The 288,358-nt window shown below is 37.9% G+C and overlaps 1 protein-coding gene and 1 pseudogene across 2 annotated transcripts; one reads left to right on the top strand and one right to left on the bottom strand.

The window, feature by feature from the left end:
* Positions 1-74,247: 74,247 nt before the first annotated feature.
* LOC138842250 (selenoprotein F-like) lies at positions 74,248-124,931 on the bottom strand (annotated as a pseudogene).
* A 535-nt stretch (positions 124,932-125,466) lies between these two features.
* On the top strand, positions 125,467-262,112 carry LOC138842249 (heparan sulfate 2-O-sulfotransferase 1). 2 transcript variants are annotated; one of them, XM_070043399.1, is made up of 7 exons: positions 125,467-125,965; positions 228,087-228,325; positions 237,834-237,919; positions 244,777-244,915; positions 254,315-254,412; positions 256,573-256,730; positions 257,316-262,112. In XM_070043399.1, the coding sequence occupies exons 1-7, from the start codon at positions 125,842-125,844 to the stop codon at positions 257,540-257,542; spliced, it is 1,071 nt and encodes a 356-aa protein (XP_069899500.1). In that variant the 5' UTR covers positions 125,467-125,841; the 3' UTR covers positions 257,543-262,112. The 2 variants fall into 2 exon arrangements, with proteins under 2 accessions (XP_069899500.1, XP_069899499.1); XM_070043398.1 differs by having other exon boundaries at positions 257,313-262,112.
* The last annotated feature ends 26,246 nt before the right edge of the window (positions 262,113-288,358 follow it).

Below are 288,358 nucleotides of genomic sequence, written 5' to 3'. Positions count from 1 at the left end.
CTTCAGGCAAGACCCACCAAATAATTCTTCTGATTTTTGGCAAACCATTAATTCCATAGAAGATCAGTCTTTATCACCAGTACTATCATCTGCCTTTTCAGACTCTCTACTAGACTGTTAGCTTCTAAAAGAAGAGTTTCCTCTTATTCATTTCTTTACATGCTGCCCCTAAGTATAGCTCTGTTAATACAATTGGTATGCAGCATCTATGCATAAAAATTGAACTGAGTGAATAAATAAATACCAAATATGAAATATAAGTTGGAAAAGATAGGTGATTATGCTTTGGCTTGAACAGCCCTAGTGCAAAAGCAAGGTACAAATGACTAACCCCTTATTCTATAAAAAGTTTGATCTTTTTTATGTTGTTAGCAGTACTGGAGTTTGAACTCAAGGAACCATGTGTTTGTCAGGTGCTGTGCCACCTGAGCCACGCACCTAATCCTTTTGTGTTTTAGTTACATTTAAGATAGAGTCTTGCATTTTTGCTGGGGCCAGCCTTAGACTGATCCTCCTACCTATAGCTTCTCATATAACTGAGGCTACAGACACATTTGTGGTCTATTGATTGAGGTGGAGTCTTGAAACCTTTTGCACGGAGTGCTCTCAAACCAAGATCATCCCAATCTCCACCTTTCAGTAGCTGAGATTATAGGTCTGAGTCACTATTAGCTCCAAGGCCTACATCTTAAAAATGCTAACAACCAAATTAAACATAGTTGTTATGGGAACTAAGAGATAGTGTAGGTAAACAAAATTTAATTCTCTTTGTCTATGCCCCTTTTACCTAAATAGTTAGAATACTGCACTAGAGTTCAAAGGCTGCCCAGGATACAACCAGAGATTGGAAATGTATCGAAGTAATAAGAATTCATGAGTCGCGGGCATAGACAAACCCTCAAAAAGAAATTGAAGAGAAATGGCTGATAATGACATTCAAAGCACATGCACGAGCCTGGCACTAGTGGCTTGTGCCTGTAATCTGAGCTACTCAGAAAGCTGAGATCTGAGGATCAAGGTGAAAATGACCAAAGCTTTAAATAATGATCAAAACCTAAATCTTGGAAATTGATGTGCTATGACATTTAAACCAGTCTTCATTTCTCGGTACTTTGTATTCTATTCTGTAGACCCACCACTGTGCTCTTCAGCTCTTGATATCAAACTTTGCTCAGGTAGAAAGGTCCCCAAGACTCTTAACTTTAACTAAAGAGCCAAACTATTAGACTAGAGGCCCTGAGTTCAAGCTTCAAAACAGAGTGATGGACAAGTGGGGAAACATCTGAATAATTTGGGGAGAGCTGAAGAAACAAAGAGGATATTGTGTTATGGAAGTAACTCAAGAATATCACAGTAAATATGAAATATATTGACAAAGAGGGAAATAAAGAAACATCTAAAAATAGGAGTGATTCAGTTCCTGAGCTTTAGGTTTTGATCATTATTTAAAGTGTTTTTCACTTTCTGGTTCCAAACATTTTCAATTCATTTTCCATCATCTATCCACTAAAAATGAAAGACAAACTTCGTTGAAGGGAAAGAACATTTATGAATATCCCTTCTTAAAATTAATCATTTTAAGTTACAAAAACCACTCAAATTTCTTTCCAGTAAAGCCTGAGCCAGAACAGCCAATTGTGGTGGTATAAATTCTGTTGTTCCAGACACTGTATCTATTAGTCCATTTCTGAGTTACATTCAGATTTCCAGAAAACACATTATGCTTCTGGTTTATATTCAGTCTGTGGTTGACTTAAAACTTTGTAACCTCTTTTTAACTAAGTCAGAAGTTGTTAACAATACACATACCTAATTAATTATCTTAAACTTGAGTTAATATTCAATTTGGACTTAGTTCTTGTCTGTCAAAATTTTTATTTATTTTAATATCCAACATTTTAATTCTCCTTCCTTGATTTATGTTACTTAAAAATTTGATTGTCATCCCTCTGTGTTTTTACACCATTAGATTTTTTTTGAGATGAGTAGTGTCACAGTAGAAATAAGAATTCAGTTGACTCTTCCTTAACACTCTCATCTACTGGATTTTTAACCTTTTTAAATTAATCTACATTAAAACTCATAAAACTGACAGCTACTTGAGGGGGAAAACCTCCATAATTGCTTATCTTCACATTTCTATTGTCTGTCCCAGGACCTAGAAGAGAGTTGTATCCAACCCACATATCTCTCCCTATATCCTTTAGGAAGTCTTGTCCAGTTCTCTGAAAGGCAGACCATCTGGACTGCAAGTCATCATGGATTCTAATTGGACAACCAGTCTGTTAATAAAGATATCACTCATTCCTGCCATGCTCATTCTAGCTCACTGAGCATGACTTTCTTCTCTGTTTTCATGACACATCTGTTTAATAACCATTCTATAATGGTGCCAAACATAGCTAAATTGATAAGTAAATATTTTTAAGAACTAGCCTTAGCAAGGGAAGGGATTACATTGTCCAAAATGAAATGTACTTGTTTTCTGACTTACGTAACTGTAACCCCTCCAGAGGTACATCACCTTTATAGTAAGGGTGAGGGGAAGCTAGCCTTATTTATAAAGCCCAAACCAAGTTTTTTATAAACTTCCTTTACTTTTCTTATTTCCCCAACCTCTCTCAAACCGGACCAGTCATATTTCTCACAGCGACCTGTGGGACAGGAGGCGATGACTTAGAGCAGTGACTGTAGAAGAAAGGACTTCCTCAGCTCTGAGATCTGCAGAGACTTCAGTCTATCCCTCTCAACCCTTGATGGCAGTAGGTGGCTGCATTCATGGATCAGTGGGGACAGTGCGTTTCCAGTTCTCTCATCCCTTCCAGGACTTCCCCCAGTGCTACTTCTTCCCTAGGTTCAGCCCAGCTCTATATGAACACATTGAGTCTCTCACCCCAAACAGAGCTCACAAAGACACCATTCTATCTGGGCCCCAGAGTTCTTCTTGAAAGAAAGGAAGAAAGGAAGAAAGGAAGAAAGGAAGGAAGGAAGAAAGAAAGAAAGAAAGAAAGAAAGAAAGAAAGAAAGAAAGAAAGAAAGAAAGAAAGAAAGAAAGGAAAGAAAGGAAAGAAAGAAAGAAAGAAAGAAAGAAAGAAAGAAAGAAAGAAAGAAAGAAAGAAAGAAAGAAAGAAAGAAAGGAAGGACGGAAGGAAGGAAGGAAGGAAGGAAGGAAGGAAAGAGAGAGAGAAAGACAGAAAGAGAGAGAAAGAGAGAAAGAGAGAGAAAGAGAAAGGAAAGGAAGAAGGAAGGAAGGAAGGAAGGAAGGAAGGAAGGAAGGAAGGAAGGAAGGATAAAAGATTAATAAGTCCAACCATAAATTCTGTGAAGTCACTGTAATAAACCTTGAAAATTACATGAACTTAATTCAGGTTGACTCCCCAACTTTGCTATATGGTATGAGTAAGCCACTTAATCACATTCAATCTGTTTTGTCATCTGTAATATTACAATGATAAGAATAATGTCTCATAAGGAGGCTGATGGGGTGAATATTATAAAACTACATGAAAATAGGACAATGACATATGCATGAATTAGAAGAGACAGGACTTCATCTGGCTTCCTGTGAGGACTCTTCAGGCAGCCAAAGGTTCTCAAGGCCAACTTAGAATTCCAGGTCTGCCTAGAAGGCCTAGTTAGCACAGACACAGAATTACAGCTTTCTGGTTACAAACTCTCTTTTTATCTCTTTTTATAACGCAATTTCACATATGGCAGCAGTGAACTTCACAGGAACTTAACTCCTATTTTTCAGATCCAAAACTACTGTGCTTCTAAATCAACTGAGCTTTTTTTTTTTTTTTTTTGGTTCGGTCGTGGGGCCTGAACTCTGGTTCTGGGCACTGTCCCTCAGCTCTTCAGCTCAAGGCTAGCGCTCTACCACTTGAGCCACAGCACCACTTCCGGCTTTTTTCTTTTTGCTTATGTGGTGCTGAGGAATCGAACCCAGGGCCTCATGCATGCAAGGCAAGCGCTCTACCACTGAGCCACCTTCCCAGCCCGGTCAACTGAGCTATTTTTTTATCACCTGTTTGGTAAGTAGCCAAGCAACTCTGTTTGGATTCCATTGCCTTGTTCCTCCCATCACACCTCCTATGTTGCTTTTTAGTCAATAAATATTTATTGGTATAACCAGACCCTAGGCCAAGGGCCAGTATATGCACAAGCTAGGAAGCTTGCAGCTGAACATACATGGCAGGTATAAAATAAGAAAATATTTGTAAGTAGCACACATGCAGTATCGGGCAATTACCATAGTGACTTAAGTTTAGACTCTAAACTAAATGGCTATGTTTGAATCTGTACTGCATGTGTTTCTTAAGAAATTAATGAACAGTTTTATGACTTGATTTCTTTTTTCTTTTGTTTTTTTTGTCTGTCATGGGACTTGAACTCTGGGCCTGGGTGCAGTCCCTGAGCTCTTCAGCTCAAGGCTAGCACTCTAACATGAGCCACAGTGCCACTTCTTGTTTTCTGGTGTTTATTGGAGATAAGAGTCTCACAGACTTTCTTGCCGGGGCTGGCTTTGAACCATGATCTTCAGATCTCAGCCTCCGGAGTAGCTAGGATTACAGGCATGAGCCACTGGCGCCTGACATGACTTGATTTCTTTATCAAAAATGAGGATGATATTACTATAGGTGTCACAGGTTTTGATGAATACATGGGTTGTTATGAGTGCCCATAATTAGTACTCAGTAAATATTAACTGTGATTAGAGGGAATGCTGAAAAGAAAGATAACTTATAAGGATAAGAATGAGGGAGAAGGCCCCCATGGTATAACCCCTGTTTTCACTGTATTTGATGTTGGTATAATTTGGAGAAGGGAAGGGAAAAAAACAATTGTTTAAATAGGGATACAGGTTGACCCATGGCAACAATGGGATGTACAAGACACTATGTCGAAAATCAAACTTTACAATTTAGGGGGGGTGGGTAGTTGTGGAGATGGGAGGGAAGAGATGGTAGGGGGAAAAAATGGAGAAAGCAACAATGCTTGATAAGAAATGTACTCACTACCTTGCTCATGTAACTGTAACCCCTCTGTACAGTATTTTCACAATAAAAAACATTTTAAAAAAAGAATGAGAGAGAGGGAATGTGGGCTAGTGCAGAGAAGGGAAAATCAGGCAAAGTGAAAAGCATCAGACTAAAGTGAAAAGCCATCAGACTAAACACTGAGCCACAGCTGCCATATCTTCATGACAGGTCCCATTCCCAGATTTCATTAAAATTTGTCAGGAAAAGGGTGCAAGTTTATCATGGAGAAAAAAAATGTTAAAACAGTAAATCTTAAAACTGTAAGGTTTCTGAACCATTTTTAATTAATTTTTGCACAGAGAAAGAAAGAGTCTAGTTTCAGTGTGAGTATCCTGTTTTCTCAACACCATTTGATGAAGAGACTGTTCTTTTCACCAACAAATGTTTTTCGAACCTTTGTTCCATTTTGGGAACTATGTCTGAAATGCTTGAAAAATGTTAGTGCTCTAACTATATAAGCTGATTTCTGGGTTCTATTCTATTTCTGGGCTTCTATTCCATCTCATTTGTCCATGTGTCTGTTTCTGTGCCAATACCATGCTGGTTTTATTACTATGTCTCTGTAGTATAATTTAAATCGGGTATCATAATACTCCAGTGTTCCTCTTTTGTGCTCAGTCCTATTTTAGGTATTTAGAGTCCTTGATGATTCCATAGGAGTTTTAGGAATTTTTTTTTCTCTTCTTCTGAAGAATATCCTTGAGATTCTGATACAGATTATGCTGAATGTGTATGTCAATTACTGTTAATAATATATCCATTGTCACAATACTTATTTTTCCAAGACAATAACACGCAAAAGTTTTCATCTTCCTAAATTCCTTTTTTCATTGTTTTATAGATCTTTTCTCTCTTCAGTTGGGTTTGTTCCTTGGTATGTTTATTCCTTTCGCGAATGGGATTGTTTGTTCTGATTTCTTTCTCAGCATGTTGATATATAATGAAAGCTACTGCTTTTTGTATGTTGATTTTGTACCTGGCTACTTTGCTGAAAGAGTTAATCAGATACAAGAGTTTTTGGTGAATTTTTAGAATCTTTTAAATATAGGATCATATCATCAGCAAACAGGAATAAATTGACTTCTTCTTTTCCTATTTATAACCATCTTCATTTCTTTTTTTTGTTGCTCTGGTTAAGACTTCAAGTACTATATTAAATAAAAGTGAAGAGAGCTGACAGCCTTTTCTTATTCCTGATTTTAAAGGAAATGGTTTCAGGTTTTCTTTATTACTACAATTTTGGCTATAGGTTTGTTATTTATAGCCTTTATGATGATGAAGTATGTTCCTTATATTCTTCATTTCTTTATCACCTTTATCAAGAATTGATGTTAATTTTATTTTCAGTCATGCTGATTTTGGTCATGAACTTTTCTTACATCTATTGAGATCATCATGTGATTTTTGTCCTTGATTCTCTTTATTTAGTATATTATATTTATTGATTTATGTATATTGAATCAACCTTACATCCTTGGAATGAAACTAATTTGGTCTTGGTACAAAACCTTTAAATATGTTGTTAAATTCAGTTTGCAAGTGTTTTTAAAGAACGTTGTGTCCATATTGATTAAGAAAACTCATCTATAATTTTTTTTCTTGTTGTATCCTTTTTGTGTCATATCATGAAAATACTGACTTCCGAAGCTGAGTTTGGTAGCATTCCTTCCCTTGTATATTATGGAGTAGAGTAGCTCTTCTTTAAAGGTCTGGTAGAGTTAAGGAGTGAATTTGTCCAGCCCTAGGCCTGTCTTCCTTTAGAAACGTTATTTCTGTTTCAACCTCATTGCTTGTTAGACATCTGTTTGGCATATTTATATCCTCCTGATTCAATTTTGATAGGTCATATTTGACTAGAAATTTATCCAATTTTTGTACATGTTCCAACTTATTGGAATATAAGTTTTGAAATATTCCCTAATGATCCTGTGGATTTCATTGGTATCTGTTATAACATCTCTTTTTGATCTCTAGAATTATTCATTTGTGTCTTCTCCCTCTCTTTTGATTAGTTTAGTTAAGGGTTGTCCCCTCTTGTTTGTCTTTTCAAAGAATCAACTTTATTGCATTGATCTTTTGTATTATTCTTTTAATCTCCACTTAATTAATTTCTGTTCCCATCTTTATTTCTTTCCATCTCTAAATTTGGAAGTATCTTGTTCTTGTTTTGTCTAAGAACTTGAAGTACATCATTATTATTATTTTGAGATGTCTTTCTACATTTTTTTATTTTATTTTATGTTTTTGGTCAGTTGTGGGGCCTGAACTCTGGGCCTGGGCACTGTCTCTCAGCTCTTCAACTCAAGGCTAGTGCTCTACCACTTGAGCCACAGCACCACTTCTGGCTTTTTATGCTTATGTGGTACTGAGGAATGGAACCCAGGGCCTCACGCATGCAAGGCAAGCACTCTATCACTGAGCCACCTTCCCAGCCCCTACATTGTTTTAAATGTTGACAGCTTGATGGCTAATCTTGATTATTCACTTACTGGATTGAGAGATACCAAGGACTTAGTAAAGCAGACTTGTGTGTGTGTGTGTATGTGTGTGTGTGTGTGTGTGTGTGTGTATGTGTGTGTGTGTGTGTGTGTGTGTGTGTGTGTGTGTTACTAGAATGAAGAAGAAATACTACATAGGTGATGTATACTTCTTCAAGGCACATCAGGAGACATATGTTGTCAATTTGCTTTGGTGTTGGTGATCCAGTGTTATTTACTTTACTTTAGGATTGAGTTGACAAAGAACAATACAGTGGCAGATTATCATGCAATAATGTGCAGCTGTTATAATGATAGTGATTTTGAAGGGGCAAAGCTCCCAATTTATTTTCTCCTATGACTGTGGCACAAGCTCCTTAGGAGAACTACCCATAAGCTTGTGGTTGTATCTGTCAAAACCCATAGATTTTAACCTACACACAGAAGCTCTGGATCATTATCTGGTAACAAGATAACAGCATGTTCCCAGAATAAAGACCTCGGAGCTATCTTTGGAGTTAGTCTGACAACTGCCCTGTAGGAATAATTGATCTGATAATGCCCTCTGTTACCTGAATGTGGAGTAGTTCTTACGTGAAGTAATCAGTATTTCTTGGCCATCTAAATTTAGAACCAAACACTTCATTGCTAGAATGGGAAATTCCTTTATTCCTTTGATGAAAAGATACAAGAACTGATTAGACTCTGGTACTCCTGAGACCCGGGAACTTTGTCTAGTAAGAGGAGCATCACCAGTTGAATACAGGAGCTTAGAGAAGTTTGGGATGCCTGGGAAGCAATGGCTGGAAGTAAGAACACAAAAAGAGCTTGTGCCCCTGCCACAAAGCATCAGCCAAATGGAAAGACCTGGAAATAATTACGTTAGTAATTGAGAGACTAAGGGCACTTCTTTTCTTTGATATGTGGAAGTTAGATACCATTTATAAATATATAAGTAATCATGTACAAGGTCACATGCACATGTATACAAACACATTAACCAGTATGCAAGGGAGAATTCAAATAGTGTAACTCTTTAGAACAACTTACTCACAAACTCACAAAATGCGTATCAGGCAGCTGGGACTTGAGCTGTGTGGCAAGAGAGCAAGAGAGAGGGCTACATGAACAAAGGGATGAAGGAGAATGAGGTAACCATATTCAATGTTCATCCTATGAAGTCAGGAGTATTAAGGAGGCTAAAATAGACAATATCTAACAACCTATTTCAGTTGTGTAGGGACCATAAAAAAATGTTGGTAGGGAATGGAAGGAAGAACATAACCCCTGAGATGGACAGAATGCTTTGCTATATGCTCTCTAAAGCTTTCTGGTCTTCAATTTACTCATGTGTAAGAGACAATAGCAGTGCACACACACGTCCACACATACATGCATACACATAACTGTTGGGGGAATAAGAGGTTGTGGAAAAAAAAACCCAAGTAAGTATAAGCACTAGCACTATTTTTATTATTTGCATATACACATGGTCTTTTCTTATCCAAGCTATGAATAAAATAGTAAGGGTCTTCCTTTTCTATGGAGACACCTGGAGACTTTTTGTTGCTAAAATGTAGAGGCAGCTAACACTGTTGAGAGAGCTGTGGCTTACTCCTCTCACACTGGTAGAACTCCAAACTTTTGCTGGCCATCATTATCTTCTAAGGTTGAAGAGAAAACTGCTTACATAATGGACCCATGTTTGGGGGTATTATCCTCCTGTGGGCTGCATTTACAAAAATATCACCACCATTTCTTTCCACCAGGATGGCCTTGTGGTATCGTAATTTTTCAATGATGATTTTGTTTGAAATAATCAGGTAGGTATACACTGGACCTTGAAGATCTGTTAGCTACTGGGATGTATTGGTAATAAAGTTCAACCAGGAGCGAATTTCTAGGCTACATTTAAAAATGAAGTCATAGATCTGATAAGTCACTTAAAATTAAATTGTTATAGATCTGAAAAGGCAGTTAAGATTGCATTAAAGGTTAAGCTGTTCTCTAACCTTTTGGAATATCATTAAGAAAGTTGATAACTTGGATGTGCTCAAAAGTAAGAATTTTTTCTTCAAAAGACACCATTAAAAGAATGAAAGATATTTCACAATTGAAAGGAAATATTGAATAGTATTTCATAATGGACTTAATCCATAATATATAAAGAACTTCCAAAATTCAATAATAAAAATATTAACACCTCAACAAATAATGGTCAAAAGATCTGAACAGATACCTAACACCTAACCAACAAAGGTATGGCAAATAAGCATAAGAAAATATATATTATTCTTTTTTTTCCAACCTGATGCATCTATGTCCACTTATATTGGAGCATCACAGGATACCGAACAAATGTGTGTAATATTTAAATATCAGGTAAAATATGTTTAATAAGATATATATTATCTGTTATGATTTATATAACAGACACTAGATTGTCTCTAAATGTTTTCTTTTCCAGTATCAATTATAGATTAAATGATATACTATCTATTGAATTAATTTAGAGAACATGTCAAATTCTGAAAGCAATTTCAATGTTAAGCATCAAACTCTACAAAGATTTGTAATGAATGCATGGATTTCTGTAATGACACCTTTTATGCATTTGTTTCAATATATTTATTAAAAACTAGTCATATTTCTACATGACATACTCATTTGACAGGAATGCTTTAATATATTTACAGTCTTAATTTATAAATATTTTTAGTAAAAGATAATATCTCTGTAAAGGTAGATTTCTAAAATTCTAAATTTGAAATAATGTCTTTCAATTTCAAGCTAAGAAGTTATATGGAAATCTACCATTAAAACATTTTTTGTGACCTACAGACAGCATTTTTTAGCATGTGTATTAGCACACTATAAACTGTTTATGAAAAATACACATTATTCTTAATCACTAGGAAAATGAAAAGTAAAACTACACTAGTGATACTACTCTTTATTAGAAAGTCCAGAATTTCAAAATCACCATACAATTGGGCACTGGTGGTTCACACCTGTAATCCTAGCTACTCAGGAGGCTGAGATATGAAGATCATGGTTTGAAGCCAGGCAGGAAACATCCCTGAGATTCTTGTCTCCATTAACCACCAAAAAACACTAGTAGTGGAACTATGGTTCAAGTAGAAGAGCGCTAGCCTTGAGCACAAAAACTCATAGACAGCTCCCAGGTCCGTTGTTCAAGCCCCAAGACTGGCATACACATACAAAAAGTCACCATACAATTGGTTGGTGAGAATGTAGAAGAACTAGAGATCTCTCACAACTGATGAAATGTATAATGTGATGAAATGTATAATAGTGAATCTTTGCAAAGCAGTGTAGCAGTTTCTTTAAAAATAAAGCAGACCTCTCTCATTTGGTCAATCTATTTTACTCCTAGATTTTTGCAAGAGATGTTCTCTGCCACTTGTACCACACCCCAGCCCTTGTTTTTCTTTTAGTTATTTTTCAGGTAGAGTGTCACATTTTTTTGCCTTAGGTCAGCCTTGGTTGTGATCCTCCTACCTAAGGCCTCCCACATAGCTGAAATCACAGTGAACATTGCCACATATAGCTTAGTAAATGAGAATAGAGTCTTGCTAATTTTTTGGCCTAACTTCAAATCCAGATCCTCCCGATCCTTGCAATCCTTGCCTCACGAGTAACTGGGATTATAAGTGTGCCCACTATGCTTGGCCTCAAACTAATCTTTAGTGACAGAAAGCATACCATGGTCTCCTGGAATAGTAAAGGCACGTGTGTGCAGGGTTGGCCATGCCACACATAGCCATGATTATGAAGTGACGGGGGAGGGGGAGGGGCTTCTGAAAGTGATAACCCTGACTGAGATGATGAAACATTTTATTAGCTTTTCTTTTTAAGTAGACTTCATTTTTAAGAGCAACTTTAGGTTCCCAGCAAAATCAAGAGAAAGTACTAAGATTTCCCATCTTCCTCCTCCTCCTCACAACTGCATAGCTTCCTTCATTACCGGCATCCCCCACCACAGGGGTGAATTGCTACAAGTGATGGACATTCATGGACACATCATTCTGGCCATGAATGTTTCACAAATGCATGCCTGTGTCAACATTTCTCACATTATATACTTCAAGTGTGTGCAGCTCATTGCCTGGCAACTCTCACAAAACAAAGCTATTTCTTAAAAAAGCAAAATTATCAGCTGGGCATCAGTGGCTCACACCTACAATCCTAGCTACTCAGAAGGCTGAGATCTGAGGATCATAGTTTGAAGCCAGACTGAGTTTGAAAGTCTGTGAGACTCTGTCTTCAAATTAACAACAGAGAGAGAAAGAAAGATAAGGAAGGAAGCAAGCAAGCAAGCAAGCAAGCAAGCAAGCAAGCAAGGAAGACAAAAGAAAGAGAGAAAAAGACAGAAAGAGAAGGAAAGAAAGAAAAAGAAACAAAAAAGAAAGAGAGGGAAAGGGGGAGGGAGAGAAAGTGAGAGAGGGAAGGAAGAGGGAAGGAAGGAAGGAAGGAAGGAAGGAAGGAAGGAAGGAAGGAAGGAAGGAAGGAAAGCACAATCATCAAAGAAATTATCCTATCCCTTGCTTTCCTTATACTTACCTATACTTCTTTTGCCTAACACCTAATTTGTTACATGCCTCTAGTAGGCATCAACTCAGTGCATTTTTCTCTCTTCTGATATGCCTGGCATTGTCCCCAGAAGCTAGCAACTAGTATCTTAGAGATCTGCTTCCACCCTCAGGATACATCCTGAACAGCTGTGGGTGAAACTGTCCCAGCCCACCAGCAACTGTTCAAACAGCTGAAGGGAGCAGGGGGCGAGGGAAGGAGTTTCTGAGAACAGTGGTCCAGAAGGGTGTTACACACCTGGCACAGGATTCCTGGCTGAAACTCGGCCTCAACATGGGGGTCACATTGGTATGGCTTGGACACTAGTAGCAGGAGGCAGAAACCACCTGCCCACTCCTCCCCCCCCCCCAATCCATGGGGCTTGAACTCAGGGCCTGGACACTGTCCCTGAGCTTTTTTGCTCAAGGCACAGCTCTATTTCCAGTTTTTAGGTGGTTAGGAGATAAGGGTCTCACTGGCTTTCTTCCCAGGAGCTGGCTTCAAACCTCCATCCTCAGATCTCAGCTTTCTGAATAACTAAGATTACAAATGTAAGCTGTCAGCATCTTCCATAACATCAGCTCCTCTCTCCTGCACTGTGGAACTCTTAGGCAGTATAACATTTTGGGAGCCAGATTGTATTTGTCTGTCATTTTCAGACACTTGCTCACAGAAGAGGGCTGGTAAGCCTGTCCCTTTGTTCTGAAGAGCCAGAAGGCTCTTTGACCTCAGCTTCTAAGCAAACAAAGGACTTCTTGGTTGCCAGTAAGCTCAAAGTGCTCATTAAGCAAGAAGTTTTCTGGTCAGAGGTTGAAATGACATCATGCTTCCTCCTGGAATCCAGCTAGAGAACCAGTCATTCAATTTATAAAGCTGGCTTCCCTCTATTTGCCAGCTTTCAGGGTGTGCTGGCATTTCAAGAGCTTAGGGGAAAGAAGAGCCTGTTTGAACACAGGCTTTGAGAACATCTCTTAAACTCCCTCCACTTAATTCCTGGTAATATGCAAAGGCATCCCACTCCAAATTGTTGTGTCAGAGAACAGAGGGGCTCCTTACTGTTTCTGAATTTTTAAATTGGGTGTTTAACAAAATATGGCGATGGCAGATGGGTCTCTCTGGATAATACAACACTAGCCCTTCACACTCTCTAACAAAGAAACAAAAGTGACTTCTTTTTTTTTTTTTTTTTTTACACTATTCGCTACAATTTGCCACGGGGAAGAAAAAGGTATTGTCTTAAAGGTGTCCATTTAGGTGTCTCTAAGATAAAACCAAAGAAACCATGATTATCAAAGGATGATAATCCATGCCCTGTGGCCTTCTTTTCTTTTTCTTATTTAAAGACCACCGTAAGGCTCATTAAAACAACCACATCAGTAATGCTTTAAAATTTCCAAATCAATCTGTATAATTAGTTTTCCAAAGACTCTTTTCCAATAAGGAAAATCTGTACATGATATATCTATAACAAGAATTCCCAGATAATTTCACCAGAATATTAGATACAGTTAATAAAAACAAAAACAGGGAAAGCAAAACTCTTACACGATAAAGGGGTGTTTTGTGCAGCATTCTTCATTTTTGAAAATGTCTTCAAAACATACTTCATTTCAAACTAGTGAAATGATTCTAAAACACATAGAGACACACACTTTTTACAACTTACTAAGCTACTATTAAAAATGTTGACCTTATTGGTCCATGTATTACTTACAAATCACCATGAAATGTTTCTGTTATTCAAAAAGATGATTTCAAATGTGGAAATAAGTAAAAAAAAAACAGATAATTCTATAAGATTTTTTATCACGCTAAGGCCTATTTGATAAACCATATGATATAATAGGCTCTAACATTATTTCACAGTCCCAGATCTTTTCTAAATCTACAAAACTCGTTTATTTTCATAGAAAAATATTAAGTTGGAGTGTCATTTGTTCCTTTAAGTGATAATATAATGCTCAAAAATTATGATTTTGTTTATCAACTTTCCATTAATGTTAGAAGTACCTAAGATAATCACCCTTTAAGAAACAAAGTTCTGAAGCTGGGTGTAGTAGCACTTGACTATAATACCAGCACTAAGGAGGTTGCAGCAGGAGGATCACAAGTTCAAAGCCAAGCCAGTTGCTGGTGACTCATTTCTGTAAGCTTAGTTACTCAGGAGGATAAGATATGGAAAATCTCAGTTCAAAGCCAGCCTCGACAGAAAAGAATGTGGGAATCTTCTAATTAACAAGCAAAATACTGGACTGGAAGTATGATTGAAGTGATTGAGCACCAACTCTGAGCAAGAGTTTAAGGGTCCTGAGTTTAAGCTCTGGTATCAGTACACACACACACACACACACACACACACACACACACACACACACACACACACGCACGTAAAGTTCAAGTCTGGCCTGAATTGCATGACAAGAACCTGTCTTAATAAATACATAACCATATTACTGTAAAGTTATCATTGTTTCATCTATGATCAGTTGATCTCATTGCTTTTGGGCCTATGGTAAGTCAGTGCATCCTGGAAGGAGTTCACAGCAAAGCAAAACAACTCATCTTGGGCCTAGTATGAGAAAGAGAGGAAAAGGATGTCCCACTATCCCTTTCAAGGGCATCGTTGCAAGGAACTAATGATCTTTCAGTAGATAGACATGACCAGACCCAACTCTTAAAGGTTCCATTGCCTGCCAATGACATGAGATGAGATGGACCTTGGGTGGACATTCCAAATCCAAACAAGGAAAATGATTTAATGTAGCAATTTCATTTCAGCATGCTTTTTTTTCTACTGACTATGTACATTGAGGCAGCCTTGTTATTCTGCCAGTTCTTTCCTAAATGAACCAAATAAAATCTTGACACATGCTATCTATTTATACAAGAATTATCTTTTTAACTGTTTGAACATTATGCTTAGCTGCCCTACCAGAATTGAGCAGAATTTGAAATAGCAGAATGATCCCATTTTGAACACACAGGATCATCTTCGTTTGGGTGGATTGGAAGTAGATTCTAAGGCGAGACTTTGAGTGTAGCAGCTTATTTTGGAGGTGAATGAACTCCTGGAATGGAAGCGAGGAAGTAACACAAGCAATGGAGGGCTGCCAGCACAGGGTAGATTATGGAATTTAGTCTTACAGAGAAACTGCAGTTAACTAAATAAAACAGACTTGCTAAATTATTCCACCCAAAGAATGTAGAACTAGAGTCATTATACACCAATTGCTAAGTAGTCATTTTTTGAGGACTGCTTCTGGGTAGAATTAAGTTTCCAGCACTTCCGGACAGATTACTGGCAAGAGTTTTCAGTGCTTGAGCATGAATGCTTGGACATGAAGAGACAGAGACAAGTGGAAATAGGGGTGGAGGGGGCTACTGAAATGGTGTAATCCAAGCATGGCAGAATGTTCAGGACTTTTTCTAAAAATCAAACAAAGCAAAACATTTCTTTGTTGTATAAGAAATGTCATTCTCAAGGTACTAGAATGCAACTCAAATGCACCAACATTCCCTCAAAACAGTGAAACTCTTTATTTCTTATGACAAAACATTCTGAGAATTAAATAGATTCAATTTAGAAATTGTCTACAAGATTAATCAAATGCAAAATACTCATAGCATAATTCAAATGGTCATTTAAAGGAAATATCTCATTGTAGACAGATGAGGTATTGCTTTAATTTTTGTTTTTGTGCCAATATTGGGGCTTGAACTCATGGCCTAAACGCTGTCCCTTTTTCTACTGAAGGCTGGTGGTCTACCAGTTGAGACACAGCTACACTTCCAAGTTTTTGCTGATTAATTGGGGATAATAGTCTCATACACTTTTCTGCCCAAATGGCTTTGAACTGGGATACTCAGAACTCAGCCTCCTGAGTTGCTAGTATTAAAAGTATTAGCCACTGGTATCTGGCTCAGTTAAAGATTCTTGTATAATACATTTGCCATTAGAAGAATACTTATTAATTACATAAGATTTTAAATGATCTTTTGGCAATGAGTGAAGATTTCTGGTCATTATCCATCTTCTGTAAAGTATATTTAGAACGTTCTATAATTAAACAATGTTTTCCATAAAGTATTTTTTATAAATTACTTTTTAAAAAATTATTGATTTATGTGGCTTAAAAAAAAACTAGCAAATATTTTTACCTTGAAAAAGAACTTCTAGATACTGAAAAGGAAGCAGAAAGAGAAGAAGAAGAAATAAATAAAAGAAAAAGTAAAAGGAGAAGAAAAAGAGGAGGGCAAGGAGGAAAAAGGCAACAGTAAAAAGTAGACAAACAGTAAGAAGTAGAACAAGGAGGAGAAGGAAAAGGAGGAGGAGGAATAAGATGAGGAAGAGGAAGAGAAGGTAGAGAAAGAGGAAAAGGAAGCTGCAGGCCAGAGTTATTGTATTTTAGCTTATTTTATTTTATTTTTGGGGTCCCGTCGTGGGGCCTGAGCTCTGGGCCTGGGCACTGTCTCTCAGCTCTTCAGCTCAAGGCTAGCGCTCTACCACTTGAGCTACGGCCCCACTTCCGGCTTTTTTCTTTTTACTTTATGTGGTGCTGAGGAATCAAACCCAGGGCCTCATGCATGCAAGGCAAGCGCTCTACCACTGAGCCACCTTCCCAGCCCAGTTATTGTATTTTAAATCTTCTAAATTGCCTGATTGGTGGAAAACGCTATCGGGACCTCAGACGAGCTCCTGATTGGCTGGCTCAAAGAACAGGACTTGAGTTAATAGCTAGAGTTTATACAGTGTTGCACTAATCACAAGACAGGAATCTCCATATTAACCCTCCTTGCCATACCACAGTCACATTCACACAAATGTATGTGGCAAAGCAGTTACTCAGTCATCTTTGTAACTTTGTAGCTTTTCCCTTCAGTCTTGGCTTTGTCCCTAGGCATTTCTGAATGAGGATTCCACAGGAAGTCAAGAAACTCTCCTGTCAGCTGCAGGCCCCCAGGACAGCCTATCCTCTTCTCTTCCTGCTCAAATCCCACCCTTTTTCTTATGAGGAGCTGTCAATTGGCCCTCATCCCCTTCCCAGTCCTCACAGAGAAGTTCTTTTTTGTAAATTATGTTTTTATTCGCTTGAAGGAGTTGTACAAAGGAGTTTGTAAGTGTAACTCAGCCATCATCCCTTTCATCCTTCTCTCCTATCCCTCCCAACACAGTCTCTCCCCTCAATTTTCTTTTTTCATAGGCTATTCATTGAATATTATGACTGCCTTCTTCCTGACTTCCTCTTTTCATTCCTCTACCCCAGCCTCTTGAGCTCCCCCACCCATAACTTTCCAGTGCCAGTTTCCTGGCATTCCTTTTGTTGGACTGTGAGTTCATTTTTTTCTAAGGAATTACACTATTTGAATTCTCTGCAAATGGCATATTTCGGTTAATGCATGTGTGGGAGAAACTAATTCTTTATGTTTCTTTCAATAAGAGGGGCCGGTTGAGAAGAAGATCTCTACCATCTATTCCATGCATCACTCCCCTTCTTTCCCCTTCCCTCAACCTAGTCCTCTGCTGCCATAATTCTTCTCTCCTTCCTGAGTTACAAAACCGAATTTCCCTAGCGCATCAAGAATGCAGACATTTCCAGTTGTAAAGGTCAAAATACTTTCAACACATCTTTCAGTGGTGATTGCCTGCAGCTGGAATTTGCCAATCCTACCTGTATTCTAACACCTCTGATCACCAAGGCAACAAGAATACATGATGAAGAGATACTAGGCCGCTTGCCAGTTGGTTTGACTTCTGTTCTACTATCCTCTAACAAGCATCCTGATATAAATCAGGCACTATGATAACATGCTCGTCCTGAGATTGACATAATTTTCTCCCGTGCTTCTCACTATTATTACCTCAGTTCAGATCACCATCACACCGCCTTTACTTCAACAACCTTCAGTATTGCCCATCTCCCAATAATTCTCCATATCCTTGCTAAAATAAATATTTCAGCATTAATATCTGATTATGTCCCCCACATTTCTTTAAGTATTTTTAATACTTTCCCTTAGAACTTAAAGCCCAAACAGGGAAAAAAACTGACAAGCCCTTTTATGATCTACCTTCTGACAGCTTTGAGAGGGGTCATGCTATCCCTGGCCTCTCTGACATTCTCCGGAGATAGTCATACTTCCACCTATCACAGGACTACTTCCCCCGCCCCCGTCTTTTCCATTTGCTAATTCTCATTAGCCTTCAAAATCTCAGCTATCCCTAAGAAGCTTCCTCTGACTCCAAGTTGGTTCAGAGATCTTGCCTTAGAATCGAAAGTTATTTCCTGTAGGAGTATCTAATTGGTCCATGAGCACTCTTCCTCTTTGAGACCCATTTTCCCCCTTCCTCACAACCTGCCATTACTGCTCCCCAGAAGCCATCCAAGTAGAACAGGGTTGAATGGCTCACCAAGGAGGCTAAATAAACTCCCTTTTCTGGAAGTTTGACTTGGGACTTACAGTCAGTCACCTAGCCTCTGGGACAAATAAGCTCAGTAGCAAGCTCAGGGTAGTTATACTCATCTCTAGAGACAAAGAAACAGGACAATTTGTTGTTATTGTTTTCCCTTTCCAGGGTCTTGAACTCTGGGCCTGGGTGCTGTCCTGACCTCCTTTTTTTTTTTTTTTTTTTTTTTTTGTCCTGACCTCCTTTTGCTCAAGGCTAAAACGCTACCACATGAGCTACAGTGCCACTTGTGGCTTTTTCTGTGATTAATTGGAGATAAGAGTTTCATGGACTTTCCTGCCCGGGCTGGCTTCAAACTGCGATCCTCAGATCTCAGCCTCCTGAGTAGGTAGGATTACAGGCATGAACCACTTGCACCCAGCTCAGGGATAATTTCAGAAAGGAAGAATTCAGTCAAGTAACAGAGAAGTATTTAGGAGTGGCTTTCCAGTTCTTGGTTCCATCCCACTTAAATACTTAATTTTTTCCACTTTTTTTTTTGTTTGTTTAAGAGATTAGATTTTTCCCCCTCAAAACCAGTGTTAACTAGATACATTTCTCCTGTGTTTTTATATCACGTGCCTCAGTTTTCAGTTTTTTCAATAGTCTGCATCCATTAGAAGTTGTAACTTCTCCTTAAAAGCAAATACCATGTTTTATTTGCATCTTTGTCTATGTTTGTTTATATAGATTGAGCTGGCTTTATATTCGCTATGAGGCTCATAATGGCCTCAGATACATGATCTTGCCTTAGCTTCTTGAATGCTGACATTATATGTGAATAATGTCATGACTGGCTTAAGACAATGTTTTTATTCACTGCTTCCATACTCCAAACAGTATTTAGTAGATCACAGGTATTAAAAAATGATTTGCTGAGTCAAGGTAGCAGCATTTAGTGTGCCAGGCACTATTATGTTAATGATTGTACTAACTCTCCTAACAACAGGTGATTACAGGTTTTAATATCTACTTTCTACTTCAGAGAGTTCCAAGACCACAGAGCTAGTAAATGTCCAACCTGGGATTCAGGTGTATAAAGTGTGGCCTCCTGCTGTAAGGCATTGAGCCTGACTGAGGTCTCACCATGCTTAACAGAAATCAGTTACAGAGGAAGTCCTTGACTAGCTGACAGAATTGTTTTCTATCTATTCTATGGTTTGGGTGATACCATTTGGTTCTTTATCTTCTGTGGCAATGTCTGATATCTCTATATTCCTCTTCTGTATTGTTTCACTTATCCTGGCAAAATGTTTCACCCCTCTAACTTCAATGAAAGGTTTTTGAAGGTAGAGACTACAACTAGGTACTCTTCTTGCAATTACCCTCACATTAATTAACATATGCTTTGATTTGCAAATAGTAGAAACCTCAAGGAAAACTAGGTCAGAACCTCAAGGAGTTTTATTAATTCTTGCACTGAAAAGTCCAAAGGTGAATCTGGTTTCAGGAAAGACTGAATTCATTATTCAACAATGCAATAAAGTCCCTGTTTCTTTTCTTCTCCCATCTCTTCCTTTTTCCTACAGGCTGCCCTTCCCCCCCCAAAAAAATCTGCCAAAAGAAACTCATACTCTTCTTCTATATTCATTTCTAGCAGAAAAGAGAAAACATACCTCTTTTAGTAGTCTTAGAAAATTCTTATTGTTTATTGTGTTTTCCTAAAGGATGTGCCAAATAATAAGTGAACCAATCTCTCTCTTTTTCTGTGTTTGTGTGGGTGTGAGGCGGGGAGGGGGAGAGAGGAATGGCTTACCCAAGTCACCTACTGGGTCACATGGAATGAGCATGAGAAACCACATGGTGTGTCTGAACCAAAATGGAGTGTTGAGAGGAGGGCCAGAGAACTTCAGCATTGGAAGAGACTTTGAAAGTTGACCCGTACATCTTATCCTATTAGAGTTTAAACTAGACATTTCTTTGGACAAGGTAGCCTTTCTGAATGTTGGCTTTGGGGTAGATTAAACCCCTTGGTTCAAGCTCATTGTTATTTCTCTTCTCCGTAGGACCTTTTCATGTTTGAACATCAGCCTCTTGCTTTCCTTCAGATGTTCCATGTAGCAAGCTTTCATGTTCTGCAACACCTGCTTATGGCTTGGAAGCCCCCTATGCTAACAATCCTCAAGCCCCTATAGAATGATCTTCTTCAATGCCCTGTGTGTGCTCCCATTGCTCCTGGCCAGGCTCTTGGAGGAGGAGGGAGAGCTGTTTCTTGGTGCTGTGACCATAATGCCCTGCCTAAGGTTACTGACAGGCCTGCCACAAGTCAGGGCTGGCAAGAGCCCGGATTTCAGATACATATTTGTGAATATTTTTCCCTCTAATGGCTTTCTGCTTTCTGGAGGAAAGAGAAGAGATGACCACAGTTCTCTCTTTTTTGTTGGTACTCTGGAACAAACAGATGTCTTGCTGTTATAGAGAATAAGTCCATTTGTGGCTTTGGGAGTCATTTGCAGAGGGCAGGAGTGTAAACACATATTACTTAGATTCAAAGGCCCAACTTGGATCTCAATTTTCCTCTCAGAACTCCCATGAGCTTTTCCTTGGCTGCAATTACAGAGCAGGGAAAAGTGGAAACACAGAGCTAAGTGCAGTGCAGGGAAAGCAAAGTGCACCGGGAAAAGGCAAGCTCTCCTTGGTACTTCCAGGCCAATGTGATTGCCTATGAGACTCCTTTTCTAAACATGGAACCTAATTTTAGTCTCAGGACAAGAAAGAAAAGTGGGGTAGTGGGAGGGGTGGTGGCGGGTGGCTCATGCCTGTAATTCTAGCTACTTAGAAAGCTAAGATCTGAGGATCACAGTTTGAAGCCAGTCTAAGCAGGAACATTATCTCCAATTAACTACAAGAAAGAAAGAAAGAAAGAAAGAAAGAAAGAAAGAAAGAAAGAAAGAAAGAAAGAAAGAAAGAAAGAAAGAAAGAAAGAAAGGAAGGAAGGAAGGAAGGAAGGAAGGAAGGAAGGAAGGAAGAAAGGAAGGAAGGAAGGAAGAAAGAAAGGGAGAGAGAAAAGAAAGAAAGAAAGAAAGGGAGAGAGAAAGAAAGAAAGAAAGAAAGAGAAAGAGAGAAAGAAAGAAAGAAAGAAAGAAAGAAAGAAAGAAAGAAAGAAAGAAAGAAAGAAAGGAAGGAAGGAAGAAAGAAAGAAAGAAAGAAAGGGAGAGAGAAAGAAAGAAAGAGAAAGGAAGGAAGGAAGGAAGGAAGGAAGGAAGGAAGGAAGGAAGGAAGGAAGGAAGGAAGGAAGAATGGAAGGAAGAGGGCTGGGAAGGTGGCTCAGTGGTAGAGCGCTTGCCTTGCATGCCTGAGGCCCTGGGTTTGATTCCTCAGCACCACATAAGCAAAAAGAAAAAAAACTGGAAGTGGCGCTGTGGCTCAAGTGGTAGAGTGCTAGTCTTGAGCTGAAGAGCTGAGGGACAGTGCCCAGGCCCAGAGTTCAGGCTCCATGACCGGACCCCCCCACCCCCAAAAAGAAAGAAAGAAAGAAAAGGAGACAAGGTGAATGAAACTTATCAGACTAAAGAAAGGATAAGAAGAGATTTGTTTTGCTTTGAAGCAGCCATATTATTTTATTTTTAAAAATCCAGTGTTAACTACTGAAGAAAACAAAGACAAGGTTCCAGTTTTAAAATTGAGTGTCAGAGAGCTGGACGACTCCTCCCATTTTACAGCATGGACAGAAACAGAATGGGCCTTCCTTCTTGATTCCAAGTATGTTCCATCTATTTGGGGTTTTTTTGTTTGTTTTTAGTTTGAAGGGGGAAAGTAAAGAATGGAACCCTAGTCAGCCTGTTGCTTATGACTCATAATCATCTTTCCCCACAGAAACAAAGGACAGGGCTCTGGATCGAGTCCTACTAGTCCAAGTGGCCAAATTTAGGTCCCTCCTCTTCTCAGTAGGAAGTCACATGGATTTCTGGGTTTATTGGTGATACCATTCTCATCAGCACAGATTTATTTGTTGGATTTCTCCTCCAAGAGGGCTGCATTTGCTGTCCTAGATACACCTATTTCTTCCTCTCTATCCTTTTGTTTCAAATGATCTGTCCTCAAAAAATCCTGTCAGCCCTCTGCAAGGAGGGGCTGATGTTTCCTAAGCATCCTGTGAGCTCCAGATGTAGAGCTGGATGCTTGATGTCCACCTCCATTTGGAATCATTCTCACCCTGATTTCATGGAAGAGGAAAGTTTTAGTTGTTTCAGTTGTTAGGCATAGAGTCAGCATTTTTTTTACTGAGCATGTACGTGGTCTCTCTTTCTCTGCCTCTCTCTCTCTCTCATTCTCTCCCATAGCAGCATGCATTACCTCATGCTTTTTTCTGTTTGCATTGTTTATTAACTGCACATTTACCATGCACAGTTGAAATGTGACTTGTAGTTCACCAAAGGTATCTGTAAATAGAAGAGGATAAGGAATGATTGAATGATTTGTATAATGTTTGTCTTCATTCAGGCTGCGATAACAAAACACCATGGACTAGGGAGATTTTAACAACAAACATTTATTTATCATGGTTCTAGAGGCTGGGAAGTCCAGAATACATAGTGTCTAGGGAAGGCCCACTTCCTGATTTGCCCACAGGTGTTTACTCATTCTCCTTCCTTCCTCCCTTCCTCCCTCCCTCCCTCCCTCCCTCCCTCCCTTCCTTCCTTCCTTCCTTCCTTCCTTCCTTCCTTCTTTCCTTCCTTCCTTCCTTCCTTCCTTCCTTCTGCCCTTCCTCTTTTATATTGACAGGGTCTTGCTATATGGCCTGTTCTGGCCCTTGAACTCATGATCCTTCTTCCTCAGTCTCCTGAATGCTGGAATTATAGGTATGTACTGCTACAACTGACTCTCATGCCTTCATGTCTCTTCCTATAAAGACACTATTCCCATTCTCAGGGGCTCCACCCTCATGGTCTACTTACCTCCCAAAGCCCTCATCTCCTAATAACATCATTTGGGGGGTTGAGATTCAACATATAAATTTTGTTTTTGTTTTTTTTTGGGGGGGTCCGGTTGTGGGGCTTGAACTCTGGGCCTGGACGCCGTCCCTCAGCTCTTCAGCTCAAGGCTAGTGCTCTACCACTTGAGCCACAGCACCACTTCCGACTTTTTTCTTTTCGCTTATGTGGTGCTGAGGAATCGAACCCAGGGCCTCAAGCATGCAAGGCAAACCCTCTACCACTGAGCCACCTTCCCAGCCCTCAACATATAAATTTTGGAGGAACATAAATAGCATATAGCAATGTCTAATGATATCAGATAACTCATTTCACGTTATTTATTTGTCTCCATAAAGCTTTTCTTTAAAGCCAATTTATTCTGTTTGAGATGCCAAAAACAAAGATAACAAATCTTGATAACTTTCACCTCTAATCTTCATATTCTCAATTATCACTTAAATAATAGAAACAGTTCACAAATCATTCTGCCCTGAAAACAAAAGTAAAAACAATTCACAAATCATTCTGCCCTGAAAACAAAAGTAAAAACAAAACCCTTGACCCTATATCAAAAAAGATGGGAGAGGGGTATGTCCATATGTGTAGTTACAAGCTTTAAATGAGTTACAAAGGGCTTCATCTTGACCTTTACTTCGGAGGTGGTATTATTACTCCATGTAGCAGTGGTGAAACCTTGAGTTTAGGAGACTTTGACTTGTTCAAGGACAATACTAGAAGAGGCCAACAGGCCAACAGAGGCCTAGTCAGGCCTATGTCTGTCTAAATATAAAATGATGCTTTGGGTCAAACCCTGTTCATATTGGTACTTCATTTCCACAGGTGTTGCTCATCATCCCCATCAGATGAAAGATGGTAGCTATTTACCTAGTTACATGCTTTTAATCCTAACTATCTAGGAGACTAAGATCTGAGGATCAAGGTATGAAGCTAGCCAGTCTCACAGGAAAGGCTGTGAGACTCTTAGCTCCAATTAACCACCCAAAAGCCAGAGCTGGAGCTGTGGCCCAAGTAGTAGAGCACCAGCCTTGAGCAAAATATCTAAAGGAATCACCCAGGCCATGAGTTCAAGGCTCAGTACCAACACACACACACAGAGACACAAAGATGAAAGATAATGATGTTTTGAAGATAAAAGAAAATAAAACAGATTATGACAAACTGCATATTTAAGATCAGAGATCAGAAAGTATAGCAAAACGTTTCCACATGTAAAACTATAAAATGGCTTTCTGAATAGCCTTTTACAAATAGTTTTGTGACATCGGTGACTGATAGAAAACACATTTACATAGGAACAGGCAGCAAGTTAATAATATGAATTTTAAATAGGCTTTTTTTTTTATCCTGACAGCTTAGAATTGTTTTATAAATTTTTTAGAAATGTTAATAGGTGTCTGACATGAACGATTAAAGGGAAACTATTTTGTATTGCAAAATGAATTAAGCATTAAAACGTCTCTACATAATTATGAGGAGAAGTAAAACTGCTAAAATTGGAATAATGAGTTGGGAAATTGCCACTTCAGGAAAGAAAAGGAAAGAAGTGGAAGTTATTCCTCCGCAAATAAAATGCTCTTTTTTTTTTTTTTAACTGAAATGCACCTGGAAAGCATGAAGTTAAACCTCAGGGCTAAGGCATTGAGAGGCAATGAATGCAGTAGCATTTTTAGAGTTAGTGCAGAGGAATGGAAAAGCATCTTGAATAGCCGCCATGCATCCTCTTTTCTTCCTCCTGCCTTGGTCCTAGCTTTACTCTTCCTTGCAGAACTTCCCTGTTCCCACATGTTTGATGGCCCCTTCATCACATATTTGAGGCTGCTTTCCAAAATTACCACCTCTTCATTGAAGGGCTTGGGAGTTATGGTCTGCCGCTGGAAAGTACTCGTGAAGGTGCATACGTGATTAATATCTTCAGCTATCAGAGAGAGAGAGAGAATAAAGTGAGCTGGAAAAAATCATTATAACACAGTAGTCTATTTTCTGTATAGAAATATCCCTGACACCAGGAACAGCATTCCAAAATTAGAATGAAAACAAAAAGCCCAGGTATTCATGGTTCATAGAAAAACATCTGGGAGTGGGATGCACTCCATCTATGGATCTAAGATTCTAGGGTTCATCCGCAGTTCTGAAATCACAGGGAGATGCTCATAAAGCTTCATTATCACAGGCAGCAGTTAGACAGGAACCATGAGGCTATGCAAAGAGAACCTAAAGTAGAGAATCGTTGGCTCAGTGTGTATGTGTGGAGAATCCTGTTCTCTCTCTCTCCCTCACTTTCCCTCTCTCTCTTCTCCTCTTCCTCTGTCTTTCCACTCCTTCCCCTCTTCCCACTCCTCTCTCCCTGCTTGCTTACATGCTTCAAACTGAGCTTACTAAAACTAGGCTTTGGGCTTCACATTCTTATAAAACACTTGCAATCACAGAAAATACCCTGCTGTGAATAGTCAGGAGATGACCTGGAGTGAATTGATACAGAGAAGGAAGGCCTGATGCTACTGGACTTGTCCTCTGTGTTATCTTGGAATGTGAGTCATTGCTACGTCCCTTTATACTTGGTTACAAATGAAAAGCAAGCTCTTGTCTCAACAAGTTAAAGTGGGCTACTTTGGCCTATTACCATGTTATTACAAGGTCACTGCGTTTTCAATTTTTCTCTCTCCTGCATCCCAGAGGTGGGACCTCATGGGTTTTTCTTAGGTGGCCAAAAGTGATTCTTGAAACATATCCTAATTCCTTCACAACTTTCAGGTCAGTCATTTCCCATAGCTGGTCCTGGAGAGGGGCCCTTAATACATTCTATTGTTACTACATTTCATGTCTCGCCAGAAATCTCTTTCAGTATAGCTGTGCAGACCTTCAGGTCACAGTCTGCATGGAAGTGAATTTTAATCAAATATTTGATAGAAAAAGAAACTGAGGTATTGCAGGACTGACAGTCTAAAGTAGTGTGGAGATCTGGAGAACATGGAGTTTCATTCTAATGAACTATATATGCCATGGTGTCTGACTGAGTGCAACTCCTCAGACTGACACTTTTGGCTGTCCTACTCCAAGGTACCTCACTGAAGATAAACGTAGTCCAAATTTGGGTAGATGATTGAACAAATTATGAAGACACAGGTAGTCTGCATCTTTTGTTTCTTTTCTTTTTTCTTTTTTCCTTTTTGTCAGTCATGGAGGCTTTAACTCAGGGCCTGGGTGCTGTCCCTGAGCTCTTTTGTTCAAGGCCAGTGTTCTACCACGTTGAGTACAGCTCTACTTCTGGTTTTTCAGTGCCTAATTGAAGATAAGAGTCTCAAAGGGACTTTTTTGCCTGGGTTGCCTTCAAACCTCGGTCCTCAGATCCCAGCTTCCTGAGTGGCTAGGATTACAGGTGTGAGCCACTGGTGCCAGGTTCTTCACACCTCTTTACTGCAGCTGTGTTTATTCCACTAAAAACCATATTCAGACTCTAAGTCATAGCGGACATTGGGAGAGAACAGATTTGGTATAATCCAGTAGAGGTACTTAGGATGCTATATATCAATTCTTTTGGGCCCATGAAAACAAGCCATGTCATAATCAATGGTGAAATGATAGGTTGGGTTTAACTTCTGTCTTATTTTCTCTTTTTACAATTTTCACAAAAAATGTATTTTTATGAAGAGAAAAAAAGACATTCACATTTTAAGAAGACCTACATGTAAGAGAACTCAAAAACTAGAGTGAACTCGGGGTTCTGAACATTATTGGGGGAAGAGAAATTTTAGGGCTTATTTTGCTCACTTTGAGGCCAGATACAGAGAATTGAAAGAAAGTGAAATTTAGTCTTTCTGTGTTTAAAGGCTCATGTTTTCATTTCCTTCACCCAGAGATGTCAGTGACAAATAGACAAAGTACATTTTAACTGCCTGGATGGCTTGCCATGGCTCCAAATAGATGCAGCTGCCAAGTAGGCTCTCCTGCTGTTTAAAATCCCAGAACTACTTTGAAAACTCTGGGGGCTCTTGTTACTTAGCCTTTTGGGCACCAAGGGTGGTCCCTCTGGTGAGAGTGATGTTAACTGCCTGTAGAATTTTCTACCTGAACTCTACTGACTTTTCCTTTGCTAATGCATGGTTAACTGCTCTCTGCTGGCCCTTTTGTTCAAGCAGAACTCTCTCTCCCAGTCATGTCTCCTGGTCTGTTTCTCATCCCCCAACCCCAATCTCTAAATTCCCAGCATACTACAGCCAAGCCACATCTATCAAGTTGACAAGGAGGTCAAAGAGCCAAGCGTTTGATGGGGCTTAACCTAGGAAGTGGCTAAGTACTCATTCTGCAGTATGGATGGGTCTTGAGGGTACTAAGTTAAGTGAAATAAGCCAGACCCAGAAAGACAGATATGGCACATTCTCTCTCATTTCTGGAATCTAAAAAGGTTGTTTTCATAGAAGTAGTAGGAGAGTGGCCATCAGAGGCTAGAAAGGTGAAGGGATGGAGAGAGAGAGTACAGCCAGACAGGCAAGCCAACATACAGTCAGGACACAGAAGTTCTAGGGTTCTACAGCACCGTGGGGACACTCTAATCCCTCTGATTTAGTATCTATTTTAGAAAGAACTAAAAAAGAGTTCAAAGGCTCCCAATGTAAAGAGATGATAGATGGTTTAAGGTGATGGAATGCAAATTACCCCAATTTAATCAGTTAAATACAATACTGGCATTGAAATAGGACACTGTATTCCAAATTGACTGTGACAATTAGAAACATTTGTCTGGCACTGGTGGCTCATGCCTACTATCCTAATCACTTAGGAGACTGAAATCTGAGGATTACGCCCAGGTAGACAAATCCTGGAGACTTCCTTACTATTAACCAGAAAAATATGTCAGAACTGAAGGTGTGGCTTAAATGGTAAGCTCTAGCAATTAACTCAGAGAAAGTCAATTGAGAAGAGGAGGTCCAGTGTGGAGGTCCAGAGTTCACACACACACACACACACACACACACACACACACACACACACACACACACACACACACACACACACACACACACACACACACACACACACACACACACCAACATTCCCTGGGGCATGGTTGTGTGTGCTTGTAATTCTAGCACTCAAGAGGCTGAGGCCTAAATTACATCGTGGTTTCTTATTTTTAAAGAACAAACACATTTTAAAAACTTTTGAATGACAGATCCTGAGACAACAATCTGTTCTGCCATTTACCTTGCTACAGGACTTCAACCAGATGAATTAGTCTCTGATTAAAGTTTTCCTTGCTTTTCTTTTTTTATGACGCCCTGTTTTTCTCTTCTTTGCTTCTACTTTTTCTTTTTGTTGTTGTTGGTGTTATTTGGTTGGTTGGTCCTGGGGATTCAACTCAAGATCTCATGTTTGCTAGGCAGATGTTTGATTATTTGAGCTGCACACGCAGGCCCCTTTTACTTTGAATATTTTTGAAGGAGGGTCTTGCTTTATGCCCAGACCGGCCTAGGTTGCCGTACTCCACTGTGGGCTCCCCTGTAGCTAGGACAAGAAGCATGTGCCAACCCATTGGTTGAGACAGAGGTTCACAAACTTCTTTTTGTCTGGGATGCCCTCGAACTGTGATCCAGATCTACATTTCCAAAGTAGGGCAAGTTAGGGCACCACATCTGGCACTTGGTTTATTTATTTGTTCTTTTTTTGTTTTTTCCTGAGGCAGAGTTTTATTGTGTAGCCCCGACTGGCCAAACATCAAACTTGTGATATTCCTGCCTTTGACTCTCAAGTGTAGAGAGACATTTTTCTACCATGTGAGGGGTTTGCATTTTTAAATGGAAATAATAAGACTTTTTTTTTTAAAGGTTTGCCTCACATATTTTCAGCAAGGATAGAGATCATGTTTCTAGAACACTTAGCACAAAACTCAACACATTAAAAACCAAAACAATAGCTGTTATTATTACATGTTTGATACTTAGATTCTAGAGAAAGGGGCTGGTGCCATGGGATGGAAGAGTCCAGGAGATCACAGTCCTACTTGTTCAACTGAAAGCACTATGTAGTCCCAGCCAGACACAGATGATATATTCAAAGGGTGAATTAAAGAGACTTTAATCATGAGATTATTTACAGAGCTGGGATGTATGTGTGTGTGTGTGTGTGTGTGTGTGTGTGTGTGTGTGTGTGTGTGTGTGTGTGTGTGTGTGTGTGTGTGTGTGTGTGTGAGAGAGAGAGAGAGAGAGAGAGAGAGAGAGAGAGAGAATGAATCAGGTCTCTGTCACTGTGACAAAACACCAGAGAAAATAACCTTATAAGGAAGGAAGGTTCATTTTGGTTCACAGTTTGAGAAGTTTCAGTCTGTGGTTTCTTGAGTGTGGGGTGAGACAGAACATCAGAGTATGGAGCATGTATAAAGCAAAGCCACTCACCTCATGACAACCAGGAAGCAAATAGAGAAAGGAGCCAGGTCCCAATATTCTATTCAAGGCTAAGCCTTCAATGGCCCAAATCCCTCCAAGAAAGATCCCACCACTTGAAGGCTCACTATTTCACAGTCTGACCACCAAGTCTTCAGCAAAAGGGCCTCAGGAACACTTAAAAATCCAAACCACAACCCAAGTGCAGGGCTAAGGGAACCATGAAGGGTCAGCAAAGCATCCAGGGACTCACAGCTACAGGGAGTCATTCCCATCCACCATTCCCCTGCCTAAATGGAGCCAAGGTAGAGAATGATGTTACTAGAGTCTGTAAGAGCTGGATCCTTGGAAGAGAAGCCAGCCTATAGGAACTGTTGTAACGGGGCTGGGAAGGTGGCTCAGTGGTAGAGCGCTTGCCTTGCATGCCTGAGGCCCTGGGTTTGATTCCTCAGCACCACATAAGCAAAAAGAAAAAAGCCAGAAGTGGTGCTGTGGCTCAAGTGGTAGAGTGCTAGCCTTGAGCTGAAGAGCTGAGGGACATCGCCCAGGCCCAGAGTTCAGGCCCAATGACCGGAACCCCCCCACCAAAAAAAAGGAACTGTTGTTACAGAGGCATTCAAGCAGGGGGCAGCAGCCTGGTCCTGTTCTAGATGACTCTATGTTCTATAGAACAGCAGCTTTAACACCAACCTATATTTTAAAAAAAACAATTTTTGTTTGCTAAATGATACAGGTTCAATAAAATTAATAGCTAGATTGGAAGTACGATTTCAAAGGAATTTGATTTTTTTGGGGGGGTCTGTTCATAGGGCCTGAACTCTGGGACTGGGCGCTATCCCTCAGCTCTTCAGCTCAAAGCTAGCGCTCTACCACTTGAGCCACAGCGCCACTTCTGGCCTTTTTATTTTTGTTTATATGGTCCTGAGGAATCGAACCCAGGGCCTCATGCATGCAAGGCAAGCGCTCTACCACTGAGCCATCTTCCCAGCCCCAGGAATTTGATTTTAAAAAGGAGGTTTTTTTATTTTTTATATTTTTATTATAATGGTGATGAACAGGAGGGTTACATATGTAAGGTAAGGAGTACATTTCTTTTTAAACAGTTACCCCCTCCCTCATTTTTTCCCTCTTACTCCTCCCTACTTCCTTCCCTCCCCCCAACATTTCCAATATAGTGTCAAAGGAGTATCCTTGTTGCATTAGTTCATCCTGTGTCCTGCTGTTTCTGTGATTCCATTTACCTTCCACGGATCAGATAAATTTTCTATACAGGACAAAGGGTACAGAAAACTAACACAGAATAAAAAATAGAAATAAGTGTATGCAGGGCATGATAAGAAACTTTTCCCCCCAATTCTTGTAGTTCATGTTGCTATGCTTTATTATATATGGTCCTATGCACTTATCAGTTGGGCTATTGAAATCCCCTGCTAAGAATATCATCTGCTTAACCCCATTGTGTATATATACTGTAAGGTATATTAAATAAGTAGGTTTCATTAGGTAGCCAATGAAGAGAACACCACGCGCTATTCAGGCGGGAGAAGAAGTCCTTCCTAAGGTCAGAGAGGAAGCATGTGACCAGAGTTGGCCCAGACTGTGACCTAGCAGGAGGGGAAGGAGACTGCTTCCAGGTCTGTCAGTTACCTAGGTAACAGATACTGGGCGGAGACTTAGCTAAGAGGGAGGGAGGTGTCCCTGTGCAGACCTTACATTCCAGCCTTTGGATAATTATGAAAAGGGTGAAGATTCTCTCTGGCTACTTCCTGCTGGCAAGGGGCATTGACATTAGGGGTAAAAGGCTGAGATGTGGTCCCCTCCCAGAGAAGGCAGCAGGCAGCAGCTGTCACTTGGTAGGCATGAGTCCTTAGATGAAGTCTGGAGAAATCTCATGAGGCATTGACAGACTGAAAAAAAATATTAGAGAGCAAATAAATGGCAAGAGGAAGGACTTGAGGCTGAAAATGTTGGTAGAAATGTCTCTATCTGGTGACTAAGTAGAGGAGAAGTCAGGTAACAAAGGCAAGAATGTAAATTCCTGTCCAGTTAATAGGTAGACAGGTATGGACATTAGATGAGCAAGCTTCTTACTTCTATTGACCTCCCAGTTCTGGTTAATTTTGAAGGGGCAGGCACAAAGTGGCTGATGTGACATCATCTCCTCTTACTCCTCTCCATGTTCCCTTGTTCCCCAGACTGGCTGAGTCTAGGTGCTCATTGCTGGGATGGCTTGTCCAGTTGGTATTCAAGGAGGATTGAACTCAAGGCCTGGGCACTGTTCCTTAGCCTGAGGTAGGCTAGCGCTCTACCTCATTGAGTTACAGTACCACTTGCAGTGTTTGCTGGTTAGTTAGAGATAAGAGTCTTGAGCCAAGCTTCCAGCCTGGCTCTTTGCAGGTTAGTAGGGAGATGGAGTCTTAGGGATTTTTCAGCCCGGGCTAGCTTTGAACTGCAATCTTTGCCACAAAAACGCTTTATTATTTCCAATTAAAGCAACAAGGAGATCCAACAGAATAAGTAGAGTTTACCTGGGCCTTATCAAGAATTGACCAAATATTCTGCAACGACAAAACTCATTAGATGTGATGAGAATCTTAGCACAGATATGCCCAACATTTTAGAACCATGTAGTCAGTACTAGGATACACAACACCAAACAAAAAGGCAAAACTCAAAACCTAAAATTTTTGACAACAATGTTTAGACATCTTTGCTAACAAAGCACATCAGATGGTCGAGCCTCAGTGTCAAGGGCCTGTGAAGAGTCAGCAACTTGTTAGCAAGACACATTAGAATAAATGGGTGGAGTAATATGCTTGGTGGAAGGTTAAGGGTCAGATGAGACCAAACCCTTAACCTACCATGTGGCCAAGATGGCGAACTCAAGATGGCGAATTTCTGAAAAAGTGCAAAGAAAACCTGAACAAATGGAAACTCTGACAATTTTCAAACTGAGAGTGGCTAGCCTTTGAGAGGGAACCTAGAGGGGGTCCCCGGGACCCAGCCTATGTAGCACTCTTCAGGGCACAAGCCAAAATGTTGTAGAAAAGAGAAAGGGACAGCTAGGGAAAGTTAGACATGATTGACAGAGAGCAAAGAGAGCCTGAAAGTCTACAGACTTCTGAGCATTTACCATTGCAGTGACAAAAACTGTCTACATCTGAGAATGGCATAAAAATGAGGCGCTCTGGCTTTCCAGGGAGCACAGGAGGCATTTCAAAGGGGTTTCATGGCTCAGGCTTTACTCGCAGCACTCCATTAAATGTGTAGGAGAGTCAATCTGGTGAGTGAAGGAGAGCCAACCAGGCAGAAGCAGCATGCTGACTTCCCCCAGGGCTCTCTGGAGAGAAATGGCCAAGCCCGCAAAACCAAGTGTCCTCGGCTCCAGAGGTGACTGGCTTTTCAGCTAAAGGCTGTAGGAGCTCTCTGGTGTGGTGCCACATCTGGACAGAGACTGAGCAACAGAGAACTGTAGAGAGTAGCTTCACTCACCAGAATAGAGAAGTGGTGTGGACGTGGATGTGAAGGCCAGCAATGGTATTGGTGAAAAGTCTTGCGTGGTGTTTCAAGGCAGTTTGGCTTGCAGAAAAGGGGTGGTTAGGAAATTCTAACATTTCCAACTCAAAAACCCTATTGAAGTCACAGCACCATATGTAAGGTATATTAAATAGGTAGGTTTCATTAGGTAGCCAATGAAGAGAACACCACTTGCTATTCAGGCAGGAGAAGTTTATTTACTGAACTGCTGCCCCTGGCATGCATGGTGGAGAAGCATGGCTGAAAAAGGAAATAGGCTAAAAAGGAAGTTATATAACAAAGTAATTCCAAAGTACACGTGGAGCAAAGGTTTAAATGAGAAGGAAATTTATCTATGTATCTATCTATTTTTGTGATGGTACTACTTATGGCTTAAACTCAGAGTCTGAACTTCTATGCTTGCAGCTAGCATTGTACCACTTAAGCCACAATCCCATCTCCAGCTTTTGCTGATTAATTAAGATAAGAGTCTCATGGATTTTCTTGCCTGAGCTGGCTTCAAACTGTGATCATCAGATCTCAGGCTCCTAAATAGACAGGATTAAGCCTTGCAGGAAGGAATAATTTGTAAAACAAAATAGGTGAATTTTTGCTCCAGAACTATGTGGCTCTGATTTATATAAATTATGTAAAACTTCTGTATATTTTCAAGCAGCCACGAGTCATATTAATAAGTAGATGAAAACTAGGAAATTAGCTGGGCTCACGCCTGTAATCCTAGCTACTCAGGAGGCTGAGATCTCAGGATCTCGGTTCAAAGCCAGCCCGGGCAGGAAAGTCCTTGAAACTCTTATCTCCAATAAACCACCAGAAAACTGGAAGTGGCACTGTGGCTCAAGTAGTAGAGCACTTGCCTTGAGCTGAGCTGAAGAGCTGAGGGACAGTGCCCAGGCCCAGAGTTCAGGCCCCAAGACCGACAAAAAAAGAAAGGAAAGAAAGAAAGAAAGAAAGAAAGAAAGAAAGAAAGAAAGAAAGAAAGAAAGAAAGAAAGGGAAGGAAGAAAGGGAAGGAAGGAAGAAAGGGAAGGAAGGAAGGAAGGAAGGAAAGCAAGCAAAGAAAGAAAGAAAGAAAAGAAAAGAAAAGAAAAGAAAAGAAATTGGAGAACAACCTTGACAATTAAGTTTATGAAAGATACAGGTGGACCCATTGCAACGAGATGTACAAGTCATTATGTCGAAAAATGAACTTTACAACTTTGGCAGAGGGGGGAAGGTGAGATGTAAAGAGATGAGAAGGGGAAACAAAGGAGGAGGCAACAATGCTTGATAAGAAATGTACTCATTACCTTGCCCATGTAATTGTAACCCCTGTGTATGGTATTTTCACAATAATAGATAGATAGATAGTTTAGATAGATAGATAGATAGATAGATAGATAAATAGATAGATAGATAGATAGATAGATAGATAGATAGATAGATAGATAGATAGATAGATAGATAGATAGATAGATAGATAGATAGATAGATAGATAGATAGATAGATAGGGGAAAAAGAATTCTTAGTGAATTTGTTCAAACAATTTTGTCATTATGGAAAGATACAAGCCTGTCCATCTATGTTTCTGACATAGTGTGCTCACAACAAAGCACCACTAAAATTCCAGCATGGCAGGAAGGAGCAAAGACATGTTATCAAGTGTTTTTACCCCTCTGTTACAAGAGGGGTGTCCTTTCAGTGTCATAAAGCCAAAAATAAGTGAGATGAGCAACAACAACACAAGTTTTCTCAGTTGCCAAAGAAGTGAGATCCCAGCTGGTAAATCAACTTCTCAACCCAGATCTTCTTGGTTGGAGGATGGTATAAAGCAGATGCATACATAAATCCTTAAATTCTTTCAGGAAAAGTTATGATCCAAATTGGTGGTCTAAGTTTGGGAAATGAAGACTTTCCTGCCACAGGTGAACCTTTGGATATGGACTGACTTTAAGAATGATCTGAAAAGATGCTTCAATAAAGCAAGACCCAGTGACAACAGGGGTTATACCATAGGGGGAAGCACATACAAAAGAAACAAAAAAAAATCACATAGTACATTTAAAACAACAGCAGCAAGAACAACAGAGAAAAAATTCTTGTGTCCATATCTTGGGGTTTATTTTGCTTAACATCATCTTATAGGTCATATGTACATAGCTTTTGACCTTTTCTGCTTGTCTGGTAAGATTATCCTAGATGTATACTAGTTATTGCAAATAAGGGAAACCATGGGACCTATGTTTCTTTGGGTCTGGCTTACTTCACTTCATATAATTTTTTCCAAGTCTTTCCATTTCCTAACAAATGGGGTGATGTCATTCTTGCTGATGGAGGCCTATAATTTGTATACATACATATATATGTATATGTAGATATACATATATATATATATATATATATATATATATCACGTTTTCTTGATCCATTCATCTACTGAGGGACATCTGGGTTGTTTCTGTACCTTAGTTATGGTGAATAATGCTGTGATAAACATAGGTGTGCTGGTAACTTTAATATGGCCTTGTGTGTGGTCATTTTGGTAAATGCCTGCATCTTGTATATTCATCTTTCTAATTTGGAGAGGGGAAGGGAAATAACAAAATGCTGAAACGAGGATACAGGTTGATCTATTGTAACAATGAGACGTACAAGACACTATATTGAAAATGATCTTTACGACTTCAGTAGGGAGGAGTTAGGGAGGTGTGAGGGGAAGGGACAGTAGGGAGAAAACAAAGGAAGGGGTAACAATGCTAGAGAGGAAATGTACTTATTACCTTACTTATGTAACTGTAACCCCTCTGTACAGTATCTTTACAACTAAACAACATTAAAAAAAAAAAAAAGCAAGACCCAAGCCAGGTGCCAGTGGCTCATTCCTATAATCCTAGCTACTCAGGAGGCTGAGATCTGAGGATCACGATTCAAAGCCTGCCCTGGCAAGAAATTCGTGAGAGTCTTATCTCCAATAAACCACTCGGAAAAACAGAAGTGGCTCTGTGGATCAAGTGGTAGAGCACTTGCCTTGAGCTAAATTGATGAGGGACAGTGCCCAGGTCCAGAGTTCAAGCCCCAAGACTGACAAAAAAAGAAAAGAAAGAAAGAAAGAAAGAAAGAAAGAAAGAAAGAAAGAAAGAAAGAAAGAAAGAAAGAAAGAAAGAAAGAAAGAAAGAAAGAAAGAGAAAGAAGGGAGGGAGGGAGGAATGGAGGGAGGGAGGGAGGGAGGGAGAGAGGAAGGAAGGAAAGAAAGAAAGAAAGAAAGAAAGAAAGAAAGAAAGAAAGAAAGAAAGAAAGAAAGAAAGAAAGAAAGAAAGAAAGAAAGATTGATTTATGGGAAAAGCAAATGGAACATGCTTGATGACTGGACTGATAATGAAGTTTGGAATAGAGGTGAGCTAAACAGGTATAGGAAAGAAGAGCCGGGCACAAGTGGCTCATGCCTGTAATCCTAGCTACTCAGGAGGCTGAGATCTGAGGATCACAGTTCAAAGCTAGCATGTGCAGGAAAGTCTGTGAGACTCTTATCTCCAATAAACTACCAGAAAACCAGAAGTGGTGCTGTGGCTCAAGTGGTAGAGTGCTGGCCTTGAGCTGAAGAGCTGAAGGACAGCACCCAAGCCCAGAGTTCAAATCCACAACCTACAAAAAAAAAAAAAAAAAAAAAAAAAAGGAAAAAAAGGCATAAGAAAGAGGTAGCTGGACACTAATGGCTCACACCTGTAATTGTAGCTACTCAGGAGGCTGAGATCTGAGAATCATGGTTCAAAGCCAGCTGGGACAGGAAAGTCCATGAGTCTCTTATCTCCAATTAACCACCACAAAACCAGAAATGCCTTTTAGGCTCAAAGTGGTACAGTGTTACCCTTGAGTGAGAAAACTTGGGGATAGCACCCAGACCCTGAGTTCAAGCCCATGGCCAACAACAACAACAACACCAACAACAAAAGGAGACAATCTTCACAGTGGCTAAAAGCTAACAGAACCACAGAGCTATATTACAGCAGTGTATCCTGCGGCTACTCAAACAGTATAAAACAAGTCTATCCCTAAACAGCTGAGAACTAACATGACCAAGAGAATACTAGCTGTGCTTTGCTTCATTAATAATGACATCTTTTTGTCATTAGTTAGCCTTGCAAATTCCCTGCTTCTTCCATGCATCTTATATCAGGACACATCCAAAAGTCTATATAGAAACAAGAAAAGAAGCAAATCCTATCCTAGGAAAACCTTTTCCTGGAAAATCCCCTGCATTTTCCCTTACTTATACTTAACTCATGAATATTCCTCCCCTCTTTAAAAAGTTTGCCTATAGATGCTATCTATAAAGGCAATGCCTTTGTTTCTGGAGAAGCCTGCCCTAACTTCTTGACTAGATATTTTAGCCCTGCAATAAAACTTTCTCCAAATTCCTTGCTTTGATCTCTCTCTGGTGACCAGAAACTGGAAACATCCCATGGAGATCTCAATCTGCTCTCTATCTTTGAGACCTCCCCAGCCTTTACTCATGTTAACAGAATGGAAGCACTAGGCTGAGACTGAGAATTTTTTGAGATAAATGAATGTGATTTCAGGGCTTTCTAGAGCCTCTGTGGTTCAAGGATAGAATGACATGTGATTAATTTACTCATTCGTTAATTCATCCATTCAACGTTTGTCCTTATCTGTGCTAGCTAGCCAGGGTGCTAAAGACAGAACAAGGAAAACACAAGTTCTGTCCAGAAGGAGTGAAACAGAGAAGTTCTCTAAGCAGGATCAACAGCCAATCATAGCACAGCAGGTATGACAAGTTGTCTTGAGCAGACAGGCCTATCCTAGCCTGGGTGGGTAGGGAGAGTTTCCCATGGAGGAGAATCTTTGGGCCTAAAGGCTGAATTAGCTGGAGAGGCATAAGTGACAAAGTGGTGGGACGGCTAGAGAAAGCTCCATGGATTTAATGAACTCCTTGCATTGTAGTTCAGCATGGCCAAGTGGCGAGTGATGACAGTTGAGCCTGGAAGAGTAGACAGACAGTTCCTAACAGGCATTGTCAGTGTGAAGATGCTGAAAATGATGGCAGTCAAAGAACATGTCAGAGGAATGACATGATCAGATCTGAAATGTAAGAAGACCATGCTGGCATCAGGGGAGGGTGGGCACAGTGGCAGGAAGACCAGTAAGGAGGGTATCTCTACTATTTAACAGAGAAATGGTGCCCAGGGAGCATCAGGATGCCAGGGGGCATCCTGACACTTTTAGGAAAGGGTCTGACAGGATTGGACACTTGTTGAGATGTTGAGGGAGAGGAAGAACTCTAGCTTGTTCACTGGATAGCAGATAATGCCAGTCAGTAATTCAAGCCACAAAATGATAATTTACGGCGTACAGCAATACAGGGAAGAATTCTACAAAATTATTCTCTTTTGTTAATTTGGCACCGTTCCTAACACTGAAATCAGATTGTTAAACAGATTTCACTTTATTTAAGTGGGCCTCAGGGGAAAGGATCTTCTTATCTTATATGATTGGGAAATGAGGAATTAAACCAATTTAAGCAGGTTTTGTTACTTCAGAATTTATCAGTGTCTTTCATAGACTAGGCTCTTTACTCAACAGTTCTACATTCCACTGTATTCATTAAATGTATTACACACACACACACACACACACACCATCATCACCACTACCACCACCGCCACCATCACCACCACCACCAGCAGAATGCAAATTTCTATTTATATTTCCTGTAAAAGTGCTTCACAGAACAGTGATAACCACTGAGCCATACATAATCATTTATTCTCAAACTTATGTCTACACAAGATAGGTACAAAAACTGAAACTAGAAAAACATTAGGTGGAGGAGGGATTCTGAGATATGAACTTCAGTCTTTTTTTTTTTTTTGGGTCCGGTTGTGGGGCCTGAACTCTGGGCCTGGACGCTGTCCCTCAGCTCTTCAGCTCAAGGCTAGCACTCTACCACTTGAGCCACAGTGCCACTTCCGGCTTTTTGCTTATGTAGTGCTGAGGAATCGAACCCAGGGCCTCATGCATGCAAGGCAAGCACTCTACCACTGGGCCACCTTCCCAGCCCCTTAGATTTTGTTTTGTTTTGTTTTTGTTTTTTTTTTTTTGTCGGTCATGGGGCTTGAACTCTGGGCCTGGGCGCTGTCCCTCAGCTCTTCAGCTCAAGGCGAGCGCTCTACCACTTGAGCTACAGCGCCACTTCCATGAACTTCAGTCTTGCTTAGGCTGATATTCCAATGCTCAAGCTATGCCTCCAGCCCAAGACTAAAAATGCTAATACCAGTTTTATATCTTCAAATCAAATAATGAAACTATTTGGACTTGTATTTTGCACATGTACTTTTTCATTTTTCTAGTGATTTTATTTTTAGTAATCGTATGTGCTAAGTGTGCCATCTAGCAAAGGATTAACAGCTAAAAAGAAAATAGATTAAAACTTCACTATAAGGAGTTTGAAAGGCATCATCTAAAAAAAAATGCCAGCGTATACCCCTCAGATACTGGTTCACCTATTTTTAATTTTTAATTTATTCATTTATTCATTTTTAAGATGGGGTCTCACAGTTCTAGTCTAGCCTCAAACTCCCAATCTTCATTCCTTAGCCTCTCAAACCCTGGGATTACAGCTATGTGCTGTAAATGGCCACCCATTTTAAGTCATTTGAGGAACTTTAAAAATACACACATCTGGCCATAATCCAGATTATGATATAATTCATCTGGAGCATAGCCCTGCACTGGGAAAGATCCCTCAGTGATTCTGATGAGTTCCAAAGTTGAGAACCACCATGGCTAGAGGGAAAGCTAGGGTTCCAGGTGCTCTTGAATGAGAATCCAGGGTAGACATGGTGAATCCTGGCTGCACAAAGGAATCACCTAGGCCAATTAGGGCCCAATCTTTGTTGGTGGTTCCTGAGCACTGGTATTTTAATTTAAATGGTATTATATCATTTCTAAAGTAGCAAGGACAGAGAACCATAGGGTTAGGAAGACTAGTGGCTATAGATGACACAGTTAAAGTGGGGAAAACAATCTATTGCTTTGCCCAGGGTCTGGAATCAGAAGTAGCTCTTGGGATGTCAAAGCTTTTACCGTTTCTTGAGCCATAGAACCAGGCAGCATTGGTAAGGGTGCTGAGTTAGGGGAGTGGGGCGGGCGGACACTGGGCCTAACTACAAGGACAATCATGGAGATGCGTTACAAGAGTCACCAGAAGGAAGCAAAACCCCTGTGAGTTCCTGTAGCAGGCCTCTTCCAGCCTCTGGTTGATGCTGTCACTTTGGTAAGGCTGTGGCACTTATGATTCTTTCCCACTGAACCAACGTGATCCCTGCCTGAGAGGCAGGCTTTCTGAGGGGGAGAAGCTGGAGAAGCTGGGCTCTTTGTGTTGAGCAGCCGCTTTCATCCCGAAGCAGCTGCTTTCCAGTGCGCTCTCTCACTTCTAATGCGTCCTCTCAAAGAGTCCAGCTGTCCCCTTCCATCACACGATAAAAAGATGCCTTTTATTTGAGGACAGCACACAGGCCTTAGGACCTATGTCTACCAGGAACAAGCAAGAAAGGAAAAAGACAAACAGCAAAGACTGGTGTTGGTATTTGCTGCTATAAGTTGGGAGCAAATAATGACAGCTTTAATATATATATATATAGGTTCTTCTAGGAGAGAGATGGGGCAGGCCTGGAAGCACACTGTGGTTCTGCATGGAAGCATTTATTCTCACAACATAATTCTGGAACATTCTACTCTCTTGCCCGTGTGATTGCTATGGCTTGGATGTTAGTGCTCCCTCCTCCCAAACTTCTAGGTTAATGTGTGTCTTAGGACATAATGGGATGGCTAGGAGGTGCTGAGGGCATTTCCTCAGGAAAGAGATAAGTGCTTTCTGAAAAACGCCATGTCCCTTCCCCAAGGGAGAACACAGTGAGAAGGTGTCTTCTGTGGAGTCTAGAGAAAGGTCTCAGCGGACACAGACTCCACTGGGGTACTGAACCCCAACAACAGTGAGCAAGACATGCCTGTTATTCAGTCCCTCGTGCAAAAGAAATCAATTTCTGTTGCTTATAAATTATTTCCAAGTTCCCGGTTGTAGCACTGTCTGAGAGTTCTGATTCTAAGGCAATGGTCAAGGGTCTACCAAAGTAGAAGAGATTGATGTTGAGAATTGTGTTTTAAAGTACAATTTCATATGAACACTTTTAGCTTAAAAAATATGTCTTAAGGGGCTGGGAAGATGGCTCAGTGGTAGAGCACTTGCCTTGCATGCCTGAGGCCCTGGGTTCGATTCCTCAGCACCACATAAGCAAAAAGAAAAAAGCCAGAAGTGGCGCTGTGGCTCAAGTGGTAGAGCGCTAGCCTTGAGCTGAAGATCTGAGGGACAGCGCCCAGGCCCAGAGTTCAGGCCCCACAACCGCCTCCCCCGCCAAAAATATATATCTTAAGCATAGTTTGGGAGTAAAAAAAAAGAATGTCAAATTTTGGTTGGCGCAGAAAACATTTTGGCAATTTGGACACTGTGTAGGTGTGCTGTGTTCTCAACTGTCACGGTTGTAATTCCACTACTGTTGTGTTATACACTTTCTCTATTAAAAAAAAGAATTAAAAAGGTAAATAGTTATTATGTTCTAGGCATTATATTAGGCCAAGTCCACAATGAACAAGGCAGACTTGGTTATTGCTGCCTTGAAGTTTAAATGTAAATAGGGAACATACCTGTTAAATAAATGATTCATTACAATAGTACTAAGAGAACATACATGATCTTTTAAAAAATTTTTATTGTGAAAATACTGTACAGAGGGGTTACAATTACATGGGCAAGATAATGAGTACATTTCTTATCAAGCATTGTTGCCTCCTCCTTTGTTTCCCCTTCCCATCCTTTCCCATCTCCCCTCCACACCCCCTCCCACATGATCATTTTTATTTCCTTCTTTTTCCTTCAAAAACCAATTATTTATTTCCATCTCTCCTTCCCTCCCTCCCATGTTTCCTTCCCCCTTCCTTTCTTCCTTTCTCAAAAAACCATTCCACAGGGCCTAGTAAGGCAAAACAGCCTGAGTAGAGAACTCATGTCTGAGCAGGGATTACAGCTAGCACAAAAAGGGACAGAAGTTCAGCACAGCCAAGAGATACAGCAGGGCTGAGCAATTAAGTAAATATATTGAGGGTAATTTGGAGACCATTTTATCACAGGGAGGCATAAATATAGAAAGAAGAAATCCCTGAATGTTGAGTTAGAATTGGAGATACTGTCTTGAGTTCTTGGTTTTCAGTATATACAAACAGAAAATAGAATTGTAATTATTTAAGTGTGCATATACATACTTCCTAATGCTGTCAAGTGAAAGGGACTAGGAACAGTGGCGACCAATGACAGCACACATCTACTGACTGGGTCTTACACCATTGTCTGCCCTCTTCTATCCACTTTAAGGAAGTAGGGCTTATTGGAGAAATGGCTGCTCTAGGACTGAGGAAGGAAATGACAAGGTGAGCATGGAATACTTACAAAGGTATGAAGAATGATGCCCTCATCAAAGGACACAAAAGCTTAAAGGGCGCCCCCCCCCCCCGGCCAGAAGCCTACAATCCAAGCATCAAAATGAGTGCCAATAGTAATGAGTTATGATCTATGGAACTCAATTAAAAAAAAAAAAACCATGAGTCAACACTGGCAGAAAGAAAAAGGAATTAGTAAGGGAGAAGAAAAAGTTCCACTTTACATAAAAAAGCCAACTAATAAATATAGAAGAAATGACAGAATTAGAAAATTACCATTTGGCATATGAGGAAACAGATCTAAAATACACTGGGACATGATAAATTATACAGGGCTTTAGGCATTCACACAGTGAGTTAGACCAAAGGAAGATATTCTTAGGAGCAGAACACAAAAGCACAATGCCTATGTGCATCTCATCATAAAAAGTAATATTTATTGAAATGAACTCCAGGAAATGCAAACAAGGGTTTCTATTTCCTTGTTGTTTTTGTTTTGTTTGTCCTTGGATCTGTCTTTGGGAGGGTAAGGGGGGGCATAGAACTGGAGGGACAAAGGTGAAGAAATGCAGCAGTAGTATTCTCAAGACACTATGTTGAAAATTAACTATATGACATTGTGGGGGTGGAGGGAGGGGTGATGGGAGGAAAAAACCAGAAGAAAGCAAGAAAAGGGGTGACAGTGTCCAAAAAGAAATGTACTCAATACCTGACTTATGTAACTGTAACCCCTCTATACATCACTCTTATAATAACAATTTTTAAACATTTTTAAAAGAAAATTACCATTTGAGCTTGGGGCATGCTTAAGTGGCAGAGTGCTTGCCTGGTAACCTTGAGTTCAAATTCCATAGTACAGAAAAGAAAGGCAGAAGGAAAACTGGAAGGAAGAATGGAAGGAAGGAAAAGAAAGTCACCATTTGCACCAGAAATTATAATGATTATTATCATAATGATAATTAATTAGGCAAGAAGCATCAATAGATCATGTAACTCAAGTATGAGGGGGGTAAGTAATAGGAATTTGCATAATAGTTTCAAATTATCTCTGGAGAAAATATTTACTAAATCTTGTGCTAGGCTTCGGCCCAGATGTCCATGTTCTATTCCTTAGATCCTGTGAACACTTTATGCTAATTAGCAAAATGAACTTCATGGGATAATTAAGTCAAAGATTTTGTGGTATGGAGAATATTGAGTTGTACCTGATAGAATTATAAAGGTCCTTATGTGTGAAATAGGGTAGCAAGAGAGTCCGTGAAGGAAATGAGAAAGTGGGAGCAAGGACCAGAGTCAAAGATTTGAAGATGCTATACTGCTAGGTTTGAAGGTAGAGAAAGAAAACCAAAGCTAAAGCATGAAAGTAGATTCTGCAAGCTGAAACCAGGGCTAAGATGTGACATGCATTAGCATTTGCCTACAAGCTCAAACGGAGGCAAGGAAACAAATTGTTTCTACAGCCCCCAGAAGGCATGCCTTGCCAGCACCCTGCCTGTCGTCCAGTGAGACCCATTCAGACTTCTGATCTTCAGAACTGTGAAATTTTATAGAAACAAAAAAGTGTGCCAAGTGCGAGTGGCTCATGCCTGTAACTCTAGCCACTGAGGAGGCTGAGTTCAGAGGTCTGTGTTTTGAAGTCAGCTCAAGCAGTAACGTCCTTGAGACTCTTATCTCCAATTAACCACCAAAAAGCCGGAAGTGAAGCTATGGCTCAAGTGGTAGAGCACTTACAGACACACAAGCTGGCTAAGGTGGCTTGCATTTGTAGATACTAGGAAGAATGAGATGGAGCAGACCAAGGTCTAAGGCTAGTCCAGGCAGAAAGTTTATGAGATCTCCCGCCATCTCATTCAGTAAATGTTAAGTTCCATGTCCAGTACCTCTCATCAGCTACACAGAAGCATAAGTAGGAAGATCAGAGTCCAGACCTGCCCTGCCATGCAACAGAGATCCTATTTAGAAATAACTAAAACAAATGAGTTACAAGGATGACTCAAGTGGCACAGTTCCTGCTTGGTAAGCTCAAGGAACTGAGCTCAAACCACAGTATCATTGCAAGTAAATAAATATAAATAAATATATCATTAAATAAATGAAAAGAAAAAAGAACAGACATACATGGATAATATATAATGAAGAGAGAGAACATCTGTTTTGTTTTAACCCTAAATATATAAACTGAGTTTTTTGAGACAACATCAAACAAACCCAAGTGGAGAGACATTCTATAAAATGATCCATAATTCTTGAAAGTTGTTAAAGCTACAAAAGCCAAGAAAGAGTGAGGAACGTCCTGAATTGGAAGACATTAAAATATGCATGGCAACTGGTAGAGCACATGATCTTGGGTGGAATCTTCTGCCATAAAGGAGATGCTAATTCACTGGGAGAAAGATTTAGGGGAATTCTCTGTGCTATTTTTGTAACTTTTCCATAGGGAACTATTTCAGGAAGAAAAGTTTAAATGGATGCGTGCTATGGCAAAATGTCTCATTTGAGCTGAGAGAGTGGGGGTGGGCGTAGCTGGGGACCCTTGAAGCAGGTGGCTCCAGACAAGATAGTATGTTTGAAGGATGGGAGGAGGAATAATGACTTGAGAACTTGCTTGATTCGACCAGTGAAGGCTTTGCTCCTAAACAGAAGTCAAGGACTGTTTGACTGAATGCTTTGTCTTGAGCTTGCTGTGCCTAATGCCACCTACTGGGTCCCCTGAAGATGCCACAGGATGCTGGACTAAGGCCATTTAAGAGCCATTTAGAAACGTGAGCAGCATTAAGTGTTAATTTTTGTGTTCATTGTTTATTGCATGATGAGAAAGAACTTTAATTTGTATCAACTGCGTTACCTTGAATGCAGAAGAAAATCATAAGGTCATAAAAGTCAAAAGAAAAAAAATCCACAAGGAAAAAACTGGGTGATATTATCCCCAAAGAAATATATTCATTACCTAACTTAAGTAACGGTAACCCCCCCTTGTACAATACCTTTACAATAACAATAAAAATAAAAATTAATTCTGAGCATCAGTGGCTCACGTCTGTAATCCTAGCTCCTCAGGAAGCTGAGATCTGAAGATCACAGTTTGAAATCAGACCAGGCAAGAAATTCTGTGAGATTTTTATCTACACTGAACTACCAAAAAAATCTGAAATGTAGCTGTAGCTCAAGTGGTAGAGCACTAGCCTTGAGCACTAAAGCAGAGACAGTGACCAGGCCTGGAGTTCAAGCCCCAGGACTGGCACAACAATAAATTATTAAAGATAAAATTTAAAAAATAAAGAATTCTCTTTCTACCAAACAGAATTAGTTTTATTTCATGATACAAAATGTTTATCAGTACATTAGTTGTACAAGGGGATGTTCCATTAGAACATTTCCACACATACATATAGTGTGCATATTCTCTATCACTCTCCCCTACCCCATTCTCCCCACTACAAAAAGAGATTGCTTTGCCCTATTTTCATACATGCAAATGACTTCAACAGTTTTTATCTTCTTTCCCCCAATGTGATGGTTTTAATTTGAAATGGCCAGCAGATGGCAGCAGGCAATCCAGTGAAAGGAAGGGAAAGGCAGGGAGGAAAGGCAGAGGCCTGATTGGCTGTTCTATTGCTCCTGTCAGGTAACCCAACCTTCTACTGTCCAACCCCACTTTTGGAAAATAATGGGGCAAGGAGGAAAAGGAAGGAGGCAGAAGTCTTCATTTTGTTTTGAAGAAAAATGCTTTTATTTCTTCCAATAATATAAGAGAAGCCATCACTTAGTGGGAGCTGAATTCAATGTCTCGAGAGTCCAAATGTCAAAAAAAAAAAATGGAAAGGCATAACGTCGGCAAGTATTTATTACAAAGATAGTAAAAATAGAGATTTGGTTTTTTGACTTGTAAAATGGGGCTGGGGTTATGAGAATCAGATTTTCAGTTTACAAAATATAGTAAGTACTCAGGAAAAATTAAGTGCTATTCTTGTTACTTACTGAGCAATTACTATAAGGCCAGTAGCTCAGACCTAACACTGAGCCGTTTCATTTACATGTGTCTCATCATTTACTTATATGTACTTTATTGCTCCATGCTGGTGGCTCACACCTGTAATCCTAACTACCCAGGAGGCTGAAATCTGAGGATCACAGTTTGAAGGTAGCTTGGGTAGGTAAGTCCATAGGATTCTTATCTCCAATTTATCACCAAAAATCCAGATGTGGAGTTGTGACTCAAGAGGTAGAGTGCTATTCTTGAGCAAAAACACTACTGGACATTGCACAGGCCCACCAAACGCGTGCCCGCACACACACACACACACACACACACACACACACACACACACACACACACACACACATGCTCTTTCTCTCTCACACACACATATACACATGCACACACACCATATATACTTTATTATTTCAATTTAAAAATAAGTCACTATCTTAAGTGAATTCAGGCATTTACTGGATGCCTGTTAGGGATACTGCATGCACTGTAGGGATGGGGCAGATAGAGTCCTCATTGTCCTGAAACTTACTGTCTAGCTGTGAGTCATGTCACCAGTCATGAACAGGGTCAGGTCTTGAATCTGGATATGATTAATTCTAAAGCTTTGCTTCCAACTGTTTTTCATAGTTTCTGAAACTAATTTTTACTGCCAGTAATTTTATATGTTACTGGTTTTCCTTTCAATCAGTTGAGGAGGGAATTAGTATCATCACCATTATATAAATGAGGTGATATGCAGTGATTTGCCCCAAGCTAATTTCTTAAGGAGTACTGAAGCCCATGTATTTGAAGCCCATGTTCTTTCTATGGCAACTCACTTAAGTTGCTTGCTAGGATCAGAAGAAATCTATCCAAGATAACCTTCGTTCTGTCCACAACTGACAATCAATCCAACATGTGCAGATCATGAAATTAAAAGGATATCTTGATCCAGTCACTGGGTTACACCAGTAATTCTATCTACTTAGGAGCATGAGATCTGAGGGTTGAAGTACAAAGCCAGCCTAGACATTCAATATGAGAGACTCTTACCACTAGCTAACTAGCAAAAAGCCAATAGTAGAGGTATGGCTCAAGTGGTAAAATGCCAGCCTTGGGTGAGAAAGCCAAGAAAGACCACAAGCCCCTGAATTCAAGTCCCAGTACTGATGAAAAATCTATATCTATATCTATATATTTGTCTTGGTAATAACAATCCTTTGAGATCTTTGAATTCAGCTCTTTGAGCAACATTGCTTTGCACTTTTTTGAGAAAAGCCTTGGAGCAACTTTTTTTTTAAAAGAAAAAAAAAAGCCTGGAAGTGGCTCTGTAGCTCAAGTGGTAGAGCACTTGCCTTGAGCTGAAGAGCTGAGGGACAGCGCTCAGGCCCAGAGTTCAAGGCCCACGACCGACAAAAAAAAAAAAAAAAGACTTCAGTAAGAAAAAAAAAAGCCTTAAAACTGGCTTAGAAAAAAGTAATTTATAGGTTAATGTATTTCATTGGCTGATAGAATACTACTCAGAATATTTCAGCTTTAGGAATGTGTTGATTAGAAACGTGGGGAGGGGGGATGGGGGGAGATGGGAGGGCAGGGATGGTAAGGGGAAACTAAGGAGGCAACAATGCTTGATAAGAAATGTACTCATTACCTTGCTCATGTAATTGTAACCCCTGTATATGTATTTTCACAATAAAAAAACTTATTAATTTTAAAAAAGAAATGTGTGTGTGTGTGTGTGTGTGTGTGTGTGTGTATGTGTGTGTGTTTGATACCTTTCCTGTGTCCTGAACCCCTGTTTAGTAAGGATCTCTTCTCATAGTGACAAACTTACTGTAGTAGCTTCAGTATCTACATCTGTAACTTCAAACTCAATAGAAAGAGAACTTCCAGGAGAGTTGTAATTAATTCTCTACCACATTCAAACAGAAGTCCTGGTGTGATAGCTTATTGAACAGAATGCCTCTATTTTCTGACAAAGTACCATCCCATCATGCATACTTTGCTTCTTCCTCCTTGCTAGTTCCTGCTTGCCGGCGGATAAAAAGCTTCAGGAAACAGTTGGTTTCGTTCCTGTATGCATGGAAATGATAAGCTTCAGAAGAAGCCTAGTTTTAGGAAATGGCTTGGTTTGAATAGATGAACACAATGCACCTAGATCTGTTATTTCCTGCTTGTTTGCAGCTGCAGATGAGGAAAAAATGGAATTTTCAAACACGGGGTAAGAGGTCGATTAACCTGACTTGGTTGGAAGGCCAGTATCATACTTAGGTACCCAATACCTGAATGTGGTTTCCATTGGCTATCTATTTTTTGAGTAGCTACTCCTGGGAATTCCTATTTCACTGGTTCTGATTCTCATAGCTCTAGATGGGCCCTAGACGAGCCATTCTCACTCCTGCCATTGAACCAATCATTTTGGCCAGAGAATTATGTTGATTCCTCACTATGGAGCTGAAGGCTGTCACCTTCCCCCATACCTGACAGTGTTCTTTAAACATAACTTGGGGTACTGATATTCCTTCTAGAAAGAGGAATGGCTTGTGGTTATTCCATGCTACCTACACCTACATTGTGGTGGAAGTGAACTATTTGTAGCATCTAGAGGACATTCTGGACTTTGCTGCTGTAACTCTGCCTTGTGGTCAAGCTCCTCTCTTGATCTCAGATATTCATTGCCCCTTCCAAACTCTCCCCACCTTTTTGGCCCACAAAATTCAAATCCTATCTTGTTATGGTCTGGATACATTGCCTTCTTCCTCTGAGAGTGGACATCTTTCTTTGTTTTTGTCTCTTCCCAATTTTGGTTGTATTTATGTCTTAATCATTCCTAAATTTTGAGTTTGATTTTTTTTTCTTTAAGACAGAATGTTTGTATGTAGCCTGACTGACTTCAAACTAGAGGTCCTCCTGTCTCAGTTTTCTTATTTAGTTGAGTTTGCAGGCTCAAGCCACTGTAACTTTATGTTAATGAAGATTATGAGAATCTACAAAGGAATTACCATATTCTGTAGCTTTAGTCAATAGCAAAGATGAATACGTCAATGAGTTGCCTAAAAGCAGAATCTATGGAGACCAAATGAATATAAATTTACTGTATTTGGAGGCAAATTGCATTTCTTTTTGAGACAGTCTTCCTGTGTAACCTAGTTTGACCACAGATTCAAATCATTCTATCTCAGCCTGTTGTGTTCTCGATTACAGACCTATGCCACCATATGGGCTATAAGATTGCTTTTCAGCAGTAAGCTGTCAATAGTAAGCCGGGCACCACTGGCTTGTGCCTGTACCCTAGCTACTCAGGAGGCTGAGATTTCAGGATTACAGTTCAAAGCCAGCTGGGACAGGAAAGTCCTTGAGACTCTTTCTCTCCAATTAAGCACCCAAAAGCCAGGAGTGGAGCATGACTCAAAGTGGTAGAGCTCTAGCTTTGAGAAAAAAATGTTTAGGGATAGGGCTCAGGCTCTACATGCAAACCCCAGGAATCACAGAGGTGGGGGAAGGGGAGAACAAAAAAAAACACTAGCAATAGTATTCATAGCATATATTGAAATCCATACAGATAACAAGTCATCTTAAATGCTGTAGTATACCTCAGTACCTGGAAGTAAATCATTCTGAATGGGTATTCCACCTTGATTTGATACAATAGTAAATACATTTGTTTATTAATCTTTTGTGAACTTCTTGATACTTCTGATCAGCCTATATCTCCAGGACCAATTTCAGTCTTTGTGCTCCATAATATAAGAGTGAAGGAGTCAGAGTAATAATGATTGAGAACTGTAAGTTTATCCTCTTAGATTTTGTTTTTTTAGTGCTGATACTAGGGCATGAACTCAGGGCCTCATGCTCTTCCTTGGCCCTTTCACTTGATACTTTCTCTCTACTACTTGAGTCATACCTCCACTCTTGGCTTTCTGTTGGTCAATTAGAGATAAGAGTTTCACAGACCTTTCTACCTGGACTGACCTTGACTCATGATCCTCAAATCTCAGCCTCCTGAGTATCTAGGACTATAGATGTGAGCCACCAGCACCCAGCTCTTTTTAGATGTTTTGAGAAAGAACAAACAAAAAGGACCAACTACTACAATAAGTTCTATTGCAAGTCTTTGGGTTATACACTGAAAGAATACTAACACTGAAAGACTGGCCAGTGTGAACTGTGGCTAGTATTTAGCAGACATTCAAGTGGTATGGGAATGGACATGAAAATAGGTATGCCTAAGTTTACTATGCATGGAATCATAGATCCCAAAGCCTTACTAGGTTATACAGTCAGGCCGCTGATTTGTAAATTGGAAATGTGGAAAAGGTATAACAACAATGAGACACATTTTTACTGAGATACAGTAACAACGATAGTGATGCATTCTAGCAACAACAGCCATTACCAAGCTTGGGTCCAATGTGACCAGAAAATGGAACAATTGCTCAGACTCAAAAAAGAGCTGAAGGGGAGCTTACAGGAACTCTGGTTTGAACTTAACCATAGAGCCAAAGAACACAATACACCAAACTCTCTCTCTTTCCACTTTGTGCTCTCTAAGTGGCCAAACCCAATAAGAAGCCGTGGTTCAGAGACCCTACTGATGTCCCTCACACAGGTCAGAAATATACAATGAAAGGTGGAAGAAGCTGAAGGGGGACTTTACATAGCTAAGAAACAAATAGCAATATAAATCCTCCCCTTTTCGCATACATTTTTTGCAGGGGTGCTTGAAGTCCGGGCTTGGTTATTATTGTTCCTTAGCTTTTTGGCTCAAGGATGATAATCTACCACAGCCCCACTCCTGGCTTTTTGGTAATTAATTGGAGATAAGAGTCTCTCGTGGACTTTGCTGCCTAGGCTAGATTCACATTACAATTCTCAGATCTCAGCCTCTTGAATAAGTAGGATTAGTGGTGTCTGGTTTGCACCAAGAGGAGGCCAAGAGAAAGCATTGTCTAGTGCTTACTAGACAATGCAACAGGGTTCAAACCCCACTGTCACAAGAAAAGAAACAAAATGAAATGAAACAAACAAAAAACAAACGCCAAAGGAAGGGAGATGATGTGACAGAATTAGGGAGAATGTGTGTGTGTGTGTGTGTGTGTGTGTGTGTGTGTGTGTGTGTGTGTGTGTGTGTGTGTGTGTGTGTGTGTGTGTGTGTGTGTGTGTGTGTGTGTGTGTGTGTGTGTATCAGGGCCTGGGTGCTGTCCCTGAGCTCCGTTTGCTCAAGGATAGTACTCTACCACTTGAGCCACAGCTCCACTTTCAGCTTTTTGCTGGTTAATTGAAGATAAGAGTCTCACAAACTTTCCTGCCTGGGCTTTGAACTGTGAACCTCAGAGCTCAGCCTCTGGAGAAGCTAGGATAACAGGACACTGGTGCCCAGCTTAGAGAGCACTCTTTATGTCCCTTTGCCCTGTGTCAGACACTACAGCAGTGCAACAAAAGTCCCTAGGTTCTACTGAACACAGTGTGACAGTCATTGGTGTTGAATCTCTTTGTTTTAAAAGTAGTCATTTGCTAAAAGTTTAGCATCAAGTTAGAGAAGCCCAGCTACTAGCCCAGCTAGTAGCTTGCTGGTCTTTGTTTGATGTTAAAGCTTCATTGAAGAATGTGCCCAGGAACTCTCAGAATGTGAGATGAGGTTCTCTTACGCTGAGGAGGAAGAGTTATTTGGAATTAGGTCCCATCTTGATTCTGAGACTTAGAACAAATTGTTCACGTTGTTTGTTTGTTGATGTTGTTATTTCTGATTACTTGTTTGTTTTTAGAGATTGAGCCTATAGCCTCATGAAGGTGAGGTAAATGCTATATTTGCTACATCAACCTGAGCCCATTAGGGCAGGTTTTTATTAACCCTCTAATCTGTAATTACCTAGTTAGTAAAATAGAAATTTAAAATGCCTGGTTTATAAGAACTGCTCAAGGGAGAAACAAGACAAGGAGTATTAAGTTCTTCCTGTTAGTGTCAGGCACCTAATCTCATCAATAAATGATCGTTGGTTTTCATAGGAACTGGCTGAAGGGTTTCAGGGATCATAAAAAATTCTCACTGGTAAGTCTTGATAAATGTGTACGGGGTGGACAGAAAAGTCTCATAATAGCCATTTGTTGTTTGGGCTTCCAAGTATCTTTCTCTCCGGGGGCCATTCCTTCTATTCCCTACCCATGTGCCTTCACTATGACTGGTCCAACCTCAGGACCAGGCAGTGGTATGATACAGGCCGCCAGGTCCTCATGGTGAAACATGGGTGCAACCAATTCATTATTACGTGAACGTGCATTTTAGAGCCTCCTCTCTTGCCACCCTTCCCCTCTCTTCCCACCTCCCAAGCTTGACAGGTGTGCCCTTCTTCACTCAGTTTTTCTGTTCAGATAGAGTCTCCGCTTGGGCAGACTTTTCTGCCCAACCTGTAGTCCCTCGGATTTCACCTCTTATTTGGGATAGCAGAAATATCACCAGGCCTAGCTACCAGTTGGTAAAAAGTCTTGTGAACTTTTCTGCTGGCGCAAATCTGGAACTGTTATCTATCCCCAATCTATGCCTCCTGAGTAGCTAGGATTTGGCTCCCAGCTAAGAAAATAATCAGAAAAGAGCTGCTCTTTAAATTGAGGCTATTGGTAGAACGGAACATCAGCATGTAATTAAGCCCTAGAATAAAGTCCTATCAGAAAAAAATAATAGTCAAAAGATGGCAAGAGAATCCTGGTGACATCATCTCAGCTCTGGAGCCAGATTCTGGTGAACATTTTTTTTGGAAAGGGCCAGATTGTAAATATTTGAAGTTTTACCAGGCATAGGGTCCTTCTGGAAAGACTCACGTGCAGTTGTGGCTTTAGAGCCACTTTAAAGAATAGATAGAAGAGGCCTATGTGGCTGTACACCAGTGAAACTTTGTTTATAAAAGCAGGTAATGGATCAGAGTTCACTAATTCCTGTCTTTGGTGTTGCCTAAAATCAGTTAAGTATGTCATGAAGTTCCTTTTTGTTTTAGGCTAGGTAAGTTAGATCTGTATCATTAAGTTGGAAAGACTCCTGGTAGAAACTTCTATTTGATAAAACATCCCCTTCATTAATCTGGTATGTGATAGATTGCCTAATGGTAGAGAAAATGGTCATTTCTCTTACCAAATAGAAACTTGTGGAATAAAAAAACAAAGAACAAAACCCAATAAAGTTGCTTTAAAACTGAATGGTAATTGCTATTTGGGGACACATGTTAAAGACACAGAAGTTGGATTTCCACCAGCATTTTCCTACTTGTCACAAAAGAAAAACAAGTCCTTTCATGAGTCTGCTTTAGAGAAAGCAGTCCAACAAGAAACTAAAGTGAATTATGGCAGACAAGATGATCCCAGAAGCTGTCATCCTCAGATATTTAAGAACCCTGTAGAGAAGTTCCTATAAAAAGAGGGAGGGAGATTATATGCAAGGTAGTCTGGGATCTTTAGAAAATACAGGCCCAAATGTTCCTGTCGAGAGAATTTATCATTCTTCTCAGGGGATGACTGCTGCACAAAGGATCTCATGTTCCTTGGACCAAAGCTGCCTGTTCTGTCCTTCCTAATTTCTTGTAGTTACTCAGTATTTCCTGGAATTAAGAGGACTTATTTGAAAACTGAGAATTGCAGTCCAGATCTGGGTTCTTGCTATCAAGATGCATATATTATATCTAAATATCTAGGAGATTCAGTGTTCACTGACCAACCATATAGGCTCGGCTTGGTCTGGTAAAGAACTTAACAGTAGAGAACATTTTTTTATGTAAAGACTGAAAGAATTTCAATCAGCTGCTAAATTGTAGTGTAGACTTTTAATGCACCTATTAGAAGAGCAAGATTAATGTGAGCTAGAAAATTGAGGAAGCCTCTTAGCAGGATGAGCATAATGATGTCCCAGGTGGAGAGAACTACTAAGACAAATACTTGGCACTATGGCTGTGCCTAGTAGTACATACTTGTAATCCCTACACTTAGGAGGCTAAGGCAAGAGAATCAAGCATTAGAGGCCAGTCTGAGCTTCATTGTGAGTGAGATTTTATCGCAAAAACAAAGACCTGGCAGTTTGGATGGGCATTGAATTTAAATAAGTAGTACGTATGAAGTTTCTTTGTGATTGACACTGGACTGAGTCCCAGGAATATGTGTACCTCTCTGACAAGAACTGGGCACTAGGCCTGGGATTTGGCCCAGTGGCAAAGCACTTGCCTATCAAGTGCAATGTCGTGGGTTCAATTCCAGTAACATTGTTGTTTTTAATGTACTATGTGATGTTTTTTGTTTCCTTCCCTCCATGGTATATCCCCTGTTGTCACTGTACTTGACTTTGGTACTCTGCATCTTGTATATACATTTGTCTAATTTGGGCAGGGGAAGAGGAATAACAAAACACCAAAACAAAGACACAGGAATAACAAAACACCAAAACAAAGACCCATTGCAACAATGATGCCTACAAGACTGTATACTGGAAATGAACTTGACAACCTCAGGGGCAAGATAGTGGGAGAACAATAAAGGAGGGGGTAACGATGCTCGACAAGAAATGTACTCATTGCCTTACTGATGTAACTGGAACCCCTCTCTATAGCATCTTTACAACAATAACAACAAAACAACCAAATACAGTTAAACAAAAGGACTGGGCTCTGTCCTGTGGCACTTACAACCTAACAGGCATTTCAAAGAATGCCAGCTTACGAGGAACAAATTGGCTTAAAATGAGCAATTTGCTAAATGAGAGAAAGGCAGGTCAGTAAGGTGGAGGAAGATGAACTGGGATTGCTTCAAGAAGAAACTTGGTATTTGTATCTGTGGAATCAGAAAGGATTGAGATAAGGGGAGATGGAGAAATAGAGGTCAACATGAATACAGGATGCAAAAAAGCTGAACTCAGGTCTTATGTTTTATCCTGTGTCTGTTTTTGTCTGAAACCCCAAGAGCCAGGATTGAGCATGGGGAAGCAACTGTTTCATAGGTTTCCCTTGCAAGAGGAGGAATTATGAGCCAAATTGACCTGGCCCTGCTGGGCTGTTGAGAACAAATCATGGACGGTGGTGGTGTCTTGTTAGTCTTTGCTCCCAAAGTTACTTCTCTGGTGTCTTCATAGCAACTCCAGCAGACATGAAAACTACACTACGAGGTTGACATCATTTCAAGAAGTTTTTTCAAAATATACTGTCCTATAATTATTTTAGTTTGTATATGTTGCATGTATTTTAGCTTGTATATATTTTATTTATATATTAGGTATTTTTTGATTTGTATATACACACCAACTAAAGTTTTTTTTTTATTGTAAAGATACTATACAGAGGGTTACAGTTACATGAGTGAGGTAATGAGTACACTTCCTCTTGAACATTGTTACCCCCTCCATTGTTTTCCCCCTATCATCTCTTCCCTTCCTACCTTCCCCGAGGTTCTTTTTTTTTTTTTTTTTTTTTGGTTGTGATTAAGTGATTACATAATTTCTGGAATTTCACAGTATTGTGGAATAATGATGCTCATTTAAAGTCACAAGTTCATTCTAACTTTCCTGGAGCAAATTGTCTATCACAGTCTATAACATATAACGGTGTTCACATGTTATACACCATACATGTGATCAGCAGCATGGGGATATTTAGTAGTGGTTCGACCAGATGAGTGGGAGTTCTTTGTTCTTAAGCCCTGTTAGTTTTGTCGTATCACCTAACATTTTGGATTTAGCATCCACTTATCAGGGAGACCATGTACCGTTTGTCTCTTTGCTCTTGGCTTACCTCGCTCAACATGATTCCTTCTAGCTCCATCCATTTCCCTGCAAATGCCATTATTTTGTCATTTCTAATGGCTGCATAATATTCCATTGTGTATAGATACCACAATTTTTGGATCCATTCATCTGTGGTGGGGCATCTGGGTTGTTTCCATATCCTAGCTATTGCAAACACTGCTGCAATAAACATGGAGGTGCATGTGTCCTTGTATATTGGTTCCTGTTGTTCAGGGTAGATGCCTAGAAGTGGTATGACTGGGTCATAAGGGAGGTCAATCTTTAGCTTTCTAAGGGCCCTCCAGAGTGCTTTCCAAAGTGGTTGTATAAGTGTACATTCCCACCAGCAGTGTAATAGGGTTCTTCTTTCTCCACATCCCCTCCAGCATTTGTCGTTGGCTGATTTGTGGATACCAACTAAAATTTTGAAGCCAGGAGGTGTGGTAGTACATGAGGCTACATAGCAAGCCTCTGTCTCATAAAACCAAAAACCTACCTGGCACAGTGGTTCTGCCTATGATCCTTTTTGGGAGGCAGTCTGGAGACATTCTATCTAAAAAAATAACTAAAGCAAACTGGGTTCCGAGGCTTATAACTGTAATGCTCAGGATGCTGAGATCAGGAGGAACTAGGCTTGAAACCATCATAGTAAAGAGAAATGATGAGACGCCCTTTCCAAAATGACCATCACAATGCTGTGGCTGGAGACATGGCTCAAGTCATAAATTGCCAGGCAAGCAAGTAAACAGAATGACTATGAAGCCCTGGATTCAAACCCTAGCACAAGCAACAGAATAAAAGAATAAAATATACAATAAGCAAAAATGGCTGGGGTTGTGGTTCATAGAACGCTTGCCTACCAAGTGTCCTGAGTTCAGACCCCAGTACCAAACAAAAACTTAAATGAGAAATCTTAAGAGGCCGGGTGCCAGTGGCTTACACCTGTAATCCTAACCACTCAGGAGGCTGAGATCTGAGGATCATGGTTCAAAGCCAGCCTGGGCAGAAAAGTCTGTAAGATTCTTATTCTCCGATAAACCACTAGAAAATCAGAAATGGCGTTGTGGCTCAAGAGGTAGAGCACTCACTTTGAGCTGAAGAGCGCAGGGACAGCGCCCAAGCCCAGAGTTCAAGCTCCACAACCAAAAAAAAAAAAATCTTAAGATTGCTGGAGAAGAAAATGAAGTCTTTGCTTGTAAGTACTGTGTTCTTGAGATTTGTACACAGAGTAAGTTCAGCAGTGCCACAGATAAAGACAAGACACTTGGAAGTGTTATGGAGGTGACACTTCCATGCTAGAGAAAGAGAAAAGGGTCATTTGGAAAACTTTGAAGATACTAATCATGTCACTTAATAAGAATTTCCATGGAATTGAGAAGCAAATATATGTATGCTTCCAGCCAGGCATGTTTTACAAATTGAAAGGAACTCAAGAGCCAAGGGCTGTGATTCATGCCTGTTATCCTAGCTACTCAGCAGACAAAGGTTTTAGGATTATGGCTCTAAGCTAGTCCCGGCAGGGAAGACTCTTACCTCTTATTAACCACCAAGAGGCCCAAAGTAGAAGTGGAGATACAGCTCAAGTGGTAGAGTTCCAGCTTTGAGTGGAAAAAAAAGCTAAGGGACAATGCCCAGGCTCTGAGTTCAAGCTCCAGTACTGCCTCTTGCCTCCTCCACCCCGAAGAAACTCATGCTGGGTGACTTATACAAGGTTTCTAAACTCACCATGAGAACTGACTATTGTTTTATTATGCAGGGTTCAATGATACACAAAACATCCCACAGATGCATCCTGATCTCAGAGTCCTGGACAGGAAGAGAAGGGCTCTGAGAAATGCCATCTCTAAAAATCGGTACAGCCCAGCCCATGAAGTGGTTTTGGCCAAGGCAATGCTTGCAAAGCTTTTAGCTGTGGTTTTTGATATTAGGGGAATGTGTTTTCTCTGTCAAAGTTGTCTTAATTCTATCTGAACTTTTTGTCACCTGCCTGACTCATCCTTGGGGCCATTTGGTTTTGGAAACTTGACAGACGAGGGGCAATAAACCAACCTCTAGACACTTGCCATCTTACTGCAGTAGCACAGGAGTCCACGGCGAAGAACTCTAGAAGGGCACTGGGGGAAACAGTGTTTTACAAACAAAACGTGCATCACTATTAGTTGAAATTGGTACTGAAGCTCAAGTTCAATGAGACTAAAGGATTAAAATAATTAGATTACCAGATGATAATCAGGCTAAGCAATGCCAAGAATTGAAATAGGATTATATCTAGTGAAGCCTTTACTATAAATCCATGATTCAGACTTGGAATATACCTTTTCCCCACCCCCAGGAATAGCAATCAGGTTTCCAGAATAAACAAACTTTTAGTGATGAGTTGTGGCTACATCATCATATTAACTCTGGGTCTGATAGAAAGACCTTGACTAAAGTCACTGGGGAATATGAAAGAGATACTTAGTAACAAACATGTTGGTTTCATGGCAGAGAGAAGCTTGAAGTGTTCTAGAAGCTATTGAAACATTTTACCTGATTGCTTAATTTCAGGAAATCCTGACTCACTGCCCCTGTAGGATATAAGAAGCAAAAACGGGTCTCAGTTTACAATTCTTCAAGCCAGTCTGGAGCAGAGCAGAGATTTTTCCTGGTAGCAATATCTGTCTAGCATCCATTTTCATCTGTAAGTGTATTGTTTATGTATATGGTTGATATGCTTGGAGGGAAAACAAGGCCCCATAGAAGTTCTGGAAATACTTAAGACTATGAGTAATGTAACACCTCATGGCTTCACTCTGTGTGTGTGTGTGTGTTTGTGTGTGTGTGTGTGTGTGTGTGTGTGTGTGTGTGTGTGTGTGTGTGTGTGTGTGTTTCACTGGTGCGTGGCGTGGCTCTGGACAGAAGTGGAGTACCATCTTCAAATCTCCACCTGTCCACTTTGCCCTGGGGGAAAAAAAAGTCCTAGGAGTAACTCAATAAAAAAAAATGAGAATGAAGTTAAAAGCAGTTTGATAAACCAGAGTGCTAGTGTTGGATAATACAAGAAGTAGCCTGTTCCTGATAATATGACTGCAAATTTAACTATGTTTTCCTACTTAGTGTCTACAATAATGTGATGTATACATAACAGTTATTGTTAATTCTGTGTCACACAGGAGAGGAACATGACATAGAATAATTGCATAACTAAAGTCATGTAGTAAGTCAGCAAAGATGGAGTTATACCTAGACAGAAGGATCAATCTACCTCCCTCCTCTGCTTTCCTCTGCACCTATTTCAGCAGAGACAGTGCTTTTCAAATAGTTCTTTTTTTTTGGGGGGGGGGCGTCTGGTTGTGGGGCCTGAACTCTGGGCCTGGGTGCTGTCCCTCAGCTCTTCAGCTCAAGGCTAGTGCTCTACCACTTGAGCCACAGCACCACTTCCAGCTTTTTTCTTTTTGCTTATGTGGTGCTGAGGAATCGAACCCAGGGCCTCAAGCATGCAAAGCAAGCGCTCTACCACTGAGCCACCTTTCCCAGCCCCTTCAAATAGTTCTATTGTCCATTCCTAACGGATAGCCTTGCCTCTTCCGTCCCTGAGAAAACTAATCCTTTCAACATTCCCCTTCTCCATCCCAATATGCCCAGGCTTTCCTCTTTTCTCCGGGCTCTCCCCCTTCTGTTTGAAGCCATGTCTCCCCATTCATGCATTTGATCCATTGCCTCTCGCCAACAGCTTCTTTTTCTTCACTGGAGTCTTCCCTTTGTAAGCACGTGTGTTTCTCTCTGGCCAAAATCCTAGTCTTTCCTGGTTTATTCAAATGTCTCCAAGCAATTGTCTCTGCTTCTTACCCCCATTTTCTGTTGAACTCATTTCTCCCTGAAAACCTCCCTGCTCCCTGAAACCTGGGATCTGGCAGTGATCATGGGGTGGATTTTGCTCTCTTCTGAAGTCATACATTGAAGTCCTAATTCTCAGTCCCTCATGATGTGACTGCCTTTAGAGGTAGGGCCTTTAAAGTTAAAATGAGATCACATGACCCAGCAAGGCCAGAGTCCTTACAAGAAGAGGCGATTTGAGCATGCATATGCACCCAGAAAGGAGTGGCCATATGGTAGCACAGGGTGTACAGACAACTGTGTCAAAGCCCTGTGAAGAGCCCTCAGAAGAAACCTCTCTGTCAATATTTGTTGAGGATCACCAAACATTTCTCTCACCCATGTTTTGTCTGCACATCAAGCACATATGGGAAAATCTACCCAAACAAATACCTGGGAAATCTCAGACTTCTTAAACTCAAATCCCAAAAGGAAAGCTTTCATTTTTTTCCTTAACAGGCTCTTTGCTCTCAGCTCTGAGTTTCCACATTTGTGAGTTGGTTAAGTCTTTCTTGATGTTTCCTTTTTTTTTTTTTTTTGCCAATCGTGGGGCTTGAACTCGGCCTGGGCACTGACCCTGAGCCTCTCTGTGCTCAAGGCTAGCACTCTACCACTTGAGCTACAGCGCCACGTCTGGCTTTTTCTGTTTTTGTGGTGCTGAGGAATCAAACTCAGGGGTTCATGCATGCTAGGAAAGCACTCTACCACTAAGCCACATTCCCAGCCCCTCCTGTTCTTTTTTTTTATCCAAAGAGCTGGTGCAAACTGATTTGTGGGCTTCTTTTTTTGTTTGTTTATTTTTGTTTTTTTGGGTCCAGTCATGGGGCCTGAACTCTGGGCCAGGGCGCTGTCCCTCAGCTCTTCAGCTCAAGGCTAGCACTCTACCACTTGAACCACAGCGCCACTTCTGGCTTTTTTCTTTTTGCTTATGTGGTGCTTGAGGAATTGAACCCAGGGCCTCATGCATGCAAGGCAAGCGCTCTACCATTGAGCCACCTTCCCAGCCCTGGGCTTCTTTTTATTTTAATTTTATTTTATTGTTAAAATGCCGTACAGAGGGGTTACAGTTACATGAGTAAGGCAATGAGTGCATTACATTGTTACCCACCCTTTCCCTTCCTTGTTGTTGTCCCACTATCCCTTCCCTCCCCCACCTCCCACACTCCCTCCCCCTTCATTCCCCCCTTCCCGAAGTTGTGAAGTTCGTTTCCAATATACTGTCCTGTGGGTATCTTTGTTGTAATGGGTCATCCTGTGTCCTTCTTTCAGCGTTTTGTTATTCCCCTTCCTCTCCCCAGATTAGATATATGTATATACAAGATGCAGGGCACCAAAATCAAGTACAGTGACAACAGAGGATATGCCATAGGGGAAAGAACATACAGAGGAAACAACAACAACAACAAAAAATAAAATCAAATCACATGGTACATTTAAAACAATAACAATAAAGACAGACCTCTTGTGTTCATGTCTTGGGGTTCATTTCACTTAGCATCATCTTATTCATTTGTACATGGTTTTGAGCTTTTTAGCTTATCTGATAAGATTATCCTATATGTATACTAATTATTGCAAATAAGGGAAATTATGGGACCTAAATTTCTTTGGGACTGGGTAACTTAATATGATTTTTTCCAAGTCTTTCCATTTCCTAACAAATGGGGCAATGTGGTTCTTTCTGATGGAAGCATAGAATTCCATATATATATATACATATATATACATATATCACACATATATATCACATTTGCTTGATCCATTCATCTACTGAGGGGCATCTGGATTGGTTCTATATCTTAGCTATGGTGAATAATACTGCGATTAAACATAGTTGTTCTGGTAGCTTTGGAATGGCCTTGTTTGTGATCACTTGTGTAAATGCCCAAAAGTGGGATTGCTGGGTCATAAGGGAGCTCTATGTATAGTCTTTTAAGGAACCTCCATACTGCTTTCCAGAGTGGCTGAACAAGTTTACACTCCAACCAACAATGCAGTAAGAGTTCCCTTTTGGCCACATCCCCTCCAGCATCTGTCATTATTAGATTTTTTTTATTATAGCCATTCTAATTGGGGTAAGGTTGAATCTCAATGTTGTTTTGATTTACATTTCTTTTATGGCCAGAGAAGTTGAGCATGTCTTCATGTGTCTTCTGGCCATTTTTATTTTCTCCTCAGAGAAGTCTATCTTTAAGTCTTTAGCCCACTTATTAATAGGGCAGTTGATGCTTTGAGGATTTGTTTTTGGGTGACTTAAGTTTTTGAACTCTAAGTATATTTTAGATATGAGGCCTTTGTCTGTTGTATGGTGAGTGAAGATCTTTTCCCAGTCTGTGGGCTTTCTTTCTATTGATCTTGCTAGCTCTGCCCTTTGCTGTGAAGACAAATGGTTTTGTCCAACCTTTCTTTGATTTGTTGTGTTTCTGGGTCTCTATTAAGAAAATTTCATTCTGTGCCAAGGAGCCCTAGAGTTTCTCTGATTCCTCCCTGTATTGTTTTCAGGGTGTCTGCTTTTACTTTGAGGTCTTTGTTCCATTTGGAGTTGATTCTAAGCAGGGTGATAAATAAGGATCTAAATTCAATTTTCTACAGGTGTTTAACCAATTTCGCCAGCACCATTTACTGAAAAGACTGTCTTTCTTCCATTCCATTTTTTTTGTCTCCCTTATCAAAGATTAGGTGGCTATAGGTCTATGGGTTCATTTTGGGTCTTCGGTTCTACTCCATTGCTCTTCAGGTCTATTTTTGATTATTATTGCTTTGTAGTAGAGTTTGAAGTCTGGTATTGTTATTTCTCCAGCACTGTTCTTTCTGCTAAAGATTGTTTTTGCTATTCAGGGTCTTATATTGTTCCATATGCATTTTTGGGTTGCTTCTTCTCTTTCATTGACTAATGTGGTTGGGATATTGATGGATATTGTATTGAATTTGTAGATAGCCATTGGAAGTATTGCCATTTTCATGGTTAATCCTCCCAATCCAGGACCAAGGGAGGTTATTCTACTTCCTTAGTTCTGCTCTAATTTCCCTTTTCAGGCTTTTAAAGTTTTCATCATAGAGTTCCTTCACTTCTTTAGAAGTTTATTCCTAGGTATTTTATTTTTTGTGGGGCTATTACAAAAGGAGTTGCTTTCCTGATTTCAGCTGCGCTCTTCTCATTTTTGGCATTCAGGAAAGCCATTGATTTTTGGGGGTTAATTTGAAACTTTGCCAAAGTTTCAAATACGCTCCAGTAGCTTGGGAGTGGAGTTCGATGGCTTAGTGGTAAAGTGCTTGCCTAGCATGCATGAAGCCCTGGGTTTGATTCCTCAGTACCACATATACAGAAGAAGTCAGAAGTGGCACTGAAGCACAAGCAGTAAAGTGCTAGCCTTGAGCAACAGAAGCTCAGGGACAGCGCCCAGGCCTGAGTTCTAGCTCCAGGATTGGCAAAAAAAAAAAAAAAAAAAAGGGTCTTGTGGGCTTCTCTAAAACATGTCTAGCTTCCATTGAGTTTAGCAACACAATTAAACAGGTTCCACTATTTGAAAAATGTTAAGTCACACACTTTGACATTCTAATTTATTTTTATGTCTTTCTATGGGGGGGGGGTCATTGTGACATTCTATAGTACTATCTTATATGTTGATTAAATCCACCCCCCTCTGACATAATCCCATACCTATGTTCCCCTTCTTACAACAATTTCAACAAGTTTCATATAAGAAAATAAACCACTTTGATCACATTCATTCTCATTCACCCTCTCCCCTTCTCTAATATCTACTCCACTAACAGAGCCTGTTTTACTTTCCTGCAATTCATTTTGTTGTTTGTTTTTAGGGTGTATTAATCATAACAAGGGACATCACCACGGTATTTCAGAAATACATATATTGCATTTGATCAGTATAACTCTCTTCAAACTCGTGACTCTTGAGAAGGGAGAATTTTGGAACCCTCTTCTCTAGTATAGCCACGATCGGTAGCTGTCTCCTTTAGCTAGGACCCATATATATTCAGAGACTCTCCTTAAGTCTCTGTACTCATTTACCTGATTATAATCTAAAACCTTCAATATATATCCATAGTTCAGTTTTTGCTATTATTTTACCTCAGCCCCATCATTGCTTTCTTGGACTATTGTAGTAGTCTCAAAAGTAGTATACTTATAGTTCAACTGCAGCAGAACTTAAAGTACACATCTGACCAGCAAAAATATCAAGTGCTGAGATCCTTAGTAGTTAGATTCCTACAATTCAATTTTTTAAGCATAACCTGAATTTTTCTCCACCACAATTGCCTGTGGTGATTGTTAAAAATGTAGATTATGGCATCCCAGAAGTTCTGGGGCTGAGGCTCAGCCCATTTCTCTATATTTTTGTAGGTACTCTACTGCTGAACCAGAACTCTAGTCCAGCTTCCCTACCCCCCACCCCCTTTTATAATGGGGACATTGCTTGGACTTTAGCTGGGTTCACAGGTACATGCCACAACAAGCTTTTTCCACTGAAAGAGGACCTGGGCTGTCCTAGAACCATTATCCTCCTGATCTCAGCCTTCACTGTAAATGGAATGACAGGCACCAGCTCTTGGCGAAGGTCAGTCTTGTGTATTTGCTGAATCTGGCTGTGAAATGCAATCCTTCTTGAACTCAGTGGTTAGTTGTAGTAAGACATAAGTCACCAGTGTATAGTTAACTTTTATTTTAATTTTTGTTACTGGGGTTTGATATCAGGGCTTTCAATTCACTAGACAGGTCCATTACCACTTGAACCACACCTCCAGACTTCTTTGTTTTGTTTTTGATAGGGTTCTTGCTGACTTTGCTCAGGCTGGCCTCAAGTTTTCAGTATCCTTGCATTTGCCTTCTTAGTAGCTAAGATTGTAGGCATGAACTACAATATCTGGCTTGTAGTGACTTTCATTGGATATTATGGTGTGTGTGTGTGTGTGTATGTATGTGTGTGTGTGTGTGTGTGTGTGTGTGCTAGTACTAGTTAGTGCTTGAACTCAGAACCTTACACTCTTGCCAGACTTTTTTCTACCAATGGATGCTACTCTACCACCTGAGCCACAACTCCAGGCCAGCTTTTTATGCTGTTTTATGGTGATAAAATTTTGTGGACTTTTCTGCCAAGACTCATTTTGAACTCAATCCTTCAGCCTCCTGAATAGCAAGGATTCTCAATCTGAAAATTCTAAAAGTGTGGAAATTCTAAAGAACTCTACATTTTGCCAATAAATGTTTTTCAAGGAATAAAGCTCAGGCTTTGTGTTTGTATTTTATTAAATATATTAAAATTTGAGTTGTAAAGATGCAAAGGGTCACTCCAAAAAGAATCCATCAAGAATGTAATTTCATTGTTATTTGTTCAGAAAGTGCACGTGATCTTAATGAGGGACTGTCTTATGCCAACAGCTGATCATCCATGGATGTAGAAGAAAAAAAATACTGAAAAGATCAAAATCAAAAGAAATCTGTCAACTCCAATTTATGGAACACTTTGAGAGCTTCCTCTGAAAAGAGCACTGGGAAGACAAGGCTTGAGTGCACTCAGAGGTCATGAGAAAAACCAACATGATGGCAAATAGGCAAAGCAAGGGGTTGAGGGACCCACACAGATGGCCCTGAGCAGAAAGTATGAGAAGCAGAGCAAATGTGCCATCCATTGTTGAAGTTTGAGGGAAAGAACACAAGGAAAGTCAATAAGACCATCCCCAGTGACTACTGCCCTCTCCTCCCCATCCTGACTTCCCTCTGCCATGTTCTAGGATCCTAGCAAAAGCCATTTCACAATGGAAACCTTAAGATGACGTTGGCCTTATTCTGTTACTAGTGATCGACTGAAAGTTCTGCAGAACAAATCCGGCCTCAGCTTTCGCAAATGCACCACTTAAGAACTGAGGTGTATTTCACAATTTTTTCCCCTAGTTTACAAACATCTATGTAATGTTAGACAGGACAAAAATACCTTGTTACATTGCGGACACTTTTACCTGTTCTAACAGACCAATAACTGTTGAAAGATGATATGATTGGACAAAAGGGATTTCGTCCAGAGCTAGTTTATATCACTCAGAAACGTTTTCACTTCTGTTTGCAAATCAATGACAAAACCTATTTTTGTGTCCTTTTGTTTTGCTCTTCTGCAAATTCCAAACATCATTGTTTACAAACAAAAGACTTTATTTTTTACATCTGTTACGTCTTTCCTTGAAAACAGAGTTAAGTGACTCATTTAATTAGCTTTGATAGTGTATCTTATGCACAGCCAAACATAAACACAACCTCATGTGTTAACAGCTAATGAAGAAAACAACCACCTTAGAAAAGGCACCGGCTGGGAGATTCTCAGAAGTCTGTCAGAATTCTGTTCAATATCATAGAACAGTAATTTCAGAACACAATTTGCACAGGGCTTACACCATGACTTAGGTTCATTTTTTTCTTGTAAATCTTTATAACTGAGGGTTGGTTGATCATTAATGCATGGAGTTTTGTAAAAGGTGATCTAGTCATTGTTCTCTGGAGAAACAGAATCAATAGAATCTGTCTACCTATATAAAAATCTAAGGATTTTTTTCTATTTTAAGTAAATTGGCTCATGTTAATTGTAGGGGGGAAAAAAACTCTGCCCTATTTGTAGTACAATATAGCTAACAGAAAGGTGGTTGTTGTACTGTAATCTTGAGTCAGGTATCTTGCAAGGAAGATTGAAGGCTAGAAACTCAGGCAGTTTCTGCGATTCAAAATTAAGGAAGAATTCCTTCCATCTAGGGAAACCTCTGTCTTTCTCTTATTAAGATCATCAAGTGATTGGGTAAGGTCTATTTACATTATGAAGTAATTTGCTTTTCTTTTTCTTTTTGTCAGTCATGGGATCTGAACTCTGGGCCTAAGTGCTGTCCCTCAGCTCTTCAGCTGTAGACTAGCACTCTACCACTTGAGCCTCAGCCCTACTTCCGGCTTTTTCTGCTTATGTGGTGCTGAGGAATCAAACCCAGGGCCTCATGCATGCAAGGCAAGCATTCTACCACTGAGCCACCTTCCCAGCCCCAGTAATTTGCTTTTCTTAAAACCTACTGATTATAACTATTAATTGTATATCTAAAAAGTACCTTCACAAGAATGGCTGGTGTTTGACCGAACAGATGGGTACTATAGCTTAGCCAAGATGATTAGAAAAGGGAATGCTAAGCTATTTACAATAAATCATTGTACTCATGAATATAATGATCATTTATACCAATTACAGATAAAGTGACCAGACAGATCTACAGAGTTAGTGGCCTGTACAGGGGAGAAAAAAGATGTCCTGCACCACAAGATCTGCTCAAAGACTGAAAGAGGCTTGTGTTAATTCACTAACTGTATTTGCAGTATCAGGCTGATGAAGTTGATACTCTCAAGGTGGAAATCAGGAAGGCAATTGCTTTTTCTTGTTTTTGGTGCCAGTCCTGGGGTTTGAATTCAGTGCCTGGGTGCTGCTCCCTGACTTTTTGTGCTCAAGGTCAGTGTTCTACTAGTTCTACTACTTTAAGCAACAACAGATCTATTTCTGGCTTTTGGGTGGTTAATTGGCATGTGCCATTGGTGCCTGGTTGCAAATTCTTATTTCTAGTTATAACATTAGAATCCCTAAGTGTGGGATTCTAAGTGCGGGAAGTACATGCTGAAATTAATAATTTCTCAGAAAAAAGTCCTTAAGGCAACACACACACACACACACACACACACACACACACACGCCACTCACTCAAATGCTTTGGGCTGTAGATGAAGCTGTGGTAAGTTTCATAACATGTCCTTCAATTTTCTTTTTGACACTTGATATGTCTCTCAAAGGCATTAAAGGGTTGGTCCTCAGTCTGTGGTACTACTGGGAGGTGACAGAATCTTTAGCAGGTGGAGTTTAGTGGAAGAATGTTAGGACATTGGAAGTATGCCTAGAAGGAATATTGGGAGGCTGGTCCTTTCCTATACCTATTTTTTAAATGTTTTAAATTTTAATTCTTTTGTTATTTTAAAGGTGATGTACAGAGGAGTTAACAGTTTTTCTTTTTGGATGTCACCCCTTCTCTCACTGTCTCCCGTTTTTTTCCTCTATGCACTTATTTTTGATTTGTTCTTCTATCAGCTTTGTGACATTGTTCCCCAGTGTGATGGTCTGTCTCATTACAGGTCCAAAAGCAACAGGCCAAGGAATCATGGACGGAAGCAACTGAAACTGAGTCAAAGTAAACACTCTCTTTAAGTTGATTATCTCAGGTATCGTCACAGCAACTGAAAGCTAAAACAGACGTCACGGGGTCTATTCTATTCCTTTCCTTTTGAATTTGAGTTTTGTGATTCTTTGACAAATAGCAGATTCCTGGACATTTCTGGGCCCAGGCCTTAAGAAATTAGCAGTTCCTCAAAAAATTAAATCCCCCAACAACAAATCCTCAAAGAAACAGCTGCCCAATAAATAAGTGGGCTAAAGAATTGAAGAGAAACTTCTCTGAAGAAGAAAGAAGGATGGCCAATAGACACATGAAATGCTCAACCTCCCTAGCCATAAAAGAAATGCAAATCAAAACAACATTGAGATACCACCTCACCCCAGTTAGAATGGCTATAATCAAGAACTCTAACAACAACAGATGCTGGAGGGGATGTGGAAAGAAGGGAACCTTACTTCATTGTTGGTGGGAGTGTAAACTTGTTCAACCACTTTGGAAAGTAGTATGGAGGTTCCTCAAAAGAATCCACATAGAGCTCCCCTATGACCCAGCAATTCCACTTTTGGGCATTTACCCAAATGTTTACAAACAAGACCACACTAAAGCTACCAGCACAACTATGTTTATTGCAGCATTATTTACCATAGCTAAGATCTGGAACCAACCCAGATGCCCCTCAGTAGATGAATGGATCAAGAAAATGTGGTATATATACACAATGGAATTCTATGCCTCCATCAGAAAGAATGACATTTCCCCATTTGTTAGGAAATGGAAAGGCTTGGAAAAAATTATATTAAGTGAAGTAAGCCAAGCCCAAAGAAACATAGGTCCCATGGTTTCCCTGACTTGCAATATCTAGTAAATGTATGAGTCAAGCAGAAAAGGTCAGATAATGTGATGTTAGGAAAATGAACCCTTAGATATGTATTTTAATGTTTTTTTCTCTCATGCATTTGTTTCTAGCGCATTTATAAGATTATTTCTTTGTTGCTTTGTATGTCCCTCCCCCACAGTATAACCCCTGCTTTCACTATATTTGATGTCGGTATAATTTGTGGAGGAGATGGGGAAAACAAGTCGTTTAAGGATACAGGTGGACCCATTGCATCTATGAGAAGTACAAGTTGTCATGTCAAAAACGAACTTTACAACTTTGGTGCGGGGAGGGGGGGGAGGGGGGATTGAGTGGAGGGGGGGGAGGCTGGGAAGGGATGGGAAGGGTAAACAAAGGAGGAGGCTGCAATGCTTGATAAGAAATGTACTCATTATCTTGCCCATGTAATTGTAACCCCTCTGTACAGTATGTTCACAAAAAATAAAAATAAAAATTTATAATAATAAAAAAAGAAATTAGCAGTTCCCACTCTTAGGATGCTTATTTGGGAATCCAATCACTGATAGGGGGAAGCCCCAAGTGCCAATGGAAAGTATGACAACCACTCCTTGTTTTCCAAGCTTCCTCTCAAATGGATCTTCTAGTCCCAGTTAGTCCCAGTTGAGCTACTCTAGTTGGTAATTTGTAAATGCAGAGGTGAGTAGTTGTAAAGGAGCTCTTTCTATATTACATATCCATGACCAAAAGAAACATTCACCGCTTTAAAATATTAAGTGTTGGGGTGGTAATACAATAGAAATGTGGCTAGAAAAGGCTTGGCTAGAGTTAGACACTGTTCACAGGTGGAAAAATGTAGACATTGTACTAGAGGGCAGTGTCCAGGTGTTCAAGTTAGGAGGAAAGGAACAAGAAAATAACTAAATCCAGAACAGATTTCAAAATAGTGGGAAATGGGATGTGTAAATGGGCCATATAGATATTCATGATCTAGGATTCCAGATAAGAATCAGGAATTGGGTCAAATACTAGTTGAGGAGCTATTTTTGAGATTAGTGGGTGTGGTGGCAAATCCTGTAGTGGGGTCTTAGGAGGTCAGGGTAGGAGAATCACATGGGTCTGTGCAGTTCAAAACCAATGGAGGTAATACAGCAAGACTATTATAATAGCAACAACAAAAGATGGGGAAAGGAAGAATACACAAATAGTGTGGACTAATAGGCACTTCCTTTTAGCTCACATAGCTAGTGAATATAAGGATTCTGAGTATATACAAACCAACCTTGAATCTTAATTTAAGAATTATGCTTAGGCTTGTCTTTAATTTTGTTCTTCAAAGAGAATTGGTGAGTAGTTAAAAATAGTGAATTAGGTATAAAGCTCCTAGAGAGGATATTTTTTTGGAAGTTAAAGCACTGGATAAACATTTATTTTCTTAAGTGACTAGTTGTTGATTGCCTATAAACTTCACAGTTGATCATACTGGATTTTGTTACTCCCTTAAAGGCTTAACAAATTTTTTTCTCCTGTTTTCAACATCAAGTCTTAAGATGATATGAACAGTATTCTTTAAAATTTTTTTTTGTCGTTCATTGGGCCTGAACTCTGGGCCTGGGTGCTGTCCCTCAGCTCTTCAGCTCAAGGCTAGCGCTCTACCACTTGAGCCACAGCGCCACTTCCATCCTTATGTGGTGTTGAGGAGTCAAACCCAGGGCCTCAGGCATGCAAGGTAAGCACTCTAACACTGAGCCACCTACCCAGCCCTGAACAGTATCCTTTTTACCTACTCTCCCAGCCTCATTTCATATTATTTTTTTTTCTCTGGCCTATTGGGTCCCAGACAAGTTGGCCTTCTTTTAGGTGTATGAAGATGCTTTCTCCTAGATCAGTGTGATTCCATGTGGTCTTCCTTGACTGGAAGACATTTCACTTCACTCTTTTCTCTTGAGAGCTTCTGTTTGCCTTTCAGCTAAGCTTCAAACTGAAGCGTAGATTCCTAAAATCATTTCTGTCTCCTTTGTGATTCTGTCCTAGTAACTTCAATTTTGTTTTTTACTATAACCGTAATTGTATACTTAGGCTTTTAAGCTGATCAAAGGTTGCCTTTCTGACTAGAATAGAGAGCAGAAAGGCAGGTAAATTTGAGAATCTAAAAATATCGAAGATTTAAATACCAGTCTGAAGAATCTTTAGTGGAAGGCCAAGTGCTTAATGCACTGAAGTGGCTCCTATTGGTAGGCTTGTAAAATGACTGTGCTCTTCATTAGAACAGAAACCTACAGCACACGCTGAAATCGGGGCCCTTAAGTTGCTAATCGCAATGCCATGAGTATGACCACTTTGAATAAATTTGGCAATTACTCAGAAAGTTAAGTGGGGGCTGTGGAGATATAGTTTGCATATACAAGTCCTTGGGTTTGTCTCCCAGCATGAGAAAAAAAAGTTGTACATAAAGGCATATAGTTGCATTACTCATAATAAAACTCTCCAAAATAGAAACCCAAATCTCTATCAAAAAATGGGGGGCTGGGCAGGGAAGGTGGCTCAGTGGTAGAGCGCTTGCCTTGCATGCCTGAGGTCCTGGGTTCGATTCCTCAGCACCACATAAGCAAAAAGAAAAAAGCCGAAGTGGCGCTGTGGCTCAAGTGGTAGAGCGCTAGCCTTGAGCTGAAGAGCTGAGGGACAGTGCCCAGGCCCAGAGTTCAGGTCCCACAACCGGACCCCCTCCAAAAAAAAGGGGGGGCTGACTATAAAAGGGACATTAAATCATAAAGAGACTAAGAACATTGAATGAAACCCTAAATACACTAGGTGAATCATGCTACACACATGGCTAGTAGGGTAGGTATGGGGACTGACCACTGATGGGCACAGAATTCCTTTTTGGAGGGATAAAACTGCATGTTGGAACATATTAAATAACTACTGAATTGTATACTCCAGTAGATGAATTTTATGATTTTTTTCCCCTCAAAACTTAAAAAGTTAGTTAACTCTTGTTACTCATGGTAGTTACTATGCCCTATGTTACTGGATTAATGGATACTGAACCATTACTCCCATAAAAAACATGGAGTTTGCTTCTGGGGACCTGTGGGTCCCTTCCCCGTCAACCTGTCTATGTATAATCTTGCTTCATGTATCTGTTTAGACTGCACTCTATTCATTCTACAAGTCTAGTCATTTTAAAGTAGCATTTCCAATAAAATATGCAAAAATGTGAAAAATAGACAATTAAAAGCTATGTCAATTTTTAAGTAGAAGGAATACTATGAAGCTATATGACATCGACACTACTTCCCATGTATTTGTAAATGTTTTCACTCTAGTTACTGACAACTTAATTTATGTGTGTTGGGAGATCAAACATACAGTCTTGTGTATGCTGGATAAGTGCTCTAACATGGAGCTACATCTCTGCCTTTAACTATTAAACATTTGCAGGATCTACCTTCAAAGGCTTTTCCTGTACTTCTTTCTTTTTAATTTTTAAAAGCTCTCAAGCCTTTAAACAATATACTTTAGTTTTTATTTGTGTTTTACTCATAAGAAGCCTTTGCTAAATTTAGAAATAAATTACTGGTTAAGTTATAAGTAATATAGTTTTGGCAAGGTGAGCAAAGTTTCAGTTATTAAATAGCTGTTATTTGTGGTGACTTTGAATAAGCTGAATCAAATGTCAGACTTTGGCTATAAAACAATACTTTTTGGATCAGTATTAATACTCTTGGTAATCAGTGCTTTTGTTTCTTTAAAAAGCTGTTCTTTGCTTGCAATTGGCAAAAACCACTCTGAATTAGCTGAGTAAATTGAACCTCCCAATTAAAAAATTGGGGCTTGGTAGATATCCTATTATTCATCAGCTTGAGAACTGGAAGATCTAAAATATGGTGGGGTTCTTCAGCTTCTTTGATCTCTCACAACAGCATGAATACAATAGTTTCAAGGCCTCTCTTTGCTAACACTCCATGTTAGATACTCATTTAACTGGCACTTTCTGCCGAGAAATCAGTCTAATTATTTTGTATGCCAATCGCAAAAGTTTTGAAGTCTTGTTCATCAATACCACTATTGTTCTGTATGTGGTGGCAACTCCATGATTTTTTTTTCCAATGTCCACACTGGCTTAATATCCCTTTTGTTCTGAAATAGCAATAGCCATTAGTGATCACTTTCATGTTAACCAGTTCTAGTTTTATCAACTATTTATGCCATGATCCAAAGTAGACTATAGTCTGCTTGACAGGATTTCTTATGCTATTTTAAAAAGCCAGTTTAGGCAGACAATATTCTCTTGCTACCCTTAAAAATGGACTAATTTTAAATATTATATGACATAAACTACTGGTAAAGACTAATAACCGATCTCTATTACCAACAATAGAATTTAGGGTAACTTTTAACTGGTTCAGCAATTTTTACATTTTGTTTAAAATAGAAAACCAAAAACTAGGCTGGGTGCCTGTGGCTCCTAACTACTCAGGAGGCTGAGATCTAAGTACTGCAGTACTGCCAGTTAGGCAGAAAAGTCCATGAAATTCTTATTTCCAATTAATTAGCAAAAAGCTGAAAGTGGAGCTGTGGCTCAGGAGATAGAGTGCCAGCCCTGAAAGGGTGCCTAAGCCTCGAGTTCAAGTCCCAAGATTGGCAATAAATAAATAAATAAATAGCTGAGATGAATGCAGCAATAACATTAACATTTTTAAACATGCGAAGACAAATTAGGATAACGTCAAATTCAAGACTTTTGACTGGTTTTATTTATATTTTGGTATTACAAGTGATCATTTTTAAAATGAACATTTTTCTATAAGAATATAAAGCACAAAAATTTGCCAAATATCTGATCTGCACAAATCCTTAAGAAAGGTTTTCTGTGTAGTCTTCATTGATGCAAATCTTTGTGTATGATCCACTCTTACTGCAGATCTCCAAGCTGTTTTCACAATAATAAGCTACCAAAGTTTTCTGCAGGACACTCATTACAATCTAAATAATATTTCTACTAAAAAGAAAGTGGTGGAATACAAAACACAAGAGGTTCCGAGGAGAAGGCAATCTGTTGAGGCTCAGTTGATCTTACTTGCTCTGTAGTTTTCTGTCATTATTGTTGAAAGAGCACATAGCATAGGAGGCATAGCATTGTCTTCATTAACTCTTCCTGATTTAGAATTCTGTTGTTGATTAAACTTGACCAATTATCAAACTATCCTTTGCATTTTATGACAAGCCTGTTACAAAGCATTTCATTAGTGGTATCAACAAATGCAAATGGATAGAAATTTAGAAAAAGTGGGTTCTGTGAAGCTTGCTCACTCCTCACATATTATAGGCTGTGCTGCCACCTCAACTTCTAACTAGAATGTTTAATGCCTCACAGTGAAAGGCTGATCAATGGAAGCATGCAGAACAACTTTCTGGATATTGTAATATTTCATTTGATAAGGCAACAAAATGATAGGACAGAATTTAAGCAAGATTTATATGCGCTCCAATTTTTCACTCAGAAATTCTTCCACACTATCTGTGTTCCATTTGAGGATGCTTAGCTCTTCAGCAATGTTCCCGTTGTCATCCAAAAGCTTCAGTACAGGATCTGAACCACGAACATACTGTATAAAAGAGGGACATGATCATTATTTTCTGCTGTGAAAGGGCATTGTTATTTTAAAAAATGTATGAGCAATTAAAAATTTTTAGATGTAACATAATAATAGATCTGAAAGTCTTTTAAGAAAGAATTAAGTGGCATCATAAATGTGAGAAAAAATACTATTTCTTCTAAACAGAAAAGTATCTGCTGGTATCAAGACAGTTTATTTGGGATTTAAAGCTTATTATGAATGTACAAACTATTTTTTGCATACATGACTCATACTGAAGAGCTTAAAATTTGATAGTGGTGGTAAATGAATTCAAATAAGATAGAAGAATGGTATAAGAGAAATTGTGAAATAAGCCGTGCATAAAAACAATTAGATATAGAATCCTATGCTGGATTATAAGTTTCCTTTGGCTTAAGAAATGTAATGATGTTGTTATAATCAGTTTAGAATTAGATGGAGTTCTTGAAATTTCAGATCCATTAGTTGGTTGGAATCGGTATTTATAGTTCTGTGAAATTCTAAATCTGGGAAAAAATGACAATAAAACCAATGCATTTATAATGTCACAAGATTAACTCTTTGATTTTAAGTGACTAAAACCTGATAACTAAGATATAGCTGTGTTGAGAAAGAGTACTTTCTTATATCTTCTTTCAGCAATTATGCTTCATGTGGTTTTTTTTTTTTTCAAAATTCTGTGGATTATGGACTTGAGAGATGGAGAGAAGTTCTGATATCATTATCAACACTCAGTATATTCCCAATTTTGTGTGTGTGTGTGTGTGTGTGTGTGTGTGTGTGTGTGTGTGTGTGTGTGTGTGTGTGTGTGTGTGTGTGTGTGTGTGTGTGTGTGTGTGTGTGTGTGTGTGTGTGTGTGTGTGTGTGTGTGTGTGTGTGTGTGTGTTGTTGTTGTTGTTGTTGTTGTTGGAACCCAGAGCCTTATGCACTGCAGGCAAGTATTGTACCATTGAGTTGTACTTCCAGTCCCAAAGAATAAAGTCTGCTCCATTCAAGACAATGAGAATAAAAATACAAGCTACAAGCAGACAATGGTGGCTCATGCCTGTAATCCTAGCTACTCAGAAGGCTGAGATCTGGAAGATCCAGAGAATGGAGGTTTCAAAGCTAGCTTGGGCAGAAAAGACTTTGAGACTGGGCTGGTACAAGTAGTGGAACACCAATCAATTACACAAATTAATCAAGTGTTAGGCCCTGAGTACAAACCTTCCTCCCTTCCAAAAAAAAGATAAGCTACAGATTGGCAGGAAAATCTCTGCAAAACAAACATCCAATAAAAGGATTCACATTAAACAGTCAATTCTTAAATTTTAGCAAAACCAAAATAACTTATTCCAAACAAAACAAAACAATCTAACCTAAAAAATCCAAATTAAAATGTGGGGAAAAAAAGCAAAAGTAAGACAGATGACAGCTAGGACTACATTAAGCTCAAAAAACTTATGTACAATTAAAGAAACAATGGACAGATTGAAAAAACAACCTGTAGAAGAAAATATTTCCAAGTCACACAGAGGTCAAACTATAAAACCCAGCAATTCATACTCCTAGGTATTTACCCTAAATTAAATGAAAACTTTTGTATACATAGAAATTATATAAAAAAGTGTTAACTGTTGGCCCAAACTACAAACTATAGAGTTATTCTTACATAGATGAATAGAAAAAAAAGAATCTGTGGTACAACAGAATATTGTTCAGCAATAAAAAGGAGCTATTGAAGCATAGAAAAGAAGCTCTCAGAACGTTACATGCACATTGATAAGTAAAAGAAGGCAATGTGAAAATACTATTATATGCACTCTACAAAAGGCAAAACCATAAAGCAAGAACAAGACAAGTGGCTGGCAGTGGTAGAGGAGACAGAGAGATAAATCTGAGAAGCAATCAAGATTTTTAGGACAGAGAAAATATTCTGCATGACAATGTTATTATGCAATTGGAAAAACTTCAGCCACACAAAAGAAAAACTGAACCTTAATACAAACTTACTGAATTCTAACAGGAAACTGAGGGTAAGGGTGGAGGTTAAATAGTATGGAAACTCCAGATTTTCTGTATACAAAGAACTGCTCTAAAAAAATCAAAGTTTATTTATGGATATTTATACTTATTTGTATTATATTTATCATACTAACTAATTTTTTGTGTGGGTCTTGAGGCTTGGAATTAGGGCCTGAGCGCTATCCAGAGTCTTTTTGCTTAAGCAGTTGAGCCACAGCTGTACTTCAATATTTTTATGGTAGTTAAAGGAGATAAGAGTCTCAGACTTTCCTGCCCAGGGTGGCTTAGAACCTTAATCCTCAGAGCTGAGCCTCCTGAGTATCTAGGATTACAAGTGTGAGCCACCAGTGTCCAGCTATCGTTTTTATCCTTATTTTACTTCAAAAAGTATCTGGAGAAGTTCCATTACAATAATCTTACCTTGATTTGTAGTCCACGGAACAGTTTGGGTTTATCACTTCTGACAAAAGCTTAAAGGAAAAAAAGATCCAAATTGTTATGTCAAAATCTCAGCCAGCTCAAAGATCAACACCAAAAATGGAAATAAACTTAAACCAAGTATTGTCTTATTCAAATAGGTAGAAAATAAATCTTTTGTGGCAGACTATATGTTTTAAGACTTTTTCAAATTAGTAAAAACACCAAATAGCTCAGCTATAAATGAAAATAGTCAAGACAACTTTACAAAGTAAAATATGAGGGAACAATTTAATAATATACTCCATGATACTGAGACCAGAACACTTAAACGATTAGAAGAGATAAATTTTTTTTCTTTTTTTTGGTCCGGTCATGGGGCCTGAACTCTGGGCCTGGATGCTGTCCCTCAGCTCTTCAGCTCAAGGCTAGCACTCTACTACTTGAGCCACAGCGCCACTTCCAGCTTTTTTTTTTTTTTTTTTTTTTGCTTATGTGGTGCTGAGGAATCGAACCCAGGGCCTCATGCATGCAAGGCAAGCACTCTACCACTGAACCACCTTCCCAGCCTAGAGATAAATATTTTACATGTTTTGAATATGGTAAAGTTATTAATCAGAAAAAAGGAATGGGAAGGGATATATGTGTCTGATGTATACGTGAATTATTCAAAGAAAACTTTTGAGAAAACTATTGAGCTATTTGGGAATAACAGAAAACATAGGTATCAACATCGAATCATATTTAAATACATTTCACATAGAGTAAAACTTTAACACAAAAATATTGGTTATCTACTATATGTAAGACCGCATACATAGCTACATCAAACATATCAGTCCCTGACTTTATGAAATTTACAGTTTGATGAAGAGGCTAAACAAATAATTACACTTGTGATAAATGCTAAGAGAGGTTCAGAATACTCACTAAAGTTTGTAAAACAGATACCTAAAATGAATATGGGAAACAAAATTCTTCCCCTAAAAGAAATGCTTTATAGGTTTGCATAAAAATTGAAACTTTAGAGCAGCAATACCACCACTACCATAAACATGACCAACTGGTAAAAATTATCTCTAAATTGCAATGTATTAAGAGGTTCTTACAATAAAGAAAAAATACTGAAGATAGAAACATGTAATTAATAGAAAAAGGATCAATCAACAATTGAAATAAATGCTCAGGTACACTAATAATTATAATGGCAAAGAGCAAGATACATACAGATTTATTTTAGAGTAGAAAAAAAGAGGAAGCTGGGAGAGATTGTTTTTCCTAGGTTGAGTTGTGGAAAGAGGTCCAAACATCCTTCTAAAAGGGTACTTAGCAAGTGTTAAAATGTACTGTTTTAAGTTTGTTAGTATACTTATAGGATTCAATTTATATTGATAGATTATACTTTTAGATGATATGTTTAAGGTCTTCATAAAAATTCAGGTATTTGGAAGGCTGGGAATGAGTGCTTGCCTAGCATATATGAGGCCTTGGGTTTAATTCCTCAGTATCACATAAGCAGAAAAAGCTGCAAGTGGTGCTATGGCTCAAGTGGTAAGAGTGCTAGCCTTAAGCAAAAGGAGTTCAAGGATAGTGCCCGGGCCCTGAGGCCAAGCCCCAGGACTGGCCAAAAACAAAACAAAACAACAACAAAAAAACCTAGGTATTTGGAAATAATCTAAATGTGTGAAAAGGCTATTGGTAGGATGAACACATCAATTACTAAAAAAATGATACTGACCTATATTTATTCACAAAGTACAAACTGTTATGATGTATAGGTTATAGATTCTTTTTTCCCCTATGGGTATTGAAAAAATAGTACATACTTATTCCTAAATAATTTCATTTCTAAATGAAACAGCTCAGAAGCACTAACTAAAGTCCTAAACAGAAGGCTTTAACCTGGGGTATCGATAGGGGCAAATTTTAAAGGAGCACTTCCTTCTTTTTTTCATTGTTAATATTTGTGTCTTGTCAACTTTTCAATAATGATCATGTCTATCTGATCAAATTTAAAAAGTTTAGAACACATTAAAAAATTTTTTTTATTGTAAAGATATTATACAGGGGGTTACAGTTACATGAGCAAGGTAATGAGTATACTTCCTATTGAGCATTGTTACCCCCTCCATTGTTTTCCCCCTACCATCCCTTCCCTCCCTACCTTCCGCAAGGTTCTTTTTTTTTTTTTTAATTGTGATTAAGTGATTACATAATTTCCCAAATTTCACAGTATTGTGGAATAAAGATGCTCATTTAAAGTTACAAGTTCATTCTAACTTTCCTGGAGCAAATTGTCTATCACAGTCTATAACATATAACGGTGTACACATATATACCATACATGTGATCAGCAGCATGGGGATATTTAGTAGTGTAGAACACATTTTTTAAACATAACACATATAGCATTTTGTTTAGTATCTTATATTTCTGTGCTTTGAACACAGGGCCTGGTACTTGAGAGGCTGGTGTTGTTAGGCCATATTCCGAGCTAGAGACTTATTCTTCAAACTTAGAATTAGAAAACAAGTGTATTTACTGACTTTTCATTATGAAGGTAGGGTAAGTGAAATTTTCTTTTAAAGTTTTGAGGACTTGAAAGATACTAATTTCTCCCTGCAAAACTTAATTCAAAATAAAACTGTTATTCTGACTGATTAAAGTTACGTTTTCTATTTAATTTCATTCTGCAAGATTTGTTCAAATATTCTGCTCAATCAAGAACTTTCAAACAAGTTATTTTATGATATCCTACTGCATTTTAGACTGTTAGCTAACTCTCTATGCATGGACAAAACAGTATCCAACATACTTCCAAATGTGTCAATTTGTTTTTCCAATTACATTAAGAAACCACTCTGAAGAAAGATTATTCTTTTCTGTATCCAAAACAAAACTGTTAGCAGTTAGTAATTTTCATTTAACAGACTTTTAATAGGATGAAATGAGTGAACAAATTTAAAAGAAATATTAAGAGGAGTCCCTAACGACTGTTTCTCTCAGCTTTTAACTCTTTTCTGTTAGGCAGAGATCCATAAAGCATCCTCAATCTGAATCAGAATAATTGTTAGATACTTTGTATAGGCAAATCTCTTTTTACAAGCAGTAAATGAACTTTTTAAAAACAAATCTTTAATGACATCATATACACATGGCATTGGATCAGTTATCTGAGAATATGAGGAAACTATGTTCTTTAACTTCAATAAATAAAAAAAGAGTAAGAAACCTACAATTTCCTTAAAACAGATTTGTAAAAAAAAGAGGCAGAAGATGGTCATAAAGGCAATGACGGCAATGCAATCGGGGCAGGCTATAGCTGTGTGATAGAGCTTTGTTCAGAGTGTGACTAGTCCTGGGTTTGATTCCCAGAATCAAAGAAATTAAAAATTGCTAATTATTTGTATGCACAGCTGAAGGTCAAACTCAGCAGGGCTTCAGGCTTTCATTCTAGAAAAACACTCTACCATTGACTATATTTTAGCACAAATGCTATTAATTTAATAATAAGTAATAAGTACCCTGGATTAAGAGAAGTAAGATTTACTGTACCTGAGTGACAAAAGGCAACAAAAATGCAACTAGAGAACTGAAAACTTAAGAACTGAATATCAAATGATGCCCTTTCTGCAACACAATCTCAAAGACCAAAAGGACTTTACGTCTTACCTTATCTTGATCTTAAAAACTGACATTTCTTTGGGCCTGGCTTACTTCACTTAATATAATTTTTTCCAAGTCTTTCCATTTCCTAACAAATGGGGAAATGTCATTCTTTCTGATGGAGGCATAGAATTCCATTGTGTATATATACCACATTTTCTTGATCCATTCATCTACTGAGGGGCATCTGGGTTGGTTCCAGATCTTAGCTATGGTAAATAATGCTGCAACAAACATAGTTGTGCTGGTAGGTTTAGTGTGGTCTTGTTTGTAAACATTTGGGTAAATGCCCAAAAGTGGGATTGCTGGGTCATAGGGGAGATCTATGTGAAGTCTTTTGAGGAACCTCCATACTGCTTTCCAAAGTGGTTGAACAAGTTTACATTCCCACCAACAATGAAGTAAGGTTCCTTTCTGTCCACATCCCCTCCAGCATCTGTTGTTGTTAGAGTTCTTGATTTTTGCCGTTCTAACTGGAGTGAGGTGATATCTCAATGTTGTTTTGATTTGCATTTCTTTTATGGCTAGGGATGATAGGTCCCATGGTTTCCCTTATTTGCAATATCTAGTATATGTATGAGTCAAGCAGAAAAGGTCAGATAATGTGATGTCAGGAAAATGAACCCTTAGATATGTATTTTAATGTTTTTTTCTTTCATGCATGTGTTTCTAATGCATCTATAAGATTATCTCTCTGTTGCTTTGTATGTCCCTCCCCCACAGTATAACCCCTGCTTTCACTATATTTGATGTCAGTATAACTTGTGGAGGAGATGGGGAAAAACCAGTTGTTTAAGGATACAGGTGGACCTGTTGCAACAATGAGAAGTACAAGTTGCCATGTCCAAAATGAGCTTTACAACGTCGGTGCGGTGGGGGGGGAAGGGGGGAAGGAGAAGGATGGGGATTGGGGGGGGAGGAGGGAGGCTGGGAAGTGATGTGAAGGGTAAACAAAGGAGGAGGCTGCAGTGCTTGGTAAGAAATGTACGCATTATCCTGCCCATGCAATTGTAACCCCTCTGTACAGTATGTTCACAAATAAAATAAAATTTAAAAAACAAACAAAAAAAAGAAAACCCCTCTCCAAACAGCAAAACAAACAAACAAACAAACAAACAAAAAACTGACATTTCATAATAGTCAAACAACTGCCAAGGTTTTGAATGGAGAAAGTAAATGAAAAAAAATACAGCAAATATATATGCTAAGAGGGCTGGAGTACATGTGGCTCAGTAGTAAAACTCTTGCCTAGCAGGTGCAAAGCCCTGAGTTTGTTCTCTAGCACTTCAAAACCTAAACAAAACTATGCTAAAAAAGGCAACAGTATTCTTGGATCTTCACCAGTCAGGAAAAAAAAAAAAATGACAGTAATTAGTTGGGTGCCATTCATACCTGTTAATCCCAGCTACTTGAGAAGCAGATACTGTGAGAATTCAAAGTTAAGGTCAGTCCCCAGGGCAAAATTATCAATAGACCTCCATCTCAACCAAATGCTGGGCATATGAGTGTACAGCCACTCCAGCTATGCAGTAAGCATAAATATGTGGGCAGGGGTCCATGCTAAGCAGGACAAAAAACACAGAATAACAAAAGCAAAAAAGATTGTACAACATGTCAAGTGCATGACCCTGAGTTAAAAATTCCAGTACCATGGGAGAGAGGACAAATTTGAATGCAGTAATGATTTGAATCACCAGTATGAACATATATAACATGACAGTGTTATATGGGAAAATTCTCATATGCTCTACAAAGGATAAGAAAAATCCAAATAGTGAATTTTTAAACACTTGACAAAAATTTGGTATTTTAATATACAGAGCTGCTTGTTGTAATCACATTTAATTATATTTCTTGTGCTCTACAGCTTCATGAATTGTCAATATACAAAGAGAAACTAATATTCGGATAAATGACACCCTTTCAAGATACATTTATTTTCCTTAGATTCTGAAGAAGAACCAAGATAGATTAGTGTTCGGAACATATGAAAAAAATAGCAATTACTGTAGAATTACTGTACAATTACAGTAGACACTGTTTCTATTTCAAAGTGATAAGCCAGATCTGTATAATACAGATTATACAGATGTATAATCTATAATCTTAGCACTGAAAAGGCTTAGGTAGGGAGAAGGCAGCCTTTTTTTGAGATCATGTCTCCAAAAAAACAAAGTGAGACACATATGAACAAGAATTTGAGCATACTTAAGCCAACTATTTTCCTGGTTTTGAAGGTAAATAAAATAAAATGTGCTCTGATGCAACTAATAGCTCACTGACTCTCATATTTGAATTGGTAACAAACCTATCTTACAAATATGGATTCTAGATTTCAAATACATTTCTAGTAGATTCTAGCTTATTATTGCTCTGGCTTTTCTTCTTGTACTTACATTGTCAAAGTGATAGTATTTGAAGGCTTATTTTGTTGAAGATGACCATTTTATTTGTAAAATACAAAGTTATATAAATATATTAGAACAATCAATCCAGTATTTTTTTCCAGTAATTTTTAATTTTTTAATGAAGGAAGTGCTGGGGATTAAACCTAGGACCTAACTGCTAAGTACACTTACTTCTATCACTGAACTAAACCCACAGCTTACACCATCCATTTCCTGCCAAACATCTATTTACATACCTCTACTTTGGCATAAACATCATAAAAACTAGGTGTTATAATCACCAGAACAACACACACTCATGTATGATAAAGTATTTGCTTGAAACAAGAATTTACTTTCTTTATATATTGTTCATTCACTGATTCCTGATTTTGAGAAAACTCATTCTAATTGTTAGTAAATAAAGTATCACAGCCAGAGATTTTGCTATCTAATTAGATATACTATCATTAGTCTACAGTAGCACTGTCCAATAGAAATTTCTGCATTAACGTCAATATTCTATCTCTGATCTGTTTGATATAATGTACTGAGCATTGAAATATTGCAATTCACTGAGGAACTGAGTGGGTTAAATAGCCAGTGGTTGGCTAGATAACTGGACAATTGAGGCCTAAAGCACAAGATTCATCTTTCATTTAACAATCATGAAAACTTGTCAATTTTCTTTTATGCCATTATGGGTAGAAAACAATATATCTGAATTCACAAATGTGTCCAATGAAAACTAAAACCCCTACAAATTGGACAAAGATGGCGTCATACTATGTAGGCCATGTAGTAACAAAAATCACAGAAAACTGTAATATTGATGTTTCACTTTATTATTACAGTATCCTTCTAACTTTAGTCTTTTTTTTTTTTTGGGTCCGGTTGTGGGCCTGAACTCTGGGTCTGGGCGCTGTCCCGCAGCTCTTCAGCTCAAGGCTAGCGCTCTACCACTTGAGCCACAGCGCCACTTCCGGCTTTTTTTCCTGCTTATGTGGTGCTGAGGAATCGAACCCAGGGCCTCATGCATGCAAGGCAAGTGCTCTACCACCAAGCCACCTTCTCAGCCCTGTTTTTTTCACTATGGTTTAATTATCCCTAATATAGCTTAGATATTCAAAAGGAATGATAGAGTAAGTAACCACAAGATGGAATAAGCTTTATTCTCTGAAAATAAGAAGAATGGCAGTATTTTTTCTTCTCTGTCAGTTGTGGTAATTGAACTCCGGGCCTGCGGGCTGTCTGAGCTCTTTTGAACTCCGGGCCTGGGTGCTGTCTCTGAGCTCTTTTGCTGGCACTCTACTACTTTGAGTTACAGCTCCACTTTTCTGGTGGTTAATTGGAGGTATGAGTCTCATAGACTTAGTTTAATTAAAGCCTGCCCAGGCTGGCTTTGAACCGTGATTCTGAGCGCTCAGGCTCTTGAGTAGCTAGGATTATAGGCATGAGCCACAATCATCAGGCTTATTTTAGTACTTCTCAATGATAATCAGTTCAGAAATTTTGAAAGAAATCAGATCCATCACTATTTCTAGGAAATGAGCTTATGACTGTCAATTATAAAGGCAAATTTGTACTTCAAAATGATACAGATTTATCACGTATTAAATGTTTCATTCAGGTTTTCCCTTAGGATTCTTATTTTGTCACTTATACTACCCCTAAGAGCTAAGTTTTATTGTCTATATGGCTGAGGAGAACCTCCTGACTTAACGTTCAGGGACATGTTAGAGCTAACCTTTAACACACATATCAATCCTAGTGCTTGCTCTATAAGCAGGGATTGGATAATAAGTGTATGTCTTGAAGTTAAAGAAAAATGTTTGAATTACTTATTTCCAAGAATCACATACAGTGAAAATAGAAATGAAAAGGGACAAAACAGACCTACATCTATATATGACACATCTTTGATTACATCACATGTAGTCCTACAATGTAATATACTGAATATTGATTTTAAGATTTGATTATAAAAGCTTATAGCAAATATGATTAAGACTGTGAATAGCCATATACTTAGTTCTTATTGATTAAAAAAGTACATGTCAATCATAATAAAATGTCATTCATATCCATCCCCACCATTTCATACAATTATTTCATTTAATAATACAGCACAACAAACACATGTGAAATCTTAACTTTGCATTCGTGTATTAAAAAGCTTAAAATAAGAAAATTTATTGTTGTAAATTGCTTTGTTTTTGGATCTGGGCTAAGAAATATGATCTTTATCAACACTGGAGTTGCTTAACATAGATGTAACATGGAGGAGGCAGGAGGATTTAAGTTCAAAACTACTGTAAGCTACATAGTGAGACTCTATTCCCCACCCAAACAAATTAAAAAAAAAAAAAAGCAAGAAAGAAATCTATGTTACCACAGACATAAAATCTGGTTTCATAAATAGGATGGCTTTTTGCAGCATCAATGAAAACTAAGTCACAGAAGATTATTAATAAAACAATTCAGTCAAATATGATGACACATGGCTATAACTCCTGCATTTAGAAGCTGAGGCAGGAGGATTCTAATATGCTAGGATATACACTGGTATTGTTAAAAATAAAAACAACCAAAGTAACCTAACAGCACTTAAAAAAACAAAAAAAAATACAAATCAGTAAATATAATCAGTATGGTATAAGGTAATTGACAAAACTTTGGCAACTGCTGTGTTATTTAATATTCAGATCCAATGGTAAACATTGCTTTTCTAATGACAGAACCTGCAATTCTCTTAGTAAAAGCACAGAATAGGAATAAGACTAATCATGTTGTCATTTGAAGAACTAATATAAAAGACCAATACAAGTTGCTGTATTTTAGCCAGGTTGTTGGGTCTAACTGGCCCCATCTTTGCCCCGTGGTGGATAGGGAATTGGGTTTAACTGGTTCCACCTTGTCTTCATGATGGAGGAAGGTGCAGTCCCATCTCCTAGGTGACGGGCGCATGCCTGTGGGACTTGGATGATAGATTACTGGACGGTTCAGTCCAGTGCCCTGAACTCTGGAGTTTCCTGTGACCCTGGCCCAGGACCTGACCCTATTTAGATGCAGACATGTTTAGCGCCAGGACACCAAGCCTCTTGTGTCTGTCTCCTGTCTCATGTCCCCTGGCTCTCCTCCAGTCACCATAGCATCCGATTTCAGCTCTCCATATCTGGTTTGTTAGTTAGTATTGTTTTTTTCTGCTTTCTTAGTTTTCTAAGTGTTAAGTGTATTAGAAGGGCTGCAGGCCTTTGAAACAGGAGTCTGCCTGCAGACACTGGCTTTCTAATAAAGACTCCAGATTCAATCTTTCAAAATGTGGCTTCTCTGTTTAGGTGTCTGAGATAAAGGGGGACAGGATCAGAGTAAGAATGTTTACCCATAGCAGAAGTATAAATTAAATCTGTGCTACATTAGAATATGTACTTATTCTAACAAATATATTTAACTAGATGTGTCTCTTTGAGGCTCACTTAAAAATGACAAGTTAAACTACTGAATTTCATACTTCTGTGTCAAAATAAGCATTATTTTATTATAAGCAAATCTAAGTCAGCAATAAAAGGCATGTGCTCACACAGGAAATTTGTATGACATGTGGAATCCCCCCATAATCATTTACCATTAGTAAATAATGTAAGAAACAATTGAAAATAAGCCAACATCAAAACAAAATAAAGTATATAAATAGAATAATTATGTATTTAAATAAAAAGCTTCACTATTGTGAGTTCAGTATCATAAAACTTATCTTCAAGTGCATACAAAGACAAAATATTTAAAAAGCCTTTTTTTTTTTTTGTCGGTCGTGGGGTTTGAACTCTGGGCCTGGGCGCTGTCCCTCAGCTCTTCAGCTCAAGGCGAGCGCTCTACCACTTGAGCTACAGTGCCACTTCCGGTTTTCTGGTGGTTTATTGGAGATAGGAGTCTCACGGTCTCTCCTGCCCGGGCTGGCTTTGAACCGCGATCCTCAGATCTCAGCCTCCTGAGTAGCTAGGCGTGAGCCACCAGCGCCCGGCTAAAAAGCCTTTTTGAATAGGTAAGCTCACCATTGTTTGATGTTTGCCTGAAGAATACAGTTACAATGATCCTTTAACATATTTATCATTAAATTCTTGTGAAGATATACATATTATGACTCTTTTGTGTACCCAAATTATATGGTAATCAATTCTATTCTAACTTCATGCAGTTTTTCATAAATCTAGTCACATTTAAAATATACTAGAATGGTGTGTTATATAAAGGAATTACATTTACATCTGCTAAAAGAAGAGCTGTCATAAAAGTTACTTGGCAACAGAATCTCCTTTTAAGAAAATAACCACTTCATTTGTTGTATTTTAAATCTACATTTTATATACTGTAAAAAACAAACGAACAAAATTCATATGTTGTTAAGAAAGTCTAATTCTAAAACTTATTTTTGTGAGTATTTAATGAAATCATTCTTGTATAATGGTGACTTTAAAATGATTCAATAGTTTGCTACATACCTTGGACTTGAGGGAACCTCCCCAATTTTCATCCACAGACTTCAAGAATAGCTCCTGCATAAAGCTACAAGAGGAAAACCAGGAATTATAAAACTGGTATAAATTTATGTGGGCTGTGTAGAGAGTATCTGCCTAGCATTTGGGAGGCACTGAATTTCACTTCCAGAAATAGCATAAAAAAAAAAAGGGCAGTGTTAACCTTACAGTTAAACAGATACACAGATCCCCTTCCCCACCCCAAAAGTCAGAGTTCAGTAAGACTATAATTCCAGTCCCTAACAGAAGAGGAAATGGATGAGCTATAAAAGGAATATTCCTTTTCTGTGATTTCAGTTACCCATGGCCAACAGGGGACTGGAAATATTAAATAGAAAATTAGTAAAATAAGTAATTCATTAAGTTTTAAATTAAGCACTATTCCTAGTAGTGTGGTAAAATTTTACTCCATCCTGTCCAGGAAATGAAATCATCCCTTTTGTCTAGTATATTCATACTTTATATATTCCCTGCCAATTAGTCACTTAGTTGTTGTCTAAAAAGATGGACACAGGGCTTCTGTTTAAGTAACCCTTATTTTATTAATCATGACCCCAAAGTGCAAAAGAAATGGTAGATATAAAAGTCAATACACTGTTATACTTGTTCAACTGGGAGTTAAGAAGGGAGATTCTTACTGGACATTAAATACTTCATGAAGTATTTTTTGTCTGCCCAAAAAGATGGAAGAAAAGCAAATCTCACAGGAAATAGTATTTAAAGATATTACGGGAAAACCACTAAAATGTCATTATAAAGGACTAAAATATATTTTTCTTTAATGAAATTTAGATTCAGTGGTAAACATTGCATTTGCAATCATAAAACCTACAATTCTCTTAGTAAAAGCTTAGAAAAACTTAAATGCAAATATTTATTGCAATAAACCCAATAGCAAATACCACTTTTTTTGATAGCAACAAAAGCCTGCCCATTCTTTTTATGGAATAATGTGATGCTAAGAGAATGCTAGTGAATTTTAAGAACTTAACACATTTGCTTGATTTCTTCTTAGTTTTTAGTTATATGGTCCAGAAGTTTAAAAAAAATGGAATTTTACCTTTAGCATTCTAAGATAGAATCTATTTAATAAAACAAACCCCTCACATATACTATGAATGCTTATTTAAAATATTTTTTGAAAATGCACAAAAACACAAAACAGAAATTTCTAAAATACCAATTGACTACCTCAGAGTATTAGAAATATGTATAATAGCTCAGATGTAATCTTCTCTAGAAAAACCGGTTGATTTTGATTTTTAGGGTTCTCTTCTCTGCCTCTCTCTCTTTTTAAATAGGGGTTAAGTACTGAAATTCGGGCCTTGAACTAGGGCAGACAGGTGCTCTGTCAGTTCAGCCACACTTCTCAGCCTCCTGTAGTTTTAATTAGGGACTATCTCAGTAAACTTTCATAGAACTGTTCTTATGCTTTTTATACATAATTTACTCATATCATATATACTTTAAAAATATTGTAAGATGAACAAAACAAAAAGTTGCATAACTAGAAGTTGCATAACATTACTGAAGTGACATTTTAACAGCATTAATTTGTGATCCTAATTGCTATTTTGCTTATGAATTTCTATTTATTATTATGTTTTTGTACCTGCACCAAGACTTGAACTCAGGGCCTTGTGCTCTCACTTTAATTTTCTGCTCTAAATCCAGTGAATCTAAATTTTCTTCTCCAAATTCAGCTTTTTGTTAGTTAACTAGAGCTAAGAGTTTCTTGGGTGTGTCTGCTGAAGTTGGCTTCAAGTCATGATCCTCAGATCTCAGCCTCCTGAGTAGCTAGGATTACAGGTATGAGCCTCCAGTACCTGGTGGAATTTATAGTTTTTAATAGGAAAATATTTGCTTCATGGCAAATAAATAATTTGAGTTGGTTATAATTATAGTCAACTTTAAATGCCTTAATTGGTTATAATTATAGTCAACTTTAAAAGTCTTAAGGAACTTAACAGATTATGTTTCAGTTGTGTGCATGAACTCACTTTCCTATAGCTAGCAGAAGGCACTATGGCGGCACTATTCAGGGCTATCATGCATTGTTCTGTAATTAGGTAACCACTCCAAAATTTCTCATACCACAAATTTACATGCCATGCTACTTAAAAATAACAGCAATCCTCTAGGTCATGAAGTATGAAAAGAGTAAAAGAAACTGGTTAAAATTCCTTGACTTTTAACCTAGCAACTTTTACTTTTTATAGTGAACAAAACATAAAAATAGCTTGGCACAGGTGGCTGACGCCTGTAATCCTAGCTACTCAGAAGGCTGAGATATCAGAATTGCGGTTCAAAGCCAGGCCAGGCAGGAAAGGCCATGAGACTCTTATCTCCAATAAATTACCAGAAAACCCGAAGTGGCGCTGTGGCTCAAGTGGTAGAGCACTAGCCTTGAGCTAAAGAGCTTAGGGACAGTGCCCTGCCAGAGTTCAAGCCCCAACGACTGACAAAAAAAACAACAAAACAAAACTACACACAAAAATATTATGCTTTTAAGCCAAGACCTTGTGGCTCATTTCTATAGTCCTAGCTACTCTGGCATAAAGATCCCTAGATCTCAAATTCAAGGTCAGACTAGGAAGAAAGGGTTCCATCTCCAAAATAACCAGGAAAAAAAAAAAGTGCTGCTGCATGTCTTAAGTGGCAGAATGGCAGCCTAGCAAGCTCAAGGGCCTGAGTTCAACATAGGGATGACCAAAAACCAAGAACAAAAATGAAAAAACCCAAACAAGTTAACTTTCAAGAAGGGTAATATATTAATAGAAAAAGCTAAAAAGAAAAAAAAAGAAGCAAGTAATTTCTCAGAACAAGCTGGCAGTACCTTTTTGTATGCATTAAGCTGTATTTGTGTTGGACATGGTGGCTTGCTCATGCCTCTATCCTAGGAGGCTGGGGTAGGAGGACTGGAAGTTTCAGAAAATCAAGAGCTACAAAAGGAGACAGTGTCTCAAAACCAACCAACCAATAAACAAAAAGAATCTAGGCATTAATAGTTCATTATTGCATTAGGATTATACTAGCCCAAATAATTTAAAATAAGTGGACATTTTAACTACTGCTAGAATGTATAGAATCTATGAATGTATGGAAACATTCTATACATTTCATGTAATTTACCATGATTTTGGAACAATGCATTCCTTTTCTTATAGGTAGATTTCTCTAATAGCAAATCACTATTGGAATACAAATTTCTCTCCTGAGGAATTTCCCTATCTGAAGAATCTCCACTTTCTGGAGATACTGGATAATTTTGTTGTAACTAAAGCCAACTAATTTCTACAAATAGGCTCAGATTCACAGACAAAAAGTTAATCAAGGCTTTCTGGGGGATTCTTAGGCAGGTGTTCAACTGCTGAGGCATGCCTCCAGCCCTTCAGTGGTTTTTAATCATCTAGCTATACTCCAAAATAATTTTTAAACAAAATGCTTTTTTTGGGGTCAGTCCTGGGGCCTGAACTCTGGGCATGGGCACTGTCCCTGAGCTCTTCAGCTCAAGGCTAGAGCTCTACCACTTGAGCCACAGCGCCACTTCCAGCTTTTTTTTTCTGCTTATGTGGTGCTGAGGAATCAAACCCAGGGCCTCATGCATGCAAGGCCAGTGCTCTACCACTGAGCCACCTTCCCAGCCCCTTAAACAAAATACTTTTTAAGCCACACACACACACACTTTTTAAAAATAATTTTTATTGTGATTAAGTTATTACATAAATTTCACAATATTGTGAAAGTGATACTTAAAGTCACAAACAAATTATAACCTTCATGAGGCAAACTGTTATTATCGTGGTCTATGAAGTTTGTGAATTCTATGAGCTTTGACAATACAACTATTTCTTCTATATTGGGTGGTATGTTAATTTCTTTCCTTTTGTGTTAGCTGTTCCTTCTGGTGCTGGTCCTGGGATTTGAACTTAAGAGCCTTCCTGCTGTTTTGAGCTTTAGTGGTTAAAGCTAGTGTCCTACCACTTGAGCTACAGCAATACTTCTTGCTCAGTGTGTGTGTGTGTGTGTGTGTGTGTGTGTGTGTGTGTGTGTGTGTGTGTGTGTGTGTGTGTGTGTGTGTGTGTGTGTGTGTGTGTGTGTGTGTGTGTGTGTGTGTGTGTGTGTGTGTGTGTGTGTGTGTGTGTGTGTGTGTGTGTGTGTGTGTGTGTGTGTGTGGAGGGGGGCGCTAATCAGAGATAAGAGCTGCACGGACTTTTCTGCCAGGCCTGGCTTTGAACTCTGATCCTCTGGTCTTAGCATACTGAATAGCTAGGATTACAGGCATAAATCACTGGTACCTGACCAACAAATACTTTGAATTTAAAAAAAAGTTGTATTTGTTAACTTGCTATCATGATCATAACACTAATTCCATGGCAAATCTTTAAATCTGGTCTAAGTCTTAAATAATCTGCTACTTTCCAAATACAGACACTTAATATATTTAACTATGGCTTTAAAGAAACAAGACAATGATGAAACCTTGTGAACTTATTATACAACTTGGATCAAATTAAGTATTAAAATTTCGTATAACATGGTATAGCAAAAGAGCTCAAGTTAAATACATACATGAACCAATCTGGCTTTTCCATTTACAAGCTGCATACCTCTTTAGACATGTCATTATTTGGGCTCCCATTTACTGTCATTATTTGGGCTCCCATTTACTGTTTGATAAATAACTAACAATGGCTATTTCTATAGTACTTTCTTTCATATTATAGTTAATTAGATTTGTATATATGAAATCCACTTTAATACACAGTTAATCGTTTGCTATGTAGGACTATTCAGGGTTATCATTCATGGGTATAATAGAATAGCCAGTCTAAATTTTCTCAGGCTTTCAAATTCCTATTATCTTACAGCAATGCTCTCAACTGACAGTCTCCTAGAATTTCCTGGGAAGTTTTGAAAATTACGAAACCCTGGAAACTATGTAGATCAGTATCAGTAGTAATTATTACTATTACTTTTTAAGTTTCCCAACTGACTTTAATATGTAGCTAGAGATAGGAAATATGGCCTTCTATATTCTGTATTAATAAGGCAAAAATTGCAAAATGGTATAACAAAGGGATTTCTGGTCAACAGACTAACCACACTGATTCTAAAATGTAAACCAAAACCAAAACAAAACAGTAACAACAACTAAAAAGAAGTAAACCAAGTAGGTATCAATAAAGCAAGGCAGAAGTTGCGTTATGTTTTTCTGGCTTTATGAAGTGTGGCTTGTAGCCATACAGTCTTATTTTATAAATGCTCCACTTGAAATAAAAATGACCCTTTAATTAAACTTGGATTTTATTCTCCCAAATTAATAGTTTTGTTCATATTATGATAACTGTAAAAATCAGTTTACTATAACTATTAACATGATTGTGAATATATAAAATAATTATGAATAAAATGCTGCTTGCCTGGATGAAAAGCAAAAATTTTAACCGAACAGAATTCAGAGCTGAGAAATAACTATGTTTTTTAATAGATGCACTGAAGACTTCTTTTAGTATGATGATGTAATTTAAAAATAAGAATGTGACTGGGGAGTATCTCAGTGTTACAGTACAATAAAAACCCTCAACTCAAACAAACAACAAAAACTTTAATTCACTGTTTATTCTTGAATCTCCTGGTATTAAAAAAATTAACTATATTTAATTTTTTAAGCTCTAATTACATGTGTACAAATAATGAAGGCACTACATTTTTTTTGTGATCTAATACAAACTTTTTGTCAAGATTTCTGGGAAGGTAGCAGAATAGTGACAGGGAAAAAAAAATCAGAGCTTCCACTCATCAGTTAGAGGTGAAGGGCTTTACCAGAAACATCCAGCTCAAGAGAAGAAACTAGACAAATTATAAGCAGAGATTAGTGCTAATCAAGAAATATCAAATTTTAAGCTTTTAAGAGGAGAAAAAGCAAACAAAAATCTTACTTAAATGATTGAGGATCTATGGCTGAGTCGTCACTGAAGACGGGTCACTGGTTTTCTTCCTCCTCTTCTTTTTATATTGTTCCTGATACCCACATAGCCACCACACCAGTGGAGGGAAACAAATCCAGTTTCAGATCTGAGGGCTTGGAAGCTTTGAAAAGGACAGAAATAGTGGCAAGACGGTAGCCATCATTCTCTGAGGGCTCCGGCTACACAAACTGCTCTAAACCACAGAAAAGGTGCTCCTAGTGAGAAATTCAGGAAGAAGACCAAGTGGATTTCTACCATGGATGAGGGACCTACTTCTGAATCCCACATGCTAGAACTAGTGCTGAATCTCCTTCCAATTCCAGAAACATGACTAGTGAGAGAGCAGTTCCCACCCAGGTCCCACACTAGCAAAGGCAGGGCTGTGGAACCTCATTTCAAATCCAGAATCTACCCCACAGCAGTGGGTGAGTGAATGGCTTTCACTCAGGGCCCCATATAAGCAGGGTCTAGGACTAGTAGCCTTTATTTATTTATTTATTTTTTTTGGTCGGTCATGGGGCTTGAACTCTGGGCCTGGGCGCTGTCCCTCAGCTCTTCAGCTCAAGGCGAGCGCTCTACCACTTGAGCTACAGCGCCCGGCTTGACTAGTAGCCTTTAATACGCCCACAGATCCAAACAAAACAATCCTGGAGACTTCAACATACCACTGACACCAATGGATGTATCTATCATCCAGTCAAAAACTCAGCATAGATCTAATAGACATCTATAGAATATTTCACCTACAAGATGAGAATGTGCATGAAACATATCCTTCTTAGCAGCCCATGGAACATTCTCCAAAACAGACCTTATCCTAGGTTATATAGCAAGTTTGATCAATTTTAAGAGAACTGAAATTTCCCTGTATCTTGTCAATTCATAATGGAATAAAATTGGAGCTTAACAGTTAAAAGTAACCACAGAAAATATTCAAACTCATGGAGACTGAACAACACATTGCTAAATGATCAGTGGGTTACTGAAGTCAGAAGAAGAGAAATCCCAAAGTTCCTAGAATCCAATATAGTAAGCAAACAACATAAGAGAGCTTTTAAGAAACAGCCAAGTCAGCAGAAAGAGGCTATGATGCCAACATCAATAAATTAGAAACACTTCAAATTAATATTCTGATGCATTTCAAGCTCCTAGATAAACAAGAAAAAGCCAAACTCAAAATTAATAGATAGGAAGAAATGATCACTAGATCAGAAATAAATGAAATAGGAGTCTACAAGAAGCTGGGTGCTGGTGGCTCATGCCTATAATCCTAGCTACTCAGGAGGCTGAGATCTGAGGATCGTGGTTCAAAGCCAGCTTGGGGAGGAAAGGCGGTGACTCTTATCTCCAATTAATCACCAGAAAACCAGAAGTGGAGCTGTGGCTCAAATGGTAGAGAGCTGGCCTTGAGCTGAAGAGCTGAGAGACAGCATCCAGGCCCAGAGTTCAAGCCCGGGACTTACAAAAAAAGTCTACAAGAACCAAAGATGTTTCTTTGAAACAATGAACAAAATTGGTGAGTCCTTAATAAACTTGACCAAAAGAAACTACCCAAAGAAATAAAATCAGAGATGAAAAGGGAAAATAACAAGAGATATAAGTAAAATTCATATTTTAAGGAAATGCTTTGTAAACCTTTATGCAAACAAATTAGAAAATAAAGTAGAAGTGTATGCATTCCTAGAAAACATCATATACCAAAACAGAACCAAGACCATATTATCAGCATAAACAGCTCTATAACAAATAATGAAATGGGAATAAAAGACTTCCCAACAAAGTAAAGTCCAGATCCAGATGGTTTCACAGTTGAATTCTGTAAAACCTTTAAAATATACCAATTCTTCCATGAACTAGAAAGGGTGGGGTTACTACCAAATTCTTTATAAAGCCTTTGTTATACTTATCCCCAACTAGACAGTGACTCAATAAAAAATACAACACAGAAACCAAAGACACACACAAAAAATCATGTGATCATATGAATAGATGCCAAAAATTATTTGAAAATATCTAATATCCCTTTATAATAAAAGTTCCAGAGAAGCTAGAAATAGAACATTTCTCAACATAATAAAGGCTGTTTATGATAAACCTACAGCCAACATCATCCTAACTGGTGAAAAATGAAAACAATTTCCTGTGAAATCAGAAACTAGACAAGGGTATCTACTTTCTCCAGTCTTCTTCAATGCAGTGGAATTCCTAACTAGAGCAAAAAGGCAAGAGAACAAATGGATCCAAATAGAGAAGGAAGAATTAAAACTATTCCTATTTACAGCTGACATTTTCCTATATCTAAAGGACCCTAGATACCCCACTCCCAAGTTTCTAAAGTTGATAAGTAACTTTGGTAAACTGGCAGGTTATAAAAATTCACAAAAATCAATGGCTTTTCTGTATATCAATGAGAAGATTGAGAGTGAACTCAGGAACGCAACTCCATTTGTTATATTCTCAAAAATAAAATAAAATACCTAGGAACCAACCTAATCAAAGAGGTAAAGGGTTTTTACAACACTACAAAATTCTGAAGAAAGAAGGTGAAGGACACTGCAGATGTAAAGAGCTTGTGTTCCTGAATTGGCAGAATATCATGAAAATGGCAATACTGGTAAGATAATCTACAAATTCAATCAAAATACTAATGTTATTCTTCACTGAATAAACAATCCAAAAGTCATAGGGAATCACAATTCTGGGCAAAAAAGTAGTGCTGTAGGTATAACAATGCTAGACTTCAAACTTTACTACAGAGCTAAAGTAACAAAAACAGCTTGTGAAGTAAGCCAGGCCCAAAGAAACATAGGTCCCATGGTTTCCCTTATTTGTAATATCTAGTATATGTATGAGTCAAGCGGAAAAGGTCAGATAATGTGATGTCAGGAAAATGAACCCTTAGATGTGTATTTTAATGTTTTTTTCTTTCATGCATGTGTTTCTAACGCATTTATAAGATTATCTCTTTGTTGCTTTGTATGTCCCTCCCCCACAGTATAACCCCTGCTTTCACTATATTTGATGTCAGTATAACTTGTGGAGGAGATGGGGAAAAACCAGTTGTTTAAGGATACAGGTGGACTTGTTGCAACAATGAGAAGTACAAGTTGTCATGTCCAAAACTAGCTTTACAACGTCGGTGCAGGGGGGGGGGCGGGGAGGGAGGAAGGGGGGGAAGGAGAAGGATTGGGATTGGGGGGGAGGGGGGAGGCTGGGAAGGGATGTGAAGGGTAAACAAAGGAGGAGGCTGCAATGCTTGGTAAGAAATGTACACATTATCCTGCCCACGTAATTGTAACTCCTCTGTACAGTATGTTCACAAATAAAATAAAATTAAATTAAAAAAAAAAACAGCTTGATACCAGCACAAAAACAGGCCACAGTCCCAACAGAAGACCCAAATATGAACCTATAGATCTTCAGACATCTATAATAAGAGAGTCAAAAACATTGGAGGAGAAAAAGATAACCTTTGCAACAAATGGTGTTGGAAAACTTATCTACATGAAGAAAACTTAAACTGGATCTCTACGTGTCACCATGTACTAATGCCAATTTAAAATGGATTGAAGATCTTAGTGTAAGATCTGAAACCATAAAAGTACTACAAGGAGTAGGAAAAACATTAGAAGTTCTCAGCATAGGCAGAAACTTTCTGACTTTCAGGAAATCAAAGAAAATAACAAATGAGATTGTATCTAAGAAAGTAAGAAGTTCCTGCACAGTAAAGGACATAGTTAACAAGGTAAAAAGAAGGCTTACAGAATGGGAGAAAATCAATGGCCATATATCCACAATATATAAGGAGGTCAAGAAACTAAACCCTCAAAGAATCAACAACCAATTAATAAATGGCATATAAGTTAACAGAGACTTGAAAATGGCCACATAAATGTTCACCATTTCTGGCTATAAAAGAAATGAAAATCAAAATAATACTGAGATTCTATATCATGCAGTTAGAAGGCCATTACCAAAAATGCAAAACAACAGATACTGGTGTAGATGGGGAAGAAAAAGAATTCTAATACAGTATGGGTAAGGATGTACATTTGTTCAACTACTCTGAAAAGCTATTTGGAGATTCTTCAAAGAGCTAAACATAGAACTACTGTAAGATTCAACAATACCAAAACTTGGGGCATTTATTCAGGGTAAAGTCAAGTCACTTGTACAACCATGTTCATCACTATAGTATTCAACATAGCCAAGAAATAGTGCATAGATGCTCCTCAATGGACAAATGGATCAAGAAAATGTGGTATATATACACAATGGATTTTTATTCATCCATTAGAGAAAAAATGATATTACATCATTTGCAAAGAAATAAATAGGTGGACCTAGAAAATTTAGATTAAGTGAAATATGTCAAGCTCAGAGAGACAAAGGATATAGAAGCTAGATCTAATTTATAAATATTAAATTAAATACATATGGTTGTATGCAAGTATATACGCACACATATATAAACATATTAACTGAAATGTGGTATTTAAATGGTGTAATTTCTTAGAAAAATGAATTCAAAGTCCAACAAAATGAATACCAGAAAACTGGCCACAATATGGGGGGGTCAGCGGAGGAGGGCAGATGAATGAAGGTGGGGAAGAACACAGTCATAATATCCAATGCATATTCCATGAAACTAAAAAAAGGGAAGGGAGGGGTAGGGAGTGATGGAGGAGAATAAAGTCATGATATAGATTAAGATGCAATGTACCTATAGACTTATTTGCTGAATAGTAACTCCTTTGTAGAACTACTTAAAGATACTGAAACTATAATAAAAACATTTAATATTTAAGTTACAAAGCAGATTTTCTTTTTTTTTTTTTTTTTTTTTTTTTTTTTTTTTGGGTCGGTCGTGGGGCTTGAACTCTGGGCCTGGGCGCTGTCCCTCAGCTCTTCAGCTCAAGGCGAGCGCTCTACCACTTGAGCTACAGCGCCACTTCCGGTTTTCTGGTGGTTTATTGGAGATAGGAGTCTCACGGTCCCTCCTGCCCGGGCTGGCTTTGAACCACGATCCTCAGATCTCAGCCTCCTGAGTAGCTAGGATTACAGGCGTGAGCCACCAGCGCCCGGCCAAAGCAGATTTTCTTATAACGTATAAGCAAACTATATGTTAGCACTTTCATGCCCATTCTGATTGGATTTTTCTTTACAAATCAACAGATATAGCTGAGAAGTAGTAGCTCATGCATGTAATCCTACTCAGGAGGCCAGTCCAGTTAGGCAAGTCCATGAAACTCTTATCTCCTCCAATTGATCAGAACAAAGCCAAAAGTGGAGGTGTGGCTCAAGGGGCGCACCAGCCTTGACCAAAAATGCTAAGTGATAGTGCTCAGGCCTACCCCAGTACCAGGATAGACATTAAAAAATAAAAACAAAAGCAAGCAAATAATGGATACATATTGAAGGTTAGGGAAATAAATTTTCTTATAATTTTAGCAAAACAGGCTGACAAAGATACTTCACCAATATTACTCTCTTTGAGTTGAATTCATTTTTGGGTGCTTCCTAGTAGAATTTTTGAAAATCCTGAAGTAGTGAATTTGTGTGAAAGGAAGATAATTTAGTTTAAACTTTATTGTACTATACTATTGAAGTGCTTGTATCTTTAAATCCTTCAAGACTGGGAAGTTAACATTTTCCTTAATTGAAATCAGGCGCTAAGGAAGGCAAGAATACCTGGGGAGAATCTTTCCATAAAGATAAAAATCAATATTCTACTAAAAACCAAATTGAAAATATACAGAAATAAAATAAAATGAAGCAAAGATGTTTCTTTGCATTGTCTTTACAATGTCCCATTGCATTCTACATCAGAAAACTCTACCTTTATGAAACTTATGGGGAGAAAATGAACTGGATTTCTTTTGATATCATGATGAGTAGGATTTGTATATACACTTAATAGAATCCCAACTACCACCTCCAATCCATCCAAACTTTAGCTTGACACATGAATGATGTAGGCCCATCATTTGGAACAATATCTTCAATTCTACTCAGGAAATTTACACAAAAAAGGAAATAATCTGAGAAATGAGAACATGAGAAAATAGATACAAATGACTTTTAACCTTGATTTTTTTTTTTGGGGGGGGGGTCAGTTGTGGGGCCTGAACTCTGGGCCTGGGTACTGTCCCTTAGCTATTCAGCTCAAGGCCAGCGCTCTACCACTTGAACCACTGCACCACTTCCAGCCCTTTTTTTCTGTTTATGTGGTGTGGAGGAATCGAACTCAGGGCCTCATGCATGCAAGGCAAGCACTCTACCACTAAGCCACCTTCCCAGGCCTTAACCTTGGTATTTTAGGGAACAATTTTTCAATAAAACCAGCTTACCTCTTAGTAGTAATGTATTTTAGAAAATGGCAAGCTAGGAAGATGGCGGAGGAGAAGCTGAAGTCTAAGTAAGCTCTCGCATAGAAAGCAGTTTTAGAGTTCCAGTGAACAGTTCTAAGTGAGAGAATTACACTAAGTGTGCCATCACAGGACAGAGAGCTAGGCCAGAGAAGGAAACCCAGGCAAGGAGACACTTCTGAGCCCTTGCCAGCAGCCGCGGCGGCGGCGGCAGCTGTGGCGGTGGCGGGCAAGCGCAGGCGCCATACCTGAGCAACAGAGAGTGCGGGACGAAGGAGCCAGACGCAGCGGGCGAGCGGATTCTACTCAACACCAGCAAGAACCGACAAGGAGCAGACATCTTCATCCTGCAGTTCGCAGACCAGAGACGACCCAGGAACTAAGACTCGGCGTGAGTAGAGGCCTGACGTCCTCACTCCTTCTCAGGGAGCAGAGGAGGGAAGGCCACCCTCCCCCCCAGCACCGGTGATCTCCATCTTGGATACCGACAAAGCTCGGAGGAGCTGCCAGCTCCAACCCAGGCCTTGGAATAAAACGAGTCATTTAGCAGTCACAAGAACTTAACGGCAGCGTGATCTGCCAGATTCAGCTCCACCCAGGGAAAAATCACCCAGCTCGGGCGCCAGCCCGAGGAGTGGGTTTCTTCACTGGGTAATCATAGCCAGAGGCTGCCCCTCCCTCTAGCAGCCTGGACAAGCAATTGAAAATCAGTAAACAGAAACCCTGAGAATGGCTCCAGGCTGGGCTCTGTGAGGTTTTCACAAACCAGCCCCGGAAAAGCTACCAGAACCTAGCCTCATCACTGCATCCCCCTCTTTTGTGATACTCAAAGCAGATCTGTCTCCCAATGAACTAGCCTGGGAGGAGGATCGCCAAATCCTGGGTAAAGCAGAGCATTTTAAAACTGCCTGTTCGAACAAACTGACTTAAGAAACCAACCAAGCCACAGGACCACAAGCAGACCAGAGACTCCAACAAGAGGCTGGTTACGGACACAAGGGAGATATAGGATTTTTCCCACTCCTCCCCCCCCAAAAAAAAAATCAAAGAAGTTTTTTGTTTTTGTTTTTCTTTTCTCGTTTTTCTCTTCTTCTTCGTCTTTTTTTTTTTTTTTTTAAGTTTTTATTTTTGGTACCTTATATAAAATTTTTTTTTCTTTTCTAAAACTTTTTTCAATCTTTAATCTTTGCCTTTTTTGATAAAAAAATTGTTTTCCAGAAACTTTCTTTTCCTCTTATAATTTTTATTTTGGGGATACGGGAGTGTGCGTTTTTGCTTTCTTTTTTGGTCTTCTTTCACCCATAGTTGACTATTAGACCCTATCCCCCATTGTGTACACACTTAATCCACAAATTTATTACTCAAGTCAGAACCTCTAAGACTTAAATTCCTTAATAGCAGTACTACTACCCTTTTACACCTATATAATATTTTAAGCATTTTTATTTTTAAGCTTTTCACATCTCCTTTATATCCCTCCCCTTCTCTCAATAAATTCATGTTCTTATCTAAATAGATTGTTATCGAATCTACATAATTTTATTAATTTCTACCTTTCTATTTTTTCTGGTCTCTTTTCTTTTCCCATTCCCTTTTTTTTTTTTATCTCTCTCTACTTTCATCCTACCCAACCTATTTCCTGCTTTGAGATTAAGACTTAGTTAACACTCCCTGAGCCTCCCCACATCAATCTATTCCTATTTTTTTACCCACATCTCTCCCTAACCCTAATAATTTCTGGTCTTCCAAATTCTTCTTTGCGGTTTGTAACCCATTAACGTATAGTTGTTTGATGTTGAATAGATGTATTGGTTGAACTAGATTGTATCTGTAGACTATTGACTGTGCAAATTCAGACTTGGGTTGATGCTTGCCTTAAGATAGTGTTCTAGCACAAAACTGGTGCTTTTTCATCTCAAATGGGCAGAGTAAGCCGGAAAAACACAAGAAAAATGGCAAATCCGGGTATCTCAATTCCCAATCCCGATAATCAGGGGGATAGAACAGATAATGAATAATCCAGAGGAGAATTCCCAAATAGCTCTACAAACACTGCTGGCAAACATGATAAATCAAAAGATTGAAAGCATACAAAAGTCTCTGTATGAGCGTGATAGGCAGAGAGAGGAGGCATTCCAAAAGTTTATACAGGAATATCATAAGCGTGAGGAAGCTACTCAAAAGCTGATACAGGATTTGCATGAGCAGCTTAAGAATACTCAAAGAGAAAGGCAGGAATGGCATGAACAGGCTGAGAACACTCAAAGAGAACTACAGGAATCCCATGAACGGGAGGAAGCTAATCAAAGAGTAATACAGGAATGGAGAAAGCAGGAAGAGAATACACAAAGATCACTAAAAGCATTCATGGAATCCATTAACAAAGAGCTGAAGGAAGTCAGGGAGACCACAAAGGGAATGCTGAATGGAACCCAACAGAAGGAATGGGAGTCCAAGGAAACCATAACCAATCAACTAAGTGATCTGAGAATAAACACTGAACATCAAATTAAACAAGTAAAGAAGTTCATACAAGATCTAAAACAAAGCTTCAACAAAGAACTTGAAGCCATCAAAGCTGACCAATTAGAAGGAAAAGAGATAAAAAACAAAGTAGAAAGTCTTGACAGCAGATTAGACCATGCAGAAGATCGAATCTCAGGGATTGAAGACAGCCTAGATATTATAGAGAAAGAACATACAACCATCCAAGACAAGTCCAAGAAATATGATAGATTTATCCAACACTTGGAAGACACCATCAGAAGGCCTAATCTAAGGATAATGGGTGTAGAGGAGCACCTAGAAACAGAAGTTAATGGCCTAGGAAATTTGTTTAACAGGATCCTAGCAGAGAACTTCCCAAACATGCAAAAAGATAGGCCTATTCAGATACAAGAAGCTTTTAGAACTCCAAACAGACCAGACCAGAATAGGACATCCCACCTTCACATTATAATCCACACAGGATCAACCCAGACCAAGGAAAAGATCCTTAAAGCTGTCAAGGAGAAAAGATTAATCACCTATAAAGGAAAACCAATTAGAATCACCTCAGATTTCTCAGCAGAGACAATCAAAGCAAGAAGAGCCTGGAATGATGTATGCCATGCCCTAAAAACAAACAACTATCAACCAAGAATACTGTACCCAGCTAAACTCTCCTTCATAACTGAAGGCCAAATAAAAACCTTCCATAGCAAAGAAAAATTGAAACAATACATCTCCACCAAACCAGCCCTACAAAAGATTCTTAAAGATGTCCTACACATAGAAAACCAACAAGACCACAATAAAGGTCAAGAAACTGCACCCAAACTGAGAATCCAAGAACCATAGGAAGAACCCAGTTTTCGCAACCCCCAAGAAGGTGGATAACATGGCAGGAACTCCGAAATACCTCTCAGTCTTTTCTCTTAACGTTAACTGACTGAACTCTCCAATTAAACGACATAGACTGTCTAGTTGGATTAAAAAACAAGACCCTTCTATCTGCTGCCTTCAGTAGTCACATCTTGCCCGCAAAAACAAACACATTTTCAATGTTAAAGGTTGGAACAAAATCTACCAAGCAAACGGCCCCCATAAACAGGTGGGAGTTGCAATCCTAATATCAGATAAAATAGACTTCAAATTAAAATTCGTGAGAAGAGATAAAGAAGGTCGCTACATACTAATTAGGGGCTTTCAGGAGGATATTACAATTCTAAATATCTACTCGCCAAACAATGGAGCACCCAAATTTATCCAAGAAACACTACTTTCCCTCAAATTCCATATAACTCCAAAGACATTAATTGTTGGGGATTTTAACACACCACTCTCCCCACTAGATAGATCAACTGGGCAAAAACTCAACAGAGAAACTACAGATCTAAACAGCTGCATAGATCAACTAGATTTAACAGATATCTACCGAACATTTCACCCAGCAGCATCAGAATACACGTTTTTCTCAGCAGCACATGGAAAATTTTCTAAAATAGACCACATTTTAGGCCACAAAGCAAACTTGTCCAAATTCAGAAACATTGAAGTTATACCTTGCATTCTCTCTGACCACAAGGGAATAAAATTAGAACTCAACACCAAAGCCACCAAAGAAAGTCTGGTATCACCTGGAGGCTGAACAACACACTGCTGAATAACGAGTGGGTCATGGAAGAGATTAGAAAGGAAATTCAAATGTTCATGCTATTCAACAAAAATGAACACACAAATTACCAGCTCCTCTGGGACACAGCAAAAGCAGTACTCAGAGGCAAGTTTATAGCTCTGAGCTCCTACATCAACAGATTGGAGAGATCTGAAACCAACAATTTAATGACACATCTAAACCTCCTTGAAAAAGAGCAGCAAGATAAACCCCAATCCAGTAGAAGGAAAGAAATAATTAAAATTAAATCAGAATTAAATGAATTAGAATCCAAAAAAACTATAGAAAGAATCAACAAAACAAAGAGTTGGTTCTTCGAAAAAATTAACAAAATTGACAGACCCTTAGCAAATCTTATCAGAAAAAGAACACACCCAAATAAATAAACTCAAAGATGAGAATGGAAACATCACCATGGAAACAACCAAGATTCAAAACATTATAAGGGAATACTTCTCAAAACTTTATGCTAATAAGTTTGAGAACCTGACAGAAATGGACCTTTTCCTAGCAAATATTGACATGCCAAAACTAAACCAAGATGAGTTAAACCAGCTTAACAGGCCCATATCAAGCGTTGAAATAGAAACAGCAATAAGAGACCTTCCAGCTAAGAAAAGTCCAGGACCAGATGGTTTAACAGCGGAATTCTACAAGACCTTCAAAGCAGAGCTCACACCAATACTCCTCCAACTCTTCAATGAAATTGAAAGAGAAAGTTCACTCCCGAACACATTCTATGAAGCCATCATAACCCTCATCCCAAAACCAGGCAGGGACTCATCAAAGAAAGAGAACTATAGACCCATTTCTTTGATGAACATTGATGCAAAACTTCTCAACAAAATTTTGGCCAATCGACTTCAACAATTCATCCAAAAAATCATACACCATGATCAAACAGGATTCATTTCAGGGATGCAAAGCTGGTTCAATATATGCAAATCAATTAATATTATTCATCACATCAACAGGAGCAAGAATAAGAACCACATGGTTATCTCAATAGATGCAGAAAAAGCATTCGACAAGATCCAATACCCCTTTATGATGAAGGTTTTGGAAAAATTAGGAATCCATGGAACATTCCTCAATACAATAAAGGCTGTATATGACAAACCTACAGCCAGCATTATACTTAATGGTGAAAAACTAAAGCCATTTCCTCTTAACTCAGGAACAAGACAAGGATGTCCACTCTCTCCACTTCTCTTCAATCTAGTATTAGAATGCCTAGCTACAGCAATGAGAAGATGCAGACATAAAGGGGATCCGAATAGGGAAAGAAGAAATAAAACTCTCCCTCTTTGCAGACGACATGATCTTGTATTTAAAGAATCCCATAGACTCCACTCCCAAATTACTCAAGCTGATTCAAAACTTTGGCAAAGTAGCAGGGTATAAAATTAACCCCCCAAAATCAATGGCTTTTCTGTATGCCAACAATGAGAAAAGTGTGGCTGAAATTAGGAAAGCAACTTCTTTTTGTAATAGCCCCACAAAAAAAAAAATACCTAGGAATTAACTTAACTAAAGAAGTGAAGGACCTCTATGATGAAAACTTTAAAATCTTGAAAAAGGAAATCAACACAGAACTTAAAAAATGGCAAAACCTCCAACGCTCCTGGATTGGAAAGATTAACATCGTGAAAATGGCAATACTTCCCAAGGCTATCTACAAATTCAACGCGATACCTATCAAAATTCCAACCTCATTCTTCAAGGAAATAGAAGAGGCAAACCAAAAAATCATATGGAACAATAAAAGACCCTGAATAGCAAAAACGCTCCTCAATGGAAAGAACACTGCTGGAGGAATATCAATACCAAATTTCAAACTCTACTATAAAGCCATAGTAATCAAAACAGCTTGGTATTGGCATAAGAACAGACCTCAGGACCAATGGAATAGAATTGAAAACCCAGAAATGAACCTACAGACCTATAGCCATCTAATCTTCGATAAGGGAGCTAAAACAATAGAATGGAACAAAGACAGCCTCTTCAGTAAATGGTGCTGGCAAAATTGGTTTACTACTTGTAGAAAACTAAAGCTAGATCCTTATGTATCACCCTACACCAGAATCAACTCCAAATGGATCAAAGACCTCAGAGTCAAAGCAGACACTCTGAAAACATTACAGGATGGAATAGGAGAAACCCTAGGTCTCCTTGGCTCAGGCCGAAATTTTCTGAATAGAGGCCCGGAAACACAACAAATCAAAGAAAGGTTGGACAAATGGGATTGCATAAAGTTGCAGAGCTTCTGCATGGCAAAGGACATAGCTAGCAAGATCAATAGAAAGCCCACAGATTGGGAGAAGATCTTTACTAGCCATACAACGGACAAGGGTCTCATATCTAAAATATACTTGGAACTCAAAAAATTAAATCCCCCAACAACAAATCCTCAAAGAAACAACTGCCCAATAAACAAGTGGGCGAAAGACTTAAAGAGAAACTTCTCTGAAGAAGAAAGAAGGATGGCCAATAGACACATGAAGAAATGCTCAACATCCCTAGCTATAAAAGAAATGCAAATCAAAACAACATTGAGATACCACCTCACTCCAGTTAGAATGGCAAAAATCAAGAACTCTAACAACAGATGCTGGAGGGGATGTGGACAGAAGGGAACCTTACTGCATTGTTGGTGGGAATGTAAACTTGTTCAACCACTTTGGAAAGCAGTATGGAGGTTCCTCAAAAGACTCCACATAGAACTCCCCTATGACCCAGCAATCCCACTTTTGGGCATTTACCCAAATGTTTACAAACAAGACCACACTAAAGCTACCAGCACAACTATGTTTATTGCAGCATTATTTACCATAGCTAAGATCTGGAACCAACCCAGATGCCCCTCAGTAGATGAATGGATCAAGAAAATGTGGTATATATACACAATGGAATTCTATGCCTCCATCAGAAAGAATGACATTGCCCCATTTGTTAGGAAATGGAAAGACTTGGAAAAAATTATATTAAGTGAAGTAAGCCAGGCCCAAAGAAACATAGGCCCCATGGTTTTCCTTATTTGCAATAGCTAGTATATGTATGAGTCAAGTGGAAAAGGTCAGATAATGTGATGTTAGGAAAATGAACCCTTAGATAAGTATTTTAATGCTTTTTTTCTTTCATGCATGTGTTTCTAACGCATTTATAAGATTATTTCTTTGTTGCTTTGTATGTCCCTCCCCCACAGTATAACCCCTGCTTTCACTATATTTGATGTCAGTATAACTTGTGGAGGAGATGGGGAAAAACCAGTTGTTTAAGGATACAGGTGGACCTGTTGCAACAATGAGAAGTACAAGTTGTCATGTCCAAAATGAGCTTTACAACGTTGGTGCGGGGGCGGGGGGGGGGAGGATTGGGATTGGGGGGGAGGGGGGAGGCTGGGAAGGGATGTGAAGGGTAAACAGAGAAGGAGGCTGCAATGCTTGGTAAGAAATATATGCATTATCCTGCCCATGTATTTGTAACCCCTCTGTATAGTATGTTCACAAATAAAATAAAGAAAGAAAGAAAGAGAAAAAAAAGAAAAAAAGAAAATGGCAAGCTATTCACTGTATCAAATGCAATAAAAGAGGTCTTTTTGTTTCCAATTTCTTGAAAAATACAACTTACATTTCTGTTAACTTGAAAAAATGAGATCTGAGCTAATATGGCACATTGTGTGCAAAAAAAAGAGGCATTAATATCATCTTTTTTGTTTTGTTTTGTGCTGGTACTGGAGCTTGAACTCAGGGCCTGGGCAATGTCCCAGACCTTCTGTGCTCATGGCTAGAGCTGCTCTACCACTCTGAGCCACAACAATATTTCTATCTTTTTAGTAGTAAGTTGGTGACAGACTTTCCTGCCCTGGCTAGCTCTGAACTTCTATCCTCTCTGATCACACAAGCTACCAACCTGACTACCATTCTTTAAGAAAATCACAAGATATACCAAATCAAAGAGATCTACTGATTCCTTCTGTTTTCTTTTTACTTCTTTTAGTGGTAACCTTCTTCATATTAGGTAAATATATTTTTTTGGGACTAATAAGCATACAATATATTACAAACTATATGATGGCAGGTTCAAATCTCTAGAGGGAGATTTCATTACATAGTTCTTACATTCCTAGAGGAGAGTGACTTTTGGCTTACTCTGGCATTCCTGGAGCCCATTTTGAGAAAAATATTTAATATATAAATGAACCACTTATTTTTTTCCTCTGAGGCAGCTATCACTAGGAAATGTAATTTTAAGGCAGCCCGAATCACTTCCTTTAAAGTATTGTAATATGTGAATGTTTTAATATACTTAGAAGCTGATCTTAACTGTCATATAAATGACATTAATTAAAAATAAACTTAAATATTTTCTGTTTATATAAATAGCTGTAACAAACATTAAAATATTATACAAATACATTCATTTATAGTTACACACTAGCTGTATGACCTTTTGTCTGCTTAATACTCAATAATGATACTGACCTACTATGAGAATTATATGTTCATCAACTTGAATTGGTTGGAATGGTGCTTTCATATATTAAATATTTCATATATTAAATATATTTCATATATTAAATATTTATGCCACTAATACTGCTAATTCTAGGTGATATTTATGTCAACTTCCAACTGTTATCAAACATTACTCATCTAAGCTTCCTTTGTAAAGAATGTTTCAAGTTATAATTAGAATATCTTTAAAGATACGTATACATCAGTTCATGTATTGATGTTATAGACAACACTAAAGGAAAGCTATTTTAGGAAAAGTGTGAAATTTCTTTAGTCACTCCAATTTCACGCCCAGTAAGCTAAATTTCCATTTTATCCTCCTGTGTTTTATACAGCAGTAGCATTCTGTCTCTGACAGGTTCAAGCTAAAACTTTGCCAATGTCTTGAATAATGCTGTTTAAGCTGACTTCTATATTACTCTGAAATTGGCTCCAGAATTTCCATGTAAATTGAAAGTCAATGAGTATTTTGATGCCTCTTTATCAAAATAAAGAAAGATTATGGGGGAAAGATCGAAGATGGTGTACTAAAGATAGGAAAATATCAGACTTCTGTTTGCTCAATCAGAAACACAAAACTGTAATGGGAAAATTCAGCTCTGAAGTGGACAGCAGGCAAAGTGAAGCAGTCAGAGACTAGTACCAATCAAGAAACTATCAAAACTTACATCTCTGAAAGTGGACAAAAAGCAACATAAAACAATACCTTGTCCAACTAACCTGGTCTTGAAGTAGCCCCAGCTATAACCCATAACATGGCATGGATCAGCTCTTAATGTAGCCTTTGTCTTTTGAGAATCATGGTTTTCCTTGGACCCACACCCAGCATTGATCTCTGCTTTGGGCAGCCCAATCTCAACACAGACCTGCACTTGGAGCAACCTGCTTAAGCAGCCTGCCAAAGCCCACAGCCCAGTGTAAAACAAAAGTACTTCTGTATAAGAAACCCCAGAAGGAGACCACCCCAACATTGATCACAGTGAGTCACAAGCTAACCACCCTCAGGTGACAGACCAGCAAGAAGGGCAGGGGAGAAAACAAGCCCTAGGATCTAAAGCAGGCACAGGACATAAGAAGAGGGGGAAGGAGTAGAAACAAGATACCTCATGGGATTTGGGGAAAGTGAGGATTTAACCTCCAGCTGACTGCATCACAGACTGGTGCTTGGGGGAGCCGTAACAAAGGACAAAGATTTGTGCTTGAAATTCCAACACTGCACTGTCTCAGCCCACACCAGGCAAGAGATAATTCTTCCTCCAGCTGACTGAATCAGAGATTGGTCCTTGAGTGAGCCGCCAACAAGGGGCTCCTCAGAGACCACACTAGTCTCAGCCCATGGTAACTGAGGATTTATTTAGCTCCCTGTCTGCCTAAGTCAAAGAAGAGTGAGGATAAGGCTTCCCAGTGAGCCCCATACCAAAATGGTAGGAACGGATTCCATCAGGAATCCAGGGAGGGATGGAAGGGCGGTGTTCAGCTCCCAGTGCTAAGTGAGGGGATGCCTCCATCTCAACAGGGATAGGGTCAAATGGTATTCCAAACCTGAGTCTCACCCTAGAGCTCAGTCCTCAGGGCTGAGTGTTGGGCTAGCCCATCCAGCAGAGGTCCAAGCCAGAGTCCCACCCCTGAGCTCAGCTCCTAGCGCTATGCGAGATAGAAACCTCGCAAAATAACCAATCAGAAGACAGAGAAATAAAAACTGAAGTGAAAGCCTCTCCAGCAGAAAAGATTTACATGGAAGACAGTCTTAGAACTTGAACACAGAATAGATATAATAGTAGAGGTAATGATGCAAAAAAAGAAATCCAAGCAACAAGAAATGTGTTTGTAAGAACTTCAGGCTGGGAAGGTGGCTCAGTGATAGAGTGCTTGCCTTGCATGCATGAGGCCCTGGGTTTGATTCCTCAGCACCACATAAGCAGAAAAAAAAAGGGCTGGAAGTGGCCCTGTGGCAAGTGGTAGAGTGCTAACCTTGAGCTGAACAGCTGAGGGACAGTGCCCAGGCCCAGAGGTCAGGTATCCCAACTGACAAAAAAAAAAAAACCAAAACAACAAAAAGGTAAAAAGAACTTCAGAAGAGCTAATTTGTGGCTGTTAGGTATTTAGGAAGATAAGCAGGTAATTAAGGGTACAGCCCATCCAGGTAAACTTTAGAACACTTAACAGACCAGACCAGAAAAGAACCTTCAAACCACCGCACTGTGATTCAAACTGGTTCAGTAGAAATCAAGGAGAGGATAAAGTTGTCAGAGAGAAAAGACTAATAAAGGAAAAGACCTAATAAAGGAAAACCAGTTAGAATGACTACTGATTTTTTAGCTGAAACCTGAACAGCAACGAGGGCTTGCATATACCAAGCACTGGACACGAACAACTACCAACCAAGAATACTGTATGCAGCCAAACTTTTGTGCACAACTGAAGAGTAAACAAAAACAATTTATTGCCACCAAACCAGCACTACAGAAGACATTTGAAGATGTACTACATATAGAAAACCAACATGAACAAGAAATAGGCAAAGAAAACAGACCAGAAGAGATGAGTAGATATAGGAAGACAAGAGACACAAACCCTAAAACGAGTTGTAATATGATAGGAGCTATCACATACTTCTAAGTTCATAACTTCTTAATATCAATGGGTTCAATTCTCCAGTCAAAAGATAGGGTGGCTGGGTGAATTAAAGGGCAAGACTCATCTATCTGCTGCCCAAAGAGACATATCTAACTGAAAAAAAAACAAGTATCTAGTGAAGGGGAAAGGCTAGAACAAAGTTTTCGAGCAAACAACCCTCAAAAATAGGCCAAAGTAGCAATACTAATTTCAGAGAAAACAGACTTCAAATTAAAATTAGTAAGGAGAGATGGAGAAGGACATACATATTAATAAAGGGATCTTTCCCTTAGAAGGACCTAACAATTCTCAATTATCTGGGCACCAAATACTAGAGCTCCCAATTTCATCAAATAAATAATACTGGGCCTAAAAACACACTTAGATCCAGATACATTGATAGCTGGTGAGTTCAACACATCACTGTCACTTTTGGATAGCATCCAGGCAAAAAGTTATCCAAGAAACATCAAAGCTAAATCAATGCATTGACTAGACAGACCTGACATCTACAGAATCTTTCACGCAGCAGCATCAAACTATACATTCTTCTTGGCAGCCCAGGGAACTTTCTCCAAAATAGACCATATCCTCAGTCACAAAGCTTGCAAATTCAAGAAAACAAACTGCTCCTTGTATCTTGTCAGACCACAATGGAATAAAGTTAGAGCTCAATAACAAAAGATTTCATAGAGAAAATACTCAAATGAACAATACATTGCTGAATGGTCAATAGGTTATCAAAAAGATAAAGGAAATTCAAACGTCTCTGGAATTCAATATAAACGAACACAAAATACCAGCTCCTCTGAGAACTAGCAAAGGCAATACGCTGAAGAATGTTTATAGCTATGAGTGCCTACACATCAGCAAATTAGAGAAATCTCAAATCAATACTATAACAATATACCTTAAAGAAAAACAAGAACAAGACAAGCCTAGAAAAAAAGGAACAAGACAAATCTGAAACCAGTAGATGGAAAGAAATAACAAAAATTAGATAAGAAATAAATGAATCAGAGACTAAAAAAGAAACTATGAAAGATTCAACAAAACAGTTGATTCTTTGAAAAAATGAACAAAATTGAGAGGCCCCTAGTAAATTTGAGAAGAGAATCCACCCAAATAAATAATATCAGAGGTGAAAAAGGATATATCACAACAGATGCAAGCAGAACTCAAGTATTATAAGGGAATATTTTATAAGTCTCTAGGCCAATAAACTGGAGAATCTGGTAGAAATGGATACATTCTTAGATCATCAATAAACCTAAACTGAACCAAGATATAAACCAGTTAAATAGACCCATAACACACAATTAAATTGAAATAGCAATAAAAAACCTCCCATCCAAGAAAATCCCAGGACCTGGTGAGTTTACAGCTGAACTGTGTAAGTCTTTAAAGGAGAACACCAATATTCCTTGAACTCTTCAATGAAACAGAAAAGAAGGGATCATTACCAAACTCATTCTATAAAGCTAGCATTACACTCATTCCCAAAATACACAGGGACATCTCTAAAAAAGAGAATAGACCTATCTCTTTGAAGAAAACAGGTGCAAACTTCTCAATACAATTCTAGCTAACCGAATTCATCAACAAAAATCATACAGTATGATTTATTGGGATGCAATGCTGGTTCAACATATGTAAATCAATAAATGTAATACAATACATCAAAAGAAGTAAGGACAAGAACCACACAATCTCAAATAAATGCAGAAAAGCTTTTGACAAGATCTAATACCCTTTTATGATAAAAGCTCTGGAGAAGCTAGGAATACATGGAACATTCTTCAATATAATAGAAGCTATGTTGACAAACCTAGAGCCAACATTATAGTTAATTGTGAAAAACAAACAATTCTCTCTAAAATCAGAAACTGAACTGTATATTGGGAGCTGTTATGTCCATGGTAAATTTAGATAATTTGAAACAAGTTAATAAGGGAATCCTGTTATTAAGAGTGTTGATAGATACAAAACAGACCTTCAGAAAGTAAGCTGGGTATTGCATTGACCTAATGCAACTTAGAGATAATCTGTGAAGCAAGTATTATTACCAAGTTTTTTAAGAGCACAGGAAAAATACTGCCAACATTTAGAAGCTTGGGATTCTACAACGAAACTGGTTTTTCATATCTAACTGCCATATTAATTTGGGCAGATTATGTACTAATTTATTCTCCTATGATAGGGATGAAAGTATTTACATTATCAGCTCCTTGTAAAGATTAAACAAATAGTATAGGCAAAATATTTAGCACATAATAGTGTAACATAAACAATCATATGCAAGGCAAAGTAATTATGACAAAATAAAGAATTTGGAGTAATCTGTTTACAGCCACAAAGAAGGTAAGCAACAAAGGGGAAATGAAAATTCAGTTATCTCAAGAAGTTATAAAAAGACAAGAGATAAACTTCTACAGCAGTATGCATATGTCAATACTGTATTATCTCTGTATTGTCTCTGGTTGGCGTGGAATGCATATTAATCTCAAGGCAGGTTACAAAAGAAAAACAATAATGCAACTATATAAAGCTGAAAAATTAAAATTAATCCAAGTACAAAGTGGGATGGAAAGAAGAGTCAGTCCTCAAAATATATAAACCTAGACTGTCTGACACAATTTATATCTGAAGTAATTGCAAATAGTACAAGTTTTCATATTACTAGTTCTATAACCATAAGATAATTCCTCTTTGATTCAGGAGTTGAAAAATAGAATGGAAAATTTTGTTTTCAGTTTTTATCATTGGCAAATATACCATGTTGTAACAGTCTTACCTATTTTCTTTTACTATACTTTGCCAACAGCAATAACAGTTTTTTTAGTTTTCAATATTTTGTTTTTTTTAAATCACCAATCAGATACATACTTCTACCACTGTCATCACCACAGAAGCAAATATAGTTACCTATTATCTATAGGATGGGCACAATTCTAAGCAGTGTAAATGTGATTAATTCCATTCATCCTTAAAACCACCCTATGAGATAACTATTTTTGTAATTTATAGATAAGGATACAGACAAAGCAATCAAATGACTTATCCAAGAATACCACTGAATATCTGAATTGGGTCAGTGTCTTCATTGGTAAAGTCTCTTCTTGATTCAGTCAAGACACAAGGAAGAACAAATTGTCTTGAAGGTAAAAGAAACAAATGGTACAAGAACCTTGATGAGTCTGGGTCCAAAAAACAAAAACCAACCAAAAATCCCAGAACAGGCACTAACTATATACTGCATTACTTACAATTATATATCAACAGTTTGGAAAGAAATACTGTACAGATTAAATTGAACACTACTTCAAATTTAAATGTACTGTGAATCTAAACAGAGGCTTGTCCAACATGCCATATTTTTATGTTTCCATTAACATTTCCAACTATTCTTCTGTTTTAGTTCCATCCAAATTAATATGGTTTCACTGAACTTTCACCACAAAACTAGAGTATGAAAGAGTAATGAAAAATATGGCACCGAGTGCCAGTAGCTAATGTCTGTAATCCTAGCTACTCAAGAAGCTGAGATCTAAGGAGCATGGTTCAAAGCCAACTGGGTCAGGAAAATCTCTGAGACTCTTATCTCCAATTAACCACCAAAAAACCAGAGTGGTGCTATGGCTCAAGTGGTAAAGTACTAGCCTTGAACTGAAGAGCTGAGGACAGCACCCAGGCCCAGAGTTCAAGTCCTACGACTGACAAAAAAAGAAAGAAAAAAAAAAAAGAAAAAAAATGGTACCAGGTAAAAACAGCTCTTATATGCAGGTGGTTTATAGTTTGGGCAGATTTTGTATAAGGCAAAAGGTAAAATCTTTCAATTTACCTTCACGTACAAGGGAGAGTATGTGAAATAAGTGTTTATTATTAAATACCTCTTTTTCTCACCAAAAAAGACAGAAGGGAGTCATATTAAATGCATTAAATTCTATATTTTAAATATATTTAAAGTCATTTTAAAAAAACTTACTGCTTAGATTTCATTTACATGCACAAGCTTAGATTTCATTTACATGCACAAGGACTAATTAACATATATAGAAATTTAAGTATAAAATACATTACTGGTATGTGTGAATCAATAGAGTGGAAAATAGGTTAAGACTGAAAGCTAGAGTTTGGGGAACACTGGGAATTTGAGGTTCATCATACTGAGGAATCGTTCAATTCTGACTGGGCTGAATATAGTAGCACATTATTTGAGTATGCAATATACCATTTTGACCAAGAACTGTATAAAAAGTTCTGAGTATATTACACAGCCCAGGTGATGTAGAGAAGCTTTAGGACAGTCCTGAAATATGGAAAGTTGTGTTTAACTGCCATGCATTTTGAGCATTCATGGCTTTTGCTTAATGGAGTTCTCCTGGAACAACATACACATAGATACTATTGGTACTTCAAAAGCTTCCCCACCTGTTCAGCCATATAAGGGCCGCAAAATCACCTGGTCCATGATGGGACACAGAAATATATGATTCTTGTTGGCTGCTTGGCTTCTTGTTGCCTGTAATGATAAATTTTATATGGCCTGGCGATGCTGTTATAAACATCCATGTAGAAAAGGTTCCCATCTCTGATTTAGAGCAATAAAAATGATCTTGTCACTGGAACTAAACATTAACCATGAAAAATTATCAATAGTGTTTGAAAGCTTTACGGGCTTTAACTCCTCAAACATTTTGAAATGTACAAGTCGTAGAGAATTAAAAGGAAACTTTACAGAGAGATGTTAAATTTTTTTCTCCCTTGAAAGAGGAATCCCCTAAGCCTCTTTCATTTGTTCTTTATTTCTGGAGACTGAATTAGGGGCAAGTGCCCTTAATTTAACTAGGCAAGTGCTTTTCATGGAGCTGCACCACTAGTACCTAAGACAAGTTTACTTGGATAGCACACCCGATCTTTTCAAGCTACTTTAGAATTTTAAAAAATATAAAACAAACAAAAAAAACCTGGGCAAATTCACTATAATTCAAAACAGCAGGTTTTATAGGGCAAAACTACCCATCTTTTACTCAGTTTTCAGAAGATGAAGTTAGGCATCTAGAATTATGAACAACAGGTGTGTTAATATTCATTAACTAGATTGTTATAATTTATTGTCTATAATTATGTACCAGGTAGTATATATTTGCATCAATCTCAGATTTCTTCATAAAACTAGTTTCCTCGTATAATGGCAAATGTATCTAATTAATTATCCTTTGTCTTCATTTGGCCAGAGTTAAGGAAGTCTGGAGAAGGGCAGGATCATATGTAATAGTCGTTCTGCTTCCTTACTGCTAGACAACCACTGCAGAACCCATTCCTGGTGACAGACTGACCTAGTGGGCAGGACAAAAACAACCAGCTGAGGTTTTTAAAAACCGTGAAAGCAAGAGATAACTTCTTTGCATGCGTACATGTATGTGCATGTGTGTGCCAGTACTCAGGCCCTCTTGATCTGGCTGAGGTTTTTTTCTCACTATTAGCAGTCTACCAGTTGAGCTACACCACCAATTCTGGCTTCTTGCTTCCTAACTAAGAGAGTCTCATGATTTCTCTGCCCCATCTGGCTCCTAACTGTGATCATCAAATCTCAACCTTCTGAGTAGCTAGGCTTATAGGCATGAACCACTAGTGTTAGGCTCAGAGATTTCTTTATACTTAAGTTGAAAAAAACTTACATTTTTTTTCGATCAACGGAACCATCTAATGGAAGAGGACTAACAGAAAATAGTACCTTTTTGGTTTCAAATTGTGCTTCCTCCTGACAGCATCCTCTGCAGTCAGGATCCAGCTGAAGGAGGCTGAATTGTCCAAGTAGATCACAAGAGCTGCAGAGCAGGTTGCTAGAGAAGCCTAACTCTCTGCATGCCTCTGATGAGAACTCTGCCCCCAAAGCAGACACCTGAAAACAAAAATGAGCAATAAAGCACAACTCTGTAAGATTTTCAAAAACAATTCTAACACACTGGTGATGAACTATGTAGTTTCATTTGGAGACAAATTCTAAAGTTTTTTTTTTTTTTTGGTTGGTCATGGGGATTGAACTCTGGGCTTGGGTGTTGTCCCTGCATTCTTCAGCTCAAGGTGAACGCTCTACCGCTTGAGCCACAGCGACACGTCTGGATTTCTAGTGGTTTTATTGAAGATAAGTGAATCTCGATCCTCAGATCTCAGCCTCCTGAGTAGCTAGGATTACAGGCGTGAGCCACTGGTGCCCGGCTCTAAAGTATTTTTGAACTCTATAATCTTACATTAGTCTTTGGTTAATAGGGTCTTAGCCTTTCCTGTTCAAGGCTAATGCTTTACCACGTAAGCCACAGCTTTATTTCTGACTTTTAGCTGGTTAGAAATAAGAATCTCAGACTTTTCTTCCACAGCTGCATTTTTGACTTTTGTTGGGTAGAGATAAGAATCTCAGACTTTTCTGCTCCAGCAGGATTCAAACCATAACCAACCTCCTGAGCAGGTTAGGTAGAATTACAAGTGTGAGCAACTGGTGTCTGACAAGCTTTTTGTAAAAAATATGACATCATTTAGTTTAGTGAATGGATTAACTAAAAACATGTATTATATACCTTTTATCACTCAGTTTAAAAAGGAATTTCCTAATAAGAAAAATTAATTCCCATTTCATTTTAAGGACTTAGTACCAGATTTTATGGCCTACAGATTAACATCAACTTGGTGTAGATATATCCCGCAGGGGAAGGGTAGGAAAAGGAATGGGATTGGGGAAGATAGAACATACCAGAAATCAAACTTTTGGTTTTAGGCACTAGTTCAATCCATTTATATGATGTATAATCTTAGGCTATCCTCTCTAAGCCATAATTTCTTTATTAATAAAGCAAGGAACAATAGTTTCTACATAAACCAGATGCTGAAATGATTAAATGATGTCTGAAATCAATCTGAATGATTGACAAAAGGCTTCCAAAAACATTAGCCAGGCACTGATGGCTCAGGACTATAGTCCTAGATACTTGGGAGGCTGAAATCTGAGGATCACAATTCATATTCAGCTCAGGCAGAAAAGTCTATGAATTCTTATCTCCAACTAACCAGCAAAAATTCACAAGGGAGGTGTGGTTCCAGTGACAAGAGTACTAGCCTTGAGCTGAAAAAAGATAAGGGATAGCAAGAGACCCTGAGTTCAGGCTCTGATTACCAGCACAGAAAATAAAAATACAACAAACCCCAAACCATTACCTTTCCTCCTTTATCCATTCTTCTTTCCCTTCTCAGTGAACAAGGTTTATCTTTATTTGCTGAACGTCAGTCCTCTATCTGCTTTTGATTCTATCATTTCTATATTTCAGGGATTTAATTTCACTGTATATTCTTATTATGTATTCAAGTCCTATGGTTTTAATTGCTCTTGCTGATTGCCATTTTGCAATAGTTTCTCATCTACCGTTTCACTAAATTTGCTAAAAGATGTCAAATGAAAGGGCATCGAAACCTGCTATAGGTTTGCCCTCGGTTTCTTGTTTTGTCTTCTGTGCATTTCTCTCTCTCTCTCTCTCTTTCGTCGGTCAGTCATGGGGCTTTAACTCTGGGCCTGCGTGCTGTCCCTCAGCAATTCATCTCAAGGCTACCACTTGAGCCACAGCACCGCTTCGGGTTTTCTGGTGGTTTACTGGAGACAAGAGTCTCACGGGCTTTCTTGCCTGGGCTGGCTTTGAACCATGATCCTCACATCTCAGCCTCCTGATTAGCTACATTACAGGCATGAGCCACCAGCGCCCAGCTCTGTGCATCTCTTAAATGTGGTTGTTTCCAATAGTTCTTATTTTTACTCTTTTTGATTTACTTACTTTCTGTAGGAAATACTAGCTATGGCCCTTACTGAAAGCTCTAAAGTCTTTTTTGTTGAGTAGGAAGCTTTCAAAGACAATAGCCTACTTGATTCTGACTTATATATTGCACATGTATTACAAATTCAAAATCTCCTTATACTGAAACTTAGCCTTCTCCCTTAAATCTAGCCCTCCTAATGTATTTAGTATCTTAAAAAAAATAGCATCGTTTCTGTGACCACCTAGTCTCCCACATACTCTCTTTACTATCCTCACAACTAATTATATTTAATATATTCTCACAATTCTGCCCATTAACGAGCTCTCAAACCTTTGTTCCTCAGTGGCTTAAGTAATCCCTGCTGCCATCATTTCTCATTACTTCTCCTCCAATCCCCACCACCTTCTAGATATAAGGATCTTGAAGTTAAAAACTACCACCACCAAAACCTCTTACTCCTCATACCATTCTCACTAGGATTCTTTTAATCACTTTTTCTACCTGTTATTCCTATTTATTTCTAAGAACCTAATGAGTGCCTTTATTCTAGGAAGCCTTCTCTAAAGGATTCAGATCTCACTTTTAGCCATAGTACTTTTAGTCTCTGAAAAATTGGTGGATAATTACCCCAAACTGCCACTTGTAATACTGTGACATATGAATCTAGAGCTTTCTGACTCTCCAATCATACTGTGAACTCTTCAGTTTCATGAGGAAATGGTATTATTTTTAGGCAGTTCTTTCATTGTGTTGCAGATTCAAGATTTTGAATCAAAGAATATCCAGACATATGTTTAAGCAACCTCACAAATAAAATTCAAATGCTAAATATATAAGTTCAAAACTATGTTACACCTAGTATCATTTTATTGCCCCAAATAACTAAACAGCATGTAAATATGCACATTAATGCCAAATACTAAATTTCAAAATAATTAGCCATTCTTATATGAAATTCTCAAGTAAAGGTCTTGACTGATAACAATTTCACTTTCTCTATTTGAAACTAGAATTAACTAACAGAATCATTCCATACTTTTCCATGCATTGTTTTACTTCACTCTAGAAATTTAACCTTCTCCTGCAATTCTGAACAAATCTCAAACTGAATACAGATGAGTTCAGAGAATGAACTCTAACATAAAGTATACCAGAAACACAGTCCAGATATTTTGCTAAGAGCTTGGCATTATTCCCTAACTGAAATGAACAGGTCCTTATCAAATCTCACATGGAAGATGATTCCCCAAGAGCAGTGTTGATATATGTGGGCATGTGTGTGTGGTATTGGGGGTCCTCATGAGTACACTAAGCAATTTTTTATAAGAATGGATGAGCTAGTTGCAGCTGTCTCTTTTTCATGCTGTCTCTTCCACTTCTACTTTTTATCTTGAGTTGAAACATCATAAGGCCCTCTCCAGAGGTAGTTGTTCTAATCGGACTTCTCAGATTTTGGAATGTAAGCTGAAATGTCTTGACCTGGTCTCAACTATTGTGTTATAGCAACAAGAAAAAAAAAGGCTAAAACAACCTCTAAACACTGTTACTACCACATTGTACACAACATCCATGATGCCTCACTGTTCTACCTATCACTAACAAAAACCGCTTGCAATTGAAATGTCATCCTTTGTTTAGAAGACAGAACAAGATATGAACCTATGAAGAAATGGGAGGGAAATGGATTGTCTCAGAATTCTAACTGAGGAAATATTATATATGATCTGAAAGGATTGAATGCCACTTAGTTCTGAGGAGTTTTAATAAATAGCTCTCTTAGGTTAAAAAAAATCTTTAGGTTGTCTAAAGACTCAAGAGAATGAATGAACAAAGTATGAGTTAATTCTTGATGACAGGTTTCCTTTTTCCCTCCCTCCTTTTCTTTTTTATAACAAGTGCTAGATGGAGACTGAGTCCAGGACCCAAGGTTTGCCAGGCAACTAACTGTTCTACTCTTGAGCTACTTCTAGCCCTTTGTTTCTATATTTAATTTTTAAGATGGGACCTTGTTTACTTTTGTTTAAATTGGTCTCAAACTCAAGATCCTTGTACTTTTACCTCCTGAGTAGGTGGGAATACAGACAGAATTAACATATCCTACAACTATGAAATCCATGTATGTTTTTTTTTCTTAATTTGTTTTTTCCATCAGTTCTCTATACTTCTTTTTATGTTCATTTTTTTCTCTTTATTGGGAACCCTTCTAATTACAGACAAGATGGGAATAAATAAAAAATAAGTGTTAGATTAGTTAAAATAGTTCAATAAGGATAAATGTCTAGCCTCTTTTGTTGTCAGCCTCCTGGCGAGAAGTGTGTGTTAGGACCCCAAATCTCTGGTTAGAGAGAGCTGAAACAATTCCCTATTGTTTGGCTGCCATCTTACTTCCTTATGTCTAGATTTTTTTTTTTTTTTTTTTTGTCAGCCATGGGGCTTGAACTCTGGATCTGGGCACTGTCCCTTAGCTCTTCAGCTCAAGGCTAGAGCTCTACCATTTGAGCCACAGCGCCATTTCCAGAAGCAATTTATATAGTGAGTGTTCTAAAGCAACTGCAGTGATCTTGATGGGAGATAGCATGAAACAAGACAAAGGAGTAGGAGGCCATTAATACCTTAGTGGGACTTAAATGAACAAATATAAGTGAGGCACAATGAAAAAAACTAAAGGAAAATTATCTTTAGTAACACTCTAATTGTCATGGGGCAATGTAAAATATATAGTACAAATAAGTACAAATTATAATACACTATACACAGGAGAAATTACATCTGACTTAAGGTATGCATTCTAAACACTTCACAGAAAATACAAGAAAATTAAGGACAAGAGTAAATTATTTGCCTTATAGTCAGTTACTGTTCTAAGTAACATCACAAATTTAATGGGCAGAGTTTGGTAGAGGTGTGTAGAATGTTTGTACATAAGCAAAATAGTAGTTGTAGCTAGGATTTAATTTGATGGGTTATTATTTTGTTAAGATGCTCTGATCTGTGGAGTCACATTTACAAGTAAATGGATAAGCTGATTCCTATCATAGCATGTAACATCTGGACTTTAACCTCTCTTCTTCCCACAACTCTCAAACATACCTAAAACTGGAATCACTGACATGTAACAGAGCTATATGAAGTAAATTGTAACAGACTGTTTATAGTAGTTTACAAATAGTACTTCTATAATGTCAGATCATTGCTTGTGGATCCTTAACTCATCTATCAAATATCTTAGGTGACCAGGTATTATAATATGTCACTAGAGAGAAAACAGTAATCAGGAACCGTGACCTGGTTCTCCTTATAGAAAGATCCAATTAACTTAGTGAGAGAATGCAACTTGCAGCAAATTGTAAAAGAATGTTTAAAGAACTTGAAAGTAAAACTACTGATCACCAATGTAGTACAGAGCCTCCTAATACCTAGGCTAGTGAGAAGTTTTCTTGAAGGAAGGTGAGAGAGTAAGTAGGTAAGTTGAAGACACATATTGATGGAAGAGTAGGAGAGGATAGGAAGCAGTTGCTAGGTAATACACACTCCATGGTCTGGTGAGAGATAACAGTATATGAAATAAACAAGCGACTCCAGTTTTCCATTTCTACCTTTTTGTTCTCCTAGTAGAGCAAATATTGGGAAATAAGCCTAGACAAGGAAGTGCCTTGTTAAAGAACATTCAGGACAGACTCTACCTTAAAAGCAAGAGGAAAAGTATCAATTATGATAGATTTTAGAAAGAACAGTCTCAATGTAAGGTAGAGATTTGATTGGAAAGGGAGAAAATAAAAGAAACTAGTTAGCAAAACTCTATGGTAATCTCAGGCCAGTTAAGATACTGGCCTGAACTTAAAAGTACTTCAAGTGGAAAAGTATATAAGGAAAGGAAGGAGTCAGAGATGCCTTTCAAGTTTCTGACTTGGGATTCTGTGAATGTCCCTGTTCAATGGCCATGAATTCCCCCTATCCTGGCACACACACTTCCTTACATTGTGACCCTGTCATTCCTTCCATGTAGAAAGGGAGTCTATTCACTCATCTTTGAAACATGGACATAGCTTGTGACTTGCTTTGACAAGTACTACTTGATGGAAATGACACAGGTAATTTTCAAGGCAAGACCACAAAGCTTAACCTTGTTAAGTTTTTGCTTTCCTGAAGCACTGTCCCAAGACTATTGTGAAGTCTGTAGTCTACTGAAAGTGAGAATTCACAAGAAGAACTACATGGTCAGAGCTACCAACTATAAATGATGATTCTCTTATACTTTGCAATTCAGCTGACTAGTTCCAAAGTGTTTAAAGGAGGCCAGAGAAATAGGAGCAACGCTCCCCTGACACACAGAAGGGTGAAAAAAACAAAACTTTTAAGCCACTAAATTATTTTTTTTATTGGGGAGGAAGGTCTATACAGTAACACCAATTTTCAAAGAGTCAAATTAGGGAAAGGCAGCTTGTTAGGGGAGCGATATCCCAGTAATTTCCAGATTTACCAAGTCCCTGAACAACACAACTACATTGGGATATTCATTAGAGACTAAAAAGAAACTGAATTTTGGGCAAGTAGCCAAAAATAAAAAAGGGATACTTTGAAAACTCCTTCAGACATGATTGCACAGGACTTTTAAGTCCTAACTCCTCCAAACCTTCGATGTATCCATTAAAGTCAAGTCGTGTGGGGAGAAAACTTTTCTGCCATCTCAGCAAAGAATGAAAGAATGAAGCTGGCGCGCAGTGCCTCACATGTTACCATTCACACAGCACAGGAGTTCGTACGTGGACTACAAACTCCTTGTAAGTTAACTTTAGGGAGGGAGGGGAGTCGATTTTCCTGTTTCAAAGATTAAGAGCACAGGGATGTGTTAACGGAGAAAATCGAAATAAAACCAACCAACCAGGAAGGGGGCTAAAAGAACACAGGAATTGCTCGAATGGACCAAAAGCGTGAGGATTTTTTCCTTTAAGATGCAGAGGCCTTGTAGGGATGGGCGCAGGGTGTCTTTCTGCCCAATTTAAAAGAAACCTCCACTCCCTTTCCAGCTTCATGGCCCCAACCCCGCCCCGCCGTGGTGATGAGGGCCGTGCAAGCGACCAGGTCCGCAGACGGACAGACCCTCAAGCCCGAACTACAGCCACGTCGCCCGGCGGCCAGGGCCCGGCCCCTCCCAGGCCCCCCCTCCCCCCGGTGCGGCTCCCACGCGGGACGCCATCTGCCGGCCTCCTCCTGTCCGGGCCTCCGGGTGACCGACACTCACCGCCTGAAGCACAGTCGCCAACAACAACCGCAACCCACACGCCGGCCCGAGCCACCCGCCCTGCCCGGCCGCCATCGCTCTCAACTATCGTCAACCTCGGGGATGCGCCGAGGACCCCAGAGCTAGGGGTGTCCCTTCCAGAGCCTGACTCGAAACAGGACGCCAAAGGCCGCTGCCATCGACTAGGTTATTCAGGAGAGACACACATTAACCAACGGAATGTAAGAACTTCGGGGTGACGGGATGCAAAAACAGTCGTCTGGGGCTTTCAATTACTCAAATCAGGCACTGTCCTAAATTCCCCATTCTTGCGCTGGCTTGAACTCCTTCCTTTCATTCACGACATTTCGTCAGGCAGCCACGAAACCCCGCCTCCTCCAGTTTCAGCCCTGCCTCTTTCTATAATTTGAGCCAATCGCATGTCGCTTTGGTTGAGCCTGGTGGAAAAGGAACCCAACCGTAAACCGAACTCTGAGCGGAACGCCTGGGGTTCTTGCAACCAATGAGCAGCACCGACTCGGAGAGGGGGGGTGGAGCCTGTGGTTGCCGAGCAGCGTACGTAGATGCGCGCGCGTGGTGGCCGCGGGGGATGGGAAAGGGGCGGGGCCGAGGGCGGCGCAGCCGCAGCCGCAGCGCTGGTGGAGGGGCGCGCGTCCGCCAGCCGTGGAAGGTGGGAAGGCAGCCGGCGAGGAAGGCGGGCGGGCCGTCGGACGTACTGGGGTCGAGAACTGAAGCAGTTGAGGCAGCCGACGGAGTCCGGCATCCTCCTCCTCGCGCTGTGTTTGCTGCGCGGGCTCTTGAAGGAGTGGGTGGCAGCTGAGTCGGCCGGGCAGAAGCGGACGCCGGCGGGGTCGGTGCTGGCGCCTGGGGGCGGGGGACCGGAGAGGCGAGAAGGGGGGTCGCTGCGGCGGTGCGCTGCCCGGCGCGTCCTCCTCGCCCCTCTCCCGGCTCGGCGGGCCCGGGGCCCCGCTGCCCGCCTCCCCCCCCCCCCCGCGGTATGTCTTGATCCCGAGCGGCGGGTTTCATGGGGCTCCTCAGGATTATGATGCCGCCCAAGTTGCAGCTGCTGGCGGTGGTGGCCTTCGTGGTGGCGATGCTCTTCCTGGAGAACCAGATCCAGAAACTGGAGGAGTCCCAGTCGAAGCTAGGTGAGGGGCTGAGTGGTTTTTGGATGGGACCGGGTCCGGGAAGAGTGGGCGTTCGTGTCCCGTGGGGTCTGGTTCCAGGGGAGGGGGGGGTGGCTGAGGTTGGCGCTGGGGGAGCATCTAGAGCGCGCGCTCCGGCTCCCGGCCGGGTCGAGCCCCGGGCGGCGTTCGCAGCCCGCCGGGTCACGGGCCCGAGGTGGCAAGGGTCGCCCCCGACGTAGCCGTTCCGTGGGGAGGGGAGGGGGAAAGCGCGAACTCTGGAGAGCTAGCTGGTGCTTCTGGACTCCTCCAGAAAGCCGTGAGAGAAAGGCTCGACGAGCCCCAGCTCGCGTGTTCCCGGAGCATTCCAAAGGGGGAGCTCGGCGGGGGTCAGGGAGGGAGGGGGGGCGGTATTCGAACTCGAGGTCTGGACACCTTGGGTAGAGAATTTCGCGGGGGGGGGGGTTTGGCGGGAAGGTGAACGGTGGAAAGGATGCCCGGGAATTGGTTGGAGATGCCGGGAAGGCTGGGGAGCGAGAGGAGGAACTGCACTTGCATTTATTATTAACTGGAGTTGGGCTCTTGCGTTGAGGGGGGGTGAGGGGGAAGGACCTTACCGGCTGGCGGTGGTGCTGGGCTGGGCAGGTGGGACTGGGGAGCCAGGGGAAAGCTTTCCCGGAACGGCGAGGCATCCGGGATCGAAATGCCTTCTCAGTGGTTAATGTGGGTTTCAGAATCGGGTTGTGTCTGCGCGCTGCTTCGCGGCCGTGTTTGTAGTAGTGAATTTAAAAGAGGAAGGCACACACTGAGACGAGGGGTTTCTAGTGAGATGACGTTTGCGGCAGCAAAAACACTGTACGGAGAGGTAGCCATATGGCCAAGTACCTTAAGCAGTTAACCATGTCTCAATGAGGGAAGGGATCTGAGAGGCAAAGAGTTGGAGTGTGACATTGTGAAAACCCACAAGAAGGCACAAACAGCAAGGGTGTTCGGAGTTAGTGGAGAACTTGGGCCTTTAGCATGGTGCAGATGAAGACGTGAAGTTTCAGAGTTGACAGTAATGCATTTTGATTTAAAATGTTCACGATCCTTAGGAATCTGCCCAAGAGGTTGTAATGTGAGTATGGAAACGTCATGTGTTTTCTGCAAACAGGTTCACCTCACCATCATCTTCAACACCTTTTGAAAAGCAAGCAAAAGAAAAAGTACCTTTAGCAGCGTGGAGAAGAGCTAGTTGTTGCTGTAGATGCATTGTTATTTAAGTAGAGTAGCTGATGAGCTGTAGTTTTTTAGGCATTGAGGAAAGCTTTGGAAACATTGTATTAAAGAACACCCAAAGAGAAACTAAAGATACTCTCAATTCTCAGTGCTAAAGTAAACTTTGAAGAGCTCTCAATTTATTTATTATAAACATTTATTTATTAATATTCATTTAATGATGAACTTGGATGTTGAACAAAATGCTTTTTCATTTGGAACCATTTATGCAGTATTGGATCATTTTCTAGCCTCTATGATCAAGAAGAAAGTGATTCATCTTAAAAGTTGCAAGTAACTTAAAATAAAAATTTGTAATTTTTATTGTATTGCTATTTATATTTCTCTAGAATTAGTTTCTTAGATTCATTATAGTAGGTTGAAATGACTTAAATTGTTTCGTCCCTAACATTTTTTTCCCCTGTAGTACTTGCAAGTGATTTTCATAGACACAACTTGAATAATTTTATAAAGTAGTTATCTAAAGACATACAATGCCACAGGTTGAATGAACATAATGGATGGGAGTGTGGCTTAGTGGTGAAGTGCTTGCTTAGCATGCAGGAAGCCCTGGGTTCAATTCCTCATCACCACATTAACAGAAAAATCCAGAAGTAGTGCTGTGGCTCAAGTGGTAGAGTGCTAGCCTTGAGCAAAAGAAGCTCAGGGACAGTGCCCAGGCCCTGAGTTCAAGCTCAAGGACGGGCAAAAAAAAAAAAAAAAAAAATATATATATATATATATATATGAAAGAAAATTCCATTGGGACTATTAAGAATCAAAACAAATAGTTACATAAAAAACAGTAAATATGTATCAAAATAATTCTGAAAAATAATTCAGGACCAGTTGTGGGGGTGATTGCCATAATCCTAGTTCTCAGGTGTTAAAGCAGGATGACCATGGTGTGTTCAAGGCCAGCCGCGGAATACATATCAAAAAGCTGTCAAGAACTCAAGTGCAAAATACCTATAAATGTTTTACATCTGAAGGTACAAGCAAAATGACAAAATATATAGCTTTATATCAATTCAGTCTTTAATTTTTTTTCTTAAGATGGGGAGTGGTAAATTATGGTGGGATGGAATTGGGTCTTGTATTCTTTGGGCTGGCCCATAATTCCTAGCCTGGAGTGATGTTTCTACAGTAACTACAGGTGAGTTCTAATGAAAAGGGACATTGCCCATTAGTAATTTGACCCCTTAGTAAAGAAAGGCAGAAGGCATGTTTTGATAACCAGAATCTTTTCACTAGATTCTTTTAATCTGTGATACTTTTATTCAGTCTTCCAAGCATGCAATAAAAAGCTCTGTTTGTAGAAATAAGATATTGAGATTATAATTTTCCCAAGACCTTATTACTTAATAAGTACCACAGCCAAGGCTGGAATCAGGTATGTCTGATTTCAAGTGGAAGGCTCCTTAAATTATGCCACTCTGACTGAGATTTTTATATTGACCTGACATGAAGATTTGTTTGAATAGAATTTTTAAGTAGTAATACCAAAGAATGAGTATCATTTTGAGAAAATTCATTTCCTATCACAAATTGGTTTAGTGTAATGTCTCCCCTTGTTAATATCCATACAATGAGCAAAATTATATTATTCAAAGAAATGACTGAAATAGCTTATTTTGGCTAACAGAGAAGAAAATTTTTGATTGTTTTCTGTAAGTGTAAAATTATAAAGTATTTTTGTTTGGCCTTAAGAGAGAAGTATTGAACATTTTGTCATTAAAGGTTGCTTTTGTTGCTTTTTGGTTTTCTGCTATAGTGGATTACAGAGGACTGTATTGTCTGATAATGTCTTTAATGCACCTTGATTAAGACATTAGAAGACAAAAGTATATTCATAGTGAGACCTGTAATTGAAGTAGGTACATTCATTGGCCATTTGAGAAATTAATAATATAGATAAGTGTCTAAAAACTCCAACATTAGTTTCTTGTTACATAAATTCTCTCTTCCCCTCTTCTCCTCTCTGCTTTTGAGCTGGTATTGAGGCTTGAACTTAGGTCCTGGAACTCCTGATCATAGCTAGCACTCTACCATTTGAGCCACACTTTCAGTTCTGGATTTTTGCTGGTGAACTGGAGACAAGTCTGTTAATTTATTGATTGATTTTTAATTAACTTATTAAAATTATTTTCATTAATTTATTGTTTTTACTCATTGCATTTGCTGTTCTTATTTATTATGCTTGTACTGGGGCTTGAATTCAGATCCTGGGTGTTTGCTGTCCCTTAGCTATTTTACTCAAGGCTGGTGCTGTTCCACTTGAGCCACCCCTCTGCGTCTGGCTTTCTACTGGTTAAATGAGGATAAGAATCTCATGGACTTTTGTACCCCAGCCTGCTTTGACTCACAGTCCTCAGATTTCAGCTTCCTCTGAGTAGCTAGGATTGTAGATGTGAGCCACCAGCACTTGGCGATGAGTCTCTTGGGTTTGTTTGTCCAGCTGTCTTTGTCTTTTTGTTTTCTTTTTTGTTCAAGACACATATGATATTGCGTTATACATATTTTTCTGATATTTTCTTTTTTGCATTTAATATCATAGGCATCTTTCTAGTAGATATAAATTTGATTCATTCTAATAGCAGTAAAGAAGTCTAAATTATGCATGTACCACAAAATGTAAACCATTGTGATAGAAATAGAAATTTAGTTTGTGTTCAGACACCCTCAGCTCGTACCACCCATCTTTTTAAAGTTATTTATCTTTCTTGGTAAAGTTATTTATCTTTCTTGGTATAAAACCATACTTAAAGGTCTGTTTAGCTCCTTATGCGTTGATACCATTTTTCACTAAGACCTTTCTATATGTGGGATTGCTGGGACAAAGGATTCATAATTTTATGATTTAGTAGATTTGAAAATCTTTTACTGTCTAGGTTTTTTTTTTCCTAAAGGTTAGAGTAATCTGCACTGCCAGCATACATTCAGGAACAGTGGGAACTCTCAGCTTTTAACTTTTGCCACTCTGAAATTGTGAAATATGTTGCTAAATGAATTCATATTTCCTTAGTTTCTAGTTAGGTTATATTTGTTCACATTTACTGCTTTAAACTTGTTAATTCATTTTCTATTTTTATATTAGGTATTTTATTGATTTTTAGTTGCTTGTATTTTTAAAAGGTTAAAGTTAATAGTTCATCTAATATATATAAATATATATATACACACTATCTTTCTCCATGTTTCTTATTTGTCTCTTATTTATGACATGTCTTGCTTGTACAGAAGGTTTAAAATTTATACAGATTTATGAACTGAGGCCAGGAAGTTTCATATGTTGCTTAAGACTTTCCTGAATGAAGAGTACATATATTCTCTATATTTAATATTTTGATTTATTTTATATATTTATAAAGCTCTATAAATCATGCATATATTTATAGACATTTATTGTAATTTATTTCCTGGAATACTCACTTATGACAAAGAGTATATTAGAAAACAATCCATCTTTTCTCTTTATCGTAATTATTTTCTTTATATATTGTTTTCATATGTTCTTTGATTTTATAGTGATTGTATTCCACTAACCAGAGATTCTTTTTAAAGTTTATTTTATTATCTTTAAGTAGCTGTACAAAAGGTTTCAATTCAGCATGTCAGTTTATTAAGTACAATGCATCTTAATCAATGTTACTCCTTCATTCTCTCCTATTTATCCCAGATCCACCCACTCTATCATGTTAACCTTGTTCCATTTTCACATACGTATGTTGTTATTATGACTATATTCACATACCATTCCTCTTTCCATTTTTCTGCCTCTTCTTCCTGAGCTTACCTCCCTCAAATAAAACACATTTTGCACATTTTGGCTTCCTTAACCAGAGAGAGATTTTTTTTTTTGTGCTTCAAGAGCCCATTTAGATAGTTTTCCAGCCAGTCATAAATACTTTGAAATTATATGCACATATTTCATCAGATTTGTGGAAGAATATGTGATTCTCTTAATGGTTAAAAAAATCTCTCTCTCTATATATATAAACAGATACAGAGTACAGTTTGAAGGTCCCTAGTTGAAAAATCTTCAATCTGATACACTGTCAAATCAAGTTTTTTTTTTTTTTTTGTGCAGTTGTAGGATGTATGAATAAAATAATTCTGCTGCTGATTTCATGATGGTTATTTTCAAAATAAACCCACTAAAAGTATTACATAGAATTACATTTGGGTTATATGTATAAGGTATATGTGAAACAGTTTTGTGTTTAGATTTGGGTTCCATTTTCAAGATATCTTTCATGTGAACATTTCTAAATCACACTCTCTCTCTCTCTCTCTCTCTCTCTCTCTCTCTCTCTCTCTCTCTCTCTCTCTCTCTCTTCTCTCTCTCTCTAAAATTTGAGAGACTTGTAGTTCTAGGAAGCTCCCACCATGATGTACTTCTGCTTTACTACAACTCCTCAAGCAATGGAGCCAGCTGATCACTGACTGGACCAAAGTCTTTCCTCCCTTGGTTATCTCAATTTTTTTTCCTTTCTCTCAGCAATGAAAAGCTGACTAAAATTGGGATTTGTTGGAAACTTTTTAAGAGTTCTCTGTTTATAGACTTTATTACATTTAGACATTTAGGTCCATTATTTTTCTCAACTAGTTTTGCTGTGCTCTTTTCTCAGTTAGGAACTCAAATTATGCACATACTAAGCCAGATGGAATTGTACCACATGTCAGTGATGCTCTATTCAGTTTTTTTTGTAGTCTTTCAAATTTATGGATTATTTTGAATAACTTTTGTGGATATGTCTTCAATTTACTAATACTTTTACTCTATAGTATGTAACTGTAGAATAGTGGAGTAGCGCTGAGTTCAAACCCCAGGACAGGCAAAAATAAATAAATAAAACACATTCAGTGTATTAACAAAAAAACAATACCCTACCCTCCATTTCAACAACTTGATTGGCTCTTAAAAAAATTATCTCCTAGTTTTGTTCTTACTTGCTTTTTATTGAAAATGGAAGATTGTTATGATATTTCTTTTGATTTCCTTCTCTATTAATCTCATCATCTATGTCATTTCTGATTTGCTTTTCTGTTCATTATGGAACAAATTTTTCTTCTTCTTCTTCTTTTTTTTTTTTTTTACAAATTACCAAGACAATTTTTAACTGAGTGCCAAACATTGTGAATTTTATCCTGTTCATTCTGAATATTTTCCTATTCCTACTACAGATTCTTAAGCTATGTTTTGTGACATGTACATGTTATGTAGAACCAGTTGGAATCCTTTGAGATTACTTTTAATTTTGTTAAAGTGGATTATAGTAGCTTTTACTCTTGGACTGATTTTGCTTTATTATAGAGACAGCACCTTTATGGTTTCTTTCAAAGGTTTCTGCCCAGTTCCCTGTATATTACGATTTTTCTTTTCATTTTGGCTGATGGGAACACTGGTTGAGTGAATCTGAAAGAATCTGAAAGAATAATTCACCTACACCTTTTGAACCATCTTTTGAGGCCTTGATTCCCTGATTGGGCTCTGCTAAAAATTCTCTTTGAAGCTCCATCCTTCTCTGGAATCTGCCCAGCAAACTTAACTATCTTGTTCCATCCCCCAACATCTGATTCTAGGTCCTTAATTCAGTGAGCCTGTTGAACTCCTGAATTAAACTGAGCTCTTCTTGTGTGTATTGTAGCCTGGAAACTCTCTTCAGGGGTCATAGAACCCACCTCATTTTCTGAGTGATTATCATTCTGCACTAATTTGTCATTTAATATCTAATGTCTTAAATCTGTTATATGCTTATCCATTCTGTTTTATTTTGGGTCCGGTTGTGGGCCTGGACTCTGAGCCTGGGCGCTGCCCCTCAGCTCTTCAGCTCGAGACTAGTGCTCTACCACTTGAGCCACAGCGCCACTTCCGGCTTGTTTTTTGCTTATGGGTGCTGAGGAATCGAACCCAGGGCCTCAAGCATGCAAGGCAAGCGCTCTACCACTGAGCCACCTTCCCAGCCCTCCATTCTGTTTTAGTGTAACTGTCCCTGTTACTCTGTCTTGCTTGGATGAATCTTTGTGTTTCCAAGTTTACTTAAATAAAAGAAGTAAACTTGGGCCACTTACTATATTTTACAACTGAAAACAGTAGCTGGGTGCATGTGGCTGACACCTGTAACCCTAGCTGCTCAGGAGGCTGAGATCTGAGGATCATGGTTCTATGTCAGCCTGGGCAAAAAAGTCTGTGAGACTCTTATCTCCAATAAACTACTCTGAAAAAGCTGGCAGTGGTGCTGTGGCCCAAGTGGTAGGGCACTAGCCTTGAACACAAAGGGGCTCAGGGACAGTACCCCAGACGCTGAGTTCAAGCCCCAGGATGGGCAATAAATAAATAGTACTATAAATTGAAGGAACAAGTCATAATTTAGGTTTCTCCATTTCTTCATAATCTTTACTTTGGTTTTGAGCTCAATCCCTTTGTTAGTTGACAACTAAAAGTTAGAGGCAAGGCTTATTTAGTATAGCTGGATCTCTTTCTTTCCCCATGATTGTTTCAAGTGAACTTAGGTTAATTCTTTTAAGTGCTACCAATTTTATTCTGACTTTAAGAAACCAAGTTTTATTATATTCATTTAGATGCAGCAGAGGCTTAGGCTCTTAATCTTAGACTCTTTCAGACTTGCCAGTGAAGCATTTGGCTCCCAGAAATGGTTTCTGCTTTTCCTGTAAAAATGTGATTATTGAGCTAATTGGTCCATCCTTGCTAGGTGTGGATGGATGGATAGTGCTCTTTAGAGACTTCTTTTCTGTTGTATTTTTACAATATCCTTATTCCAAGCTAAATGATGGCAATAGTAGTGAGGGATGGTTGGTCCTTGTGCTAATATAACCAGTATTTTGCAGAAAGTGCATGTAGTTACTATAATTCTCAGGTGTCCAAATCTGTGATATGGATAGGTGTGATTCTTCTCTGTATGACTCTGGAGTAGCCAGGATTATGGGTGAGTGCCACCATGCTTGGCCATAATGACTTTGGAGTCCCATTAGATTTTAGTTGGGAAAGGGGAATTCTGTTGGAAACACCTTAAAAATGTGCTCATTGTGGTTATGGATTTGAGGTTAAGTCACTATTTAGGTGTACACTAACTCTAGGTATATTTATTTCTAATTATGTTATGATAGATTTGGGCTTAATGTTAGAAACATTGGCTTGTTGATAATCCAGTTTGCTGCTATGTATTTTCTATAGTTGGTAACAAAACAGTCTAAGAAATAGGCTGATATTCTAGTTTAACATTTTTCTGCTAAATTGCTTAGGAAGTTTTTGTATCACAATCTGCATAGCTTCTTTTTCAACAATGAGTTCTGCAGCAAGTACCCAAGTGCAGAATTACTATTGTGTTTTCAAAATAATGCCAATAAGTGTTTTAGTTAATAATAACTTTAAAATGAGGCATTTAAAAATTAGCTCTGTAACATAAACATCATAATAAAAGTCTTACAGTGATGAATTTTTGCTTAGTAAAGAAGCTACACATGTCTGTTGTTCTGTTAGTTTCCAAGATGCAATGTAAACATTTCAATGTCTTAAATATTCATTCAGTAGCAAAAATACTCTTAATTTCAATATAGGCAGGTAAGGTGAAGCATGGCGTAAGATTGGGTAATCACCTTAAAATAAAATTGACAGTTCTAGTTGTTGTGATATGTACCTACCCTAGTGATGGGGAGGCAGAGATGAAGATGGTGAGTTTAAGGCCCTCAGGGCTAGATCGTGAGTCATTGTTCCAACAAATTTTATTTATGCCAAACTGATTATTCAGCGGCAATTTTGATGCTACCATTCTTCATCAACTGATTTTGAAATTTAAAGTTATTCTATATTTTGATATTAAGAAACTTTTTGTAATTGCCAGTGTGTTAAATTTCAGTGTGGTTTCAGTGCTCTTTAAAATAAAACATACTCAACTCTTTCATAAAATGTTGGATATACACTCAGCAGAAAACTAAATTAGTTAACTCATTTTATCAGTTGAAGAGCTAATTAGAAAGTCTTGAGTTTCAGGGTAGATGATGGTTATTTCTGTAATTCCCAGCTACTTGGGAAGAAGAGGCAAGAGGATCAGCGTTTAAAAGGGAGACCCTATAGATAAACTAAAGCAAAACAAATTGGAGGGGTGGTTCAAGTAGCAGAGCACTAGTTGGAGCCCTTGAATTCACATTAGTACTGTGCAGAAAGGTGGGTTAGGCTCACTTGGCATGATCTTGAGGCATATTTAAATAGTTTCTTCATTTTCCTAAACAGGACAGAATAAAATCATTTACCATTATTTCTGGGACTTTTTTTTTTTTTTTAATCTTTGAAGGTTAAAAGAAAAAAAAAAGCAAACAAATATGTGGTGGTAGTTTAGTGTCTTCGAGTAGTTTTCACAGCAAGGAAGTTTAGAGCTGTTTGTGAACTTCTCCCCTGATCCTAGGACTTGGTAGTATCATTTAGGAATGATCCTGTCTGGGATAGTTAATAGATGAAATGTTACTGCATGCCCTTTTTCTTTTGTCCTAGGTTGGAATTTAGGATTAATTAATTCTGTAGCTATTTATAGTATAGTCTTCCTCATGACTTCAAGTTCCAGAGTTTTCCATTCTGACTTCCCTTTTATCTTGTTTTTGCCTGTCTTCACCTTTTGCCATTGGGCCTATTATTTACAAATGACACTTGCAACAGACAATAATAAACTGACAAATACTTATTATGTAGCAAGCCTATTCTGTTTTATATTATGATTTCATTTAATATAAATAATGCTTTTCTTTAAAGTTGCCATAAAGATAAATGAACTTCAGATTAGATAATGTGAAAATGCTTAAAAACACTATTGTTGCTTGCGGTTGTTGTGCTGCTGTAGACTGGATGAATGCCCATGTAGGAGTAGCACGTGCACAGGGTTCAGATAAATCAAATGGTACTACATGAGGTTCAGAACTGACACTCAGGTGACCTGTTCTCTAATGAAAAGAGTAATAATCACTGGCAATTCTGTGACTTGTTTCTAAAGATAGTAATGATTGGTTTTCATATAATTTCCTAGAAAATACTTGTTTTTATTTTTAACATTACTGAATGTTCATTCCTACTAATCCTTGCTAACCTGACAGTTAAGTATAGACATTTTGAGCTGTGATGGGAATTATACATATGCGCACACATATATATATATATATATATATATATATATATATATATATATATATATAGCTTCTTAATTGTTAGCATCAATAATAGCCAAATTAGTGAAGAAAGAAAGAACCCAAACCTGTTTCTCCATTTTTGAAAAGTTGTATGTGCTAATTTTTTTATGTTGTCAGTTTTCCCATGATGATTCACTGTCATATTCCCAAATGCAGAATAATATACAAGTATGTTCCACAGCCTTTATTTTGATTTAGGAAGTTCAGCTTTTCTTAACTTTTTTTAAAACTCATTACTGCATATTGAGTACAAAATTGAGGATAACAGAATTAGGAAACAATAATGAAGCTCTTATATGTGACCTAACCTTACTCCATTCTTATGTGAAATACAGCATTCTTTAGGTGAAAATGATGTCTTAATTTTTATTTCTGATTCAGTTTTCTTCTTCTTCCTCCTCTTCTTCTTCTTCATTTTTTTTTGCCAGTCATGGGGCTTGAGCTCAGGACTTGGGTACTGTCCCTGAGCTTCTTTTGCTCAAGGCTAGCACTCTGCCATTTGAGCCACAATACCACTTCCGGCTTTTTCTGTTTGTGTGGTATTGAAGAATCGAACCCAGGGCTTCATGCATGCTAGGCAAGCACTTTACCACTAAGCCACCTTCCCAGCCTTTATTTCTGTTTCAAAAGCTTAAGCATATGCTAGTCTAACTTTGGAGAATTACCTTCTCAAATAAAGTGACCCTATAATTTTTTAGTAGATGAAGTTTATTTTAAATATATAATTGTATAGGAGTATAGGTAGTTTGCTTTGCTTTTCTATTTAAACAATGTCTTAAGACATCTTAGGACATTTTCTTATACACTGCATTGCCAGTTTAACTTGAAAACTTTCAGTCCATTGTCCAACCAAATATGCAAGATTATGTATCCTTAAATAAATGAACAATTTTTCATGTACCAAAATTATACTAAATACTAATACTGGCACTTAGGGTAAATGTAAAAAAATGAAGCAGAGAATGAAAGAAGAGGCTTTTTAAGCTTCAAAATAAGTGATAAGTGTGGGCCATTTTCGAAAAATGACCAGTTAGTGGGAAATAATGTTTCTGTGGGAAAATAATGTTTCTGTCTTCAAACAGAAAATCCTCTGAAAGACAATGCTAAGTACAATGAACCCCATGACATGGACACACGAGGATTTTTTTTACTCATTCCTTATTGTCCATAGTGTACTACATACAATTTTGCAGAACAAAATGAATTATATGCACTGCTAGTGAAATCAACAACTGCCAAAATCTTGCCTAGTATATTAATTACTTCTGCATAACCATTACTAAAATGCTTGAGAGCACGACTTAAGGAAGCATTCATTCCATGATTTCAGAGATTTTTGGTTTGTAGGCCTTGGCATAGCCTAGGTCTATGATGAGGTAGAATATCACAGTGGCGGGAGCCTGTGGGGTAGAAGGCTCTTCGGCTCATGAAGAACAGCAAGCTGAGTGAGATAAAGGACAAGACTGGGCCCAAGTATAAATTTCAAAGGCATGGCTCTAGTAACCTACTTGCTAAAGTTTCCACTACCTTCCCAAATACTGTCATTATTTGGGGACAAGCATTCCAAACATGAACTTGTGGGGAACATTTCGTATTTATCATCATTTGGTGATATAAATATTTCTGAATAAAGTGATACAGAAAAATCGTAGAACTTTTAAGGTAGAGTTATGGTCAGATATACTGATTTATGGTTTGTAAAATTTGATTTATTTAATAAAGTATATTACCCTTCCATTTCTTGTTCTGTTTTAGCAATGTTACTAATAGAATGTAAGCAAGATAATCATTAAAACGTATGCACTGTAACAAATGGAGCTCTTTTCAGAGGAGGAGACAGAGGCAGTTAAAGTACAATTGTTTTGCCTAGACTACTATGATAAACCTGATTTCCTCAAAAGCTAGGTATAGCTCTAAAAAAAGATAGCATTATTATGGTGTGCTAATAAAATAATAGGACAAAGTATAGTACTATATATAGTACAACTATTTCTTCATGTATAAATTTCTTGAGGTTACTACTTACAAATAGTTGTTAGCTGGGTACCAGTAGTCTTAGCTACTCATAAGACTGAGTTCTGAGGATCCTGGTTTGAAGAGAGCCGGGCCTTCAAAATCTATCTCTCGTTAACCACCAAAAAGCCAGAAGTGGAGCTGTGGCTTAAGTGGTAGAGCCTTCAGTGAAAAAAATCCAAGGGATAGTGCCCAAGTCCTGAATTCAAACCGTAGCATTGGCATAAAAACAGTTATTAAAATTTATTATTTTGAAATTCCTTACTAGTTTTTAAAACCTTTTAAACTACACTAAATCATTTTTGTAGGCCATAGTTGACTAGTAATTAAAATTTTAAATTGTAAGAATAACTATAGAACATTTTGAAAAAACAAAAGTTAACCTTTATTATCTGAGATGATCAGAAAAGTAGTATTCTTGGCAAATTCTTTCATATGGATTCCTTAGAGTGATTTTTATATGCTTAGTTACAAACTCTTTTTTCTGTTTATGCTGCTTTTTGATGTCATGGATCTGTGATTTGTGCTTCTCAATTTTAGAAATTTTAGAAATTTTGTATTTACAAGTAGTACTTTAAGTATTTCTCCAATTCATTTCTCTTTGTTCTGATATTCTCATTATCCGTACTTATACTTTTAGTAGTTGACATGTCATTTTTGTGTATTCTGTTTTACTTTTGTAAATATTTGTCTTCAGTTTGAGAAAAGTCTATTGATGTATCTTCAGACTTGATGTTTTCTTTTTCCTTTTTTTCTGCTCTGTCCACTGATGAATCCATCAAAGATATTCTTCAATTCTTTGTTCTATGTTACTAATTTTTGTTGTTTTCTCTGCATTCTTATGCTTTCCTTGTCTCTGCTTGCATTATTCATCCTAAGTTTTACTTGTTACCTACTTTCTTCCATTAGAGTTTTTAACATATAAACCATACATTAAAAATTCTTGGTGTGATATTTCCAAAATATCTGTTTAGTTTTTGATGCTTTTGTTTTTCATACCATTTGTTTTGGCTTTTAGCATGCCTCTGTTTGTTAATAGCTGTATGTGGCATCAAATGGATGTGTTGTACTGTAGTGTGAGATTTTAGGTTTTGGCCAGCTGTAAGTTTGTGTTGACTATTGTAGCTTTGAAGTCAGAGGTTAAAATATCCTCAGCTTTATTTGTTTTAGTTCTTCTGTCTTTAGGTTTCTCTAATGACTTTTCCCCCCCTAAATAGTCTGAGTCTTATTCTTTAAGTTGTAACTCTCTTTATTATTACAGAAGTTTGTTAACATGAGGGGAGGGAGAAGTATTCTCTAATCCTGCAATTGGGTCTATGAGCCTATATTTTTGGACTGTGACTTTCATAAGTGCTTTTTAGCTTCTCCAAATGCTAATCCTCAACATATAGATAAGATAAGAAAGCTACAGGGTGCTGGAGTTTGCTATTTCCCTTCCTGCAAATGAGTCTTTGAGGGCAAGCCTTTGTTTTTGAGAACAGAGTTCTTTGGAACATTTCAAAGTACCTACATTTTTCCCCCCTTTGTTGGAAACATGGTGAACTTTTCTCAGATCCTGGGAATGTGAAGTGCAAATTGTCAGATTTTTTTATTACATTTTTAAATTTTATTTTTTATTTCATTAAAAATTATCTTCAAATAGTTGTATAAGGTAGTGTATAAGATGTATAATGGACATGGTAACGTTCATTTGTATGTACAGCTCATACTGATCTATCATCCCTTCCATTATTCTTCCCCTTCCCTTCCCTACCCATCTCATCAAGTTTCCTAGTCCATTTTTACATATGTACATTGAATATTATGAATAGTATTTGCCAACCATACCTCTTTCCATTTGTTGTTATTTTTGACTCATTTTTCACTGTGTCTGGAATTTAACTTAGTTGGCATAAATACAGGTACTAGGAAGTAAGATTCCTATAGGAAATGCTTTGAGTGAAAATAACCTGCTTCAAGAATTCTGGCACTAGGAAAAAGACTTATTACCTAGATGAAGACTATCTCCCAGGTCTCTTACTTAGGGTCCATAGCTAAGTCTACATTTCTCTATTTCCTTCTTTCTTTTCATCTTTTCTATGAGTCTGCTAAGGGCAAGGTGGAGCCAGATCAATTTTTTTCTCTTCAGTTTTGGCCAAAATGGTGAATAGTCTTCTGTAGAAATGGATGTGGCTATGTTTATGGGTAGGGGTATGAGGCAGATAGTGTAGGGTTCATGGATGCCAGGACAAAGGCAGAACATACTTTCTATGGTGTCTAGGGCCACTTGCAAGGCTCTCTCATGAGTTTGCCTACAAAATCTGCTCCTGTCTCTCAAAGGAATATGCAGGGCCACTAGAGACTACCAAAAGATGCTGATGAAGGTGCTGGTGCCAAATAGGTGACGTGTTTATCAGGCAAAGCAGAGCCTTCATCCAGTGCACATGTGTGGGGAACAAGGATGGTGACTGTTCAATGATCTTTGTTCCTAAAATGCCCAGAACTGGAATCAAGAGTGCCTAGACTCTATATAGAGCATGCTGTTCACAATCATCCTGGGGCCTCTGACAAACCTGGACATACACATCTGTTACAAAAGCTCCACCTGTCAACTTGTCCATCAGTTTATGCTAAACAAAGAACTACCCAAACTCAACCCAGTGACCCACCTGCTGCTTTGTAAGTTATTAGTCCTTCCTTTTACTCTTCAACTTTTTCATTCTTTTCACAGCTGATTTTTTTTTAATTCTTTCTCTCCTTGACAGCACTTTTTTTTGAAGTCAAGACTCCCTGTGTAGCTTTTGGATTACCCAGCTGCCCAGTTATTAAAAGCAACGTGTTTGGGCATGCATACTTGTAATTCTAGCTACTCTGGAGGGGGAGACAAGAGGAACTTGAAATTCGAGGCCAGCCAAGGCAAAGTTAGAGAGGTCTTATCTCAGAAACATACAAACAAAATGCTGGAGACTGGTTCAATTGATAGAATGCTTCCCTAACTTGCTATAGGATTGGGTTCAATCCCTAGTACTACCAAACCAAAGGAAAAACCAGTGGATAAACATTCATGTCATCTAACTTCCCTTTTTGGCTATGATGGGAGAATTAGTAGAATAAGTAAGTAAACCAGTGATTGTTGGCAAGTGTTCAGATACTTCTTCTTTTATGTCATTCACATTGGCACAGGTCATTAATTCCTTTTGAGAAAATTTTTCTCACACACCATCTCTTTGAAAATAAGGATTTGAGGTAGTGTGGCTAGCCAATTAGTGTCTACCCCACAGAGGTGTTGAGGTGTTGGCTGGATTAATTGGGCCTTAGTCCAGGAAATGATAAAACAGTACAAATGCAATCTATTATTACATTTTTTGGGGAAAAACAAAACAAAACAAAAACTGGTAGAAAAAAATTCTTTAAGGGAGAAAGAAGACTTGAGTTTCTGGTAAGATCTTTCATTCTGAATACCAATTAGTACTTGAGCATATGTAAAACTGGTGTTTTTTTTTTTTTTTTGTAAAAACAGTTGTGAAATATTTGTGGAAAATAAACTTCAATTTAAATTTCTTGGCATTATAAATGTGTAGGAAGGTCTCTTGATGGTTTGCTTCAGACTGTGAGTTGATGATTGATAATGATGAACCATTTTCATCATCATTTGGACTTAAAAAATGAACAGGAATTTAATATAACAGAGGCATATATTTTTCAAATTTGGCGAAAAGCAAAGAAAACTTATCCTTATACTATCATTTTGTGTCAATGTTTGCTCCAGGCATTCGTATTTTTCTCTCAAGCATGAGCTCCCCAGTGTTTTTTGCTATGTAGTTGGGGCCTGCTTTAAACTCCCTGCCCTGCTTGCCTCGGCCTTTTAGTGATAAAGATGACAGGTGTACCATCTTGTCTGGCCTCTTATGTCTTTAGAGGCAAAACTAAATCTTTCTCAGGCAGATAACATTCTTAAACTTTTTCTCCCATGTGATGCCGTTTTTGTTAAGGACAAGAGTTAAATGTAAAAGCTTCATCTTACACTTACTTCGTGTTAATGAAGAGTTGGAGGTAGTCAAAATAATTTGTTATAAAAACATATTTTCATTCCTCCCTAGTTCTTGTAGCTTACTTCTGTTTTCCAAACAATCTGTTTTAAGTTTACTTCTATAGTGGGGAAATTGATTGATATGGGCAGAAGGGATCAGGACCAGAAAAAATGTTACTGTATGTTGTCGGACAAACAAAAACTGCTGAGGTTACTTAACTTTCTTTACTTTGTTCTGTGTTTGCGTTGGTGTTTCTACTTTGTGAAATTCTGTATGGTTAGATCTTAGAGCAGTGTTTTTCAACCTTCCTTATACATTTGGTCCATAGTAGAACGTTTTTAAAAATGCTGCTGCCACAGTATTTCTGCTCTTCCTTTGACTAAATTTCTTTTTGTTAGCATGGAACTTTCTCCAATCTGGAGGAATGGTTGGTGGATTGAGAGACAGACAAATAAATTGTACCTTTTTCCTCTCAATTATGTACTTACCATAAGCCTGCATACCTACCATGCAGCTTTTTAAATATTGTTTCCTACATTTGTAATGTAACATAGATACTTGAAATCTCCTTTAACATTTAGCATTGAACCCAGTTTGCTCCCTTTCCCTTCAGATATCCACAATATGGATTTCATCTTTTCCAGAAGAAATATTTTTAGGGATCGAATTAGTCTCTTAAAGTAATAAATCAAAATTGAGTGAAACTAGAGAGGAAAATGCTATGAGCAGAAACTTAATACCCAACTGAGAGGTTACTAGTAGTTATAAAACCAGTTCTGCATCTGGATTCCCCCCTCTCCCCCCACTATTTGAATGCTTTACACTGATTGCATAAAGACTTTTCTGTTTAAAAAAAAAGTGCAAATGCTTACAAACCTAGCTGTAAGGGGACACAAAGGATTAATTCGGCTTTGTAAAAATTTACTAATGTGTGTTGAAATGTGATTATGGCTTGTTGACAAGGAACCATTGGATGAACAGAATTGAGTGTTTATGGAACTGGCTTGTTGGCAGGCACAATTAACACTTCCAGCATCACTAAAACCAGCCAGCTTTTTAATCTGTTGTAAAGATTGTCAAATCAGAGATCAATCTCTTTAAATTTTAGATAATGAATAGAATTCATTTTAACTTTAATTTATAGTTATTGATTGAATTATCCTCATTCTTTCTCCTTTTCTGTTTGGTTTAGACAAAAGGGCTGAAATGTTTCCAAAGGAGGCAGAAGATAGCATGAGCATTTTTACAATTGTAAAATATAAGAAATTATTTTAAGATAAATAAACTTTTGGGGAGCTTGTTGAGCACTGTTTGGCTGTATATTTGTGGCAAATTGAGAGAAAGATTTTCCTCATTTCAGATTGAGTAACTCTTGTCTCTCATAAGGTCTGGATATAAAATGTATCCTAGAAGTTAATGCTTTTAATGCTTAGTTCTCAACTAGCAGTACTGTTTTGAGAGGTTGTAGATTCTTTGGAAAATATAACCCTACTGGAGAGAGAAGGTCACTAGGAGTGTGCTTTTGAAGGTCACAGTGGTTCTGGGTCTTCTTTCTCTATGCTTTTTACCTGCTATGAAGTTAGCACTACCTTCTCTTAGCACCCCCATCTCCTTAAAAAGAAATAAAAATTCACAATTAGGTTCTGTTCCCTCTTGCGTCTAGAAAGATGCCCCCAAAGTAGCTTCCTTTCTGAGCTCTAATTTAGTCAGTGATCCTTAATATTTCCCTGTCTTGTGAGAGTTTGCCTTGGCATCAAGGTTCTATCCTTAACACTGAGGTGTGGGTTGGGGAAATCTTTATTTCTTAAGCTTCAAAACTAGGAGTTATTCATGATTTTTTTTTAGTATAAAATCGGTTACTAAATTTTGCATTATATCTGTCTCCTCAAAAGGCTTGCTTCTTAAGACTTACTTTTCATAGCAAGCATGACTTGTTCAAGAGATGTCACATGTCTTTTAAATAATTTTCATGGCTGACCATTAAGATCTAAAACTAAATGTTGAAATATGGAATTAAAGATTGAGGGGTTATTAATATTTGAAAAAAATTACTGGCATTAGATCCTCTAATAGAATTTAAAAAGTTTGAAATTTGTACTTATTGTGAAGTTGTATTATTCAATGGTATATTGTGCCACTGAATAGTAATGTCTTTTAAATGTCTAATACTGCACTACGCAATTTTTTCTTGAGGAAAAACTGGGTTCTTCATTGAGGAAAGAAGAGCAAACTTAATGCTTATCTTAACCAGCAAATGGGCAAGTAGGATCCTCCAGCCACTGACACTGAGAGGATTTGACCCCAACGAAGTATAAGTTTTGATATAAAAATTTAACCAAGGATTTTGTAAGTCACTTTGAGGCACTTAATGTGTTATTTTCTACAAAGCCAACACTTAATATCTCTTAGCCCTAGTAGTATGTTACCCTTTGGGAACCACCTCAAAGCTACAAGAATCTGTCTGAAAAGATAAGGTAGTTAAGGTTCTCTTGAAGGGAAATAGACTTTTTCCTCCCCTATTTTGCTTTTTTTTTTTTTTTTTTAATTTGTGCTCCGGAATCTCTCCTAGCCCTACCCATCCCATCAAGTTGACTGACTCACACATATACATTCAATATTAAAACTGTTTTTTTGCCCACTCTTCCTCTCCTCATTGCCTGCCTTTGATATACACATTTCAGCTTCCTGATATTCCTTTTATTAGACTATAAGTTGTTCATAGGATTTAACAACATTGGACTCCTTGAAAAGGGGAATTAAATTGGATAATGGTCTCAGGAATTGACAGGAATTTGGCAGGGAAAAAAGCAAAATTAGAGTATGAAAATGGAGGCATATGTTGTATATTTAACATAAGACGTGAAATGAGGGTATTGTTAGGATATAGTGAAGGGACACAGAACAAATCAGGAAACTCAATTCCAGGTTGTTTAGTAATATTGTCTACCATTTATTGAGTACTTATTACATTTCCAATCTCATTGGCCCTTCATAAAATCTCATTTAATTTTACATGTAATAGTCTTGTGTAGCAGATACTCTCTGAAAAAGCTGTGTTGAAAAAGGTTAAAATAGGTAAGACTTAAATAAAAGACTTAAAATTGGTAAGACTTAAAAGAGCTAATAAATTAAATTTTGATCAACATGTCTTTTAAAAGATTCGAGGGGAGAGGTGGGATTGGGAAGTCTGGGGAAGAATGTTGAAAGGGATTTGATCAAGATGCATTGTAATCCTTTATTCAACTACTTAAAGATAATAAAAATATAATTAAGCCTATACTGCCATTATTGGCTCCCTTTGTCTTAAGTTTGGTGAAGGGTGTTCTGCTTCACTGAAATTTCTTTTTGTATATTTGAGTTTCTTTATGCCAGAGCTATACATCTTGATCCTTTGCTTTCTGACCCTCTTTTTTTTTTTTTTTTAGCCCCCAAACATCCTCTGTATTGTTTTAGTTTTAGCAAATATTTCAGTATCCCAGCAAGGTCTAGGTACTGTGTACCTGACTGTATAGATATGAAAAGTTACATCTGTATTCAGTGTTGTTTGCCAGGTGCTTTCCTTTTTATTCACTCCTCTCACCAAACTGTGCCTTTTGAGGAAAGGAGACAGGATAGACTAAGGTGACAAGATAAAGTAAACAGGATAAACACAGTCTTCCCAAGAGCTTGAATACCATGTGTTGCCAAGGTTTTGTAGAAGGCAGAATATGCACAAAAGGACACCCCCCAGAAGACGATCATAGGGGGCATAGGAGTTTGTGCATTTTAAAGTATTATTACTAACTTTTTAAAATTGAAGTTGTAAATTTAATATATTGACATTTTTGCAGATTATACTATCTCAGGGAATAAGGGTCTGATTTTATGAGTCTCAGTGGTTATGCTTAGCCTTTAATGCTTCATTAAAAAATCTCTTTTGGGGAGAGAGGTATCTCACTATATATCTTTTAATGTTAGAATATTAAAATACAAAATATGCCAGTTTTCTCTGAGAAGATTTTTATGTGTTGGCTATTTTAAAGTATGTTTTTCATTTTTATATATTAATAATGAAAATTTCAAAATGTCATTTAAATTAGACCTCTATTTTCCTGTTGACCATAAGAGAGAGAGAGAGAGAGAGAGAGAGAGAGAGAGAGAGAGAGAGAGAGAGAGAGAGAGTGTGTGTGTGTGTGTGTGTGTGTGTGTGTGTGTGTGTGTGTGTGTGTGTGTGTGTGTGTGTGTGTGTGTGTGTGTGTGTGTGTGTGTGTGTGTGTGTGTGTGTGTGTGTGTGTGTGTGTGTGTGTGTGTGTTTTACTAGGGATTGAACTCAGGCAAGCACTCTGCTACTTGACCCAAACCCAGGCCCTTTGCACTTTAGTGGTTTGGGTGATTTTTTTCTTTGGCAGGCCTAAATGTGGTCCTCCCACTTCTATCTTCCTAGTAGGAGGGATTTCTACTTCCATCTCCCTAGTAAATGGGATTACAGGAATGAAATACCAAATGAATCCTTGTAGTTAATTTTTCACTTGAAAAATTTATCACTTGGTCCAGGCACAGTATATTTACTTTTAAACTCTGGTGATATTAGAAATACAGTCTTCCCTATGAAATTTACTTTTAATTGGAATTGCAAAAAGGTTATTCCTGCATTAAAGTTTAGTAATAGGCTATTAATACCCTTCAGCTGCAAATTTTTCTATAACATTAAAATTATTAATGATGTATAGACTATATTAACATTTTTTGTGGTCTTAGTTTTTGTTTGGGGACCTATGCTACAATTAGGTTGAGGAAGTGGCTCTGTGGCTCAAGTGGTAGAGTGCTTGCATTGAGATGAAGAGCTGAGGGACAGCGCCCAGGCCCAGAGTTCAAACCCCATGACCAAAAAAAACCAACCAATTATGCGGATATGTCACTATGAAGTATTTCTCAAAAAGGTTGAAATTAGAGGGTCATTGCCAGTCGTAAATGAAAATATACCTGAAATACGTGCTATAAAGTGTGACTTAGGGATAATTTATGAGCTAATAGGTGCTACATGTGAGAATTCCTTATTCAAAATGCTCTCAACCAGAAGTGTTTGTGTTTCAGATTTTGGAATATTTGCATGTGTGTAAAGAGGTATCTTGGGGATGGAACTTGAAACACAAAATTCACTGACAAGGTAATTTTATGCAGTAATTTTTGCTGTGCCTGCATTTTGACTGTAGTCTTGGCAATACTTAAAAATTTCAGATTTTGGGGAGAGTTTGGATTTTCAAGTTAGGAATCTTCAACCCTAGAAAGTTGGTGTTTGTATTGTAAGTACAGATGCTCCTCCATTGTATCCATTGGATTTTCATTCACATACTCAGCCTGTCCTTGTGTTGAAAACATTGGGGAAAAAATCCTCTCCTCATCCTATTAAAAATTCAGTGTAGCAACTTTCTGCATAGCATTTATATTGTATGCAGCATTTTAAGTAATACAGAGATTCCTTAAAGTGTACAGGAGAAGCCAGGTGCTGGTGGCTCATACTTACAGTCCTATCTGAGGATGGCAGTTTGAAGTCAGCCCAGATAGGAAAGTCTATGAGACTTTTATCTTCGGTTAACCACCAAAAATACAGAAGTGGAGCTGTGGCTTAAGTGGTAGAGAGGTAATCTTGAGCAAAAAGGCTCAGACACAGTGCCCAGGTCCTGAGCTCATGCCACAGTACTGACACAGAAAACAAAAGCAGAGTATACAGGTAGATATGTGTGGGTTATATCTAAATGCTATGCCATTTTATATAAGGGACTTGAGCACCTGTAGGTTTGGGTAACTGAGGGCTACCTCAATCCCATCTTGCTCAAATATTGATGAATGATTATATTCAGGTGAAAAAGTATCCTAAAAAATGAGAATGGATATTTTAAGCTTATCTTATCTGATATAATACCTACTAGCCATGTGGTTACTTAAAGTAAATGCAAATTTGTATGCATTGACAATACTGGCCACATTTTAAGGGCACAGTGGCAATTTTTTTTAGCTTTTGCAGAAAGATATATTGGGAAGTATTGTTCTAATTACTGCTGTTCAGGTTTCTTCCAATTATTAGATCTCTTACAGAATTTTAAAAGAATCCCATATTAAAAGGTAGTAACTTTCATATGCTTTCCTCAAGAGAGTTAGTATTCACTCTTCTTAATCTTTCCCATGGACTCTTTATCTTTTAGCACCATCATTGGAAAATGGGCAGTTATTCTTTCAAATCAACTAATAAACATAAAAAGAATTATAGATGGCAAATTCATAAGTAGAATAAGCATTGCAGACATATTTCACTGAGAGATTATGCTGAAAGATTGGGACAGAATTTAGCAAAATATGACCAGTTTAAATGATGAAGCTTCATAGTAACATTATGGGAGAAAAATGTTTCTTGATATAATAGATTTTACTCATGCAGTACTTCTGATTTTTTTAAATGCCTTTTACAGGATTTATTATTTCATTGAATTTTTTAGGATTTAAAAAATAAACTGACAAATTACACCTAGGGGGGGTTTCATTGTTACATTTCTGCACGTTTACACTGTATTCCAATCAGTATTACCCCCCCATCACCTTTTCTCCCTCTTTCACCTTCCCAGAACAATATCAGCAAATTTTCTTGTTCTATTTATAGTTGCAGAACATCTGTTTTGACCATATTTATTCTGTATCCAAATGTATTTCAAAACTATTTACCTTTTATTTTTCTTTTGGGCTTCCTCTTTTCCCATCTCTTCCTAAGCAATCCCATATGTATAATTATGTAAATCGATACATATAAGTATATGTAAGTATAAGCTGGGAGGAGGGCACAGTATCAGTGGAAAGCAGGTGAAAAAATACAGCAGAGGGTAACAGGTGATACTAAGCAAAAGGAAAGAAATGTATGTATTACCCGATTTGGAAGAAATAGTTTTGTTAAAGTTCGAAGAGTTCATAAGCTTTAAGATGATGATTATCATTGTGAAGGTTAAAATGTGTTTGTGATGTGACTTTAAGTATGATTATGCTACAGTATTGTGAAATTTATGTAGTCAATCTCAATAAAGAACTCTATGGAGAAAAATAAGTATAAGCTTGTCTATGAATTTGTATATCTTTTAGATCTAAAATCCACATATGAGTGAAAAACAATATATTTTGTTTTTTGAATCTGGCTTGTCTTGAGCTCAGTATGATACCCTCCAATTGCATCCATTTCCCTGCAAATGACATAATTTCATATTTCTTTATGGTTGTGTAGTATCAATAATCTCTTCATATCTTCTTTATTCATTTATCTCTTCTTGGCTGATTCCATCATTTGGCTGCAATTAACACAATTATATAGGTTTCTTTAAAAAAATCTTTAGTTGTATAAAGGAGGTCCCATTTAACAAAGCAATTTATAAATACAATGTGTCTTTATCAGTGTTACCCTCATCAACATTCTTTCTGTTATATACTCTCTTTTTCTAATATATGCACAATCGTGGTATTGTAGGGTCATAAGAAAGGTCTATTTTCAGTCTTTTAAGGAACCTCCATACTGATTTTCACAGTGATTACACTAACTAGTTTACATTCTTACCAAAAGCTTATGAGGGTTGCCCCACCCACTCCCCTCCCCCATCTGCATCCAGCAATTTGTTTCTTGGTAACTGCCAGTATAACTGGGATGAGGTGGAATCTGTGTGTGTGTGTGTGTGTGTGTGTGTGTGTGTGTGTGTGAGTGTGTGTGTGTGTACGCGTGTGCGGGTGTGCACATGTTGGTACAATGGAACTGTGATAGTCACAAGACAATATGTTGGAAACAATCTGTACAACTGGGGGGAGGGTGGGAGACAGGGAAAGTGGGGGAAAATGAAGGATGGGGTAACAAGTTTGACAAGAAATTTACTTATTACCTTATGTAACTGTAACCCCTCTGTATACATCACCTTGATAGTAAAAAAGTAAAATAAAGAACAATAAATGCTAGAAAATGATTACGAAAACGGTAGTTTCTATTTCTATGGGGAAGGACAAACATGACAAAACAATTGAAATGTTTCTAGGAGTACTTGCAGAATTTTAATTCTCACTGGGATTGGTTATACAGGGGCTCATTTTATAAATTTTTAAGTATACAGTTTTTCTTCACATATATTATTTAATTGATGTGAGATTCATATAATAGTATATAAGTAGTCATTTTAAAGTGTACTAGCTGGTGTGTTTATATATGCAAACAGCAGCTAGTTCTAGTGTTGTGATTTTTCTACTTCATCTCATATAAACACCGCACGTCAACTCCCCATGACCATCCCTCAAATCCTGTAGTAAATTGAATCCTGTTTTTGGTCTCTGTGCATCTGACTATTCCCAGAGCTAAATGTGGTGGCCCAGTAATCCCAGCACTTAAATGGCTGAGGTAGAATTGTGAGTTTGAAGCCATCCTGGAAACATAGTGATACTGTCTCAAAAACATGAAAGGTTCAACAATATGAATTTCCGAGTTCATCACTAAAGTAATAAACTCCATCATTTTGATTAAAAACAAGAATCTGTTCTTCACTGTGGATCAATTATTGCACATTAGTTTTTTTATATTGTATTTTTATATTTTTATATTGTACTACCTTTTAACTCTTTTCTAAAGTTACTCCATATTGTGACTTTCAGAGCTACCTTTCAAGATGAACACTTTTTGTATTTTACCTGGAATTGTCTTTGAAGGTGAAGGTCCAAGCTTCTTTGTTTGGGGATTTAATCTGGCTGCTTGTAACTCAAATTGTAGTCTCCTTGTCCATTGAGTATTTTCTGTTTTTCGTTTTTTAATGCCAGTACTTTTCTAACTTTTCCTGGTTCTTTCTTCCTTGGGGCTCACTGTTCTTGCTAGCTTATCTCCTCTTAATTATTTACCAGTCATTAGTTCCCACTTTAGGCATGGCATTTCTCCCAGAATATTTGAATCTCAGTGGGCCCCTTCTCTGAGAAAAGCTCCATACTTAGTACCTTGTTTTCTCAAATTTAGCTTTCCAGAATAGTTCCCTGCTGCCCTCTTCTGGCTGAGACATTAGATTGTCATTGAGCAAATTTTAATTTTTAGTCTTTAGAATTCCACTAATAACTAGGGTAGACCAATCCAATGGTTCTTAATTCTTAAGTCTTGCTGCACACTTAGAGGAATACACACACACACACACACACACACACACACACACACACACACACACACACACACACACACACACTTCTAATGATGTGTACCTCATTTGAAGATTCTAATTGACCTATAGGTAAGAAAGGGAAGCTGATATTGGTATTTTTAAAAACCTCCTTGGATGATTAAAAAAAACAAAAACAAAAAACCTACCAGTTATTAAATTTTAACTATTGGAACAGATGACCTTTAGTCTCCTGTAGGGCTTGTACTACTTGCTCTCCACTTGGTTCTTTATTGTTCATTATTTATTTCCACTTCAGGCATGATGTTTTTTTTTTTTTGTACTTCTCCACTGACACCTACTAGAATTGTAAAAGTCAGAAATATGGGGAACTTCTTCTTAAATTGGAGTCTCTTAATTTTATGAAATATTCTGTCCCCTTCTATGTTTTAATCTGACATTCATAAAGTATTCATACTATTTTTGTTGATTAGAAACCCAATAGAAAACAGCTTTTCTACATGAAATTTTTGAGTTTATTATTTGCCTGATGATCACACTTTCAGACCAGCATGGGCAAAAAGTTAGTGAGACTCCATCTCAGCAAACAAATTAGGTGGTGGTGGTTCACACTTGTAATCCTAGCTACATAGGAGGTATAAGTTGGAGGATTGTAGTCCCAGGCCAACTTGAGCAAAAACTGTGAGACTCGGGGCTGGGAAGGTGGCTCAGTGGTAGAGTGCTTGCCTTGCATGCATGAGGCCCTGGGTTCGATTCCTCAGCACCACATAAGCGGAAAAAGCTGGAAGTGATGCTGTGGCTCAAGTGGTAGAGTGCTATCCTTGAGCTGAAGAGCTGAGGGACAGCACCCAGGCCCAGAGTTCAGGCCCCACGACTGGCAAAACAACAACAACAACAACAAAAAAACAAACTGTGAGACTCTGCCTGAAAAAACAAAAACAAAAAATGTTTCATGTCCATTACCTGTTTTCTGTCTTTAAAAATGTGTTTTCTTTTTTATTTATTATTATTTTCTATTGTAAAGTGATATACAGAGGGTTATAGTTACATAAGTAAGGTGATGAGTACATTTCTTACCCCCTCCCTCATTTTCTCCAACTTTCCCTCCCCCTTGACTCCTCTCCTGCCCAAGTTGTAAAGTTCATTTTCCATCATAGTGTCTTGTGAGTATCACTGTTGCATTGGTTCACCCTTTTCTTAAGAATACTATTGTTGCCAGGTGCAGTGGCTTAAGTCTATAATTCTGGCTATTCTGGAGGCTGAGATCTGAGGATCCTGATTCAAAACCAGCCCTTACAGGAAAGTTCATGAGACTCTTACCTCTAATTAACCACCAAAAACCTGGAAATGGAGGTGGCTCAAGTGGTAGAGTGCCGTCCTTGTGTGGAAAACGCTAGAAGACAGAGCCCAGGTCCTGAGTTCAAGCCCCAATACTGGCATACAAAAAATATACCATTGTTAGTATTATTTTTAATGTTTTAACCCATGCTACAAATCTCTTACTGAAGTTTAGTTCATATCATGTACAAATACAATAGGATACATTTTATTACTTAGAAATACAGGATTAGGACTGTAATGTATAAGAAGGTCATTTGAACAAAGACGAGAAGAGTAGTAAGTTGTGTTGATTTGTTTCTTAAGCATGCCCTTTTAAAATTTGTCTAATTGATTTCATTTCTTTTTTTTTTTTTTTTGGTCGGTCGTGGGGCTTGAACTCTGGGCCTGGGCGCTATCCCTCAGCTCTTCAGCTCAAGGCGAGCGCTCTACCACTTGAGCTACAGCGCCACTTCCGGTTTTCTGGTGGTTTATTGGAGATAGGAGTCTCACAGTCTTTCCTGCCCGGTCTGGCTTTGAACCGCGATCCTCAGATCTCAGCCTCCTGAGTAGCTAGGATTACAGGCGTGAGCCACCAGCGCCCGGCTTGATTTCATTTCTTAAAGGAACTGTTTGGCACTCTGGAAAACAATACTAAACCAGTTAATATTTAAAACATTTGTTAAATTTATTGCTGTATTGGAAAGTTGAAGGAGGGTTTTTTTTTGAGTGGCATATAAAGTAGTTCATTAATATATAACCAGCTCATTAGTATGTAACCAGTTCATTATACTAATAAACTGTTTGTTTCATGTGAGATTTACTTATTTTGATGTAGACTTTGCATGATGTACTAAGAAAATATGTGTACTTGTATACATTTGTATACCAACAATGTGATAGAATTGTTCAAGTTCTGAACAATGTGTGTTGAGATGTAGTTTTAAGATTATTTCTTCAATCATTGGATTATTAATTTCTTCAGTCTTTAAAGCATATGTGGTTTTTCTAACTTCCCTTTTCTATGTACTATTCATATACCTTTGCTTTTCTTGTTTATTTTTAAAATAAATAATGTATGGGAGGGCGAAACTTGGGAAAGGGAAGGAAGGGGTCACATTGTCCAAAAAAGAAACTACTCATTACCTGACATATTTGTGAAATGGTAATACCTTAATGTGTAATACCTTAAGAAAAACAATAAAATTATATTAAAAATAACCATGTTGCTAAGTTTTAAATTTAAGATAACGAAATTCACATATTTGGGGCTAGAGATTTAGCTAAGGGTAGAGTGATTGTCTACAGAAAATGGATTCTGTGGTTTGCACCAATATGGATAGAATTGGAGGTCTCTTTAAGCAAAATAATTCACACATAGAAAGTAGCATATATTTTTACTCATATATTGACTCTAATGAAGTCCTTGTATGCTTTTGATCAAGAATTAGTAGGAATTTTAGGTGAAGAGTCCAGAACTTCATATTGAAATCTTCATTCTTAAAAGAAAAAATACAAAAGTATTCTGATCTTAGAAGCTATGCAAATGAATATTTCTCACAGTGTGGTTTTTGTGTTTTGAAATAGCTCTAAGTTTCTGCATGGCTCACTTGTTACATCATTCATTGACGACTGTCAGTTTGCCTCATCCTGTATTATCTTATATAGAAAATGCTCAATAAATTTCAGTATGATTTAAATTCAACAAAATATAACCATGTAGGGTTTCATCATAGGATTGGTTAAGTGCATTAATTATTTCAAGATTATGAATTATGTCTGATATTTAGAAACTATTAAAAGATGTCTTTTAAAAACTTTTTATTTTGAACTACTTTAAATATTAAAACAACCAATCATTTGAAGAAGAGCTAACAATAGTTTTTTCAACTCATTCAATAAATACATAGAGGAAGAAATTTTCCTGAAGGCATTGTTCTAGGCTAGCATTACTCTGATGAGAACACAAGGTCATAGCAACAACAGCAAAATGACCAGCTGTAGAAAATCTTGATAAAATACATACCTGATAAAAAAAATGGTATCAACAATTTGATGGTAGCTACAATTTGAAATATTGAAATAGCAAATGCAGATGAGGATATGAAGTATTAGAAATTCTTTCATTGTTGGTGTGAATTGAAATGTGTATGCTGAAACATTGTACTTTTGTGTTTATTGGAGCAGGATTCACAACACATAAGAAGGGATACAGTCTCCTACCATCATGATGAATAGGTAAAAAAAATGTAATATTTATCTAATGGAATATTATTTAGTCATAAAAGGGATGAAAACCTGCAATTTGTATCAACATAGATTGAACTGGAGATTGCTATGTTAAGTAAAAGAAGCCATGCATAGAAAGTACTTTGTGCTCACACTCATACTTGAAAACTCACAGAGTTTATCTTGTAGTAGCTGATAGTAGAATGGTAATTATCAGAACTTAAGGAGAATAAGGGGACAGGAGGTGGAGAAAAGTTGATCAGTAGTTATGTGACAGAGAGATACCAGAAGGTCTGGTGTACTATGCTACGGTAGGGTTACAATAGCTAACAGCAGTGAATTCAAAAAGCCAGAAAAAAGTATATTAGAGATTCACAATACATAGATATATTCCAACATCACATTACTACATTAGTACATACAATTTTGATGTTTTTGTATATTAGTTTAAAATTAGAAAGGGAGATAGAGATTGGGAGGATTGTGGTTTAAAGGTAGCCCCAGCAAAAATGTTCATGAGACTTATCCTGACCAATAGTTCAGTCAGTGTGTACGTGAGTCAACCCAGCTGTGTGAGAAGCTGAGATAGGGAGGGGCCAGTTCAAGGCCTGACAAAGAAAGTTTGTGGGGTCCCCTCCTCATCCCCTTCTTATATTGTGTAGAGTGAACTACTTTGGGCCCTTTGAGAACATTTTATTCTTTGCTGTTCACATAAGAACTTGCCAGGGTCTGACAAACTTTGGGTAATCTGTAGTTAAATTGGCCTACCCATGTATATTTATGGAAGTCTTACATTTAATTCATTCTCTTCCAAATACTTATGGATTTTTGTCACAGAAGTAAGTTTTGTATGTATATTTTTGTGTATGTTTTAAAATCATGTTGATTTCCATGCGAGTTAAAAGTCATGTTTGGTGGAAAGATTAGTGTTTTCAAATTCTAGCATGTATCTTTTCCTTTTTTAAAGCTCTGTTTTGGTGGAGGCAAAGGAAGGAGTACAGTACTATAGTTCTTAGAGTACCAATTGGCCAAATAAAAAAGGCAGCTTAAATTTTAGCTTCTCTGAAATAAAGCAGGTTGGTAGCTCTTCCCCTAGAAAGATAAAGACAAAAGAGAGAAAAAACAAATCATGATATATTGTTGTTGTAATATTAGTAATAGATTTAAACAAATTCTGAATGTAAGCATAGCATGATGATACCTACCTGTAATCCCAGCACTCAAGAGGGGAGAATCATTAGTTCAAGACCTATCTAAAGTACGCAAGGACACCTGTCTCAAAAAGAAAAAAATGTTTATATAACCTCTAAATCAGACTCCTCAAAGCCAAGCATTTTGATGCACATGCCATTATTAGTGTTTAAAAAATCTTTGTCAGGGGCTGGGAAGGTGGCTCAGTGGTAGAGCACTTGCCTTGCATGCTCGAGGCCCTGGGTTCGATTCCTCAGCACCACATAAGCAAAAAAGCCGGAAGTGGCGCTGTGGCTCAAGTGGTAGAGCACTAGCCTTGAGCTGAAGAGCTGAGGGACAGTGCCCAGGCCCAGAGTTCAGGCCCCACGACCGGACCCCCCCCCCAAAAAAAAAAAAATCTTTGTGATTGAGACCTTACCAGTCATAGTAGCAGCTGTTTTAAGACTACATTTATATTTAAATAAGAAAAACTGATCTGTTTAGAATGGTTAAAGTTGTTACCATGGTAAAGCTATCTCATCTTTCTTTGCCATTGAAATTATCTATGTGTCTGCTTATTCCCAGGATGGTGGAGGGTGCACTATTCCATTGGAAAACTTTTCCTTAGGACAGATCCTGAATGCTTTTTAATAGGATGTGAGTTAGAGAGACTAAAGCTTTCTGAAACCTTTGTATTTTGCTAGATATAATTAGAATTGATTCTTCCCAATTAAAAACAGGCATGATAAAGCTAGATCATTTTTAAAGAAGAAAAATATGAGCCTAATTTAGCAGTGCTTTTGACAAATTGAATAAATATCATATTCAAATTGTGTACTATGAACATAATTTTCTTTTATTTGAATGAGTCTACTATTTACATAAGACCTTAAATTGATCCTGTCTATAAAATTGAATATTCATGTGAAAGTAACATGCCTAGTGATTCATGCTGCTCATTTTTGCTTTTCTATTTATTCTCTTTGAAAAGGTGGCATCCTAATCTGGTTTATACAAGTTAGGTGTTTGGTTTTTTTTTCTTCAACAGAATCTCATTATGTTGTTTAGGCTGCCCTCAAATTCCAGATACTGCTGCTTCAGTCTCCTGGGTACTGGGATCATAGGCATGTGTACTTGCCTAGTTAGTATAAGTAATTTGTAAAGACTAGATCCACATTAACTTTATTTATATTGCAAATATAGGAATAATAACAATTCAGTCCTTGCCAGTTTCATGATAGTGGATACTAACCCAAACTAAAACCTTTTTTTTTTCTTATTTTTAAACTTGATTTTGCTGTCAGAAAATGTAAAACTACAAGAGATAATCTTCTCATTGGAATTTTCTTTCTTTAGAAATCTTTTAATTGGGAGACTTTTTTGAGTTATGACTGTCATTTACCTCATTTTGTATGCCTTTAATTATTAATGTATACATTGAACTATGTGCAGTGTCTTTGTATATTGTAAGACTAACAGACAAGTCTGATTAATTTGATCTACTTTGTATCATATTGTCTTGGCAGCTTTATTTAGATGTAGTATAGTTTTGTAATGTCATATCCTGAAATAATGCAGCTATTGTGGTGACATTTACAGAGACAGAATTGTGATTCCTTGGTCATTTGAGCTTGTGAAAAATCACCTAAAAATATCAAAACAGTTTATACTTAAAATAAAGAATACCAGCTTGATACTTAAACAGCCTTTCAAATAGGAAAGACCTTTGAATATCAATCCTTCTGAAAGGCAGTTTCATAAGAATTTGTTAAGCCTCATTATTCTATTCTATTGATTATTTGGCAATGGTTTATGGTTAATTACTTGAGAGAATTGAGTATATTAACTAACACTTCCTGGGCAGATGCTTTACCACTAAGCTACATTCCATACCCTATTTTCTGTTTGGGGGTGGGGGGAGGCTAGAAATGTGGAAAGTGGAGAATATCAGATTTTGTGATGTTAATATACATATAAAAATCTTCGAGAGGACTGGGAAGTTGGCTCAGTGGTAGAGCACTTGCCTTGCATACCTGAGGCCCTGGGTTCGATTCCTCAGCACCACATAAGCAAAAAGAAAAAAGCCGGAAGTGGTGCTGTGGCTCAAGTGGTAGAGCGCTAGCCTTGAGCTGAAGAGCTGAGGGACAGCGACCAGGCCCAGAGTTCAGGCCCCACGACCAGACCCAAAAAAATAAAAAAATCTTCGAGAACTCAAATCTTAGAAAACCTAAAGCTTTAATATGATTTGGGAATTTTTAAGAATTTGTGAACTATTACATACCATGCATATTTGAGTCACTTAAAGATTCGGCAGTGTCACTAGGTAGAACACATTCAAACATATCTGTACTAATTAGAAAATGATCTGGCAATCTCACACTGGGTGTATATATATCTAAAGGAAATAAAATCATTATGCCAAAGATATAACATTCACTCCATGTTTGTTTAGTTCTGGTTCTTGGGCTTGAACTGAGGCCTGGACACTGTCCCTGAGCTTTTTTACCCAATACTGTTTGGTAGTGAATTGGAGATAAAGAGTCTCACATCCCACAGTCTTTCCTTCTTGGGCTGCTTGAATCAGGATCCTCATATCTCAGCCTCTGTGTAGGATTACAGGTTTGAGCTACCAGCATCTGGCTTGCGCTTGTGTTTACTATTCACAGTAGCTAAGATATGAAATCAATCAAGGTGTCCATCAGGTGATGAATGGATAAAGAAAATGTGGTACATGGTTAAATATTTTTAGCAATAAAAATACCATTATATTAGTGTATGGATTTATATTACATTATGGTAAATGAATTACAATGGGTACAGAAAGACAAATAACTATGTTCTTGGTTATTTGTGGAAACTTACATAATTGAACTCATAGAAGAGAGAACAGTAATCACTACAGACTGAGAAGTGTTAGGAAGAAGGCAATGGAAAGAGGCTAGATAATGGACACCAAAACGCAAATCGCAGGAATTAGTTCTGGTGTGGAGTAGTTTAGAACAAGTTATGATACATTTCAAAATAGCATGAAAAAAGTACAAAAGTGTTTGATACGTGGAAGTGATTCATGTTGAAGAGATGAAAATAAATGTTTTTGTACTTTAATCAATGCATATTGTATACATATATGCTATGCTTCACAAATATATAAAACTATGAACTGTATGAAAACTACATGATAAGCAAATGAATCTACTAGAAAAAATTTACTTTAAAACAGACTAGTAGAATTTTTTGTTATTTTTTTTTTCAGAAAGGCAGTTTTTGATTCTCTTTTCTAGGTCTAGAATCCAGTTTTGAAATACATCTATATATGGCCATGAGTCAGATTCCAAATTATATCCAATATATCTATTGTGCTTAAATGTTTAATAAATCTGTGATTGTATAGTATGTTGAAGAAGATGCAAACGTCAAGAATATGTATATAGAACCTGTGGTTCAAAGCTCTCCTGGCAAGAAAGCTTGAGAGCTCTGATCTCTATTTAACCACCAGAAAACTGGAAGTGGAACTTTGGTTGAAAGTGGTAGAGCAGCCGGGTGCCAGTGGCTCACACCTGTAATCCTAGCTACTCAGGAGGCTGAGATCTGAGGATCACGGTTCAAAGCCAGCCCGGGCAGGAAAGTCCATGAGATTCTTATCTCCAATAAACCATCAGAAAACTGGAAGTGGAGCTGTGGCTCAAGTGGTAGAGTACTTACCTTGAGCTGAAGAGCTAAGGGACAGCGCCCAGGCACAGAGTTCAAGCCCCACGATCGACCAAAAAATAATAATAATAAAAAAAGAAGTGGTAGAGCCCTAGTCTTGAGCAAAACAGCTCAGGGACAGTGCTTAGGCCCTAAGTTCTATTCCCACGACTGAAGAAAAGAAAACGAAAAAAGAAAAATATATATTTATAGTAAATCTAGCTGAATAATTACAAAATATAATAGACATAGATTTCTCTCTCCATGAGACAGTGATTCCCTACTTGTCTCTCTCCTCAGCCTCAGGTAACCACAGCCATCATGGAAATCCACAGTTCTCTAGGTTTGTCATGTAAGTAGGAGTGGATCATGCAATATTTGCATTTTTGTTTCTGATTCTTTTTACTTGGCACAAAGTGTCAAATTTTCATCTGTGTTATAGCATTTATCAGAATGTCATTACTTCTGAAGCCTGAACAATATTGGGTTTACCACATTTTGTTTATCATGTAGGTGATGTTATCATCGACAAGAAAATGAGGCCCAGTAATGTTACATCGTTTTCCAAAGTCACAGTTATATATGTTTGACGTTTAAAAATTATTAATAAGGAACTGGAGATGTGGCTCAAATGATAGAGCACCAGTCATATTGAAAAAGCAGAGTGAAAATGGGAGGCCCAGCATTCACTTAATATTGGCACAAAACTCATTAAAAAAAAAAAGTAGTTATCAAGAAACTAAGTGTGGAAGTGTGGCTCAGGTGGTAAAACACTGAGATACTACTGTGTTTATTCCCCAATACCAGTAAAAAAAAAAATTCAAATTTCCAGAAAGTCCTAGAAATGTATGCTTTTGTAGGATTTTGATGTCTGATTCAAAAGTATAAAAATTTGTTGACCTAACTTGGCTACCATTGAATTCATTTTGTCATTGCAGCATTTTCTAGAAAGAAGCTCTTCTCAAAAGGGCTTCCCCTAAATGGAATTAGAGGAAATGGAGATACAATGACTAATTAGGGCTTAAATATATGAGTTTAATAAAAAGAAGGTGAATGAGAGAGTTTGAGGATATACTTAGCTTAATCCTATTTTTATAGGAGTTAAGTAGTTCATTTGAAATGTTCTAAGAGGTATAGTGTTACCATGCCATTTCTTACACATAATAGTTTATTTGAATGTTTTTTTTTAGAAAAGTGTCATGTTAGCATTTACAGGAAATTAAAAAATAATATCTCTGTCTTAAATATTGGTATTCTTTCTCCTGTTGTATTCATTAAATATTCATATTCATTAATTACCTGTTAAATGGATTTTAACCTTTTTTTAAGTGTGGGTATTGATTGATCATTGAAAGATAGGCATAGAGACAGTCTCCTTTACCCTTAACCTTTGTCTGCTAATCAGTTGTAAATTGGCATTTTGGTTTATAAGTCAGGTTCTTCTGTGTGTGTTTAATGTGAATTTCTTAAGATTTTTCTGAACCTATAAAGCCGATCTTTATTTAATTTTAAGCCAGTTTTGTTTTAACTTTATTGTGCTTTAGGTGAAAGAGTTAGAATTTGTTAATTTATTCTATACTGTGGCTCCTGGTATTTGTAGCCAATTAACTTCTGGAAGCATGTAAATTTAAAACAGAATAATCCCAATTATGACTTTGGTTAATTGATCTTTGGAATGGAGTTGAGATGAAATTTCCTGAAGAAAAATCAACATTCTATTTATCTGACAAAATACTGGCAAGAGAACAAATATCACTCTCATCAGTTTTGGAAGGTTTTATCAGAAAGGAAGGCATATTTTCAAGGAATAAAGCTTCTGATTTTTTTTTTAATGGGAAATAGAAATGTGTTTCTCATTAGATGGGTGCTGGTGGCTCACTCCTGTGGCTGAGGCTGAGGTCTGAGGATTGTGGTTCAAAGTCAGCCTGGGCAGGAAAGGCCATGAGACTCTTCAATTAACCACCAGAAAACTGGAAGTGGCACTGTGGCTCAAGTGGTAGAGCGTTCGCCTTGAGCTGAAGAGCTGAAGAACAGAGTTCAGGCCCCACGACTGACCCCCCCCCCAAAAAAAAAATGTTTCTCACAATTCAGGAGGTTGGGAAGTCCAAAAATCAAGGATATCCATTCTCTGCTTCCATGAGGATGCCCTTTTGTGGTGTTATTTGGAAGAAGGCAGAAAGGCAAAATCCTTTGTTTAAACCCACATATCAGCAGTTCACTTGGGAGGAAAGTCTCACCTTTTGATACTATTACATTGGCCTTAGGTTTCTATATAACTTTTGAGGGAGCACAAATGTACAAACACAGCAGAGACCTTTCCTGCCTGTACTTCTCAACCCAGGCATTTCCTTGTGCCCTGCTCCCCAGAGGCCCTGGCCCCCTTTGGGAAGCTCAGCCTACTGTGGGAAGAATACTGGAGGAAGCTTTCTAAGGAGAAACAGGTTTTCAGACTTTCTCAGGGAATCAAGGTTAATATAAAGGCAGGCCCTCCTGGCTTGTTTAGGGAATTGATCAGAACTCTGAATAACCAGTTGTGAGTTGAAGTAAAGAGCCGGGCTGTTTTTGTTTTCTGTACGTTTTGTCTTGCATACAAGTTTATTTGTTTGGGGGAGGGTAAGGGAGAAAATGGAAATGGTGGGACCAAAGGTGAACAAATGCAGCGGTGATACTCACTAGATACTATGTTGAAAATGAACTATACTGTTTGTGAATAGGCATGGGAGGGACAAACTGAGAGACAACTAGGGAAGAGGTACATTATTCAAAAAGAAATGTACTCATACCTGACTTGCGTAACTTTAAACCCTGTGTATATCACCTTTATAATAACAATTTAAAAATGTGTTTACACACACACACACACACACACACACACACACACACACACGAAGAGCAGGACTTGGCTGTGACAGTTTTGGAAAGCTCAGTTTTTAATGATAGTCACTGCTCCTTGTTTCACCTTCTACTTTAATAATGCTACTTTCAGTTTTGAGCTACAGCAACCATACAAAGGAAATCAAGCATTTCTATTTATTAGAAAGTAAGAATGGATACTAGGATGTAAGAATGGATACTTGTTTTATGCATTATTTTTGTTCAGTTTTAGGAAATGCACAAATCATTCTTTTATAAAATCACCTGAAGTTTATGAGCTTTTCCATGTTAAGATGATGGATACCTGTTTGTAATATATTAATGAATTTGCTTCATTTCTTTAAAAAATATCTAACCCTCCAGATTTTCCAGACCTGTACTGATTTCTTAGAATCAAGGATTATTTTCTCTGGTATATTTGCCAACCATTGTTTTCTTTAAAATATTTTATTAAAAGTGGTTTCCTTAAATATGTGGCCTTCTGCCTCAGCCTACTGTCTCATTCTACTAGAGCAATTGTTTTTTAATTCCTTCATGCAATTTCTAATGCCTAGAACATGCTTATCATGCTAAGACATTATACATTCTCAATAAGGATAAAAGAATGTTAATGGAATGTTAAAGGAATAAGTATATATTCTTGAAGTGCTTTGATTTTCAAGAATTGCAAAGACTCTGCCACTCCCTATTTCCAAACTCTGGAGACAGCTTTGTCAATAAAATTTACATTGAATTTGGTTATTAATTTCAAATATAGCTTACAAGATTGGTGTGTGTGTGTGTGTGTGTGCTGGAGGAAATATTTTAAACTTTGTTTCTGTGTTGTAGTCATGCTAGGTATATCTAAATATTTCAGGGTAGGATGGAATAACTTTTCAATCTTTGCACACAGCTAATCACTAGTATTATGTATGGTTTTTCTGATCATTTATGGAAGTTGACATGACTTGTCCAAAACTATGATAGAGCTGTCGAACATAAATCCCAAAAGGTTTTTCAAAAGACCATTATTAGATACAGATATTTTAAAAAATTGTTTGCTTTCTCTGACATAAAAATAAGTAATACCAACTTTGATTTTATAAAGTAAACAATACCAACTCTCACATTTTGGCAGATATATGAAGTGAACTGTTTATTATTTATTCAAACTAGATAAAAGTGGAACTTGTTTATTTCTGTTTTCTGTTTTATGCACATTTCAGAGATTAAGAGTGAATGTTAGTGAAAAAAATCATTCTCTTATAGCTTCTTAGTAACTGATGAAAGGTTAGTGATTACTTAGAAAGTAATCAACAAAATTAGAGGATTTTGTTCATATAACAATTTAAAATGTTTTGTTCCCTATTAACATGGATAGTTGAGTTGGTTAGAAGATATCATTAGTTTTATCTCCTTTGTGTCTTATTCAGATTCCTTCAGCTCTTTGCTTGCTAGGAAGTCTGTAGTTGAGGGAGCACTCTTTTATCCTGCTTATTATCTTAATTGTTGCTTGTGATGTATATAATGTTGTCTGTGTAAGCCAGAGAATTAAAGATCTGAAACAAGTTTATTACAAATCTTTCCAAACCAACACACAGACCAAATAAATAAGCATTCGGCACCAACAATTACTAATAGTAGAAAAAAGGAACGAGCACTAACTGTTTGTTGTTTTCATGGATAGAAAATACTAACTTCAAGGATGTTTCTTTTATAAATGTGACTAACGGTGATCATCTTGTTAAGAAAACTTGACCTACAATTTGATTGCCAGGCATAGTTATCAAGATTCCTTTGAGGGGTCATGGTGAAGCTTAGGAATTCATGCCATAAATATTTCACAATTAATAGTCCTACTTCATATTATTTGAAGACCGTAAAATAACCGTATTCTGTTGTGCCAGTTAGACATTTTATTTTCTTGTTTTCATGTATTCCTTTTTCCATTCATTTGTGCAGAGTTGGGGATCAAGCCCAGGATTTTTTGGGTGGTAGACAAGTACTCTCAGTCATTGTACTATATACCCAGACCTTTGATGGACATTTTCAAGCAAAAGTTGAGACTACACAGAACAGATGCTGTTGATACTTATAACTAAATGGGCCTGTTTGCATCTGCATGTAAATCTTTCCTGGCATTTCTTATTTCCTTCCTTCCTATGTGGTTTGATAAGAGCCCTAGACTCACTAGTCAGATGCTGTACTGCTGAGTTTTTTGCTCAGGCGTATGTCTGGATCTAGATCCTCTTTTGTCTGCTTCCTGCCATAGCTGAGATGACAAGTGTGTGCCATCATACCCAGGTTTTTCCATTGTTACAGTGTCTTGTGAACTTTGCTTTGCTTTGCCTAGCCTGACACCATAGTTCTCGCAATCTTAGCCCCTCAATCTCAGCCTCCCATGTAGCTGGGATGATAGGTACCTGCCCCTGTGCTCAGCTATTGTTTGAGATGGGGGTCTTGTGGACATTTGACCAGGCTGGCTTTGAATTGCTCTTCTGATCTCATTACAAGTGTGAGCTACCTTGTCTGGACTTACTTTTTCTCAAGTACTAGGGTTTGTGCTTGCTACATAGGCACTCTGCCAGTTGAGCCACATCCCAGCATGTCTTTCTTTTTTTCTTAGAACATTTTCATGTTACTAAATGAGCTACTGAGTCTATAAAGATTGTTAATTCAGATTTTCAGGATGAAAAGTCAGTTCCCATACTGATCCTAATATAAGCTGTCCATCTGGTACCTACCTCTTGCATTGGGGTAAAATTCTAAGAGAAGGTCAAACACATTCCTTTTAAGGTCGTATCAGGAAGATTGAAAATAAGATTTAAACAGTCTTTTCTAAATCTTCTGAGGACCTGAGATTAGAAGCACATTGGATAGTGCAGTATTGGTAGGAGCCTTCCATGTGATTGTATTTAGAACATTTTTTCCTCTATTACTGCTAGTATGGGAAGAAACAAATGCAGTGTAGTTACAAAGCAGCATCTCTGAATACCAGAAAATAAATATACACAGATCTCAGTGATTGTTTAGATTCTGCTTTTTTTGCTCTGTATACAGTAAGCCGTTTTGCCTCAGTTTTGACCATGCACAGTAGCAGGAAAAATAAATAATTTTTTTAATTAAAGAAATTTCAGAAAGAAAGGTTTAAATTCCTTTGAGTACTTTCCACAGTTCTGTTGCAAGAATCATGTCAGTCTCAAGTAACTGCCTTTTTATATTGTGGGATCTGCTGAGTATTTTCTTGTCCTTAATTTCATGAAAATATAATTCCCCAAAGCAAATTGTATCTAAAAAGCAAGAAAAGCTAATTATGGTAATCTTTCTAAGCCCCCCCAAAGGGCACTTAATGTCCTTAATTTAAGTCACAAAATACAAATTTTATATGTGTTAAACAGCAATATAGTAGAAACTTAGCAGCATCATGGGAATATGTATCAGGCATCCACAGTATGTGCGATAAGGATTGAGAAATGGGATATAGTTTTTGGTGAGTAGGCTTTTATAATCTTGTGACAGTAATGTTGCCTACTTCATACAGTTTCAAGTTATATATGCGCAGACATTTTATATATATTGTACAGGTAAATTTGGATAATTTTGGAGTACTGAACTATGCATCCTGAACATTCTCAGCTTTTCCTCAAAAGCAGTGTCCACAGGTGTACTGTAGTATCTGCTTTTAGTGGACAGACTTTTTTGTTGTTTTAACTCTGACGGTTTTTATTCCAAGGTTGTAAGTGGCTTCTCAGTTGTCTACCGATCAAGAAGACATCCTTTTTTAAAGAATCTGATTTGTTCTGCTACTTCCCTGATTTTATTCCTTTTACTTTCATCATATTCTCCCATCTGCATTTACCTCAGGATTTTTTTGTATTTTAATCCAGTTATTGGATTGGTCACAATTCTCTTGTAGGTGACAGATTCAAAATGACATAGATCCTTTGTCTTAAGGACACTTGTAGTTCAGTATTTTTGTACCACAAATATATTTTACCTCTCATTTTGCATTAAAAAAAGTCTTCTCTTTTCTTTGCAGGTATTTAACTCTCATATACAGTGGGTCACTTTCACCACTGAAGATTTGTTTATATCCATGTCAGATAAAATCCATGTTAATAGTTCTTTTTTAAAAAATTAGGGCAAGAGTTGTAAATTTTCTTTGCCAGCCCTGGGGTGTGAATTCAAGACCTGGGAACCGTCCCTGAGCTTACATGAATCCTGCTTACATTCATGGGCTAGTGCCTCTTAAAAAAATCAATAGGAAAAAGACATCTAATATACGGTTCACATCGTTTAATAACTTCTATAATAAAATGAAGACCCTAAAAAACAGTTGAGCCTGTTTTATTTGATGAAGTAGAGATGTTGTGGATAAAGAAAAAGTTCTGAACTGAGTATAATAAGCTAGAGACATTTACCAAAACTTGTTGGTTCCGATTCCTCTTGCTGTCCCTAGGTCTATGGAGATAAAGGGCCACCTTTCCTTCATGTACACCACTCAGCTGAAAGTTGGCAAAGTGAAATTTCCATGTTCTTAGCAACTCAGGTTTGACTTCCTGAGGCCCTCAACTCCTAGTCACTGTGCCCTGAATGTCAGCAGCCCAGCTCCCAGTTACTCTTTGTGGCTCCCGCAAAGCTGAAAGCAATAGTTTTTGTCAACTGTCTGGAACTCTTCCCACAGCTGGGTATTAACAGCTTTTCACCTACCGCAGTTTCTGCTCGCTGTAGTTATTCACCTTTAACAATCTATGCTTCCAGCTGCTCTAAGGAACTTCCCAGCTTTTTTGCAGCTGCTAGATATGCTTGGGACTTGTGAATTCTAGTGTTTGCTCTTTGTGCAACCAGCTCAGCAACCAGCTCAGCAAAATATAAGTAGGCAATAAAACTACTTGAATGAGGTTTTATTGAGGCCTGTGTTGCAGTGTGAAGGGCTGTGTGTTTCAGTACAGCTAAGTCAGAATCTGTAAGGATGACAGCAGTTGTCCCTACATTCATTCTCTGCCCAACTTGGGGCAGTACCCAGGAGAGTTGTCCCTCAAATGTAGCTGATGAGGGTGAGAGGAGGACTGCTTCTATTGATAGCCATGCATGTGCATTTGCGGTCTCTTTCCTGCTAACCAGGCTACCTGCAATGGATGGAAGAGGTGGTCATTTTCAATGAGACATCCTACAATGTAGATGGAGATGACCTCATTAGGTCATCTGAAGTTGTCTACAAGTGGAGTCTCCCAGAGTCATCACAGGGCATCTAGAGCAACTATGACTGAAGCAGAATCTTTTGAAAGGGAAGTAAAGTAGTAGTCTCTGGAACATTGTTGTTGGCTCCTAGCAGCAATAGCAGCTGAAGATGTTCCTATTAAGGAAAGAAATATCACTGGGCATGCAGAGCCCGAGCAAAGTCTCTTCTGGGCAACCTTTACTGGAGCAGTGTATCTTTGAACAGCTATGGGAAGTTTAAAGCAACCAGGACTGTCAAACAGCTCTTAGGATCACCAAAAAAGCAACTGCCTGATTGATGGCTCCCATGGCTTCTGTGGAAGTAGCAAGGTTGACATTAAAAGTTGCCACCTCCTCTAATAGTACTAAATGAGCAGTGGCAATATATCTCATAGTCCAACCAGAGTGAGGGTAGGGTTTAGGAGGATGACAGTAATTTCTCTCCCTCCAGTCTGCCCATTGTGGAACAGTTGTCATTATACTTGGGAGGATTTGACAGTTCTTCAATCAAACAGCCTGCTCACCCTTATTAACTTATGATAGCTTAAATCATTTAAAACGAAGACAAAATCTTGAGAAATGCTTGTAATGAAGATGCAACATGAAATTAATATAGTTATCCAGTAAACTAGTTATTAACTTACAAAATTTTACATCTCATTATGGAAAGTGAAGACTCACAAATCTGTCCCACAAGGAGAGTGCCTCTTATATAAGAAAGAGTCTTATGATCTATGTTAGGGAGATCAGCCTATCTTTACTGTGCGTGCTGTTTCTCAAATTCCTTTAGGGTAAACATTCTGTATGTCAGATGTCATATTTTCTACTGGCTTTCATTTCAAAAGCCTTTAATTCCTCTTTGATAACATGCTATTTGTAAAACTTAAAAGCCTAAAAATAAAGAAAATGGGGAAGGTGCCTATGTATCTATGTCATGTACTCATCTCTACTATGTCAAAAACATTTCCCTTTGCAAAAATCACATTGTTCTTTGAGACTCTAATTTATATGTCTTCTGGAGCATACTGCTTTAAAATTTTGTTGCCTTTACTTAGATACTTTAAAAATTGATTAGGTACCTCCTTCTTAGGGATAAATTATGCCTTATTATATCTTAAGAGTACTCAAAAATACCATATTGATAATTAACAATTTATAGATGTAATGATAGAGAAAGCATGTTTTGAAAAAGTATTATTCACATTTCTGTGTGAATTGTGTTACATCCAAAGCATCATTTCATATTTACATAAATTCATGTTTACCAAATCATGCCAAAAGGGAAGCTCAATATAATCATTTTACAGTTATATAATATATTCAATATGATTGCATTTTCTCTTGATGCAATTTAAGTTGGTGTTTATATAGACATACAAGAATGTTCTACAGATAATGCAGTTTTATACATTTTTTTTGGATGCCCTTGTGAATTCACGTGTAGGATCTAGCAGTCTAATGAAGTTCTTCTTTACTATTTGTGGCAACAAAAGTTTCTGTAAGGACGTGGTTTACCAGGTCCCATAGTGAAACCCTGAAAACAACTGCTATTTGAATGTTGGCGAATTCTAGAATATAAGCTTACGTAAGTAAATACCTTGGGTGGTATGTGCATGTATACAAATGTGTTGACTGAAATACAATAGATTCCGGGGAGAACTCAAACTGTATAATTTCTTAGAAAGGCAGAATCATATTTCAACAACATAAACATGAGGAAATGGGTACTTGAAAGGGATGGGATGAAGGAAAAGGGTGTAGAAGAATGAAGAGAAGCAGCTGGGGAAAATTCAGTAAAAACAATTTGTGAGAGAAGGGTTGGGTTAGGAGAGATGGGTGAGGATGTTGAAAGTGTGACATTTATCAGGATGCATTGTACTCAGAAACTGCTTTGTTAAATAGCAACTCTTTTGTACAGGTATTTAAAGATGATAAATATTTTTAAAAGGAGTGGTAGATGAGATTAAACCTTGCGACACAGAGCTAATCTCCATCCCTTTTTGAAGATTCAGTTTCTTTAAAAAAAAAAATCTATACCAAGAACTACCACCAGACCTGAGTCTTGGAAAGAGTTGAACATCAGGTCATTTCTCCTCCCTCTTGGACTCATGTCTGCCAGGGAGAGAAACTGATTCACAGGAAAAAAGGCAGTGACAGAAAAACTACATTTCTTACCATATCCATTGGTTGCTTAATGAGGGGTGGTGAGGCTGTGATAAATGAACAAAAATGAGAGAACAAACAATGACTTTCCAGACCTGAAATGTATTTGGCAGCAAAGTTCAGACTCCTTATTTTAAAGTTTGCCCTCAAATAGCTAGCTAGTATGTATTTCCCAAAGATACCAACCTGAAACTAGCTACCGCTGAAAGTTATAGATGGACTATGGAAACTACAATTCAGCATCTGTACTTGGTGGAAAATATTATGGAGCGAGAGGAGGGTGGCTGCAAGAACTGTGACCCATCTGAGAGGATTGACCCGCCAAGGTGATCCATGGGAGGATTGAACCCCAAGGGTGATCCATCTGAGGGGATTGACCCATCAAGGGTGATCCATCTGACGGGATTGACCCGCCAAGGTGACCCATCTGAGGGGATTGACACTCCAAGGGTGATCCATGTGAGAGGATTGACCCGCCAAGGATGACCCATCTGAGGGGATTGACCCGCCAAGGTGATGCAGCTGAGGGGATTGACAACAGGGTGATCCAGCTGAGGGGATTGACACTCCAAGGGTGATCCATCTGAGGGGATTGACCTGCCAAGGTGATCCATCTGAGGGGATTGACACTCCAAGGGTGACTCATCTGAGGGGATTGACCTGCCAAGGGTGACCCATTTGAGGGGATTGACCCATCAAGGGTGATCCATCTGGGAGGATTGACACGCCTAGGGTGACCCATCTGAGGGGATAGACACACCAAGGGTAACCCTCCTTCTGAGGGGATTGACCCGCCAAGGGTGATCCATCTCAGGGGATTGACACCCCAGGGTGATCCATCTGAGGAGATAGACACACCAGGGCAATCCATCTGAGGGGATTGACAAGCCAAGGGTGATCCATCTGAGAGGATTGACCCAAAAAGGGTTCTAGGAGTAGGAAGCAAAGGGACACCAGACCAGGATGCGGTCATTCTGCTCAGGTGAACTGAAGAATTCACCAATGCTTGTGATTCTCAAAACATGAAAACTGGTAAGAGCGTTTCTCCTTATTGTCTTGCTCTTCCTTATCTATAGTTTCTGGTGTGTCACAGCCACTCAGTAAATTACATGAAGGAAACAATGTGACCCTGGCGCATTCATTGAAGACTGTCTCCTAGTTTGCTATTTAGAATTCAGAAGAGCCATGGGGAAAGCTTTCCAGGGTTTTGATGCCCTAATAGGAAGTAGTTTCTCACAGAATGAAAATTAAAAGGAACTCCTAATCAGGAAGTGAGCTGGGATTCTCAGCTTTGTGGGTAGAAGGAAATGGCCCAAAAAGAAAGAAACAAAGAGAAGAAATGTCCTAAAGGGCTCATTTGGTCAATAAATGCCTTTCATTTCTGATATCTGAGCATAAAGACCAGAAAACCTGGAAAATGTCTTCGATCAACATTCCCAACCTTGAAGCTCAACAGGAATTTTAGTGACAGTCTGAGTTGAATACAGTTTTAAAACCAACCATATGTGTATTGTCAATCTTCCTCACCTCACTCTAACCATAAGGCTGAGATCATAGCCCATGTTGACTATAACTGCCCTAAAGTTGGGCTTGGGGTATGAAATCCTCTCTATATCCAGGAGCTACCCAGAGTATAATTACTCCCATGAGCCCTTTGCTCTGTGACCCAGCTCCCCTGCTCCTGGCAAAACATCATCCAGGTCTCCTGACATCCAGGTCCTCACTGGGATGTGGAGGTCACAGCAGGGTAACAAATAGCACAGGCTAACAAATAGCAGACTTTATTACCAGGATTGGGGCACAAGGGCAGGTTCCTCCAGCCTCAGCTTAGACTTGCTGCTCAGGGAGAATTTGTCATAGGCTCAGAAAAGGAAAAACAAAACCAGATTGAAGGAAATGCAAATCTGTGCCATACAAATTAGAATGTGGGCCTAAGAGGCCCCTTAAGAGATATAAGATGGTAATTTTAGGATGAATAAAAAGTTTACAGACTAGGAAACAGACCTGTAACTTGTTAGTTATAACCAAAGTTTTTGGCTGAGCCTGTAGATAGTGTTGAACTCATGGACAGCAGTTTCAAAGTGTCCCTTGGGGCCTTCTTTCCCCAGCTCCAGGAAGCCTTAAGCTATGGTGGGAGGGTCCACCTCAGCTCTATTACCACTCCCCTGAGTATAGTACAGGATGACCAGCTTCGTGTTTTATTTCTTTGTATAATAATTCCCTGGTAACATAAAACATGACATAAAATGTAAGGGAAAGGATTAGATTTGGTCACTTGGAATTGAGCTGTTAGAAATTTTATTTTGGGGGCTGGGAAGGTGGCTCAGTGGTAGAGTGCTTGCCTTGCATGCCTGAGGCCCTGGGTTTGATTCCTCAGCACCACATAAGCAAAAAGAAAAAAGCCAGAAGTGGCGCTGTGGCTCAAGTGGTAGAGCGCTAGCCTTGAGCTGAAGAGCTGAGGGACAGCGCCCAGGCCCAGAGTTCAGGCCCCACGACTGGAACCCCCCCCCCCAAAAAAAAAAAGAAATTTTGTCTAAGAGACAAAGAGTCAGGGGAAATCCCACCTTTTGTTTATTGATTTAAGGTATTCCTTTAATATCTATTGGAGCAATATATTGCCTGAATAATTATGCTAGATAAATTCTAGGATAAAATACTAAATAGTCTAGAAATCATTGTGCTCTATTAGAGTTTACTTTCTCTTGAGAAACAGCAAAATAATAGAGGTTTATTTCCTATAATAGTACTGTGAAGGAAACAATGGAGGGCAGAGTTGATGGTGACTGGAGGAGCTGTTTTAGGTTTACTGAACAAGGAAGCTCACTGAAAAGGAGAGGAGAAGAGAAGAGGGCACCAGTGGTATCTTCTCACTTGAAATAGTAGGCTAAATTGCTAGATGACTTTTCATGGAAATCAATGGAACGTTGGATAAAATATATTTTAAATGTTTTAACAACAATTCTTGAAAAGATACCCACTTTTCCCCCAATAGCCTAAAACAGAAACTAAAGGGAGATGGTTTAATGCAGAAAAGAACAGGAAAATAAAATTCAAGAGATTTTTAAAAGAAGTAACATAAACATGGTCCCAGACTAGCTTTCATACATGACAGATATGTTTAACCTGTGGATGACTCAATCTATAGTATCCCCCAAATGAAATGTAAGTCTGTATACAGATGAGGCACATTATTCTAGGCTTTCATGGAAACCATATAAATATATTTTCAAGCAAGTAGTCAAAAGCTACAAAATAACAATAGACAACCAAATAAAAACCAGCAAGGACAGATAGCAGAGTCAGAGAACTCTGACAAATAGTCAAAAACAAGTAGTCAAAAGTAGAACAATTAGTAGAACAAGAAAGTCAAAAGCTAGTAAATAACAAATAGCCAGATAGCCAAATAAGAACCAGCAAGGACAGATAGCGGAGTCAAAGCACTCCATAGAAATTTCAGACATAGAAATTATAGACATTACTAGACAGATTTGAAATGATGTAAACTGACACTTTTTCTTTGAAGAAAATATCTGCAGTGATCCTAAGCAACATAGCAGATTTGGGAACCAGACAAAATTTTGAGAGATTAAAACCCACAATAACTGAAAGTTTGAGCCCTCTGGTTTTTTGCCTGTGGTGAGTAGTTTGTATCAGATGATCCTGTTACAAAGTTAAGAGTTGGGCCTTGTTTATTAAACAGCTCTATGAAAGCTCTTTGGAAAGCTACCACTGCAGGCTTAACTTGAAGGACTCTGATTCTTGAGGAAAAGGAAGCTCAAGAAGTGATCCCCATGTTTTTTGGGGGGGGCTTTTAAGTTGAGGGAATTTCCCAATTATCTGTGCTAAATGGAGCTCAAGAAGAAATCAGTAGTTTTATGTGGCTAGAGAAGGAACTTGAGGCCACATCTTGAGGGAGAAAGAACTGTAGAAAATTGAAATTTTGTATATAAATTCTCAAGTATAGTAAAATTATAGGCTCATAACAAATTTCAGTAACCTTTGGGGAATACAGATAAAAGTTTCAGTTCATCAAAAACATCTCAAAAGTATGTATTTCCCAGATATGTTCACCTGTATGTGATTACTTTCTTCATAGAAGCTAAAGATGAAAGAGAATCTATTAAAGAAATACAGTACTAGGCCAAGAATTGTCATCTTTTGTTTTACAAATATATGAAAGTGTTAGAATGAGTTCCAAATGCAAATGTTTGAGTTTTCAGAGGTTGAGGAATGGAAGTAAATGTGCTCTGGGTCCATTATCAGAAGGAAGCAATGCAAGGTCCTTAATGTGGTTCAGGAGGTAAAATGTTAAGAGAAGTCAAGGATATCCTTGTGTTGGTTTATACATAATTCTTCTAAGCTTTCCCTTGCATTCTTTCTTTCATATACAAGTCACCTTTAAATGGTTAGGGAAATTTGATGTAAGTACTAAAATATCCTCAGGAATGACCAGTATACTTAATGCATGACCAAATTCATTCAGCATCCACAGAAGCTTTAGAGCACTCTGAAGCATGTTTTTAACAGGTCAGTGAATTCTCTTCAGATGTGTTGCTGAGAATTATTTGTAAAGTACCTTCTCAAACATGTTTTCTAAGTCAATAAGTACACTGCACTAGAAAGTTTTCAGGCAATAAATAGAGCAAAACACTGAACAAAAACATTGTTGTCTCAAGTAAAATAATGTCTGTTTTTATTGCTCAGAGTAGTTTTTCTATAAAAGCACCAGTCATTCTTTTTCGCTTTGTGAGTACTATTAATTTTAGGTTTCTAGTGAGAAAGACTTTATTAGGTTTGTTAGATTTTATTAGGAATTTGATATAATTTATTATTGTTTTTTTAAAAGGTCAGTGCCCTTTCTAACAATTTACCCTTTCAAGTTTACAGCATCATCTACTGAATTTTTCAGTGAAATTCACTAATGTAATATTTTGCCACCTCTTTACCAAAATCTTCAGTCCAATGTTTAGAAATTCTTCTAAAACCTTGCTACACAGATGGATTCATGAAGTAACATTTTATAGTTTTACTTGGGAGATAATTAGAAATGCAGATTCTTGAGCCATACCCAAGACTTAAAGACTAGTAAGACTTGCAAATACATACATATATATATATATGTATGTATATATATTTTTTATTTTTTTGGTGGTACTAAGGTTTGAACTCAGGGCCTTGTGTTTGCTAGGCTGACTCTACTGCTTCAGCCATGCCTCCAGCTCTCATATCTACCTTTTGATAAACTCAAATGGTTCATATATACATTCAAAGATTTGGGAATCTTTGATCTAGAGACCTAAAAGCCCATTTCCTGTTGCTGTTATTGGATCTCTTAACCCTTAAAGGGAAAGAGTCTTCTCCTTTAGAAATTATACAAATGTCCCAAAAAAACATAGGTCCCATGGTTTCCCTTATTTGCAATAACTAGTATATGTCTGAGACAAGCAGAAAAGGTCAGATAAGTTGATGTTAGGTGAAATGAACCCCAAGATAAGTATTCAAATGTTTTTTCTTTCATGCGATTGTTTCTAACATATTTATAAGATGATTTCTTTGTTGCTTTGTATGTCCCTCCCCCACGGTATAACCCCTGCTTTCACTGTATTTGATGTTGGTATAAGTTGTGGAGGGGAAGGGGAAAAACAAATCGTTTAACTAGGGATACATGTGGACCCGTTGCAACAATGAGATGTACAAGTTGTTATGTCGAAAATGAACTTTACAACTTTGGCCGGGGGTGAGGGGGAGAAGTTGGGGGGGAGGGGAGAGTGGGAGATGGGAAGGGATGGGAAGGGGACCAATGTACTCATTATCTTGCCCATGTAATTGTAACCCCTCTATATGGTATTTTCACAATTAAAAAACCAACAACAAAAAAAAACAACAACAAAAGAAATTACACAAATGTAATCAAAGATGAAGAGATTGTTAAAGCTTTCAAGTAATCTAGAGGCTCATGTGATATGTACTTGTTAGAAAATATTTTTTCTTGCTGATTTTATCATGTCAGTTGTTAATACCCCTCTTTTGGTTTAGCTAACCTAGTTTCACATCCTCAGCTTTCAGCTTTTGCTACAGACTTTTTAAAGCCAATAGCACTAACCTCTCCCTCTTGGGCTCATACATTTATGACATTCCTCAGGCCCCAAATAGAATATATCATCATCCATTTTGGACTATGTCCATTTTCTCCCCATTCCAACTTCCTTTTGTTAATCTTATATTAACTGCTTTAGGCTTAGTAAAGTCTCATTTTCCAAGAGTCTTAAATGTTTTTCTAGCATGCAGTGATTTTTCTCTTCTTTTACTCCTCATCCATTTTCATGTCTTCTATAGAAGATGGCAGTGGGATTCATGTCTTTAACACCTGCTCTATTTCCTTACTATTTCTACTTCCATTTCTAGTAATAATTTACGATAGTAAGATATATCTTTGGAATGCTTCTTTTCTAATTAAACTATTACTTTAAACTATTAAGTTAATGACAAGTATACCACCGTGTAGTTTGATTATAAGTGATCATTTTGTATTTGTATTTTATAATAGACTGTTTTGCTGTATTGAAACATAGCAAAACACATTTTAACATATTTTTCACTCATGAAGAAACAAAAGCTAAGGGAAACCCCCCAACAACAGAACAGTTTTTGTATAGGAGATAATGCCCTTACCTGTAGCTGCATAAAAAGTGAAATTGGCATTTATATTTGATGGTGTAAGATGTAAACATAGTAGAGACAGGCACTTATTACTTACATGGTACAGGTTGGCCTGGGCCTTGCTGTGGAGCCCAAACTAGCTTTGGACTCCTTAGCCTCCCAATTGTGGGTATTACAGATACTTAATACCACATCAGGCCACAGGTTGATATTTCTAAAGATTTCATTAAATTACCCAAATTAAATTAATGTTAACTTTAAAAATATCTATACACAATTTTAAAACTGAGAAGTGTTAAGAATCCTAGCCTCTGTTTTGTAGTAACAGAAACCAAGATAACAGTTACATACCCTTGTCTATTTTTTGCCAAGCAGTCTACACAGTGTATCTCTCAGCTTTTGATTTTTATTCTAAATGCTAAAAGTTTAAAGAGGTGGAAAGTTTCCAAGTTATGTTCTCCAATTTGGAATAAAAGATTAGCACTAAGATTAAATGGTATTTGGTCATGTGCTAGTATTCACTGCATATGAATATCTTTTTAAATGTTTTTTATTGTGAAAATACTGAACAGAGTGGTTACAGTTTGCATATGAATATCTTTAACACAAAGGATTTCATTTTCCAAAAACGGATCCAAAAAACCTATGAAGGCTTCCTAAATTTCACTAAATGCACATTTTCTGTAAGGCATGACAAACATTTACCATTACTGGTTTTGTGTGCTTATTTCTATAGCACAGTGGGAGCATACTCAATTTTGTACTTGGGAAAGTACTACTTTGTTTGCTGGATTATAACTACGGGAGCAATTTTAACAAATTTATCCACATTTTCTGTCAAAGAGTGGTTAAACATTCTTATCATTTTAGAGATACTTAAAATCCACCCACTCAGACAGAATTAGTATTTGCAGCATTAGTTTCCAGAGTACGTTTTTATGTTCACCAAATACCAAAAGTTTCTTCTTAGTGTGAGGGACAACCTGTGTTTTTGTTTTTTTTTCCCTAATGTTTCAAACCCTGGTAATAGAAAATGTAAATGAAGAGTTAGGTCAAGCACAGTGGTTCACACCTGTAGTCCTAGCTCTCCAGGCTGAGGTGAGGAATGCCAGCTTGAGGCCAAGTTAGGCATATAAAAAGACCATGTGTCAAATTTTTTTTTAAAAAATGAAAGTTTAAAGAAGTAACTTAAAGGGGAAAGTTAGAGTAAAAAATATTTGAAAACTATTTTAGTAAATACTAGTGTTTTTGGAAGCAGTGAAAAGAGTGAGGCTTTGAAGTTTCTGTACACAAGCATTGTTTATCTTTTTGAACTAAGTTTCTTGTCTCCGTATAATTTCTGGGTTAAATACTCTTCATGTTGCCATGTAATTTCTGAGTTAACTATTGTTTATGGTATAAGATTCCATATGTCTTTGGGGAAAAACATTTCTTCTAGTGGTTGTTTGCTTTGTGTCTTTTTATGTGGACTCCATGGGAAGGAGGTAATTGAAAAGCTAAATTTAATATTAACTTCAAATACTTTCAATTGGCTAAAAAGATCCCAAATAATTTTTCTCTGAAAATTAAGAGGAAAAAAATCTTTTGCAACTGTAGAGCTTACAGTTAAAGAATAAAATGTAAAATATAAAGTGAACATTAAAAACAAAGTGAAGTAGTGGCTTAGGCTGTAATCCTACCTATTTAGTAGGCTAAACCCTGGAGGATGGTGGGTTAATGCCCCAAGGGGAAAAAAACAGAAAAGTAAGACTCCATCTCCAATCAGCTCACAGAATGCCAGACTGGAGCGGTGGCTAAAAGCCAGCCAGAGGCTAGTGTGAGGCCCTGAGTTCAAACTCTGGTACCTGTACAAAGACAAGCAAACAAAAGGGAAGGAGAGAAAGAACAACCAGAAAGAGAATAAAGAAGTTTAAAAATAAAGTGTAATCCAAGTGATCATTCTAGAAAAGGCTTATTGTATCAATTTCTTATATAATTATTAACAGCATTTGCTTCTAAGTGATTAAAAAAAACTTTGTATGTAGATACTGTTGGTTTAACACTTGCGCCACACCTTTAGTTTTGTAGCCACTTATCGAGACTGAAAAATAAAGCTCATGGTTTTCATTTTACTTCTATAGTTTATTTTTTCCCTCAGATTTTTTTCCTTTCCTTGACCTTTCAACAAAATAAATATCAATTTTTTTTCTACAGAATATTTTGTATCGTCTATTTTTGGTCACTGACAAGCCTGAAAAATGCTTGTTTGATTCCGGTTTGGAGTGTTGGGGGATCATCTGGAAGTTACTTCAATTTTTAGAATGTAGCCAGCGGCAGTGGCTTTTCAACTTTTTAGCAATGAAACGTGTTCATTAAGTCTTTGATAATAGAAGCTTAGCATATACAAATGTAAGGTATATGAGCTTACTATTCTTGAAAAGTAGAGGTAGTATTTCAGTTCAGGTTTTATCTATTTCTATGCAAGGAGCAAGTGTTACACGGCCAAACCCTGTGGGTTGTATGGACCCCAATCCATAGAATGGTTCTTCAGCAATTAATATAAAGTGTAGAAGAGCCTTTGAAAAGGAGAAGCATAGTTTATTCCCTCATGATTTTTAATAAAATCCTTAGTTTGATTATAATTTCTTTTTTTATAAAGTAGCACTATAAAATTAAATGCTTAAGTTACTTTCATCTGTTTTGACACTGCACTTCAGAGAATATAGTGTTTGCCTTAGAACAAAAGTAGATTTTTCTGCCAAGTGCTGGTGGCTCACACCTGTAACCCTAGCTCCCAAGGAGGCTGAGATCTGAGGAATGTGGTTCAAAGCCAGCTCAGGAAAAAAAGTCCATGAGACTCTTATCTCCAGTTAACTACCAAAAAACCAGAAATGAAGCTGTAGCCAGCTGCGAACACAAAAGCTCAAAGACAGAACCTAGGCCCTCACTACTGACACACACAAAAAATTTTTTTAAGGTTTTTAAAAATGCTGTCTGTTTGATACTATTACCTTTATGTACAATCAAATCTGTAATTTTTTTTAGTTATCAGCTAACCTTTTGTGTTTTTTTAGCAATAGGTTTCTCAGTATATAGTTAAGGAAAATGTTTGCTTATGTCATCAAACAATTCTTGAATCCATTTTATTGTCAACTTATAGATTAAAAATATTTATTGAATATAATTTATACATAATTAACTTTAACATTTGAATTATTAGTATTTATTAAAAAGATGTTTATCAGAGCAGCCAGTAAATACTTTTTATAATCATAAAATAAATATGTACTTTATATTAGAGTCATTGACATCTAAAGAATGACAAAATAAAATTTTATGTGCCAGTGTAAGTGTTCCCTGAAGTAATTCATTGTAGGTAGCTTTATGAGTGAATGTAAGAGAAAAATATCCTAGCAATACTGGTAATGGGTTCATGGTGAAAACTAAAATTGCTTGAGACCTATATATATTTTAAAATTAAAATTACTTTAGACCTATGAGTTATGCCATGGCATATACCTACAATCTTAGTTACTCAGGAGACTAAGATTCAAAGGGTCATTGCTTAAAGCCAACCCTGGGCAGAAATATCCGAAAGACTCCATATCTCCCAGTAAGGTCACTGTTTTGTTTGTTTTCCTGTACTGAGGATTGGACTCAGGGCCTGGTTACTGTCCCTTTTCTAGGCTCATGAAGTCTTTTAACTTGAGCCAAAGCTCAATTTCTGGCTTTTGGCTGGTTAACAGAATTAGAAGAAGCCTAGCTACTCAGGAGGCTGACATAAGAAAAGCAACCAAAGCCCACTGCTTGGCAAGTTCAGGTTTTATAGTTTGTCAGTTTCTGACAGTTTTTCAGATATAGAGCCTATCAAGTTTTTTTAAACAAAATTATATTGATAAGCATTTCGATAGGATTGTAAATAACAGTGAACATGAAAAAAATTACCAGCAAAATGTCAGGCTGAAGGCATGGCTCAGCTGGTAGAATAACAGCCTAGCAGGCACTCAGCTTTGAGTTCAAATTCCAGTCCATGAAAAGAATAAAAAACCAAATATTTAGAGTTACCATGAAATTTAGAAGACACATAGTTCACCCCTTCAGTTAGTTTAGAAATCCATTCCATATTGTTTTAGATAGATCAGTATTAGTCCTCTATCTAAAATACTTAGAAATAGTAATATTAATAAAAGACAGTCATACTTTATTGCTAATTACTCTTATTGAGAATAATTAGTTGAATAAAAGAACCTCCTGCTTTCTTAGTATGATCCTCTGGAGTTAATGTTGTAAATATAATCTAATCTGATTACAAAGGATGTCAGTAGACAAATTTAAAGATCGTTATCTTGTTCTTCCAGTAAGCTTTTCCCTCTTTGCATCAATATCTCTTGAAGTTGATATATTTGCTATAAGTGTCAAATTAGAAGGATTAAAAGTATTTTAATATGAATTCTTTGCCTACTTTGCTACAAAAGTTTCATGTGTGTATGTTGGTTTTGTTGTTTTCACTTAAACTTTTCATGTTTTTATCTTTATAGTTTGGAACTACTTCAGGGTGCCTGAACCTGTAATTTCCCTAAATGTTTACAGAAGTCTTATCTGGATAGCTTTAAAAAATAGTTTAATTGTTCAATTAATTGTACAAATTAATGAGTTTTATTGTGACATTTCCATAAGTGCCTATATCATGCTTTCATAATTTCATCTTTTATGGCTAATTAAAACTCCAGTCTTTTTTTTTTTTTTAATTTTAATCCATGCATCTTTTGCTGGGCATGTAGGCTGATTACTTATCTTAACTATTCCAGTATGCAAGCCTGCATACCTTACATACAATATACATATATATATATATTTGTATATTTAAAAATTAAAAATTATTCTAAAATCATTTAAGAATATAGTAAGATTGTAAAGCCATTGAAATTAGTAATGAAAGACAAAATTGGGTGGTATTACATTCATGAATTAAATAGATGTCAATGACAAGGTGCCACAGGCAAAATAGTAACACTGCATTCTTCATTATGTAGCAATGATAGATTCAGTGATTAAAGATTAAATGCCTGTTTACTTGTGGTAGTGTTTATTAGTAAAATACAGACAACCAAGGGAGGGGGAAATCTGGGAAGCTGAATAGTAGCTAAAAAAGAACAATCTTAAAAACATAGTAACATAAAGAGAAGCTTAATTATGGTGTTAAATACATTTGCTTCTGATGTTTCCAAGCCCACTGTACATGACCAAGATTGCATGTTGTTAAGGCTTTTACATTATAAACCATTACTTACTGGATAAGTTAATATTCAGATGGTTTCTGTAGTATTTCTCATTTACTAGATGAACTGATATGCTTCTTTGAAAAATAATTAGTAAAAGACCTCACATGCCAGTTACCATTCTCTAACCATGTTGCTAAATTTCAGTGACATTGAAAGGATTTGTTACTAAATTTCAGTGACATTGAAAGGATTCTTCACTGTGGAATAACTTTTTACTGACTTTTTTTTTTTCTCAGAGTGAGTATAACTATTGTAGAAAAAAGTGGATTTCATTTAATTCTGTGAGCATTAGAGATTTCATTACCTTTGCTAGTACTTTGTCCATGTAAATATCCTCAGAAATGATCTTATTAAGTATATTATTGAACGAAGAATCTAGTTTTAGAAACAGGTCACTTTTGTGTTAAAAAGTAGGATTTTCCTAACATTTTAAATGTTTAATAGAACAGGAGATAATCCTTCCTTCCCTCCCTTCTTCCCTCCCTCCCTTCTTTCTTCTTCCCTCCCTCCCTTCCTTCTTTCCTTCCTTTTCCTTGATGCCGGTATTGGGGCTTGAAATCAGTGCTTGGTACTCTTTGCTCTACCAAGTAAGCTAAACCTCCACTTTTTGCTGGTTAATTGGAGATAAAAGTCTCTCAGATTTGTTTACCCTGGCTGGCTTTGAACCTTAATCGTCATATCTTAGCCTCCTGAGTACATAAGATTACAGGCATAAGCCCTGGTGCTCAGCCAAATGCCAGATGGGATAATTCCTGGTACATTCTGTTAGAAAGACAAATTCTATATAATTTTGTTTTGTTATGAAATCCTTGAAATAAAACTGACAGGTTTGTAGTAGGCCATTTAGTATCCCAATGAGATTGAAGGAAATGCTTACTTCTTTGCTTTTTGGGGTATGCTTTCCATTTCTTTAAAATTAACTACTTATATCTAGGGGATAGTGGTAAATTAATGAAAAATTTCAACATTGATGTGACCCCCTCAGGTATTTTTTGTTGACAAGACATTCTAGAGAAGATACTAAATAATGCTGTAAGCCACAGGAGTTCCCTATTACAGCCCAACCCACATGTGCAGGGAACCCTTAAATACCCTTAAATAAAAGAGACATCCTCATAAATAATGTTTAGTAGTCTAGGGGACCTAGTTTGTATATATAAATAAAGCCTGCTAACTGAATGATGAGGGCTATTACCACAAAATTGTGTTTTTTTAAAAGGAGCACTCCAGGAGTTCTTTGTACAAACGCTTAATAGCCAAATGAGTATAGTTGTTAATTAATTAGAATAGTCATGTTAAGCTGAAAAGTTTGAATATAATGAAATCATTTCTTTACACTGATTCATTCTACTTCAAAGATAACTCATGCAATGAACATTCTAAGAACAATTTAAATCAGTTTGGTCAATTCTCTTTAATATTAGCATACTATGATTGATCTAAAATTGATTCCTAAACATTTATCATGTAAGATACTAGTTTAATCCTTCCATTCACAATCCATTTGTCTTCTAGCAGCTTCTGAGTTAAAGCCAAGTCATTATTAATATTGTTATGTAACTATTCTAGTCCTTTCATTCTGTGATTGTTGGTACTTCTTTTTCCTTTCTTTTCTTAGAATATGCACTGAGTGAAATAGTCTTGTGAAAGGGAAGGCATTTTAGGATCATGCTTTTAACCTAAGTGGGGTATTGTACAGTGGAATAGAAAGAAAGGTTAGATTCTTTCTTAACAATAACATAAGAGCTTGTAATCAATAAATTCTATGTGTATTTTATCTAAATAACCTCCTAATCTCTTAACTTCAGTCCTACTTTAGAAACCATTGGAAGTTATTTAGAAACTCAGATTTATCAACTTTTCTGAGACTACTTCGAGCTTTTTTTTTGTTAGTTTCTATAGTACACTTTCATACATGTACTTCTTTAGATACTCATTAATATGAAATCTTAACCAATACATATGTGTATATGCATTTTTGAAATCTACTGTTAGATTTTGTGGTCCTTGGCTTCCTAACACAAAGAAAAACATTTGTCAAGTATTTAATGTGTAGATTAATTCTACAAATTAAAGCCACAGTTTCTATAGTTAATAGTTTTGCCTTTTAAGTATTATTCAAAATGTATAGTAGTATATAGAAAGAGTTACACTGATGTCTGTGCCCAACTAGCATAACGGGACTGGTAAAAATGTGATGTTCTGAAGAAACCACATCTTTCCACTTTCATTTTCTGGTCAGTTTTTGTTTCACCTTAAAATAGTTGATACTCCTCTGACATCTCCAGGAAAGCACAGATTTACAATAAGCTTTTCTACTCCATAAGAGATGGCTTTATAATATTTTAAGCAGTATATTTTAATCTAATAATATGGTTTATCATATATGGACAGGTGATGTATTTCTCAATACCTATATCCTATCACACTATTTTAAATACAATAATGCAGTCAATTCCTCTTTAGATTCATGTTTGTGACTTTTCTGTATATTTTTATGCATCCATTAAAAAGACTGTCCATAAATACAACTGTTTGTCTTTGTTTTCAGTAAATTACAATAAACAAATCATTCTGCCTTTTAATCTTATTTGCAAAATTAGATAAAAATTGCATCTTTAGATTGTAGCATGTAGCAACTTAAAAAGGTACCAAGGAGAAAAACTAAAATTGTAATACAAATGATTACTTTTGTCAGACAGCTTGAATATTGCTTTAGGTCTAGAATTTCTTAAAATGACTTAAATAGATTAGCTTCTGTTGAAATCTCAGAGAAGCCATGTCTAGCTTTCCTGAATTCTTCCCTATATATTCAACATGTGGAATGACCAACAAATCTTACATGGATATCTGCCTCATTATTTTCCTTTTTCCATCCATGCTCTTAGTACAAAATGATATATGACATGTTGAAGTATATATGCCATTAGTAAATGGCTCATATTTGGAATTTGATAATTACATTGTGTCTTGAACTTAAACAGGAATGAAGACTGATTACTTGTGTTTGACAAGACATTTATATACTATAATATTTGGAAGTATAACTGTTGAGAAAAAATGGCATGAATACTTATTTAATTGCATTTTCTCTACCATCAGTTTTTCAGAAACTTCAATAGCATTCAAGTGAATTTCCTAAATTTAGCAGCAAGTAACCTTTTAGTCCAGTTTATAAATTAAGGCTTTGGCATGCCTTTTTAAAGGGGCTGTGCTTGGCATGCAGGAGGTCCTGTGAGCAATCCCCAACATCAAATAATAATAATGCAGGAAGTAAGTGAATTTTTTAAGAATTTAAAAGATTTGGAACAGGCCTAATGACTTTCTGTTTTGCTGACTGTGTTGCTGAAGAACCTTTAGCAGCTCCTGTTATGGGAAAAATCCCTCTTGGACAATATTTTAAAATATTAAAATCTAGGTTTTGATTCTTTAGCTAACCCAATACAAAAGTCAGAATGCCTTAGAGATTAGAAAAGTACTGTGTACAGTATTACTAGTTTCCATCCATCTGGCTGTTGGTTGCTCTGTCTTATACAGTATGTGTTTACCTTCCCTTATTTCCTTAGATTATATATACAGTAAGTGATTATTGATATGTAACTTTGGAAGATTATAGAGGAAAAAAAAAGATCAGATTGATCATATTAAATGTAATCTTGGACCTGAGAGTGACATCTTAGGAAATAGGAGCACTGGCCTTGCCATATTCCTTAAGATTCCTGAAATACAACTAGACCAGCACATGTGAAGACTGAAATGGACTTATTTTATATAGATACTATGCTAGATATCTATCTATTTGTCTGTCTTTCTATCTATCTCTGTCTATCCAATTATATAATCATATGTTATAATTCAGTTGTATTGTTTGTAATATTGGGTCTTACTCTTATCATAGACCAGGGAGCATTAATTCTAAATTGTGATAGTAAACAACCCCAGAATTTCAGTAGCTCACTTATTTTATATTGTGTGTACACTACTTAACAGATCTGCTGTAGCTATGTTGTATGCCCTTTGCATTCTGAGTCCTAGGCTGAAGGAGAAGGAAAAACAGGGAGGCAGAACTTGTATGACTCCAATAGCTTTTGCTTGGAATTAGCACATGGTGTCACCAGGGGCCAGTTGGGCTTTGAGGAGATGCCGAGAGAGAGAAGACCTCAACCCCACAATTTTTATCATCCATGAATAAAAAGAATTTGGGGACAAGACACGAGATCAAGTAAAGACTAGGAGTGTTATTCAAGAAGCAAACAAAAGACAAAGATACCTCTCATAGGCAAATATGGGCATATAAAGGACAGAGTGAGTTGATATAACATGAAAGGAGACAGACAGACAGACACACACACACACACACACACACACACACACACACACACACACACACACAAATTAATAATTGGATTTTCTCCTTAGAATTAGACACAAGTCATTAACAAAGATTTGTTGCCTTTATGAATACAAGGAACTTTAGGATCTGGGATGTGAAATTACAAAATAATTAGATGGTCTGTGGAATGACAGAATGATAACCTTTTTTCCTTAGTGAATATCATGTAACTAGTGTTACTTTAACTACTTTTCATGAGGAGGTTTGATACAATATATATGTATTATATTACAATGGTGAAATGTTCAGTAAATAAAATGCTAATCAAACTAAAAAAATGTACTAAATAGGTATTACCTTAAGTACTATCATTAAGTATTACCTTTACTGTTTAGTAAACAAAATATAATTAACATTTTATGTGTGTCACCAACAACATTAGATAGTTGAGATACCTGGGTCAGAATAGTGGAATTTATAGATTACATTAGAAATTAGCAAGATACAAATATTTTATATGGGTATTGGTAAATTTGATAGTATATAATCAAAATTCCTTACAATATTAGCCTCTTTATAGTGTGCATCTGTATTCATTGCCTCAGTGAAGATAAAATGATTTATTTTCATGAAAACAAAGATACACAGTTATGTTTGACAGTTTTAACAATCGATGCATAAGAATATACAGAAAACTTCCTTCCTTCTTCAATTTCTCCTTCTGGCAGCTAGTGCTTGAACTCAGGCCTCACTTGCCATTTTTGCCCACAGCTGGCACTCTACCACTTGAGCTACAACTCCAGTCCACCTGTTTTTCTCTTAATGAGAAAATTCATGACAGTAGTTAAATGTTATGTTATCCAGCTGGAAGACAAATTATATTGGTTCCTGTATGGCTGTCATATTGGTGTTTTTGTGGGGAAAGAGGGACTAAAACTTCCTATTTCATCCTCTTAACTCATGTCATACCAACACTATACTGTAATCCTATACACAGGGGACACTAATGAAACACTTAATATTTGCCAGACCCTGGACTAGAAACTATAGATGTACTTGGTGTTTATAAGGACTTGTAATAGCTTGAGGACACACATATAAGGAGTCCATACATATAAAATGTGGTTTCTTTTAATTTAGATAGCAACATTACTTTAATGTAATGCCTGGAGCAAGAGTACCTTCAATGAAGTGAGAGTTCTGCTGAATTTTAAAGATTAAGTAGGAAGGTCATTCACAAAGAGGGAACAATATTTAGAATGGAGGGAATCATGTAAGTCTGTTCAGGGGCTAGAGAGAAATGTACTAAGAAGATGACAACAGGGACAGAAAACGGAGTGTAATTTGGGCAAAGATTACTGAAAGATTCATTTGCCAAGTCAAGGAATTCAGATTTTTACCTTGTGGTAAAGTAAGGAGACTCAGTCTATACTTCTAGATAATTGGCCCTTGATTTCCCCTGATTGTTACCCTAGATGGTTTGTTTTTATTTAACACTTCTATTAGTGTTATTAAGTGTCCTCCTTTGATTTTCCTTGCTTATATAGGACACTTTTTTAATATTTTTTTTTATTGTAAAGATATTGTACAGAGGGGTTACAGTTACATGAGTAAGGTAATGAGTCCATTTCCTATTGGGCATTGTTACCCCCTCCTTTGTTTTTCCCCTAACATCCCTTACCCCCTCCCAAAGTTGTAAAGTTCATTTTCAACCCTAGTTCAACATAGTGTCTTATACATCTCATTGTTACAATGTATGACAGTTTTGTTGGGTGTAATTCCTCACACCTTATATGGTTTTTCCTATATAAAGCTTTGTGTTAGCTGCATTCAGGGCTGGTCTTCTAAACAGGAGTCCACCAGCAGTTCCCCTGCTCACCAATAGACTCCCTATTCGGCTTTTAAGTGGAGGCTTCTCTTTATTGGGAATGAGTTTCCTTACAACAGTAGCTTTGAGAAATTTGTTGTTGTTCTCATTTGATTTTGAAATAGCATAAAAATCAACTATCTTTTAAAGGAATTACTCTTATCTACCTTGTAGAATATGTAAAACAGTACTTATTCAGGAAAATTAGCTGGACAATTCAAATACGAGATGAAAAAGGAAGGGACACTGTACAGTACTATGTAGCTAGAAAGATAGGGCTTGACAAAGATTTCTGGGATGAAGACAAGAATTGCTAACCAAAATGAAAGTAGAAAATAAGAGAGTTGAAGGTACCTTATAGGCCATTACAAACTCCTGGAGGCAGGAAAATGGAGGTTCATAAAAAGGTAGCAAATTCACAAGTAGATGCATTAGAAAATGAAAACCTCAAATTTCTGTTCACTTGCTATCATTAAGTTTTATAGAGATCTTCAAAATGAAGGAATAATTAACTTACTAAGTATCTAAACTTTGTGCTAGCTAACCTCAAAAACATTTGTTTTTCTGTAATGCTACTTTGTCTGGCTCTGCTATTACAAACTTCCTACAAGATACCTGTGTTTTTCCTCACAACATTATTAAATCCAAGACAATTGATAACATGAAATAAAAGTCTCCAAATTACCCCAAAAGGTTTTGAAAAATTCATTCCTTAGTTATAATTAAAGATACATTTTTCTGCAAACATTTTAACTAACACACTATCAGTTTACCTAGAAAACTGCCATTGACACTATGTACTCAGGAAAATAGGAAAAATAGTTATAGATACTTTTCTTTCTCTGCTCTCTCCCTTACCAGCTGCATATATTGAACAAATTCCTAAACTTCTCCAGGACACATTTCCTTGCCTATAAGATAAGGATAAATATGTTACCTACCTTGTATGATTGTCATTTACAGTTTTTAAGGAAAACTTATGTAATGTAGTGTCCTGATAGAGTTCAAGTGAGATTAAAAAACTACTGTGTCTGGAAAAGAACATTTTGTTTAGTGCAGCAGTGATAGTCGATTAATCTAAAATTTTTCCAAACTTCCAATTCCTTCCTTCCTTTCCTTCTTCCTCCATCCCTCCTTCACTCCCTTCCTCTATCCCTGCCATCTCTTTCTTCCCTCCTTTCTTCCTTTTTTTTTTTTTTTTGCATAAAAATACTCCTGTTAACAATGAATACTAAGTCATTTGGGAAGTAAGAGAAAGATCTTGAGCTTTCTTCTTGTGGAATGAACATGCCATCAACTCCATTCTTTTGTTCAGTTATTGTTTATCTTTTTATTCTACTAAAAGTTTGGTCCCAGTATTCTTTTTTATTTATTTTTTATTGTCAAGGTGATGTACAGAGGGGTTACAGTTACATAAGTAAGGTAATCTGTACATTTCTTGTCAAACTTGTTTACCCCTTCCCTCATTTTTATCCTACTTTCCCTTCCTTCAACCCCCATGAAAATTGTCCAGATCATTTCTCACATATTATCTTGTGTATATCACTGTTGCACTGGTCCCCCTTTTGTCCTTTGTCTCACTATTTTGTCGTTCCCCTTCCCTTCCCTAGTTCAGATAAACATATATACAATACGAGGGTACTAAAATCAAATACAGTGAAAACAGGGATATACCATAGAGGGAAGAACATACAAAAGGAACAAGAAATCACATTAAAAAAAAAAAAACAACCTTGTGTGTATGTCTTGGAGATCAGTTTGCTTAGCATCATCTTATATGGTCATATGTACAGAGCTATGGAGCTATTCTGCTCACTGCTAAGATTATCCTAGGTGTATACTAGTTATTACAAATAAGAGAGACCATGGGACCTGTTTCTTTGGATCTGACTTACTTCACTTAATATGATTTTTTCCAAGTCTTTCCATTTCCTTATGAATGGGCTGGTGTCATTCTTTCTGATGGAAGTATAGAATTCCATTTTGTGTGTGTGTGTGTATGTGTGTGTGTGTGTGTGTGTGTGTGTGTGTGTCTATATATATATATATATACATATATACATATATATGTATGTATACACACACACACACTGGAATTCTATATTTCACATTTTCCATTCATGTACTGAGGGGAATCTGGGTTGGTTCTATATCTTAGCTATGGTGGATAATGCTGCCATAAACAAAGTTGTGCTGGTAGCTTTAGTGTGGCCTTGTTTGTGATCATTTGGATAAATGCCCAGAAGTGGGATAGCTGGTTCATTGGGGAATTCTATGTGTAGTCTTTTTTTGGGGGGGGGGTCAGTTGTGAGCCTGAACTCTGGGCTTGGGTATTGTCCTTCAGCTCCTCAGCTGAAGGCTAGCACTCTACCACTTGAATCACAGCGCCACTTGCAGCTTTTTCTGCTTATGTGGTGCTGAGGAATTGAACCCAGGGCCTCATGCATGCAAGGCAAACACTCTACCACTGAGCCACCTTCCCAACCCTATGTGTAGTCTTTTGAGTAACCTCCATACTCCTATCCAGAGTGGTTGAATAAGTTTACACTTGCATCAACAATGCAGTAGGGTTCCCTTTTGGCCACATCCCCTCCAGCATCTGTTGCTATTAGATTTCTTGATTATAGCCATTCTATCTGGGATGAGGTGGAATCTCAATGTTGTTCTGATTTGCATTTCTTTTATGGCCAGAGAGGTTGAGCATGTCTTCATGTGTCTATTGGCCATTCTTCTTTCCTCTTCAAAGAAGTCTCTCTTTAAGTCTTTAGCCCACTTATTAATGAGGCAGTTGTTTCTTTGAGGATTTGTTTTGGGGCAATTTAATTTTTTTGAGTTCCAAGTATATTTTAGATAGGAGGCCCTTGTCTGATGTATGACTAGTGAAGATCTTCTCCCAATTTGTGGGCTTTCTATTGATCTTGCTAGCTATGTCCTTTGCCATGCAGAAGCTCTACAGTTTTAATGTAATCCCATTTGTACAACCTGATTTTGATTTGTTGTGTTTCTGGGTCTTCATTAAAAAAATTTCAGCCTGTGCCAAGGAGTCCTAGAGTTTCTCTTATTCCTTCCTGTAATGTTTTCAGGGGGTCTGCTTTTACCTCCAGGTCTTGGATCCATTTGGAGTTGATTCTGGTGCAGGAGGCTATATAAAGATCTTAGTTTTCTACAGGTGTAGAAACAGCAACATTTACTGAAGAGGCTGTCTTTCTTCCATCCTATTTTTTGGCTCCTTTGTTGAAGATTAGGTGGCTGTAGGTCTATGGGTTCATATTGGGGTCTTCAGTTCTATTCCATTACCCTTCAGGTCTGTTCTTGTGCCAGCACCAAGCTGTTTTGATTACTATAGCTTTGTAATAGTTTGAATTTTGGCATTGATATTCCTCCCACACTGTTCTTTCTGCTAAGTATTGTTTTTACTATTCAGGGTCTTTTATTGTTCCATATGAATTTTTGGGTTGCTTCTTCTCTTTCATTGAAGAATGAGGTTGGGATATTGATGGGTATTGCATTGAATTTGTAGATAGCCTTTGGCAGAATTGCCATTTTCATGATTTTAATCCCCCCAATCCAGGAGCATGGGAGCTTTTTCCACTTCCTTAGTTCTGCTTTAATTTCCTTTTTGAGATTTTTAAAATTTTTATCATAGAGGTCCTTCACTTCTTTAGAAGTTTATTCCTAGGTATTTTATTTTTTGTGGGGCTATTTCAAAAGGCGTTCCTTCATTGGTTTCAGTCTTGCTCTTTTCATTATTGGCATACAGAAAGACCATTGAATTTTGAGGGTTAATTTTATACCCTGCTACTTTGCCAAAGTTTTGGATCACCTCAGGTAACTTGGGAGTGGAGTCCATGGGGTTCTTTAGATACAAGATGATGTTGTCTGCAAAGAGGGAGAATTTGATTTTATCTTTCCCTATTTGGATCCCCTTTATGTTTGCATCTTGTCTTATTACCCTAGCTAGGCATTCTAATACTAAATTGAAGAGGAGTGGAGAGAGCAGACATCCTTGTCTCATTCCTGAATTTAGAGGAAATTGGCCCCAGTATTAATACGACCTGAAAGGTTTGCATCTATAAACAGAGTATCCTTTCCTTTTATTTTTCAATACATTCATCAATAATAGAAGTAGTACATTGAATATTGTTACTTTGTAGGGCAGCCATAATTCTTAGAACAAACAGCATAATTCAAATCTTAACATTGCACCCAGTACCCCTATAAGGATAGACAGGAATTTTTCTTTTTTGGTCACCCTGGAGTCCCAAACCAGATGTAGTTTGTCAAAATGACAGATTTAGGTCTGAAGTATGTACCTTGAGGAATTGATACTGTAATTTTCTTCTTTATGCATAATTTTGGAGATGAAGGAAGCATACCAGTGGCATATGAATTTGTCATCTTTTCTAGTGGCTGAATAAACTTGAAATGTACTTAGTAACAAAGTTATCAAATTGTTCCTTCAATGTGTGATCAATGCCTTCATTTGTACTTGATTCTTCTCACCATTGAGAAAATAAGTTTTGAAGTACTTTTAGGCTTTTCAGATTACCAGTAATGTTTCTGTGGTTTTTGTTTTTTGTTTTTTCCTTCATTTCAGGGTCATCTCCCTAACAGATACTCCTTTATTAATACTTGTTTCTAAGTTAAAGATATTCCCGCCACTATTAAACTTTATTTTGCATATAAAATTTTGCAACAGAAGTATCTTCATTTGTTTTTTTTAATTTCAATTTTATTGTGAAGGTGATATACAGAGGGGTTAGTTACAAAGGTCAGGTAATGAGCATACTTCTTTTTGAACAATGTCACCCTCTCCGTCATTTTCTTCCAGTTTTTCTTCTTCTGACCCCCCAAGTTGTATAGTTCATTTCCAATATAACTTCTAGTGAGTATCATTGCTAAATTGGTTCACCCTTTGTCCCACTATTTCTGTGCTTCCCCTTCCCCTCCCCAAATCAGATAAACTTATATATAAGACAAAGGATACAAAATAAAAAACAGTGACCAAAGAGAATAAACTGAAAGGAAAACAAAAAACAATAAAGAGTACAATAAAAAACCTCATTTCCAATTTTTGGAGTTCATTTTAAGTATCATTTTCAATTTAAGTTTTATTTTGAAGGTGATATAGAGAGGGGTTACCATTACATAATTAAGGTAATGAGTTCATTTCTTTTTGAACAGTGTCACCCCCCACCCCGCTCATTTTATGCACATAGCTATTGAGCCCTTGTGATCCTCTCCTAAGAATATTCTCCTTTGTTCTCATTGTGTAAATGTTTAGAGTGCTGTTTAGAGTGCATGTCCAAGTGTAATTATTTGTCTTTTACTATCCATTATATTTACTTACAGATTTATAGACACATTCTAGTTACTACAAATGAGGGAAACAGTGTGGCCCATGTTTCTTTGGGTCTGGCTTACTTTGCTTAATATAATTTTTTCCAAGTCTCCATTTCCTGACAAATGGGCCAATGTCATTCTTTCTGATGGAAGCATAGAATTCCATTGGTGTAAGTTTTATATGTTAGGTGTGATCTAGAGGGACATTTAGAAAGAAATGTGTAGCATGACTTACTCTTAAAATTTATGTTGCTGAGTGATGCAGTTTTGAATGTTTAATGTAGACTTGAAAATTAAAGCTAATGGAAAATAACTTTTTTCCCCTTCAATGAAAATGAAATATATTTTTCTTATTATATCTTCATTTAACTCTGAGTTCAAAGTCAAATGTTTGAACACATTATGGATAGACTGAGTTGAAAAGAGAATAGTATAGCTTCAAGGAATCTTAGTTTTTCTTCAGTGACACTTAATCTTGAGATTATTTCTCAAGCGGCAATCTTGAGACCTGGATGGGAAGACCTAGGGAGGAAAGTCTAGTGTGGCTGTTTCCAAATCAGCTATTATCAGTGATTTCATTCTTTACCCTTCTTCCTTTTCTTTGTCCCTCTTCTCTCCTCCCAGTCTTCACACCTTTTAGCAGAATTCCTTTTCAAATACAAATTTATAGAAATATTGTGTAACAATTACATTGTTAATTTTAGCTAATATTTAGGCTTATACACAATTGGTTAAAAATAGTATTAATGAAGAATGGCATTGCCCCATTTGTTAGGAAATGGAAAGGCTTGGGAAAAATTATATTAAGTGAAGTAAGCCAGGCCCAAAGAAACATAGGTCCCATGGTTTCCCTTGTTTGCAATTACTAGTATATATCTGAGACAAGCAGAAACGATCAGGTAAGTTGGTTAGGCGAAATAAACCCCAAGAGAAGGACTCAAATTTTTTTCTTTCTTGCTTTTTCTAACATATTTATACGATATTTCTTTGTTGCTTTGTATGTCCCTCCCCCACGGTATAACCCCTGTTTTCACTGTATTCGATGTTGGTATAATTTGTGGAAGGGAAGGGAAAAAACAAATTGTTTAACTAGGGATACAGGTGGTCCCATTGCAACAGTGAGATATACAAGACATGTCAAAAAACGAACTTTACAACTTTGGCACGGGGTGGAGGTAGTGGGGTTTGGGGGGGTGGGGGGGTAGAGATGGGAAGGGATGGGAAGGGGAAACAGAGGAGGAGGCAACAATGCTTGATAAGAAATGTACTCATTACCTTGCTCAAGTAATTGTAACCCCTCTGTATGGTATTTTCACAATAAAAAATAGTATTAATGTATTATAGAAGTAGAGTTGGTTTAGTTGGTTTATAGTGGTTGCAGCATCTTTTTCATACATAAAACAATGAACAGTTACTGGTGTACATATTGAGAACTTTTTTTAAAATCTTACCTTTGCTCCAACTGATTCTTAATAAACAAAGATCATAATTTAAAAACAACAACAATGAACAGGAATGTTGTGACTAAATGCATGCTGGTATCTGGCTGTAGTTCTATCTTTTATTCATTGGGCTCACAATCTTCTTCAAACTATTGATTCTCTAGGCCTCCTGAGTTTTGTGTACTTTTTCTTTTTTTCCTGAACTGCTTCTTATTTATAGCCCCTTCTGTTAGGCTGTCTTCACTTTTACTTTTCTTTGTGCCAGTCTTGGGGCTTGAACTTACGGCCTCGGCACTGTCCTCAAAGCTAGCTTTCTACCATTTGGTCTACAGCTTCACTTGCAGCTTTTTAGTTTTCCTGCCTGAGTTGGGCTTTGAACCACAATTCTCTGATTTCAACTTCCTGAGTAGATAGGTCGAGCTCACCAATGCATTCTTCTCTTTACTTTTATTTAAAAAATAATGCCCTTTATTTATCATCACAGTGGTGAATGGCTTAACTGTAGAAAGCTTTTAGAAATGTGAAGTTAGATTAAATGTTGCTGGCAAAATTGGTTAAACACCTGTAGAAAACTAGTTAGATCTTTATATAGCATCCTGCACCAGAATCAACTCCAAATGGATCCAAGACCTGGAGGTAAAAGCAGACACCCTGAAAACATTACAGGAAGGAATAAGAGAAACTCTAAGACTCCTTGGCACAGGCTGAAATTTTTTAAATGAAGACCCAGAAACACAACAAATCAAAATCAGGTTGTACAAATGGGATTACATTAAAACTGTAGAGCTTCTGCATGGCAAAGGACATAGCTAGCAAGATCAATAGAAAGCCCACAGATTGGGAGAAGATCTTCACTAGTCATACATCAGACAAGGGCCTCCTATCTAAAATATACTTGGAACTCAAAAAAATTAAATTGCCCCAAAACAAATCCTCAAAGAAACAACTGCCCCATTAATAAGTGGGCTAAAGACTTAAAGAGAGACTTCTTTGAAGAGGAAAGAAGAATGGCCAATAGACACATGAAGACATGCTCAACCTCTCTGGCCATAAAAGAAATGCAAATCAGAACAACACTGAGATTCCACCTCATCCCAGGTAGAATGGCTATAATCAAGAAATCTAATAGCAACAGATGCTGGAGGGGATGTGGCCAAAAGGGTACAACAAAATGGTAAGACAAAGGACGAAGGGAGAACCTATATAACAGTGATAATCACAAGACTAAGTGTTGGAAATGATCTGTACAACTTGTTGGGAGACAAATTTGTGGGGAGGGAAAGAGGGAGAAAAAGGAGGGAATGGGGTAACCAGTTAGACAAGAAATGTAATCACTGTGTTGTGTAACTGTAACCCCTCTGTACATCACATTGCCAATAAGATTTTTAAAAAGAAATGTGAAATTAATTGATTTCATCTTTGTAAGAACTTAGAAGGGCAGTCATGTGACACAGCCTCTGCAGTCAGAAGACATAGACATGGCATGTGTGAGACTACTATTATAACATTACTTTTACAGCAAATATTTTAAGGGAAGACTGTACTCTAAAATAGTAATAAATAGAGCAAAGCAAATATATAAACTAGTAACATCATTTATTGTCAGTACCAAATATTATGTAGTATGTCTCATTACATTTATACAACTGGCAGTGCAGTAGGTTTATGTACATCATCACTACAAACACAGGAAGCTATCATGTGGCTAGGCAATAGGAATTACTAAGCTGCATAATACTTTATGACACCACTCTTGTATATTTAGCCCATCACTGAAACATTTTATCACAGTAATTACTTATTAGGAACTTTACATTTCTTTTTTATTAGAGTGGTTATTAGGTGTTCTTATTCAAATTCTTTGAGGTGTGTAACACAAGATTTTTTTCATAGGAATCTACACCATCTTAAATTGTAAACATCTATATCTAAGCCTAAATGTAGAATGGCTCTGGTTTATGAAGGCTTTTTGAATTCACTTTATCCTCTCTCACTTCTTGCCTTACACTAACCTGCCTCCGTAGCATTTCAGGGAAATCCCTGAGGCTCTGTGTATAGCTTGGTAACATTGCCTCTAACCAACTGGTAAATCATCCTCTGCTCCAGATCTTCTTTTTGGATACATTTGAGTTACTGTAAGAATATATACTGGGATCAAGGCAACTTGCTATTCTGTAGTATTTCTGAACTTGATATCCGACTTTCACACTTGCCATCATTTTTGAAAAAAACTGGAAGAATCTGCTCTATGAATTTATTTAAGTGCTAGAAAACTATTGTTGAAGATGTGGAAGTGGCGCTGTAGCTCAAGTGGTAGAACGCTCGCCTTGAGCTGAAAAGCTGAGGGACAGTGCTCAGGCCCAGAGTTCAAGCCCCACAACCGACAAAAAAAAAAAAGAAAGAAAGAAAGAAAGAAAAAATGCTGATGTAGTTCAATGGGAACAAGTGTACCTACCTTGCTTTAAGGAAGTGGTATGGTTTTGTTTTTATGATGAAAATATCTACAAAAATGAATTCATCTTTGCTCTGTGTGTTTGAATGCTTCATATTTATAGCATGTTTATATTTTTGTTGACCTTTAAAGTCAAATGGCTGATTTCTTTTCCCTTACCTCAAGCTTTTCTTCTTAGCAGTCTTATAGCAGACATCTTTTAGATATGAACTTAGTCTTTGGAATACAGAAAATGTACACAAACATTCAGTGCCTAACACACAACAGCTAGAGGCAGAGAGACTCATTAGTAGACAGGATAAATGTCAAGGGTCTGTTTTGGGGATAAGGAATCAAAGTTGTTACATTTCTGCTTTAGTAAGAAAAGCATTCTGGAGCTGTAATCTCAAGAGTACTTGAGAATAAATTGATAGGGAAAAGAAAGAGGGAGTAGTTCTTTGTAAACCAGGTTTTCATTTATGTATCAGATTATTTTTTACTAAATTACTAAATTTTTGGCATTTTCATTTTGGAAAAAATATATTTTTAAAATTTATTGTTTAAAATTAACATTTTTACCTCTTTCAACTTATTAACGAAGTAATGTGGTTCATTTGTTAATGAAATATACCAGATAGTTTTAATTAGTAAACTATCCCATTGTTCTGAGGGCAAACTTGCTTTAGCTTTTATTTATTAAACATTTGACTTAATTTGCTAATATTTTACTAAGGATTTTTGTGTGTATGCCCATCCTGAGGCTCGAACTGATGACCTGGGTACTATTCCTGAAGTTATTTTGGTCAAAGCTCTCTATCACTTGAGCACAGCTCCACTTCTGGCATTTTTGGTAGTTTATTGGAGATAAGAGTCTCTTGGACTTTCTCGCTTGACCTAGTCTTCGAGCCCTGATCCTCAGATCTCAGCCTCTTGAGTAGCTAGAATTACAGGATGAGCAATTGGCTATTGGCTAGGGTTTTCATAACTGTATTAAAGTTTATCTGCAGATATGATTACATTATTGTATTAAATGTGCCTGTTTTGTATTTGAAGTTAGTATAACATATTAAATTGTTTATAAAGTAGCATTTTTCTGCCTTCTCTGATTTGACTTTTTTTGAGAACTTTTGCAAACCATCTTGATTGCTTTTGGAAACAGGAAATGAGTTGCTATAGGATGGTGGAAATTTTTGACCATCACTTTAACAATATTATTTTTTCCAGTTTTCTGTTTATTTAGGGGCTCAATTTTTATAACATTTTTCTGGGAATTTGTTTATTTGACAAATAAAGAAATTTAAAATGTCTTAAGATAATGGAATTTAGGAAACTGGTTGGTTGGTCTGGAGATCAAAATTTAGGCTTCAACATGGGAGAAAGGAGGTTTTTAAGCCAAAGCAATAAAGTGAAGAGCAGAAGGAACCAAGAAAAAAGGGGTGTAGAGAAGCTCACTCCTCTTTGTTGCCATTTTCTTTACATTTCCCATAACTCAGTTTTTCTACTTACAAGACAAGAATAAGTGTGCTAAATATTAGCCAATTATGCCTAGCAAGTGCTACCAGTTTGCTTGTTCTCACAAGAGTAAACGTGTTAAGAACAGTTATTTGTTAAAGAAACTAGGTATGAGGAGCCATTTCTTTTGCTGGTACTGTTGTATTTTTGCATATGTATAGTTGTGAAGGTGAGACAATTTTGTCCCTTTTTTTCTGGTTTATTAGCTTATGTTTCAGAGGGAAATTAGGTTCTATCCTCCCCAACGAAGGTGTTTTAAATATGAATGAATGTCTTTTTCAGTCCTACGTATGAGTTTTTACTGCTATTTTTATAAATTCTTTAGAGTTCTTTTTACTTCTTAGTAGTCTTATTATTCTAATGAACTATTCAGGCAATAATCCCTTTCCCTTACATGTATAAATTGTTATGTAATTTCAATTCCTGACTGGACTGAAAATGCATGGAGCTGGATACTGGTGACTCTTCCCTGTAATCTTAGCTACTAAAGAAGTTGAAACTTAAGGATGACAGTTCCAAGAAAGCCAGGGCATGAAAGTCCATCAGACTCTTATCTCCAGTTAACCAGCAAAAATTGGAAGTGGAGCAGTGGCTCAAGTGGTAGAGCACTAGCTTTGAGCAAAAAAGCTCAGGGAAAGTGCCCATACCTAAGGTAAAGCCCCAGCACTAGCACATGTGTGTGTACACACACACACACACACAGTTAGTCTTACGTAAATTATTAAATTGCAACCCTTTTGTTTTTTATTCAAAAGATTAAAGGCTATAGATAAGTAGTGAGTCCATGCTTAGTATCATGGGATACTCTAAGCTAATTCCCTAAAAAATATTTATTTTGTGTTCATGAGTCTGAAATATATGTCATAGTAGTATCATTTTATCCCCCCAGTTCTAGGGCTTGAACTCAGGGCTTGAACATTTCCCTGAGATTTTGTGCTCAAGGCTAGTGCTCTACCACTTGAACCACATCTCCACTTCTAGTAGTCAGTTTTGATAAATGTATAATGTATAAATGTATAATGTATAAAAGTAAAAATGTATAATTTAGAACCTTCAATTTTAGGTGGGTATATCAATGATATAATTTTATTTTTGATATAATAGGTTAGATTTCCATTTACTAGTAAAGAAATCCTTGTTTATTAATTTTATGGCGTACATTGGAGATATCCTCACCCCATTTTCTATGTAAATGTTAAGGCTGTAAAGTTCAAGGCATATTCTTTAATACTCTTGAATCTTTTCTTTTCTTCTCTCTTCTTTTCCATTCTTTCTCCTGGTAATACTGGTGTTTGAACTCAGAGCTTCAGTCTTGATAAGCAGGTGCTCTACTGCTTGAGACACTCTCCCAGCCCTTCGTGTTTTTGTTATTTTTCAAATAAGGTCTGATTTTTTGCTTGAGACAGTCCTGCCTGTGATACTGTTTATACTTTCCCCAGAGCTGTGATGATAGATGTGTGCCATCATACCTAGCTTTCTATTGGTTTAGTTGGGATCTCTTGAACTTTTTGCCTGTGTTGGCCTCAAACTGCACTTGGCTTCCTGAGTAGCTAGGATTACAAGTGTGAGCCACCTTGCCTTGCTTGATCTTGGAAATTTCTAGACAATTAGGTTTTACGTTAAATAGAATGTACATTCTTTAGTTAGCTAAAACTAGTATGTGTAGTCAGAGCAGTGGAAAACTTAGTGGTAGCATGGGAGGTCTAGTGGTCTAACATGGGAGGCATTAAGTTTGATCTGTGCATTGTAACACTGTGCTTGTTGGACATGCTTTTCAAATCTGTCCTCCCAATCCTGCTCCATCACTTTGTAACTGTTTTTGTAAAGCATCGTTTTTATATTCTTTTTTCAAGAGTTGCAGTACCTTAAATTGAAGGCATTTATGTTCTGTGTCATATTACCATCACTTTAACTTACTAGATAGTATTTTGTTTTTAGTTGGTTGCAAATGTTGATTTTTTTTCTTTTTCAGTTTGCAAAACTATATGACAGGAAATCTGTAGCTAAATGCCACTTTATGATTTCCATCTGTTCAAGTACAATAGTGTTTATGGCATAGTCCAGATTGCAGTGTCATAGAAATATCCTATTATAGCAGATAGAATTTAAAATGATCATTGTACATTCTAATGAGAAAATATTTTTAAACAAGTACTTCACTTAATTTCAAAGTAGAGTAACTGAATGCTACAATTTGACGACAGCATCTGTTCTTCTGAGTGTGTTTATGCTGTCAACAATAAAAAAACCTTTTTCTAACTCCCATAGAAACCTATTGGTTTGTTTTTATTGGAACCAACAATGGAAACCAAGCAAGAAGAAATTACTGCAAAAGTAGTGTGAATAACCTTTAATTCTTTGATTAGCATACATGTTTTTCTATTATTTTGTGTGATGTGACTTCAGGGTAGGACTAGAAATGTTGCTTTGGTTTTTTTTTAAATCAGGTAACAGTATAATTTTTGCTAAATTCTAAAAAAAAAGGTTCACTTTGGGGGGTTTAATACTTAGACTTGAACTCTGGACCTTAAGCTTTCACTCAGCTTTGTTTACTTCATCTCATGACTATTGCTCTACCACTTGAGCCACTCTGCTACTTCTGGCTTTTTGCTGGTTTATTAAGAAAAAATAGTCTGTCAGACTATTTATCTTTCAGATAATTTGTCTGTAGCAGATGGCTTCAGACCTTAGTTATCAGGCCTCAGTTATTAGGGCTCCTGCCTAGCTATAATTAAAGGTATGAGACACTGGCAGTCTTTGAGGTCTTCCTTCCTTCCTTCCTTCCTTCCTTCCTTCCTTCCTTCCTTCCTTCCTTCCTCCCTTCTTCCCTCCCTCCCTCCCTCCCTCCCTCCCTTCCTTCCTTCCTTTCTTCCGTCTTTCTTTCCTGTCTTTCTTTCTCCTTTTTTTTCTGGTCCTGAGGCTTGAATGCTTAAGCTCAAGGGTCTGGTCCTTGTTCTGGAGCTTTTTTGCTCAAGGCTAGCACTCTACCACTTGAGCCACAGCTGAGTTTTTTTGGTAGTTATTTGGAGTTAACAGTCTCACGGGCTTCCTGTGCAAGCTGGTTTTAACTGTGATTCACAGGTCTCAGCCTCCTGAGTAACACATGAGGTTCATATGTTTAAGAAAACAGTTCCCTTTATTACAAACAACTGATCATTTCAAATCTTGCTTACTCTGAACTTGAGGGTTGAAAATGTAAGTAAAAATGGTCCCTGAGTGTAGTAAAGTATTGGTAATCCCAAGGTCTTGATTGAAACAATATACATATGCCTCTGTGACACTCATGCAGGTATGTCTTTAAATCTCACATCTGATCAAATGCTATTACTTTTTACTTCCTACTCTTGTGTATGCAGTGCTGGATGAAGTGGGAAAAGCAACATTTGACCCTATCACAGCACTACTAAAGTCAGCTCACAAAGTAACACTGCTTCCTGAATTGCAAAGATTTTTCTAGAGAGTTCTTAATTCAGTCTTTTTCAGAGCTTCTTTATTTCAGGTCTATACTAGTTAGCTAGAGCTGCCATAACAAAATACCACAGACCAGGTGGCTTATATGCTTTACAATTTATGCTATCATAATCCTGGAAGCCAAGAGCCAGAATCCAGGTATTTCTTCTGAAGCCTTTGTCCTTGATTAGAAGGTGTAGTCTCTGTCTTTACATGGTCTCTAGCCAGTAGTTATCTATATTCAGCCCTTGACAATATTACTTTTATACAAGAGGTGATACTGAGATCCGTCAGTTCTATTTTTCAACCAAAATTTTGTTGTTTTTATGCCAAATTTGAAAGTGATATTCCGCTTCACATGTATGATACAAGATCACAGAATAATCAGAAGGTAGCAGTTTTATGCTTTGATATAATTTTTGTATATAGAGGGACCAGGTATACTGTTTAGTCAAAGGATTCTCAAAATTCCTTTGAGAGATTAAAAAGGGCAATTAGTAAAATAATTGAAGTCAGTAGGTATATAAACAGATTTATTTATTTATTGTTGGGCTGGGGATCAATTCCAGAGCCTTGTGCATAATGTACTCCTGAGATATAAACCTAGCCCAACAAATTATTGGGGAAAATGTGGATGCTTTTATTTATATACAATAATTTCTTCACATAAAAATTAAAATGCAAGTTGATCCTTAATAAGGTGCCTTCCTTATCTATGTATCAACAAAGCCCTCTTCATTGGTAAGATTTTGAAATTTGCCAACACAGTTTTCATGTTTATGCATAAACAGACCTCATTTTTACAAGAGAGTACAGTCAGTTCTGCTGTGATTCAGCATATGTTTCATTACAAAATCACGATGCTAGGCAAAATTGTTCAATAAAGCACAGGATTGTGAGCACTGAAAGCATAGAAAAAGCTAATAGGTTTTGTAGCACAGTTATATACAAGGTATGTGGATAAATACCTGAGTTCTGCAATGAGTTGGTACTTCACCTTGAAAGACCTGAAATTTGCTTCTGAAAGTGAGCCTTGAAGAGTTTTACTGTCTTAATTACTGTCAAGTGGTAGAGAGGTTAACTAAAACAGGATGGAGGCATTAGGTGTGAATGGATGTGGCTCATGACAGGCAGTAAGCTGAGGTGAGGGCTTAGGGTGTGGGTATTTGCATATTTCTACTACTTTCATTTTAGCTAGGTATAGTTTTCTGCATTTATCAAAATTTGTTATGAATAATGCCAAGCATAAACACAAAATCTGTGCTGTACTCATGGTTCTAGTATGTCATTTGCATTGTAATAAATTCACATTTCAAAGTCAGTGTTGTAGCAGAACTGATTAAAAATTGGCCTAGATTTTATGGAGTTATTTGTGATGATTATGTGTTGCCTATATATGTATGTGTTATTATATAAATATACACATATAGGGGCTGGGAAGGTAGCTCAGCGGTAGAGGCTTGCCTTGCATGCATGAGGCTCTGGGTTCCATTCCTCAGCACCACATAAGCAGAAAAAGCCGGAAGTGGCACTGTGGCTCAAATGGTAGAGTGCTAGCCTTGAGCTGAAGAGCTGAGGCACAGCACCCAGGACCAGAGTTCAGGCCCCATGACTGATAAAAATAAAAATAAGATAAAATAAAATAAAAAATATAAGCATATACCTACAAATTGTAGTTATCCTAAAGATAAATCACTTGTTAAATAAGTTATGGCTCATGCCATAGTTAGGAAAAATACCATACTATTATTGATGACAGTCACTTATATAAACTGATATATGGTGTTTTCCATGTTTTTTTAAAAAAGCAGGGTTTCCCTGTTGTCACTTGTATTTGATTATGGTGCCCTGCATCTTGTATACATATTTTTCTAATTTGGGGAGCAGAAGGGAAATAACAAAATGCTGGAACAAGGATACAGGTTGTCCCATTCATTGTAACAATGAGACGTACAAGACACAATGTTGAGCAAACTTTTAAACTTCGAGGGTGGAGGGGGCAGGGAGGGCAGGGAGGAGTTGGGGAGATGGGGAGGAAGGGATAGTAGGGGAAAAACAAAGGAGGGGGTAACCATGCTCTATAGAAATTGTACTCATTACCTTACTCATGTAACTGTAACCCCTCTGTACAGTATCTTTACAATAAAAAATATTTTTATGCAGGGCACCAGTGGCTCACACCTGTCATCCTAGCTATTCAGGAGGCTGAGATCTGAGGATCGTGGTTCAAAGCCAGCCCAGGCAGGAAAGTCTGTGAGACTCTTATCTCCAATAAACCACTAGAAAGCCAGAAGTGGCGCTGTGGCTCAAGGGGTAGAGTGCTTGCTTTGAGCTGAAGAGCTCAGGGACAGCGCCCAGGCCCAGAGTTCAAGCCCCACGGCCGACCAAAAAAATAAAATAAAAATAAAAAATTTTTAAAAAGCAGGGTTTAGAGTAGTGGTGTATGATAGGCTATCATTGGCACTATAAGTTAAGTTTGTAATCAGCCTTCTTCTCCATGTATTCTGGACTTGTAGATTCCACCACCTATGGGCCAAGACTTTGGAAGCAGAGCTGTGGCTCATTAGCCTTGAGTATAAAGGCCAGGTGAGAATGTGAGGCCCTGAGTGTAAGCCCCAGTACCAGGACAAAATCAATCAATAAAAATAGAAAGCTAAGTAAGTGCTGGTGGCTCACACTGATCATCCAGCTATGCAGGAGGCTGAAATCTAAGATTTGTTGTTTGAAGCCAGCTTTGGTAAGAGAGTCCCTGCGACTCTTATTTCCAGTTAACCAATGGAAGGCTGAAACTAAAGGTGTGGTTCAAGAGGTAGAATGCCAGCCTTGAACAAAAAAGCTAAGGGATAGCACCCAGGTCCTGAGTTCAAGCCCTAGTACAAAACAAACAAGCTAACAAAAATAAAACTTATTTCTGTACTAAACATATGTAATTTTTTTCTTGTTTTTATTACCTAATGATATAGTTAATTGACTATATACCATTTATATTATACTGTGTATTATATTACAGGAGATTGTGCACAGCTTGTATGCAAATACCATACCCTTTATATAGGGGAATTGAATGAACACAAATGTTGGTATCAGTGAGGGGAAAACAGTGTAATACCCCATGGATACTGAAATAGGACTATGCGCAGAATAGAAAGATGAAACACTTGCTAGCATCTCCACAGTGCCAGGCTTTGAGTTCCATGACAACAGATGTATGTCTTATTTGTCTTCTCTCCTGACAAGGTAGCACAGTGCCTAGCTTGTATCAGGCACACAATATATACAAAATAGGATAAATGAATGTGCTTCCACATCTTATCTCTAAGAAAATTTGAAATGCAAACAAACACGGAACTGAGGAGGATTGAGTGAGTATTCATTGTATTTCTGGAGAGCAGAGTATTTGTATATACTTATTAGAAAATTGTTTTCCTTATTTGCAATAACTACTATATATCTGAGACAAGCAGAAAAGGTCAGATAAGATGATGTTAAGCAAAATGAACCCCAAGATAAGGATATAAGTGGTTTTTTCTTTCTTGCTATTGTTTCTAATGTATTTATAAGGTACCACATGATTTTTTTTTTTGCTTTGTATGTCCCTCCTCCACAGTATAACCCCTGTTTTCACTGTATTTGATGTTGGTATAATTTGGGGAGAGAAGGGAAGAAATTGTTTAAATAGGGATACAGGTTGACCCATTGCAGCAGTGAAATGTACAAGAGCTATGTGGAAAAACAATTCAGGTGTGGGGGTGGGGAGGGGGTTGGGAGGATATACTTGTGGAGATGGGAGGGAAGGGGGATGGTAGGGGAAAAACAAAGGAGGAGGCAGCAATGCTTGATAAGAAATGTACTCATGACATTGCTCATGTGATTGTAACCCCTCTGTACAGTATTTCACAATAAAAATCTTTAAAAAGAAAGAATTCTGTTTCCTGTGTTTTGATTTAAATATGTCCTTTGAGTAATGCCACTGGAACATATGCATAATTGGTAACTGAAAAGAAATTGGAGAAAGGGATAACAAGACAAAGAGCAGACATGTTAAGTTGTTAATAGTTGAAGTTTTATCATTAGGAAGCAGTGATAAAATTTAAAAATAAGGAAGGTACAGGGAGACAGATTTCTGCGTCAGGAAATTTTCAGAATTCCCACGAAGATATGGTAACCACTATTAACAATTAAAAGAACAGTATCCTGGAAGTTTTGGTAGTAGTGCAACATTTCTATCAGATGAATGTAATGCAAGGTTAGGGAATTGGTAAAATGGAATGATTAGAAGTAACTTCTTAGAATTAGGTTTGAGAGCTGCACACCTGGGCAAGCGATTTTTTAGTTTCCTTAACTATGAAGTGAGAATAATATACATTATAGTATTACTCTGAGGATTAAGAAATTATAAATTATGAGCCAGTTATAGTGGCACACATCTGTAGTCCAGCCATATGGAGATAGAGGTAGAGGGTCAGATCATGATTTGGAGATCAGCCTGGGATACATAGTGAGACACTGTTTGAAAAAAAATCCCCTCAATAAATACTTTAAATGTTGCAGTTGTAATAAGAATGTTTTCAGGGGGCTGGGAAGGTGGCTCAGTGGTAGAGCACTTGCCTTGCATGCCTGAGGCCCTGGGTTCGATTCCCCAGCACCACATAAACAAAAAGAAAAAAGCCGAAAGTGGCTCTATGGCTCAAGTGGTAGAGCACTAGCCTTGAGCTGAAGAGCTGAGGGGCAGCACCCAGGCCCAGAGTTCAGGCCCCATGACCGAACCCCCCCCCCCCAAAAAAAAAAAAAACGTTTTTAGGAAGTGGCGCTGTAGCTCAAGTGGTAGAGCGCTCGCCTTGAGCTGAAGAGCTGAGGGACAGCATCCAGGCCCAGAGTTCAAGCCCCATGACCTACAAAAAAAAAAAAAAAAAAAAAAGAATGTTTTCTTTTTTTTTTGAGCTGTGCGCTGGTGACTCATGCCTATAATCCTAGCTGTCAGGAGGCTGAGATCTGAGGAGGAAGTAGAAAGCCAGCCCCAGAAGACAGATCTGAGAGACTCTTAACAGTCCTCTGCTCTACTGACTGATCTGTGGAAGGACTCTCAAATGTGGGAGACTCTTACTTCCAATTAGCCAGTGAAAAGGTGGAAGCAGAGGTTTGGCCAAGTAAGAGTATGAGGACCTGAGTTAAAGCCTCTTTACCAGAACACATACAAAAACAAAAGCAAAAAACAAACAAAAAAAATTGATAGTAGGTTTTATAGTTTAGTTTCCATTTTAAGCTGGTATAGTTTTTATTTACCTATTATTTTAAGTAAGTATACTAATAAATATCTATGCTTGAATTATATCATAACTAAAATGTAGTTTTGAATTGTGAAAAAATTTTAGTAGGTGCCCCTACAATGTATGTCTTAATAATTAAAGGTTATATTTTGAGTTAAATAGGTACAAATGTCACAGTAAAGATGGCTGACGTTCAGACAATAAAGTAGTCAATGTGGACTTTAATAAGGGATATAATATAGAAAATTGGTTTCGACTTTGGAAGGTTGATGAACAAAATAAGAGCACCTAAGTAGATGAGGGCCAGTAACTTCTGAAAGCAGCTGCTCCTGGAACTGGAGAGATGGAGGATCAGGGGTGGCAGAAATGGACTCTGGGACCTGAGGAGATGTTACATTGTCTGAATGGTGTTGCTACCAGTAAAGAATTATGAGGAAGCAGGGTTTGCTGCCACAAGAAAAGTGTTGCTGCTGATGTTTTTGACAGGTTTCAAGCAGAGAACACATTTGTCATACTTTCCAGTGTCCTTTTTGGTGGAACCTACTAGCAAGCCAGGTGGCAGATGAGAAGTTTAGTTGACAGATACTCAGCCCAGGATCACAGAGTACAGATAGGTGAAAATGGAGGTAGGACACAACAGCTTGAGAAATGTATAAGAGGACTTCTGATAGTATATATTAATAATTAACATATATCGTTTTCATGTAGAAAATTTTTATTTTGAAGGTTTTTCCTCTCCAGAAGAGATTAGCTATATTTATATATTTTTTTCTGTTAATGATTTAAGATGTGTTTCTTTCAGAAAGGATGACTTAATTCACAAAGAATTCCACGTAATTTACTTTTCTCTTCCTATCTGACCACTCTTGAATTTTTTATGAGTACCTAGGAAACCTTTTATATTGTATGTGATTGTTTTTCTGGATTTAAGATTTGCAAAATGTAACAAAAGCTAAATCTGAAATATTTTTTGAAGTCACAGGTTTTTTATTTGATTAAAATTATTACTGTGATTTTTTGCTTTCTTGAAGCTACAGTACGGTGGATTTGTGGATAAGGTTGTATCTGTGTTTAGAAGATACTGCATTTAAAAAAGATACCTTCTTATCATCCTACAAAAGTAACCAAACTGACCACATTTGCATTTTTGATTAAGTATAGTTTGGCATTTTTCAGATACGGATATTCACAGCAAATGTGCTTTTTTTTTTTTTTTTTTTTTTTTTTGTAATGACTACAAGCATCAATTTATTTGTTACATAGTTCCCAATGAAGTAACTTCCCAGGGATGTTGTTTATTGGTCTATGCTCTCACTGAGATATGTTTATGGGTTCTAATTAGGCATACATTCAGTAGCATGTACATAACATCTATAAAAATATGGTAGTATTTAGATGGTTTGTATTACCCACAGCATTGTAGCAATTTAGTAAGTGTCCTAATACTTTTAAAGTATTTGGTAAGGTTGGGTTTTATACTCTTAAAACAAATATGCTAAATATTCTACAAAATTATTAAAACCTTACAGTTGTTTACAGGTTTTATTGCATAAAGGATAGCTAACTAAAAGTCAGAAAACATATTGGCAAAGCTTCTTAGTTCTATCATATGGGTTTAAATGATCTTCCCAGACTTCGTGGGCATTTCAGGGGTAGTTTAAGGACATAGTAGTTTTTTAAAATTATATTTATATTTTTATTTATTTATATTTTATTTCTATTCTTAAGTAGTTGTACAAAACAGTAGGCTAGGGCTGGGAAGGTGGCTCAGTTGTAGAGTGCTTGCCTCACATGCATGAGGCCCTGGGTTCTATTCCTTGCACCACATAAGCAGAAAAAGTTGGAGGTGGCACTGTAGTTTAAATGGTAGAGCCCTAGCCTTGAGCTGGAGAGCTGAGGGACAGTGCCCAGGCCCAGAGTTCAGGCCCAATGACTGACAAAAAAAAAAAAAAAAAAAAAAAAGTAGGCTAGAACATCCTTACATATTTTAATTAGCATCAGTTAGTTTTATAGGGGATTTCATTTTGACATGTTCATATATGCATACAGTGTACCTTAATCAAACTTACCCCCTTGGTCATTTCCTCTAGTAAAATAATCTTAAACATAAGATTTCAGGTATTACTCTGGGAGATTACATCTGAGGGATAGATGTTAAAAAGTAAGTGTAATAATCTAAATTGAAATGAGACAATACCAATGTCCAGTTCTAGATCTGTTGGGCCAAAGAAAACAATGAAGATATTGAGGATAAATATCAGAAAATTGTTGAGTAAAATTTAATGGGAACCATTCATTAGTATGTGGATTTAATAGTGAAACTTAACATCAACTTGTATTTTTAATTTATATGGATTACAGTTACCTTTCCAGAGTCTATGTATATTATAATTATATATCTATACTCACAGTGTATATAATAGACTGAACTATGTAGAAATATTTTTCTCCTCCCATCTTCCCTATAAGTAAGCTACCACGTGAAGTCTATTTGTTGCAGGATTTGTAAAGAGTACACCAGGTAATAGTAGAAAGCCAGAAGGGAAGGTACCACCTGAGTTCAGATTCCCTCTTCAGATCAGGGTATATCACCTTTTTAATTAACTGGTTTCTTAATTGGCTTATTTGCAATAGGCATTTTGTTTTTTATGATTAGAATATCTAGTTAGGTAAATTCTATTTTCTACGAGCTTTTTTTTTTGCTATTTTTTACATGAACCTGTCATTATTTGCCATGCATTGAATATACTGTAAAAATTTTTAAAGTAAATTACAAACTGCAACTTCATATATTTAAACAGTACATATATATCCTGTGTTGACCATACATATTCACACACTTGTTAATTCTTCATTGGGGAGAATAGTGACTTATTTATGAAGGGATTTTTGAGACCTTGTATTTGAATGGCATAGGCCATAACTGAGTTATTGCCATTCTTTTCAAACTGGAGTGTTAGGATTATATGAAAAGACTAGTATAAAAAACAGGAGAGCTGATATTTCTAAAGTTGACTGTTACATTTTTTTTATTAGTTTCATGCTGAAAATAAATTTTCTCTAAAAAGTATAGAGTGTGGGGGCTTGTTTTTAATCTCTACTGAAACATGGTTCTATTTTATACAGTGATAGCAAAACAAAATTTTCCCTGATGTTCTATTCTTCATTTAAAATAAATGGATGTCCTCAGTTTGGACAGCAGAAATAAACCTTCCCATATGTTATTTTTAGACTGAATTTATAGTTGGTCTTCCATCCATTGTATTAATTATCCGGAGCCAATTTTGGTCCAGAGGTTAAATGGAACATTGCAGAAACAAAGAATTCTAAAGTTTAACTTATTACAATATATTGTTATAGTTTTTCCTATTTTATTACGATATTATTTGTCATAATGCTGTTATACTGTGCCTGGTTTATAAGTGAAGATACTGTGACATGTGAATGTAAAGGAAAAGCAATGTAGCACCTCATATGGTATCAGGAATTATGCTTGCCTGACATCATACAGGGTCTCCTGTGTAATCACACATGGGAAACTTAGTTGTTTTCATTTGGGTTTTGTTTCTGTAGTGGTGAGATGATGATGAACAAAAATGTCCATGAAAACAGCTTGACGCAAATGATAAGCAATCCATGAGGGTCTGGATCACATTTTCTACTGAGATTGTTACATAAATTCTTTGACATCTAACATGAAATTGTGTAGTATGCGTGTGCTTTGCATTTTGGTTTATACCTGCTCCTTGGCCTCTCTCTATTTTGTCTTTAAATATGGGCATGTATTGGATTAAAGTTGTTTTTATTATTTTAGGTATTTTTCCATAACTAAAACCATGCTACATAGTTTTGCCTCACTATTCTTAAAGAATATTTGCATTTTGTCACTGCTTAGCTCACTAACTCTTTTTTATTTTCTGTCTAATCAGATCTTAAAGTAGCTATCAAGACCTTCTATAAACTTACTCATTCTTTTTGTCCACTGGCATTTGAAAACAAATACTCCAAGACTCATTGAATCTAAGAGGGTATTTGTTTGATATCTTTAACATACCATATTTGTTAGCACACCTTATTTTTTTTTGCCAGTGGTGGGGCCTGAACTCTGGGCCTGGGCGCTGTCCCTCAGCTCTTCAGCTCAAGGCTAGCGCTCTACCACTTGAGCCACAGCCCCACTTCTGGCTTTTTCTGCTTATGTGATGCTCAGTGCCCTGGCCCAGAGTTCAGGCCCCATGACTGGACCCCCCCCAAAAAAATAATAATCTTGTTTTCATTTTGTGATAATCTTGAAAAGTACATGCACACTTGGTTTCAGTCACATAGCAGTGATCTTGTCTGAGAGTTTATTGGCTGAGCATATTTGAAAAGTAATTTGAAAACTTTCACAATGGCATTTTTAACATACTTTTACAATGGCGTGTTATGCAAGTGGCACAAAAATTCAACTGGAGAAAATGTTAAGCATATTAAGTCATCACACCGAACACATGATAGGCTTCCTAAACTCAGTAGAATTTGCCCTATTGAGCAGCAACATTATCTGGTCACTAAGAGAAGCTGGCATCAGGTAGTTTGGCTTTAAATTATATTGCTATTATAGGTAGATCAGTATTTAAACATATCTTGAGTTTCTCAGACTTATTATCTCTTATGTAAGAGATTCAGGAAGAAATCCTTATGAAAGGAGACATCCCTCTGTGTAGTGGAGGTAAAAGGATGCACAAAAGAAGCACAGGACAGGAAGGTGATGTTAAGAGAATGTGGCAGAGTTTATCCTAAGAAACTGCAGTTAGAAAAGGTGAGGAAACGTATTCAAAGGTCTACAAATGGGGAAGGTTTAAAGGCAGTGTCTTGCTCAGTGCAATTGAGTCCAACTTTGTAATAGCCATACTACTTCTTGGTTTCATGCCCAGAAGAAAAGTAATTCCATAAAAGTGAAATTAAATTAATGCAATTTTCTTTTCAAGTGCTTAAGAACCAAAGTGCTCCAGCAGTTAGTTACAGGTCCTCATTTCAGGCTAGAGATGTGGCTCAAGGGACAGAACAGAGTGTCTACCTACAATTGAGAGACCCTGACTTCAAACCCCAATACTGTTTAAAAAAAAAAAAAAAGCATACAGGTGGAATGAAACCAGTGCTAATTGCCATTTCTCCATCTAAGTTTTTGCCAGTCTCAGGGAGAATTACAAAGCCCTTATTTAACTAACACATTGGTGTGATTGACTGGGATGTGCTGCTTAACTGTTACATGGTGATCATTAAGTCAAGACAGAGAAGTCTATTTGGCTCTCATATTCACAGCATCTTTTCAAATTGGGGGAAAATACCATTCCAATTGATATTAAAACGCTAGAGTTAATTTGCTACTACAGTAATCCCCCTTAGCCAAGGATTTGCTTTCCTAGGTTTTAATTAACTTCAGTTATCTTATTCCAAAAATATTAAATAGAAAATTCCAGAAGTAAACAATTTATGAGTTTTAATTTGGCCTAGTTCTGAGTCTACAGCCCTCCATCCATTGCCCCCCCCCCCTCCTTGGCCCAACTACACACACACTTCAGTATGAATCACATTTGCTGTACGCTCTGCCTACTCAGGAGTGAATTGGAAGCCAACTGTATTATTCTATCTCTTTACCTGATACTGAAGTGCTTTTGCTTACTGTTGCCCCAAAGTGCAGTAGTCAGTAGTGATTCTGTTGCTCTATGTTTTAATCAATAACTAAACATTAATTCTGTAAACAGCTTAATTCCTATCCAAAGGACATGAATGAACTGAAAATACCAGCTTTATGAGAAAATTTTGACTATGACAGAAAAACATTTTACATTGATTATATAATGTGAAACTTTGAGTTTATAAACTTTCAGGTTTGAAAATAGTATTGCTACTGGGAGTTGGCATATTGGCACACACCTGTAATCCTAGCTACTTGGAAGTCAAGGCAGAAAGATCTTGAGTTTGGAAACTTCCTGGACCAAACCAAAGTAAAAGTACTGGTTGTATAGCTCAAATGGACTCTGGGTACAATATCCAGTATTGCCAAGAAAATATGTACGTATTGAGTGAATATAATGTGTCCTGGAATTATATGTCAGGCCCTTTCCCTACCCTGTGTAATTTTCTTTGTTAAAGGTAAACAATTTAGTTGAAAGTGCATTCTAAACCTTGCACTAACTTTCTAAACAAATTTTCTTTCTTTCCACATATTATAGACTTCCTGTTATTATAGCTAACTTACAGATTATTACAGGAAATTATTTGTTCTAATGATCTCAATTCTTTCTTAATTCATTATTTTCAAAATAAGTGGGGTCTTTTAACCATGGTCTTGCCTATTATTTATCTCTTTTGAGTTCTGTTTCTAACTAAACCACATTTTGCTTTTTTCTGCTTTTAATTGCTTTTTGTTTATTTTGTTGTTATTGTTGTTTTGTTTTCTTTTGAGACAGTCTCACTCTGTAGCCTAAGCTGACTTGGAACTCACTATAGAGCCCAGGCTAACCTTGAACTTTTGATCCTCCTGCTAGTGCTGCTCCTTTTAATTACATTTTAAAAATGAGCCATTTGCAATAGGAAGTGTACTCATTACCTTACTCATGTAACTGTAACCCTCTGTATAGTATCTTTACATTAAAAAAATGAGCCATTTGAAGACAGATCCAATAACAGATGTTATTAAAAAGCATAAAAAGTATATATATATAAGTATATATATATAAGTATATATATATATATAAGTATATATAATATATATAATATATATAATATATATACTTGTAGTTAAGATCTTTAACCATCTGTATTGCTGTCTTCTGTAAAAATCCCTGTTCTTCCTTTCATCTAACTTACTGCCCATCATTTTTTTTTCTAATCCAAGTTAGTGTTTTATAGTCCCATTGTCATCATAACAGGCCTTTGGACTGAATAAGACTGATAATGAATGTCATTTACATGTTATAATAACTTGTTAGAGCTAAAGTCTGTATTTATGAATTACTATGGATGGTTTCAGGATGTACATAGTAGAATAATAAAATAGATCCCTGCATTCATTAAGCTACTCCAGTTCATGTCTGACTATATTTTATCTTTTCTGTTTCTCTTTGTATTTTAGGTATACCTTTATTAGTGGTTTCTTTTTTACACAAAGGATGGGGGCAGGGAGAGTCATTCAGATGAATAATGTTGCATATTTAAAAGGTTTTTATGACCTTATTTTCCAGAATAAACATTTCACTCTGCTTCTATAATGATGGTTAGAGAAATTAACCTAGCCTTAGGAGATATAATGGTTGGTGAGGGGCAGTGGAGGAGATGGGCCATCTCCTTAGCCCAGCAAGTGAGTTCAAAGGTTAATACTCTGACCACTAATTTATACCACCAAGTTGAGTTGCTTTGTTTTTTTCCTCATCTAGGCTATGTCAGAAAATTTAAATGAAAGGAGATAGCAGCTAGTTATACTATAGAAAACAGAACATTTTGTGTCTGTCTTCTTAATAAGCCAGTAGAAACACTCTAGAAACACTGATTCTCAAAGTATTCCTGGACTATTCTATTTCCATCACCTGAAAACTTGATAGGAACATTGTTAGGCTCTGAACTAGTAGCTAGGGAGGAGGCAGCGATCTCTATCACATACCTCCTCGAAAGAATTCTAATTTTGAGGAGCTCTGTTGTAGAATATAGTACATATCAAACTCTAGTGAAATAAGTTTTCAGCATTTCACACAGATACTGTTATTAGATTTTTTAGATAATGATATCCAGGCCCAGCTGGAATTAAGTCCTATTATCTTGTATCTTCTTCTACTTAATGAATGGAACATTAAGTGCCATTGTAAAAGTATAAAAATAATTCAGCTTTTTTAGAAAATGCTGACATTTTTTCTTGATTTTGAAAGTGCTGTATTTCAACAATGCACATGTGCACACATTTTTCTAGTAGTACTAGAGTTTAAACTGAGAGCCTCCTTTCTAGAACAATATTCTATTATTTGAGCCATGTTTCCACCCCTGCTTTTTGCTGGTTATTTTGGAGATGGAGTCTAGCACACTTTTTTGCCCAGGCTGGCCTCAAACTGTAGTCCTTCTGTCTAGGATTACAGATGTGAGCCACTGGCACTCAGCTTAAAGCATGTTTTAATGGTGGTTTGTATTTCTAAGAATTGAGGAAACTTCAGAATCTTCCTCCACCATAGATGTGCATGAACTCAGATTTACATTAATGGCCTGTTTCTCCTTTGGTCTTGAGTCCATATGATTTGCACATTGCCTTTCTAATATTTCTGGAAATCTTCTAGATTTTGTCTCTTGTTTTTAAGAAAGAAAAAGCATATTCCCTTCTGTCTCCAATCATCTGTTTGGTCACCTGTTTGCCCACAGGGAACTATTTGTAAATTAAATGTCATCTCTGCTGCTGCCCCCAGAGCAAAAGTCCGTTAAGTACAATAGCCCTCACACTGCTGAGACTGACACTCTGTTGTATGTAAAAATGGAGTTCCTATAAATACTGTGAGTGATGTAATAAATACTATGAGCCTACTTTATTGGGCTTCTGAAGAGATGGATAACTGTATGCCAATTACTTATGCATAGTCTTTATTTCTACTTTATTTCTACTTTATTTCAACTGTGCACACAGAATTAAGTTTCTCTTATGGCTCTTGAACTGTTGTGCTTTCTTGACTCTGTCTTTCCATTTCTGTTAGCTGTGTGTAAAACCTTGGCAGTCTTGAGGGACAGTGGTACACAGTTGCAAGAAGAAAGACATCCAATACCCCCATATTACTGCATTTGCCAATAAGAATCACTCACATTGGTACCAGAACAATAACCAACTTCAAGTAGAGTACTAGCTATCATGAAATCCTTTCTTCTGCCCCAATTCTTCCTTCCCTAGTTTCTCAATGTCAATGAATAGCACCATCCTCTTTCAGTTAAGCTTAGGAACCAGACAGTAACCTATAATTCATGTTCCCTTCCCTACAAAGCCATTTCTGTTTAAGAATGTCCTTCATCAAACAAATTAACTTTGTTGAATCTTGACTATCTGGTATAGATCTTCTTTATGTTTTCTCCCCAACTGGAGCATACATGAAGCACATTGAAGTTACACCAAAGTCTAGTGGCCATCTTAACTCCTTATGTGATTTCATTACAAGCTCGCACGTCACCTTTTTCATGGAATGGTATTTTTAATTTGAAAGAACAACCAACTGAAAAAAGTGCATTTATTCATGCTTTGGGTAATTGGCAGATATTTTCTCAAAAATGAACAAAATATATGGTACTCAAAATACCTGAGAGGACAATTTAGGAGAAGGCTTTGTGGCTTATGAGTTTAGAAGCCCATAATTGCTTGGCTCCACTGATTATGGATCCATGGTGAGGCTATCTGATAGCAGACAGGAAACGGAGAGGGAGGAGGAAAAGAGAGAGAATATAAGAAGCAACCAGACTAAGACATCCCCCAGTAACATCACCCCCAGTGATGTTCTTCCAGTTAGGCCACACTCCCTCAAACCTACACCACCTTCCACAATAATGCCACCAACTTGGGACCTGTTCAATCTGGGGACCTGTGGAAGATAGGACATATTTAAACCATAACATGAGCTTGTAACTTTAAAGAAAATGACTTAAATACTGACTGCCAATTGTAATAATTTAAAATATTTTGTATCTGCTGCTATGAGTGTGACAGCTTCCTTAGCTGTAAAAAAGATGTTCCTGATTAGATTTGCTGATCTGCATAACTCAACTAATAAGTATTCTTCAGATGCCAATGCAAAGTAGATCAGTGAAACAATGTATATCCATTAATACGCCTATAAAAATGAATATTCATTAATATAGTTCCATACCACATTCCCACTGACATTTAAGAAATTAATGCATGTTAAATATTAGTAAAAAAGAATACTCCTGCTTAAATAAAAAGACTACTAAAATACTTATTTTCCTATAACATCTGTCTGAATCAATTTTCTTCATAGTTTTCAAGCCAAATAGTAGATAGTAATATTTTGAATAGAGAAGCTAGAATGAGAATACAGTTCTTTTCTATTTCTCCAGACATCAAGAAGGTAACAGGCATCATTTTTTGGAAGATAATTTTTCATAAAAAATTGTCGTGCTGATACTTTTGATTGTTTTTAATAAGTTAATGTTTTGTTCTCAATTTCAATTTCTAATGTACTGATAGCTATAACCCATATGAACAAAAGTTTGGAGGACCTTACCTTTTTTGTGTGTGTTTGCCAGTTCTGGGGCTTTAGCTCAGGACCTGGGGCTCTATATTTGAGCTTTTTTGCTCACGGCTAGCACCACAGTTCCACTTCCAGCTTCTAAGAGTCCCAGATTTTCATGCATGGACTGACTTTGGATTGCTATCCTCAGATTTCAGTGTCTCTCAAGTAACTAGGATTACAGGAATGAGATGACAGCACCTATCTGTCCCTGAGTTTTTGTGCTCAGGGCTAAATATGTGAGCCACAGCTCTACTTCTGGCTTTTGTTGATGATTAATTGCGGTAAAAGTCTCATGGACATTTCTGCTTGGGCTTTGAATCACAATCCTCAGATCTCAGCCTTCTGAGTAGCAGGATTACACATGTGAACCTGTCTGAGGATCTTAATTTTTAAATATATAAAAGAAGTTCTGGGGGCTGGGAAGGTGGCTCAGTGGTAGAGTGCTTGCCTGGCATGCATGAGGCCCTAGGTTTGATTCCCCAGCACTACATAAGCAGAAAAAGCCAAAAGTGGCACTGTGGCTCAAGGTAGAGTGCTCTCCTTAAGCTGAAGAGCTGAGGGACAGTGCCTAGGCCCAGAGTTTAGGCCCTATGACCGACAAGAAAAAAATAATAATAATAATTTTTTTTAAAAAAGAAGTTCTGAAGTCAGGCCCTGGTGGCTTACGCCTTTAATTTTTATAGTATCCTAAGTGATAAATTCTTTTTCTCAAGATAGACAAAGATACATCACTGAATAAACTAAAACAGAATAAGATTCTGCTTCTTAGTTGTCATTGACCTGCTTTGTCTTTATTGGTACTTTTTCTTACTTTGTGACCTTGAATGAATGGAACTCTCAGAAATTAATGTGTATTGTTAAAACAGAAGTAACATTCTGGCTTTACAGACTTTCCCTGGTTTTAGCTATTACTAGTGCAAAAGTCCTTGCCATTATTACCTTTTCTAGGTCTTCTTTAACTTCCTGTCTTTACCAAGTATGTGAAAAACTTTCTTGTTGCTAGCCACAGACTATTTAGCCTTCTGCAGTAATCACACAGATGCTTCCTCGCTTTCAGATGCTTCAAGATATTTATATCCTTTTCAAGAATTCATTGTGGGTCAGGATGCATCTAGCTCATTTTTATTCTACATGTACTCTAGTTTTTAGTGTGAGCATGAAATGTTGTGTAATATATATCCATTCCTGTGTGATTAAATACAAATTTCTTAAGAAATATTTCTTCCTGTGATTTAGAACAGTGATTACTGAATATCAGGAATAAAGGGTTTGGTATCAGATTACAGTTCGAATTCTGACTTTGTTCTTAACAATGTGGTAATCTCCCTCAGTCTCACTTAATACAATATTATCATAAAATTATTATAGGAATGAAATGAATTAATGCACGTTTAAACATGTAGCACTGTACATGGCTCACAAAGGGCCAAAGAAGTGGGAGGAGATGCTATTTTGATAATTAATTTATCAGCCTAACCTAAAGGTTTTATAGATGTTTTTGGAGCTACTTCACATTATTGTCAAATAATTTTATAACCATTGTAGTGTTGTATTCATTGCCACTAATCAAGATTTCATGCTTTCCCCCATTAGCCCTGTCCAATTTTGAAAAACAGTTCCCTCATCTAGAGGCTTAGTTATGAGGTGTATTTTCCAGACACTTTGCAAACGATTTGTTCTCATGGCACTTATTTAGTGTTGTCCAAGATGAAAGTTGAAAATAGGAACAATTCATTTGAAAAGGTTAATATAAAAGGATGAAAGATGGTTTGAGATGCTTTGGTGAAGATTAGTTGGACTCCCCATTTTGTACCAATTTTCATTTCAAGTTATTGAAATGAATGAACTGAAGTGAATGACATAAGTAAATACAGTTTTTATTTTTTGGCAGCCCTGTGGAATGAACGCAGGACATCATTCATGCTAGGCAAGCATTCCGCCCCTTGAGCCATGCTCCACTCTAGCACCTATTTTTTTAACTGCAGTACATTTTAAATAAAAATATGCGTATAATTTACATAGATATGGTACCGGCCTTATTAACAAGGGCTGAAAAAGTGGGGAAAGGTGAATGATTAGATATGTGTAAAGAATCTTTGCCTAGAAATGCTATCCCTTTGACTGGCAAATCTGACCTTTCTCTTACACCTGTGTTTTATTGGATGCAATAAAATTATACCAGGTGGACATTTTTCTGAACTACGATTTGGGACAGGTTTCATTTTATAATTAATAATAAATCTCATATCTATACTTTAATCATACAGTTAGAGAAAAACTTAGGCCTTATGTGGGATTTACCTATTCTGAATTGTTTTATTTTCCACTTTTATCCACTTAGATGTGTTTTTTAAAATTTCTTTTGATACTTAGTTTTTTTGAGTTTTTCTTTGTTTCCTACGGCCTTTTTCTGGATTTCCATGGAGCATTTTTAATATGTATTTTGATTTATCTAAAGTGCTTTTGAGTTTAACCTATGCATATTCTATCATGTAAATTTCATTATGGAAATATTATGTCATTTTACTGGTATCATTTTACTAAGTCAAGTGAAGGATATGCAACTTTTCTCTGTCCCTTTATTCTCCATTTACAGCATAATTGGATTATGTGGAGATGTTTACTTTGTTTACATGTAGATTGATCTCATACAGCATTATTTGAACATATATTTGAAAGGCTCAGGAAGGAAAGGAAATTTTGTTGATTATATTGATATTTTTACTCTTCCCACTGTTTTTGTTTTCCTTTCTAGTGTTTTTAGATACTTTTTTAATCTTTTTTCTTTTTTTTTTTTTAAGATCTTTCTTTAGCCAGCCAGGTGTTGTGGGCTTACGCCTATATCCTACCTACTTATGAGGCCCATGACAACCCTGGGCAGAAAAATCCATGAAATTCCATCTTTAAAATAACAAGTCACAAAGCTAGGTTTGAGTTGTATCTCAAGTGGTGGAGTGCCAGCCAAACAGCAAGCCAAGAAACTACCGGACCTTGAATTCAAACCTCATAGTGATAAAAGAGAGAGAAAGGAAGAGAGAGACCACTTTAAAAATATTTTTTCATATGAGAGTTATTTCCCCCTTCAGTACTGGAAACTGTTGTCTTTAGGTATAGTGTTCTAGTTATAGCTTCCTGTGTCTCTTGCCAAATGTGTAAGTTTATAGCTGTAATTCCTTTGAGAACTTTTTCCACCTTGCCCTCTTTCTCTCTCTTCCTAAGACTTCCTGACACTAATTTTAGAGCTTTCATTATAACCCACAGTTCCCTGAGGCTTTCTTTGTTGTTGTATTTTTTTCTTTTTTCAGTTTAGTTTCTCTACTTGTGTTCAATTGAGTAATTTCTTTTGTCTTCTCGTTCACTAAAGTTTTCTCCAGACTTTCCATTCTGCTATTGAACTCATTCACCAAGCTTTTTATTTCAGTTATTGTATTTCTGAGTTCTAAAATTTCTGCTTGGTTCTTCATACCTTCTGTCTCTTTACTGTTGAGTCCTTCTATTTTCTCCTTTGGTTCATAATTTTCTCATTTGGTTCATAATAGCTCATAAAGTTTGGGAATGTTTTAGTATAACTGCTTTAATTTTTTAATTTATTACTAGCAGTATTAGTATTAGTATTATGTAGTTGGTTGGTACAGTGCTTCTTGGTCAGTGTCACCCCCTTCTTTAAATTTTTAATAATTTTAATAATTCTTTGAACTGAATACAGTGGCTTAGACCTGTTACACATGTGTTGAAGATTGGGGAGATCACAGTTTGAGGCCAGTCTGGGGAGAAAAGTTAGCAAGAATTCCCATTTCATCAATAAATTGTGTGAGATAGAATGCCCTGGTGTAAGAAGAAAGATCATACTCCAAAACCAGCCCAGACAAAAACATAGGAAAAACCACAAAGCCTACCCCAAAATAAGAAAAAACCATGGACTGGGAAGGTGGCTCAGTGGTAGAGTGCTCACCTTGCATGCATGAGGCCCTGGGTTTGATTCTTCCCCCACATAAGCAGAAAAAGCCAGAAGTGGCGCTATGGCTCAAGTGGTAGAGCACTAGCCTAGAGCTGAAGAGGTGAGGGACAGCGGCCAGGCCCAGAGTTCCGGCCCCATGACTGGCAAAAAAAAGAAAAAGAAAAAGAAAAAACCAACAAAAAATACCTGAGGGAGTAGTTCAAATGGTAGAATATCTCCCTGTAAAGTGTAAAGCCCTGAGCTTATACTCCAATTCTACCACGAAAAATGAAAGAAAGAAAGGAAGGAAGGGAGGGAGGGAAGGAGGGAGGGAAAGGAAAGGAAGGAAGAAAGAAAAAAGGAAGGAAAGAAGGAAAAGAAAAAATTTTCCTTGATAGCTGGATGCCATATTAGTGCTGTCATTCTTGATTGTCTTTATTGAATTTAAGATTCTCCTGCTTTTTGGCATAATGAGGTGTTTTTTTTTTTTTCTTTTTGTGAAAACTGAGCATTTTGTAGTATGTTTTAAGTCTGTTATTTAAGTTTTCTGTTTCAGCTGACTTTCTCAAATACATTCTGGCAAGAGAAAGGGATGCTGCTTTGTAATTGCCATATGGAAGGCTATCATCTTTTTTAAAAAGCTGATCCACATAACCATAACTTTTAAGTTTTAATTCTCAAGTAGGCATCCTTTGTTGACCACCTAGAAACCACATTTACCAGTGTTCAGATAAAAATTTGTTTTGTCAGTTCCACCTAGTGGATGAATTCAAGAGAGTGACTCAGGCTAATGAGTGTTGTATGTAATCAGACAACTAATTTATTTAATTCAGCAATTATAAAATATTACCTCCACAAGGATCAGATTGTGCTTAGTGAGCACATTGTAAGTAGGTGTTGCTTAAAAAATTCAGTTAAAAAGACTGAGAACATTTTTCTTTTACTGCAACTTGTTATTTCCCACTTCCCATTTTATGGGAAAGAAATTATACCTCAATGCATTATTTGGAAGCATACACAGCTCAAGACTTATTCCCAGAAAATGAGAACAAGCCACCTGAATGCTGATTTGATACCAAGCCCTTTGGACTCAGTTTATCTAGCACTACAGTAAAAATACTTGCTGGGAAGTCCTGACTAGGCAAGTTGCTCAGTTTATCTAGCACTACAGTAAGAATACTTGCTGGGAAGTCCTGACTAGGCAAGTTGCTCAGTTTATCTAGCACTACAGTAAGAATACTTGCTGGGAAGTCCTGACTAGGCAAGTTGCTCAGTTTATCTAGCACTACAGTAAGAATACTTGCTGGGAAGTCCTGACTAGACAAGTTGCTCAGTTTATCTAGCACTACAGTAAGAATACTTGCTGGGAAGTCCTGACTAGGCAAGTTGATATGTCAAGGCACCCTCACCATGGACAATTATTGGATGGGCACTGCTGGTTTCCTCTTTGATTTAGCTTGGTTTTTGATCTTGTAGTTGATCTCTTTTTTCTGTATACATATCAGTGCCTTTAGGCAGGGTACTAACAAGCCATACCACAAGAATATTTAATGTACGGTCATGGACTTCCCTGCTATGGTTGGGATGTAGGAGGAAACTCTGAAATGCACATGCCATCCTTTCTGGAGAAAGAGCCACTGTTCAAAGATCATTAGGAAGGTGGGGAGAGGGGTAGTGCGTATTTTTGTTTTACTCTATTGTACATACGTATTTTAGTCTCTGTAAATCACCTTGACTTTTTTATCTGATAGAATCTTAATATTGTTGTTGCAGTTTCTATATTTTTCCTTTAATTATAGATATTAGGATTTGGGACATTTGTTCTTAATATTCTTTTGTCTGTCTTAGTTTGATATGTAGCAGTTTTAGTATTTGAGGGCAAGGCAACCCCCCCCACCCTTGGTTGTGGGCTTACTCTGGGCTTGGGTGCTGTCCCTGCGCTCTTCAGTCACAGCACCACTTCTGGTTTTCTAGTGGTTTATTGGAGATAAGAGTCTCATGGACTTTCCTGCCTGAGCTGACTTTGAACCGTGATGCTCAGATCTCAGCCTCCTGAGTAGCTAGGATTACAGGCGTGAGCCACTGGCACCCAGCAGGGCAAAGCAATTTATTGTTCTTTTTCCTTTGTTGTTTTTTTTTTAATCCCTCCAGTGCTAAAATGTTACCCACAATGCAGAAGTATTATATATTATCAGTTCTATTTTTGTTATTCTGTAGTCTGATATATATGTGTATGGATACATATAAATTTATATATATATATATATATTCTTACAACTTTATTGCTGTGTAGAGCTTGGTCTAATGAAAATTTTATATTTATGCTTAATAAATGAGGCCTGTATGGCAAACCCAATGCAAAATGCAAGTACAGATCAGTATTGCTATTATTAAAGTTCTTTTGAAATATTTGACTTTGTTGCTAACCTGCCATGTGGAAAAACTCGTCAGGTTAAGTATCCTACAAAGGTGCTGTATCTAATAAACCTTCCTCCGTGACTTAGGAGAGTCTTATTCTATATACATCCTACATTCTATATGTATAGAATATGGCCAACTATAAATGCTGTTACTAGTTTTAAGTGTTGTCATAGAAAAAAGAACCATAATTTACCATCAGTAGTAGTAATGTTATCAACTACATGAAATTTTTTAAGTATTACTAGCAAAAGTTACTCTTTTCCATACTATTTTTATCTTTTTATGTAGTGTTTGGCCTTACCTGCTGTTAGTAATTGTCTTGTATAGTTAAAGTATACACACTTAAAAAATAGAAAATGCATAAAGGTATGTTATTTAGATGAAAAACATAGTGGTTCCAGCATCTGTACATTTTCATAGTTAAAGACATTTTTAAGTTGTGTAAAATACAGTTTCATATAATTTAATATGCATAAAGAATCACTTAAAAATAAACATTCATTTCATGGCCCAGCTAGTTTTATATCTTACATGATTAAAATATATATAGACCTAACAACTTTTTCTAAAGCATGATTTTTATTAAATTCTTTGCTGATTTTTAAGGCTGTTATGTAGATACAACTTTACAAGTTGATGGAGATTGCAGTTTACTACCATATGTCTGCTGTAGATAAAACAGATACCTGTTTATGAGGTAACCTGGAGAATCTGAGAACTGGTTTCCTTTGGAAATGAGTCATTTCAAAATACTAGGGAGAGTAAATTCAGCATTGTTGGATGGTGACTTTTAAAGGCAATTTCACACATGTCAGGCTGCTAGGGGAAACTTCACACTGGCAGCACTCAAGTGTTAATAGAACTGTTTCAAATCCCCTAGGGACAAAAGGGTTGTAGTCATAACAATACCCTAATAGTTTTGAAGTGTGATACAAATGAGTTTGAGATTTCATGGAAGATAAGAATGCTGAGTAAGATTGTTGAATAAAATAATATTCAGATACTCTCAATAAATATTTGTTGAATTTAAGATAACATCTAGATTCTGTGTGGGGCTCAATGCTTTGAATCCATATTACCTTGATTCATAAGATCAATAAACTGAATTGAAGTTAATCTTTGGTTCCTAGGATTGTTTAGACTTAAATATTTCCTAGCACCTTTTATAGATATGTCTGTTTAGCCTCTTTCATGAGGTGTCTTATTCTGTCTTCCTTTTTTTGTTTTGCCAGTCCTGGGGGTTGAACTCAGGGCCTGGGCACTGTCCCTGAGCCTCTCTCTGCTCAAGGCTAGCGTTTTACCACTTGAGCTATTGCCGCTTCTGGCTTTTTCTGCTTATGTGGTACTGAGGAATTGAACCCCAGGGCTTCATGAATGCTAGGCAAGCACTCTACCACTAAGCCACATTCCCAACCCCTATCTTCCTGTTAAGAATTGATTTTTCCTAAGATTCTGTCCTAGACTTTGCATGCTGGATGTTGTAGATCATTGTCCCTCCCTGCTATCTGTCTTCTATGATGATTGTTCTCAACTCTCAACATCATGCACTTGGGTACTTACATAATATCTGGATATCCCATCTAGTCCCTGATGTGTGCAGTACAAAGTTCATTTCTCTGTTTATTTCTATATCCATACCTTGTGCATCTGTGTACACATATAACACATACAGATATCTATCATATGTGCTCTCCTGTTTTGGAAAGCACACTGTTAGTAGGTAGCGGTCCAGGACTTACAATTCAAGTCTTCTTCCTCACCTCAAAGTGTACTCTTTCAATACAGCATAATAACCAAATCTTCTGAACCAAATTTACAATATGTATTCTGACATTATTTGAGGCCTGATCTTGTAATTATCCTGTTATTGTTGTTTCATGATGCTTATTAAATTGTCAGAATTATAGGATGGAGACAGGGATAATATAAAATCACAGGATAAATATAGTAAGATATATGCAATATGAGATACACATATAGGGGCTGGGAAGGTGGCTCAGTGGTAAAGCACTTACTTTGCATGCATGAGGCCCTGGTTCAGTTCCTCAGCACCACATAAGCAGAAAAAGCCAGAAGTGGCGCTGTGGATCAAGTGGTGGAATGCTAGCTTTGAGCTGAAGAGTTGAGGGACAGCACCCAGGCCCAGAGTTCAGGCCCCATGACCGACAAAAAAAAAAAAAAAAGATACACATATATTAAAATGATCTACATTAATCAGGAAGATAATTTCCTGGGAGGTGGTAATTGAATTGTAACATGTATGTTGAGGAGTTAAAGGACTTAGATTAGGGGAGAAGGAAAAGTGTCCAAGGCAAATAAGACATCTTATACAAAGATATGAGATACAGTACATTCCACATGTGTGAACAACTACCTTGCCCAAAGAAATGTACAGTCTAATTAGAGATACTTTCCTTCATTGTTTCCTTCTACTCCTTTCTCCCTTTCTTACTTCCTTATTCCAAATACACCACACATATACACACACACACACACACATCTGAAAAAAAATTGAAGTTGATGCTTACATTAAATACAAAATAGTAAAAAGCAAAATATAACTGCTTTTGGAATGACAATAGGTAGTAATTGAGATTAGAGGAGACAAGAGTATTAATATGTTCATTTCTTAAATGAATATAACTAGAACTTAACTATAATGTAGTACTCTTTAGAGACCTAAAGTCATAATAGTATTTATAGTTGTTGTTCTTATAAATTTTGATAAGCCAGAGGTAACTAGATTCTATATAATGCATTTCAAAACTTTTGCTTACATTAGAAGTGATTTCAGTGCATTTTTTACTGTAAAGTTCATTATTCCATGTAGTCTCTCCTTGTGTGTTTGAGAATTAAATCAAGATGTAGAAATTCTATTAGAATGCAAAATGGCTTTATTTTTGTTGTTGTTGCATTTGAACTCAGGGCTTCGTGCCTGTTGGACTGTCACTGTACCATGGATCCAGGCCTTCCATCCTGTTTCTTCACTGGTTGTTTTTAAGATAGACTCTCATAGTCCACATACATTAAAAATTCCCATACTGGCCTATGCCAGTACATCCTGCTTTACTCTATGGAGATGGCATCCCATGGACTTTTCTGTTTGGGCTGGCCTGGAATCATGAGCCTCCTAATTTCATTCTCCCACATAGCTTTGGATGATAGGTATACATTACCCCACAACCAGCCATTGACTGACACGGGGTGGGGGTGGGGAGTGGTGTCTTGTGAACTTTTCTCCTCAAGCTGGCACCTTGAGCTTTGATCTTCATCAAATTCTAGATTCTAGATGTAGATTATAGACATGAGCCACTGGTACCCAAATTAAAATGACTCTTGAACTGCACTGAAGTATTCTCTTTGGTCTTTGCTGTTCTGTATTTAGTGACTGTTCGTCGTTCTTGATATACATTTGTTTTATTTTTCAAAAGTAATTCTGAAACTTTGGCTATCATAACATTTCTTCAACTGTTATTACCCAGTTTTTTATGTGAAGATTCTATACTGGGTTAAAAACTTTATTAGAATAAACAAGATTTATCCTCTTAAAATGTCAGCCTATTTTATTTCTCTATGTTTTGGTTCTTTGCTTTTGATTCTTGTTTTCTTTGTTTTTGTTCTTCTTATTACTATAGTCCAAAGTTCAGCAGTCTACTTCTTATGATGTCATTTAAAACTTAAGTCATGTCTCTTTCTTTACAGAAAGGGCAATTGCAAGACATGAAGTCCGAGAAATTGAGCAGCGACATACAATGGATGGACCTCGACAAGATACAGTGTTAGATGAAGAAGATGACATGGTGATCATTTATAACAGAGTTCCCAAAACCGCTAGCACCTCATTTACCAATATCGCATATGACCTGTGTGCAAAGAATAAATACCATGTTCTTCACATCAACACTACAAAAAATAATCCAGTGATGTCATTGCAAGATCAGGTAATCAGTCATCATCTTTTAGGGAATGTTGGATGTTTTCTCATAGTTGGTCAGGTTTTGTATCTCCAAGGATATGTGTGCTGACCCTAATCAATTGTCAGCCTCTTAGAGGAAAGGACCCATCAACTTTTGTATAATTTTATAGGCTTTATGGTATTTGATAAATTTTCTTTTTGTTGTTGTTGTTGTTGGTCGTGGGGCCTGAACTCTGGGACTGGGTTCTGTCTCTCAGCTCTTTAGCTCAAGTCTAGCGCTCTACCACTTGAGCCACAGCACCACTACCAGCTTTTTCTGCTTATGTGGTGCTGAGATATCGAACCCAGGGCCTTGTGCATGCCAGGCAAGCGCTCTACCACTGAGCCACCTTCCCAGCCCTGATAAATTTTCTTGCATGTAGTGAGTATATAGTTAAATACTTGTGATATTAAGAAATTAATGATTAACTTCCACCTTTGCAGAAACATAGATGTTCTGAAATATGAAATATTTTGGCAAGATGCCCTACAATGAAAACTTACCTGTATGGCTTCAAATTAGTATAAAGAACTATTATTGAATACTTGTACTCAATTTTGTGATTAGCGTCCTAAATCTCATGTCTTTAGTAGTTTATATGAATACTAACTTTAACCTCCTGGAGAATAAAGAGGGTGGCTTATATCTTTAACATAATCTTGTCTTTTAAATCATCAAGGAATTTTAGATAAACAGATGGATGCATAAACTGTATGAAGTAGTTTGGAAACAAATAGAAGAAATGATTTTAGGCATCTAGTTTACTTATCTCGGTAGTAGCAATAGCATACACGCCCCTCCCTGGAGTTCTAACCATAATTATAAATAAGTTTTCTTAAATGTCAGAAGGAATGGGAAATTGATCCCATAAAAGGGAAGTAGTTTAAAGTACTATTTAGGATTAAATGCCATATTTAAGTAGTCTTATTAGGAAGATATATGTGGTGTATATTTAGGTGGTTATTTATCAGCTTGAAAGCAGCTGACCTTGTTTTATTGTTACAAAATTGACTCTTTCTGACTGTTAAGCATAGCTATACTCCCTACACTGAAGCAAGAGAATAACATTGATATCTGAGGTTAAGGTTGGTTCTTGCTAGGAGCTATTTTTGAAGGCAAGTGGTATATGGCATATCATCTGCCATATAATTTTGGGCTTTCTGAAAGAACCACCATTAAATTTTTTTTGTAGAAACAAAAATATACATCTGTCAGCCAAACTAAATAATTCTGTAAATTAGAAAAAAATAGGTGAGCTTTTTGTTATTGTTCAGCTAAATGGGTCATAAAAAAAAACTAGTCATTATTCAACAGTGTGTATCTCAAGGGCACACATTCTAAATACTGTTTGTACAATATGCAGTAGGTTTTAAATCTGCTAACATTACTCTTCACATATACTCAGAGTATATCTTAGTTTAAAAGGAATATATCTTAATGCTCACATAATAATTTGATTTCCTCAGCAATATTTTTAGAAGAATAAGATTAACCTGTTTGTTTAATTTTAGTTATTTTGTATCCAACCTTACAAAGCTTTCTAGCAGCTACAAGATGATGCCAACCATTTTTTTCATGAAATCTGTAGAAGCATACCACATATAACATTTATAGGCATCACATAGTACATTTTCCTTGTTGCATTTGGATGAGATAAAACTTCATTTTTTCTTTCAATGGCTGGTTAGTTTCATGTAGGAAAGAAGAGAAGCATAAATGCCACCTTTAAAACATTGGATATATATAATGAGCAACACTGAAAACATACTTGTATAGAGCAGAGTAAAGGAGTAGTCTTTATCATGAACTGACATACTCCCAAATGTCAGCCAGCAGTTCAAAACCTGGTCTTAATTAGGAATTTCTTACATAATAAATATTCTCCAATGTGTTCTCTGTGTACAATTCACTGGTCTCTTACACCACAGCAGTTTTTCAAAACAAGTCATATTTAATGTTTCCCTTTCTTCTTTAGGAAAGGGAAATTTCATCTATATGTAAACTTTTAAAAATTGTACCATACTTCACTGAAAATATTTTTCAAATATCCCCGAGACCCAGCTTATGTACTGTGCTTTTATTCTAACACTGTGTTTTTCTTGTGCCCTACACTATGCTCAGCTGATTACATAGGGATCAAATGATCAATTTTGCTTTTTTTTCTTGTCTTATACTTTCTGATTCATATCTGATTCACTTGACACTTAAGAGAGAAGAAACAAATCTACCGTTCTACTCTATTCAAATCCTGACATGTCAACTGTAGCAGTTCATCCTGCTCCACATTTGCTTTTAGCCCCAGCTTTTTGCTAGACATAATTTGTACAAACTATACTAGATTGTACAAAACTGCTTAGTTTTCTCAAATGTTTACAGGCAAGCCTGGTACCAGTGGCTCATTCCTATAATTGTAGCTACTCATAAGGCTGAGATCTAAAGATCACAGTTTGAAACCAGCCCAGGGAGGAAAGTCTGTAAGACTCCCATCTAAACTTAACCAGCAGAAAGCTGGAAGTAAAGCTGTGGCTCAAAGTGCTAACTTTGAAGAAAATAAGTGCAGGCCCTGTGTTCTAGCCCCAGGGGGCATGCGCACTGGCACACGCACATGCACATGCACATGCACACATGCACACACACACACACACACACACACACACACACACACACAGTTTAGAGGCAAAGTCCAAATATCTTTAATTGGCTATAAAAAAAACTATTCAGTATAATAATAACAATGCCATCTTTAAAAATACTTGTCAACTTTGCCGTCAAGGTTTTTCTTTGTTTATTGAATATATAACATATACAGAGATGGTATTGCATTCTTTGCAGAAATACAGAAGAATAAAGAGCTTATTTATATTAGAACCTAAAACACATGTAAGGAACTGCAAGGACAATTAAAAGAAAACATTCATTTATGGTACTCTCACTAAAATATTTAACAAAAATTGTTTCTAACCAGAATGTTTTTCTGCACCTAATCCTAAGGAAACAAAAAAATTCATATGGTAGAACATTCTCTAGAGCAATGATTGTTATTTCTGCTAAAGTATCAGTGTTAGAATAATCAAAAACAGGGAGAAGAGGAGGGCTCAGGTGGTAGAGTATATCAGCTACCTAGCAAATGTGAGGCCATAAATTTAAATTACCGCCAGAAAAAAAGTCATTCAGCTTTTCTAGTTGAAGATAGAGTTTGCTCCACCATCATGGAAGTACCTTTACCTTAGATAACATTTTGTTATTAAAATCACTATGCCAAATAGATATGACTAGTAACATCTTTTATAGCCTTTTAAATTTTCTATTAAAACATAACTAGGCTTTTCCTCCACATAGGATGACATAATATTATGTATATATTACATATTACTTTAGACAATACTTGAGATGAGTTGCTCTAAGGTCCTGGATGGAGTTAATAATTGAATTTTTTTTAAAGCTTCCACTTGGTGCCAAACTAATGCTATTGGTCCTTAAACAACAGTTTGAGTAGCAGTGATCTAGGGTATGAGTCTTAATGACAATATGCAAAAATGATCATTTTAGAGGCTGGGAAGGTGGCTCAGTGGTAGAGCACTTGCCTTGCATGCCTGAGGCCCTGGGTTCGATTCCTCAGCATCACATAAGCAAAAAGAAAAAAGCCGGAAGTGGCGCTGTGGCTCAAGTGGTAGAGCACTAGCCTTGAGCTGAAGAGCTGAGGGACAGCGCCCAGGCCCAGAGTTCAGGTCCACGACCAGACCAAAAAAAAAAAAAAATGAACAATTTAGTCTCAGGAAAATTTACTCATATCCCTACTTCCTTTACAAAATCCTTACCTAGGCTGACAGGCACTTTTGAATCCATCCCTCATCACACTTGCCTTTTAGTTCACTGAATATATCTCAAGGCTTCTGCACTTAGAATAATACTTCTCCTAGTTTCTCCCTTAGTTGTCTTCATGGTGTCTCTTCTGTTTCAGATTATGTGACATTATATAGTAAATACCTCTTCCAAAGTATTAGAGCCATAATACTTTCTCTCCTAGCATTAATCGGTTTATAAAAGTATCTTACATATTGTTTTGATTCTGATCTGCTTTTCCACAATAATACTCCAAGCTTATTAAGGGTAGGTACTTTGTCTTTCTTGTTCACCACTACAATTCATTGTGACTGAGACATAGCAGATACTCCATACATTTTTGTTAAATAAACCATGAACGAATGAACAAATGGTTCAACTTCTATTCTGATAAAAAAAAAAAAAAGTTTTTAGTGAGCATGACACCATGATACAATTACTGGCAGAATGAATTCTCCTCATCTCCTCCTCTCTGGTTTAGTCTCATAAAGTATTGATGGCTATCAAAGAAATGTTTACTTTAAGTAAATACACAAATAGGAGAGATATGTAATAACTACTCAATTGTAATTGTCACTCAATAGGTAGAAATTATAAAGTTGGAATTTGGCCAGGGTACTGAAGAAGATATTATTACGTTTTTAGGTACTAAAAACAAATTTGTTCATGATCACAGATCATCAGAATGCTGTTTAATTTATTAAGAATATAGGTCTAGAGCTGGGAAGGTAGCTCAGTGGTAGAGTGCTTGCCTTGCATGCATGAGGCCTTGGGTTCGATTCCTCAGCACCACATACACTGAAAAAAAACAGCCAGAAGTGGCACTGTGGCTTAAGTGGTAGGGCGCTAGCCTTGAAGTGGAGAGCTGAGGGACAGCGCCCAGGCCCAGAATTCAGGCCCCAAAACCGGACCCCCTTCTCTCCCCAAAAAAATGTAGGCCTAAATATTAATATTAGTGAGATGGTACTTTCTTAGCTTTTCCTTACAGTAATGGTTCAGGTCTGATTCAACAAGCAAATAAGTCACAACACCACTACCTAGATTTTTTTTGTATGCTCCCTGGAGGTATATTCTGATTACTTGCTATCCTGCCTCCACTTGAGTCATAAACTCTGACAAAAATCAGTGTAGGATGTGCTCCAGGCTAGCTATACAAGCATTTTTTTTTCATGTACTCTGTCTAACTGTAACTTCTAAACCATCCTTCTTGGTAACATATTACAATTAGAGCATGAAAATTCTCTTTGAATAAAATCACTATGGTAGCTTTATTTCTTCTCTGTAAGCCAGTTTTCAGTCTCCTGAACTTCATTTGATACTGTTAGGTTTTTCTTCTTTTTTGCCTATCTCTTTCCCCTTCATTAATGACAAAGGAAGTCAGTAAGAATCCATAAAGTCAGAGGAAATTTGCTCACCTAATCTCCATTTCCTCTTCCTACTCCTCTACTTCCCAGAGCCTTGTAGTGAAGGTCTTGGCATAATGCCCTCATACAGAGGAATACAGGAAGAAAACAACCTGAAAGACAAAAGTAAGTGATGCAGTAGTACATGGAGGAGGGCCTAGGACTAGATTGTTGAAAGGGGAAAATGGAGGTGAAACAGTGGAGAGTGGGAAGTTTTTAGAGAATTAAAAGGATAAATAGCTGGGCACTGGTGGCTCATGCCTGTAATCCTAGCTACTCAGGAAGCTGAGATCTGAAGATGGTGGTTCAAACGAGCTTGGATAGGAAAGTTGGTGAGACTCTTATCTCCAGTTAACCACCAGAAAACCAGAAATGGCACTGTGCCTCAGAGTTGTTAGAGTGCTAGCCTTGAGCAAAAGAGCTCAGGGACACACCCAGACCAATGATCAACAATAACAACAATAACAAAAGAATAAATATTAGATAATCATGTATAATATTATTATATATAATACATTAATACTTGGTAGAACATACATTTTTGAAATGTTATTTTTCAAAAGAGGCTGCTTATCATTATTTGGAGAACAGCTTGTAAGAAAATGTGAAATTTCCCTGGTATGTAAATGGCACTTCCCAGATTAGTGTGAATCACCACTTTACTATATTGACACCATTTGTTTAGCACTTTCTTTCTTCACCATGAAGAAAGATAAACTTCAGCCAGCATCTTTTAATTTGTTGCAAATTGTAATTCAGTCACTTTATTAATGAGACCTTCACACTTTGTCTTAGTTACTTGTTGATGAGATGGAAGAACAAAATATATATGTATATGTCTTGAATATCAGTGTAGATTGGATCTTAACTATGCTCTACAGGCCAGTGTGCTGGAAGCTTTGTCTTCAGGGAGGTACTGTTGAGAACTGCAAGAAGCTTTAAGAAATTGACCTAATGTGTCCTTGATGAGCATTTGGAACTGGTCCCTTTTCTTTCCTTTTTACTCCTGTGTTCTCTGGTGACGAAGCCAATTGGTTTGCTGTGGCACACACTCCTGTTATCATGTGCTACCTCGACACAGGCCCCCAAATAATGGCACTGTTAATCAGTGATAGAGTTGAGAGAATTCAAAAGTAATAATTCACTTGAATTTGTCTCAGATGTTATGCATTGAGGAAATAAAGCTCAGTGTCTTACATATATACTTAACTTGCTCTCTTGGTTCTAATTAGTCTACTCAGCAACCTCTGACTAGGTCAAGGATCATTGTTGGAATGGTTGTCCATGTCCAGAAGGGGGCAGTGATCAGAGTGGATTGGAAGTTGAGGTCAGATCAGGGTAATGAGTAAATTCACAAAGAAAGAAACAAGAGAGTAAGGTCAAGAAAGTGGGAGATTTGGGAGGTGGATGGTTTATTTAAGGTATGTGCTTATTTTGGGGTTCTGTTTCTTTATCTATAAAATAAGCTGTATAGCTTAGCCTTGGTCCCTTTCATCAGATATTGTGGCAGTTTATGACATTATCCAAATTGAGGGGGGGGGAGTGAAATGTTGAATTTCAGTATGTCTTTAGTATAGGGGTAGCTTTGCTCAAGAGCATCTGTAGACCCCAGGCCTTTTTTGAAAAGATCACAGAAACAAGCTAGCCCCTGTGCCCATACCTGCTGAAGCCTGGCTCCTCAGTATGGTGTATGGACTCACAGCCATCCTCTGAGGCCTTGTTGGAATTAGGGTTTCAGGCTTTATGCTAGACAGCTGCATCACAATCTGCATTTGAAGGATCCTAGTTTATTTGAACATTCAAATTTGAGAAGGGCTCATTGCCTGTAATCCTGGCTACCCAGGTTGCTGAGATCTGAGGATTGCAGTTTGAAGCCAGCCTGTGCAGGAAAGTCTGTGAAAAAGCCAGAAGTAGAGCTATGGCTCAAGTGGCAGAGCACCAACCTTGAATGAAAAGCTAAGGGACAGTGTCTAGGCCCTGGGTTCAAGCCTCATTACCAGCACACAAATTAGGTAGATAGACAGACAAACCTAGACAGGCAGATAGATCAATCTGTAGCAGTCTAGGTATTAACATCTTTCTGAGTTCTTCACCTTACATTGAAGGGCAAACATTAGTGAAAAGCCATTCATCTTCAGGATGGTTTGGTTTTAATATTGACCATCCTTAGGAAGGTTGGGGGACAGTTTATACCTGACTCTCATTTTTGCCAGTTTTTTTACCACAGTAGATTCTGCATGTGCACTGTGGTCTTCCCTAACATGTGGCTTACACAGAAACAGTTTCTCAAATATATATTTAGTTTTTCCTTATTTTTCCCTCATACCCTACCACATTCAATATCCACATTAAATCTCAGCTTTAGAAAACACCTGAATTGCTAACTATGTCTTAAAATGCCTTTAATCAGAGTCTCTCACCCCTTGTTCTCTTTGCTTTCTATTTCCCTCTTATTTTTGACTGAAATGCTGGAGTTTCTATAGAACCTAAGGCTTAGATAAAGCCATTGACCTTTAAGTAGCAGTTATGAGGACTTTTCATGTTCAACATGGAGATGGTTTTAAAGATGCAGATTTTGGATTACTTACTTTCTGTTTTGATTTGCCATTTCATAACTCCATTCTATCTGGTGCCTCATACAAAAAAAGTGATTAAGAAAGAACATGAGAATGTCCAATCACACATTTATATGCAGTCCTTACCATTTATCTTACTTTCTCTCATTTGCATATCATTGTATGCTTCCCATTAAAAGCAAATTCTCCAAGAACCTTCTTTTTCTTTTTTTCTCTTTTTTTTTTTTTTTTGCCCTTTCACATTCTCTCAAACAGCATCTGCTGTTTCCCTCCCTTACCCTAGCAATAGGTCTTTTCTAGAAAGCAGTCATTTTTACTTACTATTAACTAGATGACACTAATCCATTATGAAGTGCTCCAGAATAGCTCCACATGACTTAACTCTGTTCTAAAATGTAAATGAAAGATTGAAAAATAGTTAGACATATGTAATTGAGGAAACTATCACAGTTTACACCTGCTATCAGTATAATGTAGAGTGGTGGATCTCACCATCCCCACTCCCTGTACTGGATCTAGTATCCAGAAGAGATTCCTCACCATCTGCTGTGTATCATGCAGAGATTTACTTACAGAAATCCTCTCTATTCCATATCCTTTGAGAAACTATGTGTTGTTGCTTGCTGACTGGCAGTATTTACATTTATCAACTTCTATATTAACCATTTCTTTGAAAATAATTGAGATAAGGATGGAGTTGTGGTCCAAAGTGGTAGAGCACTTGTCTAGCAAGCAGAAGGCCCTGGGTTCAAACCTCAATACTACAAAAGGGGAAAAAAAGAAAGCTATATCTTTCTGCTACTGACAATTTGTATGCATTCAATTTCAGCAAATTAGGAAGTATTTAGTTACTGCTTAATTTTTTATTTGGAACTATATCTAACTTTATTAGTTTTATTAGTAAGATTATGATATCTGCTCTTAACTCTACTGATAGCCCTCTTCTTTAATCATTTTGGTGGTAATACTGGTTTTATTGGTTGAATTGAATAATAATGAGTTTTTAACCATTTCTTTTTTTCTTGTTATCATTAAGGAGTTGTAAAAAGGAATTACAATTCCTTAAGTACAGTCCTTCTTGGACATTATCACCCTTGCCTTCACTTTGTCCCATTTTCTCTCTCCCATATGTATAGTTCATTTTTTCCATAATGTATATTGAATACCATGACTGCATTTGTGCATCCTTCTTCCTTCCATTCCTGTTACCCTCCTTTTTGCTCCACTAAGCAGACAAAAATACCACCAACAATACAACAAGAAATGAGTTTTTGACTACCTTGCTTCTGAGAAGAAAACCTTTCCTACTTAGAATGTTTCCTGTGCTGTGTGTGTGTGGGGGGGGGGGGGCGGTAGGAGGTAAATATATACCACCCCTATTCTTCTTCCATCCATGTCACTGCACTTACTTGGCAGTGCTATAAATGGCTGCATTGTGCACTTTGATTTTCAAAGTTGTTATTTTTCTGAATGCAGTATTAGTAGTTCTTTCTGTGATGAATTAGTAGTTATGGGTTACAGTACACTTTCCTCTAAGCCAGACCTGTGTCTCCAGCTCAGTAACTGCCAAAGCAGCGTGACTGCTTTTAAGTTCCTAAATGGAAAGTACTTTGTGGTGAAATTTCTTTCTGTAAATTGAACTTAAATAATGAGAGTATTCTCTTCTTTTAGGTGCGCTTTGTAAAGAATATAACTTCGTGGAAAGAGATGAAACCAGGCTTTTATCATGGACATATTTCTTACTTGGATTTTGCAAAGTAAGTTATATACAAAATGACACAGTAAATATGTCTTAATATCACAGCAATCTCAAAAAGAAATAAGTTCATTAATTGTTTTGATTTAAAATAAAAACTGACTTGTGTTTGCCCCTTTTAGAGCAGTAATTTAAATATTCCTTCCAGTCTTTTACTGCCCTCTAGTGTTCATAAATTGACAGTTCTTGTTTTAATTAATAGAAATTCAAGTGAGGTTAAATTTACTGTATTTTTTAGTCATCATTATTATATGTATGTTTCATATACAACCAGAGGAACACTATTCCAGTGAGAACTCAAGTTTTAATGTAATTGATTTCATTATGATTTCCCACATCACACTGAGAGACAACTAAGAACTCTTACTTGATTATTTGAACATATTATATCTATTTCTCTGCTGAGACTTAGTAAAGGTTACACTGTGCCTTGGTCTGCTTTGGTTTAGCTTTAAAGTTATGAAGTATTAGGGAGAGTTTTTTTAAGATTAATAATTTTCTTTTGTATTTAAATTTGAATGTAAGTGCCATTAAGTCTTCTATCCCATTTTGTTGAAGTGTGGAATCAGAATATAACTATCATATTTTCCTCAAGGAAAGTTAAAGGTTATGTATACATGCAATATTCAGGCATTGTGTGACCCCTGTCTGCAGTCTGTGCCACATTAAATACTAGTCAGAAAATGACTAGTGCTAGCATGAGTCTAGTGAATCTATCTGAGCTTGCTTTATAGAACATGCAGTAAACCTCACACTCAAACAGTCTCCTCATGATATTCTGCAATAAATTTAGAAACACCAAAAAATGTTACTCTTAGACATGTGCACTCAATTTTTAAATTAGCAGTCATGATTTAGAGGAATATCTCTTCATATACTTGTCAGCTTTAAGAGGAACAATGTATAAAAACCTAAAAAGAAAGTGGTAATCTTGCTTTCAGTTTAACATCTTAAAGTTGAAAATATAAATAATAGAATGAAATACTAATTCAGACTAATAGTAAATCTTAATGTCTTTTGAAATTATATTATTAAGAACAAATCACAGATACTGTCTACATAAAATTATTTTTGGGGGGGGCGGGGGTCCAGTCGTGGGGCCTGAACTCTGGGCCTGGGTGCTGTCCCTCAGCTCTTCAGCTCAAGGCTAGCGCTCTACCATTTGAGCCACAGCACCACTTCCAGCTTTTTTTCTTTTTGCTTATGTGGTGCTGAGGAATCGAACCCAGGGCCTCAGGCATGCAAGGCAAGCGCTCTACCACTGAGCCACCTTCTCAGCCCCCTACATAAAATTATATGCTACATAAAATTTTATTTATTTATTTTTTGGTCAGCCGTGGGGCCTGATATCTGGGCCTGGGCACTGTCCCATAGCTCTTCAGCTCAAGGCTAGTGCTCTACCACTTGAGCTATAGCACCGCTTCTGGCTTTTTTCTGCTTATGTGGTGCTGAAGAATCAAACCCAGGGCCTCATGCATGCAAGGCAAGCACTCTACCACTGAGCCACCTTCCCAGCCCTATACTTCTATTTTTAATTCTTCTCATTGTACTCAAGATCTTTCCATAAAATGGTAGTTTTAAATTTAGATCTATATTTTTCTATAAATAATTCATACTGCAATATTGAAAACATTTTATAGGCAGCTTTAAAATAAACTAATTATTTTTTTCTTTACACAGGCATTGAACCAATTTCATAAGTGTAATTGATATGCATATTTCCCTCAGGGCTGCATTATCCTTGAATTGAATGTTTGTTACCCTTTCACCTAAATGATTTCTTTTTTTCTCCGCACACAGTTTGGCTTCTAACACTTTGGATTTCCATTATTAAAATTATATATTGAGTGCTTTTGCTTTTGGCAAAATTTTATACTTAGAACAAAGCTCTGATATTTGCAGAAGTACTTATACTTGAAAAGTATAAAGCTTTATGAAAAGAATCTTACTTATTAAACACTGACATGAATGTTTAAAGGTAAGAATATTTTCATAGTGGGGTTTATGTTATTAGAAATGAAAAAATTGTGAAATTTTTAATAGACTTACAAATTTTTTAAAAATGTATACAAAATCACTGTATACAATCAGGTAGATGTAACTAGTGTCTTTTTAATATGTTTAACTGGATAGTTACACATACCAAGTATCAGCAAGAAAGAGGAAAGAAACACCACTTTACTAATTTTTAAAATAGTATTTTTTTGAGGGGGAGCAGGTATTTGAGTGCGATTCAGGGCCTCATGCTTACTAGGCTGGCACTGCATTACCATATCTCTTACCCTGGCTTTTTGCTATTTATTTTGCATATGGGATCTAGTGAACTTTTCTGCCTGGGCTGACCTCAAACCTCTATTCTCCTTATCACCTCCTCTATAACTAGGATTACAAGTATGAATTACTGAGTTCATTCTCCCACAGAATGGCTTTTATAAGTGGTTAATTAACAATAATCTACCCATCCTAATTACATTAATATTCGATAAGGAGGACACTATGGCTAGCACTGATGATAAAGCCATGAGTAGCAGAAAAACAGTTCCTACCCTAATGGAGCTTCTACTGATAACTTGAGTGACAGTGTTATATATTTGCATCTTACTGTTTTCCTCAGGAAACTTTAATGCTGTTGGAGAGAAAAGATTTGCAGGTGAAACAGTAAAAGACTAAGCTAAGAGTTGAATTGCTCAATTGCAATAGCTTCTAGATATAGGAGGTTAAAAATGAAAACAGATGTCACTGTGTGACATAGTGATCAGGAGGAGAAGCCATAAGATTTCACATTGTAAGATTTCAGTCTTTCCAAAACTGTAGCCAGTGGTCTTTTAAAATAAGTTAGGAGGTGAAATTTCTCTGTGTAAATACTCCAATGCCTTCCTTCCTAAATCCCCATTAAGATAAATTCTTAAAATGGTCTACAGGCTCATCTGAGCCTACTGTACCTCTACACTCATCCTATTACTATTCTACACTCATCCTGTTACTATCCTGAGACTGCAGTCAAAGAGATGCTGCTATTCCTCGAACATCTGGTACTTGGAAGAAATCTTGCATCCTAGAACACTGTCTCCCAGACAGTGGCTCCTTCCTCATTACATATCATTGCTGATGCCTTCCTAAAAGTTGTTTTCTCTCTCTTACTATTCTGCTACATTCCATTCTGTTTCACTGCATTTTTCTTGTAATACATCTTTCTGTTTGCTTACCCCACATATTGAGACTATTAAGCATGCACCCCATGCCTGAACTCTTTCCTTTATTACACCAACTAAACTAAGATTGTCAATATTATTTATCTTTTAAAATTTTTTAATTTTACTTGATTTTTTTCCAGCCTCTATTTTCTTCATTTCTGTTCAAATTTGTTATTCCTTTCCTTCTAAATTTGGTTTGGTTTGTTCTTGCTTTTCAAGTTTACTAAATAACCATCAGGTTATTTTAAGGGTTTTTTTGGGGGTGGGTGGGTTTTGTGTGTGTGTGCCTGTGTGTGTGTGTGTGTGTGTGTGTGTGTGTGTGTGTGTGTGTGTTTTATGTAGGCACTTTGTTTATGTAGAGATGGCTATGAGAGTTGTGAACTTCTCTCTGGTAGTACTGCTTTTGCTATATTTAATAGGTTTTGATAGATGGGCTTTTTTATTTTCTTCTTGATTTTGTTTGAGATAATAGTGTTTAATTTACATACATTTGTGTAATTTGTCTTGTTGATTTCTAGTTTCATTTCATTGAAGTTAGAGAAGATACATGCTTTAACCATGATGTGTTAAATTGGTTAAGATTTGTTTTGTATCCAAATTAGTGACTATCCTGGACAGAGTTTCTAATAGAAAAGGTATCTATTCTGTAGCTGTTCAAATATTCTGTAAACATCTGCTAGCTCCATTTCTGCAATTAGATTTAACTCCACCAGTTATTTGTTGATTTGCATTGTCTTGGATGACCTCTATTGATAAAAGTAAGGTGTTGTATTTGAGTCTGTCAGTCCTTTCAGGTCTAGTAATGTTGGCTTTATATATTTAGGTGCTTCAAAATTGGTTGTGTATATATTTATATAATTGTCTCCTGTTGGATTTATTATTTTATCATTATATTGTGACATTCTCTGTCCCTTACCGTCTATTTTAACTTTTGTTTTCTATTTGCATGATTTATCTTTTGTGGGTATCCCTTAGTCTATGTGAGTTTCTTGTAGGCAGCATATCATTGAGTCTATTTTTATTATCTATTCACTCAGACCATATCTTTTAATTGGGATATTTAATCCATCTACATTTAATCCATCTACAGTTAGTGTTAGCACTGGTAAGTAAACACATAATCCTGCCATTTTGCTAATGACATTGATAAGTAAAAACATGCTTCTGTAATTTTGATTGTTTTGTTTCTTTCCTCCTCTCTTGTCATTCATCTGTCTGACTTTGAGGTTTCCTGTATTAATAAAGGTTTGGTTTTCTTCTCTTTATCTTTTGTGTATCTTCTGTACTAGTGAGTTTGTACTTTTACATGTTTTCACGATCAACATTATACTTTCATTTCTAATGCAGGGACTTCCATAAGCATTCTTATCTGATGGTGATGAATTCTTCTGGATGTTGTATTTTATTTTATTTTATTTATTTATCTTTTCTGTTGTTGCTGTTGGTTGTGGGGCTTGACTTCTGGGCCTGGGCACTGTCCCTGAGCTCTTCAGCTCAAGGTGAGCTCTTGACCACTTGAGCCACAGCACCACTTCCAGTTTTGGGTGGTTAAGTGGAGATAAGAGTCTCACAGACATTCTTGGCCGGACTGGATTTGAACCACAGTCCTCAGATCTCAGCCTCCTAAGTAGACAGGATTATAGGCATGAGCCACCAGCTCCCAGCTTGTTGTATGTTATTTATTTGTTCGTTTGTTTGTTTATTTTGGCAGTACTGGGGTGAACTCAGCTTCGTGTTCAGTAGGCAGATGCATTAACATCTGAGCCATTAGTAGCCCTTTTTGCTATATTTACTTTTCAGGTAGGGTTTCACCTTTTATGCCAGGCCACTCTAACCACCAGCTTTTCTGGTGGTAGGGCTAGCCATGAAATGTTAACCTCCTGGTTTCCATCTGAGCCATCTCACCTGGAATCTTTTATTTCTTAACAACTTTTCTGAGCATAATATTCTTGCTTGTTGGATCTTTTTCTGTATTTCTTTCAGGATTTAGAATATTTACTCCATTTTCTCCTAGCCTAGAAGTCTGCTATTATTTTAATGGAGGTTCCTTTTATGTGTCTTTATATTTTGGTCTTATTGTTTTTACAATTTCAGTGGGGTTTTTTCTTCCAATAATTTGACTATACTATGCCTGACTATACTATCTGTTAGTTAAATTTATTAGAAATCTTTTCTGTCTCTTCCTGAACTTGTTTAGAAAGTTTTCACTATTTATTTCACTAAAAAGGTTTTCTATGACTTTCCCCTTCTCTTCTGGAATACTCAAACTGCAAAAATGCAAAATGCTCACTTACTGTAGTCTTATGAATCTTAAAGACTTCCTAAATTCATATATTTGTTAGTTCTTCTGATTAGATTGTTTCAGAAGACTTTCATACAATTGCAGAAAGTCTTTGAGTGAGTATGTGTGTGTGTTTGGTTTAAACTCAGCCTTGTGCTTGCTAGGCAGGTGCTCTGCTCCTGACCTATACCTTTGGCTCATTTTCACACTGGTTGAAAAAAGGTTTTAGTTTTTCCGTATTCCTTCTATTTTTATACATGATATTTTGCAGAGATGATAGGCACACACCACTGTACTCATCCTCTTACTTTCAGATGGAGTCTCCAGAATTATCTTGCCCATTGTGGCTTGAATCTAAGTCCCCCAATCTCAGCCTCCTAAGTAGCTGGGATTATTAGGTAGGACTAAGAGCTACCATACCCAGCTCAAGTTCAGAAATTCTACCAGTTGATCTAGTTGGTGTTAAAACTCTCAACCAGATTTTTTATTTTTGTTGAGTTTTAAGCTCCAAATGTTTTATTTGGTTTTTATGATTTCTCTTGACTGAATTGCCCATTCATGTCATGAATTGTCTTCCTGATTTCATTATTTTTATTCATTATTTATTTTTAATTTTTCAGTTTTCCTTTATCAGTTTCTTTTCCCCCGGGATTTCAGGCTTCCTATGTCTGTGTCAATATTTATGAATCTGAAAGATCATTTTCTTCTACTGGTTGCATAGGATAGCTCTCATAGTTAAAAGCAAACCTGGTGTTATATCCTAGAATATCTATTTGATGGGAGGTATTGGCATTGGTTTTAGTATTCCTGCAATAGCTTCAATTGTAATCAGCATTGGTGGTGCCTGTGGATGGCTCACAGGTCTCAGCCGCAGAGGCTATAGGATTGCACTGCCAAATAGGATACAGCTGGCAATTCTGGGCATAGTTACCCATCTGCAAGTTGAGGATTCCTGTCAGTTTCCACAGATTGTATAGAGGGAAGGCCTCTCTGGCATGCCTGTGCAGACAAGGCAGAACTGGTGTGACAGCACAGGCATGTACTTGCCAGTGTTGGAGGGCCACTTGAAGACCAGGCCACAGAGTGGACCCAGATGGAATACCTGTCAATGTCCAAGGGCTGCAGAGGTCACTTCACAAGGCCTCTAGGAGTGTCCTGCTTAGGTGGGCTGTTGGTCAGCATCTCAGGGTCTCCCTTTATTATACTTTGAAGGACAAGTTGCTGAGAATCTGACTTCCAAATACTTGTGCAAGTAGGGCAGGTCCACTCAGGACAGGCTGTGTGGCTGCTTCCCAGGTTCATGAGTGGATATTCACCATAATTTTTAAAAATAATAATTTTTAAAATGTTGATTTCACCATTTTAGTTTTATTTTTATTTCAGATTCGGTGTGAAGAAGAAGCCAATTTACATTAATGTCATAAGGGATCCTATTGAGAGACTAGTTTCATACTATTACTTTCTGAGATTTGGTGATGACTATAGGCCAGGATTAAGGAGAAGAAAACAAGGAGACAAAAAGGTAATATTTCAGTTTTAAGATTCTCCTAGAGACAGTTGTTTAATAAAAGTTTTTATTAAACAATGTGCTTTAAATTTTTTCTGTTGATTGTAAATGTACTGCTTGCTTATTGTGGAAATTTTGAAAAGAGCCCCCAAATATATGGAAACAAAAACAACAAATATAGTTGATAGCTTGTAGGATCCAAAATTTTTGAATTTTTAAAATTTTTTCTTTTAGGACTGAATGTCTGTTTTGTTATAGCTCTGTTAACAAACAGAAACCATTGCAATTCCTCCGCATTAGTGTGATGTATTTTCATGTTATTTTGGTTCTCTTGGTCTTAATGTCAGTTTATATTTCTGTATAGTTTATGACTACTTTTTTTTAAAGTTTTATTTTATTGTAAAGATGCTGTGCAGAGGGGTTACGGTTACATGAATAAGGTAACAATTACATTTCTTGTTGAACATTGTTACCCCTCCTTTGTTTTTTCCTACTATCCCTTCCCTCCCCCACTCCCCATCCCCAAAGTTGTAACATTCATTTCCAACATAGTGTCTTGTGAGCATCATTGTTGCAATGGGTCATCCTGTATCATTGTTTCAGTTTTTTTTAATTCCCTTCCCCTCTCCAAATTAGATAAATGTATACACAAGATGCAGGGTACCAAAATCAAATACAGTGACAACAGTGGATATACCATAGGGGGAAGAACATACAAAAGAAACAAAAAAAAAATCTCATAGTACATTAAAAACAACAACAACAAAGAAAAACCTCTTGAGTCCATATATTGGGGTTCATTTCACTTAGCATCATCTTGTATGGTCTCATGTACATAGCTTTTGAGCTTTTCTGCTCAACTGATAAGATTATCCTAGACATATACTAATTGTTGCAAATAAGGGAAACTATGGGACCTATATTTCTTTGGGTCTGGCTTACTTCACTTAACATTATTTTTTTTCCAGAACTTTCCATTTCTTAACAAATAGGGTGATATCATTCTTGATGAAAGCATAGAATTCCTATATACATATATATATATATATATATATATATATATATATATATATATATATATACATACCACATTTTCTTGGTCCAAGGAGAGAGTTATGGTTTGTATTAGGTTTGGATTTGGTAGGATACAAATGGTGAAGGCTATTGTCCTGCACTTCAGAGCTTCACTGGAATTGTTTTTCTAAGAACAACTCTGATTTTTTCTTTTGGAGTACCTTTGTGGGATCTTATTGATCACAAAGTCATGTAAAACAAGGAGAGACCATCTGGCATGATGGGACCATCAGGCTTTCCCTGCCTGACTCCCCCCCTCACCTACCCTGGTGCTTCACCACGTGCAACATGCGTGTGTTGTTCCTCATATTTTCAATGTTTTTCCCTTCATTCTGGAAAAATCTTTGTTGACCTTTAAGGTCAAGCTCCAAGTGGCCTTTTCCTTGAGGTCATTTGCCCCTAGGGAGTCACATCCCTTTCAAGATTCCCCAATGCTCCATTAAAATCTCTGCTATTAAGCATTTACTTTGCAGTACTTGGGCTATTGATATGTTGCTTCCAAAAGCATGGTGAACTTCCTCAAGCATGTGTTTCACTCACCTTAAAGTTCCTAGTATTCACCACAGTGTCTGTGTGTCTAGAAGAGCATAACAAATGGCTCGGCATTTGAGACGGAAAGTGTTATACAGTAGGGTGCTAGGTACTTACTAAATGATGATAACCAACATCCAACGGTTAAATTCTTTTCTGTTAGAGTTTTCATGTTTACCACATGAGATAATAGTGGATTTTGTTTTCCTTTTTTATGTTTTCAAAAAATTGCTGTATCCTTCCTTAAGCTCAAAACTTTAAGCAGAAAGTACTGGTCCAAATATAAATAACTGTCCAAATATCTCTATATCTCTGTCTCTGTCCATCTATCTCTTATTAACTTTGTTTCCTAAAATGGTTTTCATTATGGAGATTGTGTAAGATTTTATATATACATACAAACATATATATCCCTTTTTTAGCTCTATCACTTATACTGTTATTCAGTATCCTTTGCTCAAAGGAACAATTGTGTTGTTTAGGAAGAGATGTCATATAGGTTCCTCCATCCATCTTCCTGTGTAGTTTGGGGATTAAACACTAAAATACTTGATAATTAATCAAATACACAATTATTTTTGTGTACCAAATGAATGTTTTAAGTTATTATGGGTGTTTTTTTTCTGTTAGCTCACACAATTCAGTGAAGTAGTTGTTGATACTGACCTCATTTTACAAGTAAGGAAACTGAGATTCAGAAAAGTGAACAGCCTAATGACATACAACTAGTAAATGTCGGAGCTGGAATTTAATCCTAACCTCTGCCATTCCAGTCTTTAGTCTTAGCCCCTCATGTTTCACACAACTGAGTGCTAGTGGCTCACTCCTGAGTGGCTTCCTCAGGAACTGGGACTTGGAAGATTATGGTTCACAGCTAGCCCTGGCAGAAAAGTCTGTGAGACTCCATCTCCAATTAGCCAGCAAAAATCCAATTAATTACCAGCACCCATCAAGAGTGACATCATTTTATATTTTTGTAAAACCTTTTAGTATCTATCTTAACATAGACAGCCTCATTTTCATTATCTTTTTGTCAGCTCAGCCTGTTCTATAATGAAAATCTAGCTTCATTCAGATATGTCATTGGAAAAGAGACTGCTGTACAGTCTTTTCAGAAAGCTGTGGATGTTCTTCAGATGAAAACCTGAGAAGTTTCCTAGTTGTAATGTAGAACCTAAGACCATAATAGTGAACTTTATACTGTTAGTAAAATCCATTGAGGTGTTGTGCTTTATCATTTGAATTGATCTTTTAAGCCAAGCGTACTTTTGAAACATCATATATTGGTCCTCTGAAGCATATTGGTTTTTTGACTTATATGGACCTTCCAGATGTTTATGTATTTGCTGTACATCATCAAAAATGTACATATTAATACCACAGAGCTCATTAAAGTTTTCTAAAATTGTATTTTTTGCTTAAAAGTTAAACTTTTATAATTGGCTATACCATAGGATTTTTTTAACCTCTGTCATTTTGAGCCAGGTAATTTTTTATCATAGGGAACTGCCTATAGAAGGAGGGTTTTACATAGGTTGCTGGCCTGTACTGCAGCCCCACACCTCATTTATAAGAACATATCTCACAACATTGTTGAATGCCATCTAGGGGCAAAACAGCTCACACTTGAGAACCAGTTTTCTCATCAACTCTGTAAGCTGTTTTCTTTCAAGTGAGAAGTATAGTTTATTCATTAAAAAAAAAAAAATCCCCAACTACCCAGGGTAGAAAAGCCATAGTTTGTCTCTTAATTGTTCATCAGCATAGCTCTTGCTGTGACTTTAAAAATGTTAAGGACCTATAATTCCCATCTGTCACGCAATTTCAGTTATTAGTTTTTTTTTTAAAGTTTACCATTGAAATATCGGGGAGGAGAGGTTCATGCTGAAATAGTAAATTTAATATGTGTGTGTTCTAAGTAAAAATCCAAAGAGAATCAGTTTACATTTATTAAGAGGTATTTACTGACTCCTACCCCAAATTGAAAGAATTTTGGTAGGAGAGAGCAATATGCCATGGGAAAAAAAAAAAAAAACTTGAAAAGGTCTTAAAAGAGGAAAATAAGTTTTATCTCAAAAAGGAGAGAATTGAAAACTGCCATAGTTTGTCCATGGGGAGATCATTGGGGGCCGCAGAGAAAGGAGTTTAAGTATAATCTGAAGGGGTAAGGAGCAACTGAGAGGGAGTAGGGGAGTGAGCAAGTAAGCAGCACAGCTGACACCTACTCCGCAGAGAAGTTTGACTTCGAAAGGAACCAAAAACATCAGGAAATGTGTTTCTTAGATGACAGACATGTCGACAGGTATTTGGGCAAATCCACATCAAGAAAGTGAAATGGCTTAAGAAACTTAAAAAAAAAAAAAAAAGACTTGATGGAGCAGGATCTCAGAAGGGAGTGGGAAGTGTGTATTCAGAGATAGAAGGAAATAGCTCTTATAGATGGGAGCAGAAGGAGCTACAGATGCAGATATGCTTGTATCTAAGGAGAAAATCAAGGGAGCATACTGGTAGCTTTGGTTATCTATATAAAATAGAAAGCAAAGGCTGGGAATGTAGCCTAGTGGTAGGGTGCTTGCCTAGCATGCATGAAGCTCTGGGTTCGATTCCTCAGTACCACATACACAGAAAAAGCCAGAAATAGCACTGTGGCTCAAGTGGCAGAGTGTTAGCCTTGAGAAAAAGAAGCTCAGGGACAGCACCCAGGCCCTGAGTTCAATCCCCAAGACTGCCAAAAAGAAAAAAGAAAAAAAAAGCAAGGTCATTTCCAGAAAATGAGTTCAATCAAGCATCAAATTGTGTTTAATATTTTTTGATCTTTAATTAAATATCCAGACTAACAGTTTTGATATTTCATGGTTTTAAAAATCATTTGTATATAGTTCATAATAAACTACTTTTTCTTAGCACACATGGTTTTAAATGACTAGGTTGATCTTATCTTTCTTTTTATTTCTCAAGTATATTGAACTGGGTCTGTGAAAGAGTCTGGAGTGTTTTTGTTGATTTAAATTGTTTCCTTTTTGTTTTAAGGATTGACATTTTGAAGAAAAAAAGTTATTCCTTTATAGAAAAATTCTTTTTCTGTAACATGACCGCTAATACAGTGATAAAGAGATGGCTAAGTGGAAGTAAGCAAGAATGTGTTCAGCTGGGCACTGGTGGCTCAAACCTGTAATCCTAGCTACTCAGGAGGCTGAGATCTGAAGATGGCAATTCAAAGCCCTCCCGTGCAGGAAAATCCAAGAGACTCTTACCTCTAATGAAGCACTAGAAAAGCTCAGGGACAGCACTCAGGCCCTCAGTTCAAGCCCCAGGACTGGCAAAAATAAAAATAAAAAGTTTTGGTTACCAGTCACTTGTGTTAGTCTTTGATGGCCTGATTACAAGCCCTAGTGAGATGTTACTTTGCAGTGTTTCAACTGAACTAAGAGCTCAGTGACTTGAGCATAACTTATAGTATATAGTAAAGGTAGGATCCATTTGTCTTATTTTTTTCTTTCTCACTAGAAAATAGTTGGTTTACTTTTCATTAAATATTTGTGTAGAAATGGGGAAATTCCCGTTATGCTAAGATTTACCTTTTTTAAAATTATTTATAGGGTTTATTTTAATTGTTGCTGTTTTTTGTATCTTCCCTGCTTCTGGTCGTATTCGAGTTCTTTTAATTAACAGGAAAAAGACTCTTCTTCAAAGTTAATAATCTGTAAGGAAGGCAAAACACAAACTATTTTCTACTTCTGTATTTTCCAATAATTTTTTTTTTTTGGGTCCGGTTGTGGGGTCTGAACTCTGGGCCTGGGCGCTGTCCCTCAGCTCTTCAGCTCAAGGCTAGCACTCTACCACTTGAGCCACAGCACCACTTCTGGCTTTTTTCTTTTTGCTTATGTGGTGCTGAGGAATCGAACCCAGGGCCTCAGGCATGCAAGGCAAGCGCTCTACCACTGAGCCACCTTCCCAGCCCCAATAAAATATTTGGTGATTAATTCAAGTAAATGTTGTTAAGCTGCTAAAAAAAAAAACCTAAATAGTTAAAATAAGATTCTTTGTCTCACACATAGCTATCTCTAGAGATTCAGGCTCTTGGCAGCTTTGTGCCCCACTATGTTTTAGGAACCTAAGTTCCTTGCATACTGCCACTCTGCCCTTCTTTGGCAGTTATGCTTGCCACCTCTAGGTTCTAGCCTAGGGGAAGAAAGTAGAGGGCAGGCATTTTGTTGTAAGCAAATGACTCAGAAGTTGCCTCTGTCACTTCTCCCTCTAGTCCTCTAGCAGAAGCTTAGTCATATGACCATATTCAACTCACTGCAAGAGAGGCTAACTCTGACCTGTAGAAGAAAGGAAGAATAGACTTGGGAAGTAACTTCTAGTCTGTCAAATAGAGTTTGAAGATTAAAAAACTATTGTCCAAAACTAGATTTGAAGGCTTTCTAAATTTTTGTTGCTTGAAGTAATAAAACACTTCAAGACTACAGGAATTAAGATTATGCTAGTTAGTGAATTTGAGTTAAAATGGCTGTCTTGGATGTTCGATTTATTTTTAGTTTAGTTTTAATCCAAGTCGTATGCATTTTGATACCCTATATGTATACATATAACTTTATGGGAACTGTTAATATTGCAGCCTCTCTTGATTATGCTAGCTTCTTATATTTTAAAGCAAAACCTGTTTAAATATCTTTGAATGTCATACGTAGAATCACATGCACACGTGAAATGGTTGTAGAAATTATGGGTTTATCCATATTCACTTTAGTAACTTAGCCCTCTTCCGTCTTATACTCAGATAGAGGCATAAGGCAGTAAAGGACCTCTACTGAGCTGGAGATGACATTTCCATGAGCTAGGGCCTGTTAGAAATTGGATAGACAGCAGTCAGAAGCCTTGGGATCTATCATCATTCAGTTCATTGAGCCAAGGACTTCATGGAAATTGGAACATGATAGAGAGAGATATATAGGAGTGGGGTTTTTTAATGTACTTGCTGGCATAAATGATAAAACCACTTTTTTAGAAAAATGGCTTGGGGTAGGGAATATAAATCAGGCCATCTAGAAAAAAACTCAGAAGTGATGTAATGGCCATTTCAATGGCCATTACAGTCTTGAGTGTATTCAGTCTTGACTGTAACCTTAAAAACACAGCAAGCAAATTTGAGAGAACTCTTAAAGGACTGTCAAAATGCTTCATGAAGAAAATAAAAACCCATTACTTTGTCTTCATTTCCACTGAACTATGTTTTTCATACTCACGTAAGTCCCCAAAGTGCACTCTTTCCAGTAGCAGTTTATAAATATTTTGTGCAAACAATTTATATTGCATTATACTATGTGCTGTGGAAAACACATGCACATTATATGACGTTATCAACTGTACCATAGTTAAGGAGATAACACACATTAAAAATACATGAACCTGGTTATAGAGATAATCATGTAGATAGATAGATAGGTAGATAGATAGGTAGGTAGATAGATAGATAGATAGATAGATAGATAGATAGATAGATAGATAGATAGATAGATAGATAGATAGGCATGCATATCTAGAACCTAAGAGCTGGTTGTTAGAAGGCAATATAAAATTAATAACCTGAAAGGAAATAAAAATGATTTTATGCCAGAGTAGTCACTGGAAAGATTATAAAGGTTATATATATTATATCTTCCTATAACCTAAACTGGTAGGTAGATCTACCAGAGGAAGAAAATTTAGGAAGAAAATGTAGTCAGCAAAGGCATAGGGAATTGGAATTGCACATAGCAGAGGTTAATCTGGTAGAGAGAGAAGTTATGCATAGAGATTAGACAAGATATTGAGGTCAAATTCTGAAGCATTCATGAAAGGAAAGATAAAGAGTTTGGATTTTTTTTAACATATTCAAAGCGGTAGAAGGTTTCTGGGTAGAAGTTAGTGACTACTAAGGCTAATCTAGTAAGTGCACAAATTTGCCAGAATGAAGATATTGAGAAATCCTCATGAAAATAAGGATTGAGAAAGTGTAACTGCACTGGAAAGACAGTGCTCAGGGATTCAAGGTGAGGAAGAAAATGGAAAAGATTAAGAACTGTTTTGGAATCTGAGTTGCAAGGGACAATGTAATCAGAAATTTCCAATACAAAGTGCACTGGGAATGAAAATTAAAAATACACAGTATATGCCTGGCTCAAGTGGTTTGACAGCTGCATAGCAAGTAGGAGGTTCTGAGTTAAAACCCCAGTACACTCTTCTTCCTAAAAATACAAAGTAGATTTTAAAAAAATAAGATAGTTATGGTTGGGCAAAGACACCATAGCTAAGAAAAATTAATGACTACTTGGTAGAAGGACCTTAATATGCTTCATCAAAGATAAGGATAATTCATTCAGAAAGATATAGAAGACCCAACAAAAGTCAAAAGCAGGGGAAGTATTCAAAGAAATAGAAAATAGTTTATTAGTAGCAAAGCTTTTTCACAAAGAAGAGGATGGGACGAAATGCTGTGAGGGTCAAGGAGACGAGAACCAAGAAAACATTGTATTTGACCATTAGAAAGGAAAGGTGGAGAGAGATGCAGATATAAAGGCATTTACAAAATGCATACTCTGACCCAGTCACTGTGATACATTCAGTCCTTACGTAAGGGTATACCCTCTTTTTAAACTGAGGTACTAACATAAAATTTAAGTGTCCCAGTGTTACCATGAATCTCTTCACTGTTTCTTAGTATAAGCATCTGTAAAGGAATGAACAAATAAGCTGTAGGCTGTATGTGAATGTTGCCAGAATCAAGAGAATCATTCTACTGTAGCCTAATCTATGCCATTTCTAAGGAATTTGTTGTCTTCATTCTCAGATTTTTGGTTAAACAGGCCCTCTGAGTTTATCTAACCTTACAGATTAGAAAAGTACTGGTGGAAGCAATGAAGACTTGCTTGCTTGACACGTGTTCTTTCTTTTCTCCCACAACTTACCTCTTTCCAGAAGTAACAGATGGTAAGCTTGTGATTTCCCATAGCACCATCCAGCCTCCCAGGTTTGTTCTCCAGTATCTCTGTAGCATCTCAAATAATTTCCTTTGGTGAAAAAATATATATAAGAATTCAGTTTCATACAGGTGGACCTGTTGCAACAATGAGAAGTACAAGTTGTAATGTCCAAAACGAGCTTTACAACGTCGTGCGGGGGGCGGGGGGGGGGGGCGGGGGAGGGGAAGAATTGGGATTGGGATTGGGATTGGGAGGGGGAGGCTGGGAAGGGATGTGAACGGTAAACAAAGGAGGAGGCTGCAATGCTTGGTAAGAAATGTACGCATTATCCTGCCCATGTAATTGTAACCCCTCTGTACAGTATGTTCACAAATAAAATAAAATTAAATTAAAAAAAAAAAGTTTCAAAGCCAGCCTGGGCAGAAAAGTTTATGAGACTTTTATCTCCAACTAAGCACCAAAAAGACAAAACTGGAGCTGAACCTCAAGCAGTAGAGCAACAGCCCTGAGTGAAAAAGATAAGGCCATCAGTTCAAACTTTAGTACTAGCACAAAAATAAATAATCAAATAAATAAATAAACAATATAAAAAAAGAATTCAGTTTCAAAGACAACTTGTGAAGAATTCTTATCTACAGTGGCATAAAACAAAGTTGTGAGAAGAATCTGTGTTTAACTTTCCTCAGTATCTCAAGTCTGCTTTTGTAACCTGCCTGTTCCTTTTATTGTTTAACTTTCTCCTACCTGCTCCCACTCAAGTATTTAGTAACACAGGATATTAGGAAACTTCATAGGAGAAACATGGATCTATGACTCAACCGGTACTCCTTTTTCTTTCTTCCAGACCTTTGATGAATGTGTGGCTGAGGGTGGCTCTGACTGTGCTCCGGAGAAGCTCTGGCTGCAAATCCCATTCTTCTGTGGCCACAGTTCCGAATGCTGGTAGGGAGATAAAGCTAGCATAAATTGGTTTATCTTCCTTCTTTTCTCTGTATTCAACCTTACAAGTATAAATGTGTTAGTCAAGGTATAGATAGTGAAAAACCAGCAAAGCGCAACTTGTAATTGACTATTTTTAATTAACTAATATTACCTTTAAATTTATTTAAAAGATTCCTCATAGCTGAGTTCTGGTGGTTCACAGCTATACTAGCTATTCAGGAGGCTAAGATCTGAGTATCACGGTTCAAAGCCAGTCTGGGCAGAAAAAGTCTGTGAAACTCTTATCTCTAATAACCTACTCAGAACAGCTGGAAGTGGCATTGTGGCTTAAGTGATGCAACACTAGCCTTGAGCACAAAGAGGCTCAGGGATAGCGCCCAGGCCCTGAGTTCAAACCCTAGGACCAACAAAAAAATAAAAATAAAATGAAAGATTCCTCATATAAATTATCTTCACAGTGTTTTCTCAGATGGTGGTTTTGTTATTTGTTTATTTATAGGTTTATTAGGACACAACCAGATATATTTGTTCACTTATTATCTATGGCTGCTTTCATGCTACAACAACAGAATTGAGCAATTGTGATGTAAATCATGTAGCCTGCAAATAAAATATTCAGTGGCCCTTTATATTAAAAAAAAAAAAAAGTCTGCCAAGCCCTTCTTTTAAAAGAATATTGCTCTGCTGGGCATTTCTGAGGAGATTTCAATTGGAAAGGAAATTTAGTATGTTTAATATATTTCATACTACAGAATTGGGGGGGTTGGAGTCCTCAGAAATCCATTAATTCATTTTCTCTTCTCATTCTATCTCCCCGCCCCCTTTTTTTTCTAATAGCTTAGAAAACATGGAAAGGTAAAATCACCAGCTCAGGTGATCACACTGCTGCTACTTAAAAGGGAGAGCAGAATTAGAGTTAAAGAATGGTTAGAGGCCATGCCTGTAATCCTAGCTACTCAGGAGGCTGAGATCTGAGGATCACGGTTCAAAGCCAGCCCAGGCAGGAAAGTCCGTGAGACTCTTATCTCCAATAAACCACCAGAAAACTGGAAGTAGCACTGTGACTCAAGTGATAGAGCACTCGCCTTGAGCTGAAGAGCTGAGGGACAGCACCCAGTCCAGAGCCCTATGACCAACAAAAAAAAAAAAAGAAAAGAAATTGTTAGTGCTCAGCTGGGCACTGGTGGCCTGGCTTATACTCCTAGCTACTCAGGTCAAGAGGCTGAGATCTGAGGATCATGGTTCAAAGCCAGATGTAGCAGGAAAGTCCATGAGACTCATCTCCAGAAGTAGAGCTGTGGCTCAAATGTTAGAGTGCTAACAAAAAAGCTCAGGAACAGGGGTTAGGAACTGAGTTCAAGCCCAAGGGCTAGCACCAAGAAAAAAAAAAGAAGAGAAGAGGAGGAGAGGAATGTTAATGCTCAGACCCCAACGTATAGTCTAACTAGGGCAAAAATTTAAACAAATATAAATAAGAGATTCTTAGTAGAGTTATGTCTTATTTCCTTTCTATTCTCAGAAACTTTAGGAAACACTAAACTCACCAAAAATGAAAGAAGTCTTTTTTTTTTTTTTTTTTTTTTGGGTCCAGTCATGGGGCCTGAACTCTGGGCCTGGGCGCTGTCCCTCAGCTCTTCAGCTCAAGGCTAGTGCTCTACCACTTGAGCCACAGCACCACTTCCAGCTTTTTTCTTTTTGCTTATGTGGTGCTGAGGAATCGAACCCAGGGCCTCATGCATGCAAGGCAAGCGCTCTTCCACTGAGCCACCTTCCCAGCCCAATGAAAGAAGTCTTAACCAATCATAAATTAAGCATTAAACACAATGTTTAGACTCATTAAAGAGCTCATTAAATGAATAATGTTTAGAGTTGTTACAAAAAATAAATTTACATTAAATCAGATGGGAGGAATATATGTTGTATATATGTTCATATCAAAAGTCCTTCAGTCATCTGAATTAGCACTGCATTTAGGAAAAACGGGATATGGAGGCAAAGGAAATTAAAAACAGGTGTGCTTCCCAAAGGAGGTTAATAAAAGGCCATTAAGTCTTTGGATGTGCATGTGTTTTATCTATTTTCTTCATAATGTATGGCATCAGAAGCACTAGAAATACTTAACAGATTTCACAGCCAGGTTTTTAATTCCTTTTCTTTCAGGAATGTGGGGAGCAGGTGGGCTATGGATCAAGCCAAGTATAACTTAATTAATGAATACTTCCTGGTGGGAGTTACTGAAGAGCTTGAAGATTTTATCATGTTGCTGGAGGCAGCTTTGCCCCGGTTTTTCAGGGGTGCAACAGAACTCTATCGTACAGGTATTTAAATGAGTGGTTTCTTTTTAAAACTGTCCTTACCTTTTTATCTTTGTTCAAAACTAGAAAAACAGGTGATTTGAGGTTTGTTTGATAAAGTATAGCCAATAGGTTCAGAAAGGCAGGTGTACAACATCTGTTTCTTCTCACCGTGCAGTCCTAAAACCACTTTAACTAAAGTATTTGTATGCCCTAGTTTCTATATTATTCTAGCAAGTACAATTTAGAAATTAGAATTAAGATTGGCAGTAGATATTTCATCATATTTTTAAAAATAAACTGCATCAAGTTTTTATAAATACATTGTAAGAAGTAACAGCCTACACTTTACTGAATGGTGATCTTTATATTTACTCGGTTTTTTTTTTATTTTGTTAAGTCTTTTATGGGTTTACATTGGAAAGGAATCAATCACAGTTCTAGTATTATTAGGTCTCTAGATTGGGCTCAAGTTATACTAGTATAAGACAATTGCATTACCCATCTCAGTATGTTAACTGGAAACCATTTCTTTAAATAAAGAGGCATCAATCTTTTGTGTATTTTCTAAGAATTATTTACCTTTTCTCTCTTTTCCTTTGTAAGTAGGAAAGAAATCTCATCTTAGGAAAACCACAGAGAAGAAACTCCCCACTAAACAAACCATTGCAAAACTGCAGCAATCTGACATTTGGAAAATGGAGAACGAGTTCTACGAATTTGCACTAGAGCAGTTCCAGTTCATCAGAGCCCATGCTGTGCGAGAAAAAGATGGAGACCTCTACATCCTCGCACAGAACTTTTTCTATGAAAAGATTTACCCTAAATCAAACTGAGAATAGGTGTGGCTGTAAGATTTTTGAACTAGAATGTTGATGCTATCTTGACTTCACCCTCAGCTTCTTTACCACCTGAATTGCTGTTAGAAGGATAAAACAGTTGTTTTAAGTTGTGTTAGGAAACAGTAACATCAAAGATCGCATACTGGCCAGGTATGCCAGTGCTGTATGAAATGTAAGTTTCAGGCATTTTTTTTTTCTGTTAAAAATTTTGGTCATAGTTTTAACCTCCTATTTGGATGGAGGAGGTGTTTACATCACTTGAAATAAACATGACATAGGGTCTAATCAGAAGTCGAAATACAATTTTAGGGATAGTTCTGGTATTTTGCTTTTGACAAATCCTTTTTTAAGCTAACCATGAATGAAGATGAGTCCATTGGCCATTTCTGTCCATTGGCCATTTCCACTCTCACTGGAGGTCTGAGTTCTACACCTCTACTGAATAGTGGCAGTGTGTGATTTGTTCGAATTTGTGTCAGTCATGTCTCATGAAACTTATTACAATGTTGGATCATGTTTACTAAGAAATTTTTCTGCTGTAGTTGGATTTGCCCATATTTATGTAGATGGTTTTTTATGATCATTAGTGTTTAAAATCAAGTTAAACCATGAATAATACTATAAAAAATATAAAGAGTTGAAACAGTATTTCTCATTTCTGTCTCCCCACTGTCTAATATTGGGAAGATATTGCTAAGAATGATGGCATTATGTGAGGTTCTAATTAAGACCTCTTCGCATTACTATCAAAAAAGTAAGTTTCGTATTTGTTTTTCCATAGGTGATTTGTAAAGCAGTAGACTGAGCTATCAGTCCATATTATGACTCCATTAGTGAGCTGTGGTAGGGTTTTCCTACTTCTGTACTTTTACCTGTAGACTATTTTTAACTAAGGTGCTTTATAATGTGTTTTAAAGCATTGCATTTACAAACAACAAAAAAAGAGAAACTGCTGTAAATATTGCATATTTTATGTATTTGGACCAAAAGGTTTAAGTAATTAGACAAAAGTGGTTTTCCACCCATTTTATTATGTCGACAGAGTCATCAGACCCGCTGTTCTTGCATTTCTTATTTAACTTTATGGTTAAGACATCACTGAAATGACCTTTAGTAACCTTACAAGTTAGAGTATATTATTCATAATTCGAGGCAGTAGCTACAGTGGAAAGAGTACGCGACAAGAGTGAAAACACATTGATTTCTGGTTCTGTCTCTGTACCTTTCAGCTGTGTGATCTTGGGCAAGTACTTAACCTCTCTTTGCCCCAATTTACTCACCTTGAAATAAGGATAATAATACCCGCTGCACCTACCTCACAGGGCTGTTGTGAGGACTGAGATGGCATGTGAAAGCACTTTGAAAACTTTAAAGTGGTAAATAAATGTAAGGTATTATTATGAAACCATCTTTAACATATAGTTTTATAGCATTCATTTTTTAACTGTTAAAAGGAAGAAGTCTGCTTTTGAGCTTTGTGACAAAAAAAGTTTATCTTGATATAAATGTGTTTTATAAATATCCTCTCAGTGTTTTATCTTCAGTGTTTCAACAACTATTGAAATATGAAACACCTGTGAACTCTCAAAGATTCAAGCAGCTGCTTGAGTTCAGGAGGTTCCCTGGAAACAGACTTCATTAGCTGAGTAGGAGCAGAAAATCCTTATTCACATTTGAAAGATGTGTTTTGATTTTACTTTATATTACCATTCAGAAATGGTAGCTATTTTCTATCTATGGTTTTTTAGAGTATGTTTGGCAGACTTTAGTTTTCCTGTTCATTCTTTACCTTCTTCCTCTTGGAGTAACAGATAAAGAATTTTAGAAACAATTTTCTAAAAGAATGTTGTTTATGTTTATGTCAAGTAAAATTTCTAAACAAGGATTCACCAAACTAAGCATTTTAGGCAGAACTCCTTATAGGTTACTAACTAGGGGCAGAAGGGGGAAATACCAGGAAACAGTTTATAAACATTAATGAAGACAGACTAAAGAAAGGACAGAATCACTTTAGCACTAAGAACATGAAAATATTGAGACACAATTAGGCATACTTTTCTTATTTGTTATTCCTTTATTTTTCCCATTTTTTTCTTAGTTAGCTTTTTGAAGTATTTACTAAAAACACACAAATTGCTTTCTTGTCCAGAAGTAAAGCATCACTTCAAGGAGTGGGTGTTTGACATTTCCTTTCTGTGGTACAAACCCCAGCTTATTCTTGGAGTACATAATGAACCTTCTTGAGGTGCATTAACTCTTAGCTAGAATGGTACTCACTACACTAGGTCAGAGGGGTCATAAACTTTACTTTAGTAAAGGACCAGAGAGTAAATCTTTTAGGTCTCTGTCGTAGCCACGCAGCTCCATTACTGTTGGTAGTGTTGGGAGCATCTATAAGCTATACAGAAACAAACCTGATAATGTTCCAATAAGATTTTTATTTACAAAAATAGATGACAGATCAGATGTAGATCCTAGACTACCAGTGCCGCACTAGAGAGACCTTTATTTGTGGAAAAATCATGTTTGGATGTGTACTCTCATTTTCTGAAAGAATTTAGAGGCTTCCAAAAAGCTCCTAACTTATATCCAAAGAATTGTTTTCAGATTCATGTAGTTTCTCCCCCAGATTTTGAAGCTTTTATGTAGGTATGTATTTTTGTCTTTGCCAGTTAAGAATTGGGACATTTATTTTATCTCTTAGGGTGCAGTAGAAATGTCCTTTTTGGAGCTTGAGAAAGGAGTGTATATGATTATAAAAGTCTAGTCCAGAACAGCCTAGAGTCTGAGTCCTCGTAATATATGACTTTTTATGATCAATTCAATGAATAGAATCACTGATGTAGTATCAGTTTTTTTAAGTGGCAAATGTGGTTTCTCTTTTCTTAGCCTTTGTGTTTTTTCAATATTTTGACCATAGAGAGATTTTCTTTTTTCTTTTTTTAATAATACAAAAATTAATTAACCACTTTGAATTTTAAAGATGTCATCTGTGTATCAGTATTTCTATTTCCTAAAAAGTATCTTTGTTCAACTTGTATCAACTCCTATTTTTTAATTGCTGTGAAAATAGCAACTGTTGATCTATTATTGTGACTGTTTTAAAAATGTAATAGGGAAGATACATTTTGGTTTTACTTAGCTTTAATCTGTCATGTATCATTAAATGTATGTGATAGCAACACTTAAAATATTGTAAGGGAATTACTTTTCTGTCACTCATAGGCATTTGTACAGTTTTGTGACAACAAACTGGCTACATCTTAATTCCTGATGATTGGACTGAAAATCAGAGAACTGAAACTTACATTCAACTTTTTAAATTTTATTTTCTATCCTCAAAGTACAACTGATGCCTATAATTTGAAATGTTATTGTTCTCTTTATACATCCTATTGGATATTCCTAAAATTGTTAGTGCCATCAGTGATTTACCAAACAGTATTTTGATACTGCAGATGATTTGCTCATTGTATTTGCCTAGTCAGAAAAAAAAATAGTTTGTAGACAATGATTCTTTTTTAATAAAATGAAATAAAATTCTGAAAGCACTAGAGAATTCAACTAAAGGCTGGTTCCCAAATGCATAGCTGGTATTTTAATTTGTTTAAATTATACTTAGAGAACATCTGTGTAAATCATCTTGCTGGATTTTCCCATTGGTCATTGTCAAACATGTATGGTCTTCAAATCCTTTATTGTGAGAAACACCTGGTACTGTAACCTTTTATGAAGTTTGTCTTTAAGTGGTCCGTGTACTTCTGTTTTTCTGTTTTAAAAGTTTGCCTCTTCCTAAATGCTATTTACTTTGAGAGGAAGGGAGGCTCTGGTAAGTGCTGCATCCACATACCTGCTGTGTCCACACAGTTGCCATGTGGTGCCAGCTGAACTGCTCACAGGCAGTCTTCTGAGGGGAAAGGCAGCCCGGTTTCCAATGCACAGCCAACTGAGCTCCTCCGGGGTGAAGCTTGCTTTTATGATTTCCTGAAATGGGAATTTTAGGAACTAAAATAAGTGGTCCTTTAGTTAGATGTATCCTATAATTTAAGTTCATGCAGCTTTGTGACCTTTGTAGTACTATTTGTAAAATGGCCTTGATGGTGGTAATCTCTTTAAAATACATTACTGGTAAGCCTATGAGAAGTCTTGGTGCAATCTATCTGGTTGTTTTTAGACAGATTTTGTAGCTTTCTATCAAGAGGTATATGAGCATCTCTAAAGCAGTGTTGGATGTAACCTAGAGAAACACGGATTGTCTATTTCAACTTTTATTTAATAGACAGTGATTCAGTGCCTTTTCCTCCTCCCAATCCTGTTGGAAGATGCTCATTACTTTCTGTCTTTTTCTCTTTTTCTTTATCTCCTTATCCTGCCCTCTCTTATCTTCCAGTTGATTCATTTATGCAAGACTGTTTCCAATTTGAAACCATTTTGTCTCATCTGTTGGAGAGATAATAATCAGTCCTTTTCCTCAACACTCTGCCAGCTTTCTGTTGTTCAAGTGTTTCAGTTGACTACCTGATGCAAAAACTACAAAATAAACACTCAATGGGAAAGGGGGAAATGGCTTGGTGTCCTGTCTTAATATTTTCTTCTGTAGCTTTGCTACTAACAGACATTTTTCCAAGCTGACTCAAGTATTCAACATCATAATCTTAACTCAATATCAATATTGGTTTGCCAAGATTTTATAGCTTATCTGTGCTGAGAAGTTAGCCAGACTGAAATGCTCCCACTGCTTTTGCTTATATTTAAGTATTGGTATTGAAATTTCAGATAGGAAATGTCTAAGGTACATTTAGGCATGCCCTTAACTAGAAGAAAATACAATGGGGAAAGGGCTATTAAAATGAAAATGAGTGTGTGATCATTTTTACATTATGTAATATGCTTAATAGAAATACCAGATATTTTTTAGTATATAGTACATTGAATAAAATACCAGCTCAGTGATGAATTTTCTAAACAGAGGAGTTGATCTGTACCCACAGAAGCCGAACACTATATGCTTTGGGAGTTAGGTGGGCCTAGGTTTCACAGCATGACATTAATAAAGGAGGTAGTAGGATTGCTATAAAGGTATTCATAGATACAAAGTGCTGGCCCAGTGCAAAGTAAAAACCCATAGCTTTTATAAGATACGTTGAAATACATCATTAGAGGCTGAGGTCTTAGTTATGTAACCTCATAAAGGATACTCTTGTAAGCTGGGTGTCAGTGGGTCATGTCTATAATTCTAGCTACTCAAGAGGCTGAGATCTGAGGATTGTAATTTAAAGCCAGCTCAGGCAGGAAAGCCCATGAGACCTCCAATTAACTAACAAAAAGTTAGAAGTGGAACTGTGACTCAAAGTGTTAAGAGCACTAGACTTGATGAGCACAAAAGCATACGGACAGTGCCCAGGTCCTTAGTTTCAGGCCTAGGACTGACAAAAATCTTTAAAAATGCTTCTTTTTGCTTTTTGAGTAAAGCTACTGGGGCATGAACTTAGGGCTTGGATGTTATTCCTTAGCTTTTTTTCACTCAAGGTTGGCATTCTACCACGTGAGCCACAGCTCTACTTCTGGCTTTTTGGTAGTTAATTGGAGATAAGATTCTCACAGGGGCTGGGAAGGTGGCTCAGTGGTAGAGCACTTGCCTCGCATGCATGAGGCCCTGGGTTCGATTCCTCAGCACCACATAAGCAAAAAAGAAAAAAAGCCCGAAGTGGCGCTGTGGCTCAAGTGGTAGAGCGCTAGCCTTGAGCTGAAGAGCTGAGGGACAGCGCCCAGGCCCAGAGTTCAGGCCCCACGACCGGACCCCCCCCCCAAAAAAAAAAAAGATTCTCACAGACTCCGCTGCCTAGGCTAGCTTCTGACCACGATCCTCAGAGCTCATCTCCTGAGTAGCTAGGATTACAAGCATGAGCCACAAGTACCCAGCTGTTTTTGGTTTTGGGGGTTATTTTGGCGGAGGGGGGGAGTGGGGGGAGTTAAAATAGATGTTCCTGAAATGATCCCCAAGAGTTAGCTAGGCTTCCCCACACACACACCATCTTTATCTCTGTGTTTATTCAAAACTAAAAGACCAATTGGCTACTGTGCCTTTCTAAAAGACATTTATTTCTATGGTACAGGGATTAAACAAAATGAGGCAAGTGTTCTAGCACTGAGCAACATCTCTAGCCCTCAATAAGTGTTGCTATCCTTGCTTTCTTTTTTTTTTTTTTTTAACCTTGAACACCAAGGCCTCTGGTTTTTTTGACCTCTGATATTTCCCTAGCATCCTGTATATGGCCTCTTGTTTCTCCAGGGATCCTTTACCTTTTGCGTGTTCTCAGAGCTGAGCAGCTAGAGATCACTGTTGAAAGATGAGGAGATCTACAGTTGGCCCAGGAACAGGCAGTTTGTAGATTAGATCATTGACTGTGGTGTGCAAATAATTTTTTCTGACCTTGAACAGATTTACCCTAAAGGCCTTAGCTGTAAAGTAGAACTAACAATAATTGCAGCACTCTTGAGAATTACATGAGATTAGTACTTAACTGCCTTTTGCATAGTAAGCAACAAAGAAGTACTGACATGACCAAAAAAAAAAAAAAAGATGAAGATTGAAAATGATGAAGTATTGATTTGAACATACTATTGAGGTTGGTGACCCCTCATTCATTAACATGAGCTAAACTTGGCTTCTGTTAGGACAAGATGGGTAAAGAGGCATGAGGCCATGGGTTTTGTCACCAGCACTGCACACATTCGTCCACACACATCTTTCTTGGTTAATTTCATAACCCCACCCTACAACCCAGAATTTTAACACAATACATTTCATCTGAGTGTTAATTTGGACATCGCAGCAGCCATCAACTTCTAAATGAAATTAGGGTTCAAAACCAGCCTAGGCAGACAAGTCCACAAGACTCCATTGCCAAAATAATCAACCAAAAGCTGGATTGACGGTGTGGGTCAAGTAGTCAAGAGTGAATAGCTGCAGTATATTTTTCTGGGTATCCAAGCTCAGCAGTAATTACATTGAAGTGGGCTCAGCCTTCCTAAAAATGGCTAGCCAGGAATAAGTGACACTTTATTCAAACAGAAATAACCAAAGACTTGTTTTCCCTTGAAAAGTAGTTTACAGTTCTCCAGAGGATTAGGAAATTGGCTCCCTTAGCATAGCATATCAAGCCAATCTGATCAGACATAGCCCATAAACAGTGCAAAGGCAAGCTACAAATTCCTCCACAGACATACGTAAGCAATTGTGGCTGTTAAATTCGCTTCTCTTTTATGCTTTCTTTGTTTCATGTTGCTGCATCTATCTAACACTAGACAAAAAACAATGAAAAATTAGGGCAGTCTTTGCTTCTCCATCTCTATCATACCATTGGCTTCTTATTTGATCATTTAAACTCTGCTCCAAACACAGATGGAATTAGATGCCCTTCCTGCTGCGGGCAGTCAGAAGCCTGTAATGTTTGATATGGATCTTCAAGGTGGACAAGAGGAGATTAGATTGGTCTCTCTGGGACCAACACAATTCATTTTGTAAGAAAGTTATACTCAAGGCCCCAGGATTGCCAAGAGCAAAAAGGAAGCAGTTCAGCCTCCTCTTATCAAGATCCACAGTTGGTTCCACATTAAGCAGTGTAGTGCCGCATGGTAAAAGGATTTGAATAATGAATTGGATCAGAAGCCAAGAAGGAGGTTCCTGCCACCCATGATTAGAATGTAAATTTCATGTGTTACAGCTTTATTACCATTTCCTGCTGCCATGTATCACCAGGACTGAGATCTGCAGTGTGGAGGAAGTTGCTGTTTTTCCTGATGGAAAGGTTTTTTTTTTTTTCTTTCCCCGCCCCCCCCCCTATATATTCACACATATTTATGGAACTATGTTCTGGAAACTGTAATATCAACTCTGCACTTTGAGTTTTAACCTTTATAACAATCCCCATATTTAATTCTTCACGATTGTCTGGAACTGTATTATTTTACAAGGTGCTTTCACATATATCCTTGCATCCTCTTCTTATGTGGAAGATGTATTATCCTCATTATATAATTGAAATAGCTCTACTAGTAAATGGGAGGTGATTCCTCAATTCCCTGTGCTTCTACCATGGGTCTCCCTCTGAAGTTATCAGAGGCTCTAGTATAGACTGAACACTGGAAGTCTTGACCCTAGTTCTGCTTCTGGACCAGCACCATCAGAATCAGCTGGGAACCTTTGAATAGGGCCTAGCAATCTGTATGTGAATAAGATGGTGGTTCTTGCCCAGGCTACAGATCAAGAACCACTGGACAAGAGTATAGTTCCTAGATGAGTTGACTGAAATCTAGCAGAGTATAGCCTATCTGGTTAGCCATCTGAGACTTCTCATGCCAGAAATGACAAGCTAGAACTTAAACTCTGGTTTGTCTGGCTCTATATTGAGCTGTCTTCAAGATCACAGTCTATCTTACAAATTCCAGGCCTTTCAATTCCTTTCTAAAATATTTGGAGGAGGAAACAAGCTCTTCTAGAGTAAGGCACAAATAAATTCTACCCTTTTTAGTGAATTGTTTCTATGTGAGCCAACATTGGGTAGCAATGCAGGAAAGTAGATCTCGGTAATAGCTATTAGGACACGGAGGGAAAGTCACACATCCAGAAAAAAATGAAAAAATGGAGGGCCCAAAATGGCCACTCAGAGTAAGCACGTTCATCTAGACCTGTGGTGGCTATGGTTCTAGTGTTCCTAGTGTGTGTGTGTGTGTGTGTGTGTGTGTGTGTGTGTGTGTGTGTGTGTGTGTGTGTGTCCATTCTGGTATCTGAACTCAGGGCATGGGTACTGTCCCTAAGCTTTTATGCTCAACTAGTGCTCTGCTATTTGAGCCACAGCTCCACTTACAGCTTTTTTGGTGCTTAGTTGGAGATAAGAGTCACAAACTTTCCTGCCCAGGCTGCCTTCCAACCTTGAGCCTTAGATCTCAGTCTCCTGAGTACCTAAGATTACAGGCACGAATACTGAACACCGAAACAACTACTGTTTTATTAGGATAGATTTAATGGCAAGAGGGATAAGTTGCCTTGTCTTGGCAATATCTATGGAGCTATAGGTTGACATTTTGTGGACTACCTAAAGCTAACTGGAATCCTTGCTGGTGCACTCCACAGCAGTATTTCTCAACTGAGAGTTTCAGCCTGTAGCCATCTATGGAGGCTTCCAGCCCTGTGGCTTATATACAGATACCCACGTGTTTCTCATGAATTTCACCTGCATTTTACCTCTTCGAAGTAAGGGCTCACTCCAAGGCTTAGTCAAAGCTCCAGGGTTATCTATCAGGGAGCTGGGAACCATCCAAACATGAGTGTTGTTAGGCTCCCTCTACATTCTCTGAGATGTGCAGAGGAGCTGCCTGAACCTGAGCCTGCAGGTGCAATGCATCCCTTCTTGAAAGAGGAAAACTGTCACCCACGCATAGATCCCTTCCTATGAGCTGATAGTTAGAGGAATGTGCTGTGGGTGTACCTGGGGACCTCAGTTGAAGAAGGAAGGTCTTGGAGATTAAGAGGAACACTAAGCAGAAAGGTTCATTGAGAAAGACAGCTAAAACTTCCACATGGGAGTGACTCAGAAAGCCAGAGTCATATTGATGACATTTTCTGGGGATTTTTAAGTACTTCATTGGGGCAGATTGTGCAGGCCCTTGGATATAATGCTCTAATTGGTAGGTTTCTTTTCCTTTCCATAGAAGGACAGTATCCAAAGTTTTGACTTGTCCCTATATTTGTCTTCTGTCTTTATTCAACATGTGTTCCTGCTCTTGTGTTGGACATTATCTCTCCAGCTCTGTACTTTATCTCTCCATTTTCTATTTCCCCATCTGCTTAGGCAGGATGCCAGAAGCTTTCTGCCACTGCAGTCCTGACATAAGCATAGGGGCCCTGACACCTCCAGAGTCCCTGTTTCCCTATCTGCCTATTGTTCCATGGATTCCCATCATTGGCACTGTACCAAGTGCCTTGCCTTTCCTATCTCATTCTCCACCATCAGAAAAAGGTCCAGCCTCTAGCCTTCTTTTACAAATGAGGGGACTGAGACTTGCATAGGTCTCTCAGCCACACAGCGTCAAAGTGCTGGAGGCAGGAACCAAATCCAGGTCTGACTGCAAATTGTCCACTCTTAACCATTGTGATGGACATGCTGGGACAGCTAAGACAGGCAGGGGGATGGCTTGTTTTGAAAGTCTTGACGCATGTCTTTTTCAGCCCCACAGGGCTTGGCAACAGAAGTGGGATCTGGGGCTGGGATGCTCACCCATGTGAGCTACAGCTGTGGTTGTAGCTCAGCCATGGCCTCCAACGGCAAGGACTGGAGTTAGAAAGGAGCAAACGGAGGCCATTTTGTTTCTTGTACTGCTTTCTGTGGAGTCTCTTTTTTTCTAACTTTGTACATTCTTCTCAGGTCAGTAACTGATAGAGTCTAAAGAGTTACTAGACTTCCAGGTGCAGTGCTGGAGACCTCTCTATACATGACTCAATATGCCTGGAGTGAGTGCAGGTCAAGTCTGAGTCACAGATTCCTGGGGGCAGCCAGAGCATCCTATGAGTTCCCCCAGCATGCTCTGGGTTTTATAATCTTCTACGTGCAAAGCTTGCTTTTGTACAATAGTCTCCATGACAGGAGGTGATCCAGACTTGTCTGGGGATGTAGAAGGTACTGAGTAGCTGGGAACTCCATGGAGCAGACGCAGCCCAGACCCAACATGGGCGCCCAGCAGTGTGCTTGTCTCCAAGCATCCCTGCACCCTGCCAGCTATCCCTATCATGTGTCCCTCTCCACATACTCAAGGGCCTTTCTGCAAAGAGGAGTGGGAAGAAATCCATAACAAAGCCACCTAACCTTCCCAGGTTGGGAGGGCAGAGCAGAATCTTACAGGGCATACAAGACCAGAAGCTAGAGAAATAAGTCCTCTGCTTTGAGGGTACCCAGTGTAAGAAATGAGAGGTGAATGACCAGTATGGACTCCAGGCTTTACTGGAGGACAGATCTGCCAGGGGGGCAGTCATGTGGGTCACACAGGGTTACATTACGTGGGTTGTGTGAATTCATGGGGAGAGTCAGTTCCAAGAAGAGATGTTAGGAAGGTGTTACATGGACTAAAGGAATTGGGAAGGAAGTTAACCCAACTGGGGCAGGAATTAACACATTACCAGGAAACTTAACAGATTTTGGTAAACAGATGGGGACACAGGGTGGGGACTTAATCGGTAGTCTGACTCCAAGACCTTAGACCCAGGTGTCCACCAACAGGGTAGATGACACAGTGACAAGAACATAGCAGAGCTTCCTACCTCCGAGATTTCTCTTCATAATTTCATGGCACCTGCTCTGAGCTCCCCAGAGGCCCTGAATCTGGTTGTGTTCCTGTGACTACCCTTCAAATTCCTTTGTGTTTAGGGAAATTTCCACGTCCCTCCTCTAGCTAGCAGATCTGATCCATCTGAGTCACACTGAACCTCCCATTTACTCAGGCCTCTGAAGTCCGGGTGGCCCAGGCCTCACGCCAAACCCACTACTTCTAACAGCAGTCCTATTATGATGGCTTTTATACTTAAATTTCCTTTCTTCCGCAAGCCTCCCAGATCTTTAACAAATTCAAGAATTATGCTGCAAGACAAGAATCTGAAGGAAAATATCTACTTTATTTTAATTCTACTCCTTTCGTGGCCTTGCACAGTTGTTTTGAAGGATGGATTAATAAAGATTTATAAACTTGGGTTGGGTAGATGGGTGAGGTACCCTTCAGGCCCCACCTACTTTCACCATCTCCTCTTTCTAATAATCAGAAGAAGAGATCAAGTCCATCGTAAGGATGTTTGCCTCTCTACCTGTCAGAGGATGCTGGTCAAGCAAATGCATGCTAAGGCCAAGTTCTTGTTCACTTAGAACAGACAAGAACAGATGCCTGGAAGGATAACTTGGGCTTGTAAGGTAATACCTTTTGGCCACACACCTCAATCATCAGTGCCTAATTTCAGCTTGCCAGGATAAATATAGTTCATAGGCTACTCCACGGTGCCTGTCACTGAAAGATAAGGAAGTGTGGGGACAGGCGGTCTGAGCTGGCCAGGACTGGTCCTTTCAAGGGTCTGGACACCTTGTTTTATGTGGCTATCTAGCTCTGACTTAGAGGAAAGAATACTATCTCAGTACACGTTAAACAACCCCAATCTGAAAAGCTGAAATCTAAAATCCCCCTAAATCCACATTTGGGGAGCATAGACATGACACCACAAGTTGAAACTTCTACACCTCACTTCATGAGATGAGTTGCAGTCAGAATTTAGAAAGGAGTTCCATGTGTAGATTTGGGCTCCCTCCCTCAGGTATCTTAATATCTATGTGCACACATTCTAAACAAACAAGCAAGCAAACAAACAAAGGCTCAACCTGTATCCAAATTTGATCTCCTGACTCAAATTGCCCATTCATTTTGATGACAACAAACGGTTCGTGTCATTTCTACCTCAGAAAGTGCCATTGGCTTTTCACCATTATAACAAGGAGTCTCTCAGCTCCTTTACAGAAGCAATCTTTGGGTCAGTCTCTCACTCTCTTCTCAGTCTTGTTTACCACCTTAGCTCTCCTATGGCCTGGGCATACCTGACCCATACCTGACCTTTGCCAAGACATCTTTGTTTTGCCATGTTTTCTCTCAGTTCCCTATGGAATCTTTCTTAGCAGTCAGGGCTGGCTCAAAAGGCATCTCTTTGGGACATTTTCTTTGATCTCGAAAGTCAGAATCTTGTTAGTTCTTCTGTTACTACAATCACAAAGTCTCCTGCTTGTGTCTATGTTCAATAGCAGTGACGTGTAAAGTGAATGCCTTTAGAATGAAACAGACTTGAATTAGGTCCTTCTTTTCTCATTTACCTGCCATGTGACTTTTGGGAAATCACTAATTCATTTCCTTCTCTTATAGAAAGTAAAACCTAATGGACTGGGCCCTATAGTGTATACCTGTAACCTTAGCCACTTGGGAGGCAGAGACCAGAAAGGTTAAGGTTTGAGGCCAACTGGGAAAAGGGCAAAAATGACATCCCATTCAACCAACAAGCATGGTGGTGTGCATCTGTCATGAAGCATAGGTAGTGGCATCATGATTCAAAGCTATCCTGGCTGAAAACTAAAACAAAACAAAACAAAACAAAAAGACAGAGGGGCAAGGCTCAAGTGGGTAGAACACTTTAGCAAGCTTGAAGCTGTGAGTTCTAACCTCAGTACTTCCAAATGAAACAACAGAAGTAAAGCCAAGTCTTATTTGACCTTAATGTGCACAGATTGTATAAAGTCACATCTCTAAGATTCTAGAGAGAATAAAACCATTATGGGTGAGCTAAATCTTGTAATCCCACCCAAATCCCCTACATGCCACACCCATCAGGGCCTATGAAAGCCATCTTGGGGTACCCCCATCCAACCCCAAGCCCTTAATGTTCCTCAATTTCTCTATTAGAGCTGAGGTGCCAAACAGAAGTAAAAAGAACATTATGGGCTTTAAACAAAACTCCCAGGACAAAGTCTATTGTTAATTGGAAAATAAATAGCTCTCCCAGTACCTTCTTTCAAGAGGCCCCCCTGCCATGCAGGTTGGAAGACAGTTACACCTCCTTTGAGGATAATAATGACTACCCAGACTCCTTCAGAAGAACATGAGGAAGATGAATGAGACAGTACACCTGGCAACTCTTTGAGGTCTTATGAGGAAGATACCTTGAAATAGAGAATACAGGTGTGCTCTGCTGTGACTTGAGAATTTGGTGGATTTTATGAAAATCTGAACCTACAAAACAGGCACATTAAGGGGTGAAAATTAGCATCACAAACAGCCTCTTGGCTAAACAAAAAGAATCACAGCAGGATCCCTTTAAATAGCCAGCTCCCCTGGTGCATTTAAAATATGACTCAATTTGCAAAGAATTTGATTTACATATACCCAGTTAGGAACCCATCTACTACAGAAGGAGAAGCACATATGGTTTTTAAAGCATTTTTTTTAAATAATAAAGATCGATAACTGTGGGATTTAAAAAATACAAACTATTTCTTTCTTCTCATCATCTTTAATCTTCCAGCTCTGAAAAGTGCACGGCTGCCGCTGTGGAGGTTGGGGCGTGGCCCTCAGAAGCTCATCTCTAGAAACTGGCAGGCAAAAAGGGCTGGCCTGGCTTACAGCTGATGCCTGATTGAAATAAATAAATTAATAACTGACTTGAGATCACTGCAGAACACAATGTGGTACCATTAATTGGGTTAAAGCATTTCCAACTTAACATAAGTTTTTTTTTTTTTTTAAATCATTAGATAGTGAATCTCTGATGTCTGAAAAGGTCTGACCCTGAAAAGAAACCATATATAGCTGCTACAGAAGCCACTAGAAATGAGCAACCCCCCCCCAAGAAACAAGAAGTTACAAGTCTCTCCTTCCATAGTCAGAGGTCCTGCCAACCGTCTACAAGTGCCTGGCTCAAGACCGTCTTCTTGCCTCCTTCCTCACACCCTGAAGAGCCCTTAACTGTTTTGCTGAGTTGAAGATCAGATCTTTCTTGGAGCAGGCCAAGCATGTGCTCCACGCACTCCGCCATCTTTAACCTTAGAAGCTTCTCAGTAGAGCAGGCCCAAGCTGGGGAACAGGAAAATAAGTTGTCTTTTTGATTTTCACATGAAACTGAACATAGTACTTCCTGATCTATAATTAGAAATGACCAAAGAACTTCTTTATCTCAACTGATAGGGTAAGGTATAGAGCGGCCTGAGAAACACCAGCCCACAGCGTGAGAATGGAACTAATGAATGTCCCCTTCCTTTCTTCCTCATCCTTTTGTTAGGTCTGCCCAGGAAAATGGCAAATAATTGAGAGAGAGAGAGAGAGAGAGAGAGAGAGAGAGAGAGAGAGAGAGAGAGAGAGAGAGAGAGAGAGAGAGAGAGAGAGAGAGAGAGAGACAGAGACAGAGACAGAGACAGAGACAGAGACAGAGACAGAGAGAGACAGAGAGAGACAGAGAGAGACAGAGAGAGGCAGAGAGAGACCAAGAGACAGAGAGACAGAGAGACAGAGACAGACAGGAAGAATGAGGAGGAGGAGGAGGAAGGAGAAGGAGAAGAAGAAGAAGAAGAAGAAGAAGAAGAAGAAGAAGAAGAAGAAGAAGAAGAAGAAGAAGAAGAAGAAGAAGAAGAAGAAGAAGAAGAAGAAGAAGAAGAAGAAGAAGAAGAAGAAGGAGAAGAAGAAGAAGAAGGAGAAGGAGAAGGAGAAGGAGAAGGAGAAGGAGAAGGAGAAGGAGAAGGAGAAGAAGGAGAAGGAGAAGGAGAAGAAGGAGAAGGAGAAGGAGAAGGAGAAGGAGAAGAAGGAGAGGAAGAGGAAGAGGAAGAGGAAGAGGAAGAAGAAGAAGAAGAAGAAGAAGAAGAAGAAGAAGAAGAAGAAGAAGAAGAAGAAGAAGAGGAGGAGGAGGAGGAGGAGGAGGAGTAGGAGGAGGAGCAGGAGGAGGAGCAGGAGGAGGAGAAAGAGGAGCAGGAGGAGGAGGAGCAGGAGGAGGAGGAGCAGGAGGAGGAAGAGGAGAAGCTGGAGGAGAAAAAGGAGGAGGAAGAGGAGCAGGAAGAGGAGGAAGAAGAGGAAGAAGGAAGAGGAGGAGGAGGAGGAAGAAGAGGAGGAGGAAGAGGAAGAAGAGGAGGAGGAGGAAGGAACAGGAGGAGGAAGAGGAGCAGGAGGAGGAGGAGGAGATTGAACTCAACAACACAAGGAAAGTTTCTAGAGGAGATGGTTGGGAGGCTTATGGGACAGGAGAGATAGGAGACAGACAGAAAGACAAGCAAGAAGAGCCTGAACGTTTAGAACTTCTGAATATTTACAATTATGTTAGAAACTGTGGCAATAAAAATAAGGTGTCTGGGCTTTATGGAGTTGTTTAGAGGGTGTCTGGGGATGATGTAGAAGGGAGAAGGCCCTGAGGACATAGAAAGCAGATGGGAGTCACTTACCAATGTAGACAGTAGACGGTGTGGTAAATGCATGGCCAGCAGTGGTAAAGGTGAGTACGCCAGAATGGAGCTCCTTTGACAGTTCAGGCCCATGGAGGGGTGGTCAGGGTACAAATTAAGCCTCAGAAAAAGAAGAGGAAGGAATCCTCCTCTTGTTGATACCATAATATGAGGTTAGGGCCTAAAAGGAGACTGGCATACATTCGTTCTGGCAGAAAAGAGATTATTAGAGGTACCTGAACTGCTGGCCCACAGGAGGTGTAGCTGTGTAGAGAGAGACTGGGGTGTATGTAGGCAGAGGGCAGGCAGGGAGGAGTAGCCACGCCAGATTTGGATGTGACCTCAGAGCCTGGGAACTTCCCTCAGTCAGAAGGAGGCGTGACCAGGGCTGCCCAGGATGTGACCTCAGAGGAAGGGGAAGTGACTTTCCAACCTGGAGGACCTCCCACTGCCCCTGGGCTATGCAGGTGTTGGGCGGAGACTTTTAGGGAAGGACAGGTGCAGACCCTCATGGAAAGCAAAGGGGGGAGGGGAGTGTACCTGCAGAAGGGGCCATTTTCCCAGATGGACCTGTCACCGGACAGAGGTGAGGTTTAGTGAAGTTCCCCTTTAAATACAGGTCCTTAACCCTCAGTGAATAAGAATTTCTGGACAACTCACAATGGTAAGAAAACTTGGTAGAGCTTTATTGAGTTAGTAAGCAAGCAGATGGGCAGAAAAAACAGGGACAAAAGAGTAGGGGCACACTCTAAAGGAATGTGGGTGCTCTCATAGGAAGAGACACTCTGGCTCCTTGGCTGGTAGGGTATTTCTATGGTAAAGTTATGCAAATCTGGGCTCTTTTTGCTCCATCCACATGGGCTGTTATTCTCTGGGTTTCCAGGTGAAATGCATCCTACCATAAAACAGAGCCTTATCCCTGAGACAAGGCCTTTTATCTGCTATCTGCTGTTAGGTTTTTAAAAAGAGATAGCCAAGTAAGAACTGCACCACACACGTGGTATTCAGGTAAGGGGTAGGTTTATTCATCGTTCCGGCTGGCACCAGGCCATCTTGGTCCTCCACGTGGTGGGAAAAGGCCTGGGAAAGAGAGAGCTGGGAGAGAGAGAAAGAGAGAGAGCTGGGGAAAAGAGCTAAGAGAGAGCTAGAAAAGAGAGAAGAGCTAGAAAGGAGCAGGGGGGGCGTCTGGGAAAGGTGGGAAAGAGAGAGCTAGGAAAGAAGAGAGCTGGGAAAGAGAGGAGAAAGAGCTAGAAAAGAGCAGAGAGAGAGCTAGAAAAGAGAGAAACTAGCTAGAAAAGAGAAGAGCAGAGAGAGGGATCTGGGCCTGCGCTAGGCCTTATCTAGGGTATGGGCGGAGAACGGTGTGGCCACATCAAATTCAGATGTGACCTCTTCCAGGTGTGCCAGTTGCCTAGGTAACACAGGTACTAGGTGGAGGCTTTGCTGCAAGGAGGGTGAAGTCTGCTAGCCATCCAGGAGCCGACCTTACATCTGCTGGGCTATTTTTGGGGTGGGTGGGTGGGTATCCTGACTGTTGTTCATCCTTGGGTGGGTGAGAAATGCATCCCTCAAGAAAGAATGCATTTAGTTGCCCCTCTTTGAAGCAAAGACAGCATTTCTAAGTTTCTAGATATGTATTTCTGAGTTGCCTACACCAGGCCTGAGTTTTCTTAAGTTAACCTGCTTCATTTCCCCCAAATGATGTTTGTTCCCTTAATCGTATGGGAAGTTCATAAGGGAAGTATATGAAGGAATATCGACTCTAGTTAGTGTTTAGCTGTGTACCTCATTTTCCCCAGTCTATCCCGCTTCAGACCTAACACCTTCCTCCTTTCTCTTTCCTCTCCATTCTGGCCTTCAGCTCTTGGGCTCAAGTAATCCACCTGCCTCAGAGTCCTAAGTAGCTGGAACTATAGGTGCATTTCACAAGGCTTGGCAGTGGTTTCCGCTTATACCCTGCATCCTACTTGTTAAAGATACTGGTTGTGCTATTACTACAACCATCCTCATAGTTTGTATTTTAATAGAGTCCAATGGATATTCAGGCAAATGAACACTACTATTACTAAAGCTTTGGCCCATAGCAATAGGGATAAACTAGAGACTGAAGTTACTAAATGTTCTCTTCAAAGAACAACAACAAAAAAAAGACCAAGAGAGAAAAGTTGCATAAAACAGTCATGATTACACAGTTATTTGCTTATGAACATCCATCATCATTCATATCTCACCCAGTTCATAAAGTCCTTTTGTGGCTCAGTCTCCTAACTACCAACTGTAAGCTATAATTAACATCTGACAGGACAATGAAAACTGTGCAAATCTATTTCACAATCAAGTTTTACAAATTGTAAAAGATGGAGAAGTTTCATAGTACTGAGGACAGTGAAATCAGAGAACTGTTCAAATTGTATCATGATGCAAAAATTTTTGGGTGGTAGAGATGTGCCAGGTAAAAATGAGAAAAAAAAAAGTAAAAAAGTTGTCAGAGCTAGTGACCCTAGAAGAAGGTCAGAAATAAAAATATATGTATCAAATGATTAAGAAAAGCCTTTAGAGAAATTCATAAATTTGAATACTTTGGTGCAAATGTTCCTTTATGTGATTGGTTATAAAAGTCAAATACAAAGCAAAAGATGTAGTGCCATCACTTTGTACAATCACCTTGATAAAATGTTCCAAGCAGAGAAATTAACTCACCCATCCAAGAAATGAACATGAAGTACAGCAGAAGTAAGATTTTAATGGCTCTGGCAGTCATGTAAGATTGGCTGTCTGGTGAGCAAAGTCCCTCAAAACAGGAGAAACATTTTATCCTACTAGTGTGCAGGTCCCTTTCCCGATTCTTCATTGGCTGAGTACTATGAGGTGTACAATCTTCCCAGATGTCACCCAGGTTTTATTATTTTATTGGGTATTATTAACATATGCACCTCTGGAGATTAGTTGAAGTTTAGAAGCAGGCTTTGGTTGTCTCCATTCCCGGACTCCCCTCATTCTCTTGGGGTGAAGAGGCAGTTTGGAATATTTGCTTTTTGGTACATACAGTTTTTACTTTTTTGTTTTGCTGTGGTCCATACTTCCCCTTGAGAGTTGGCCCTTTTCTAATGCCTGGAATGCTAAGGTTGCCGCTATGAACTCAGAATCAGGTCAGGTGGTGTTGTACAGTGAGAAAACAGAGAAGCCACATTTTGAGAGATCGAATTGGGAGTCTTTATTAGAACACTGGCAGTCCTGTCTCAAAGATCTGCAGCCTAGAACAGAGTTAGCACATGGCTTTTAAAGACAAAAACCACATGCTTGGGGTGGAGACCCAGCCTTAACAGCCTTAACATAAGTGTTATACATAAAACAAAGCAAGCTAGATGAGCATACTCATTTCTAATAAAAGTGTCAGACATAGGCAGAGCAGACTTTGCAGGGGGACAATAAAGGGCAATAAGAACCCCAATTATTTAGAGGGAGCAGGAGCTTCCTGGAGCTCAACAACTCATGACATTTTTTCAATCCAAAGAATGCCCTCTATCACTTCTAGAGTTCTCAGAAAGACCCCATCTTCTATTAACTTTTATTAAGATGCCAAGATGGTATTACTTAGCTCCACTATCCACATTTCAATAGCTAGCTTTGAAAATGGACCACCAATCATTATTTCCTACAAAAGCAGATGACTTATTGTTTGCTCTGATTTAAGAATTAATGCAAGCCGGGTGCCTGTGGCTCATGCCTGTCATCCTAGCTACTCAGGATTGCGGTTTAAAGCCAGCACGGGCAGGAAAGTCCGTGAAACTCTTATCTCCAATAAACCACCAGAAAACTGTAAATGGTACTGTAGTTCAAGTGGTAGAGCGCTAGCCTTGAGCTGAAGAGCTGAGGGACAGCACTCAGGCCCAATGACTGACCCCCCCAAAACAAAAAAAAAAAGAAATGCATGTTTTAAATATAATATAAATATCATTAAGTATAAGATTTAACAGTTTAATTGTATAATTTGAAGTTTTGAAATTTTTTTCCAAGTTCCAGCCCCAATAAAAACATTCCCCACTTCTATTGAATATAAGATTGTCTCTTGTAAATGACTTCCTGTTAAGTGTCTTCCTAGAATTAAGTAAGGAAGAGTTTCTTCTAAAATTCCAGTCTAAACTATATTCTCTGTGTTTGGATGGCTAGGTAGCTTTACAGAGGGAGAAACTTGACATATCTGCATGACAAGAGAGTCACAAAGGAAATCTCTAGAACAAAGGAAACCTCTGCTTCAAAGACAAGTTTACATCCCCTGAATTTGTTATTGCCATTATTTGCATTTCTCTCCCCACAGTGTTTCACAGTGAAATACCAGTCAATTGTCAACCCTACTCCTTACCCTTTGTCCTGTGCCCCTCCCTCTACCTGGACTTAGCTGCAGGACCTATGAGTAGAGGGGGCTAATTCAACACCCAGAAGCTGAGATTCTCATTGAAGCTGAAGCCAACACTGACGCTGAGGCCTGAGCTGCTCTCACCATGCCTAGTGACTGTGGAGTCTTCACTGGGACCTTCCAATCTTTTCTAGGGTAGAGTGGAAGGGGCTGTAGCCCAAGTGTCTATAGATTCCATCTCCCTCCATTAGTCACTCAAGTGTCCTATAAAGAAAGCCCTTAGGAAAGAGGTTTGTCTACTAGCCACAGTTCAGTGACCATCTTTTTGCTCTTTTATCTCAAATGTACACTTCCTATAAACCCTCAGCTCACTTTAGATGGCATGGACCACATTTCCTTTCTTCCTTGTAATGGAATGAAGTAGAGGGATTTTTTTTTTTCATTTGCTTACTGCAAATCAGAGAATGTTCTACTGTTGTAAGGTAAGAAAACAGAGAAGCCACATTTTGAGAGATCGAATCAGGAGTCTATTAGAAGGCCAGCGATCGTAGGCAGACTCATCCCAAAGACCTTCAGCCACACAAATACACTTAACACTGTCAGAAAACAGCCATGAGAGCCAGAGAGGAAAGAAAGAGCAACAATACTAACAAACCAGATTGGCTCCAGTGGAGAACTGAAGTGGAAAGCCATGTTGACTGGAAGAGAGCCAGGAGACAGAACAATAGCAGACAGAAGACATGTGGGATGGTGTACCCATGCCTGAGTCGGTCCAGGTTTAAATAGGGACAGGTCAGGAAACAAGTTCACCAGGAGCTTGAGAGTTCACAACTCAAAACTGGCAGGTCCAGTTTGTTAGAGCCAAGAAAAATAAGAAAAGAGTGAAAATTCAATGTAGCTAGCAGAAATAGGTCAAAATATTTAACGCAGGACCTCTTTGTAGAGAGAAACTCCAGATTAATTATTAAAAGGAAATTCTCAGAGGTAGAGACTCTGAGTAAATTAGGGAGTTGAACAAGTTAAGTGTGGTAAATGACAGTGAAACTCAGAAAAAAGCCAGGAAACCTGGAAGGTGGTTTGATTTGGGGTGTGATAAGGAAGACACTTGGAATGTGTTCTGGTAAATGTCAGCTAAACCTTTATCAGGAATGAAACGAAGGGGGAACCTGGAATGTGGTTTTCGCTTGGATTGAAAATTTGATTGGATTGACAATTGTTACTTGCAATTACTAACTGCTGGTTCTGCTTCTGTATACCTTCTTGCTATCACATACACTGCCACCTGCCTGTGGCTTGCTTGTTCCTTACAAACCCTGCTCTAAGAGAGCTTGGCTGCTGTTCTTCACTATCCCACTAGTAGAGAGCAGTCACTGCACAGCTACTAAAGATTCCTAGCCCGATTGAATGTTGGTGACTCCTTTTGCTGATCATGGTTTGGAGTCCTACCTGCTCCAAGAAGTTGGGATACTTCACAGTAACCTATTGTCCAAGTCTCTGGCCTTGCCTCTAGGAATTCAGGCATGCCTATCACTTGGGAGGTGGAGCATCCCTGCTTCTACCTTGAAGACAAGATGGTGCCAGTTAAACCCAATACCCTATCATCCACCACGTGGCCAATATGGTGCCAGTTAGATTCAGCATCCCTACTTCACTACAATCAAAAGGGCATGCTACATCTGACCAACTTTACGATGGCCTTCATGTGGAGTTTCACTATAGGAGGGTTTTGGGGATGAGAATCCCCACTAAAAGAAGGACAATCCTTGATTCAATTCCACACTAACCTTCCAAATCAAAGACACCTTGGAATCCTCAATAAAAAGGCATTTTGAGGAATTTAATATGAAAGGAAGCCCAAAACCTGAAAAGGCAACAAAAGTCTGTCAGTTCAGGATGAATAGAAAGGAAAAGGGGAAGACTCCGGGCTGGCTCAAGTGGTAGAGTGCCTGCATAGCAACTGTAAGGCTGTGAGTTCAAATCCCAATATTGCCAGAAAAGAAAAGAGGAGTTGAGAGCAAAGAGGCTCAAAATGGTATAACTTGCCTATGTGAATTTACACCTTCTAGACTAAGCTGGTGAACCTGGTTTAACTTTTCCTAAATAAGTAGTCATTTCACCTGGCAAGTTTAATTTTGTTAACCCTGGTTTTTCTCTAAATGTGGAGGCAATAAATTTATTATGGCTTTAATATTACCTCAATATTGGATGTCTCTCATTGTATACGATCCTGGTAAGGTTCTCACATCATATCTTGATCTGATGTGTGCAATATGCTGTGAGCCTAGTTTTCCTGGCATGTGTTTGTGTGTTCTTGATTTAATCTGCTAAGTTCTTATGTACTCATCTCTAATTTGCATAAATTAGTTCTTGAGCTGTCTTTCCCAAGGTTTGTGCTTGACAGGTAATTGTTAGTTTGTATAATAAGATATAGATTCATTCCCTTCAGCGTTAACATTCACAATGGAGTAAACTTCAATTGTATGAAATGGAGTTACTCAGGGTATAGCACAGCCTAGAAGCTACTGTTCTATATAATATGGAGTAACTTTGCAGCAGTATACCACCTGATCTCCACAGTGGCTTAATATCACAGGTATGTACGCATGCATGTGTGGAGAAGGTGTATGGTCTAGGTGTGTAATGTCCCATCCTTAATTATGACTCCAGTGCAAGTACAGAGCTGGTGCTTTCTTGATCACTTCTGTGCACCTTTACTACTTCTGTGGAGGCCGCGCCCATATCTCCATTGCTTCAGGAAATTTGTGGGCTAAGACAATCTCTAGATCAAAGTATACCAGATAGTTTCTACCTCTTCTGCCTCTGCCCAGGTCAGGGCTCCTGTCCTCATGGCATCTACAAAATGGCAGTGGTGGCCTTCTCTTGTTCATTCTTTTGTTTTATGTTATTGCCCAATCTGGGCCTTGAACTCAGGGTCTTGATCTCTTGTTCAGCTTATAAGCTGAACAGTCTTGCATTTTTTGCTAGTTAATTGGAGATAGAATCTCTTGACCTTTTCAGACCAGGCTGGCTTTGAACTGTGATCCTTAGATCTCAGTTCCTAAGTAACTATGATGACAGGTGAGGCACTGATGCCTAGCCTTTTTGCTTCTTCATTCTTGCATCTCTTTAGTGGTTCTCTCATTTTCCTCTGTCTCTAAAGAGGCAGCATTGATGGATGCCACTATGGAGTCCTCTCATTTTTCTTCCTCTTCTACCTCCAATTTAGTTTGGGGACTTGATGTCATCTCTGAATGAGAGATAACATCATTTCATCTTTTCTTTTCTTTTCTTTCTTTTCTTTCTTTCTTTCTTTCTTTCTTTCTTTCTTTCTTTCTTTCTTTCTTTCTTTCTTTCTTTCTTTCTTTCTTTCTTTCTTTCTCTTTCGCTCGCTTATTTATTTATTTTTGTCAAGGGGCTTGAAATCAGGGCCTGGGCACTCTTCCTAGGCTCTTTCCCTCAAGGCTAGCACTCTACCACTTTGAGCCACAACATTACTTCCGGTTTTCTGGTGGTTTATTGGAGATAAGAGTATCACAGACTTTCCTGCCTGGGCTGGCTTTGAACCGTGATCCTAAGATCTCAGCCACTTGAGTAGCTAGGATTATAGTTGTGAGCCACCAGCACCTGGCTTCATTTAAATCTTCAACAAAACTTTTTTTTTTCTCCTTTAAATCTTCAACAAAACTTTTTTTCTTTCAGACAAGGTCATGCTTTATAACCTAAACTAGACTTGAACTTGCAATCCTGAGTGCTGGCATTACCAGCACCTGGCTGTAGGACTTTCCTACACAATCCAAACATTTGGCAATTTGGGGCTCTAGTTCCATCAACAGAAGTACCTCATGTCCACTGCCACATGTGAGAGAATCACAATGCAACAGACACCAAGAATATGTCAGCATATTGTCTCCATATACAACAAATGGGTATAAGATGCTGTCTTCCACTAGTCAAAGATAAAGTCTGGCTGGGAAAAGCAGAGACTGTGCTCTATAAAACCATAATTACAGTCATTGAGACTTAGAATACTCTATTCTGCTGCAAGCTTAAATTTACCAGTCAATTTCCTTGGCCTAACTCAAAAGGTAGTTACTGTCTTCCTTTTGTAAGTACGTATGGTCATTTGGCATCTTTAGCTTTCTGTGAACATTTGTCTGGAAAACAGCCTCAGCTGGTTGTGCATAGTTAAGTTTATTCAACATATAAATCTCTTAAAACCCATGCACTTAAATATTTGTGGTCATGTGGGATATTATCAGTGTCAGGATGGCAGGGTTGAAGGCATTTGGGGTCAGCCTACTTTCTTTAAATCTTCTCCCAACATTTTAGGTTTGGCAAAACTTGCGTTGTGTTTTGCCAAATCCCTGTGCCTATAATTTGTAAACCCCTGTGTATTTTCAAGGAAATGTAGTCCATATGTTTCTGATTGATTTATACTTAACTCATCTAAATGTTGTTTTGTTAGTGTTATTTGATGTCCAAAGAGCCTCAGAGCCTGTTTATGTCTGTCTTAGCTGCCTTTTTCTCCCTTGAGACACAGGAAGATCTGTTTTCCAAAAGTATAAATGAATTTGAATGCTGTACTACCCATAACCCCCAACATCCCCACATTTGGATCTGACTTGGGTTGAATTTGAAATAAAGATCTAAGGAGGCTGCACGGGGCTTTGAAGTTGACCAAACACCACCCTACAACGTCACTGAGAGGAGTCAGAGCCCAAGGCCTCCCTGCTGGGTGAGGACTGTGACCAAGAGCACCAGTGAAGATATACAGCCCCCAGCTAACTTCGCAGTATGATCCCTCCCTCATGACCCTGCTTCTCAGCCACAACTAGCCAACAACTCTGTCTCAAGCATCCCTCCCCTTAGGACTCTGTCACCCAAACTTCTTCAAGAAGAGTTGATGGAATGTATTTTCTACAATGAATGACGGTGATCAGTCCTCTTGCTAGATCTTAGGTAATAATCCGGCAGAGCAGAAATATATTCTTTGTAAATTAATTAGTTTATTTTTGTGCTGGTATTGGGGCTTGAATTCAGGGACTGGGTGCTGTCTCTTGGCTTTTAACTCAAGGCTGAAACTCTTTTACTTGAATCACAGCTCTACTTCTGGCTTCTTGGTGGTTAATTAGAGATTAAAAAAAAAAAATCTTACGGACTTTCTTGCTTGGGCTGGCCTTGAACCATAATCCTTAGATCTAAGTCTCCAGAGTAGCTAGAATTATAGATGTGAGCCCTAGCAGGGTAGTGGTTTTGAAACAAAAGAAATCCTGTTAGTGTTCCATACCACTGAACCTTAATTTTAAACAGTCTGTATTTACTTTGCAAATGAATCCCCCAATTACCAACCCGCAAGCATTTCAGGTCACTTCTAGTCAGGGTGTACTTGGCAGTAGGAGGAAGGCAGCAGTGAGTGTAAGGGCGTGGCTTGAGTTTGATGACCTTCCATAGTTTAGGGCAGAACTGAGAAGATAACTAAGAATGGGAATAATCTCACGCCATTGTTACGATTCATAATGGCAGGAAATGCCATTCGTTTTGGAGGCAGTACTTTGATGGGCATTGGTTGTGTTCAAGCAAACTTTATTTGGCATCAAGCTGTTTGAGACAAAAATGAGCTAAGTGGGTCTGTAACATGACTGTACATGACAGTATGCAGTATTTGGAGACCAATCTGAGACATTTCTGTCTTTTTATGGACCCCCAAATGTATTAAAGGACCAAGATGCTAGGTAGAGCAGATGGTTTCAAAATATTTAATAGGGGAAAATAGAGTGGGCCCCAAAATGTGGGAGCAAGTTAGGAGGTCAGGACAAATATAGCTAGGGCTCCCTGTCTACAGGGTTTAAGTTATTGCTTCCATACTGTAATTCTCTTCTGCTCCCCTTAAGCTTTCAGAAGATCTTGATCAATTCTAGCAGTTTGGCCTTGATTATTTTTGGGGGACCAAGGAAAAGACATGTGTCTGTACTATGTAGAGTCTTTAGTGACTGGAAGAGATAGAGGAGACTTGGAGCACTGTGGCATGTGGCGAAAGAGCTGATTTCTGAGTGTAGATGCAGGCCTGCGACTGTTCAGAGGCTTCTGGAATGGGAAGAGCAGTCTTACATCACCTTCGCTTCAAGCAGTCGGCTGAGATGGGAGCCTAGGACAGCCATGTGGTGTTAGGGAAGAGTGGGGCCTTGAGGAAGGGAGAGCTTGGAGACCTGGGTCTTTGACACAGAGCACCAGTGGTGCTGTCATAAATTTCTCTGAGCTGGGGTTCTGTTCAGGAGACAGGCAGGCTACTCTTCCATAGCCAACCAAGCCAATGGCCTCTTGTATCTCTAGAAAGCATCCAGTGTGGCTCCTGGATTGGGTCACATCTCTTTCCCGTGGGTACTGTTTCCTCTGAATATGCGTTCCTATGAAGCTATCAACCTGCACTGAGGGCTGAGGCTGGCAGAACCCCATGTTTCCTTTAAGGGGCGCTCTATGGAGAGAGTTCTTCCTCAGCCTAGCATCAGAGCTAATCCAACATATCCCAAGGCCTAGTTTTATTCTGTCGTTCATTTTTGAGTTGTGACTTTTTGGAATTGTGGTTAAAATGCACATTGCATAAGATTTACCATGTTAACCATTTTCACATGTGCACTTCGAGGGCCTTCCACGCACTGACACAGCCTGCACGCCTCTCTTCCCAGACAAGAAACCCATCCAATGGTCCTGACCCTCCCCTTCTCACAGCAGCAGCAGCACCACCACCACCACCACCACTCACCTTTGGGCTCAGAATTTGCCTATTCAAGGCTCCTTGGATAGGTGGGATCATACAGTATGTGTCCTTTATTATGATGGACTTATTTCATGGCCTTGCTGGCTTTTATCTTACAGCCACTGAATTTTTGCTAGAGCATCAGCTGTTCCCCTCCCCCAAGGTTTTGTTTTGTACTGGCAGCTAGGAAATAATGCCAAGTCCATGCCTGATCCAAAATAAACATATGTGCTAGAAGTTGTTGTTACAGCCAGATCCTTTTCTCTATTCTCTCTCTACAGCCTTGAGTTTTCTTTTAATTTCTAAGTACCAGTCATTTCTCATATGGCTTTTTCTAACAGACATTATTATAAGGCATCTCTGAAACGCTTTGTAATAAAGGAAAATCTACAAACAAGAGCCAGGCATGGAGTCTCACACCTAGCTGCTTGGGAGGCTGAGATGTGGGGATCATGATTGGAAACCAGCCTAGGAAGGCAAGTCTGGGAGACTCTTAACTCCAATTAACCATCAAAAAGCTGGAGTGAAAGTATGGCTTAAGTGGTAGAGCAAATAAGCCAAGTAAGAGTGCTAGGTCCTGAGTTTAACACCTAGTATCAACATATCAACATTCGTGTACACACGCGCACGCACACACACACACACACACACCCCTAGTGTGTCTCTGGCATGATTCTATACCTTGCTGTAAACACAGTGGCTCTTCAGGGACTCCATTCAACTCTTGCTCTCAAAAGTGCTCTTGTATGGATATAGAGGTAGTGGAACTTTTGAGTATGGACTGGGGCCAAGGTTAGAGACATACCCCTGTATGTCTTGAACCAGCAGGTCCCTAGGTCTCCTCTTCTTCCTCCTCCTCCTCCTTCTGCTTCTGCTGCTTCTTTGTGTTGTAACTGGGGCTTGAACTCAGTGTCTCATGTCTGGCTTTTTATCTCAAAGCTGCTGCTCTACCACTTGAACCACAGCTCCACTTCTGGCTTTTTGCTGGTTAACTGGAGATATGAGCTTCATGGACTTGTCTGCCCAGGCAAGCTTTGGTCTACAATCCTCAGATATCAGCCTCCTGTCTAGATAGGATTACAGTTACAAGCCACTGGCAACTAGCTCTAGGCTTCTTATTTAACAGTAGCACTCTCATGAATCCATTTCTTTTTGCTGAACATCTTAAGCCAGCTCATCTTCAGAAGCCAGGGCTGGGTGAAGTTTGCAGCTGGACCTTAGGGTGGTTGTCATTTTTGTTGTGGTGGTGGTGGTCGGTCATGGGGCTTGCATTCTGGGCCTGGGCTCTGTCCCTGAGCTCTTCAGCTCAAGGCCACTGTTCTACCACTTGAGCCACAGCGCCACTTCTGGTGTTCTAGTAGTTAATTGGAAATAAGAGTCTCACGGCCTTTCCTGGCTTTGAACTTCTATCCTCAGATCTCAGCCTCCTGAGTAGCTAGGATTACTGGTAGAGCCACCAGTGCCTGGCAGGTGGTTCTCTGAATTACCTTTCCTATGAGTTAAACTCTCTCATGCCACTCTGTCATCAGTCAAGGAAGACTGGCCCATGCCTGTCAGTACAATGAGCTTTAGGCAGGTCATAGTCTCTCTGAGACTATGTTATTACTGTAACTAGGGAGGAGATCAATGCTTATTACCATATCCATGAGTACATGGAATCAGCTCACCTACATCAATTTTGTGTTTGTTTGTCTAATTAAAAAAATCTATCTGTCTGTTTGTCTATCTTACACATAGTGCTAAAGGATCTTGAAAAGATTTCAAAGCTACAGATTCCCAAACCAAGCTGCACAAGCTCCTGTAGAGCTTTTGATGGCATTTAAAATGGAGGCTGAACAATCTTAGTCTTTTTGAGGGGGTGACACTGGAGGTTGAACTCAGGGCCTTGCATTTGCTAGGCAAGTGCTCTACCACTTGAGCCACAAGATCAGTTCTTTTTGTTTTAAGGTTATTTTTACTATTTTATTTTATTTGTCAGTTGTGAGGCTTGAACTCTGGACCTGGGCACTGTCCCTGAGCTCTTCAGCTTAATGTGAGCACTCTACCACTTAAACCATAGCACCACTTCTAGTTTTCTGGTGGTTAATTGGAGATAAGAGTCTCACGCACTTTCCTGCCCAGGCTGGCTTTGATCCTCAGTTCTCAGCCTCCTGTGTAGCTACAATTACAGGCATGAGCCACCAGCGCCCAGTGGTTATTTTTATTTTTATGACAGTGCTCTACATTTGTTGTTGTTGTTTGTAATTGGCCTCATATCCAGATCCTCCTATGGTCTCTCAGGTAGTTGGGGCCACAGATGAATGCCACAAAGCTTAGTTTTGTTGCTTGGCATGAGGGATCTCACTAACTTCTTTCCTGAGCTGGCCTCATCATCGTTGCTTCCTCAGTATCTGGATTACAGATTTGAGCCACTGGGCATGGATTAGGGTACTCTTTTACCTGGTGCTTTGGGTGTTTGAGTTAGCCTTGGTCTAGCCACTTTTTTCTGCTCTAAGACAAGAATGTTATCCTGCAGGTGACAATGCATCCTGTGTTTAGAGATTTTAATGAGCAACACTCCACACACCACTGTGGGGTCTACCCTGTCTCATAGCTATTAGTTGTTCCCTTTCCCTTTGCAAAGGTTTTAAATGGCCTGTGGTTGCCATGTAGTTAGTTTCCCTTGTCTCCAGTCTGGTTGCCACCCTTGGCCTCTCCTCTAGGAGGTGGGATCTGTCATCTGTTTCTTCTTGAATTTCTATGCGACTAGTTTGTTGGATTTTTAACTCCAACTCTCCATTCTTTCTCTACACTTTCTCCCGTCTGGAGTTTGGGTTTATTTTTCTTCCTGCCTAACTACTTCTAATATACTAAGTCAATAAACAGATTCTCTGTGGTTACATATGGCAAACAGCTGAAATTTACAGTCGAGAGTAAAATTTCCTCATTTGGGGGGGGGGGGGAAACCAACAAAACCATCATTTCACAGATTTAAAAACTGGTCATTCTGATCTCCAGGGCACATAAAAAGTGTTTTATAACCTTCCACAAAAGCTTATGCCTTGATTAAATCTTTATTATGAATTATTAATTAAACCAAGGAAATGTGGAGGCCTAAACCTTTACTTAAATTTGCTCCAGATTGAGACACAAACCAAAGGCGGCAAGAAACCCTGAAGGGGAGGTTTAATGATGAGCAACACATATAAAACTATCTGAGCTCTTTCATCTGCCACAGGCTCCAAACCAGCCATGTAAATGAACCCACGTGCCTACGCCAGAACGGAGGTTGGCAATGGGCCTGGAAGAAATGGGACTCCTCGGCGGCTCTCTCCCTGTTTCTGTATTTGGGCTTCAGGGAGTCTTGTTGCCTACAGGGACCCACGTGGTTATCCACTTTGTACAGTCACAAGGAGGCAGGGATGGGAAGCAGCCCAGTGGCAAAGGAGGCTGAGGCCTTGGAAACAGCCAGAGGTCAGGAGCAGTGGGAACTGCTCTCAGAGCCAAGTAGTTGCTTTAACTGAGGCTATCCAGTAGGCAAGGGGAACTGGTGCTGATACCCAGCTCATGGGCTCCTGACCACGCCTTCCTCCCTACTGCAGGGCTGTGTGACTCTTATGCCTGACTGGACCAAGGCTGTGTGGCCTTGCTCAGGGGCTGAAAGTACATGCAGCAGTGGGGAGGCAAGGGTCTGTCTTTTTTCCTGTAAAGGGCATTTT

Source organism: Dipodomys merriami, unplaced genomic scaffold, assembly GCF_024711535.1.
Source record: "Dipodomys merriami isolate MVZ:Mamm:240054 unplaced genomic scaffold, mDipMer1.0.p SCAF_332, whole genome shotgun sequence".
In the NCBI taxonomy this organism is placed as follows: Eukaryota; Metazoa; Chordata; class Mammalia; order Rodentia; family Heteromyidae; genus Dipodomys; species Dipodomys merriami.
The sequence above is the reverse complement of the archived record's forward strand: the minus strand, read 5'-3'. Positions and strand labels throughout refer to the sequence as shown.

Bases quoted from the DNA above. Each gene is read 5' to 3' on its own strand.
- LOC138842249 (XM_070043398.1), top strand. From the start codon at position 125,842: ATGGGGCTCCTCAGGATTATGATGCCGCCCAAGTTGCAGCTGCTGGCG. The intron at 125,966-228,086 runs GTGAGGGGCTGA...CTTTCTTTACAG, and splicing joins GGAGTCCCAGTCGAAGCTAG to AAAGGGCAATTGCAAGACAT. The intron at 244,916-254,314 runs GTAATATTTCAG...TCTTTCTTCCAG, and splicing joins GAAAACAAGGAGACAAAAAG to ACCTTTGATGAATGTGTGGC.